This window comes from Culex quinquefasciatus, chromosome 2 (genome assembly GCF_015732765.1).
Source record: "Culex quinquefasciatus strain JHB chromosome 2, VPISU_Cqui_1.0_pri_paternal, whole genome shotgun sequence".
Taxonomy (NCBI): domain Eukaryota; kingdom Metazoa; phylum Arthropoda; class Insecta; order Diptera; family Culicidae; genus Culex; species Culex quinquefasciatus.
This window is the reverse complement of record NC_051862.1, coordinates 21,882,697-22,171,054: the sequence shown is the minus strand read 5'-3', so window position 1 is coordinate 22,171,054 and position 288,358 is coordinate 21,882,697. Positions and strand designations below refer to the sequence as shown.

Here is a 288,358-nt window from a genome sequence, read left to right as displayed (position 1 = left end):
CAATAATGATGTAACATTTAAATTTGATGTAAATTTGCAACAAATCATACGTAAAACATAATTTTATGTGTGATACAGGCGATTAGATCTTAATCTTATATCAATCAAGTTTACATGTGATTCATAATTTCGGTGTCGAGTAGATTTACACTTTTTTTCTGTGAAGTGTACACAGAAAAAAAAGTAAATTTACTCGACGCAGAAAAAATGGATCACATGTAAACTCAGTTGATGTAAACTACACAGTAAAAAATAATGTAAATTTTGAAGCTGTAATTTTGGAAGGTTGAACATTACCTCTTTTATGATGTAATTTTACCTCAATTTAGACTGAAAAAGTGACAATACTCCAGGAAAGTGGTAAAATTACACATTTCCAGAGGTAAAATTACACATTTTTTCTGACATGAAAGATGTACCCCTTCCTAGATGTAATATTACCATGATTTTTTTTTTCTTTGTAGAGATTCGACGTAAACAGTTAAATCACACGTAAATTCATGTCTTTACGTTGAATTCGTTGTAAATTTACATCAAATTGCATTTCAATTTAGATGTTTAATGATGGTAAATGATGTAACATTCGGAATTTTTTATTATATTATTCCAAGCTTCCTTTATCCTGTCCTGAACAAACTACCTTAATCACTGTTACACAAATTCATAAATTCAAGTACACACAGAAAAAAATATGTGAATTTACTCGACACGGAAAAAATGAATCACATGTAAACTCAGTTGATGTAAACTTGAGATTCGACGTAAACGGTTGAATCACACGTAAAATCAAGTTTTTACGTATGATTTGTTGCAAATTTACATCAAATTGCATTTAAATTTAAATGTTTAATGACGTGCAAAAATGTTACATCATAAATGATGTAACATTCGGAAATATTTTTTTGTGTGCAGATTTAAAAATTGCTTAGTCACAAACTGCACTTGTGTTCTTTTTCTCTTGATAAATGTACCCAAAATGCTCAAAGTCACCCTCCGTCACAACCAGAACAGCAGCGCTCCGTCCACCGAGGTGAGGAGGATTCGCGCGAGGCTCAAGGATTCAATTCAATTCGAAACGGTACACCATAAGTCTCGTTTCTTTTCGGGTGGAGAAGTCCCCCACCCCTCCCCATTTCTGGCAGAGTCTAGCACGCTGATGACTTAGGGGAGGGCTTAGAAAATGGCACCGTCATTACTCAAGTTTAAGCAACAGTAACAACAACTTTGGCAACGGCAGAAGCAACAGCGGAGTAAATGTGGCCAAAAACGGCAGAATAAGGGCAAAAACAACCTGTATTTAAGAAGGAAAAATACGGCAGGGAAGCTTTTATCCCCCACCTTCGGGGTGCTGCAGACTTAAATGTATTTCGAAGTAGACTAACGCAAAAATATTATGTTTGAAATTGGGGCAGATCTGCAGTTTTGCTGGAGGCGATTTGGTTGTTGTTGAGTAAATGTGTAAAATTGTAAAAATACCTTTTAATATCAAGTAATAGAAAATTTTCTGTAATTAAGGTAATTTGACCATTCGTGCATCGGTTAAAAAAATGACTTTTGGATTCTTTAAGAATATTATGCCATATTTTATTTCAAGTTTTTCATCCCTCTTCCAAAATTTCCCCAAAAAGTCAAGGAGCTAGTGAACTGATGGTTAACTGTTTTGAATACAATTTTAACATATATAATTTGTTTTATAGGCTTTGTACAATAAAATATGCAAAACTAAAAAAAGAAATATTTTTAATAAGTATATTGATTTTTAAATTATTTTGTAATACTTGTTTCAATATTAATAAAAATCAGGCAACAAATTTGTAATTTTTATTTTGCCCTAACAAAAAAAAAACAAAAAAATAATCGCAGTATCTAAGAGCCTTGAACCAAAACTTAATTTTTGATTTCTTAGATAGTTTGCTAAATTTTAGCGGAAGAATGACTATAATAACTTTCAATTATATTGAGAAGTTTTGTGAAATTGTTTTGAGTTATTGATTTTTAAACAAATAATTCGTTCAATAAAACGTAAATAAAATGAAGTAAATTTATGTTTTTTGGTAGAAATTTTGATATTAGCAAGGATGTTGACTCAGGTTTAAAAAGAAGATTTTTTAAAGCGCCTTTATCTTTTGCATTACACAAAAAAAACTATGTGTGAAATCTTTCCAATATAAATATTGGCATATTTTTTTCTATGTAGGCTGTAACAAATATTTTCGAAGTTTATGTCGAGTTTTTTTTGAGTTCATCGAACTAAGTTTGCATTTTCGTTTGTTGAACTTTGTAAAAACACTAAAATCACTTAAAAACTGATAATGTAACTTTAAAGCAAAATATGAAAACATCGATACAATCTCTAGAACAAATCAAGTAAATTCTTTAAAACACTTAAAAATAAAGAAAACAAACGAAGTAAAGTTTTTCCTAGAGTAAAAGTGATTCAACAAAGGAAATTGCCAAATTTATACAATTTAGAAATTTGACAAATTTCAAATTGTACATCAAGAACTCAAAAAATCAATAAATAAAAAAGTATAAACATAGCAAAACTGTGCATTAAATCAATTAAGAAGGAACAGGAAAATAAAAATTCCTAAAATAGCAAATAAGGAAATGTATTCAGTAAAATTGAATGAAATATGCTTAAGAGTAATTATTATTGAAATTTGAATTATTTTTTTTTTATTTTGCTGAAAGTTTGTGAGTTGTTTTTTTTCACCACAATGATTGAAGAAGGTATTATGATTTCGATATAATTTTGGCAGCTGTCAATAAAATACAAAAAGACCTTAGCCATTTCAAAATGTTTATTTTTTACATTGAAATTTGGCTCAGCAGTTGCTGAGATATTGCTAGTTGAATGTTGGACGTAAACATTATTTTTCATGTTTGTTGTTTTCTCATATACTAATGCTCAGCATCATTTAAACCACAATTTCTTTGTCTAAGAATCAAATTTATAGAATTTTCTGATCTTTTCGAAAACTAATTTTTAAAAAAACAATCAATTTTAAAAGCCTATAACTTTAAAACAGTACAAAGCATCAATACTTAACCCTTGACTGCCATTTTTTTTCGAAAATGTTTAATTTTCCCGTGTTTATGAAGTCATGTTGGGCAACTTTCGTTCTACGAAAAATTTAACTTCCCTTGTTTTATATTTTTCATGTTTTATTTGTAGTATTTTAATTTGCATTTAGCTTGTTTAGTTTATATTTGCTTCTGATAGTATTTGGATTAATCAACCACCTGTTATTATTACCTTTAGTCTATCTAGTTTTTTATGTTTTTACACCCCCTTTTTTAAATTTTTTTGAAATTTTTTTGAAAAATGTTAGTTAAAAGCACAGCCATAGTTGACCCCAGAAAAAAAAATACATTTTCCAAAACATTGGCAAAGTCACATAAAACAAGTAAACAAGTCGCAGTTCCAACCTAAGAATTTTCTTAAATTTTAAGACTCCTTTTTCCAATGAATTTTAAACATTAAAAATTGGTTGATTAATTGGGTTGGGTTGGGTTTTAGAGAGCTAAAAAATGTTTTTTTTAAATATAATTTTCTGAGGTGGCTATAATTTGAAAGTAATGCAAACTTTAAAAAAAATATTTAGAAAATTGCAACACTGAATTTTGACAAGCTTATGTTATATCAAAATATTCAATATTACGCCCATTTTAAATGTTATTCTTGATTCCAAAAACTTCAATTTTTGACTTCCTCACCTTACTGAGGAAAGACTATAAAGTCACTCGAAAAATGAACTTTTTTATTCGACTTCGTAGACCCACCTTCACGTATACCTATCGACGCAGAATCAAATTCTGAACATATGTCTGTGCGTGTGTATGTCTGTAAGTCCGTGCACCGAAAAATATGCACCCGATTATCTCCGGACTGGCTGAACCAATTTTGACCGTTTTGGGCTCATTCGATCCGTCTTGGGGTCCCATAAGACCCTAGTTAATTTTATGAAGTTTAGAAAAGATTTCGGATAAAGTCCGGAAGATTGTAAAAAGGTTGGTTTTTGTAAGAAAACCCGTCATGCTATACATTTTTAAAAAGGTATTTAAAGGACCTTTCCAACGAGCCCCAACGTTAAAGATCTGACAACCCTATCAACAGTTATAACCACTTAAGTGTTATTTATACACTTTTTAGAGGCCGGATCTCAGATATTTCGATGGAAACGATGTCCGGATCAATCATGCGACCTATCGTTGGATGCGTAATCAAAAGACCTATCCATCGAGCCCAACAGACATTTTTATTTTACCAAAAAATAACTATATTAATGTGAGGAAGGCATCAACCACCTTTCAGTGGATTAAGCAATGTTTTTTTTTTCGAGAAGATCATAAATTTTCACAAATGTTTCATTTTTTAAACATTGAAAATCGGCATAATCGGGAATGAATGTGATGAGACTAAAAAAACAATTGTCTTGTTTCTTTTCTTTTATTCACTGTATTTTAGCAACCACAGGTCAAATCTGCATGGTCTTTTTCTGAATTTTTCGAAAAAATATTTTAAAGGGAATGGACAATCACTTATAAAAAAAATCCGAAATTTTTCATTCATTCAAAAATTATTTAAAAATCGTCAGAAATTTGCTTACCCTCTAATTATTTTTTTTATGAATTGTCTTCATAAATACCTATTTTTTTTAAGAAAACACCTAATCGAGCAGAAAATCCTATCAAAAGTTACAGATTGTATGGAGATATTTCCTGACCTTGGGAGTTTAGAGCTGAAATACTGTTTTGAAGAACTGTTTATCAATAATTGCAAAATAAAGCAGATAATTATCTTGAATTCAAACATTTACCGTTTAAAAAAAAAGTTAGCAAGCATATTTTTTATCATCATTAAAGAAATATCAAATATTAGAACATGAACTATCCAATCAATTCAAAACAATGTCCAAAGTTCAAACCTGTGGCCACTAAGTCCCCCGTTGGGCACAATTTCCTTACATAACTCTCCTTTAATCTGCAATCAACCTGATATCTCAACTCTTGTCCGTTTGTCCACTGTCCCCGTCCAGCTTTCAGAAAAAATGTTAACCTTTCGCGATATACCTTCTTGTGTGCCATACCGTTTGCTTAATATTGCCGCTGCGACACCACATACCTACTTGTTGTTGGCAGAAAAACTGGTTGCGAAACATGCACACACACACACAAACGTACACCATCTCCACAGCTAATTATTCAAGTTAGCAAAACATGCAACATTTAGGAGGTGGTACAGTGGGGCTTCACAACTTGCTGTTGCTTTCAGTTCACGTTGGATTCCACCCGGCAGGATACTTGGCCCGGGACGCGTGGAGCTACCAATTTGATCAACGGGACGTTACAAATATTTTTTTAAGATTTTGAATATTATTAATTTTTGTTACTTGAAAAATATTTTTTCATTTTATTTTGCTTTTTTTTTTAAACTAACTAAAATATCAACAGAAATATTTCCAAAGGCCTCACCGTCAGCAGCAGCAAAATAAGCAGAAGCGAGAGCGTCATTCCGTGTGCCGTATGCCATTTTTCCTGGGTCCAACCGAAACCGGCCAGTCAGCGGGAGGTTTTCGTTCGGACGGATGGACCTGCTGCCGGCAACTCGGCTCAAATGGAGTCGGCGGAGGATCGCCCGTTGCTAGCAGCAGCAGTGTGGAATGCATTGCATATGGAGTGTTGCCCCGGCGGACGGCCAACCAACCTAAAATTATACACTGTCTTTTCACGCGCCATTATGAACTGGTTTGTTGGAGGGTGGTGGGGGGAAACCACCCGAGGAGGTTGGGATAATGGGATGCAACTTGCATGCTGCAGCGAATTTAATTTTATGAAAGAATATAAATTTTCTTGTTGAAATGATCAAGAATAATTTTCATTGTAGATTTATTTCTTAAAATAAATAGAATAATATCCAATTCACCAATGCATAATTTTTTTTACACGAAGCGACTCCGACTCCAGTTGTTCAAAAAGACACGAATCCACCGACTCCAATTTCAGCAACTTCTCTCATATAAACACAGCAAAAAATCCGAAGGTAAAATCGTATGCAAAAGCATTTACATCACCTTCGTCAAAAAAGACACTTAATATTACACGCTGCATTTACAATTTTTGTAAACTCAAAAAAAGTCGAACCGAATGTATTCAAACCCAGCATTAACAGTAAGGACCGGCGCCTTAGCCCGCTCGGCCATCAGACCGATGAAGAATATGAGCTTGACATTTCGGTCAAGTAGGTTCCCTTTACTACTGGGCTACATATTTCAGGGTGTAATATTACATAAAATTTCATAAAATGCAAAATTTATTTGACATTCAGGCCTTTTACACGCAGCTTTATCACTACTTTTTTATTGCTGTGAAGATTCTGAATATTTAGCATTCCTAGACATATATTTCAATTCCAAGAGGTTTGATAAGTCGCATGATAGAACTTCTCACATATTCCGGAAATTCCCCTAGCCCATTAGTCAGATAAAAATAGCAAAAAATTGCACTTTTTCCACGTAAATTGAGGTTAAATTACTTGAAAAAGAGCCATCAAATTGAAATTTACGGAAGATACATGTTTCAAAGATGGGGACTCGATTTGTTTCACTTGTAGAAGGTTTACTTTGAACACAGTGGCCTACCGGTTTTCCATGTCGGTTTCGGAAAGAGGACTACATTTGAGACGAAGCGAAAAAAATGATCAAAAGTAATTTTTTTTATGAAAGCTCGCTCCTAAAGCCGCGGAAGCTTTAGTTGTTGCCTAAAATATTTATTTATGCTATAAAATTTATTTCAGAAAATTCCAAGGCTCTAGCATTTTTAACAACAAACTTGTAGCGATTTTAACATTTAAAAAGTACGAAAAGGACATCAATACCGTAGAAGACTAATTCCAAAATGTCTTACAAGTTTCCATGTAATTCTTTGACTGGTAATCGAAAATCGACATTAAACTTGCATCTTGTGATGATATTTTCAGATCGATTTAGTATAATTTTTTGGTCATATTTCGTGTGTCTTTGGGTTTTTCAGATTCAGTGGGCAAAATTGCACTCTCAAAAAAAAAAAAAATACAAATTTCGTTTGGTTGTTTCCATACATTTTTCTCATGGAATTAGAAATTTCCAAACATAAATATCTCGAGTGTAAATAAAAATACCACTAAGTTTTTTAAATTGCATTAATTCTACGAAATTTTTTTAACAAAAAATTGCTGCATCTTTTAACAATAAGTGCAACATATATTCTCCATAAACGAAACTGTTGGCTTTTCAGAGCTCCACATTTGCTCAAAATATCACACGAATTGCTACGCTCAAAAAATGTTTTGAGAGTTTGCTCTGATGTTTTTGCTAATTTTTATCGTAGAATTTTAATGTCTTTGATTAAGTTGCTTGAATTGGCAGGTCCAAAAACTTTCTAAAAAAGAAAAATAAAACCAAAGTGATATTCCACCATAATTTTCAAATGTTTCAAATATTGCATTTTTTTTGGAATATACAATTTCCACCTAATGTTTTTATCACTCTTCATAAATTTTTGGCAGCTGTCTATAAAAAAAAAAATTATTCAAATATTTTTAAATCTGTTTCTCGTTGTTTATGTTGTGTCTTCAACAAAATTGGAGGCTATCATGAGAACCTATTAGGAAAAAATAGTTGCTCTCTGAAAAAAAAAAAAAAAAATACAAAAACAAAAACAAATTTACAAGTCCACATTTTAAGATTTTGAGTCCAGACTTTGAGCCTCAGAGAAAAACGGACAATTTTTTTCACAGAGATATGAATTATTGAAAATTTCAAAATTTTCAAAAATAATGAAAATGTACTTAAATTATATTTTCAAATGTAATTTTTAAAAGCAAAAATCCATGTTATTAGCATTTAAGTAAAACGATTATTTTTTGATAATTATTTTTTCCATGTTTATCCATTTTATATAATAAGCATTTTTTTATATGGCAACCATTATTTAAATCTTCCATGTTAAAAAATGGATATCCCTGAAAAATTTTTGAATTCTCTAAATATTTTTTTTTGTTTTCAAAATTAAAAAAAATCATGCCTAACCTTTAGGTGGCTAAACCCAAAATCTCGATATTTTGCTCGATTAAATCAACAATGTGTGATAGCATTGATTAAAGTTATTTAAAGTTCTGTCAGTTGGGCTTTTAGGGTTATTTCGAAGAAAGTGAATGATTTGAAAGATAATTTTGAAGTGTATTTGAGACGTATTTATGAGAAATAGAACGATTAAGGATATTGTCCATCAAAATTTAAGTCACTTTTCTTAATAAATATCCTTTAAAATTAAATTGCGTTGGATCCCCTGACTAAATTTTAAGATTCAATCCGCCGTGAATGAACCACATTTTGACGGTGATAAATTTCGGATATTACGAATTTTTATGCTTTGTTTACTCCAGAAAATACACCGTGCTGAAACGTAATAATATTTTTTTTATTATCTAAATAAAAAAGTGTCCATGATTGTCCATTTCTAAAAAGCTAAGAAAAGTTGTCGTAGAAAATATAAAAGAATTAAAATTGAAATGAACAATTCCAGCTCAAATCGGGAAATTTTCTGGTACTTTTGTACCCGACCCTCTCCGATTTCAACGAAACTTTGTAGACAAAGGCAAACTTATGAGAAATTGGACGAGCTTTCCGGTAAAAATATTTACGAGACTGAAAATTCAAGTCTGTCATATAGAAATAGCCAAAAACCAAAAAAATACTATTTTTTTAACATTTATAATTTTTTTTAGAAACGCTGTATTACAAGGATTTGACGTAGGACAGTATTCAATATGGAGACTTAAATGTAAAATTGTCTGGGGAATCGATTCCCATTATCGGGTTTTAAAAATTTTGACGTTTAGACCACTTTTCAAAAAAAAAGTTTTAGAAAATGATTTTTGTATATTTTTAGGAGAGACATACCATCCTACATTTTTCGTGAGTCTTTTTGTATCATCTTAGGCTATTTCCTCAAAAATTTTGAACGAAAAAAAATAGTGACATCACCTTAAAATTTATCATTTAAGCTTAAAAATCAAAAAATCTCATAGAAGGGGCGTGTATTTTTATTTCGCCCATCTCAAATGTTATTTACGGAAACAATTGGCACCATATACACAAAAATGGCTTATATAGGCCTAGAATAACACGTATACAAAGTTTTGTTGAAATCGGAGAGGGTCGGGTACGAAAGTACCAGAAAAATTCCCGATTGTTTTTTTTTTTTCAATTATCCGTTTCTTTATGTGACGATATCTAGGAAATTATTCGTTTCGTTTTCACTGTTGAAAATTGATCACTTGAATATTTTTTTCCAAAGTTACAAAATCTAGCCTTATTTTTCAAAAGTGCTAAAATAAAAATAAAAATGCTGACTTTACAAATTGTTTCAGCTAAAGTTAACCTTAGAAAAAAAAAAAAACAAATTAATATTAGTTTTTATCGATTTCCAATTTTCCCCAACTCAGACCGCAGTCGATTGGGCAACAGGGCTTCTCTTCGCTGCTGCAGTAGCCTACAAAGTAGCTTCCAAAACCCCCAAACGATCCTTCTTGTGGGCCATCACAACATTACTCATGCCTTTGCGAGACCACCCTATTGCCTTTCGCAGTAGTCCTCACCGTGGTCGAAAGTGAATCTGCGAGGCCCCAAAGTGAGAAAAAAATGGCAAAATTCGCAATTTATAATCTAAACGGGTTACCAGGTACTCCCTGGCATAGGGTAAAAGCCACTTTTGGATTCGATTTGTTAAAATCAAAAAATAACATTAATTTGTTTTGAAAATTACAACATAGTTCAAAATTTTGTTCGAATACCAGGTGTCCAAGAGTTCATACATTAGCATCCCGACTCCTGCCAAGAGCTAAAGGTGTAGGTGTTACGACGACCCGAAATGTCAAAGGTAGCCACCGTCGCTGAATGCAGATGGTCCCACGACCGCACGCCAGCAACTTAATTTGTCGAAAATTGGTTATGATTGTTGTGTTGATGTTCGTGGTTGCGGTTCGCCAGGACGCCGTTCTTCACGGGTCGCTTGCCGCTTTGGATGCGCGCCCCAATCGCAAATTTGGACATCGAGTCGAGGTTGGGACACGCGGATTTGGTTTGGCCTGGCTTGTTTTTGCGTGACTCGCTAAGGTTGGTTCTGCGAATTGGAATTTGAATGATTTGCCACGCCAAAGTCGGTAAACGGACTCCGGTTGTAGTTGCTGAGGTTGTTGGTCATCATGGGATCGATTGTTCCAAGGTGTGTGCCGTTTCCCACGGAGTTCATTAAGATCTGCTGCAGCAGCAGCGTGGTGGTGGTGTAACTACACGCTTTTTTAATTGCTCGGAAACTTTATGGACATCATTAGCGACTAGTTGCTTTTTTTTTGTTAGATGTGTGAAACTTCTCGACTGTCCTTGGGAGGTCATAAGGTTGATGCAAATTTGGCTGAAATTTATTGTTCAAATTTTGTGATACATTTTGAGTATGTTTCTGGGCTGTTTATACATATGTTCCATATTTGATCATTTACATCCGAAAAAAGATTATCAGAACATTCCGCGTGTTTGCACAGAAAACCTGTATTTGTAAAATTTTAATAGATAGCAAAAACAAAATCCTTATAAAATATTTGGTTTTTTTGTTACCAGGTTGAATTTTATCCTTGTACAAATTTAGATTTTTTTCGGTTTATTAGATTTTTTTACGAAGGTTGTTCTGAGTAGAGCAATTCTCTGAGCTTTCAATCATTCAGTTTTTTTTGTATTTTTTAATCCGACTGAAACTTTTTTGGTGCTTTCGGTATGCCCAAAGAAGCCATTTTGCATCATTAGTTTGTCCATATAATTTTCCATACAAATTTGGCAGCTGTCCATACAAAAATGATGTATGAAAATTCAAAAATCTGTATCTGAAGGAATTTTTTGATCGAATTGGTGTCTTCGGCAAAACTGTAGGTATGAATAAGGACTACACTGAAAAAATATGATACACGGTAAAAAAAATTTTTGGTGATTTTTAATTTCACTTTTTGACACTAAATCTTGATTTTCAGAAAAACACTATATTTATTTTTTTATTTTCTGATATGTTTTAGGGGACATCAAATGCTAACTTTTCAGAAATTTCCAGAATGGGCAAAAAATCTTTAGAATCAATACTAATTTTTTTCAAAAAATCAAAATATTGATCGCAAAAATTTTTCAACTTAATTTTTGATGTAAAATCCAATATTCAATCAAAAAGTACTTTAGTGAAATTTTGATAAAGTGCACCGTTTTCAAGTTATAGCCATTTTCAGGTAACTTTTTTGAAAATAGTAGCAGTTATTCATTTTTTTTTATTATGGGACTATGTTTGCCCACTCTTGAAATATATATTTTTGAAAAGCTGAGAAAATTCTCTATATTTTGCTTTTTTGAACTTTGTTGATACGACCCTTAGTTGCTGAGATATTGCCATGCAAAAGCTAAAAACAGGAAAATTGTTTTTTTAGTCTCACTAAAAAAACCCCACAATTTTCTAATGTCGATATCTCAGCAATTAATGGTCCGATTTTCAATGTTACATTATGAAACATTCGTGAAATTTTCCGACCTTTTCGAAAAAAATATTTTATTTTTTTCAAATCAAGACTATGATTTTAAAAGGGCCAAACATTCAATATTAAGCCTTCTTGAAATGTTAGTCTTGATTAAAAAAGAGTCAAATAACAAAACGGATTTCATTAATTTCTGAAGTTTTTACTCTATTTGAGATTAAAAATAATTTTTATATAACATTATCAAAAAGTTAAGAAAAATCATAGTGCCAAAATTTGTTAGGATTGATATTGATCCTTGCACTGTAACTTGGATTTCGCCCGCAATTTTCTTTCGCACTTTTGACAACAAGAATTCGAAAAACTATGCAACCAGTTGTTGTTTGTTTACACTGCCAGTCGCAGTTTCCACCAAACTGGACATTCGCATTTTGAAATTGCGATTGACAGCTGAAAAACAAGCGAGCACTTTGATCATTTTTTAGGAAATTTAAATTTTCCCAAGGCAGTTTGACAAGTCGCAATATTGCGATCGATAGCAATAATTTAGTGCGATGTCCAAATTAGTGGGAATCGCGCAATAAAAATATACATAAATATTGTTTCTATATGTTGACTATCGAGTCCAATTGTTTAAAATATCATCAATCAAATCAAATTGCAAATGTAACATCCTGAAGCAGAACTGTTAAATTCGAATAAACACTAATTGAATTGAATTGACAATGATTTAAATTTTATTAATCCAAATTTTTTAATTCTTAAAACAAGGTTTAACTAGGTGAATCCAAAAATTTAAATTTTCCAAAGCATTGTAAAAAATGTAAAAGCATGCATTAATTTTTTTTTAAAGATTTTTTTCAATCCTTGACATTTTTCATGTGTTTTACGTTATTCTTTTTTCAACTCTTCAAGAATTGGTCAGTGTCTACTACACAGATAAAAAAGGAGTAATCCAGCTGCGTGTAAAAGGCCTGGGTGTAAAATAAATATTGCATTATTTCATGAAATTTTATGTGATTTTACACCCTGAAATATGTAGCCCATCAAGCTCATATATGCGTTTATCCTTACAACTTTTCATCGGTCTGATGGCCGAGTGGGCTAAGGCGCCAATCCTTACTGTTGGTTTGAATCCCGTTTGAATCCGGTCGGTTGCAACTTTTTTTTTGGTGTTTGCAAAAATTGTACATGCAGTGTGTAATATTAAGTGTTTATGTTGACCAAGGTGATGTGCATGCTTTTGCATGTAATTTTACCATCGGATTTTTTGCTGTGTACACATATTTTTCGTTTACTTAATTGAATTAGATTTAACTCTATACTGCATAATTTTTTACGTTTGTTTCTCTTTTTTCGTGTTCCTTGTTTTATCCCAAAAAAATCATGGTAATATTACAACTGGGAAGGGGTATATTTTTTATGTCAGAAATATGTGTAATTTTACCTCTGAAAATGTGTAATTTTACCACTTTTCTGGTGTAATGTTAATTTTTCAGTCTAAATTGAGGTAAAATCACATCACAAAAGAGGTAATATTCAACCTTCCAAAATAAGACCTTCCAAATTTACACAATTTTTTACTGTGCATGGTCAGCAGGACATTTTTACTTTTTCCTTTTTTCTGTTTTTCTTATTTTTCCACTCACTTTTTAATTTTAAATAGTTTTTCAGATTTTCTGCATGTTGTTTGGATCATTAGATTTTTAAATGATTCAAAATGTTCCTTGACATATTTTGAGACATATTACAAATAACTGCATTCTTGTTTTGACTTGAATGATAGTAATAGTGTGGTTTGGTTGAGCGTTTTAGCAGAATGCATTACTATGAATACAAAGAGACGAGTTGTTCCTTTTAATTCCGCTATATATTTTAATATCTTGACAGATACGTATTTCGTCTACTCCTTGCAGACTTCAGCAGTGTTCTGTTCTCGACTATGATAGTAATAGATTTAGTAAGAAACACAGCCATAGTTGACACCTGAAAAATTTTGCAGGTTTCGAAATTTAAGTCACAAAAAAGGGTTAATGTTATCACAGTTTTCTTAAAATTTAAGAGTTTTTCTGCTTTTTTCAAAAATAGAGTTTTGGCGAATTTTTAGAATTCCGTCTAAAGGTGGGTTTGGGTAGTAGAGAGTGAAATTTGCGCGATATATCATTGTTCAATCAAACTCTGAAGTGTTATCTTCAAAAGGATGTACAACAAAGCTAGACTATCGTAACAACCAAATTGTTTCAAGATTGTTTCCGTAAATGCAACAATTTTTAGAGAATAAGACCACAACTTCCCCGGTTGATGTTGACCCCTTTGTCCTTCTCGCTCGAATCGCTAGAATCGAAGCCCATTCAACTTAATAACCCAGAACTGTAACTTCCAGCTTCCAAGAAACCATTTAGAACAAATTACAGATTTATTGACAGCGCGCTGTGCGTCCTTGCCATTGGGGGCCGATTCTCTTCCGCGAAGTGGGTACCTTCAAAACCCACCTATTTAGAGGCATCAAAGTGACAACCAACAACCATTATTGAGGGCTTCTTCGGCAGGCCCCATTAGGGGAGGAAGTCATCGACTGGTGGTCCTCCCCCCGTCAATTTATAACCCAAATTACACGGCTATTACCAACCAGTCAACCGCGCGCTGGGACTTTGCGGCTACCACGGAAACGACGACTTTTCCGCGTTTTTTGCTGCGGCCGAATTTTTCGCAGAACGTGGTATTTAGTACAAACAGAATTCGCCAATTCCTGCAATTTTGTCCTAGAGCATACTTAATCACACACACATTACACACGTGTGATGGACCAATTTTGAGTATCGCATTTTTTCCCTCCTGCTCTTCATGGAACAATTTTGCAGACCAAGTAAACATCAAGTTGGTGCAGGGAAAAAAAACAGTTGGCTTTCTGCGAACCATCAAAGAGTTGTTGCAGCCATAAACGGTGTTTGTTGTGACTTTGGCCGTGGAAAGTTTGGTCGTACGTGTCTCTGGGCGAAGGTGAACCGAGTTTCCGAACGTGAACGCAAACTACCCGGGAAGAACTATGATGTAAGTGCAACATGTTACAACACTGTAGGTAACAGGGAAACTTGGAAGTTGGTTAACACATTTTCAAGGGAAATGATAACGCATGAATCACTGGCTTAGTATGATGATTTTTTATCCAAGTTATCTTGTCTCACGTCCAAAAATAGAGCACGCAATGTAAACAATAACAAACACGTTTTGTTTGATTGACCATTCTGTGCTTTGTCCCGAAGTTTGGTTGAATTTGGTTGCAGGAGTCCCGAGTTATAATTAAAAATGTTTACAGTAGTCGGGCATATACGTGTGTCAAACGCGTTCTGACCTGAAATCCCTTTGGCCAGTTGTCGCACTTACATCAAATTTCAGAGTGTGTCAATATAGCACGACATGATTGAAACTTCTTTCATATGAAAAGTGACAAAAATGCACGATTTTTTTTCGGTTTTATTGAATATCTCAGAATTGAAATCGAATTTTGGGGATCTGTGAAGGTCAAATGGCGTTCTTAACTCAATTTGGCCCAAAATTCACGTGCGATAAGATAGCAGGACAGCGACGATACACACAAAGAGCAAATTCCTCCCCTAAAACCATGCAATCATTTCACCAAAGCAAAACAACTGTCAACAAATACTCGAAAACACAACAAAGGTCACGGTACGTGACCAAAGTGTGGTGCCCATCAATGACCGAGTTCGCGGCACGAAATATTATCCAAAACACACACATGCCATGTTCTGTCCCAAAAGTGCCCAGTCAATAAATTGGTCAATTCCCGGCCCAGGGAGCGTTCTGCTGACCTGCATTCGGGGATTTTCTGGGCCACTTCTCTGTCGCCGATAGCCCACTATTGGAAGCTTTCGATACAACATCCCCGCACAGTTAGTGGTGATGAAATGTCATCACATCGGCTTCTACTTCCCTGCTGCCAGGCAGAGCTGGGAAATGGTATTTCCAAACTATACAAATGTTGTAGAAGTGTCAATCCCATACCTATAACTGTGTGTTGTAACAATAACAGAGGCGACTGTCGATGGCTGATGGTTGGGGGCTTCTTCCTTATCGCCGGCGTGCGGCACTTTTCAGCCCAGGGCCGGGCCAGCGTTCTCAACGGCGTCCTATGGCTGCCAATGACGGTGGATTTTTCTGGTGCGGTGGGTTGAAATTAGTTTTTTTTTAATAAAAATTAAACCGTTTCTGTACATGCAGTTTTTGTGTTTGGTACGGTATGTCCACGCATCCTCCTTTCCTGTAGATTCTGTGAAACGTGATCCGTTCACAAATTCCTCTTTGCGGTTAATGCTACGCAGTAGGCCTGGCCGCTTTAATGAGGATCAGAATTCTTAAATAACTTTAAATGAGACATCCTCACTATAATTTTCATAATTTGATCACAATTGAAGACACCGTCAAAGAGCTATGCTATCAGTCTGTAGCACGGGCGTCGAAACTCATAAACGACCCGATTCATGCGATGCGAAATATGCTCTGTATGGTTGTGTTCATGATAAACACACACACATCCACATATTGAACCACACAACAGAAACCAAAGTAGAGTGCAGCAGCAGCAGTGGCGGCGCCGCACGACAAAATCAATATCTCTTCTGGAGGAGAGCGCGCCAGCACACGTGTACACCACGTTGCTGTCCCACATCGCACTGGAAGTTGACGTCTCGGCGATGACACCATTCTGGAGGAGGAGGGGGAAAGTGTGTGAGCCGCGGCCTTGTCCCAGCGTTCCATCATTGTACTCCCCACGTGCGATAACCGGCTGTGAAGGAGGAAGACTCTGCTGGTTCTGGAACTCTGGGACTGAACATGACAGGTCGTGGTGTGGCGGTAGATTTTGGTCTTCAAAAGTTTTGGCAGCGCCAGCAGCAGCGGCGTGGCCAATCGAAGTTGGGAAATCGAACTCCTGGCGAATAGTCATCGCCTGTGACGTGTTCGTCAAAATGTTGTTTTGAAATCAGCGAGTATTGGGAGGAGTATTGGTGACGCATTAATGAAGAATTTCCTGAAACATAAACTTGGAAATAATTCCATTTTATGGAATCTTTCTTTAAACATGAGTCAGTTTAACGGTGCACATCAACCAGAGCTTTTGCACCCAGATTTTTGTTACAGACATTTTAGTATCTTCAAAACTACGGGTACTATCGAAATATTTTTATATTCATCCCCTAAAGTACTGTCCACCAAGTAATTTACAGCAAAGTTTCAATAATTTTACAATCCCGTAGTTGCAGGATTGGGTCCGTAAGTTTGACAATTTTTGTATAAGAAGACAACAACTTCCTTCGTTGCTGTGCACCATTAATTGGTTTCTTTTTTCTAATGATCGGCATCTCTTATTAATTTAAAGGCCTAAAATCAAAACAATATTTTTTGCAATTCCGTCGTGAAACTACCTACTTTTCCTGTCGTTCTTGAACGACGAAATAGCCTACTTTTCTGTCCCAAAAATAACAGAATCGAATAGCAACACTTTTCAAAATAAATGCTAAAAAGTTCTACTTTTCAGCAGAAATGGTTGCTGTAAACTTGAACTTTTCTGCACTTGTTTCAAAAAGTAACACTTTTCAACATTTTTTTGATTCAAACGATTTATTGACAAAATACATGAAAATTTGACTTAAAATTTCACTCGATGGGTGTTTTTTGGAATTTCGAAAAATGTTGTATGAAACTCGTTGCAAAACTTGATTTTTTCAGCACTCGTCGTATTTATCCAAATCGGTGAACCTCGTTGGACAAATGTACGACTCGTGCTGAAAAAATCCTCTTTTTGCAACTTGTTGCAAAAACTACTATTATAGCGATTCTGATAACAGTTATAAATGTTGAGAATATAATAGATTTGCCAAAAAAATATGAAACAAAAAAAAAGTGACAGTTGAGAGACAATTTTTTTTGGCAAGAAAAATAAATTTTAAGTCGCTACAAAAAAAAAAACAAGAATAAGTTGATTTCACGTTTTTTTTTAATTGGAAATTTGATTTTTTTTACAATTATTTGGATTTTACCACATTATCTAACGAATGTACCCGTTGCCATTTTTTGGAAACTTTAGGTCAAATCATATTTTTCGGATTTTTTTTTTCTTGAAAGAAGTTCTTGCAAACTGTTCAATGCAATTTAAAATATTTTAATAAGTGTGCACGATTCCATACAAAAATAAAAAGTTCGTTAGTTTTTTTTGACATTGTCAAACCAAAAGTTACAAACATAAAAGTGTCAAAGTTAAACTAGTCAAACCACCGGCGGTTTGAGGTTTTTATTTGGGACTGTTAAAAAAATGTTTTAATTTTTGAAAAAAACTTATTTTGTCACTTAAAGTTGCATTCCCTAAATCTGAATTCATAGACTTTCAAAAGAATATTTTTAATATGTTTCAGGGAACCAAAGAAGGAATAGTAAAATTAGGGCAAATAATTTGCCGCCGAACGATTTTTTGTTTTTTTTTTTTGCAAAAATCGAGATTTGTATTTGCTGTAAATTCAATAAAGCCATTCTAAACATTTTACGTTGTAGGGTGATTTCTAGTAAAAGCCACTTAAAGTTCGATCTAGAAAGCGTTTCGATTTTTCAAATCGAGGCTAAGTGATTGCTGATGATTTTCTAAGGTTAAAGTTTTATCAGTATACACTAGTAAAGTTGTGTTTTAATCAAAACATAAATGTTATTTTTTGCTGAAATTCGGTAAAGTTTGACTGAATTTTCATCAACTGAAATTCCAGTAAACGATTCAACAATATATATTTTACTGAATTCTCAGCTAATGTTGACAGACGATTGATTGAAATTCAATTTGTTTTGTTGAATATTCATTGACATTTTTTATCAGTTTGACAGATCATTTGCTGAAGGTTACCATCGAGGTATTTGTTTTTCATATCTAGAGTTTTTTTAAAGGTCCAATTAACAAAATTTCTTTTGTTTTCATTTTGGGTTTTTTGGAATAGCTCAGACTCAATGCGGTTTCAAAAATAAAATAGAGTTTTGTTTTATTTTTTGTTAGGGGAAATTCTCATATGTTTGGCAGGTTAAGCACTCGCTCCCAACTCCGTCCAATTTGATGATTTAAAACTGTTGATAGAAACTTGTTTGCTCATTTCCTATTGAGCTATTTATCACTCGATTTCAGTTGAAAACTCTTTTTATGTGCTGTAATTAAAAGTAAAATGGCTGATATGGCAACATTAGAGGCATTAGCATTAGCATTAGCATTAGCATTTGGAGGACGCCCCACCACCGGAAGGCTCCACAACGCTTATCCCACTGTTTGGTCTGGTTGTGTTAGACCCTCATCCGGAACAATAATCCAACACGGGAGATACCATGTCTTCATCTTTTGATGAGTGTGTAATACAGCCCAGGGCATAAGGGGGTCCACGCCGGGTCCAAGCTATCCTCGGGGAAATGAAGGAATGTTAGTAAACACCTATCTAAAGTGCGCAGGGACCCCTACGTCACCTTAGTGGTATAGATGTTTGTAGGGAGGTTTTGGACTCAATGTTAGTAAGAGAGGTAGAACCCTAGGATATACCCCGAAAGGTATTGCGGGCGAATCAAGTAGAGTTAGTTTTTTTTTATTATTAAACGTATACTTGTGACTGTATAGTGTAAAAGATGCATGATTTATATGTTTCATATTTTAAACCACGGCAGAAACAACGCGACGAAGCCGTGCATGATTAAATCGACTGTAGTATTACTAAACCAACCTTTTTTCTGGTGAAAGCAATGCTGATTAAACACAGTTTTAACAAATCAGCTATTAAACTCATGCTACCGACTGTAAGAGTACAAAAAATATATTTTCCTTTAAATAATTATGTGTTTTAGCGAAATTCGAGGTTATAAATGATTTAACGCATAATTGAACTTGTGATTTTAAACTCTTACAGCGATGCGGAGTGAACATTAATTATTTATATATTTGTTTTATTGGAATGTAAGAGTTAGAAGTTGAATTAAAACGACCGATTGAAAAAACATACTTAGTTAATATTAAAACTTTTTTTGTAATGGGATTAATCAGCATATTTAAAATTATTAAAAAAAAAACATAATAATGGAAAGTCCTCATCAAGTTTCCAGCTTCGGCATCCGTGGGAATTGACTAGTGTAATATGCAGCAGTTGTGAAAATTTATGATTATTTAAAAATCGATTCAGTCTTAGACAGCCGGCTGTGGAAAGTCTGAATCAAAGTTGCAACTTGTTCGAAAATTAATTTTTGTTTGGTCTCATTTCAATTTCTAAATTTGCGTTATTTCGAGCTCATTTTTACGTAAACCGGAATGACTTATATCACAAGCAATAAACCTCCGTTTTATAAATGCTAGAAAAAAATAATATTATGGGATACAAAATTGCGCTGTCCCTGTACCCCGCGCACTGTCATCTGTGAGTGCCGTGAGTGCCGTTGCGCATTCTGTGGATGGTAGAATGAGTGACACACGTCGACCAAGGCGGTCGATCTGTCAATCTCTCGCGTGGTAAACTCACAGCAGCTCAACATGGAGCGAACTCACCGCGAATTTGTGCACACCAACACACCAACCAGTCACGTCATCAGCTTCTCCCTCACACGTCCATCTCGTGTGGCCGTCATCGTTGTACCAAAAAAACACGAACACACGTTAACTCACTCTCTCTCCCTTCAGTCTGGGAGAAAGAAAAAAGGCGAATGGCGATGACTTTTTGCACAGGACGGCAAAATTGAATCGCTCTAAGACACCAAAAATCACCCAACTTCACAAAAACTTCACTTTTCCCTAGTAGCCCTTACAACTATGTTCAAGTTCCACTACATATTCGGCCCAAAAACTCCCGAAAACAACCCAAAATCGTCAAACTAGTTCCCGGCGAAACAAAACGCGACCGATGCCAACATGGCTGCCGAACTCTCTCCTGCTGATATGGCAACATTAGAGGCACGTTCGAATTAGATGCTGTCCCCCTAACTTTGTTGCTTAAGATCAATATACAATATTTCAAAATCAACACAATATAAATATAAAAGTTGAATTTTACTCGGCAGTATCCAAACAGTAAGTCAGTCATAAGTGACCTTTCAGTTTGATAGCAATGAACCGCATTCTGTTAGGTTGATACAAATTCTATTTAAAGTTTTTGTTCCTGATTTTTTTGAGGCATTTTTGAAGAAGGGAGGGGAGGACAAAAACTTATTAATAATTGGAATGGCCTTACTTATTTTGCTGAAATGGCTAGCCAAAATCGCTAAAAAAAAAGTTTTCCGGAACTGTAATTGAGCAATTTCAGCCCCACTGAAAGAAAGAAACGCGCAACTTCAATGAGTTTGTTGAATTTTAAAATATAAAAATAAAATTGAAAGGTGATGTCACGATTTTTTCCGATGGTTTTTTTTGTTGTGAAAATAACCTAAGATGTTGGAAAAAGCCTCACGAAAAATGCAGGAAGGCATGTCACTTTAAAAAAATACAAAATCTGTTATTAAAACTGTTTTTTTGTAGAGTGGTCCAAACGTCAACATTTTTAAATACCTATAGCGGGAGTCGATTCTCCAGACAATTTTACATAAAAGTCTCCATATTGACCATTGTCCTAGTCCAAACCTTGTGAAGTTAAAGCGATTTTAAAAATAGAAAAGTAGAAAAAACAGAAGTTTTGGCCAATATTGATGGTTTTTTGGCAATTACTGTATGACAGTATTACCGAAAAGCTCGTCAAATTTCTCAATCGTGCTATAATTGATTATTAATGCAGGAAAATGTATGTTGAATTCTTTTTAATTAATTTGTACAACAATTTTCTTTGAAGTTTTAAGTTTAAAAAAAATAGTTTTGCTCCATGATTTTACAAGCCAATATAAATAAACATTCAAACATATCTGCAATGGCCTAAGTTTTTTTTTGCCTTTTGATTTTTGGGGAAATTTGGAATGGTGGGACATAACTTGAAGTAAAATATGTATTGGCCTAACCAATATTAAAAAAAATCAAAATACGCGAATTTTCAAAAAGACATTTTTTTTAGAATTATTTTTAAATCGAAATTCCCTGACCCCGCATAAAATTTCCCGATTTTCCTTGCCTTTTCCAAAAATCAATCCAGAAAAAAATTTCCAAAAAAAAAAAAGCAAGTAATGATGTCATTTTGCTGAGCCTGCATCAGATCATTACTCAAGTCACTAAATGTGTGTCGAGTTGAGCAACGATTGTGGAACCTTTTGTCGAGACTATTTGAAATAAAAGTTCAGTAATTCTTTCCGGCACTAAAATTTTTGCGCAGAAAAAGTGTTCCATTTCAGAACGATTCTACACTTTTATTAAATTAATCGAATATATTTTCTTAACTACTTATATTTACAGGTGAGCATGTGAACATACCGGTGTTATTGAATTGTAAGTAATGTTTTAACGAATTATTGGCAAAGAAAATCGTGTCTTGATTTAAAAAAAAAAACAAAAAAAACTTACTTGCTTTTTAGAAGTTTGATGTGGACTTGAATAAGATTGTAATAAATTAAGAACATTTTTCTAATGTTTGCCTTTAAGGTCAAGTTGAACCGTTCAACATTTCCCACCTCTCAAGCCTTCAGCAAAATTGGCATCTTGAGTCAATACTAAAAAAAGCAAGCAAACAAGAGCAAAAAACGTTCACCTCCTCAAATTCTCCCTGAGGCAACCCTAGCAAAAAAAAAAAAAAACAAAAATTCCGAAAAAAAATCTTCTTCAAAGAAGTGCGATAAATATCAATCGAATCCATTAAAACCGCTGCTGCCTGGTCTAATAGTCCCGCCATCGACGAGAGCTCCCCCCGGAGAGGGGTCGTCTTTAACCCAGTTCCCCGAGCATCGAGGCGGGGGAGGAGAACCTGACGGCGGGTGGTGTCGCTGATGGCAAATAATGGCCACATTAACCGATAGACGCGTAAACATACGCCCGGGCCCTGGAAGTGGAGAATCTCGCACCAAATATTTGTTTATTTGCTCTCGTAGCTTTTATTGCGTTTGCGGCGAGTTTTGGCTTGGCGTTGATGCCTAGAGAGTCTCTTGTCTGCCGGGCCGCGCCGGGATTGGTCGTAAATTATGATCATTTCTTGGGGTGTTTTCTTATTTTGGCTTCTCGAGAGAGGGAATTTCTGGAGAAGTTCGACATGTACCAACTGACACACTGGGCTGTTAAATTTGAAAGTTTTGTTTGGAACTTCGCTCTTGTTTATGATGGATTTCTCAACGGACCGTGTGAGGTTTGTTTACATGGTCGAGATGTTCAAGGCAATGTGTATTTTCGAATCAAATAGCTAAAATTCATTGGAAATGTGCGAGTGACGAAGAGCCGTTTCAGAGCAAAAGTAAATGGCAGCTAGGCTCATCGAGAACTTCCAGAAATTGGAATATCAACAAATGTTTTTGTTTTACATTTGTTTTTGACCGTTTGAAGGTTCTTGGAAATTGAAAGTTCTATTTAATTTTTCATGCTTTTCTGTGAGCATATTATCCAAAAAAAAAAATACAGTAATTTTTTAAATTTTATTTCATTTCATTTCATAATTTGATGGCGTTATCACTTTTTTCATCTCATTCTTTCTTCTTTCTCTCTTATCTCTCACTCCCGTCCAAGATTATATTCGTTTATGATGTGCGTTCGCTTGATTAAATATATGAAATTGCGCGCGATTAAGTAAGTATGATGGTTTGTGTGTTCCCCTCTCTCTCTCTCTCACTTCCTCACCCCTAACTGTTTCTCTCACATTCAGCTCCAAGGCGTTTTCGCTATTTATCTTGACCAAACAAATCAAAATTATCAGCGCCGAAAAGAGCTGTGGCGCTGCTCAATATGATGGTGAAAGAGTGAGTGAAAAAAAGTGTGAGCTGATATGAAAGAGAACAGCTCAGCACAGCACAACAAACGCGCGATCGATCATTTCTTTTATTGGCTTTTTCGTCAATATTATATTGCGCTGATTCTCACACTCTAATCGAGTCGTGAGGGTGGGATAAGGGGAGTTCGGGATAATTATTCAGTCATATATAATATTTATAACTTAATTCTTAAAAAAATCTAAATGTTCTGACGGAGAAAACACAAAAAAAACTAAAAACTAAAAACTAAAAACTAAAAACTAAAAACTAAAAACTAAAAACTAAAAACTAAAAACTAAAAACTAAAAACTAAAAACTAAAAACTAAAAACTAAAAACTAAAAACTAAAAACTAAAAACTAAAAACTAAAAACTAAAAACTAAAAACTAAAAACTAAAAACTAAAAACTAAAAACTAAAAACTAAAAACTAAAAACTAAAAACTAAAAACTAAAACTAAAAACTAAAAACTAAAAACTAAAAACTAAAAACTAAAAACTAAAAACTAAAAACTAAAAACTAAAAACTAAAAACTAAAAACTAAAAACTAAAAACTAAAAACTAAAAACTAAAAACTAAAAACTAAAAACTAAAAACTAAAAACTAAAAACTAAAAACTAAAAACTAAAAACTAAAACTAAAAACTAAAAACTAAAAACTAAAAACTAAAAACTAAAAACTAAAAACTAAAAACTAAAAACTAAAAACTAAAAACTAAAAACTAAAAACTAAAAACTAAAAACTAAAAACTAAAAACTAAAAACTAAAAACTAAAAACTAAAAACTAAAAACTAAAAACTAAAAACTAAAAACTAAAAACTAAAAACTCAAAACTCAAAACTAAAAACTAAAAACTAAAAACTAAAATTTTACATTTTACATTTTACATTTTACATTTTACATTTTACATTTTACATTTTACATTTTACATTTTACATTTTACATTTTACATTTTACATTTTACATTTTACATTTTACATTTTACATTTTACATTTTACATTTTACATTTTACATTTACATTTACGTTTTACATTTTACATTTACATTTACATTTACATTCACATTTTACATTTACATTTTACATTTACATTTTACATTTACATTTTACATTTACATTTACATTTACATTTACATTTTATATTTTACATTTACATTTTACATTTACATTTTACATTTTACATTTACATTTACATTTTACATTTACATTTACATTTTACATTTACATTTACATTTACATTTACATTTACATTTACATTTTACATTTACATTTACATTTTACATTTACATTTACATTTTACATTTACATTTACATTTACATTTTACATTTTACATTTACATTTACATTTTACATTTACATTTTACATTTACATTTACATTTTACATTTACATTTACATTTACATTTACATTTTACATTTTACATTTTACATTTTACATTTTACATTTTACATTTTACATTTTACATTTTACATTTTACATTTTACATTTTACATTTTACATTTTACATTTTACATTTTACATTTTACATTTTACATTTTACATTTTACATTTTACATATTTTTATTTCACATTTTTTTTACATTTTTTTATTTTACATTTTACATTTATACATAACAAATTGCAAATAAAAAAGTTGTAAAAAGTTAAACTAATGAATAAATAAATAAACGTTAAAAAATGCATGCTAAATAGTTGACAATCGATTTTACTACACAGCAAAAAATCCGATGGTAAAATCGCATGCAAAAGCATGCACATCACCTTCGTCAAAATAAACACTTAATATTACACACTGCATGTACAATTTTTGCAAACACAAAAAAAAAAGTTGCAACCGACGGGATTCAAACCCAGCACCATCAGTAAGGGCTGGCGCCTTAGCCCGCTCGGCCATCAGACCGATGAAAAATGGAAAGGATAAATGCATATGTGAGATTGACATTTCGGTCAAGTAGGTTTCCCATACTGATAGGTTACATATTTCAGGGTGTAATATTACACAGAATTTCATTAGAAAATGCAAAATTTATTTTACACCCAAGCCTTTTACACACAGCTGGATTACTACTTTATTTGCTGTGTAGTTTAAATACCAAAAATTCAAATTTGCGGCATTATTTTTTTTGTATAATTGATTTTTGGGAGAATAAAGGGCGATGAAAAACAAAAATAGATTGGCATAATGTTTATTGGCTTAAATAATTTTGAGATCTATCATTATCCTTAAGATTTATTCACAGAATTAAAAATGATGTTAAAATTACATCTGGGAATGGTGACAAATTTTGTGTCTAATACATTTGTAATTTTACATCAGAAATTGGTAAAACTTTTGTCAGGTTTTGTTGATCAAATTATTTGAGATAAAATTATAAAAAAAGAGGTAGAAATCAACTGTGTTGATTTTGAACATTTTCTTGAATTTATTTTATCCTTTGAATTCAAAAACTGTTATAAAGAAACTTTACATTTATACATTTTTTATGTTGAATCACATAATTTTATGAACAAAATATTTTTCTGAAATTCTCAAGTTTTCATTCCGACAATCCCAATCTCCCCTACTTCCCTAAAAAAAAACCCCGTCTCTGGGGCAATAATTTTCGCCTGAACCCCCGGCGTCGCCGTCGTCACCACCGCCATCGGCCGTTTTGGTGTAGATAACCTTCCCTTCCCTCGAAGCGCAGGCCACCAGCAGCAGCTGCCAAGGCCCATGGCCAGCTCACACACGCACGAGCCATGGAAAGCAATAAAGGCTTATTAAAATTCGAATTATAGGAAATTTTGTCTTATCGACGCCCGTTGCGGATGATGATGATGATGATGATGATGGACGCATTCATTGAGGAACGCACACATAAGCGTGTGCGCGAGCGGGGAAAGAAATGTGATTTCCGCTGATGATGAATTAGATTATAAGAGACAGGAAGTGGATGGAGCGGGAGGGAAACGGTTGCATCAGGGTTTTTTGGTATAATGAAATATGGCCTGCGAGCAATAAAGCACTGAAAAAAGTTGGTTTTGATGTATCATTTCCTTTTTGCTACAAAAATAATCAAATTGTAATTTTACATGGTATTAACTGTAAAATTACGTTATAAAAGATTTACATATAAACGGTTGAAACTGTTGAAAGAGAGCTGAAATCGTGAATTCCCGATGGTTTTGGAGCATGAATTTTATTTACATAAAATTTGCGTCAATAATCATGTAAAACGTAAATTTACATTTTTCACCGTGTAATCTCTCAAAAGCAGGGAGTGCGCGCGCGGGAAAGAAAGAGTGATAACACTTAATTTTGGGCAAATTTAGCAATTGGATGTGATCAATTGTGATTTATTGGTGCTTGAAATTGGCGGCGTCGCGACTGGTAAAGGTGTGGCGGTGGGAAGAAGGTGGGGATTGAATTTTGACGGATTGGAATATTTGGGTGAAATTTGATTGGTTTGAAGTGCGTGCACGTGGGCCCAATGTGTGCCAGCAGGGGAGCCAGCTATCAAAGGGATTAAATTTTCGGGAGTACATTACAGAGTTTATTGGGTTTGATCAGTAATCGTTTTTTGATAGAAATGGCTGTGATAACTTTCCTGTGAAAGAGGAAATGAAATGATATTTTTCCTACTCTCAACAAAATTGAAAATTACATAGAATTACAAAATGTGCAATCATAGAAACGGTCAGTGAATGTAACCGATGTCCATTTCCAGTTTGTGTAATTCGTTTTAACTGATAAAATCAGTTGATTGTGCCGCGCGACGGCCATCGACAATGATCGATGTGGGTGGTCTAATTGTGTTTCGGTAGTGAAATACAATAGACACAAATTTGATTGAATCGATAGCGGTGGAAATGTACCTTTTTATGAGCTTGAAGGTTAACTTGATTGCATTTCGTGAGTTTTTATGAAACTGTTAAATTTAAGTGCTAAATACCGTTGCTGAAATATCGTCAGGTGAATTCTCACTAATGAAGCTGTCCTTCGCCAAAAACCCACATCACAAAACAATTTTCCCAAACAATAACGCCACTGATTCTCATATCATATCCATTCCTCGAAGGCCGCTTGTTTACGTCTGCCTCGGAAGGCCTCATTAGACGCGGTATAGATTTTCCAAAATTTCGATTCCATGGAAACATTTCCCCCCTGCCCGGTTTCCAAAATTTCGAGGCCTTTGTCCGCGACTCTCGCCCCTCTAACCAGCACGCACAATTCTGTTGCGACGCGCATGATTCATAACCTCGTCATGTTTCAGCAGCGATATCGTATCGAATCAGTTCCGTTCTTCCTTCCTCGTCAGAGATCGAGCTTCGGTTATCGGCCGGGGCTTATCGCCGGGTCTGGTCCCCGGGCCCGAACAGAAAAAAAATGCTGAAAAGAGTATCCATCCACTTTGCCGTCGATTGATATTGATGAAGTTGTTTGGCCAACAACCTCTCGACCGCTGGCGCGTTGTTCAACCGTAAAGGCCACCTTGCTTTAAGGAATCGAGACAGATGGAATTTAAGGTTTGAAAACATGTATGGTGACGGTTACGAAATATTGAAAAAAACTTCTTATTATTAAATACCCAAAAAATTATGTTTCTGAAAATTCTCAACATTTTCATGAAACTACGCATTTTTTGAAATAAAAAATATCAAAAGATCAAAAAAATTTCTAAACTTAAATGCTTTTTTAGAATACTGCAAATTTTCACAATACTTTGTTTTTTTCGAAAATGTACTAAAATTTATAGTTTTCTACAATATGGGTGTCAAACGATCAGACATTGTTTATACCAGCGATTCTCAACCTTCTTCTAGGCTGGTACCCCCTGCCATGTAAATCAAGTAGGCCTGGTACCCCCGTTGAGAATCGCTGGTTTATACATTTCGAAAGCAATTTTTTTAAAGATTCAAAATATTCAGAAAACTACGTATCTTTGAAAAATACACATAATTTCAGTTTTTACATTATTGGTATTGAATTATTGTGAATTTTACATACATTTCAAAAACATACTCAAAATTTTAGCATAACTACATATTTTTAAAATAAACTAACATTTTTGTTTTTAACTTTATGTGCATCAAATGATCGGGATTTTTTCAAAAGTAAATGTAAGATTTTTTCGAAAGTAACAATACATTTTTTTGATAATATTTGAACATTTCACAAAACTACGCAAGTTAAAAAAAATCCCTTTTGTAAATATCGCAAAAACTTTTTTTTTCTTATTTTTTTTAATTTTTAAATAAAAAAAACTGAGCCAATAATGAAAAAAATCCGATCATTTGAAACCTATAGCATAGCATAGCACAGCATCACGGGTCTGCACCACGCTGTAGGGGGTGCCACAATGGTCAATTTAATATTCTTAGACAATTTGATTGCTGCCCGGTACAATCAAAAATATCTGAGAACGTAAATTTCCACACTGTGCTCCAAGGCTACGCCCATACAGTCCCGTGGGGATTTGGGAGGGGATGTTTTTGTTGTTCACTAGTGGTGAAAGTGCGGGAACCCATGCGACTTTTAAAAGTGAACGGAATATTTTTGGGAGGTTTGGAATGGGGGTTAGGGGAAATCCGATCATTTGAAACCTATAATGCAAAAACTAAAATCATAAGCGTTTTTTGAAAAAAAAAAAACATAGTTATATGAAAACTTGGAGCATATTAAAACAAATTATCGATTTCGTTTTTTTGGACATTTTTGTAAAAAACGTAGTTTTGGTAAAAATTAAATATTTTCAAAAACTATTATTATTACCTTCGGAAGGTTTCCATAATGCCGACTATTTGATTAACTTAAAAAATTTGCGCATATTCAAAATATTTTGAATTTTGAGTATAAAAAAACATGTTTTATTACTTTTAAAATTTATGAAATTGAAATAAGCAAATTCTCGAAAATACGTGTAAAAACTAACATTTCGAGAATTTTTTGTTTCGATTTTTTTATTCAAAACTGTTGAGTATTTAAAAAAAAGTACAAGTAGGGGAAATTCTCGTACGTTTGGCAGGTTAAGCACATGGACCTAACTCCATCCAATTTGCTGATTTTTGCTATTTATTTTGTGTATGTTGTGAAACTGTTGATAGAAACTTGCTTACTCACTTCTTATTGGCTGTTTACCACTCGATTTCAGTACGCTTTTTATGAGCAGTAATTAAACGTCAAAGTGCTGATATGGCAACATCAGAGGCACGCTGGAGTTAGAGCACTTTTCAAAAAAACAATTTCAGTAAATGATTTTTGTATATTTTTAGGTGAGTTGCTCCATCCTGCATTTTTCGTGAGTCTTTTTGTCACATTTTAGGCTATTTTCACAAAAATTTTGAACGAAAAAAATCGTGGGCTCTTCTTCAAATTTGACTTTTAAACTTAAAAATAAAAAAATCTCATAAAAGTGGAGTGTTTTTTTCTTTCAGTGTAGCCCGTAAAATTGCCTACAAGTTTGTCTTTGACCACTTTTGGGTACAATGCAACGGCTTCGAGATACAGCAATATTTAAATTACGAAATACAAAAATATTTAAAACACTTACGCCCTTCTCAAATGTCTTTATCGAGTGTAACTGGCTCCATATACACAAAAATGGCTTATATATGCCTAGAATAACATGTCTACAAAGTTTCATTGAAATCGGAGAGGGTCAAGAAAAAAGTACCTAGAAAAATCCTGTTTTGGGCTGGAATTGCTCAAATGTAAAATGTAAAATGTAAAATGTAAAATGTAAAATGTAAAATGTAAAATGTAAAATGTAAAATGTAAAATGTAAAATGTAAAATGTAAAATGTAAAATGTAAAATGTAAAATGTAAAATGTAAAATGTAAAATGTAAATGTAAAATGTAAATGTAAAATGTAAAATGTAAAATGTAAATGTAAAATGTAAATGTAAATGTAAAATGTAAATGTAAATGTAAAATGTAAAATGTAAATGTAAAATGTAAAATGTAAAATGTAAAATGTAAAATGTAAAATGTAAAATGTAAAATGTAAAATGTAAAATGTAAAATGTAAAATGTAAAATGTAAAATGTAAAATGTAAAATGTAAAATGTAAAATGTAAAATGTAAAATGTAAAAAAAAATGTTTAAGTTTTTAGTTTTTAGTTTTTCCAACCTCCTTTCACATTACCTTGCTTCAACCTTCTTCCTCCTAACACACACACACGTCAGCTCGTCACTTTGAGGAATTTAATTAGTTTATTAAATTCCTTAAGAGCGTTGCTTTCCGCCGACCGAAGACTGATTCCTTCTGGCCATTTGGATCGTTCTTTCTTTCTTTTTTTTCTTTCAAGTTGAGGTCGGTCCATTTTCAGCAGCGTTCTTATCAGCGGTATGTCATCTTTCATTACACATGTGAAACTTTTTGTCCCCCTCAAGCTCGATGGGAACAGGTTTGTGGGGAGGGCGCGGGGGACCACAGAACACTAATTAGTCACTGTCGACGCCGGACTAGGGTAGTATCGGGACAACACACTCACTCTGGGAAGTTCCAGCAACTCGAGCAATGTTGTTTGTTTGTTTGGCTTGAAACCTCTTTCTCGGGAAATGTTTGTTGTGTATTTCTGCGGTTTTCGGGTTGATGGTCCCGGACAGGTTCCTGGGTCGACACCTCTGCACTACCTTCTTGCAGAAATGGCAGAGAGCTTAATTATAGCAGCAACAGCACACTTCTGCTGGAGGAAGGAATGCAAATGGAGTTTATATATGCAAAACGTAATTGAATTGCAGCTTCTCTGTCTTGTTGCATGAACAGAGTGTGGAGGAGATTTGTGGAACGTCATTTGGACGTTTCTAAGAAAACATAATTAATTTCCGCAACTCATTTCGCACGAACAATTATAGTCACTTTAATTGAATGTCCGCTATCTTTAGCTTTGACATTTATCTAGAAATCCTGAAAATGGTATTCCACTTACTCGAGCTTCGTTTGGGCAATAACAATCCGAAGAAAGAAATTCAATCAGTGCTTTCAATGAAAATCGTTTGACCCTCTTGCATTGCTCAATAAAAACCAACTCCAGGTCACCAGGCTCTGCTTTCTCTCTGATGGGTTCACACCCCTAGCTGGTAGAAATAACAAAATAGAACGACATTTCTTAAAATAACTTTGAGTTTTTTTTTTTTTTGAAAATCCTCTAGATTTTTTTTTCAAATATCCTGTTCTTCTGTCAAAAATCCAAACTTGAACATTTACAGTTATTTCCCCTTGCTCGGGGCCAAACTTCCCGAACTCCTTCCAAGATGCCATTCCAGGCATAAATTAGCCGGCAAACTCATTTCCTCCGACCCCGGACAATTATCCCGGACTCACAAAGAGATTAATAAGCACGCTTTAATATGTCCATATCTTGGACCACGGGTCCGTGTCGTGCACGTGTACCATTCCCATGTACGAACAACTCCGGACACTAATCAGCAACATGCAAAGCATGGCCCAAACACAAACACACACACACACACGTGGGACATGTCCATGGTCCAAAAGCTTTCAACCTGTCCCATTGAAATCGCTGCGACTAAATTATGCATAACTCGACCAACTCTCTCTACCTCTCTGTCTATGCTACAAGCTAAAACACAAAACACAAAACATCTAGCTCGAAGGCATCTCGAAGAAATTCTCTTTCATGGACTTCGGGCCGGTATTTTTTAATGCCTCTCGCAAAGTCCAGGGTCTTTAATAGAAATATGCCAGTTTCTATGAAGGCAAACGGCTGTACCCAGCTGTCACCGTTCCCCACCACCCCCTTTGATATAACCAGGCCAAAGTTGGTCCTTGCTGCAACCTGCACTGAACACTTTCTTCAAAAATGCATCAATTATTCATGTGCGAAAGACAACTTTAAACATTCGTGAACGGCCCAATGCATAATAGATCTCTCTCTGTTGTTTGGCCCTGTTCTACCCCGACGGCGACGATGATGATGATGATGGTGTCCGGAAGAAGTTTCCGTATCGATTTCATATTTTCTCGGGCGGCCTATCGCCAGCTAATACCTACTGGTTGTTTGGTTCGGTTCGTTGGCTGTGGTTTGTGTCATAAATAGAAATATCATTCATGCTGGGAAAAGAGGAATTGGGCTTGTTTTGTACTAAACTTCAAGATCATTCTCAATTCATAAATTCTCTTTTAATATCTTTTATTTCAAAATTTTGAATTTTTTTTGCCGATTTGCTTTAAACACACACTTTGAGAATTCTTTGTCCAGTGCATTTTCTAGATCTTTTATTCAGTTGATTTTGTGTTTTATTTAATAACTTATAAATTTATTAACGATCGAAATCTTCATAAAAGGTGAACAAGTGATGAAAAAATGATCGAAAATGTTTGAATAAAAAAATGGAAATATTTTTTTTCCAAAAAAAGGCACGTTTATTGTAATTTATGCACACAAGCTTCGAGAAGTTTAATTGGGTTACTTGTTCATAACCATAATGGGTTTAGGTTTCTGGAAAGGTTTTTTCTGATTATTTTGCCTTTCTTACTAAAGAAAGGTATAGGTTTTACTTTAAGCCAGGACGTCATTTCCATCTTCGTAAATATGTCGATTCAGTATGAATTTTAATCGGAAAAATCGTCAAAAAATCACACTGCATCGATTTTCGACGCTCTATCGATTCACCTTGACAGAACTCGTCTATCTCCAACCCTCGAATTTTGAGAAAATAAATTCCGTGGAGGTCGAGTGATGTTCGTATGTGGTAAAATTTTGCTAAATTTTGTGTCGCGCCGTTCTCAGCTCCCATATATCCGATTTCGATTCTTCTAAATGCAGACGAAAGCTAGTGTGCTGAACCTGGGCGAGTTGCCGCGCAAATTTCGAAATATCCATCTGTTTTCGGATGCGGCCAGACTTTTCAACAAAATACACAGTTTTCAAATGAAAATATGGTCAATTTTTTTCATTTTCATATCTTTTATTTATCTCAAAAATTGCATTTTTCGAGCCATACAACCTCCCAAATTTTCATCCAGATTCATAATATGATTCTGGAGTTAGAGCCGTTTGATTGACCTACCATAAGAAAAAAAATCCCTAAAAAAAGGTAAAAGCCCACCTGGTGACCTTTGCCAACATTTTTCATTTCTGATTTTATTCAAAATTTCTTGCTACATTCATAGTACAGACCATGAGTGAGCATCTGAAACAAATTCGACATCGATCGGCAATCCCGATCAATTTTTAGAACGATTTACTTTTTGCCTTTCTTACTAAAGAAAGGTATAGGTTTTACTTTAAGCCAGGACGTCATTTCCATCTTCGTAAATATGTCGATTCAGTATGAATTTTAATCGGAAAAATCGTCAAAAAATCACACTGCATCGATTTCCGACGCTTCGTCGCTAAGTCGACAAGTTGTCAAGTTGAGCTTCGAATACTGGCGCGAGAATGCTGGCGCATATATTTGCTGGCTCGACTTATACTCGTTTGTAGTAGCTTGTCTACCGATGTTTCCTACAACATGTAAGATATCGTAGCTTCTCGGTTTCTTTTGCCCTGTTTGTTTTTGCATAACTGTCGAATGTTTATTTAAAAACTTTTGTGACATAGGACATTCATCCGGCTACAATCTATTTGTTTTCCGTGGGCTCCGAAAATCGCCTAAAAGTAGACTCAATTTTTTCGTGATTTCGTAAGTTTATTTAACAGGGTTCATTGGATTCCAATAGGAGCTTTCTAAGCTTTTCATCGTTTATATCGTTTTCAAAGTTTTCTATGCTGGCGACGCCAATGGCTTTCTACCTAAGGTTCTCGCGATTGAGTGTGTAGTGGTGCGGTTGTAAAAATAGCTATCTCTGACTCTGTCACATTCGTAGAAGCTGAATGGCTATCTTTCCTGCACCGTGCGGCACGGTTTTTCTTTGCGCCTACCGCGGTGTGCGTTGTCACTGGCGCATGTGAAGCTTGCTATGCTCGCGTTTGTCATAAACGCTTGTTTGATTAAGAATATGTACGATTAAAAATATTCTTTTGGTGAAAATGGCGTTTTTTTGTTTCTTTTGGAAATCATATCATTTATAATACTTTGCTTTCATCATAAGACTTTCTTCTTCTTCTAAACAAAGTCAATGTTATGAATTGAAAGAAGTTCTACCATCGTTATATTCTTTAGTAAGAAAGGCTCTATCTCACCCCAGGTGGGATTAAATCGGGTTTTTTTTTCACGATGGTCAATAATAAATTCTATAGTAATATTATATGTTTATTGTTTAAGTTCGGCCTGGGTTCGATCCCAGACGGTCCCGGTGGCATTTTTCGAGACGAGATTTGTCTGATCACGCCTTCCGTCGGAAGGGAAGTAAATGTTGGCCCCGGACTAACCTAAAAAAAGGTTAGGTCGTTAGCTCAGTCCAGGTGTAGGAGTCGTCTCCCTGGGTCCTGTCTCGGTGGAGTCGCTGGTAGGCAGTTGGACTAATAATCCAAAGGTCGTCAGTTCGAATCCCGGGATGGATGGAAGCTAAGGTGTAAAAAGAGGTTTGCAATTGCCTCAACAATCAAGCCTTCGAACACCTAGTTTCGAGTAGGAATCTCGCAATCGAGAACGCCAAGGCAATGCTGTAGAGCGAATAATTTGATTTTTGATTTTGATTTTTGTTTAAGTTTTAAAATTTGTGAGAGATTAATCCCAACAAAATCTTTGTAAAACTGCATAAATATTTTCAAGAACACAAAAGCTAATTGCACTCCTAATAATCTTAAAAAATCATGAAATTTTAAATTTAAACATTTTTTTTAATGTGTGAATCAATTATGGTCATCTGGCCATCCCCAATACTCTCTTAAGATATTCTTCTCCTGAGGCTCTCAGTCTCAGAACTGAGAAGCAAACTTTTTACTTATCGAACTTCAGTGAGAAGAATTTAGAAAAAGTACGTAAAGTTTTACTAGTAAAATAAAAAAGTATAAAAATTGAAATTACGAGTCATGGTTTCAGCATTTTTATAAAAAAAAGTGTTTTAAAATGCATTATACACCTGTCCAGTTGTTTTGCCATCATTAGTTTCCAAAATATCTAAGTATTGACAAAAAATTATTTTTTGCGAAAAATAAAATTTTTGTTGTGCTGACATTGCAATTTAATTCAAAAATCAAAACATTTTTAAACAAGCCCAAATATGCTAAATATGATTATCAATGCAGAAAAATGCATTTTAGATTGTTTCTAGTTGATTGAACTTCTATTTTCATGGAACTTTTGAAGTTTTTTGGAAAAATATATTTTTTGCCCCCTGATTTTTAAAAATCTTAAAAAAATTTCAATCATTTTTTCTTGGCCTGAAATTTCCAGAATGAACTATTTCGTATAAATTTTTATTGATATTGTTTCACTAAAATGAATGTAATTTTAAACAAGAATTTTAAAATTCCAAGAGATTCGTCCTTATATTTTATAAGATTTTATGATTTGAAGGTTTAAGTTTTCAATGATTTGAAGAAATGAAAAATTGCAGTTTTGAAGATCTGATGAAATAAAAATTTGAATATGTAATAATTTGAAAACTAAAAAATATAAATATTTTTAAATTTTAAGATTTGAAAATTAGATGATTTGAAAATTTTATAATTTGAATACTAAAAAATAAAAAGATTTGAAGATTTTAAGATTTGAAGATTTGAAGATTTGAGGTTTTAATGATTTGATGATTTGAAAATTTGCAGATTTGAAGATTCGAAGATTCGAAGATTCGAAGATTTGAAGATTTGAAGATTTGAAGATTTGAAGATTTGAAGATTTGAAAATTTAAAGATTTGAAGATTTGAAGATTTGAAGATTTGAATATTTAAAGATTTGAAGATTTGAAGATTTGAAGATTTGAAGATTTGAAGATTTGAAGATTTGAAGATTTGAAGATTTGAAGATTTGAAGATTTGAAGATTTGAAGATTTGAAGATTTGAAGATTTAAAGATTTGAAGATTTGAAGATTTGAAGATTTGAAGATTTGAAGATTTGAAGATTTGAAGATTTGAAGATTTGAAGATTTGAAGATTTGAAGATTTGAAGATTTGAAGATTTGAAGATTTGAAGATTTGAAGATTTGAAGATTTGAAGATTTGAAGATTTGAAGATTTGAAGATTTGAAGATTTGAAGATTTGAATATTTGAAGATTTGAAGATTTGAAGATTTGAAGATTTGAAGATTTGAAGATTTGAAGATTTAAAGATTTGAATATTTGAAGATTTGAAGATTTGAAGATTTGCATGGAGGTTTGAAGATTCAAAGATTTGAAGATTTAAAGATTTAAAGATTCAAAAAAATAAAAAATTTCAAATCTTCAAATCATTAAAACCTCAAATCATCAAATCTTATTATTTTTATTATATATTATTCATTTTAGTGAAACAATATCAATAAAAATTTCTAGGAAATGGTTTATTCAGGCCAATAGATTTCTGGTCATCGGTTTCCCTCATTTTTCAAATTATGATACTTCGGAAACTATTGGTACGTTAAAACTAAAAAAAGGTGAAAATTTCTGCTTAAAAAAACATAAGGAAATTTAAGGTCTGCAAGCGATGTTATGTCTATTGAAAATGCAGAAAATTAAAAAAAAAAGTTTCAATTTGAGTCCTTGAGAATCGAACTAATAGATTCCGAGATTTATAGCGAGTCGTAAAAAGAGGGTTAATTAAATGACACTGAAATAAACCATTTTTTACTAAATTTTAGCTAAAAGAGGCTGGATCAGAACAACCGGAAGTTCAATCAACACAATCAAAAGAGGAAAATTGTAAGAAATGTTTAGCTTAAATTGCAAAAGCTAAAAAAACAAAATTTTCACCTAAATATGCTAAAAACGGTAGACTTTATCAAAACAAATATGCAAAATCATTTCTATTGTAAATTTGATTTAAAACTAAAAATGATTTCTGAAAAAAATTACGATATTTTCGATCATTTTCAAAAATCATATTTAGCAGATTTTGCTGATTCTTAAAATCTAGCGCAAAACATGCCTTTTTTAGTCAACAAAAAAATCTGATAATTACAAAATACGTGTTTTGGGAATTACTTTTACTAACAAAAAGTCAATTAATGAATTAACTAAGTTCGAATAAAAAAAAACACAATAAAGATTCTCGAAAATAAATTGTGAGATTCTAGAGAATTACTTATTTACTTCAAGTACCTACAGCAGATATAACTTTTAAAAGACTGTAAAAGATTTTGTTTGGCAAGTACAAATGTTTAAGTCGGTTGTAACAAAAATATTTCCAGTAAAGTCATCCAGAAAATAGAAATAACCCCCTTTATCAAAAGTCTTAGAGTCAAAAGATTTCGAATTGGAACATTCGAGGATACTTAGTGTCCAAATGACTTAAAGTTCAGAAGACTCCATTTTTAAAAGATACCAAATCCCGCAAAACTGCAAGTCCAACACAAGTGTACTTTCTCTTCTTCACTTGCACAACAACACCAAAGACGAAAACACACAAAACAAAGCCCAAGGAGGGATAGGAATATCCTACTTCCCAGATATGTATAACACAAATACCACAGAAAACAGACCTCCATTCGTCTTGCTGAGGTGAGGTCAGAACAATGCCAACTCGGAGGAAAACAACCTTGTATACGTAAGTGTAGTAGGGCATATGTGTCGGAGGGGGATATCCCCATCATTCTTCAGACGGCAGGAATAGGAAGGAATCTGGGTGCCGGCGGCGGCTCCGGTGTTGTTTACCTGCAAATACAAAACCCAGACCCGGAACCCAACCAAGAGGAAGAAAACAGAAGAAATATTAAATATTTGAAATTACATCTACACCACGAGCGAGTAAAGAAGGAGGTCTCCTCCCGTTTGTCTCAGTTACGTAAGATCGATAAATGGGTACACATATTTATCAGGAAGATGGAATGAAGGTATATCAGTGATTGTTGAAGGGATGATTAAGGTGAGATGCAGGTTGTTTGTTGAAGCATGAAATACTTTCAAAATAATTACTTTTAAATTATGAATCATTAATTTTAGCACTCAACTAAATTGAAAATTACACTCTCTTTCATCAAAGAGGTTTAAATGTTGCTTTTGTATAACAAAGATAGTTGGATTTGTTGATCGAGTAATCATTGCTAGGCTTAACGATTAGTCGAACATAAAACATCACTTACGCTTATCTAAATCTTGTTACTCATTTGCGACATTTATCACAATACCTTATCATTAGAATATGTACCAAGGACAGAGCTTCATTATCTTCCCTTTGCCGATCGATGTAACTGATAAGAATGTCACTCTATGACACTAATGTGAACTATCAAGTTTCAAAACAAAAACACACCTTTTGTTCTCACCGTGCGAACCTCAGATGTCCATCAAATTTGAAAATAATCCCGGTGACAGATTACGATCTCGTCAGACCTGTGCTACCCGCAAGCATTTCCCACTGACATTGTACCCTACAAATTGTCCTCAATCGGTCTAATAGGCCCCGCCATCACACAAAGCATCATTTATTGCTGAAAGGTCTCTGTGGTATTCATAATTACAAAGTGTACGAACATGAATATCTCGGTTCACCCCCTCTCCGTACGAAAGGCCCCGGCAATCCATCTTAGCGGTGACGACGACCGGCGACGGTGGTCGCTACTGTGGCTAATGTAATGTCCACCCTTATAAAACGGATGAATAATCACCGGTCCGATGAATACTGGTTGGCTGGCCAGCTACTGGTTGAACCCTTTCGAGCGACCCCTAAAGCCTGTGGCTTCAAGCGATTTCGGGACGTTTCGACGATAGGTCATTTCACCGAAAATTTTCACCAATTTTTTTTACGACACTTCAGTGAAAACATTTCGTTGAAGGTCGTTTCATCGAAACGGTAATTTCACCGAATTTGAGATCTACATCTAAAGAAGGACAACACCACGTTTCTACGAATTTACTTTTCGGTGAAACGACCATTCGTCAAAAACTCGATTACCACGGGCATGCCAATCCCAATAATGCTCACTAAGTGAGTATACGTCCCATATAGATACACATTTATTTTGCGGACCGACCCCGACCGCCGTCTCCAAATCTATAAATCCATCTCAAACCCCACTAATGGAGACCCCCCCTTCCCTATCCCCCCCCCTCCTAAATGACCCCAAATGCGCGACCCTCAGGTAGGTCCCTGAGAATTCTATTGGCAGAAAAACTCCGACTCTTCATTATTCATTGAAATTCTTTCGTCGGGCTTGTCAGATGTTTGCAAGGCCGTTGTTGTCATAGTTCGTAATTATTCTGGCCTATAGAAGAGTGAGCACAGGCCGAGGAGATCTACACTGAGTTGACCTGCTCCGGCATGTGGGGTACCCGCCGTTGCCACTGGGCTCTATCAAATAATACACATTTCCAAAAGGGGCCCCCAAGACTCGGTGTCGTTGTCGTCATCTCGGTATCGTGTCAGTCAGTCAGGCGCGTGAGTTGCTGGCGTTGCCGTGAGTTGGAAAGGTATCGCGCTCACGGTGAGACCCATAAATTGGCACAGTAAAATTATGAGTTTTTGTAAATATATGTTATTAAAAGAATCAAAATCAAAATCAAAATCAAAATCAAAATCAAAATCAAAATCAAAATCAAAATCAAAATCAAAATCAAAATCAAAATCAAAATCAAAATCAAAATCAAAATCAAAATCAAAATCAAAATCAAAATCAAAATCAAAATCAAAATCAAAATCAAAATCAAAATCAAAATCAAAATCAAAATCAAAATCAAAATCAAAATCAAAATCAAAATCAAAATCAAAATCAAAATCAAAATCAAAATCAAAATCAAAATCAAAATCAAAATCAAAATCAAAATCAAAATCAAAATCAAAATCAAAATCAAAAAAATGTTTCGTTTTTAGTTTTTAGTTTTTAGTTTTTAGTTTTTAGTTTTTAGTTTTTAGTTTTTAGTTTTTAGTTTTTAGTTTTTAGTTTTTAGTTTTTAGTTTTTAGTTTTTAGTTTTTAGTTTTTAGTTTTTAGTTTTTAGTTTTTAGTTTTTAGTTTTTAGTTTTTAGTTTTTAGTTTTTAGTTTTTAGTTTTTAGTTTTTAGTTTTTAGTTTTTAGTTTTTAGTTTTTAGTTTTTAGTTTTTAGTTTTTAGTTTTTAGTTTTTAGTTTTTAGTTTTTAGTTTTTAGTTTTTAGTTTTTAGTTTTTAGTTTTTAGTTTTTAGTTTTTAGTTTTTAGTTTTTAGTTTTTAGTTTTTAGTTTTTAGTTTTTAGTTTTTAGTTTTTAGTTTTTAGTTTTTAGTTTTTAGTTTTTAGTTTTTAGTTTTTAGTTTTTAGTTTTTAGTTTTTAGTTTTTAGTTTTTAGTTTTTAGTTTTTAGTTTTTAGTTTTTAGTTTTTAGTTTTTAGTTTTTAGTTTTTAGTTTTTAGTTTTTAGTTTTTAGTTTTTAGTTTTTAGTTTTTAGTTTTTAGTTTTTAGTTTTTAGTTTTTAGTTTTTAGTTTTTAGTTTTTAGTTTTTAGTTTTTAGTTTTTAGTTTTTAGTTTTTAGTTTTTAGTTTTTAGTTTTTAGTTTTTAGTTTTTAGTTTTTAGTTTTTAGTTTTTAGTTTTTAGTTTTTAGTTTTTAGTTTTTAGTTTTTAGTTTTTAGTTTTTAGTTTTTAGTTTTTAGTTTTTAGTTTTTAGTTTTTAGTTTTTAGTTTTTAGTTTTTAGTTTTTAGTTTTTAGTTTTTAGTTTTTAGTTTTTAGTTTTTAGTTTTTAGTTTTTAGTTTTTAGTTTTTAGTTTTTAGTTTTTAGTTTTTAGTTTTTAGTTTTTCTTAGACTTTTGTTATGATTTGTTTCTACCGTGCCTCAATCCCCCAGATCCAGTACGGATCGGGTCTAAAGTTTGCAACTCGCAACCCTCGATGGCCAAAGGGACGAAACGATGGCGGAGGTGGAAGTCGGTGGAGATAGCCCGCTCCGGTTCGGTTCTTCGGTTGGACGGTCTTCGGTATGGCCTTTAGCAGTTATTTCTCCGTCCGTCCGACAGTCTCTTTCCTGCCCTCGCCGCCTGCCGTTACTGTCGTCGCTGGTGCTACAGTTTGCTCTTTGTCTCTGCACGAGCAGCTTCGTCCGGAGGAGCTTCGATTCTCTGTCTATATGGTCTTGGTTGGACGGTTGGTCGGGCTCTCCTCTATTATAGTATAATGATGATGATTTCTTTTCATGATTTTTGTTCAACAACCCAGCAGAGAGGGCCTTTCGGTCGCGGAGGTTTGAAGGTTCGGTTTTGCTGGATCTGTTTTTGTTTTTTTTTCTGCAAAGAGCTCAGGAAAAAAGCGTGACTTTTGTGACGATTTGCGGCTCGTCGTTCTAATTTCTATTATTGACTGGCTTCTCCTCTCCACTTTTTTTGCTGTTGTTGTTTCGTTATTGTTGTGTGCCTCTTCTTCTCCTACTCCTCCTTCTTCCGTTGAGCTTTCGACGCGAGCTTTTGGCGTGCAATCTCTGTGCAACCTTCAACAGCTGTCGATTCTTCAACTAGTTGGGTGGGTGATTGCTTTTTGGCCTGATTTCACGACGACTTGTGAACTCGTCACTCGAACTGGCAGAACCCCCGAATAGGGGAGAAAAATACCAACAGCAGCAAATTATAAATATCAATCAGCCGTGATTAATTTCCGCCGAGAAGAACTTTCCAATTGAGTTATTTGCACTGTATCAATGTCCGATGAGTTGGTGAAGAGTTGATGGTTGGGGTCATCGAAGAAAGAATTTCTCTGCTTATAACTTTGTCATCGTCGTCGCTGTTTGCGGATGGAAGCCTTAATTACAGTCGACGCAGTAATGTCTAGGTCATCTAATTTATCAAACACTGTCAGCGAGCGCGAAACGAACGAACTTTTGTTGACCTAGTTGGTGGTGGCGGCGGCAGATGATGGCATTAGTTGGTATGAACTGTCAACGGCAGAATTTATGATTGCGGGGGTTGTGCTGTAGGAAAGCCGGATGTTCGCGAAATGTCGTTTGGTGACCTTTGATTCGTTTTGTATTTTTGTATTTTTGTATTTTTGTATTTTTGTATTTTTGTATTTTTGTATTTTTGTATTTTTGTATTTTTGTATTTTTGTATTTTTGTATTTTTGTATTTTTGTATTTTTGTATTTTTGTATTTTTGTATTTTGTATTTTTGTATTTTTGTATTTTTGTATTTTTGTATTTTTGTATTTTTGTATTTTTGTATTTTTGTATTTTTGTATTTTTATTTTTGTATTTTTGTATTTTTGTATTTTTGTATTTTTGTATTTTTGTATTTTTGTATTTTTGTATTTTTGTATTTTTGTATTTTTGTATTTTTGTATTTTTGTATTTTTGTATTTTTGTATTTTTGTATTTTTGTATTTTTGTATTTTTGTATTTTTGTATTTTTATATTTTTGTATCTTTTTTTTGTATAATTGGCATTTAAGATCAACCACAAAAGAAATATCTCTTCAACAAACTGACATTTGAGTGCGCTGCTCGCGCCGTCAGAAACCAAAACCTTTAAATTCCTCAAATAATTTCCCAACATTCGCTAATTAACGCCCGCGCGCGTTCCAAAGCCCACTCACTTTATTATTGTGCCTCTTTTACCTTAAAAAGTGCTTATTTTCCACTCGAATCTCGCCGTCGAGAAATTGCAAAATATCGATGAAGGGGTGCCCACTCGAGACCAACCGTCGTCGCGTCTACGCTTCAGCTAATGCCACAGCGCGAGGATTCGATCCAATCTCGGAGTCATCCTGGTCGAGGTATCTCGAATCGCACCTTTCTGATTCCACCCAGGCAGCCCAAAGAAGGCAATTTGCAGCACCTCTATAATTATTAGCTCTCCGAAACAACACCTTCGAACAGACCTGAGCCTAGACATGGGTTTCGTTGGAACTTCTTGGAGGACCCTCATCTACGTTGACGGTGTGCGCAATTGACGCGTTTGGCTTTTTGGACAAATTAAGATTTAAACGTTGTAATTTTGCCACTTACCATACAAAATACAATCAAATGTGACGCAATGTAATACAATCAAATGTATGCAAATGCGTCAAGATAGCACAACCTCAACGCTTCTATCTGGTGTTAAAGCAATTAAAGATTGCATGTTTTTTACTCTGCGCTTCGAAATCGCCTCTTCCCTCTTTAAAAACCCCCTTCTCCCTAAGGTTGCCATCTTTATTAGTACCTTCAGAGCTCTGCTGCTCCGTTGTTCAGTGTGTCAGTGGTGCCAGCCAATCTATCACCCACCACGACATTCGACTCTGCCAGCGACATATTTACAGTCAATTAGGCAAAAGCGCCTAAGCCAAAGTGGCGGTTATAATTGCACTGCATAAATAATCTTTAATAATGTCTCGAATTCGAACTCGCAGCAAGCGAATTGTGCTCACGCTGGAACCGAGACTTCATGGGGATTCTCCGCGATGAAGAAGCAAATCTTCGCGCTGGACCGTGCAAGACCAGCAGCAGAAACGGCTGCTACAAAAACAGCAGAGGCGGTGTGACCAACAAACTCAATTTCGAAGCCAAACAAACAAAACTGTGAATGGATTATATGGGGGCTGTAAATATTAAAGAGAAAAAAAAACTTGTTTCTTGGTGGGTCTCTGCGAAAATGAGAGATTTGGAATGAAATCAAAATTATTATCTTACAGAACAACTGATGTAAAATTACATCGAAAGTGAGGTTATATTCAATCTTCAAATTTTATACCTTTTAAAATGTGTAGTAATCTTAGAAGAACATTAAACTTGAACTAGTAACTACAGAATAATGTTATTTACTTGTTATTTGTTTTACTTAAATAATTTAAAAAATGTTAAAAAAATAATATGAAAAATGACTGTTCGTTTTCTCAGAGTTTACAATTTCTCAGAAAACCGTACAAAAAAAAGACGAAAACAAGTGATAAAGAAAACAAAAGTTAATAAACAACACAAAAACAGAGAATGAGCAGCGAGCGAGAAGAAAAAAAAAAGATCAAACGGTATTCAGTTTCACACAATTAATAGCCATATTGGAAGACATTCATCTTTGGATGTTTTGGGGAGGTGGAAGGGGAGTTGTGTTGCCGTCGATGCCATTCGTGCCGCATCGTTGAGCGCATCTGGACTGCAGCAGCCAGTCCTCTAATCAACGACGACGACGACTATCGGGAAAGAAATCGAAATCGAAAGCTGTGGAGTTCTCAGCTGAGATCGTGGTGTTAAGGAGCAATTCGTGCATATCGAAGGCGTGCGCTCCAGCTGGATGGCCACGGATTTAATGGCCTCTGGCGGGTATCGAAGATCAATGGGCTGGCTGGATGGAATTGATTATGTTTTGGAGAGGGGGAAATCGAGGTAGATGACACAGTTCCCAACCTGGGACAGGACTGGGTTTTGGGTAAACTTTAGCTAATTATTGTTTATAAAAGTAATATGAAAGAAGCATGATATGATTCTTTCATATTATTTTTTGAAATAATAATTAACTAAAGTAATATAAAAGACTGTGAAAAAAAAAGTTTCGCTGATTTATTAATACATAAAATATCAATAAAGGATTTTACCAACAATTAATCTAACTGGATCTAACCTAAATTTTAGTTCTTGCTTTCCATGAGCAGGAACAAATCTAAATTTTTCCCATATAAACTTCAACGATAAAAAGCGACCCCTAACCGACCTTAACCGATTTGGCTCAAAATTGTCACAGTTATTTATTATTGCCTAAAGAATCGAGCCAGAGGGTATTTCTTGAGATTTTCCAAAATTTTCAATTTTTCTTGTCACTCTAGTGCCCAATCTTTTGGCCCTGCGGGCAGGATCTGATTTTTCTTAAGCATTGGCGAGCTGGAACTAATGTAAAAGTTAAAACAGTAAACATTTTTTTTAATGTTTGCATTAGGTTTTTTTTTAAGAAAACTTTCAAATATGTGTATATGGGTCATTCCACCTGAAGTGTGCAAGAAAAAATGCAAATTTGAAAATTACCATCTCCGATTCTGCTCAAATTTGGCAGAGCTGTTGAGACTATCAAAACATGCAAAAATCCCGAATTTCATCCAAATTGGACCACCCCCTCCATTTTTGTACCCTCCCAAAAAATCGACTTTTTGGCGATTTTTGAGCGAAACCCCTATCTTCAAACGACGATAACTCAGGAACCACAAATCTTAGAAGGTCGGTCTTAGACTCAATTTTGAAGGAAATTGGACGTAGAATCCATTTCCGTGATCAAAATTTAGATTAAAATATGTTTTCTACCTGTATTGCGCAATTGAAATTTTTAAATGGCCGTATCTCAAAACAGCCCTATTTATTTTTTAAATTTGACCTCACCATCGTATTCCCCGTCCGATTTTACATAAGAATCACTTATCGACAGAAAGGAATATGTTTCGTTCCAGAGATATCGAATTTTAAAGTTTTTAGTTTTTGAGATTACCTACATTAGCTTCATTCGCCGCATATGCTAGAAGCACTCAGAAGCGCTGTTCAATAACTGCTACCTGGTTATTTATTGAATTAAGATTTCATCCCAAATAATCATTAGCAAATTAGGCAAAAATGTAATATACACCACTGTAGGAAACTGCTGTATACGGTGAATTTGTGTGCTAGCCCACAGTAAGCAAGAACGACACGCAATACAGGGCAGAATGGAATTCCCGCAGAGCTAGCAGGAAATTGTAATTGATCTTGTAACTTAAGAAAAAGTGTACGATACATTATCGTGTTAAAAATTATGAATTAATATGAATAAAACTCTCGTGAAGCATGATTAAGGAGGAGGATTTCTGGAAAGTATAATACTGGAAAAAGGTATGAAAATCACAACGATTAATTTGATTTATTATCTAGTTGTGTTATTATTCAGTTGTGTTCATTTCGACACCGTCCGAACAATAATCTTTTTTTGTTAGTCAATCATTTCGAAATCTTGGAAGACGATAAAACTGCTATCCACATGTATCAGAAGTATATGGTATTGCTTTTGAAATTAAATGTACCAGAATTGAAAAAAAAAAATCATCAATTATTCTGATGAAACACAATATAAAAATCGGTTTAATATTAACAATCATTCAAACCCTAAGGCATAATTTTGGGTTTTTGCTGAATGCCACTATTTCGCTACCGCACATGGCAAAAGCTCTAGAACCCATGAGAATTATTTCATCTACTACAGCCAGCTCTACATTTGTTCTCGTTTCAAATAAAAGAAGAAATAAAAGAAATAATTTGAGAAAGTGGGAAGAAATGAGTAATTAGGAAAAATATGAAAATAATATAATAATGATAAATTTTCGAAAATTGTACTGTAAAAACTCTGTAGCATTTGCAAATAAATATTAAAAGTTCAAATTTTACTTAATATGGTTCAATGACACTGAGATCAGGAAAAATAGTGCATTAAAAATAATCCAATAAATATTCCTTAAACAAAAAATAGATTGTTCAAGGTATTGATTATCTCAAAATCGTATAAAATTATAAAAATAATTCATCTTACAGAACACCAGGTAGTTATTATTGATCAGCACGACTGAGTGCTTCTAGCAGATGCGGCGAGTGTAGCTAATATAGGTAATTTCAAATACTTAATACTTTAAAATTCGATATCTCTGGAACGAAACATATTCCTTTCTGTCGATAAGTGATTCTTATGTAAAATCGGACGGGGAATACGATGGTGAGGTCAAATTTAAAAAATAAATAGGGCTGTTTTGAGATACGGCCATTTAAAGTTTTCAATTGCGCAATACAGGTAGAAAACATATTTTAATCTAAATTTTGATCACGGAAATGGATTCTACGTCCAATTTCCTTCAAAATTGAGTCTAAGACCGACCCTCTAAGATTTGTGGTTCCTGAGTTATCGTCGTTTGAAGATAGGGTTTCGCTCAAAAATCGCCAAAAAGTCGATTTTTTGGGAGGGTACAAAAATGGAGGGGGTGGTCCGATTTGGATGAAATTCGGGATTTTTGCATGTTTTGATAGTCTCAACAGCTCTGCCAAATTTGAGCAGAATCGGAGATGGTAATTTTCAAATGCTGTTCCGCTTCAGGTGGAATGACCCATATTTGATTTATATTTATTTTGCTTTGCTTAAAATTGTATTGTAAACATTTTTATCGATTGCAATTGAATACCCTGATATCATTAAATTAAAAAAAAAACACACAACAAAAAAATATAAAATGAATGCGGCATGTTAAACTATATTCAAATATTTTACAAAATAATTTAAAATTATTGTAATCTTACACAAAGATGTACGAAAATAAATATTGAATAGTTTTTAATTCGCTATTCTTCAAATATCTTTAAACTTATGATGTACAGTATGTAAAAAAAGTATTTACACCCCTTGGGCAGTATGCACATATTGTGATGAAACATCTAAATAATTTATAGTTGACAGAAACCTAGTACTACGTTTTGTTCAGAAACTCATGCCAGACATTTTGCTACCAAAAGCTCATGAAAAGATGATTTCTATAAAAAGTTATATAACAAATACTATTACGAAAATAAAAAAGGTGCAAAAAAAGTATGTACACCTTTCGAAAAATTAACATAAATAATGTTATTTGTTGACAAATCACCATAAATCCAGTCTCCAAACTCCAAATAGGCATCTTTGACTGATTAAAAAAATAATTTGGATTGAATATAAAGTTTACTAACTACTTAGTATAAAAGTTTATATAACTCTGGAAATTCTATATAAAACTTATCTAAACTTAATTTTGCAAACTTTTAATTCAACTAAATGTCAATATATTACCATAGAATTGCTAAATAAACATTTTGGAGTGGGTATAACACCGTTTTGGGGGTATTTGTATCGATAGAATAGATTTTTCGTTGGAATTTCGTACCAACCCGGAATTACGTCGTCGGAAAATCCACCGGCATCTGTACCGGTCCACAATTTACAAGTCAACCTATGTGGCATCAGAAAGGGCATAAAATTTCCGATCTTTTGATACCCATACATCCAGGTTTTCTATAAAACCCACGTTTTTAAATACCTAAGCAAAAACGTTGTTATGGTGTCGTTTGAGCAACCTTCCAAAAATGTATGGAATTTCGTAATTTTTGTTCTCGTGGATCAAACTTACTTTTTGCCCAGGTATTTAAAAACGTAGGTTTTAAAGAAAACCTAGATGTTTGGGTATCAAAAGATCGGAAATTTTATGCCCTTTTCGATGCCACATAGGTTAACTTGTGAATCGTGGACCGGTTCGGATGCCGGCGTATTTTCCGACGACGTAATTCCGGGTTGGTACGAAATTCCAACGAAAAATCTATTCTATCGATACAAATACCCCCAAAACGGTGTTATACCCACTCCAGAATGTTTATTTACCAATTCTATGGTAATATATTCACATTTAGTTGAATTCAAAGTTTGCAAAATTAAGTTTAGATAAGTTTTATATAGAATTTCCAGAGTTATATAAACTTTTATACTAAGTAGTTAGTAAACTTTATATTCAATCCAAATTATTTTTTTAATCAGTCAAGGATGCCTATTTGGAGTTTGGAGACTGGATTTATGGTGATTTGTCAACAAATAACATTATTTATGTTAATTTTTCGAAAGGTGTACAAACTTTTTGCACCTTTTATTTTCGTAATAGTATTTGTTATATAACTTTTATAGAAATCATCTTTTCATGAGCTTTTTGTAGCAAAATGTTTGGCATGAGTTTCTGAACAAAACGTAGTACTAGATTCCTGTCAAACTTTAAATTTTTTACATGTTTCATCACAAAATGTGCATAGTGCCCAAGGGGTGTAAATACTTTTTTTACATACTGTATATAAAAAATATATTTTTTTGCTCCCTGATTTGTAATTGAGAAATTTGAGATTTTTTTTTTAATATTTAAAAAAATATTTGCAGGGGTCTTTATTGCCACTTTTTCAAGCTTTTTTTAACAAAATTTTATCACTGAATAGTTGTTCTGGAGTAATGAATTGCAATTTTAATGAAAATTTAGGTTTCATCAACCGAAAATCAGTTAAAATGTATTTTTCTGCGTTTATAATCATATTTAGCGTGTTTGAACTCCTTTGAAGACATTTTAAATTTTCATGAAATACCAATGTACACTCTAGAGGTGGGCAAAAAAAGAGCGAGCCGCTCAAAGAGCCGGTTCACTGAAAAGAGCGAACGAACCATGGCTCACAAAAAAGAACCGCGGTTCTTTTTTAAACTCTGGTCTTTTGAAAGGCGGCATGATTTTTGTTATGAATATAATTTATTGAATTTCCAAAAAAAAATGTTTTTTTTTTGTTTTTGAGAATTGAAAATACAATTTCAAACATTTCAAAGCTTATAAAAATTAATCCCAAAAGAATATGATTTTCTAAACATAAGGCCATTGCAAATATTTTTCAAAGTTTATGTCGCCCCCCCCCCCCCCCTTGCCCCCTTCAAAGTTGGCCTGAATAATCAAGGGGCAAAAATAATATTTTTTTGAAAAACTTTAAAATTTTTACGAAAATTAAAGTTTAATCAACTGAGAACCAGTTAAAATGCATTTTCCCGCGTTTATAATCATATTTAGCATGTTTGAACTCCTTAGAAAACATTTTAAATTTTCATGAAATACCAATGGACAGTCCCACGAAAAGTTTTTTTTTGCGAAAAAAAAATTCCGTCAATACCTCGATATTTTCAAAACTAATGATTGGAAAGCAACTGTACGCCTATAAAATGCATTTTAAAACACTTCTTTCATCCAAATGTTGAAACCTAGGCTTGTAATTTCCATTTTTAATTTTTTTTGTCCCCCCTCGACTTTGCTCCGAGCTTAGGGACATAAACTTCAAAAAATATTTGCAACGGCCTAAATGTAAAAAAAAATTGTCCGATTAAACTTCAGCGTTTATAGAAAAGAGTTCACAGAATATTTTCTCCAAATAAAATTCTTGCAGAAATAAACGAAATTTAAAAATTAATTGCAATTTTTCCAGCATCCTAGATTTAAGTTTGGATAGAGACCACCAAGACCTATGGTTTTCAAGGGCATCTTCTCGTTTTCAGTTTTAATTTTTGTTAATCAAATAATTTAGAAAAGTCCAATGTGAAATATCTTATAAAATCAAATGATTCTTAAAAAAAAAACCCTTTGCATCCAAATTTTGAAAAGAGCGAAAGAACCGTTCAAAAGGGCGGCTCTTTTTAATGAACGAACGAAAATGAGCGGCTCCTAAAAAAGAGCGGTTTTACCCACGTCTAAAACAATCCAACAAAAAGTTTTTTTTTCGTTAATGCATCGATATTTTGAAAACTAGTGATTGGAAATCAACTGGACGCGTGTAAAATTCATTTTAAAACACCGCCCCCCTCCCCCCACTTTGCAATGGCCTAAAAACTGTAAGAAGTGTAAATTTAGTGTCTTTCTGTGCATTTTTAGACACCAATCCATGTTTTTTTTGCAAATATTTCACATTTTAGTGGATAACTTAGTTTTTTTGCGCCATTCAGTTTAATAATTGATCTGAAAATATCTATTGAAATGATGAAAAATAAATTTATACATAAAGAATGTTTGATTTTGTAACTAAATAATAAAAAAATAAAAATAAGCAAAATTCAAATAATACATTTAATTAGCAAAATTTTATTGCAAAAGCAAAAAAACCAAATAAGTCTATTCTTTTGTTATAAAACTTATTTTTTTTTCAATTTAAACACTAAATTTATTTATTGAATATTTCATGAACAGCTTCAAAACTATTTTGAAAAGCTGTCGCGGGACAATTCACGACTCGTGCTAAAATAGTAGTTTATGCAACAAGTTGCAAAAAGAGGATTTTTTCAGCACGAGTCGTACATTTATCCAACGAGGTTCACCGAGTTGGATAAATACGACGAGTGCTGAAAAAATCAAGTTTTGCAACGAGTTCCATACAACATTTTTTGCATTCCGAAAAACACCCATTGAGTGAAATCAAATTTTCATGTATTTTGTCAATAAATCGTTCAAATCAAAAAAAAATTAAAAAGTGATACTTTTCGAAACAAGTGCTGAAAAGTTCAACTTTTCAGCACCCATTTCAGTGCTGAAAAGTAGAACTTTTCAGCATTTATTTTGAAAAGTGTTACTATTCGATTCTGTTATTTTTGGTACAGAAAAGTAGGCTGTTTCATCGTTCAAGAATGACAGGAAAAGGAAGTATTTTCACGACGGAATTGCAAAAAAATTTTTTTTTGCCACTTATTGCATAAACTACTATTATTGATACTGCCAAAGAACATGTGGAATTTTGAAGAAGAATAATTAATAATCGTATCCACTTAATGTGTGAAATTCTGTTCATTCTGTGTGTGATGTTATGGAATACTCTTTTTAAACTAATTAAAAAAAATGAATACTGATAAGAATAAACGAAAAAATCAGCAATTTAGTAAGTTTTTTTTTTTACTTTTTTATTTGACTCTGCAATTTACGCAAAACTTACTTATTTTAACTTGATTAATTAAACTGAATTGAATTGAAATGAAAAGTGACGAAAAGAAATAAGAAATGTTTAAGATCAACAAATTTAAATGTGTTGATAAATATCTATTTTTTACAATAAGGTGCATACAAATTGCAATTACTTTCAAAATAAGCCATTACGATTGCTTTCAAACTCATTCAGGACCCCACAGAGCGTCGTCCAACTGACCTGCCAAACATGTGCTGTGCCTTCACAGAACAAACCAAGTCCGTCACCGTCCCAAGGTGACCATCCATATGTCAGAAACACTAAAACACACAGAAATTCCCCAATCAAATTCCCACTGTGCACCACCACCACACGCATACTAAATTGTTGATCTCCTCTCGCACAGTTTGAGAAGCTAAGCTAAAGCGATTTGATATTTGATCGTACAAATTACAGATTATGAAATAATTACAATAATAGTGTTTTTTTTTTGTTTTCGTTTTCGTTTTCTTTTGCTCGCGAGCTTCTTCTGCTTTCTGCCCTCGAAGTTCATCGTGCGCGAGCGAATAGAGGGGGGGCTCTCTGCTTCGCAATATTGTTTCAGGTCTTAGATTGGATTTCTTGGACTGGGATTTGACGCGAGATTGAACAGTGAAAATTTATTGATTTTGTGTTTCAAAAATACAAAACCATTTTCTAACAAGACAGAAAAATAAGGGTTTAATTGAAAAACATAAAAATTTCAATAAATTGTTACAAGCTCAAATTTAAAAAAATATATTTTGTGTTGTGCATCATCAAGGTATTGGTGGGCCATACCAGTTTTATTATTATGATGATGATGATCGGTCGGTGGATCTCTCGCTCTCCTGGGGATAAGCCACCACACAGCGGAGCAAAAAGAGCTCAACACGACTTCAAGTGGACAGAAGTTTGGAGTCGTCCGAAGGGAAAAGACAAAGACGCGACCGAAGATCGAGTCCAAGCGATCGAAGGTCCGAGCGATCGACGGACCCTCTTTTGGTTTCTTCTTCATCCTCTGCTTCGTTTTTTGTTTGCCCGCGATCGTGTGGAGTTTTTAGTGCCGTTTCGATGGTTTTCTAACTACACATTTTTCCCTTCTCTTCGCTTCTCTCTTCGTGCTGTTCGTTTTGTGGAAGGCCGTTTTTGTTCCTATTAAGGGTCTCTCTCTCTCTTCTTTTGATTACGACGAACGAGAGTGGTTTGGCGGCTTCCTGTGTGGTGGTGTGTGGTCGGGAGCATGGAATTGCTAAAAAGGGAAATTAACCTGGCCGCGGTGATAAAAATTAGAAATTTAGGGAAATGAGAATGGGAGGTTGAGTGATTATTTTTGTTAAAGAGAAAATTTTACCCTAAAAGTTGAGTTAAATTTCGTCTTTTTATGTGTTTTTTCACTTTTTCACATAAATTGTTAAATCTGTCAAATTTGATTATATTGAACATGGTGCATTCTTCAGTTGGGCGGTCTAAAAATGTCTGGATTTAGACATTTTTTCACCATACATCTACATTTGCGAATAAAAATGTCATCCCATTTTAACGAAAAAAAAACAAGGGTCATAATCCTCACCAAAATAGCATCAGTCACAGTCACTTATTTTGATCCGCACAAACCCCCACAACGGTATCAACCATCAAATTATCCCTTGTTCTCGGTCGGTGATAAAAATATATACTTCACCTGCCCGACATACTTGCGGAGTTGCTGCTGGTCCCAGCTGGTCCAATTTCGGCCCGGCCTCAAATCCTGGGCACCAGCGAAGGTTGAGGTATGGGTATGTAAATAAACTCCCGGACCCAGACCAAACAAGACGGCTAAAAGTTGCACCGAGTTCCTTCCGAGAAGTCATTCCGACGACTTCTATGAAATGTCATACTTTATTTAGATTCATTCTTTATTTTCGTTTCGTTTCGTTTTTTTTTGCAAACCAACCATGTGCACACGTCGTTGACGGCGACGACGGCCGAGTCGTTTTGTACATACTTTTTCAATTCACAAAACAAACAAAGTGCAGACCCATAGCCGACAGGCAGCGCGCACTCCCTTAATGCTGAGTGGTCGGTAGGAGGGAGGCGATATTTTGTCAACGAAAGTATCCAATTAGTGAGAACTGTAAATTACTGAAACATCTTAATCACACTTGAAAATTAATTTGCAGTTATTTTCTAAATTTAAAATTTTATTTATCTTTTTCTGTGTATTCGCACTTTTCCTTATAAATTGAGATAAAAATACCTTTCACAAGAGGTAATACAACATCAAACTATTTTACACCTTCAAAAATCACATTTTTTCAACTGTGTATTTAGCTTTGTTTTAATGATTCTGTTTTTTTAAGGGATATTTTGAGTTTTCTTTCTAAAAGAATAAGTATAATTTATTTTTTCAAGAAAATCAAAAGGCAAAATAACAAAATATTGACAAATTTGAAATTTTCAATTTGAAAACTTCGTATGACACTTTAAAATGTTGTTTTGACCGTGTCTGTACTAAAGAGTCAAAACGTGAATATATTTTTATTAAATTTATCGGAAAATTTCACGCAAAATACTTTAAAATGGAACAAGATTCCAAGATACAGCTCTTGGAAAAAAAATACGCGCGCTTTGATGAAAAATTGTGAAAAGTTAACTTGTTTCAGTGAAATGGGCGTAACTTAGAAAGTAAAGAGATAAAATCTATACATTTTGAGCACCAAATGTTCGCAATGAAAGAATGAAACTTTTGACTTCTTACAAAATACATTTGATCAAAACTAAGACAATTTGTCCAAATTTCAAGCAAAGTTTTGAAAATATTGTTGCCAAAAGCATCTTAAATTCATTAAAACAGTAGTTCTGAAAACATTTCATTTTCATACTAATCAGAAATATTTCTCTTGAAGTTTGCAACAGCGATTTGTGGTTTTCTAATACAAAATATGTTTTGTATCGATGCAACTGGTTGAAGTTTAAAACAGACATTTGATATTTATTCACTCAAATATATAAATACCAAAAACCATACCTAAATCAGAGCACTTAAGTGATATTTGTACATTAATAATTTTATTTTGAGTTTATATTTATTGAAATTTTGTTTAAGATTGAGCATCTCCAGAATATAAAAAAAAACAAAGATAACAATTATTTTTAGTTATTTTTGTGATTCGCAACCATTTCGAGCCAAACATTTCATTAGGGCACAAAACCAAAACGTAAACATTCGGGATTATTCCACTATTCCACTCATTAGTACACTCCCTACATGCCCTCCAAGAATCAGATTGATAGCTAACAATTTACCATTGAAAAAATTAAAAACACAAAAGGGCACATAACAATTTCACATACCATACCATACCAATCAGCATAGCGCACCAGGTACGCGTGCTGTAGCAAGAAGACGCTTCCATCTTTCTCGGTCTTGGGCTGCTACTCTCCAATTTCCCAGGTTACAAATCTTCCGGATATCACCATTCACTTGATCTCCCCACCGTGCGCGCGGTTTCCCTGCTCTCCTGCCTGTACCGCCAGCTGGTTCGGCGCGGTCAAAAAGCAGTCTGACAGGCTGGCTCTCGTCCATTCGGGCGACATGGCCGGCCCACCTGAGCCTCCCGATTTTCGCCTGGGTGGCGATGGTCGGTTCTTCAAGAAACGCGTGCAGTTCGTGGTTCATGCGTCTTCGCCACACTCCGTCAGACACCTGCACTCCACCGTAGATCGTTCGTAGCACCTTCCGTTCGAAAACTCCAAGGGCACGTTCGTCCTCCTGCCGCATCGTCCAGGTCTCGTGGCCATAGAGGACTACCGGTCTAATCAGTGTTTTGTACATCGTCAGCTTCGTGCGGCGTTGCACCCGATCCGAAGTGAGGGTCTTCCGTAATCCGAAGTACGCACGATTCCCAGCAAAAATACGAGTCCGGATCTCTTTGCTGGTGTCGTTGTCGGCGGTTACCAGCGATCCCAAGTACACGAACTCGCTCACCTCCTCCAACTCATCATCATCCACAGCTAGAGGGTGAGACTTGGGGGGCCGACGTCCCTCGAGCCCCTTCCTCTCATGTACTTCGTCTTCGTCGTATTCATGCCAAGTCCTACACGCCTTGCTTGTACCTTCAGTCGGGTGTAGACGTCCTTCACCGTCTCCAGGTTTCTTGCCACAATGTCAATGTCATCGGCAAAAGCAAGCAACTGGTAGGACCTGTTCATGATCGTGCCACTCGTGTCAATGCCCGCTCTTCGAATGATGCCCTCAAGGACGATGTTGAACAGCGCACAGGATAAGCCATCACCTTGCCGCAGCCCTCGGCGTGATCCAAAGGGTTCCGCTAAATCCCCCGAAACACGCACGTGACACATCACACCATCCAAAGTAGCCTTGATCAGCCGAGTCAGTTTATCCGGAAATCCATTCTCGTGCATGATCTGCCATAGCTGCTCGCGGTCGACTGTATCATAGGCTGCCTTGAAGTCGATGAAGATGTGATGTGTGGGCACGTTGTACTCACGACATTTCTCGAGGATCTGTCGGAGACAAAATATTTGGTCCGTGGTGGCGCGCGCGCCAGTGAAGCCCGCTTGGTAGGGCCCCACGAACCTCCTTGCATGGGGTGACAGCTGACGGCAGAGGATCTGGGAGAGGATTTTGTAGGCCGCGTTGATAAGCGTGATGCCGCGGTAGTTGCCGCAGTCCAGCTTATCGCCCTTTTTGTAGATGGGGCACACGACACCATCCATCCACTCCTCCGGTAGCTTCTCCTCCTCCCAGATCTTGGAGATCACACAGTGAAGCGCCCTCGCCAGTTTCTCTCCTCCATATTTGAAGAGCTCACCGGGTAACCGATCCTTGCCGGCAGCTCTGTTGTTCTTCAGCTTCCTGATCTCCCTCTTCACCGTCTCCAGATCAGGTGCTGGAAACTGTTCATCAGCTGCGGGCGCTCCAAGGTTGACTCCAACGCCGTCTCCGTCCGCTTCATCGCCGTTGAGGTGCTCGTTGAAGTACTGCTTCCACCTGTCCAACACCTCGCTTTTGTTCACGATCAGGTTTCCCTCGTTGTCCCTGCACACATCGGCTCGCGGCACGAAGCCTTTGCGGGACCGGTTCACCTTCTCGTAGAACTTTCGCGACTCGTTAGCTCGGAATAGCTGCTCCATTTCTGCGCAATCCCGGTCTTCCTGCTGGCGCTTCTTGAGCTTGAAGACCGCGACCTGCCGATTCCGAGCCTGCCTGTATCGTTCCACGTTCCCTCTCGTCGCCTTGTGCAGCTTCCTGTCGTAAGCTGCTTTCTTCTCGGCGGTTATCTGTTGGCACTCGTCGTCGTACCAATCATTCCGACTGACTCGGATCGCACTACCCAGTGTGGCTTCCGCTGCACTGCCGATGGCTGAGCGGATACGGCTCCAACCATCTTCGAGCGAGGCTGCGCCAAGTTCCTCCTCACCTGGCAGATTCGCTTCCAGCTGCTGCGCGTAACTGTGGGCCACATCTCCGCTCTGCAGACATGCGGTGTTGAACGGAGGGGCCCGCCGGCTTCGGCGTTGGTTGAACACCGTCGACAGCTTTGAGCGCATGTCAACTCCAACTAGGTAGTGGTCCGAGTCAATATTCGCACCGCGAAAGGTGCGCACGTGCGTTACGTCCGAGAAGAATCGGCCGTCGATCAGGACGTGGTCGATTTGCGTTTTCGTCCGTTGGTCAGGTGATGTCCAGGTGGCTTTGTGGATGTCCTTTCGAGGAAAATAGGTGCTCCTGACCACCATTCCACGGGAGGCTGCAAAGTCGATGCAGCGTTGGCCGTTGTCGTTCGTGACCGCATGTAGACTTTCTGGGCCTATTGTCGGTCGAAACATTTCCTCCCTTCCGAACCGAGCGTTCATGTCCCCAATGATGATTTTAACATCCTGCCGCGGACAGCCGTCGTACACATCCTCCAGCGTCGCGTAGAATGCTTCCTTCTCATCATCGGTCTTTTCTTCGTGGGGGCAGTGCACGTTGATGATGCTGTAGTTGAAGAAACGGCCTCTTATCCTCAACTTACACATCCGCTCGCTGAACGCCGTGAAGCCGAACACGCGATCCTGCATCTTGCCCCGCACGATAAAGCCGGAACCCAGCTTCTTGTCCGTGCCGCCGCTCAGAAAAAATCTGGAATTGGTCTGCTGACCTGGCCAGTTTAGCACCTGCTCCTCCTCCAAGCACACCTCTTGCAGTGCCACAACATCAAAGTTGCGAGGTTGCAACTCATTCGCTAAGGCGAATTCGAAACCCAAGAAATTCAAAGACCTGCAGTTCCAGGAGCCGAGTCGCCAATCGGTGGTCTGCTTTTCTATGGGCTTCTGCCGTTTGTTCCGGATTTCTAGCCTTCTTGCCATTCGCGATCCTCTTTTTCGGTAGGCAGCCTTATCAGGGCTGCGCTACCTAGTCTCGGGGTGGAGAACCACCTAAGGGCTACCGAGACCTAGCCCCGGTTTTCTCACGCTACCGTAACGGGGCTTTTATCTCGAAGCCTAACGGTCTTCATATCCGGAAGAGGACGTCCTGCGTTCGTGCGTGTATGCGCTTAACTTTACAGCACAGAATTTTTCACAACAGCACAATAAAATAACTTATTTTATTTTAGCAAAAAAAAGTTAAAAACTTTTCTCGTTTTCTTTTTTTCTAAAACCGCACTCTCAGCACACCGCGCGCGGTTTCGTATAGTGTGTGTATACGCACTCGACACAACAGCACTGCCACAGGCCTTGTTGCTACACCACACTTCTTGCTTTGTTCTGCCTGTTTATCCCGCGACGACGACGATGGATGGCAAAAATAATTTCACTTTTGTTGCCCGGCCGTCGATTGCGGGTCAATTATAACGCACTATGCCGGTCCGCGACGCACTCCGGCGTTAATTGATAACACTCACGGTCGCGGCGGAACGGTAATTCGGCGGTTCTGAGGGCACTTTCACGGAGCCGTACCAAGGTGCAAACTTCAACGCGCGACGCACACGCAAAATCTTTTCAACAATTTCACTCCAAACCCAAAATAAAAGTTCAAATGTGCCCTTTTGTTTTTCGTTAGTTTTTCGTAGTTGTGGAACTATTTGTGTTATAAAGTGAACTTTTCATACATTCTTAACACTAATTCACTTCAAAGCAAAGTTTGGTTTACTTTTCACCAAGCATTTCTGCAGAAAAAAACTTCATCGAAATACACTATTTAATACGGACCCGTGGCTGCTGTTCAGTACACTTTCGAAGAATGTTTATGTTTTACATACCTTATCTACACCATTTAATTACAAAACATCACCAATAATCAAAATTTCCACTGAATTCCTCATTATTTCTAACTAAGGGACCATCCATAAACCACGTGGACACTTTTTTGTGAATCTTTTACCCCCCCCCCCCCCCCCCCCTTCGTGGTTAATTGTCCATACAAAAAAATTGTTTTTGTATGGATCGTGGACCCTAAAGTGTCCACGTGGTTTATGGATGGTCCCTAAACAAAAGGGCCCATATACATCATTCAAAACACTAATCCGGTGACAGCGCTTTAGTGCCCTTTTAGTTCTCTTCGAAATTGCATTTAGAAAGGGCCCATTATGAACAGCAGGTGGAAAGCTAAAAGGGCCTAATAACGAGACTTTTTAAAATTATAAGTTTTATTGTGAAAATCAACATAAATTAAGAAGCAGTAAAGCAGAGTTGAGGATAATGATGTGTTTTATCGAGTCATCAGTAAAAATACCATCAGTCAAGCTTTTTTTTAAATAGGAATTGAAACAAGTTGTCCATTTTTTGCAAGCGATTTTCTCGAATCGCGGTTTTTCTTTTGTGCCCTAATAAAATGTTTGGCTCGATTTGTCTGTTTTGTTATTTTGTTCATTTTTAACTGTGGTTGAAACATAAAATCTGCATTTAAAAAGTATCGTGAACTGCTATAAAAAAATCCCTATAAATAATATAGAAATTTCAAACTCAAAATTACTAAATGTGAAATCTCAGAAATTTCTCGTTAGATTATTTTGCCGTTAAGGCACTTTTGAAACTAGCTATGACTATTTTTCCTTCACCCTTTCAGGCCTGAATTAAAAAATATAGTTTTTGATGGGAAAATTATTGTTATGAAAATTATAAGCTAGCTTTGGAAATTTTTATATTTGGGTCATGTATGATCAGGCCTGAAAGGGTTGAAAGGTAATTCGAAAGAATACGCTTATTTTTATTTCAATCACAAATAACGAAACAATGGACTGAAATAAGTAATAAACATTTTTTAAAGATTTTCTTAGATTAAATTAATTGAAATAACTTGTTATTGAATTAAGTGATTTTATATATTTTGGAAAGCTTGGTTTCAAAATAGTGAAAACATTTAAATCGGAAGGAAATGACAATTCATGAAAGTTGATTTTTATGGCATATGAAAATTTGACGTTTACGTTTGACGTTTGACGAAAACACTCTGAAAACCGTACATTTACTAATGGTTTTGTTTTTTTTTTCTGAATGAATTTCAGCAGGTACTGTTTTTTTAATTCAATTATCATTCTATCAATCTCTTTAAAACAAAATTGTTGGAAACTTTCTGTTTTTGCTAACAAATTTGTATTAACTATTGCCATGGTAAAGTAACGCCTCCCTAAGGTGTCGTGATAAGGTCCAGTTTGTGACGATACACTACCTTCCCTTTACTAAGCAATCGAATCCAGAAGGGAAAAGATCACCAGTTGTGTTGGTCCGAGCCGGGATTTGAACCCCGATCTACCGCTTACGAGGCGGAAGCGTTACCACTAGGCTACGTGGCTCGGTCTATTGCCATGGCCTAACTAGAATTTAAAATAATAATTTTGTAGACCCTTTTACATTTAAAAGATATTTCTTTTATGTTTTCAAAAAAAAATTTTTTTTAATATTTTCATGGCTTCTTATAAAAATCTTCCTGATTTAAACATTTAAAGCGGAAAACGTATTTTTTTAGTAGAGAATATTTTTTAAATATTGTTTTTATTGTTCAAGGTACAAAATTGAACAAAAATTATTCTGCATAGTAAAATTGATAAATTATGAAAAAATCTTGAAATTGCAAACTCCATTTATGTAGCTTCAATTAAATTTCTGTTAGATTTTGCGTCTTCTGAAAAAATAATTTCAACCTTCAAAATCAAGCCTATTATTTCAAAAGGACTGAAACTAAATTTTGGCCCTTTTGAAATGTTTATCTTAATTTTCAAATTTTGAAATTCGAAATATTGGAAAATTCCACACAAAATTATGAAAAGAATAATTGCAGACAATTTTCCCAGCTACATGAAAAAATATTTTCAAAATAAACAATATTTCCTAAGATCAAATATATGTTTTGTTCTACCTGAACTTGAAAACGTTTAATCGAGAAAAAGGAATATTCTTTTCGACTGCTTATAAAAATGATGTTTGAATTTTTAAAAGTATAATTCTACAGCTTTTATTATCCATAATTCTCTGTGGCTCGAAAGTTGCCTTTTTCGGTCCACTAAAACAAATAAAAAAAGTAAATGAGCAGTTCCAGCTCAAATCAGGATTTTTTGTGGTACTTTTGTACCCGACCCTCTACGATTTCAATGAAACTTTTTGGACATAGTATTCCTAGGCCTCCTCAGCCATTTTTGTGTATATGGAGCCAATTGTACTCAAAAACGACATTTAAGAAGAGCGTAAGTTATTTAAATATGTTTGTATTTTCTATTTTGTAATTTAAAATTACTGTAACTCAAAGCCGTTGCATCCTATTAAAAGGTGGTCAAAAACAAACTTGTAGGAAATTTGAGGGCTTTCTGAAAAAAAAAATACATGGCACTTCTATGAGATTTTTCAATTTTTAAGCTTAAAAGTTAAATATAAAGGTGTCACGTTTTTTTTTGTTGAAAATTTTTGAGGAAATAGCCTGAGATAATAGAAAAAGACTCAAGAAAAATGCAGGATGGCATGTCTCTCATAAAAAAAAAACAAAAATCATTTACTTAAACTGTTTTTATTTTGAAAAGAGGTCTAACCGTCAAACCGATAGTGGGAATCGATTCCCCAGACAATTTTACATAAAAGTCTTCATATTGACCATTGTCCTATGTCCAATGCATTGCAATGCTTGTGAAGATACAGCGGTTTTAAAAATAAAAATGTTGAAAAAATATGTTTTCTGGTGGTTTTTAGAAATTTCTATATGAAAGACTTGATTTTCAGTCTCGAAAATATATTTACCGGAAAGCTCGTCCAATTTTCCATAAGTTTGCAGTCTTGTTAATTTGACTCGTTTAAATATTTAAGTAAGCTTATAACATGTCATTGAAATCGGAGAGGGTCGGGTATAAAAGTACCACAAAAAATCCTGATTTGAGCTGGAATTGCTCAAATACGGTATTCGACTTTTTTTTTGCAGAAAAAAATTATGAAAAAATTGTAAATTTTTTGAGAGTGGAACTATTTTTTTAGACACCCATTTTTCAAGATATCAAATATTTTACTTTGATTTTTTATGGAAGCTTCTCAAAATTGTATTACCTATGAATTATTTTAGATTTATTTTACAATTATAAAATATATAAAAAATAATAAAAATAAGATAATTCTGAAGATTTATAAACATATTTCATATGTTTGAAATGTCCCCTCCTATACATTTCCTGTCTACTGTTCCTTAAAATTACTGCACTGAGGAACAGAGCAGGGAGTCAAGCCCAAAGAATGTAAAGTCTATGCTTCGTCCTCCTACAGCGGGCCTCCTCAGTTCCTTCTCCGTTCCTCACTCTCCAAAGCTTCCTTCCTCCTTCCATGTAACCGAATAACATCTCTTAAAGCCGTTGCTGCCGCTGCTACTTCTGCTGCGACTTAAAACGCTAAACAATAATTGTGCAATTTTCCAACTTCCAGGCTAATCCACCTAATGCCTCCACCCTCTTAAGACGATCTCTGCGCCTCGCCAGCACCAGCACCACTTACTCTCCCTTGCTGCTGCTATTCCGGTTCCAAGACTGCTTGCTGCTCCCAAGTCTCTCGACTCGACACACAACACGACTTGAGCCGAGGAGAGTGGTAAGTGTACACATTTTTTACTTCTGTTATTTTGCTTTTTGTTTCATTTCAATTTGCTACCTTCCCCACCTCTCTCTCTTCTTCTCTGACTTATCTGGTTCCTTTTTTTACTCTTACTTTGCCGTGCTTCGTTCGCTTTACCTTTTAACATTTTCGCCCAGCCTGCTGTGTGTGTGTGTGTGCTTCCCGAAAAGTAGCAGTTTCAGCTCCCCGTCCAATGTGTGTCTGCCGTGTACAGAACAACGACCAGACCAGTTCGGCTACGGTTCAGCCAGAGTTCAGTTCAGTTCAGCTCGCTCCCTCTCATTCGGCACACAGTCGAGAGTTGAACTCTCCAGGCTTTATGCTTTATGCGCTGTGGGACTCTTGCATATCGTGGCCAACAACACACAAAGGTTGGCCCGAAAAAAAAACTATCGCCCCAACTCGGAGCTCCCAGTAATGTTTGTGGTACCGAATTCCGAACTCCTCCAAACTCCAGCTCTCTTTTCTCTGGAACAAACTGTTCGAAGAAGTGCGGTGTTGTGTGTTGTGGAGAGGTACTACCGAGAGCCGCTACCCTAAACCGTGTCTAATTTGGGTTTAATGCTGGGGAAGCGAACGTATTTCGGGCAGTGTTGCAAGCTTGGTTCTGGGCTAAATTTTATCTTTTTTCGCTTAATTAGTTCCTTACCATGAACGTAGCAATTCTTATGCAAACAAATTTGACACATTTAAAACAAATATCTTTTTGTTTATATTTAGCTTAAATGAACCATAAACCATCCGTTTTAATAAATTTAGATTGTTGTCAAAACAAAATTCTAGCAAGCATAAATCAGTTCAGTGAAAAATTGTAAAACTTTCATAATTTTCTAACTGCAAAAAGAGCAATTCTCACAAAAATAACAAGATTAATAAATAAATGTTATCAAAATGAAACTGAGGTCCAAAAAAATAACAAAATTATATACTCGTTAATCAAAGAATTTGGTTATCCCGACTCAGAGAAATTTTCAACGATTTTTAAATTTTTTTTAGTGGTTTTCAAGTCATTTTAGCGCAAAATTAATGAAAGCAATCGCTTTGAGACTTCATTTTAGTGCAAAATTAATGACCTTATCAAAATACGTCAAAATTATCCCATAGCTTCAGGAGGAGATTGATAAAATACTGTATTACAAAAAAAAACAAAATGTGGTGTTGACGAATTCTGCAATTTTGCAATAATTTCCATAAATTGGTATGATACCAAATTTAGCTTTTTCATAATCCTTAATACAAATTTTAAGGATATGAAATTAACAGTTATACAGCTTGAATTGCGCTGAATTATTTTTTTTATAAGTTCTTATTTTTTGAGAAGTTTTAGAAGATAAAAAAGCCAACCAAATTTCGATTCACAGTGCTGATAATTAAAAAAAAAAACATAATTTTTGAAAACTGTAAATACAAATTTTGGCTTTATTTTTAGATGTAAAAATACATTTGCAATTAAAAATGCTTTACAGAAATTTCAATATCGTGCACCACCAAAAAATCATTATTTTTTGCTATCTACACGTTTTTTTTTTACTTGAAAACTCATGACAAAGCTTGAACACCCCTAAAAAATGGGAAAAGATCAGAAAATCTCCTATAAATTAGCTGCAATGTATTGAAGATTATACTGTTTGATTGGATCTAATATCTAAATTTGATATTACATTAAAAAATAATTTTAAAAAACATCCACTTTATTTTCGCAGTTTTCGAAAATAATATTTTTGTTTAATTGAAAACATTGTCAAACGAATTATGACCAACTTATTCCATAGCTCAATAGATGGCATTTTTGTCATCAAATACATGGGTAAAAAAATCAAAAATGTATAATTTGTGAAAAGTCTAATATAGAAAGGCAACTTTGTTTATGTCATTATCTCTTTTCTGAAATGTCCTACAACTTTGCCGATGACACCAAATATCTATGTTGGACTTTTCCAAATGTTAGGCTTGATTTTCAAAATTTATAAATAAATTTAGCATTGAAAATCGAACCGATAATTTTCAGAATATTACCTCTTTTAAAAGAATTATTATTAGTTTTATTAAAGACACTTTACCATTACAATGGCATTCGTGTCGTCTTTAAAAATAAGGACTTTCTGACTGATACTAAGAAAAACTAATTTTTCACCAAAATTTTACTTTTAGAGTTATTCAACAAACAGCAGTCCGATCAAAGTTGTATGAAAAAAAAAGTTTGAAAATTTTAAACTTTTCGCATTCTTTTATCAAATATTTATAAATTGAAAATAATAATTTCCTAAAAAATTGCCTTAAAATACATATAAATTGAAAACGCCACGCTTCAAAAATCGAAAATTTTAAGTGATTTTTGATTGCAAATTTGATTTCACAACAGATTTTTTTTATTACGAAACCATCAATAAATAAACTTAAGGATGAAAATCATAAATTCTTTGATATTCTGCATAGTTTTTAATAGCAGCATAACTGTTCTCATGTGTATTTAAAGTATTTTGTGATATTTTTTTATATTCAAGATTTTAAAAATTAAGTTTGAAATTTGAATTTAAGAGCTTGAATATGCGTTATGTTATTTGATTTTTTTTTGGCTTCTTCCTAATTCAAATCTGACTGACTGAAAAATTACAAATAAAGTTGTTATCGATTTTTACAATATGAAAAAATCACAAATTTGAAGAAATATGCAAATTCAACTAACAGAATGCAACACAAACATTTGAAGGCATTTTTCAAGATAATAAAAAAAATAATTTATTGATCATAAATATTGAACAAATTAGTGATCTAAATTCTTAAGAATTCACTTTTAAAGTTATTTGTCAATTTTATTATTTCAATGGTAAAATAAATGATAATTTTGGAAAATTACTGTAATTTATCCAAACTAGTAACTTTTTGTTGCAATAGTTGATCCGGATAAACAACAATTCTAGAGTCATTTTTAAGACCGTAGGATCTTTTTAAAAAATACGCTGGAATTAACTAAAACGAAACAACAAAAAATAATATAAAATAATAAAAAGAAATGATTTCATGTATACGTGTTTATTTTTTTATTCTTAAAGTATATAGATACAAACAAATTTATTAAACCTGTTTAGGCTTAAGATATTAATTAGAATTAGAACCCCTGGATTGTGGATCACGTTTGTGATATAGGTCGTCTCCCTTTAACAAGTGCGCTTTCTTATCTTTCTATTGTACCCTGATAAAAGGCACGATCGATGGCGATCGGTCAGTTGCCACGCACACTACCTTTAGCTTGACCCGTGATATCGCGAGAATACCAGAGCAGCTTTAGAAGTGTACCGACCACGCGCGCAAGAACATCTACGCGATCCTCGATCAGTGTCGTTCGACACCAAATAAAATTAGTGGCTTGCCCCAATAAAACGTGTTTTGCGCAATAAAGTGTAGTTTATTGTAATCGCCGCGTGTGTTGGATTTTTTGGCCCGAAAAGGGTGAAACTGGGGCTGAAAACCCCCCGAAGACCGTCTTCACCGTGAGCACGTGCGTGTGCTGAGAAACGAACGTCTTCGCCGATCCGAACGACGTCGTCCGCCTGCGTCCTCCCCAGCTGGTCCGCGGTAAGAACTGTACATTTTCTGGTCCTTCGAGCCGGATGTCGAAGGGCATCCGGGGACCAAAGACCGCTGGACAGGAGTGACGCCGCGGGAAAAAGCGCGTCGCGAACAATAGGCTCGCATCGGACAAAAGTGACCCGCGAACGGGACAAAGTGCGAGTGTGAACAATAGTGGTGCGCGAGAAAAGTGCGTGTAAAAACGAAGAAGGCGCTGAAGAAGAATAAGCGGCGGCAAGGCCGCGCCGCGGAAAACCGCCATTGCTGTTGGCGGCCACGCGTTCCTGTGAAGATCATCGGTCGCCGCGTCGATCGCCGCATCGCTGACGCCGGCTCGAAGCTGGTGTGGAGCAAGAACGAGATCAGCGTGGGAGTAGCAGTTTAACAGAAACAGGACTAGATTAAGAGCATGAACTTTGGTTGGTTTTGGTGTAGGGAGGTTTTGCATGCGACCTGTGGCACGTCAAGCATGAGACGTACGCTGGAGAATTAGATGGATTGAAAGGTGGATCGTGTACAATTTTGCGAATAAATAAACGACAACTTCAATTGAAACTCCGTTTGCTTGCACATTTCTTGGAAAGCTACTAGTCCTTGAGTTGGGTTCTCCAGATTGATGGTCTTGGGTTCTGCTGGCAATTTTGGCTTGATGTTCGCTGGGTCGGTTCCCCTTCGCTGCAGTCTGATTATCTGTTGTTCTGTCACTCTGTCAATCGTGGGACGTTGAGTAGAATCGCGTTCGTGTTCCGGTCGTGCTGTTTCCGGTTGGAGCGTTCCAGTCGGAGATTTGCGGAAAGTGTAGCAGAAAAGTGGACTTTAAAATCAATCAATCAGTGCTCAAAGTGCCAATAAGAACACAACTTGTTATTTCGTAGATTACAGTGAAGTTTTCTTTTCGTTTTGTGTTAAATGTTCAGTGTCTAGTCAGAACACAATTTGTTATTTTACGTACCAGACGAAAAGTGTGCAAAAATGAGTGAGCTTAGAGATTTGAGGAAGCAAGAACAGCAGCTGCGGAATACTCTCGAGTCCGTAAGCCAGTTCAAGAACAACTACAAACCGGAAGTGCATGCTGGGGAACTTGTGACTAGGATCGAGATGTTGGATGCAGCGATGAAGAAATTTTACGTTGTTCGGAGGAAAATTGAGCTGATTCTTGAGGAGACTGATGAAGAGGAAGTGGTGGCTGTGAAGGAGACTCCGGAGGAGAAGAAGGCTCGCCTGTCTGTATGCACTGACGAACGTAATGCTGAGAATGCGCATATATCCAAGGAGGTCGAAGACATGTACTGTAACTTGAAGTCTTCCCTAAAAGCTCTGCTGCCGAAGCCAGTGGAGTCAAAAGTGGCCGAAACTCAGCAGAACGTCCCCGTACAGCAGCACACCAACGCACTGTCTCACGTGAAGCTACCGGAAATTAAGCTGCCCAGCTTCGGAGGTGAACTTTGCGAATGGGTCACATTTCGTGACATGTTCCTGAGTTTGATTCACAACAACGATCAGCTCACAGAAATGGACAAATTTAGCTATCTTCGTTCTTCGCTGTTCGACAAGGCGTTGCTGGAGATTGAGACGGTCAAGATGTCCTCCGAAAACTACTCTATTGCGTGGGATTTGCTGCAGAAAAAATACGAGCACAAAAAGCTCATCGTGAAGGCTCATCTTGACGCGTTGGTTGCTTTAGAACCGATAAAAAAGGAGAGTTACAATGCCTTGAATCACCTCATCAGCGAGTTTGACCGAAACCTTCAAATGCTGGACAAAATCGGGGAGGACACTGCACAGTGGAGTACCGTTCTAGTGCACATGGTGTGTTCCAGATTAGATCCTGCCACTATCCGTCACTGGGAAAATCATCACAAGTCCAAAGAGGTGCCCAAATACACGGATTTGGTCGAGTTCTTAAGAAGCCAGTGCTCGATTCTCCAGGCGGTCAAATCCAACAACCCTGAGGTGAAGAAGCAGAAGTTTACAACAGGTCACGCGTTTGTGCAGGCGAAGCAACAACATCAACAGCAACAGCGTAGGTGTCCGTTCTGTAAGGAGTATCCCCATTCAGCTTTTAGGTGCCAGAAGTTTCAGCAAATGACTGTCCAAGAACGTTACGAAGCAGTCAAGCGAAACGGGCTGTGCTTGAATTGTTTGTCGCCGTTGCATCTGATTCGGAACTGTACAAGTGGGAGCTGCAGGCATTGTAGGCAGAAGCATCATACTATGCTGCACATCGGATCAACGAATAGTGGAGCAGCATCAGCGGTTCAGCATAACGGTTCCTCCGTCCCACCCTCACAGAATCGAACACAGAACAACACACAGACACAGCCAACTGGCCAAACCCAACACAACCAACCCACTCAGAACAACCGACCATCACAATCACTTTCCATAGCAAGCACAAATTCGCAAACACAACCACCTAACACCACAGGTCGCCCCTCCCCCTCGAACGCAATTGCATTATCAACTACAACCGAACAACCATACCGCCAAGTTCTGCTCTCAACGGCCGTAGTGCGTCTTACTGATCGCTACGGAAACACTCAATACGCGAGAGCCCTGCTGGACTCTTGCTCGGAATACTGTTTCATCACGACGAACCTTGCCCAAAAGTTGAAGCTGGTCGAAGCTGCCAGCTGCCTGTCTGTCGCAGGCATCGGAGGTTCGGTGGTACAGTCAACGAAGGTCGTAGAAGCAACAGTATTTCCGCGATCTCTGCGTATCTCGCCGTACTCGGACAACATTCAGCTGCACGTGCTGCCGAAGCTCACGTCTAGACTTCCAACTGAGAAGATCAACGTGCAACAGCTGAACATTCCAGATGATCTCATGCTCGCGGACCCCGAGTTTTACAAGCCTGGTCCGATTGACATCATCTTAGGCGCAGAGTTCTACTACGATCTACTGGCAGATGGAAGATTGAAGCTCTCAGATGAAGGACCCACACTTCAGCATACCGTGCTAGGTTGGGTAGTTTCCGGCAGGATTCCCAGCAGCTACAGCAACATTCCGAAAACGCTTGCGTATTCCTGTCACAACGTCGACCTACGAGAGCTAGTCAGCAGATTTTGGGATTTGGAGTCTTGCAACACCCGGAGCGCACACTCCGTAGAGGAGTCGATGTGCGAGGAGATTTTTGCGAAAACAACAGTTCGAGATGCAGAAGGCAGATTTGTAGTTCAGCTGCCGAAGAAGGATTACGTAATGGAAAGATTAGGGGACTCCAAGGACATCGCTCTGAAACGGTTGGAAGGCATGGAACGTCGGTTCGTAGTGAACAGCACGCTAAAAACACTGTACACCGAGTTCATTCAGGAATATCTAGCCATGGGACACATGGTGGAAGTGCCAGAGGATGATACTGCTCAGCGCACGTACTTTCTACCTCACCACGCAGTATTAAGACCGGAGAGCACAACAACAAAACTCAGAGTCGTCTTTGACGCCTCTTGCCGCACAACTACGGGTGTTTCGCTGAACGACGGACTGATGGTTGGACCAGTCGTCCAGGACGATCTGTTGCCGATCATTCTACGGTTCCGTTGCTGGAAGTACGCGCTGGTTGCGGATGTAGCAAAAATGTATCGTATGGTGCGGATGGACGAAGCAGATCAACCTCTTCAACGGATTTGGTGGCGTGACAACCCTAGCGATCCAGCCAAGGCCTACCAGTTGACCACAGTAACCTATGGCACTGCGTCGGCGCCTTACTTGGCTACCAAATGTCTCCAGCAGCTATCCGTAATCGGACAAGAAAGCCATCCCTTGGCGGCGAAAGTCGTTGGGAGAGATTTTTATGTTGATGATCTTCTGTCGGGAGCAGCAACCATCGACAATGGGATAGCGCTCGTCGAGGAACTTGTGGATCTTCTGGACACGGTGGGTTTTACCCTACGAAAGTGGACTTCGAACAGTTCAGAGATTTTGGAAACCATTCCGCCGGAGCTTAGGGATGAACGAAATATCTTGGAGTTGGATTCATCTTCGTCGTTCGTCAAAACATTAGGATTGATTTGGGAGCCTGGCACGGACAGCTTCCGATTCAAGGCACCGAAGTGGAAATTGGAATCGCAAATCACCAAGAAGGTGGTTCTCTCGGACACCGCGAGCATTTTTGATCCAGTTGGACTCATCGGACCTGTTGTCGTGCAGGCTAAAATATTCATCCAGAAGCTTTGGCAGGAGAAGTACGGTTGGGATCAAACCCTGGCAGAGGACCATCGAAACTACTGGTTGGAATATCGTCGGAATCTGATGGCGCTGGATACACTCCGTATTCCCCGTTGGATTGGTTTTAGTGGATGCTTGGCAAGCGTACAGTTTCACGGTTTCTGTGATGCTTCACAACAAGCTTACGGAGCTTGTCTGTACCTGCGAGCAGTTCAGGTCGACGGACTGATCACGCTGCACTTGATCACGTCGAAGTCCAGAGTTGCGCCTCTTGAAGACCTAGCTCGGAAGAAGAAGAAGCGTGACATCACTCTACTCGAACTATCAGCAGCACTACTGCTCTGTCATCTCTATGACCTGGTCCGTCGTAGCATTCAGCAGGAGATTCAAGCATTTTTCTGGACGGACTCGATGATAGTGCTCTGTTGGTTAGCTTCACTTCCGTCCCGCTGGAAACCGTTTGTCGCTAACAGAGTCTCGGAGATCCAACACGTCACCGTAGACGGCGTGTGGTCTCACATCGCCGGAGTAGACAATCCCGCTGATATTATTTCACGTGGTTGTACCCCGGCCGAGTTGCTGTACAAGCCAGAATGGTACGGTCGTCTGCAATATTTACTTTTGGAACAAGAACAGTGGCCAAAGCTCGGCAACCGCGCACCAGAGTCAGAGCTCGCTTTGAAGGAGGAGAGATCTACAGTTTCGTTGCCCGCTCGAGCTCGTCCACCGAACGAACTATTTTCTCTGCGTTCCAACTACCACGAGCTCATCCGTCTGGTCGCGTGGGTTCGTCGCTTTGCGCATAACGCCAGACGTACAAATCGAGATTGCCGGAGAACTGGAGAATTGTCGCACGTGGAGCTACGAGAAGCATTGACGTTTTTGATTCGGGTGGCCCAAACAGAAAGTTTTCCCGAAGAAGTAGCGGATTTGACAAAGGAGAAGCCGATTCAACCCTCGTCGAAGCTGCTTGCGCTCAACCCTCGGCTGATAGACGGAGTAATGCGCGTCGGCGGCCGGCTGACGAATGCACCAGTTCCTGAGAGTCGCAAGCACCCGATCATCCTGCATCATCAGCACCCATTCACCAAGATCGTGATGTCGTACTACCATTGGATGCTGTATCACGCCGGTCAGCAGCTGCTGATCGCCGCAGTCCGAGGGAAGTATTGGCCAACAAACGTTCGAAGTCTGGCCCGCCAGACGATCCATCGGTGCGTAGACTGCTTCAAGACCAAGCCACGTGTGCACGAGCAGCTCATGGCTGACTTGCCGTCGGTACGCGTCTGTCCTGCAGCAGCTTTTCAGAAGGTCGGAGTAGACTTTTGCGGACCGTTCTACATCCGATACCCAATTCGGCGCAGTGTACCGGTCAAGTGCTTTGTGGCAATTTTTGTCTGTTTGGTCACGAAGGCGGTTCACATGGAAGTAGTGGCAGATTTATCAACCCAGGCGTTCCTGGCCGCGTTCAAGCGGTTCGTGGCCATCCGAGGAAAACCACAGCTTGTCATGTGTGACAACGCTACCAACTTCGTAGGAGCAAATCGAGAACTGCAGAAGCTACTTCAACAGTTGCTCGATCAGCTTGCACAGCACACGATAGTACGCACCGCAGAGGAAGATGGTATAGAATTCAAGTTCATACCGCCTCGCTCCCCAACTTTGGTGGGTTGTGGGAGGCGGCAGTAAAATCATTCAAGGCACATTTCCGCAAGACGATAGGCAGCAGAACGTTGACGTACGACGAGTTGCACACCGTAGTCCAGCAAATAGCAGCAATTCTCAACTCGCGTCCGTTAACTCCGCTGAGTAACGATCCGGACGATTTCGACGCTTTAACGCCCGGACACTTTTTGACTGGACGGCCGCTCGCTGCTGTTCCAGAGCCCGATCTTCAAGAGATCCCAGAGAATCGTCTAGCGCTGTGGCAGAGAACTCAAGCGTTCGTACAGCAGATTTGGAGAAAGTGGAAGACTGAGTACCTGTCGAACCTGCAGAACAGAACCAGATGGACGAAACAGCGAGATAACATCAAGATCGGAACCATGGTCCTACTCAAGGAGGACAATCTGCCCCCGCTCAAGTGGAAATTAGCACGCGTAGTAGCAGTCTACAAGGGCTCGGACGACAACATTCGAGTAGTAACCGTCCGCACCCAGGATGGCAAATTCGACAGAAGCATCTCCAAGATCTGTGTCCTCCCGATTCAGGACAATATCGACGAAGCAGCTGACGAGAACTAGAAGTGGTAAATCCCACGAACGTGACTGTGCGGCGCGCAAGTCATGACGGTCGGCGCTACCTTATCGGCCACGTTTCGTTGGGTACAAGCGTGTCGGAGTGGTAATTCCCACTAGTTGTGGCTGTGCGGAGCGCAAGTCATGACAGCCGGCGCTACCTTATCGGTCACTCTATGTAGGGTTCACCCACACAATTTGCAACCTTTTTGATGTCCAACCCGATCACGCCCGTGATACGGTGAACCAATTTTGAACAAACTCGCCCAACCCCAAGTCCAAGCTTTCCACATCAATCGAATTGGTTATGGTTGCCCTAGTCTCGTATCGTCAAGCATGTTTTATCTCTGGTTTCGGTGCATGGTAACAAACGCAAATGATAAGCCCTCAATCGCCTCACAATCAAGCAGCAAGACAACCCAGAACACTCAGCCCGGCAGCGGACGCGTTGCTTGGCCAGCTGATTCTGTACTCGACCGACAAACGGAAGGATTGATCACCCGGACGTCCACGGTCATCGCAGCATCAGCGCAGTAGAACCTTTGGACAGCACATCAGCGGCGTACCAGTCGTCGTTAACGGTGCTGGAGGCGGCTGCGGAGGCCTCCACGGCCTCCGCTCCAGGCAAGTTGTTTCCCTTTTTTTAATTTCGTGGTAAAAAGCGGTTTTCTCATCCGCAGCAATCGTCACCATCGACACCACCTGGCACCCAGCGTTGCTGGCGTGTGCATCGTCGTAGAACTCCAGTGCATCGGCTAGTGCACTTAAGCGTAGCAGAGCATCGTAGAAGACACCTGCAACACCTAGAACCAGTTCAGCAAGCAGAATCAACCGTAGAAGTACCGTCGCAGTACTGTAGCAGTCGCAGCACTCGTAACAACCTTGGTGGGTTGCATCGCAGCAGGCTTTGCCTCAAGATCGGTGCAAAAGAACAAAAGAAGAAAAGCCTTAGGCATTGTGTAGAGCTCGCACAGTGATAACAAACAAATTTTTATATAACACTCACACTAGATACTAGAAACCAAAACAAAATGATAACAGTGCCGTATGAAATTTGTGTATAGCTTTAGGTTTGAAAAGCATGGCCTTTCAAGGCGGCCGGCATGTTTAGGCTTAAGATATTAATTAGAATTAGAACCCCTGGATTGTGGATCACGTTTGTGATATAGGTCGTCTCCCTTTAACAAGTGCGCTTTCTTATCTTTCTATTGTACCCTGATAAAGGCACGATCGATGGCGATCGGTCAGTTGCCACGCACACTACCTTTAGCTTGACCCGTGATATCGCGAGAATACCAGAGCAGCTTTAGAAGTGTACCGACCACGCGCGCAAGAACATCTACGCGATCCTCGATCAGTGTCGTTCGACACCAAATAAAATTAGTGGCTTGCCCCAATAAAACGTGTTTTGCGCAATAAAGTGTAGTTTATTGTAATCGCCGCGTGTGTTGGATTTTTTGGCCCGAAAAGGGTGAAACTGGGGCTGAAAACCCCCCGAAGACCGTCTTCACCGTGAGCACGTGCGTGTGCTGAGAAACGAACGTCTTCGCCGATCCGAACGACGTCGTCCGCCTGCGTCCTCCCCAGCTGGTCCGCGGTAAGAACTGTACAAAACCATTTTTGTTTTTTAATATTTTTGATTCAAAAATTTGCATCAAATTTAACCTCATTTTTGGTATGTTAAGTATCCATTTCCTGCATTTTTTTTTCTGTTGAAATCTCGGAAAATAAAAAAAACTAAGAAGTTGAGGTAAAAATAAAAGATTTATGTTTTAACCCATTCTTGTCATTTGGGGGTCATATATAACTCAAAAATCAAAATTACCAAAACTAACATAAAATTTCCGTATAAGTCCTACAATACAATTTTCCCCTCAAAAATATTGGTTTGAAAATTCAGACCTGAAAAGGTAAAATAATTTTTTGATGTCAGAAATCTTGCTTGTCTAAATCGCTTGACATTTTTAATGAAATAGCATAAAAAATAAATTAGAGGGAATGTTGTTTAACATTTGAATGAAAGAAGTATTTTTTAGTTATTTTGGAATCATTAGTTAGCGTTAGTTAGTCATTCTTCATTAGATTTTTTTTGCTCTTAAATTTTAGGTGACATAAAATTTTAAAAATATTTGCAACGGCCGAACTTGGGAACTAAATTTTGCAACATCAGACGTTGTATTTATAAGACGTATTTTGCGGTTCCTTAAAACGTGATTTTTTTTTTCATCAAATGCCTGTAAAAACGTAGATATTCATGTGAATATTGTCCTGTTGGGATTTTCATATTAAAATAATGTTTTTGATCATAATATTTGTAGAAAAACAAACAGGGTTGACACTTTTGAAGATTTTGAAGATTCTTATATAAAATGTTGAGACGATCATGCCAGTTTGTCCAATATAATCGCAGAAGTTTAAATATGAAAAGTCGGGGGAACAAAAACTTAAACTACGTTAATTGTGGTTTTCGTCTTATTTAAATTTGGACAGTAAAGTTAAATAAGAAAATTGGTAAATTTTTAGATGAAGTTTTGTCGAAGACATCAATCGGAACAGAAAATTAATTCTTAAGGTACAGATATGTTAACAATTTTAAAATTATTTTGTCTTCGTAATTTCCTTTATCAATTCCAATTAGACAACCATTGCACAATCAAACAACCTTACCCAACCAGTTTCCCTAAAAAAATAAGAAAACCTTAGAAAACACCTGGCAACCCTTCACACTCTCAACCCAATCCGCATCCCGATCCATTCGTTCCAGCCGCCTCGCCGTCAAACAACATCCAAATCCCACAAAAGCCAAGACTGTGCTGCCACGGACGACGACCGACCGACCAGTCAGTCCACGGAAAGCATCGCCAAAGACCTGGAATGTTTGTGTTGTTCAATGAAAAACGCCAACAACAACAACAACTCCATCTGTACTCGGAGTTTGTAGCCAAAGAGAAGAGAGAAATTTGGAGAGAGCGCAACATGAATCAGTATTGGTGCGAGGACGGGATTGCACCAACATCACCAAGCGAAAAGAAGAGTTTTAGATTTTTTAGTACAACGCAAGTTTCGAGCATGAATGGTTTGCTGCGGTATAACAGTAGACAAGAGTTGCACAAGGGGAGGATGACCGAAACAAGATGGCTTCATGTTTGAAGGGTGACACACACGGCTCACGGCAAGAAGCAGCAAAGAGATTGAGAGTAAAGAGGGAATCGTGCGCGAGAGTGTTGAGGTTGTACTAAAATCTATGCTGGTATACGGTCTGGAACGGGGTTCAAGAGGTCAAGCTGGGAAGGTGTCCCGAAGGGACAGGTTGTGAGACACGGTTTGGGATTAATTGAAGGAAGGTTTGTTTTTTTGGATTAGGCAGATTGAGGAAGAACTTTCGACGGGATTAGCTGATTAAAGAAGATTGTTGGGGAAGAGGTTACCCGAACCGTTCGGAAGCTCTCGCAAGAGAGATTGTCTCTCTTGGCGAAGTCGCGTATAACAGTTTCGCGACGGCGGACCTCGTAGTGGCCGCGCCGCGAGAGTGGCGTTTAGTACTGCTCGGGATCGACGTCAAGATGGCCATTTTGTTTACTCCCAGCGCTGGTCGGCTCGTCTAGGTTCGGGGTATTACCATACAGAGGTGGAGTAGCTCCATAGGACACCATAGTGGTGGGTTCCGAAAATCAATAAAATCCTGAGCGTGTGAAGAGTGTGTGCGGACCTGGTCACTTCCGGCGGGGCTCTTGTGACACTCCTCTGCGGTGGAGAATCGTGCGTTCCGGGACTCTCGAGTGCGAGGTGACCTCAATTCCGCGAGATTCGGGAGAGGTCGAGTGAAGTGACGGGTTGCGAGTTCGATCCCCGGAAGATGGTGTAGGATTTTTTTGGTCGGGTATCGCTGAATCGTCGTCGTCGCGCAGACGACAATCAAGAGAAGGAAAAAAGTGGAATGAAAATTCGATAAAATTTTCCTTTTCGGAAGCGAAAAAAAGAAGTGAGTGTCTGTGTCTGTGCAATAAGGCAATCTCTGTGTGTGCTCGGGGAGAGTCTCCAAAACCGGATTGTGCAAAGTGTGTGCAAGGAAGATCAGCAAGCAAGAATTTTTCGAGGAGTTTGGCGAAGCAGATTTTGGAGTTGCGGAGAATCAACGAAGCAGCGGTAGCCGAAATACAGAAAAAAAAGTGGGTGATTAATTCAGCAATTCCAGCGGTCCCGTCCCTAATTTTCAATTCAATGGCAGTATAGTTTAATTCGAGTGGAATTCCGTGAAAAATTGTTGATTTTTTTCGCTTTCGCGTCTTGTGCCCTGGCCAAAGAAGCTAGAGAAGAGCGTTTTGTATGTAGGGGAGAAGGAGAAGTTTTTTTACCTTTCACTTGGAAGAGTCGAGGCACCGCCGCCAACTACGATGAAGACACGACGGTGAAGAGAGTGGCGGGAGGAGTGCGCGAACGCACGAGGCAAAGGAACAGCTAAACAGTGCGAGCTCTAAACCGCGCGGCAACATCAGCAAAGTTTGGTGCAACTACAACCTAAGCAGCAACAACAACAACAACAGCAACCTTTCCAACAACACAAAAACAACGACGTGAAGTTGCGAAGCAACTCCAAAAGAAAATCGAAACGAGAAGGTATCGCAGCGAAGCTGCGGTAGATGCTCTACCGAGTGGTGCTCATGACAGAAAGAGAAAGAGCGACCGAGATGAGATGAAGCAGCGCATTTCTTAGAAAGAATACACCAAAAAACGAAACGTGAAGCAAAGGGTCGCGCGCGACATAGGCGGGGTTGGAGCAAGACGGTTGGACGGTGTTGGTGAAATGTGGGCCCCGAACGAAAGGTTGTCGGAGGTTGCCGTCGTTGTTGCTGGTTGATGAAGGTGTACGTACGCCGTGAGGAACTGTAGAGTTGGCGGACTCACTTTATTTGAAGAAGCAGGCACGACTTTGCGCGGATGCTGGGCGCAAAGCGCCCCAGTGTTGCCAGATAATTGCGCTTTCGGGATTATCTCGCCGAGGAAACTATCAAAAAGCGATTAACGTGCCCGTACGGAGTACGGAATCGATACTGTTCAGGCGGGTTGATTTCCCCGGAGGGGAACATTGACCAGTGCGTTGTTGTTTTTTTTGCGGAGCATCGCGGATCGTGGAAGGTTTGTTACGGAGAGTGGGAAGGGGGCGAGATGACATGGGGAAAGCAGCTTGGGTGGTCCGAGAGTTGGACACGGAGCGCTAAGCGATTCGGCGGAGGTGGAGGTGGCGCTAAGCGTTCAGAGAGTATTCTTGGAAGGATGGCGCAGCGCGCGCAGTAGCTGTGAGGAAAGGTTTTTTTGAAAACAGGTGGATTGGAACATTAACATTTCTCGATGGAAAGGCTGAAGGGGAGTTCGAAGAATGGATCTTGAGCGCTGTTCTAAAATGACCACACAGAATAAACTAAATTCTTAAACAATATAATTTCAATTTAGTTTAAAGTCTGTCGATCAAGTTATTAATTTGCGTATTTTAAACATTTTTGTGGGGGTAATTTGTCGATATCTCGGATATTCTTGTACCCTTCAACAAAGTTGTAGAGAATTTAATTTCCTAGAAGAATCTCACATTTGAGCAATTTTGGGCGAGACCTGTGCAACATGCCGCATTTTTTTATACTTACTATACTGCCGTTCTACGCATAATTGTCCCATGTTCAATAATGTGCAACTGAGAAAAACGCGATTGAAATTTTTCGACCGATTTCTGTGTTTCTACGCATAATTGTCCCGTGGGTTCCTATTCGCCCTATGTGTCCCTAATCGCCCCAGTTAGCAGTTTATCACCCTTATTTGTGATCCTCTTGCTATACAACAGGTAAACAAGGCATAATGCTTAGTAAAACTAATGATTCCGTGTAAGAAAATACTTGGTGGGACAATTATGCGTAGAAGTTCAACGATGGGACAAACAGACTTGGTGTTGTTTTTGATGAGTTTCCGAACAAAGTACCAGATTTTATGTGTTTTTCTTAAAGTACACATCAGCCTAAACTTAAAAATGGCATAAAGTCAAAATCGTCAAAAACTGACATGGGACAATTATGCGTAGAACGGCAGTATACTTCAACGATAAAAAGTGACCCTTTTACCTTAACCGATTTGGCTCAAAATTAACACAGTTACTTATTATTGCCCAAAGAATCGAGTCAGGGGGTATTTTGTGAGATTTTCCAAAATTTTATTTTTTTCTTGTCACCCTACTATACAATCACCTAAACTTGCCAATGGACACAAATTTGTTTGTTTGTCAGTGGTGAATAAAAAATGCCCTTGGAACGTTTTTGGCTCTTTGAGTCATTTCCAAAACATTTTTTTTTCAATCTTGTTGTAGAACTACTTATTTTTACTGTCATTCTAGAGTCATGAAACAGCCTTTATTTTCATCATCAAAATAACAGTACTGAAAAGTAATACTTTTCAATACAAGAGTTGAACAGTCCTACTTTTCAGCCCTAGAATGGGTGCTATTAAGTTGGACTTTTCAGCACTTGTATTGAAAAGTATTACTTTTCAATATCATTTTGATTTGAATGGTGAATGGTGAAATGGAACTTTACGATGCCGGTACTCAATGCAAAACTTGATCTTTTCTGCACTCGACGTATTTAACCAACTCGTAAATCTCGTTGGATTAATGTAATAATGACCTGCGTTATTTTTTTTTTCTTTTACTGTTTGTATAAATTTTACAGAGCAATTGCATTTTTAGCAAGTTTAAAAAAAAATACAGCTTTTAAAAATTGAAGATATAAGAGGGAATTGATAAAATATTATTCAAATCTGATGTATTTATTGATTTTGTTTCAAAATATCCGGAAAAGAATTTTAACACTTTTTATGTTAGGCTTTCAAAAATATTATCAAACTAGATATGAAATTCATTGAATTTTTATTTAATTTTTTCAAGGTTTCTTTCATATGAATTGAAAAAAAAATATTGAATTGGTAAAATCATACAATAATACTTTCATTAATCATAAAAATAAAGAATTTGCAGGCAAGATTTTGGTTAATGATGAAATATTTAACTTCATTAGAGTTCTTTTCAAAAAACATTACAAATATGAAACTTTACGTACAATCCAACTTTTTTTTCAAGTTTGGATTTTATTCAATGGATTTTGAAAATGCGAAAGCAGTAGCTGTTGTATTTATGTTGAGAAAAAATAGTCAAATATTGAGGAAATTTTTAATTTTTTCTGCATAATATTCTAAGCACAAGTATGAAGCATTTACTAGTTTTTTTTGAGCATGAGCATGAGCATGAGAGATCACCCATGGTTGCCCCTCCGTTGCTGAACAGAACCGTAATATCCTTTCAGCACTACTGATTATATGCTTCGACGATCTAGTGGTGTTTCCCTTATCAACAGCATGTATGAATGCGCTGAAAAGATAAAACACCATGATTGCTAAAGCTAGATCAGTTGCGAATAGGTAACAGTCATTGGCCACCAACGGCGCCCGCCATGTCAGTTTGTAGACCTCGATTTTAAGGGACGGGAATGTTAGTTAGCGCAGGTTGCTACTAGGGCAGCTGATTTACTCTGTGCTTACACCCCACAAGCGCCAGGAACCTGAAAATTTGTTAGTAGGATAGGGTGTTTGGTCAGGATTCATCATAGAAGATGATGATGCGACCCAAAATCATAGTGTTTGTTGAAAGGTATTATGTTTTATTCTCAAGGCAAGCAATCGGATGCTGCGGATGAGACATTTCCTGTTTATCGGCTGTTAACTTTTAATTGAAATGGTTCAATCTTAGACAGCCGGCTGTGGAAAGATAGAACCAAAATTGTTGGTCATTACATGATGAAGGATTTAACAGTCAAGCATTTACTAGTTTTTTTTTGTTATAAACTTTACAATCTTAGTTTGATATTTTTTTCATTTTCAAGAAAATTGTATTGACAATGTTATTTGTACTTTTAGAAAAATATTGGAGAGCCTGTCACATTTCTTAGCAATTTTGATGATAATGATTTTGATTTCTTCGAGAGAAACATAACTGTTTCTCCACAAAACCTTCCTAATGATTCCTAATAAAAGGCTACATTTCGTTGCAAAGAGTACCCTTAATACGCAGTAACGAGTCCCATCATCTTCTTGCTCATCAATAGCGAGCTCATTTTCTGAATACTTTTTTTTTCCTGACACACAACTGTCAAATCATCGTCGTTCCACCTGGGCACGTTCCCGGTTCTACCTTCAAAGAATCCCAAACATTCATCTGTCACCTTTCGCTCCCTCGAAAAAAAAAAAACGAAGAAGAAACCCTCGGTCGTAATTGATTAAGACCCGCCGCCGCGACTCAACTCCGAACGAAATCATCATAATAATTAAGGTGAGGCGGTTGATCCCTCCACCGCTCGCGCGGCACCATGAGAATGCTAATTCTTAATCGATTATGGCTATGAATCCATTTCAAAGTTCCGGCCAGGTCGTAAGACCCGGCCCGGAGATAACGAACAAACTTCAACTTTGATGGAGGTGAAGAAGAAGAAGATTGGTGAAAAAAGCAGCAACCAGTAGAATGCTTCCCCTTAATGAACCTAACAATGGCCGGTGTTTTTTTTTTCGTTGTCGACCAGTTTCTGGTAAAGTAAATATTTGAAATACTTTTTTTTTGGGGTTTTTCCCTCCCGTCACATTCCTGCCCTTGCTTCCCTTGCCACAGAGCATTTGAGCACTTATTTGTTTCCTTTCAACACCACCACCAAATCCATCTTTTATTGAGGTATCCTTGTCTCACCAACACACACACACATCTGCACCAGCTCGGTGCAGTTGATCTTTGGTGAGGAGCCTCAAAATAAACAAACTAAATTTAAAAAAATAACATTGTGCACTCCGAACTAAGAGTAAACTGAAGCAAGCAGAGAGAATTGAGTAATTGAGAGAACTGAGAGTTGCTCTTTTGCTCACAGTCTTGCCCACAGATTGCACTTTCAACGAGCCTAATCGTTCATTTTTTATCAGAATTTCGCTGCAGATATTTCAACCATTGCAGAAGTCATGAAATATGTTTCGTTTCCTTCTTACAGGTCCTCAATCCTTGCAGGGGAGGACAAACCAGTTGCGTCATTTCTAATCTGAATGAAGTACACTGCGAGAAAAACGTCTGTAGATCTTCGTCAAATCCCAAAACATCTGACGAGGGACCACTCCAAATTGAAACACTTTCAAGTCGAAAAATTAGCATGACATTCAAACAATTTGCCACGCCAACAGATGTCAATTGATGAGTGTGCGCAAATTGCCGTGTAAAATTACATGCACCTCTATTACGTAACCTTCTGTATTTTTTTTTGCTGTGCCAGCTCCGGCTGTCCCCTTCGTCGTCGAAAAATCATGAAACCGTTCACCCTTATGTTATTATTATCGAATGTATAAAATGCTGCCTGTCCCTTATGGCTGCGGGAATGCATTAAATGCCGCGATGACTCCCGATAAGATGAGACGAGGGAGCGAAAAAAAGCCCCGACTCATCATCGAAGTCATTGTGAAGCGAGTGAGTTTAGTTTCGGTGGTTGGTTTCCAGGGTTCCAGAGATACACACTTTGGGCGATTAAAGGAAACGAAACGGGAATAAAGTTGAGTGTGTTTTTCTAACATTAACGACGCTTTTCGTAGGAACGATTCGCCCCGTGGTCACTTTAAGGGGGAAAACGAGGGAATAATTTATTGACGGGAACCGAGTTCGGCTATAAATTGAAGAAAGATGACTCAGAATAAAATGTGCAGCGCACTTTTCCTGGAACCTAGTTTTCCTTATCAGATAACGAGACGTTTGCCAATCAATTTCAATAACCTTACGGGGTACACAATAAGAAAAAAAAATTTACATCATTTACATGTAATTTTTTATCTTGAGCTAAGCAATCTTGAATTAAAGTAAAATTACATGAAATAACATGTAAATTTACACCATCAAACTTTACACTACATTTTACTGTGTAGAATGCAGTGTATGTCAAAGTAATGTATGTACAATACTCAGCTTTGAGCAGCGAGAGCTATCTTATCAGGGTGGCTATCAATTTGCAAGTTCGCAAACATTGGCGGCAAACTGCGATGATGTACTTCGCAAGTGAGTGGTACTGATTATTTCCTGCGAAAGTCAATCGATCATACTTGAAGGGTTATCAAGTGGGTTGCATCATCGTTTGCACTTTTTATGAGGTGGAAAAAGGAGCTCCCCTTTTGAAACGTCTTTTAAACTTTTCATTAAAAAAACAAGAAAAAAAAAGTTTTTTTACGGTAAAAAAAATCTTTTATTTTTCAGGCACTTAGGCTGGTACAAATATTTTTAAAAGTTTTTGTCACCCCCCCCTTCAAAATTGGCCCGAAAAATCAGGGGGCAAAAAAATATTTTTACAATAAACTTCAAAATTTCAATGAAAATTCAAGTGCAACCAGCTGAAATCAAATCAAAATACATTCTCCTGCGTTTAAAATCATTTTTAGCATGTTTGGGTTTATTAAAAAATCTTAAGATTTTTTGAAAATTTTCGATGCAAAATCTTTTTTTTTTTTGATATTTTTGTTTTTGTCAGATATTAGATTTTTTGAAAACTAATGATTGCAAAACAACTGAACTAGTGTAAAATGCATTTTAAAACACTTTTTTCATTTAAATGTGAAGACTATGGCTTGTTATTTAAATTTTTGTATTTTTTTTTTTTTTTTGCCCCCCCCCCCCCCCCTTGACCTCGGCCAGGGCCGAGGGACAAAAACTTTTTAAAATATTTGCATCGGCCTTATTTTGCCGAAAGATTTCGGAATTTAGACGCTTTGATCTCAGTTTAAACAATTGCATAATTTCGCAGCCGGCCGTAAAAAAAATATTCTACATTGAAATTGATGTAATTTTACAACACTCATCATGTTTAAAGCGTTGAAATTTGTTTGTGTAATAAAAAAATCGAATTTAAATGCATTTTTCTTGCCAAATTCGATTTGTTCAGCACTTGTCATATTTATCAAACTTGGTAAACCCTGAAATATAGATTCGTGCTGAAAAAGTCAACTTTTTGAAACCATCAACTTGTATTTTTTTCAAGGTTTCAAAATTTAAAAAAAATCGCAAGAGATGCAACTTCCGGTGACAATTTTTAATCAAGTCCCTTAATTATTGTCAACGGCAGTTAACTGCGCTTCCCATGCATAAAAAAAGTTGAAATGTTCTGCAATTTCCTGGAACACATAATAAAAAATAGTATAATGCTATCTAAATGAAAAAATCCGCTGTGACACATGCCCACGGACCCCAGAAACAGACAGTGGCAACTTTTAATTCGCCCAGATTGCATCCTCCCTCCCTCCCACGTAAAGTAATAAAATCCAAACTTTTTTTTCACTATAACTTTTCGAAACAACAATGAAACACCACCACCAGTAATCCGACCATTATTGCCTGCCAGCTGTTTCCAACCTTTTCCTAGAACAAACATTCCACCTCGTGGAAAAAAAACTATGCCAGCAGCAGCAAAAAAAAAGGGTGCCTGCTCGTTAAAGTTATTACCTCTTTGGCAGAAATTTTCCCCAGTTTTCCCACATTAGGCGGACGCCCCCAGCAGGGTGATCCCAAATCACCACCACCCATGAGCATCCATAATTTAAACACTTTCTTTTCTGTTTTACCTTTTTTTTTGCTGCCGCTGCTCAGCTCCAGTTTTGCTTATCAGTTGCCCATCACTAATTTAGTGAAGAACTTTTCATTCCACGGTGTTACCTTTTTGTTTGAGGGAAAAAACTGTAATTTTCAATTTTTTTAACTACACCCACAGGAAGAAAGTGCTGCAGAAATTGTCATTCTGCCTTTGCGACATTTAGTGGTAGCTTTTCTGTCAAAATGTGCATGAAAAACGCTCGGCCACCGCATAGCGTGGTGGTAACGTGTTGAGCTACTAACTAAGAGATTGCTGGTTCAATTCTCGATCTAAAATTTGTTTTTCTTAAAGAAAGCCTTTTCTTCTTAGGAAGATTAATCTGTTTTCTTTTTATATTTTATTTTCCCATCGCCACATACCATCACGTTAGGCCACACCAACCCCACGTGCCAAATCGATCCGACGGTTCTGACGTATGTGTTGTTCACGAACAAGTTTGTCGAAAGCAGCCGCCATACTTTGGCTCGGTTTTGCGTCAATTTAAATTCATAATTCATTACCTTTAGAGGGAAAAGGGCTGTCGTTGTTGTTGTTTTTTTCCTGCACGTGCGAATTACGCTCACGTGCGCGTAAAAAAAAATGAGGTTGGGAAATTTGTATTTAAAATATTTAGCTTGACGCGTTGTGTGAGCTTTTTTGCGTTTGGGATGATATCAATAAAATAATACTGAAAAAAAGTGACGATAAACAAATGGCTTGAAGGACTAACAGCGAGAAGTGACGCATGTTGACTTAGTTTAGCCATTTTTTAATCCCACTGCAAAAGTGACTAATCAAGTGTCAATTAAACAGTCTAACTTGATTTATCACTGCACAGAAAAAAAGATGTATTCATCGAGAAATGGTGACAGTTTTTGTATCAAAACAAACACATCATTGATTGGTGAATTTTCATCAGTTTTTGATGAATTTTCATCAGGCTCACATTTTTACACATTTTTTGAGTAATATTCAGCCAATCATATTTTCAATATCCAAAATTCAACTTTTTTTCTGTGAACTTTTCGTTTAAGTAAAAAAAATGGTTTGGAAATTAAATAATGCAACAAACATTGTTTCACGATTAAGTCACATTGATATTGAATAACTGGCAACACTGTGATAAGTTTTGGGCACTTAATGGAATTACAATGCTAATTGCAGGTATCTTTATTTAAGTGGCATTTGTGTAACTTTCAGGGCAATTTGGCAAAGAATTACATTCGAAACAACTTTGACAAAACTTTTCAATGAGTTGTTAAGTTTGATTTTCTGGCAACACTGTCATGAGCTATTGTGAGCTATTGGATTTCATAGATATTTTCAAGTCTTGATACAGCAGCTATGGGTTTTAAATTTATATTTGCCATATCTCTCTAATTATGTCATAAAGTCTGAAGATCTGGCCACCCTTCCTCAAGTTATGACCACTTAAGTGATATTTATGTACTTATTTGAAACCAGACCTAACTTATCCGTATGAAAACTGTGTCCGGATCCATCATCCGACCTATCGTTGGATAGGTAATCGAATGACCGTCCAAACTAGTCTGAAATCTTGAATATCTGGCACCCCCGTCTCAAGATATGACTCTTAAGTGACATTCAGGTACTTTTTTGAAGCTGGATCTCACTCATCTGTATGAAAATTATGTCTGGATCTATAATTCAATTTTTTATTGGATAGGTTTAGATTAGATTAGATTATATTAGGATAGGTTTTCAAAAGACCATCCCAATGAGCTCAAAAGTTTGTATATCTGGCAACCCTGTCTTTTGCTATGACCACTTATGTGATACGCACTTCTATGAAGCCTGATCTCACTTGTCTGTATAAAAACTATGTCCGGATCAATCATCCGACCTGTCGTTGGATTGATATTTAAAATAATTTGTCAACGATTCTAAAAACTTGAATATCTGGCAACCATGTTTCAAGTAACTCGTAGAATAAATCATCGAAAGACCTTCCAATGATTTCAAAAGTTTGAAGAACTAGCAACCCTGCCTCAAGTTATGTCTGAAATTTTCAAAAAGTGTCAATTTCTTTTGTGGATTGTCCATATAGTAAGTTTTAATACTACGCCCTAAAGGCCTCCCCTAAATCTAGATTGAGAACGGTGAGTTGTACGGGATCTTCTCAAATTTATGGCATAACGTATCCAAGACAGATTGTTTTCTTATTACTATCCAATGTTGATGTATTTTCATGTTACTCATAGAACATTAGCCTACAGTCAGATATTTATTTACTCTTAAAGCATCTCAAGCACGTTCCCAATTAGAATCAACACCCGCTCGTCCATATCGTCGCTGGTGATCATCTTCCTATTAACAGCTCCACCACACCGGCCATCCATCTCCTAAACGTCCAATAAATCACACACTTTCCAGCATTTCCAAATCGGTTGCTGCGGTGGTGCGCTAATAAATAGCTCAACTCCTTTTTCGGGTGCCGTGTGCATTCCTCTCCAAACCTTCCCCAGCTATCTTCGAGGGGTAACACCACACTCTTCCAATCTTCCTAACAAAGACACAACGCAACACACTCTCAAACTCTCGTTGAAGCTGCTCGAAGTGGTGTTGTGGAGATCAGCGCTCTTCTGCCCGACCTCGTCTCCAAACCCCCGCGCCGAGAAGAGGTGGTCTCCGCTGGATCAGGTTTTCTAAGCCACTTCACCCCAACTCCAGTTGAGTCGTGCTGGCAAGCCATTAAAAGATACAACACAGCAGTGTTGGAGAGTTGAAGAAGTGGATGCAGTGCGGAGACCAAGTCGTGTTTCGTTGCTGCGAGCAGCACAAAGCCGACTCTGGCGAGGAATTCCTCGGCGAGATCCACACACAGCGAGTTAGTCATGGAGGGTCTGGCTAGTACAAGTTTCTCAGCATCGTCGACTCGACACGAACCGACATTTAGATGCAGTGAATCATAGGATCGCGAGCGCGCTGTGGTCGGTGGTTTATTGGCGTTGCCACCTCCAAGGACACCCTGGACGATCGGCAGCTTGAGCAGCTTCGAGGGTGTATTACAACATGGACTCGGGCCGCACCTTAACAAAGAACCTAACCTCTATTCACAAGCCCATAAAACTGACCCTTTTGGCGAAGGTAGCTATAATGAGCCAGGTAGGGACACGGTTCACACGTGTCATTCCGAACGTCCTCCTCCTGGAGGAAGGCAAGGATTTTATGGGGAAGCAAGCAGCACAAGGAAACGCCGTGGCATAAATCTAAACCCGGTGATTAATTATTTACCGACTCATCATCGGGCGTGTGATGGAAGGTGGCCCCGGCTTAGATGATGATGATGGCGATGGCCATCGTTTGGACAACCCAAGGTGAATTGGCATAATTTGGGTCGGCGATGTGTCACACGGGCAGCGTCAATCAGGTGGAAGAGATTTGTGATGGTTTGGTTGGGGAGAGGATTTTTTTTGCTGGCTTTGAAGCGATTTCAGGAAATTGCTCAGGATTAATTAATTGAATGAGAAGCGGGAGGGGTCAAGACCTGGATGACATGGCAGGTTGACCTTGGGTGGATTAATTGCGGAATTAATGGGAAAATTTAGAGTTGACCTGGATTGAGATTAAATTCAAAAGGGTTGATTATCGTTTTTTTTTTTATTTTAATAATATTTGGATATGAAATTAACGCAAAAATGTGTTATTTTATAATAATTGTATTAAGGAAAATTACTGAAAATGTTAGCAGTAGTTCAAGATACAAAACATATCTACACAGCACAAAATCCGAAGGTAAAATCGCATGCAAAAGCATGCACATCACCTTCACAGCTAAAAAAGTAGTAATCCAGCTGCGTGTAAAAGGCCAGGGTGTAAAATCAATATTGCATTATTTTATGCAATTTTATGTGATTTTACACCCTGAAATATGTAGCTCATTCGTATGGGAAACATACTTGACCGAAATGTCAAGCTCATATATGCGTTCATCCTATCCATTCTTCATCGGTCTGATGGCCGAGTGGGCCAAGGCGCCAGTCCTTACCGTTGGTGCTGGGTTTGAATCCCGTTGGTTGCAAGTTTTTTTTTGTGTTTACAAAAATTGTACATGCAGTGTGTAATATTAAGTGTTTATTTTGACGAAGGTGATGTGCATGCTTTTGCATGCGATTTTACCATCGGATTTTTTGCTGTGTTCGTCAAAAAAGACACCTGGGTAATTCTCTACCAACTCACACGAAATCGGGAAAAATTGCCCGGACCCCTCTTCGATTTGCGTCAAACTTTGTTCTAAGGGGTAACTTTTGTCCTTGATCACGAATCCGAGGTCCGTTTTTTGATATCTCGTGACGGAGGGGCGGTACGACCCCTTCCATTTTTGAACATGCGAAAAAAGAGGTGTTTTTCAATAATTTGCAGCCTGAAACGGTGATGAGATAGAAATTTGGTGTCAAAGGGACTTTTATGTAAAATTAGACGCCTGATTTGATGGCGTACTCAGAATTCCGAAAAAACGTATTTTTCATCGAAAAAAACACTAAAAAAGTTTTAAAAATTCTCCCATTTTACGTTACTCGACTGTAAAAAAATTTGGAACATGTCAATTGATGGGAAATTTAATGTATTTTTCGAATCTACATTGACCCAGAAGGGTCATTTTTTCATTTAGAACAAAATTTTTCATTTTAAAATTTCGTGTTTTTTCTAACTTTGCAGGGTTATTTTTTAGAGTGTAACAATGTTCTAAACAGTTGTAGAGCAGACACTTCTAAAAATTATATATATAGACATAAGGGGTTTGCTTATAAACATCACGAGTTATCGCGATTTTACGAAAAAAAGTTTTGAAAAAGTTACTTTTTGCGTTTCTCTTTGTTTCGTCGTCCGTGTCAGTCGCGGGTGGCGGCGAACGGCATGATCGACGACGACCATCATTTTCAAAACTTTTTTTTCGTAGCTTATAGGACATTTTCAAAAAAAAAAACTCTGGAAATACTCACAATGATTGAGACTAAGCTGAAAAAAACATTTTAAAATAATCTTGTTGCACACTGCAAAAAAAGTTGAATTTTGGAAGGTTAAATATTACATCTTATAGAAATATGAATCTGATGAAAATTCACCAGTTCCTGATGTAATATTACACATTTTTTGACACAAAGTCGGTCACTTTTCCCTGATAAATATTACCATATTTTTTCTGTGTTACTATCTGAGAATTGCTCTTATTAGAAGAAAATCATTCTGTTTAACAGGATTTTTGAGAGTTTAAAATTATCAAAAATTATTCAAGAAATTATTTCTTTCACATGAATTATTAAAAATCTGGTTTTGTTCCCTGACGGTAGTCTGTCGATCCAATCAATCAATCTGTATTAAATCGAATTAACAGATTTGGTGTCCGAAAAAAATGGTAATGTTGCTTCTAAAAATCTGTTAATTTACATGATTAGTTTGTAATATAACATATTACGCATAAATTGATGTAAAATTACATCAAAAAACGTTACTTAATTCACCGCAAGGTAATTTATGCCTTCCTAACATTTAAACAGCTTTATTTTGCTAAAATACAAATTTCTAACCTGCAAATGTCTAAACATAACTTCATATTCATATAACTATCGATAGGGTTGTCAGATCTTCAATCATTTGGACTCGTTGAAAAGGTCATTTGATTACGCGTCCAACAACGGGTCGCATGATTGATCCGGACATCATTTTCATCAAAACATCTGAGATCCGGCCTCAATAAAGTGTATATCTAACACTTAAGTGGTCATTACTTTTGATAGGGCTGTCAGATATTCAATCTGGGCGCTTTGAAAAGCTTTTTTCAATACCGTAAACCGGGGTGACTTTGATAGGATTTCAATTTGATTTTGGAATATTTTCCAACAGGTAAGGTTATTCTCAAGATTATTATTTTTAAAACATGTACTGGGGTAGGCCACACAAAGTCCATGCACTATTTTGGAAAAAAAAGTTTTTTCAATAGTGTTAAGAAAAAAAGTTACGTTAAAAATTCTTAGTTTAAATTCCGGGGTGACTTTGATAGTCATAGTTTTTCTTGTTAAAATCATATTTAAGGTGTTCAAATTTTATTTGTACGTTAAATATATCATCACCAAAGTAGTTGATAAAGTTTTTAGGAAAAAAATCAATATTTATACTTAGTTAACTAAGTTTATAAGCTTTTTAGCAAAATACATATAAATTTTGGGTAAAATTGTTTAAAAGTCGGAACTTTGCCTGAAATTTGTTAGAACTAGTTTTGTTTATAAAATTATCGATTTATATTGCATCTTATACTGAATTCAAAGCACGAATCACATTTTACATGAAATTTGTTCAACTGAAATTGCCTATAAATTTGGATTTTTTTTAATTGTGTTCCAAAAACACACATTATTTATTATTTACGAACTTATTTAACCTTCTCCTAGTGGAAAATTGTCCAAAGAATCCGAAAAGGCATTCCGTTTTCCGATTCGAAATCATGTTCATTGAGAAAATCAAGACACTTTGAGAAGTTTAAAATAATGACTTTCATCAACATTTTTTGAATTATAGTTAACTAACAATTTAAACTTCTCAAAATTGCATGAAAACTTCTTCTTGAGGTACTTTAAACACTTCTCTACCACGGTCAGTATGATTCTAAACAATTCCGTACGTATTTTAATTGTACTCTTCATTTTGCGGAAAAATCTCAAACCTATCAAAGTCACCCCGGCTATCAAAGTCACCCCGTTTTACGGTACCTTGCTAAAATGTATAACAAGTCGGTTTTTCTCTCAAAAACCACCTTTTTTTTCAATCTTCCGGAAATTATTAAAAATGTTTTTTAGCTAAACTTTTGAGTACTTAACCAAACTTGCTGATTTTGAATAGAGACCTATCGGAACCCAAGACGGATTGACTATTAACAGCATTGTCGTTAAATTTAGTGGAGTTTGAGCAAGAAGTAAGATGATTTTTTTTTGTTCTGGTCGATCAACTCAATTTTGATAAAAATAATAAGAAACAAATAATTTGTGAAGAAATATTTTTAGCGTCGATTATCCGACGTTCCTTTAAAGACAGATAATCGAACTTCAGATAATTTAAACTTCGGATAGTCGAGGCTTCAGATGATCGAGTCTGTACTGTAGAAAGTGTATGCATAGACTGCTAACTCGAGAGCATTATTCTCTCGATGACACTACATATTTCTCTCTCAATCCAAATCGTGATAATTTAACTCACGACTTTGTACTTTGTACGCACGTGGTATGCTTTACAAATATCAAAGATGACTTAAAAAATGATGAATTCTTTTGCATTAAAGGACTCATCTAAGACCAAAATCCAAAGCAAATTCAAAGAACTTATCCATCATCACTCATAAAAACTACAAAATCCCACAACCCCTAATCGGCAACAAAAACGCTTGCCACGAAACCATCATTCTTTATATTCCGCAACCATCTCCGAACATCATCTCTCCATCAAGGCTCACACAAACATTGCCGTCCACGTCATCGCAGCGCCACCCAAAGTCCTACATATCAGAAATCCCAACCACATTTGCATCTTTTTCGCACAAAACTCCAGTTTTTTTTTTTGCTCTGTCCCTTTTGGCATCCGAAGAAAATCGATACCCTGGCAAATACACACATACACACTCAAGCGAAAAAAAACACGCAAAAATGTATCCAGTTGGGTGCACTGAAAAAAAAATCAACGTGCAACCGCGTTGTATGCATCGTATTAACGACACGAAAAAAACACGTTAAGAAAAAGAGGAGGAAAAAAAATCAGTGTGTCCCACAATACCTTTTCTCGTGGAAGATTTTTCGCCTCTCTCCTTCTGCCAGGTTCTTAAATTCCCGACGCAAACCCGTCCTGCAGTCGTCGTCGAGCTGCATTCACACCAACACACCGCAAAAAAAATGTATACAAGGAGAAAGAAATTCGAAACTGTGCTACGCGACGAAGAAGAAAGGCCCACACTAATACAAATGTGCGCGCGCGAGAGTTTTTACTGAAGCACACGCAGACACACACACACATAGGGGGATAGGAAGAACGGTTCTTTTCTTGTTTCGTTTGGTTCGTTCGATGTTTCATCCAGCATCCACCAAAGTGATGGTGAACGAACGACGAGGGTGTTTCTTTTGCTGGAATCAACATCGGAAAGTTGAAAACAACAACAACAACAAAAACTGCTGCTGCTTCTCATGTTGGAAAGCTACACACATACTCAAAATTAATAAAATTGATTAAAAAGTTGTCCCCGCCGCCGCAAATTGAATGCAATATTCTTGGTTTTGGCGACCTGGGCTTGTAATAATAATCAGTAAATCCAATTATTTAATTAATTTCGAAGCCAATCAGGCACTAGGCCATGAAAAATTGGATACCGAGCAGCTCACACGCCAACCACAAATTGGAGGCTGGGTTTGGTTCCCAGTCGAAACATTTTTTGTTGTGGTCGGCATAAAGTCAATTTGGCGAGACCACAAGTTCGATCGGGTGATCAATGTCTTGGAAAAATAAGCTAGAATTTGTTTCGAATTATGTCAGCTAAATCCTATGAATTCAATATGTCAATTTCATTCAGTGTTGTCAGGTTTTAATTGGAATTCCAAGAATAAATTCTGTGAACAAATTCCTGATTTCAGAACATGAAAACAGTTTGATGTTGTTATGTTTGGCCCTTTCGAAGACTAACCCTAGACCTAGAACAAAGAAATTTGAACACGGAGAAAAATGAGTTCCCAAAATCGTGAACAAGTGTTCATGAATTCGGGAACTTGGAACAAAGTGTTTAAATTTTCATGAATAAAATCTGTCAAAAATTGCATTAAAAGTGTATTTCGTACTGACAGCTCATTCCCAATCGCTGAAAACTGTGAGAAATCGGCAGATTTATCGCCACTGTTTTTCATCACCCTTTCCCAGCCCAATGTTGGCCACTTGTGCAAGAACTTTGGCGTCGTCGTCGACATCGTCAGTCACGCCAATGCAGTCAGAGGGGAAGCAAAAAGGTGAACTCTGTGGGCTTTTTGATTTGATAGATCTTGGGGAGAGTCGTTGAGAGTCGGTACCATTACCGACTAAGCCATGAAGCGCCGCTCCCCCCAGAGCAGCTTTGGGCCGCGATAGCGATCTCCGGTCTGGCATCTCGTCGAACGTCTTGAGTCGACGTTCGTCGGCAGCTCCTCCAATCATTGCTCCATCCGCGTCCGCGTCCAAAGTGATGCTGTGGCGAGGCCTCGCAGAGATAATGATGTGCTACTTACGGAGAAGGCCCCACGACGAAGACGACGACCAAGATCTACAAAACGACCTCCGTCCGCCCTAGCGCAAGCCTTTAGTTGGCCTAGGTTGGATTGGGTAGTTGGCGATTGCCCGAACCGTGTCAGTCTTCCTGCCCACGATGAGCTTTTGCTCGGGCCCAGGCCACACTAAACGGTCCGTTTTTCATTAGTGACGTGCGCGAGGAGCAGTGCGGTAATTTCTAGGTTTTGTTGAAAAGATGGCCAAATTACAAGGTGGCTGCTTAAAGGAGAAAATTTGGGAATAGTTCAGTGGTCCCAACCATTAAATTGTGTGTTTCCAACATGTTTTAGCTTAGATTAACGCATTTATTCAAAATTGATAAGATTATTTTTTTTAATGAAGAAATTTTAATTTCTGTAACTTTCAGCATGGTTCTAAACAAGAGTGGTGCACAGCAAAAAATCCGATGGTAAAATCGCATGCAAAAGCATGAACATCACCTTCGTCAAAACAAACACTTAATATTACACGCTGCATGTAGAATTTTTGTAAACACAAAAAAAAAGTTGCAACCGACGGGATTCAAACCCAGCACCTACAGTAAGAACTGGCGCCTTAGCCCGCTCGGCCATTAGACCGATGAAAAATGTAAAGGATAAACGTATATGTGAGCTCCACATTTCGGTCAAGTAGGTTTCCCATACTGATGGGCTACATATGTAAAATTACACAGAACTTCATAGAATCATGCAAAATTTATTTTACACCCAAGCCTTTTACCAGAGTTCCCAAATGAACCGGTTAGGCTAGGTTCACCTATAAACTTGGTTCGGCTTAAGCCTCCCTTTGTGGTTCAATCCTGGTTCAGTGAACCATGAACCATGGCTTAAGCCAGGCTAACCAGGCTAATGAAAACCATAGGAATAATGCACTGTAACAAATCTTATAGTGTAGCAATGTTACAATGTAACATTCATTACACCGCATCATTCGTTACACCGCATCATTCGTTACACCGTAACATTCGTTACACCGCATCATTCGTTACACCGTAACATTCGTTACACCCTAATATGGTTACACCGTAACATTGTTGCACCACAACATTCGTTACACCGTTATATTCGTGACACCGTAACATTCGTTACACCGTAACATTGTTACACCGCAACATTCATTACACCGTAACATTGTTACACCGTAATATGGTTACACCGTAACATTGTTGCACCGCAACATTCGTGACACCGTGACATTCATTACACCGTAACATTGTTACACCGCAACATTCATTACACCGTAACATTCATTACACCGTAACATTGTTACACCGCAACATTCATTACACCGTAACATTGTTACACCGCAACATTCATTCCTTACACCGTAATAATGTTACGGTGTAACAATGTTACGGTGTAACAATGTTACGGTGTAATGAATGTTACGGTGTAACAATGTTACGGTGTAACAATGTTACGGTGTAACAATGTTACGGTGTAACAATGTTACGGTGTAACAATGTTACGGTGTAACAATGTTACGGTGTAACAATGTTACGGTGTAACAATGTTACGGTGTAACAATGTTACGGTGTAACAATGTTACGGTGTAACAATGTTACGGTGTAACAATGTTACGGTGTAACAATGTTACGGTGTAACAATGTTACGGTGTAACAATGTTACGGTGTAACAATGTTACGGTGTAACAATGTTACGGTGTAACAATGTTACGGTGTAACAATGTTACGGTGTAACAATGTTACGGTGTAACAATGTTACGGTGTAACAATGTTACGGTGTAACAATGTTACGGTGTAACAATGTTACGGTGTAACGATATTACGGTTTCAGCATACTACGGTGTAACAAAGCTTGCCGTTTAGCCTAACATTCTTTGATCAGGTTCAAGCCAGGTTCAAGCCTGGTTCAAGCCAATGGTTCATTTTGGCTAGCCTCGCCTGGTTTGAACCAAATGAATCATGGCTCACGGCACTCAGTGAGCCTGAGCTGACGATGCTTGCCGACGTGTGGTGTGAACCTGAACCAGAAAAATTAACCTAGCCTAGCCGATGGCTTAGGCTCGTGGGAACACTGATTTACACGCAGCTGGATTACTACTTTATTTGCTGTGTGCTTGAAAATGGTTAAAAAGATTTGTTTAAAAAATCTAGATTTTAAGGATTTCGAAAAGATAACCAAAATCTATATGTTGTCTTTTTTCCTTTTTTTTTAATTTTTATCTAACATAGATCTAGGGTTTTTTCTCAAAATTTATTTTCCCTAAAAAAAACACCCAGTTAGCAAAAACGTAGAAATATGTATCCTCCCTGCAAAGGCTTATGAATTGATCTCAGTTGAAGGTTCTCCAAATCTCTGAATTGCAAATGTAACATCCTGGAGCAGAACTATTAAATTCTAATAAAAACACAATTGAATCAAAAATAATGTTTTTTGCAATTCCGTCGTGAAACTACTTACTTTTCCTGTCATTCTTGAACGACGAAATAGCCTACTTTTCTGTACCAAAAATAACAGAATCGAATAGCAACACTTTTCAAAATAAATGCTGAAAAGTTCTACTTTTCAGCACTGAAATGGGTGCTGAAAAGTTGAACTTGTCAGCACTTGTTTTGAAAAGTAACACTTTTCAACATTTTTTTGATTCGAACGATTTATTGACAAAATACATGAAAATTTGACATAAAATTTCACTCAATGGGTGTTTTTCGGAATTGCAAAAAATGTTGTATGGAACTCGTTGCAAAACTTGATTTTTTCAGCACTCGTGGTATTTATCCAACTCGGTGAACCTCGTTGGATAAATGTACGACTCGTGCTGAAAAAATCCACTTTTTGCAACTTGTTGCATAAACTACTATTTTAAACGTTGAGAACTTCTGTAAGGTTTGGTTATATGCTGAATTTTATTTAAAATTTCATTAAAAATGTTTGTTTTAGAAAAATGAAAATTAATAATCAATATAAATAAAATAAAATAATAGTCTAGGAGGAAATCTAACAACATAGGTTAAGTACCATTGCTGTAGCAAATCTCAGCAAATCTCCTGATTTTTTATTATATTATTGTTTTTTTTTTGAGAATGTTTTAGATGTTTCAGGTCCTTTTCTAGATAGATTTAAATATAAAAAAGAAGCGATGCATTTGTCAAAAATAAAATATTCAAAATTATTATTTCGACAAGTAATCTCTAGTTTTATGTACTTCTCAAAATAATTTTCCTAAAAAGCATTAAACATATTTTTTTAAAAACTCAGATATAAAAAAATAAATATGTACCCTCAAAGTTTCTAAATAATCAGAGACAAAAAAAAAGTTGGCTCAATCTTAACAAGGTTGCTAAAAAAAAGAAAACTAAAAAAAGAGGCCTTCTGAAAAAACAACATATTATATTAGAAACAATAATTTGCGTAAAATCTAAATATTTTCTTACCAAAAAAAAAAAAAAAATTAGCAATGCTGTAAAATTTTATGAATTTAAATGTTTATTTATTAATTTTTTGAGTTGTTTAAAAAATATGTTTTTAAATATATTTGATGAATTCGGAAGAGGAGTGTTTATTTTTAAAAATGTTTCCAAAAGACTTAATCATCCATAATGTTGCATGTTTTATATAAGAAAAAAAAACTAATGGGAAAAAAATAGAAAAGATTTCGTTAACGATTTGATGCCGTCGACAAAGCAGTAGGTTATGATTAAGGCTTTTTTAGTATAAACAGGTTTGTAGGATATAGATTTGCCTATTTTTTTTTTGGTTTTAAAGTTGAATTATCTAAATACGTATTTTTTGCCTTATTTTTTATGTTTTAGGAACTAAAAAGGCATTTTTTGCTGGTGCAAAATCATGTACCAGAACCATACATTTTTGAAAAAAATGTTGGAAAAAATCTAATATATTGTCGAAAAAAATTTAAAAATTCGGATAAATCATATTATCACTCGAAAATGTGCACTGTTTTCAAATTATCAGTATATTAAGTGAAATTTTTCGTTTTTTTTAACATTTTGCAAATATAAAATACTTTGCGACGTAAAAGCAATCCCTCCAAAATATATTTTCTATAAGTTGAGAAAATTTGCTATAATTTTCCTATTTTGAATTTGTTGATTCCTTTTTTGAGCTGATGCTTTTAAAATATAAGTTTTATGAAAACTTAGTTTTTTTCAGTGTCATCTAATTTGCTCTTGAATTCCATCTAGCGATTTCTTGGAAACTATGATAGGCAGGGCAATTTTTGTGAAATTTCCTGCTCTTTCCAATAAAAATTGTATTGAAATCTGCCCAACATTTGAAAAGGATAAAAATAAATGTTTTAGCCCTTTCAAAAAGTTATTCCTGATAATAAAATTTCGAAATTATATTTCTTGGAAGGAGCAAAAATGTTCTCAAATGTGGCTTTTTTAGTCCCCTAAAACATAAACAAATCTGGCAAATTTGAAAATACATATTTTTGGATTTCAACTTTTTATGATAAAAAGTCAAATTAAAGATCAGGATTTTTTCCGTGTACCGGTTTGTTCAGACAAGTCCCAATCATAACCTACAACTCTGCTGAAGACACATAATCGATCAAGAACACGTGGAAAACTATAATATTTACAATATTTATGTTTTCAAAGACAAGTTTAGAATGATAAACTTGAAATAATATTTCAAATATTGGGAAAAGTGGACAAAACGAATTCTTGACATCAACTTGAATTTCGTACTAAGTAAAACATACTGAAAACAGAAAATTTCTGAGCAGTCACCCTGTAGCTTCTAGAGGTCTGAAGCTGCAGAATCTCGCCGTCGTCGTCAACATCCACAGCTCCGCCGTGGAGGAAGTTTTGAAATTTTCCTCCAAAACAGAGCAGCAGCAGCACCAAACCTAGCGGACGAAACATCTTGATTGGGGGCTCTGCCGGTCGTGGGTAAATTGGTGATTGCTTCTCGCTGCTTGTTTTTCTACACAACTTCCCTCCCTCAATCTGGGGCTCGCTTTTTTTTTCGCCCTCAACAACTTCAATTTGGCTTCTTCCCCTGGCCCCGATTTCGGGCCCGCGTAGGGTACTTTCATTCTTAAATAGACTTTTTTGTTGTTTGATGTTATTTCTTAAAGTTTTTTTTTCTTCTTCTGCTTCTATTGAGTGGGTTCCTCAACTCCACTCGAGGTTTGTAATGCACGTCATCGCATGTACGCATGTACACGTGAAACTTGAGCTAGTCTTGAGGTTAAATTACGACGACGACTCACCGAAACTTTGAATAATGGGCCTCCCCCCACAAAAAAAACAACTCCGCGGTCGAAAATTAGAGTATAGACCCTGGGCCTAGCTGGGGTAATGGGCTCTCTACAAGAAGGCAGTTAAGACGCAGAGGAAACTCGAATCAACTCGAAAATCAACCAAGCGCGTAGAACATGCAAACCGTTTCTAACCAACGAAAAAACGTTTCCAAAATAGGAGGAAGGTAGACACCGACTAGTTTTGTGAATGATCGTGTTGTTGTTTTTTACGGGGAGGGGTTCAAATTACCCTAGTTTTACTAGCTTTTTTGGAGTGTGTGCACCCCGGCAGAATATGGATCTTGGGTCGCGGTAATTTCCGACTCATAAATGTATGCCAACAAGCACAAAAACAACAACAACCATGTTCGTTCGAGTGTCTGTTTTTTAGAGCTGAGAATGGGCATTGTTTTTTGGGGGTAAAACTTTGATGAAGATACACCGCGGCGAGGAAGTACTTGAAGGTCTTGTGGCGATGAAGGGGATTGTCGTCGGTGTACTACATGGGTTGTCAATAGAGGGAGGAGGAAGTTCACACACGTAATCAGAGTGTTTTCGTGAATGTTGCTTCCGATTTGTTGACGTAGGACGACTGAATTTGGAGAGGGGTATTTTTGGAGATTGTTAGCCTATAATTTTTTAACTCAAGTACAGTACTTAATTAAATAACTTGTAACTATCAGAAAATGACTGTCCAAGTTTAATAATAAAGTTTCATTATTCCTTCCCAATAAACGTCCAACTCCAAGCGAAACTTATTTGGGACAACCGTGAAGATTTTCCCTTGTCCTCTTAAAAAAGTGGAGCATCAACACTTCCCGTCTTCCTTATCCCTGGTTTTTGGTTAAGATGAGAGCGGGTGTCAATGAAATTAGCCAAAATTAGGTTGATTGGAAATCTAGATTGAAATAACATTATTCAAACCAAAAAAAATATTTAAATTTATTAAATTTTTTGATGACAATTCTGTCAGGTTAAAACAGCTTTTTGAAAACATGGCTTCTAAGTAGTTTTTTGCTGGCCTAACTGGTTTTCTGGTTAGATTTACCAGTTTTGTATTCCGGGATGTTTTATTTTTTATTCAAACATCTTTCGTAGAAAGGCGAGACAAAATTCGTCCTAAATTCCAAGCTGTGCAATTAATGAACGTGTTGCACTTTTACTCGGAAAAATCGCTGCTCCCTTCAACCAAAAGGCCGCCAAGCCCCACTTAAGAAAAAAACCCTCTCATCCCAAGTGACTTTAATTCATCGCCGTTGATCCACGGTTCTTCAAAGGTGTTTGTTTTTTTTAGTCTGACACTCACTTTCGAACCTTGGTCGTGATTTTTTCCCATGATCACGCCGCGCGGCTTTCTTGGGCAAATCTTAATCAACTCTCGAAGGCCCCTCTTTTTGCTCTCTTCGTTTAGGATTTTGCACGGTTGAGGCCGGCCTGTGGCCTCTCCAGACAAAAAGAGAAAGAGATTGGCGGTTTTTCCTCAACCTTGATTAATCCACATAGCAGTAGGTCAACCCGATTAGAAGGCGCCATTGTGGACACAGGAAAAAAATCTAAAATTTCAAACATTTAAAATTTGAATTTTTAGATTTCACTCTTTTTGTTTTGATTTTCTCAAAAAAAAAAAAAACTATAAAAAAAAATATTTTGTTTAAGGTGCAGTGAAAGTGACTATCAATTTCAGCGCCCCCCCCCCCTCCAAAAATGCCCTCAAAAGTGAGCTTTATCCATCGCTAGACCAGCGTCGTTGACGCGCGTGCCAGCCAAGTTTGAAAAAGTCTAATCGACGAGGGAGTTTGAGTGCCTGGCTGGACAAAAAAGAGCCCTAATGATAATTGCACACTCTTCAAAGAGCAGGGGGAGAGAGCGAGCCTAAATTGCATTATGACGCCCAGGCACCACTTTCTAACACTTTGGCCGGGGTCGAATTAAGTTGACACGGATTTGGGGCTCAAATGAGGAGGAGGTGGAAGTTGTTTCCCCCAGATGGGAAATCGAAAATTGGTTTGTTGCTTAGACGCAAAAGGGCGCCACCATTAAAAGGTGGCAGGAACGCTGACCTTTTTGGAAGTTTGTTCCTGGTTGGGGAAGGTTGCTAAATGTTTAGTGGTGAAATTTAATTGAAGTTGAAATGGTTTGGCTAAGTACATTAAAAATTTTCGCAGCTTTTTTTAAATTAAATACTAAATTTAAAAATGAATTCCTGAAATCAGGACAAAATAATATTTTTAGAAACGTAATATTTCAACACCTAAAATCACTTTTCATTCAGTTTACAATATCATTTCAAAGTCGACCCAATACAGTTTTGAAAAAACAAATTCGATTCTTGTTTTAGGTTAGTTTTACAATTTATAGCAAATAATTTTCAAATTGTTTTCTTGCCAAAACCATTTTTTGATAAAAACAAAAAAAACTTATTTTTAATGAAATTTAAGAAATTTTTAATTAGAATAATAGCGTATGCAAATCCTAAAAAAAACGAAGTTGACTTTATTGCTGTCGGCCACCATTGCTAGTACCAAACACTAGTGTCTTCCTTTTTATCTACAAGGACTTCGCCGCCCTGGGCTCCTAAGTGTATGAAAGTATGGCACGGAGCGACGGCGCCGAATACCCATATTTACACAAAGAATTTTAGAGCGCCCGCCGCGGGATTCGAACCGGCGACCTCTGGATTGGAGTCCAGTGCGCGGTCCGATTGATCCACACGGGCGGGACAAATCCTATGTGAAGATTATTTTCATAATTTCTCACAAGACTTATCCACAATTGACAGCCAACGAAATCTACTAAATTGATGTCATAAGTTTACGAATTTGAAAATATAATACAACAGTATTATTTTTTTAATGACCCCAAACATGTTCAATATGATTATCAAATATTGAAAACATTGAAGTTTAAAAAAAATGGCCCCTGATTTTTCTTGTGAACTCTGAAAAATATGTGCAGTGGCCACATTATTATTCAATTAATCAAAATGGTTTAAGTTGGATTTTGTTCTGATTCTGAATCAAAGGTCTGGATAAATAATTTTCAAGAGATTCGAAAAATCCTTTTACCAAAAAATAACTAAGCATTAATTTTCAATAAATATTTTTTAATCAAATAAAAAATTAAAAATAAAAAAATATAAAAAAATCAATTTACTGTTAAATTTTCAATGTAAAAAATGCTGTCCTAAGAAAAAAAAATCCAAATGCAATAAAATTAATGCATCATTCAAATGTTGCTAAACTTACCAGTTCAATTTTTATTTAAAGCATTTCTAAGGTTTTTTAAAGTCCTTTTAGGCTATTGTGTTTTACATGTTAATGGGACCTTCAAAAAAACTCTAGATTTGTCCTTCGGATCTGGTCAAGGTCGAGGAAAGGCCAAAAATAAAAAAAAAACAAAAAATCAAATTCAAAGCATAGCATTCAACATTTTTAAACCAGCAATATCATAAAATTCTTTTGACATTATTGCAGTTTTAAATTGTCAATAAATTTCCAAATTTCAATGAATTTTAAGAATAATTTTTTTCTAAAAGTTTTAATCCTTTTTTCGATATTGTGGTTCCAACATTTGTATGTAGAATGATAGAAAGAGACCTTCGTTGTAATGTAATGTATTCCTAAAAGTTTACAAAAAAGTACAAGTTTTTCAACAAAAAATTGCAGTTTTTTCCCTTCTAAATTCCAGAGAAAATTTAAAAATGGACAGAGTTGAAAACTTGAATTAAAATTTGCATTAGCTTTAATTGTAGCATAAAAAAAAACTTTAAATTATCACCGATTACACAACTTTAAATTCAAAAAAATATTATTTTAGGTTTTTTGACTTCAGTTTTTTTAGTTTAATATAAGGCTGATGCAAATATTACAAGTCAAAGTTTTAACATTTCAATGAAAAAAGTGTTCTAAAATGCATTTTACATCAGTTTAGCTGTTTTGCTAAGACCCAACCAAAAAAATTTTTGATTTTGGAACTATCCATAAACCCCGTGGTTGGTCCCTTTACTGAAAATTGAAAATTTAATAACATTATTTTTTTTTTGTAAAATCCCTAACATTATTCAAAATTATTCTAAACACGAGGGAATGTATAATTTATTGATTTCAGCTGATTGGACTCAAATTTCCATTGAAATTTTGAACAATTTTTATAAAAACGTTGTTTTTATTTCTTCACAAAAACAAAAATATTTGCAACAACCTAAAAAGAAAAATAAATAAATGAGAAATTCTAGATTTTTCGAACATGTTGATTTGATAGTTAAGCTTAATTAATATTTATACTGTTTTTCCATTTCATAATATAAGAATTGAAAAAAATTGAGTTCATTTTCATTTTATCAATAAATTGTTATTTTTATTACTTTTAATAATTAATGTTGAAGGCTTTTGTTCTAGTAATCTTTTAAAAATAAAGCAATTTGATAGCTTTCCAAATTTTCACAAATTTTAATTTGTTTTTTGTTTTATTTGCTTGAAACTTTTGCTAACGATTACTTACATCAAATTAAGTCATTTTGCATAATATGTTTCTCCATGCAAATTTGTGGACTGTTCCTCGATTTTTTATAAAGTTGTTGGATGTAGTAATGACTTGGCAATCAAAAAGAACCTTATTAAAATTTGACTGAGAGCTCAATTTTCATCCTTCATTTCTCGACAAAGGAAATTTTCAATTTTTGAATACAAAATCCATCCATCTCTTGTGAATATTGTGAAATAGCTGAGAAAATTTATTTTTTTCTTTTATAAATATTGTTGGCTCAACTTTTAGTGGCTGAGATATAGCCCTTTAAAGCTTGAAATTAAGAAAAACCATGTTTTTAAGTGCTACCCAAGCTGTCCTAATTTTTCAATCTATGATATCTTGGATATCATTCTATTTTCATTGTAAAAAAGTGTAACTTTTGCGGAATTGTCTCAACACCTTGAATTAAAAAAAAAAAAAAGATTTTTAAATGACTTTTCCTTTTTTACTAAAATAAAAAGAGGAAAAACAATAATAGAGATGTTTTTTGCTTCATTTCTTTGAAAAAATACTTTCAAGAAATTTTTTTTCCCTGGAAAATCCATTTCCCACAAGCAACATACTGGATTTGGTCCACACCCAAAAATCTCAATCTCTCCCAGCAGCAGCACCAAAAGCTGTGTAACACATGTCGCACTTAGTTGCGGTTAAGTTGCAAACCACCCAGTGGAAAAATAGGAAAAAAGAAACGAAAAATCCAAACACGCGCCACCTTCTGGCCCGGACCATGTCGCCATCTGGCGACAATCGCCCCCAAAAATTGCCATTTGAAGGTGGCTGCAGACGAGATACGATTTGGGATTTGGTCGCCTTTTTCCCAAAAATGGCTTGCGGCCGGCCTCGGCTGGATCCGATTTGGGCATTTAGGGCGATGGCCGGCCAACCCAAGTGGGACTTGTTACTGATTGAGTGGGAAAGCACTTGAAGTCGGAATGACTTGGCTATTAAGGCGCCTATCTCTCTGGTTCTCTCTTTGGGTGAACCGATTTGCGGCCACATAGTTAGGATCCGGAGCCCGGTGATTGGTGAAAGTCTCTTTTCAAGGGGGTTCGACATGCTCTCGAGAAGCGTTTTCCCCGTCGGAGTAATCAAGTTGTTAATTCTTGAAAACAATTGAAAATCGCCGTAAGTGCGTCGTGCAACGCCTTAACGTCTTAAGGGGAACCGGCCTTTCGTGGAGGAGAGTGGAGTAGAGTAAAGTGTGTGCAATTCAAGTGTCAAAATTGCTACACTTCACACCGCAGCGCACAATTTGTGGCGGCGGTACTAAAGTGGACTGCTTTGCGACTGACAGATCAAAGTGACGGAACGTCATTTTGGGGGGGGCCGAAAGAAGTGCGCGCCTTATGTCGCTAATTGCACGCGGATCTTAATCTTAGAGCGGGGCCCGCGAAAAGATTTATTACGCTGATTAACGGACAAAACTGGAGCAGATCTGTCACGCAAAGCGGGACGACGGAAATCTTTTGCCTACTTTAATGTCTAAATCAGGGGTGCTCAAAGTTTTTTGAGGACGGGCCAAATTTGAAGCTCAAATGAGCGTGCGGGCCAAATTTACAAAAAGGTTAAAAGGTTAAAAAATTAAATTACGTTATTTTAATTTTAAAGATTTAATTTCTGTTATTTAAAAAAAAACAATTCAAAATAATAGAAACCACAAAATAACGGTTTTCTATCGGTATTGTTGATTTTTTATTTCAGGTATTTGAAAAAAAAGTTTTTAGCTGAATGTACTTGTGTATTCAAAAAATAATAGTTTTGCTTTTATATTTCGAAAATGTTGACATTACATGTCGAACAATTCATCTAAATGCGTAATTTTATCTATAAGTTAAGTGTGGCTAATGAAAAATCTTAAAGAGCCAGAATTTCACCATTTCAATGAAAAAAAATGTTAGAAAATGTTTTTAAGCTTCCGTATAGTTAAAATGCAATTATTATTATTATCGACACAAAAAAAATTAGCGAAAAAACATTTATTTATTTCATCGAAAATTCACTAAAATTCAAATTATTTTCAATAAACCCAAACATGCTTAAATGATTCCAAATGCAAAGGAATGCATATTTAATTAATTTCAACTGACTGCACATAAATTTATTTTTTTTTTAATTTTGAAAATATATTTTTGCTCCTGCTTTTTCGAGCCACTTTTTTAACAATGAGGGAGATGTGGATTGTTCGACGAAAGCTTTGTAAAATATTTGTAAAAAACTTGACCCTCCGATTTCCACATTTTGTCTGCCTGGATCAGTTGGTAGTCAATCAGATTCGTTATCTAACTGTTATGAGTTCGAATCCCGAAGGAAGTTCAATGACCCTCAACAGTTAATAAAAGGGTCATTATAACTTGCAAATTAATAAAAAAAACTTACATTTTTGCAACTATTACAGAATTCTACCTAAGTCAAACATGAACGTTTTTAAATATTTCCAAAAATGTTTGATGAAATATTTACTACTTTCACTCACATTGAAACGTGTTTTGTTTTAATTGTAATTTTTTTTTTCGAGCAAATTATTATATCCTAAAGTGGGGATCAAAATATTGATATATCATGAGTTTTTTTTTATTAACAAAAAATAAAAGTTTAAAATACACCTTAATGTTGAAAAAGTATAAAATCACTTTACAAGTGGTCAACGGGCCATTTTACATGATCATTCAAAATAGGTCCGCGGGCCATAAAATATCACCTCGCGGGCCACGTTTGGCCCGCGGGCCATACTTTGGTCACCCCTGGTCTAAATTTAAAGCGCCGCCGCCGACGGAATTATGTGCGGCGACGACGACGCCGTTGCAGCGATTTTAATTGGCCGAAATTCCGGGTCCGTACCGTGTTAGATCTCTCTGAAGTTTAAATCATGAGAACGATGTGGGATTAGCTGGCAGTTAACTGTTTGATATCTACATTTTGTTTGGCGAGGAATTAACCGAAAAAATAAACAGCAAATTTCTCAAATGCTGCACCCAAAGGAAAAAAATACTCCAGACATTGTCATCCTGGTCATCAAATGAGAGCTTATCTGTCAAAATATACATCAAACGCGACTGACGCTTTTTCCGTGCATAAATTTGACAGCGATCTGCAGTCCTCACCAATACACTTATACAGTTGCTTACTCAATCCTCGTTCGATTGAGTTTTTGCAGAATCTATCATAATTTCAGTTGAGCGTTGCAAAAAAAAGCATTTGTTCGCAGAAATTTAAAATCCAATAATAAAACAAGCCTTTTCCCTTGAAAGTGCCACTTTCGACACATGTACCACGGAAAATTAATCCATTTCGATCAATTTCATCAGAATGAAAGACCCATCGTCAAACAAACAAACTTCCGACAGCAGCTTCAGCAGGTTCTCAGCTTTCATTCCGACGACGTCGGCGGGGTTCAAGCAGCTCACACATGCCAAAAATTACGTCATTCATCGACTGACATAAATTTTCGGCTAAACGAGCTTCCAACCCGGGGCATGCCAGCAGCAGCATGAAGGGGGTTCTACTGTTTGAAATTGGTCAAATTACACAAACCATCAGCGGGCGAATTAGTGCAGACACGAATGTATTTATATAATGGAGAGCTTATAAATATATATTTTATGATGGACACACGCAATCTAAACATACTCGTTATCAGGGCTCAGCGAAATTTGCATGATTAGACATGGTTCATCGGAAAATGACAGCACTTTATTTGAAAATGATGAAAAAAGCGCTATTCTGATAGAATCTCACTTGCTTCCTTAATATTAAAAAAATCTTTTTATACACCCATACCAAACTCCACTGCAAGTCAATGTTGAGAAAGCTGCTGACATTCATTTGCAGCACTAATGCAAATGGTTGATGAGATAAAAAAGAGTTTAACAGCGAGGACCACCTTTGGCGTACTTCCTCTCCTCTACCAACTAGCTCTCGTAGCTCAGAGGTAAAGAGAAAGGCTATTATCCAAAGGGCTTGCGTTCGGAACTCGGTGTAGGCCGAAAGTTTTTTTTGTGTTCAGATGCATACATTTTTATATGCTTTTTATATGAAAATTTTGTATTGGCAAGGTCACTTTGAATGTAAAAGCGTCGTTTTGTGATAGCCCTTTGCAAAGCCTCTGGCAAATTTTGAGCTTGAGAAATTTTAGCTTTGGAAATCAATATTTAATCTACCAAAGCATACCTTAAAATGTAATAATTTTTATTTGAATAATGCTATTTATAATATTAAAGACTGTCAGAACAAATGACTGACTTTTGAATAAAATTACAGTCGACTGCCTGGCTGTCGATCATCTTGATATAAATATTGCTCCATCTGTCAATTTAATTATCAGTCCTTTCAAAAGCATGTTTTGATTTCTTCGCTCTCTAATGTGATACCTCCCGCTCTCGACGGTCCCTTCAATATCGACACAGAGAGAGTCCACTGTATTTCTAAATTTTAAAATCTAGCCCAACATTTCAAAATGTTAAAAATAAATGTTTTAGTCTTTTCAAATAGTTATTCGTGATTATGAAATTTAGAAAGACTTTTTTTGAAAAGAGCAGAAAATTTAACGATTTTTTAACAATTAAAATCGGTCCCAAAAAACGAAGGCTTATGGGCAAAACTGAGAAAATATATTTTTTCCTGGTATTTTTATCTTTGCACGGTCATCTGCAATGTTTAAAAAAAAACAAATTAATAGTATTTTTTTCAAAATATGCCACTTTTATTAAAAAAAGTTGCCTTAAGATAGCTATGCATAACTTGAAAACGGTGCATTTTATCATAATTTTACTAAACTACCTTGATTGCAAATTTGGTTTTACATAAAAAAAATTAAACATAGGTTTTTTTATATTTTTATTTATTTTTTAAACATAAAAAAATTATATATTTACTTATGTATTTTTTTTTAAATCGCTATTTGAATATAGCAGCTTGATCTAAAATTTTTGCTCACTCTGGAATTTTCTTTGAAAAGATGGTCTGTCCCCTAAAACGTATTAAAAATGAAATAGTTTTTTTTTTAATAAATTTTCAGTGACAATAAGTGATATAAAAAGCTAGCAAAAAAAATCTTTGTGCCTTTTTTTTCGGTGTAGTCCTCAACCATAGCTACAACTTTGTCCACGACACCAAATCGATCAGAAAATTCCTTCAAAAGATACAGATTTTTGATTTTTTTTTTAAACTACCAAATTTGTATGGAAATCGATTGATAAATGCAAAAAAATGGATTTTCGAATTCTCTGAAGATAACTTTATTAAATTCGTTCCACACAAGTGATTTTCAAGTTTAAAAAAATTAACCTTATTGTTATCTTATTAAAACAACTTTTTAAAATAAACTACTTCAAACTAACTTCTGGTAGACTTCGAAAAATCTTATTAACTAAAAAAATATTTTTTTTTTGAAAATTTTACCAATTCAAAAGAATCAGGGTCATACAAATTTCTGCATTTTTACTCACAAAAATATCAAAAAGTTACGTATTTTTATAAAATCACTAACGAAATATTTGCGGTTTGGGTAACAAATATCGTATGATTTGTAATTTTCATAGCTAAATTTATGATTTCAATTTCAAAACTGTAACTAATGATTTTAAGAGTATTTTTTGAAAAATAAAAAATAAATGGTGCAATGTGAATTTTTTAGTATTTTACACTACAAACTCAAATTGAGTAAAAATCCATATAAAATTTTGTGACATTTTGAACCCGTAGGCATATTATGACAAATTTAGTCTTTTAAAAAAATGCGATATTTTGTGAAAATTTGACTTTTTTACACAAAAAAAAACTGTACGGCAGTTTGTATCCAGATAATATTTCACGTCATTTGATTTAAAGTGCAAATCTTTTCAAAATTTCCCAATAATTGATATCCAAATTACAAATAATGAAAATTTTAATATTTTGAAAAATACGAATTTGGTTAAATTTTGTATAAGTACGGTGACGTTGTTGCTTAAAAAAACATATTCAAGCTTTTTACAAACATCATTATTCCAGGCTGATTTTTTTAAAGGTCAATTAAACAAAATTTTGTTTTATTTTTGCTGTTTGGGTGGATTTAAAAAAAACTCTAGCTTTTTTTAGTTTTTCTTGAGTGTTAATTGTTTTACATTAGTTCAATCTTATGTTTTATTTAGTCAAGCAATTTTATTTATAATGCAAACATTCGGATTCAACGAGTTACATTTTTGCATAAATAAGTATTTACGATTTTTATGGAAAAATCGAAGGTTAATTGTGAATAATTTTAATTTATTTTCGCAATATTTCTGATCCCAGACATAAAGAAAAAAAAATATTTTAACTTCAATTTTTTTAAAAGTTTGATCGCTTTTGATTTCTCACCATCGATACAAGTATATGCCAAATTATACAAAAGATTGATAAAACAGTGTTATCACTCACTAAGCATCTTTATATCGGTATTTGAATGACTCTGAAGATTTGGCAATCCTGCCATTCAATTTAACCATCTTATAACGATTTATAGAACTTCTAAAGCAAATGCTGGTAATTACTTATTAAAATGATATTCCGAACTGTATAACTGGATTGCTTTTCAAGAGATCTAACAGATGAGTCATACACGTTAAAGTTTTGACAACCGTCGCTACTTTAGTCAAATTGATTGTAAAGCCTGATGGAAATCACATCTACGCTTTTCTTAACCTTCCTACGGTATTGGGGTCCTTTTCGGCCTTTTTGAAAATTAAATTTGCCATAACTTTTGTTATATACATGCTAGAGCCTTCAAATTTTCTGACATTAAATTTATAGTATAAATACAAATTTCACAAAACAAATAAATCTCGGACGACCCCTAGGGGAGCGTCCATAACAAAAGTTACTTTAAAGGTATTGGGGTCCTTTTCGACCCCAAACTTTAAAAAATCGTCAAAAATCCAGTTTTTGACCGATTCCGGTTCTTTTGGTCACAACTGAAAGCTTAGAACGTCCCCTTTTCGAAACCGACCCGGAATACCGGATTTGGTCACTGTGGCCACCGGGAATCGGCTACAACCGAAAAAAGGCCTTTTTGAGACCCCAACTTTGACGACCTGTATCTCCGGCAAATTTAAACCAATCAGGATGCTCCGGGTTGCATTCGACAGGTATATACCTGTACTTTGACCACAAATATTAATATCAGGGCCAGGTGACCTACCGGTTCTGGAAATCCGGAACATCCGAAAAGTTCATATTTTACTCTTTTTCACGTAAATGTGATACCAATACTCTCTTGATAGTTGAAATTGATCCATAAAACTTACTAAAAACACAATACACGATTGCCAGAACCACTCTGGAGTGTTAGTGGCCACTTCCGGGTAACCTGGAACCGGTTCCCGGGTACCCGATGAACGGCCAATTTGATTCTTTTGTTGAAAACCCATCATGTCGCATATCAAACTTCATGAATTTGAAAGATATGTCCATCTTTTGCCGTTAATCGCTGAGCCATCCTGGCCAATCTGGAACCGGTTACAGGTGGGCCCTTGGGGACACTACCGGAATATGAGAGAAACCCTATCATCCGACATATCAAACTTCATGAAATTGAAAGATATGTCAATCTACGGTCATGCCAATGTTCGCTGACTCATCCTGGCCAATTTGGAACCGGTTACCGGTGGCCCCTTGGGGACACTCCCGGAATATGAGAGAAACCCTATCATCCGACATATCAAACTTCATGAAATTGAAAGATATGTCAATCTACGGTCATGCCAATGTTCGCTGACCCATCCTGGCCAATCTGGAACCGGTTACCGGTGGCCCCTTGGGGACACTTCCGGAATATGAGAGAAATCCTATCATCCGACATATCAAACTTCATGAAATTGAAAGATATGTCAATCTACGGTCCTGCCAATGTTCGCTGACCCATTGTGGCCAATTTGGAACCGGTTACCGGTGGCCCCTTGGGGACACTCCCGGAATATGAGAGAAATCCTATCATCCGACATATCAAACTTCATGAAATTAAAAGATATGTCAATCTACGGTCATGCCAATGTTCGCTGACCCATTGTGGCCAATTTGGAACCGGTTACCGGTGGCCCCTTGGGGACACTTCCGGAATATGAGAGAAATCCTAACATCCGACATATCAAACTTCATGAAATTGAAAGATATGTCAATCTACGGTCCTGCCAATGTTCGCTGACCCATTGTGGCCAATTTGGAACCGGTTACCGGTGGCCCCTTGGGGACACTCCCGGAATATGAGAGAAATCCTATCATCCGACATATCAAACTTAATGAAATTGAAAGATATGTCAATCTACGGTCATGCCAATGTTCGCTGACCCATCCTGGCCAATTTGGAACCGGTTACTGGTGGCCCCTTGGGACCACTTCCGGAATATGAGAGAAACCCTATCATTCGACATATCAAACTTCATGAAATTGAAAGATATGTCAATTTACGGTCATGCCCATCTTCGCTGACCCTTTCTGGCCTATCTGGAACCGGTTACCGGTGGCCCCTTGGGGACACTTCCGGAATATGAGAGAAACCCTATCATCCGACATATCAAACTTAATGAAATTGAAAGATATGTCAATCTACGGTCATGCCAATGTTCGCTAACCCATCCTGGCCAATCTGGAACCGGTTACCGGTGGCCCCTTGGGGACACTCCCGTAATATGAATGTATCCCTACCACCCGACATATCAAACTGCATGAAATTGAAAACTACGTCAATCTACGGACATGATGTTGTTCGCTGACCGTTGGTTGACATATCTTTCAATTTCATGAAGTTTGATGCGTCGAATGATAGGGTTTCTCTCATATTCTTGGAATGTCCCCAAGGGGCCACCAGGAACCAGTTCCAAAATTGCCAGAATGGATCAGCGAACAACAGCATGACCATAGATTGACATATCTTTCAATTTCATGAAGTTTGATATGTCGGATGATAGGGTTTCTCTCATATTTCGGAAGTGTCCCCAAGGGGCCACCGGTAACCGGTTTCAAATTGGCCAGGATGGGTCAGCAAACATTTTCATGACTGTAGATTGACATAAATTTCAATTTCATGAAGTTTGATATGTCGGATGATAGGATTTCTCTCATATTCCGGGAGTGTCCCGAAGGGGCCACCGGTAACCGGTTCCAGATTGGCCAGGATGGGTCAGCGAACATTGGCATTACCGTAGATTGACATATCTTTCAATTTCATGAAGTTTGATATGTCGGATGATAGGATTTCTCTCATATTCCGGAAGTGTCCCCAAGGGGCCACCAGTAACCGGTTCCAGATTGGCCAGAAAGGATCAGCGAACAATGGCATGACCGTAAATTGACATATCTTTCAATTTCATGAAGTTTGATATGTCGGATGATAGGATTTCTCTCATATTACGGGAGTGTCCCCAAAGGGGCTACCGGTAGCCGGTTCCAAATTGGCCAGGATGGATCAGCGAACATTGGCATGACCGTAGATTGACATATCTTTCGATTTCATGAAGTTTGATATGTCGGATGATAGGATTTCTCTCATATTCCGGGAGTGTCCCCAAAGGGGCTACCGGTAACCGGTTCCAAATTGGCCAGGATGGGTCAGCGAACAACGGCATGACCGTAAATTGACATATCTTTCAATTTCATGAAGTTTGATAAGTCAGATGATAGGGTTTCTCTCATATTCCGGAAGTGTCCCCAAGGGGCCACCAGTAACCGGTTCCAAATTGGCCAGGATGGGTCAGCAAATAATGGCATAACCGTAGATTGAAATATCTTTCAATTTCATGAAGTTTGATATGTCGGATGATAGGGTTTCTCTCATATTCCGGAAGTGTCCCCAAGGGGCCACCGGTAACCGGTTCCAAATTGGCCACAATGGGTCAGCGAACATTGGCATGACCGTAGATTGACATATCTTTCAATTTCATGAAGTTTGATATGTCGGATGATAGGGTTTCTCTCATATTCCGGAAGTGTCCCCAAGGGGCCACCAGTAACCGGTTCCAAATTGGCCAGGATGGGTCAGCAAATAATGGCATAACCGTAGATTGAAATATCTTTCAATTTCATGAAGTTTGATATGTCGGATGATAGGGTTTCTCTCATATTCCGGAAGTGTCCCCAAGGGGCCACCGGTAACCGGTTCCAAATTGGCCACAATGGGTCAGCGAACATTGGCATGACCGTAGATTGACATATCTTTCAATTTCATGAAGTTTGATATGTCGGATGATAGGGTTTCTCTCATATTCCGGGAGTGTCCCCAAGGGCCCACCTGTAACCGGTTCCAGATTGGCCAGGATGGCTCAGCGATTAACGGCATTACCAAAGATGGACATATCTTTCAATTTCATGAAGTTTGATATGCGACATGATGGGTTTTCAACAAAAGAATCAAATTGGCCGTTCATCGGGTACCCGGGAACTGGTTCCAGGTTACCCGGAAGTGGCCACTAACACTCCAGAGTGGTTCTGGCAATCGTGTATTGTGTTTTTAGTAAGTTTTATGGATCAATTTCAACTATCAAGAGAGTATTGGTATCACATATACGTGAAAAACAGTAAAATATGAACTTTTCGGATGTTCCGGATTTCCAGAACCGGTAGGTCACCTGGCCCTGATATTAATATTTGTGGTCAAAGTACAGGTATATACCTGTCGAATGCAACCCGGAGCATCCTGATTGGTTTAAATTTGCCGGAGATACAGGTCGTCAAAGTTGGGGTCTCAAAAAGGCCTTTTTTCGGTTGTAGCCGATTCCCGGTGGCCACAGTGACCAAATCCGGTATTCCGGGTCGGTTTCGAAAAGGGGACGTTCTAAGCTTTCATTTGTGACCAAAAGAACCGGAATCGGTCAAAAACTGGATTTTTGACGATTTTTTAAAGTTTGGGGTCGAAAAGGACCCCAGTACCTTATGTGTGATTTTTTTTTAATACCAAGGGAAGGTTAAATTGTCAATCATGCTTTCTCACATGAATCCCATGTAAAATTTACATCCCCCTGCTCCCTTCTAATTCTAATCCCCCTTCCCATTTAAATCAAGATTTTATTTTCCTCACTCGCCTCGTATCGATTTAATTTAATGACCTATCACTCTCGACTCGCTATAGTTTCCGAGAAGGAAAGAAGGAAAGAAGCACTCTTCGGCCAAGCCCAAGCGGTTCGAAACATTCTGTGTGTCTGTGACGCAAAAACAAGTTTTCGGTCAGCAAAAGTGCGCTGCTCTCTCCCCCCGGTCGAAAAGAAAAAAGAAGCACACGCACACACATTTATCTCTTTTGCTCGAATTTAAATCTCTCTCGCTCAATTTTTCCTCTCTCTCAGTTTGATGGATGGTAATTTTGGTTACGGTTTGCGCGTACTACAAACACTCTCACACTCTAAACTGACGGCGCTTTTAGTCCGAGTGTGACCAAAAGGCAAGGAATTTAAATTACTCCAACTAACTAACTGCTGCTTGCGTTTTTTTCCTTCTTCTTTTTTACGGCTTCTCTCGCCTCCACCCTCACAAATACAAATTTCGTTTTGTTGTCCAAATTCTGGACATGATTGCCGTTGAATCGGAGAGAGAGAGAGAGTGAAGGAGGTAAACCCGGAGCGCGGGGGGGAAACCATTTGCTAATTTTATGTTCCTCATTAATAAAATATTAAAGCTACAGGCGAAATGGTTGGCCGAACTTTTTTTTTTTTGGGAGCCTGTCGGAGGAAGAAGATTTCCTAGACCCAAAATTTGGCCCCGGCGTTCATCATCGTCGTCGGGGCGGGTAGATTTGGGCCCAAAGTGAGAGAAAAATACATAAATTTGTCCGAAAAGCCCAAAAGTTTGGTCAATTTGAAGAAAGTTAGCTGTTAATTAGCACCTTGCAATTTTGTACCGCCCGGAATAATTTATTCCTAGCTGATGGACTGACCAGGGTCGTAAATTTTAGTTAGAGCAACCCAGCCAACAAACTAGCCACGGGGGTTGGGCTAGAGAGAGAGAGAGAGAGAGAGAGAGAGAGAGAGAGAGAGAGAGAGAGAGAGAGAGCGGTAGTAACTAATCAATGATCATCGAAATCCCATCGAACCTGTTGGATTGGTGGCCCCCTGGTGGAGTTCTTGGTGAAAATCTACGGCTTGAAATGGAATTTTCAAATCGCAGCGAAAGCTCCCGGTGAATTATTACCCGAACTAAATTAGGTCATTTGATTATTTCGGAAATTTATTTCCGTGCCCGAGCGCCCAAATTGGCAAATTGGATTTGGATCGGTTTCCGACTGCGTCGGAATGTCCGTCCGGCGATGAAGCTTGGAAATCTGCAGAAATAAAAACGAGTTGAAATAGCTTTATCCAAAAAAAAAAATACGCGGCAAAAAAAAATCTGTTGGCAATGGAAATCGATCAAGTAACCTTTGGCTTGATAATCCCACGCCTTTACAGGAACGACCACCATAACTCGATGAGTTTGACTGCGTTCAGAGTTGAATGACGAATTTCTGTGCGTAGATTCAAGAGTATTATGCTCTCGTTGTTACTAAAATTCTCTCAATTCAGATTGAGATCAATTTACTCTCGACGGTTTGGTGTATTAAAAAAAAATCGAAATAAAAAAAAAATGACAATTTCTGAATGCAGCTAAACCACTCAATCTATTGCACAACCTTCAACCGACTTATCACCCTCCCTAATCCGTCCCGATTACGAAACATTCCGCACGGCCGCTGCCGATCAAGCTGTCTACCGCGTTGACACTTTTCGATTTCGGATTAGATATCCGACGGCGCAGACAACTCAAGAAATGGTAGAAATTCACAACAACCATTCCGTTTGAACTCTCCTCGCGCCCGGGCATAACTGAACCGAGCTTGTGTTCCCAACATCTGCCGTTGTTTTACTTCTCACACGGTTCCGACGACTGTGACTTCGACCTGTCCACATCCATCAACTTGATCTATACGTGCCCGCGGACTACGAAGCCTGGGCGATATTTGATCCCTATCGAAGGCGCGTTGACACTGGTGGAAATTTATTGGAGTTAAAACCAGTATTGTTTAGAAAATTGACGTTTCGGTCGACTTGCGATCTTCTTCAGGGTTGCTTAAATCGAGATTTAGCCTAAATGGTCGAAAAATCGCAAATTTGAGGTTTTTTTTTTCACAGTGTTCTCCACAGAGATCAAAACAGCGCAAAAACACTGAAATCAGAGACCTAACACTACCGCGGGCGGGTCGAACGAACTAATTATGGCAGCCAGACCTGTGTGACGCGACGACTTTGGAGAAAGGGCCTTGCCCTCGCCGTCGTCAACTCATTACCGCTAGTAACAGCTCCCGGGGTTGCTCGTGGCAACCCTGGTCCACTCGGTGTGTCCCGGAGCAATTACCGTGAAAGTAAATTATCAAATTACCGCCCAAACATACCCGGACAAATGCGCCGAACTCTCGCACACAAAATGCGCCGAAAATAATAATAACAATAATAGTTATGATGATGGTGGCGGCCCCGTAACTAATACCTCGTACTAGGCGTGAGTTTAAGCCATATTTTTTTCCGGCGGGGCCCAAAAATTCGTCCGAAACCCATAAAGTTGCATTAAATTTAAAACCCGCCGACCATTTACAACGGACAACTGTGAAAAAATAGCCGCGGCATGCAACAGTCTGAACTCGTGCGGGAGGAATGCGGAGGAAACCTCTGCTATTAAATTGATCAATTTAATTATTACTCATCATCATCAGCACGTATCGGTCCATCTACCAAATTGCGAAGAGATCGGGGGTGATGCAGGGGCTGCTTGATGAGATAGTGAAGCTGCACAGTTGCAAAAATCGGAATTGACAACTCTCAGCAACTCAACAACAACTTACAACAAATCACAGCAACTCACAACGACTCAACAACAATCCACAACAACTCACAACAACTCATCAACAACCCACAACTATTCAGAGCCACTCACAACAACTTAGAACAACTCAACAACAAACCACAACAACTTAAAGCAACTCACAACAACTCAACAACAACCCACAAGAACTCACAACAACTCAAAAACAACCCACAACAACTCACAACAACTTAGAGCAATTCACAACAACTCAACAACAACACACAACAACTCACAGCAACTCACAACAACTCAACAACATCTCACAACAACTTAGAGCAACTCACAACAACTCAACAACAACCCACAACAAATCACAGCAACTCACAACAACTCAAAAACAACCCACAACAACTCAGAGCCACTCACAACAACTCAACAACAACCCACAACTAATCACAGCAACTAACAACAACTCATTAAAAAATCACAACAACACAACAACAATTCACATAAACTGACAGCAACTCACAACAACAAGAATCAATAACGAACAACAAATCAAAAATCAACAACTCAACTAAAAAAAATGAGTTGAGTTGAGTTGAGTTGAGTTGAGTTGAGTTGAGTTGAGTTGAGTTGAGTTGAGTTGAGTTGAGTTGAGTTGAGTTGAGTTGAGTTGAGTTGAGTTGAGTTGAGTTGAGTTGAGTTGAGTTGAGTTGAGTTGAGTTGAGTTGAGCTGGATTGAGCTGAGATTGAGCTGAGCTGATTGAGCTTGAGCTGAGCTGAGCTGAGTTGAGTTGAGTGAGCTTGAGTTGAGTTGAGTTGAGTTGAGTTGAGTTGAGTTGAGTTGAGTTGAGTTGAGTTGAGTTGAGTTGAGTTGAGTTGAGTTGAGTTGAGTTGAGTTGAGTTGAGTTGAGTTGAGTTGAGTTGAGTTGAGTTGAGTTTAGTTTTTGAGCTTTCCCACCGTAATTTTTCACAGTTCCTGCTCAATTTTTTTTTCTCCAACATTTTCCACATTCCGCCTTCGGGCGAAAGCTTCCCACAATGGCAGCCACTGAAAATGCCGCAGTGTAAATTGCTCAAAATATGTACCCAACTACCACCACCACCACAACCGCCAACATTGGCTAGTCACTCGCCCAAACCTACCCCAATTCATCAGTTCGCCGTTGCACTAATTAAATTCAATCCCTTTTTGTCGATTTTCAGCCCTGCACACACCCACACACTCGCGCGCGTTCCTAAAATAGGAATTTGCATTTTCCAGCTGGCTGCCAATCAGCGCAGGCAGTGTGTGAGTGGAAAATATCGAAATTTGATCGGCTTTGGTTCGATCCTACCCCACCCCCACTCCACAAATGAAGAGCCGCCAGAATTTCGGGAATTTTCACCCAAGTGGCATTTGAGGAGTTTAATGTGCTCATTTCTGGCGCGGAACAGTTCGTGGAATGCATAATTAGTGAGAAATTTGTAAAAAAAAAATGGCGCGGAACTGCGAGCATTTTAACTTTAAGAAGCTTAATGAGCTGGAAAATTGGGTAGTCAGACTCAAATTATGTGAGTAGAATGGTTAAAAGTCCCAAAAAATAATAAAAGAATCGACAAAAAAATTTACCCGGCGGGATTCGAACTCTCGCCATGTGAGGTAAAGATTTTTTACCTGCGCCGTTACCAACTGAGCTATTTTCACAATTCGGAAAACATTAGCTTATAAGCCACTACATTGGGTTTGGCTCCAGAAGTGCTTTATCAACTCAATAAACTCAATTTGTGCTTCACAAACAGTGGCGTAAGCTCTATAATGGTGATTTTTGTTTGTGCAATTCCGCCAAATGCAATTGCCCAAAAGCCCACAAACAAACCACCTTAATTTCAATACCTTTTACAAAAACCAACGACGAAAACAAAAAAAAAAACGCTGGTTGACCCCATCATCAAGCGCACTCTCCTGTTCCCGAAGTGACCTCAGTCAACGAACCGTCATCATCGGGACTCATATAATTGCAGCAGCGTCCGTCCGTCCGTCTGTGTGTATGTTATTAATATTTTCCAGCTGACCACAATCAAGCCGCGCGGGGGAAGCGACGCAAAACGGGTTCGCGTCACACACACACAGTTCGTTCCGATTCCCACACCGGTTGGAGGAAAAAGGACGCGGAATTAATTACTACACCATCGTCGGAGAATTCTTTTTCTGATGTAGAAACACTCAAAAATTCGATTTGAAAAGGTTTGAAAAACTCAAATTTTGAATTAAAAAAAAAAAAAACAATTTAGTAAATAAATAGCTCACAAAATAAGAAATAATTGATAAGAAATTACAAATAAAAAAAAATCTAAATTTAAATTTAAACAAATTAATTGCAATCGAAAAATTTTGATTTATCAAATTAATTTAAAAACTTTAAAAACACCATGATTTAGATTCAATGGGCTGATGGCCGAACGGGCTAAGGCGCCAGTCCGTACTCTTGGTGCTGGGTTTGAATCAAGTCGGTTGCAACTTTTTTTTATGTTTGCAAAAATTGTACATACAGTGTGCAATATAGTCTTTTTTTACAAAGGTGATTTTACCAACAGATTTTTAGTGTGTGTGTGTGTGTGTGTGTATGTGTGTGTGTGTGTGTGTGTGTGTGTGTGTGTGTGTGTGTGTATGAAAATCATAAAATAAAATAAAAAAAACAGGAAAAAACAGCAAAAAAAATCATCTTAAATGCAGATTTTTAACAAAATTATTAAGTAAATTTTCATATTTTAAATGCATGATCCTGAAAAATATCAATCATTCAAAAATCGTATAAAAAACATAAAACAAAAGAAAAATAATCAATAAAAAAAACTGTAAATTCAAACGTTGAAAAAACAAAACATAAGCTGAAACAATTGATTTCTTAAATTAAAAATTTAGGTAGGCAAAAAATCTCCATCAATGTTTGAAAAACAACAGATTTTAATCCTATCTGATAATCATAAAAAAACGAAATTTTGATGAATTGATGAATGAAACAATTAAACGAATTACATGAATAAATTAAAACAATTTTAAATTGAAAACATAAAATGAAGATTTTCTAAAAGTAAATTTAGTTGAACACTTTTTTTTAATGGAAATAAATAAATGCTGCTTAAAATTTGTACATTTATTATAAATAAATAAAGAAATTTTCAAGAAATATTATAATTTTTTTAAATGCTGCTTAAAATTTGTACATTTATTATAAATAATTAAAGAAATTTTCAAGAAATATTATAATTTTTTTAATCTAAAAAAATAACAATCATATTAAAACGTATACAAGAAACAGAAAATAAAAGAAAAACTTGATAATGAAAATTGTTCATTAATAACAATAATTAAAACATTTATAATAAGAAAAAAAAAGGAAAAAGAAACAAAAGCATTCAAGATCAATTCAAATATCAATGCAAGTGTTTATAATACTCAAATAAAAAAAAATTATCTATTTTAGAAAAAGAGGAAAACATTTAAAAATTTATTTCATTTTTTTAAAAGGTTCAACTAAAATCAACAAAATTCAATCTAAAAAAAACAATATTGAAAAACTTAGACATCTCAAAAACGTCAATTTTTTTCGAAAAACTTGAGATAAATTCAGATAAATTCAGAGATTTTAGAATTAAACAAACGAAAAAATATATTAAAATAAAATTAAAAGTAGGAAATAATAAAAAATACAAGTTTATTATAAGGAAAAAAATAAAAAAATAAGGCATAATAATTCAAACAGCTTGAAAATTTTAATGTAATGTTATGTTCAATCAACTGAAAATAATTTTAAACTCATTTTCCTTTACTGATATGCATGAATGTAACAGTTGATTTTTTTTTATTGTATTTCGATAACCAACCAGCACCGCAGAAAAAAAACTAATTATCAAACTTCATTTTAAAAATGTGGTCAAAAGAATCTCAAAAAAAAATTAAACATTATTACAGTTTTGCAACTACCAAAAATTTGCAAAATATTAATGAATTTATGAAAATATCTATAAAATTTGTTGAAATTTTCTGAAAAATTTGTCTTAAATTCAGATTTTCATATTTAAAAAATGAACTTGTCTTATAAGGCCGTTGCAAATATTTTTCAAAGTTTATGTCGCCCCACGCCCCCCCCTCCCCCCTTCAAAGTTGACCTGAATAAGGAGGGGGCAAAAAAAATATTTTTTCAAAAAACTTCAAATTTTAATGAAAATTATATTTTTTTTATTTTTGCCCCCTCGACATTGGTCAGAGCCGAGGGACATAAACTTAAAAAAATATTTGCAACGGCCTAAATGAATTAAAAATTAATGCATTTTAATAATCACTATTTTTTTTCATCAAGAGTTTTAAAATGATATGAAAATCAATGTTTTAATTATTGAAACAAAAAGAAAACCAAAAATTATAAACTCAAATTGATTAACTTAAACAAAAATATTGATATAGTTCAAATAGATATTTAACTATTAAAACCCAAATTAAAAATACGTTAAAAAGACAAAAGTTCTCAAAATAAAGAAATATAAAAACTTTAATGAGGACCCCCAACAAACCGTCCCCAATTTACAGTCCTCTCCAGGGTGTTCCCGAGTAGTGAAGTACGTAAAACCCCGGCGATAAAAATGGCAATATGCAAAATTGAAAATGGCACACAGGAATAAAATTGGAACAAAAAAAGACTGAAACCCGTGCCACTCTCACCGGACTCTGTATATTTCACCACATCACTCGAAGTCTGCAAAATAGAGTTTCGTTCCCAACTCCGCATGAGGGGGGAGGGATGGGACGGTGCAAATTAGTCATTCACTCAAATTAAAATCAATATAATAAATATTTATTGAATTTTTTGTCCACGTCACTTGTGCGTCGAACTCGCCGATATGAGCTTCCGGTTTCGCTTTCCAGTTGACTTGTTCGCGAAGCGAACTCCAACAAAGAACTTTATGGAGCCGGAACTCCGAGGACTTGTGTGGGAAATGTGTACCTCTTGGTGCTCAACTTGCCGCATTATTGACGGCCGAAAGTGGCCGCATTTACTTTTATTGCCGTTGGAAAATTTCGGCTGATTCCAGCGAAAAACCACAATACTTCATCAATTAGGAACTTTGGCGAGAATGGTGTGCTCCACAGATAATCAGACTTTTACGTTGATTATGTTTCTTTCAACGAATTGTCTCTGCGGCAAACAGCTCGTAAGGCTGGGCTGGCCACTTCTGTTTTATTGAAGATTTGTCGCAGCAGACTGTTTCAGAATTTTATTGTCAACGAATCATCTCTACGGTGAACACCACGTGAGGTAGACCTGGCCGCTTTTGTTTCATCGCAGTAGGCTGCGCTTGTACACTCTGATTTCAATTCGCTTTATTTCGAAAATCAAATTATTGCTCCAAATGCAATAACAACTCCCATTACCACAACCCATTTGTAACTCCATTTGGCTAGTTCAAAACCAGTTCCGCGACCCCCTCATTACCCGGTTTAAGCCCCCGCGGGGAAAAACGGTGCTAATTTCGATGTCATATGCCTTCCAGCGCGTGCTGTCCCTCGTTTTCCGAATATGACATTGTTTTAATGAGCCTGACAAAGGCAGGCCGGCAAACTAACGAACGGACCTGGGCTAGGACCCCTTTTGGTCGACCCCTTCGGGGGTTGGTGGCACGACGGTTCTGGTTTTGTCTCCGGTTGTAATTGTCATTGCCGAGGTAGGCCATGAGCCGGTATGGGACCGGAAAATTTTCGGTATTTTTGAGGGGTGGGCGGCGTTTGATGTTGTTGTTGCTTGTCAGTTGTTTGGCGTGTAACGTTAAGTGTAATGAGTGAGGTTTCAAAAGAGGGAGCAGGTTTTGTGTGATAATCGATTTTAATGGTTATGGTGGAGAAAGTTTTCAAGGTGATCTTAGTGGTTAAGTTGTTATAAATTATATTAGAGCCCTATTGTGTACAAAATATGATAAAAATATAAAATTGTATACAATGTGACCATTTTGCAATAAAATACCAATATTAGGGAACATTGTTTCATGACGTAACGCAGTTGGGGAGGAGGGGGACAAAGGTTGTGTTACACTCCAAAGTTTTTTTTTTTAAATTTGCATGGATATTTTGTAACGAAGGGAGGGGGGGAGGGGTCCCAAAAATCCTTTTGGCGTAACTTTATTAAAGAACGCTCCCTTCAACGGGTTTGCTCCATGATCACAAAATATAAATTAATCTTCTGATGAACGGTCGATTCTATTACGATTTCTCGAATCTTCATAACTCTGAATAACTCGAAAATAACAAAATTGTATAGCGGTCAACTGTCAATTAAGGCTCGTGCATAAACCACGTAGAATTTCCAACCGTATTTTTAAATTTATTTTTTTTAGAAAGGCATCTTCATGTGGTAGGCACTTTACGATGATTTTTTTTCGAAAAAATGTTTAGTATTTTGCAATTTTTAAAAAATTTAGAAAAAGCATCCATGCAAAAATATTTTTATAAAAAATCACTGTTAAAATATCAAACTTTTGTGTAATTTTGTGCTTTTTCTATTTATATAATTAGCTATATTAAAAATCTGGCAGCATTTGAAAATTTCGAAAATAAGTGATTCCAGCCCTTGATCCAAAAATTTTGAAATATTTTTTTATATTTAAAAAAAATCTGAAAATTTCACAAAAAATTGTAGTTTATGTAACAAGTTGCAAAGTGAAATCATTTCAACACGAGTGGTACAATTATCCAACGAGGTTTACCAAGTTGGATAAATACGATGAATGCTGAAAAAATCAAGTTTTGCAACGAGTTGCTAACAACATTTTTCGCAATTCCGAAAAACCCTTGGTATTTTTTGACAAACAAACATTTTGGTGTTTTTCATATAAAAAATCGCTAGTTTTTGATTATTGTCTTTTTTTAAAAAGCAAAATTTCAAAATCGGGCTTCGTCATGCACACGGGATAATTCTTGAGAGTCTGCACCCCGAATTTCAGCCGATTCGGTCCATCCCATCTCGAGATATCGTGGCACTCGTAAATCAACTCGGTGTTAAAAAAAAGCTCAGAAAATTTGACAGTTCGCCTTGCACACGGCAAAATGTCGAGCTTAAAATCGTCTCTAACTCAGTTTAATCATGTAATATCTTGATGAAAGTTTCAGGAGTGATTGAAAATCATTTTTTTAGTGGATTCATTTTTTTTGTAATATAAAGCTTAAAAAAATTATAGTTTGAAAACAAAATAAAACATTCACAAGCTGATTTTTATAATTTCATTGAGCTTAAAATTTAAACTTAAAAAAAATATTTAAAAGAAATATGAAAGGAATAAAAATGCAGCTTATAACGTGTGCATTATTTTTTTTTTATTAAATAAAAATAAATATTATTTTTTGAACTTTTAAAACTGAAGAAACATCATTTTACAAGCGTATACATGAAGCATCAAATACAAAAAATAATTATAAAAATAAATTAGAAAATTCTGCAAATTCAAATACAGCATAATACATATAATAATCTGATACAATTGATATCTCAAATTAAAAATTTAAATAAACGTGATATTGAAAAAATCTAGATCAAAGTTTACAAAATATCATTGTTTTACAGACAGACATTTAAAGAAAACCATTTAAAAAAATGCAATTCATCAAAAATATTGATAGATACGATTTTTTTTTATAAATTACCAAACCAAACAAAAGAAAAACAAAATAAAAAATGTCAATAATCAACAGCAAACAAAACATATAAAATAATATGAAAAGCAAAATAATAGCATTCAAAATTGATTTTAAAATAACTTCTTATTATTACACAAATAAAAACAAATGTATTTATATAAAAGAGAAAAACATTTATCAGTTTATCATTTAGAGTGGTACAATTATCCAACGAGGTTTACCAAGTTGGATAAATATGACGAGTGCATAAAAAGTCAAGTTTTGCAACGAGTTGCTATCAACATTTTTTGCAATTCCAAAAAAACGCTTTTGAACGGATTTTTTTTTGACAAACATCCATGTGTTATGTTAATTCATCGCTCAAAACAAAACAAAAATGAAAAATGTTACTTTGTGATACAAGTGCTGAAAATTGAATTTTACATCTAAAAACTGTTTTACATGCTGTTTTTTTTAAGTTTTTTTTTTCAAAAAATCATATTTTTTTCAAAAAATCTTATTTTTTGTACCAGATTTTGCGCTTTTATATCAAAAGACTAAAATTACTTCCCTAAATCATATCAGAGAATTTCAAACATTGCAAATAAATCGTTTTTTGGGAATGCAACTTTTAATAATGGAAATTCTTGTAAAATATCTGTTTTTTCATGAATCTATTTTTTTCTGAAAACTTCTAATTATAGACAACAGCAGTTTTGCCTAAGACATTAAATCGGCTTAGAATTGCCCACAGATTGTTTTGTGTTTTTTTTTTTTAATTTTTGAGTTAAAAGACATATGAAACTGTTTCGCAATGCATTGAAAAAATAGAATCCAACTCCAAACGACTTTTCCATGCTTCCGAGAAACTTTAATAATTCCGGATAAAGGCATTATTTCTATTTATTTAGCTTCCGTACAATTCAAACTTGAAACTTCCAGCTTAATCCCAACCTTCCCACAAACACAAACACACACCCAACCATCCCACACACCCATGTCTCATTCTGTCACAAGCCAAGACCCAGCGCCAGCCCCAACAACCGCACATATAATTCCATTCGACTGCTGCTGCTGCGAGCGAGACTTAACTTCTGAATGTGGCCATAACACATAAAACAAACGGAAACTTTCTAATGAATTTCATCCATTACGATATGGTGCTGCTCGTGCTTAGTGCAGCAACGTCGTCGTCGTCAACCGATATTAAGGGACGACGACGACCAAGTCAGGGAGCAGGTCCGCTTCGCCTGAAACTTTGAAAAGTTCAGGCCCCCCGTTCGAACAATTCACGCATTTTACGAGACAGAGACGGACGACGACGCACTTGCTGCGTCAGTTGTTGCCGGTAGGGTGACCCTCTAGAAGGGATTCGAACTCAATTACCAGCGCGCGACGCGCGCTTTTGCCAACTGGACTGTCACCGCGCTCTGAGAGCGTATGGCTGGAACGCTTTTTAACAGAGATTCGGAGCGATTGCTCAGATTGCAACGAAAATCGCTCGTTCAAAAGCGATTTTGTTGGCAGGTCACTCTACCCGAAACCGGACAATATACTAATTTGTTTGAATGGTCCCGTCCATTTTACGGCACTATTATTGCGCGTCGTCGTCGCTTTTGTTGCGGTCGTCGCTTGTTTACTGTGTGCGGCCCATAAGGCCTCCGATTGTTGATGCCTCAAGTATCGTAATACTCAGAACGCTGAAGAATTTCCGTCGCGAGGCGACACTCGGGTTCGTCACAGTTGGTCGCGCCGGATCGTCGACGGTCGTAATAACCCCGGGCGAATAAATCAATGAAACATTTTGTCAGAGGCGATCCCATGTGACGAATGGGATTACCAGGCTCAACTCGGGGCTGTGACAGCCAGCGCAATTTATTGGTCAAAGGGGGGAGGCTGAATGCTTGACATTGTTGAGGTTCTTTGTGGTGTCCCTAACGGAGGCTGCCCGGGGATGATTCAGAGAGCCCAAGGGTAGAGTAATTCGCCGCACAAATGCCTCAATAAGTGCATCGCGCGATGGGATTTGTTAATTGGGGGCCAAATTTGCATGCATAAGTACTGCGCGATGGAGACCCGCTTGCAAACACCTGCGGAGAAAGAGCCACGGTAGGCTGGTCCAAGTTTTGGCGGGAAAATGCTTTCAAAACAGCCCTGAAGAAGACAAAGTGAAGGGTCGAAACGTCAGTTTATCGGAGACACCTTCTTAATAGTCTTTGGTCAACTTTGTCGAAGACCGCTAGTTGATTGGGCCTAACCCAGCAAAGTTACAGCCGCTTTAAGATATGTTGGGGCAATTATTTTTGGGGTAAAATGGGCTAACCCTGATAACTCGCTTAAGGGGTTACATACATGTAAATCGGCAAAAATGTCAGAGGTTGGTTTGAGCACAAACTTAAACTTGTTTTAAAATCTGTTTGCAGGACATTAAAATGTTCTTTTTCAACTATCATCAAAATAAATTTGAAGACATTTGGTTGTATCATTGCCGAGATACAGCTGTATGAGGCATTTTCAAAAAACGGGTGCCACGAATCTCAACACTGCCTTGACCATATCAGCTCAAAATTTGGTGAAGACTCATTAAACCAGTTTCGTGTGCATGACTAAGGCCGATTTTCAAAAAGTTTATTTAAAAAAAATATTTTTATGTTTTTCATATAAGAAATGGAAAGTTTTTTATTTTTGTATTTTTTAAAAATGCAAAATTTAAAAATAGGGCTTCGTCATGCACACGGGATATGTCTTGCGAGTCTTCACCCCAAATATCAGCTGATTTGGTTTATCCCATCTCGAAATATCATGGTACCCGTAAATCAACTTGGTGTTCAGAGAAAAACGCTCACAAAGTTTGACAGTTCGCTTTGCGAATGGCAAAATTTTCATGAATCTTTCAGGAGTGATTGAAAATCATCTTTTCAGTTGATTTGATAAATTTTCTGTAATATGAAATTTTGTGATTTTCTACATGTATGTAGCCTCTTAAACTTAAAATAAAATGGTATGTTTTTAAAACAATTTGGATTTGAAGATATTTCACCACAAATTGCAACTCAAAAGCAATAAAGAACCACATTTTTTACAGTTAGTTGCCCATTTAACCCCTAAAAAAATTGTCCCACCAAACATGAAACGGCTGTAACTTTGCCGTGATACATCTTATCGAGCTGCGATCTTCGACAAAGTTGTTCGAATCGTTACTAGGAAGTTGAGTTCCTCAAACCTGGACGTTCACAACGCCATCTACCGGACAATTTCGGAAACAATCACGTTTTGCTTCGTTTCACGTGATTTTCAAGTCAAAAATTCGTTTCTCAAACTTTGAACCAACCTAGCGGGTCGAGGGCCGGCATCGGATCGCGCAACCCATCAAGGAGCGTTTTGCACTTATGATTTCAATCATCATTAGAAATCAATTTCGATTTGCGTTTTTCAGCCGCGGCGAAAGACAAACAGGCCGGCGTCGTCGCCGCCACGGCGATGATGGACCATAAATATTTAGACACCTGCACTGAAGACGATGAAGGAGGAGGATCACGGCGCCCCCCTCACTTCTTTGAGACGTTTGACCTGCGCGTTCAAGTTCTGCGTTGAGTGGCTGCGAGCTAAAATGCAATCAATGGATTTAATTGCCGAGTGTGTGTGCTGAGTCGTCGCGAAGACCTCCACAATAAAAGACATTTTTTGCGCGCGTGATCGATATATTAACGGAAATTAATTGCTTTTCGGCCGGAGGCGACACGTGGAAGGACCTCCGCGAGACGCTGATGGTGGCAAATGAGTTGACAGCGCCGGGCCGGGTGATTACATTCAATTATGTGACCCAAGACTCCAACCAACTACCCCTCTAATGGCAGTTCAGGGAAGGCAGGGGACAATTTACCGACAGCGGGGAGCACAGCGCAGTAAGTGCTGGGGCGGTCGGTTGTCAATCAATTTAGCGGGAAAACGTAATTTTCGATTAGTGGGGAAGTCCCACACTGCAGGTTGTAATCGGTGTTAGCGGAGCAATTGAGTGTTCTTAGAGGACACTCCTTGGGGCGGGTGGTTGACCCGTTTTGTGATGACTAATTTGATGGATTTGGATTAGGTTGTTGTACTGAGTAATGACAGGATGACGTTTTAGGGTTCGAAGCGCCCTTGAAGGGTTTAAGATTTTTAGTAGAGGGTACTTTTAAATACAATTAGAGTTCAAAGCGTAAAGTTTTGAACTTTTTTTTTCAATAATTTTGGGATATTTTGTCAATCTTTAACTTAACTTAAAGTTTAGATTCATCTCTTTACTTTAATTTATTCGAAAATCAAAAGACCTTTTAAGATAAAAAAAAGTCATAAAAGATATGCTAAATTGGCGTAGAAAAACGTAATTTATGTCACTTTAGCCAATTTAGAGAGGCCTGGAAATTATATTAAGCGTTCGGTAAGAAAATATATTCAATGTACGTTCACGTCTTTTCTCAATATTTTCATTGTGATTTCCTACAATTTCTTATTTTTTTGCGATTGTTTCAAATTTTTATTTTTTGATTCCGATGAAACTTTGTCGATGCATTCACTATGTCAAAAGAAGCAATTTTATGTACAGTCTAGGCTCGATTATCCGAAAACTCGATTATCCAAAGGTTTGACTTCGGATTATCAAATCATGAACAAAAACATTTTTTTTCGTATTTTTTTTTATTTTCTAACTTTTATCAAATTCAAGTTTTACGACCCCATTTAAGTCAAATTTGAATAGTTGATTGCCTATTAAATTACAAAAAGTCTGTTTCAATATTTCATCACCGCCATTTTGGCCACCATCTTGGATTTAAAAATTCTAAAAAAATGAGTTTCCATAAAAACCCTGATTCGATTATCCGAAGTGAATTTTTTTCAAGGACTTCGGATAATCGAGTCTGGACTGTGTGTATGAAATTCTGTATCTTGAAAAAGGATTTTCTGATCGATTTGATGTCTTCGGCAAAGTTGTAAGTTATGATTGAGACTTTTCCCAAAAAAATATGTACATGGAAAATAAATCCGATTTTAAATTTGACTTTTAATCACTAAAAGTTAAATTTTCAAAATACGTATTTTTAAATTTTCTATTTTTTTATAATTGTGGGCCTAAAAAGTACATCTTCTGAGCCATAGTGCGTGATGGTGCAAAATCTGGTTTAGGAGATATGATTTTTTGAAAAAAAAAATCGTTTTGCAAATATCGAAAACAGGAACAAAAAAATATTTAGAATCGTTTTTTAAGCAAAATCAAATTTTCAATCAAAAAGTAATTTAATTTTTTTTAAATGTACCTTATTCAAGTTTTAGCAACTTTTAAGTATGAATTTTCGTTTTTTATTGTATTTTAAAAGCATTCCTGAGGAAAATATTTTTTAAAAGTTTTGAAAATTTCCTACGATCTCTCTCTCTCTCTCTGAAACATTGAAAATCGTTTCTGATATTCAGCCTCACAAAGAATTCGAATATTTTATCAGTTTAAAAATGTTGATCGATGATTTATGTTTGTCCTGTTTAATCAGTTTTCGATCTGCAAAAAAAAAAAAATTGTGGGTGAAAAATCTTATTATTGGAGGTTCTGGAAAAGTCTAGAACTTTAAAATGAGATTTGAGTCGCCACCCTGAATCGGTTATCCCTTAACTCTAGAGATAAATTCAGTTGACATAATCGTGAATAATTGTTCAAATTTCATGAAACGTTTTAAAAAATATGAGGTCAAAACGTTCCGGGAACTGATTTTCCTCGGTGTGATAATTATAGAGTCATCTAAGCCCGATCTCACGCACACTTGTTTACTATTTGTGTTTGCTGACGGGTACAAAATTTAACCTCTATCTTTTTCGTGTACTTACATGCGCACGTAGATAACTCTATTTTTTCATTTGATTTTAGGTTCTCATCGTTCTTAAAAACCTCAAACAGTGTATGAAGTCGACAGTTAAAATGTTATACTTGAACATGAACAAAAACATGAACCTTTTTATGACGCAAAAAAATCAATTTTGGCTTCAAAAAATCAAAAATGCCATGTTTTTCTGTCATTGATAACATCAAATTGATTAAATGAAAATATTAATTAAATGGTTTTAGCAATACTGTTGCTGAAAAACCTCAAAAGTGTTAAGAGTTTTAGTAGGGGAACCTTTTTCGGCTTATTTCTATTATCGGTCTATCAGAACTTGAATTACAGCTTTAATAAAGTATTTTTGACTGTTCCAAAGTAATAAATAGCTCAAAGAAAAGTGAGCAAGCAACTCTCCATTGTTGATACATCTGAAAATGTTGATTTCATAGCGGAAAACGGCAAAAGTGATGAGAATCGGTCGAACTGCTTAGAGTGATTAAAATGGGTATATTTCCCCTAATTGACTTATTTGTAAACAAAGTCTGTCGTAGTGGAATACCACCTTAATTCAGCCAATTTTTTACTACATTTTAAAGCTTTTCGCTCTTTTTTCGAAATTTGTTTAACAAATTATCCTAGAACATCGTTACGGGCCCACTGGCCAACTCAATAACTCGCTCTCCACACTGCATAATCTCCGTAATCAAGCCGCCGTTCACCATGGCCATTGTGTCCATCGATTCGCCGCCATCGTCACAAATCGGAAATTGGAGATTTACCTCCGTGCGGCCGTAATCCACCGTCCAGCCGAACAATGCTTTATAATACCCAGCCCAGATCCATCACTATCCAGGTGAATCGGCCGACCAAGGGTTTCCAGGATGCGAACTTCCTCTCCGGTAGACCTGGATTCCACCAGGATAGAGACGCAGAGTGCTCGTCAATTAAGAGATTACCGCTTTCAGCATGCTCTAGCCTAGCACGTGTTGGAGCTATTTTCGATCCCCTCAAAGTACTGTGGCACATCCGTGGAACTTGAGGTTCAAAAACGAGGACATGCAGGGTGCTGCCTCTAGCGGTGGAGAGCTCCAACTTTTCGACAAGTTTTTATGGCAGTTTTGCATCGAAGGGTCGTCCATAGCGCATGTAATTAGAATATTTTAAATTTCATTAAATTATAAAAAGTGGAAAATTATTTTTAAGTTCTGAAAACAGCATTCAATTCCATCGAGAACATAATGTTGACTTAGCAGTACTTTGGCGTGCAATTAAACTTAATCAGCATTTTCAACAGAACTCTTTTACAAAACTTGCCTCATTTGGAAACAGTGTTTCCGGCCAGCCAAATAAGTTCGTAGCCGATTACGATGATTGATTTCAATGTGCACAATGCCTTGGACAATTTGTCACACACATACACATCCCTTGATGCTGTCGTTGTTCTGTAGATTCTAATAATTATTGTCAGTAGATGTAGCTAGTGAGTAATCCTTATTTTGATTTTGTTTGTTGATCAAAATTTTATTCTCATTCTATTTTCTTTTTCATCTGTGCCCAATTTTCTTAAAAACGCTTAAAGTAGCGCAAAATAGCATTTGTTCGATTGTTGTTCATAATATTCATAAATTTCGTGACGTTGCAACGCCGGAATGTGTCATATGTATTTGTATCATTCACAACCAAATTTCAAATTTCTAGCAAGTTTTCTTATATTCCAAATTTTATCTTTTTTCGATCATTTTTTTAATAATGCTTCTAATGTTTTAAGTTAAATCATAGTTGATAATTTTATTAAATCGTAAACAGGCACCGGCTACATGAAATATGCATTGACCCCTAGTCCAATCAAAACTGGTATACTGAAAAGTTGCCTCAAGTAAACAAAATCGCAGCACTCCATGCTTTGATTTTTCGTTTTGCCTCTCGTGTGACTCTCGTGTTGGCCGTTTGTTTTTGCGATTCTTTTACCTTTCCTGCTCCATAATGCCGGAAAAAACTGTGCATTGAAAACTATATTTTTAGATATCATGGTCTTCATTTTATTCAATTGCAAACAGGTATTTAGGTAGTGCATGGCTTGAATTCTTTGACATCGAACAAAAATATGGGAAGAGGAGGAGACTCGCAACTCTTAAATCTGTTCCTCTCAATTTTCAAATCAACGACGTTATCAACCCATCGTCCATCAGTGAATCGCGAGGGAGAGCTTTAATTGTTGAGGAAGAGCATCAAAATTGAATTATTAGCAAAGAAATCGCGTCACCGAAGCAACATAAAGTCCTTCATTTAATGAATGAATGCTTGAATTACGCATGATACTTTTGTGCGATTTTTACTGAAAACCCTCATAGTTTTTCAACGTTATATTTCCGTACGGTTGATCACTGTAATCTAAACTTTGTCAACATGCAAGTGGTATACATGTTTTGTTCTGTCAATTTGCAAGAGGTATAATAGATTCAAATTTTACAGTTGTTGATGCCGAGTAGGCTGTGACTAGCGTGGACAAATTTCCACTATACCAGTGACAGAACTAAACAATCGTCTCACTTTTTGAGCTAACAGGTTGTATGGAGTTCCACCTATGTGACTGTGGGTTGGCCTACATTCTCCAACTCCGTCGTAACCTTCACCGTTTTATTTTTTCGCTATCCTCCGAAATCCGGATACAAGCCCCCGCAGGAAGATTGAAACTGTCGTAAAAATAGAACTGCTTCCCTCAATCGAATTCCGTGATTTGATTTTACTTCTACGAGTACCTTCCTACTGCCACTGAATTACCAAATCGGATCTATCCACCTACAACCCTTGCGCCACACCGATAAACATGTTTATTAATATTACGTCCTTTTTTCTCTCCTTCCAGGACTCGAACGCTCTCACCGAACGCCACTTCGAAAGAGGACAACGCAAGGACTCTCTCTCTTTCTCTCGAAAACTCTCTGAGCAATCGGCCGCTCTCTCATCGGTTCCAGCGCTGCTTCGCAGCGACCCTCTCGCCAGTTACCATCGGAACGGCACCGGCGTAGGAGCGCAGACCCGGATTACAAAACCATCGTCGCGGCGTAGTTCCGGCAAGTCGGAACGGTCAACCCGAAATCGAACGCGAACGCGGGGTTCAGTGATTGATTGAGGAGGGGGAAAACGCATCGCGAGTGAAACAAGTCGAAAATATTCGAGAGCGAGAATCTCTCGATCGGGAGCGAGAGCGGATAAGGTCCAAGAGTGCTCTGTACCGTGGTTCGACTGGGAGCAGGGAGAAGAAGAAGCAAATAATTAAATATTCCCTGCCCGTGTCAGTGTGTGTGTGAGTGTTTGTGAGGCTTTTTCGTGAGCCAGTGTTGGTCGGAAGAAGTGGGTTCAGCGAAGAAGAAGAAGAAGTGCTTGTGTCTATGTTGCTTTCTTGATCCCCGACTAAAACGAGGGCATCGTCGAAGACACCCCGAAAGAAGAAGAAGCTCGGGGGAATGAGTAAGCTTCTATCTGCTGGTTTCTAGTCCCTCCGCTGCACACGACCTTCCGAGGTTCCGTACCTACCGAAGAGCAGAAGAGGTTCAGCTTGGTTGGACCTGAGTTCCAGCGCTCGGTTTCGGTGTATTGGTGTTACGCTGGGGCAACGGAGAAGAAGAAGAACCAGACATGTGATAAATATGAACACAGCGGTGTTCGACTGAAAACGTCCCGAAGGCGGCCTGCACGGCCGGGAAGACCTCGCCGAAGAGGTGCTACAAGCAGAAGAAGAAGAAGGGTGTGTGTGTTTTCAAGTGGTTCAAGAGAAGAGAAAAATGACGACGACCGAGAAAATCCTTCGGCGAAGATGTGCTTAGACAGCCGTAGTGTTTCGGGGCGTTTTTGTTCTAGTTTGGGATAATTTCTCATCAACACCATCGCCGCCACCGTGTGTTTCAACGTTTCTAAAATCGATAATCCGCTCCACTTGAGCGCAACGAGCGTGAGCGTGGGGTTAGCCCTCAAGTGTGTGAACACAGAGTTGCCACACCACCATGTTGGCCGAAGGGACATTGCACAAAAGGTACCGAATCTCCTGGAGAAGGAGCTCGGAGGAGGCGGCGGCGCAGCCTCCCCAAGAAGTAGATCAACCACAGCAAGAAGAAGATGTCTGCCTTAGTAGTAGGATCAGTGATATCGCCAGCTGTTGCCGGCTCCGGATATCGGACCGCCCCGGCTGTTCCGACTGTTGTGATCCCGAGGACGCGGACGACGACGCCGCCGCCACGGCGTCTCCGTTCCCCTTCAGCAGCTACCCTAGCAGCACCGCGAGCAGTTCTACCCGCAAGTCCGGTCGCCGGCGGCGGACACACCTCCCCCAGCTCCGGCCGGACACCGTCAAGAAGGTCCGGGTGAGAACGCCCCGCCGCTCCCGCCTAGTGTTAATTAGTACGACGATCCTGCTGCCACTGCTCCTGCTCCAACTCCCAAGCTGTTGGGCCGTCCTGCTGGACGCCAACGGGGAAAGTGCGGCGGGGCCGGCCGGCGGAGGGGCTCCGTTTGGGGACGGGGTCGGGTTGTCCCTCGGGGGCAGCTTCAATCTGGAGAAGAGTATAGCGGCCGTGTTTAGCCGGGTGGCGTACGGCTCGACGACGACGACCAAGCGCAGCATACCGGACAACGTGTACGTGCCCAGCCTGACGACCGTGTCGACGCCGCTGCTGACGACGTTTAGGTGAGTGGTTCTGGGTGGACAGTACAAAAGTTAGAGAATTTTCCTCTAATTATAGTTCAAATGATGAATGATATTGCACACTTTGCACCAAATTCTCCACCCTTGCAAATCATAACTGCACACCAAATATTTGCACACTTGAAATCCTACCCCTTCTCCCCCCCTCTCGCCTAAAGTGGTGCGTGTCTCGACTGAGCTTTGTTGCTTTCGACCACTTTATAACAGTTTCAAACTAGGGTATGTGTCTTGGAAAGTTTTTTTCTGCTGTAGTTTGAGGTGTGCACTTTGTTGGAGAGCTTTCCACAAATTGCACGATTGTCTAAAAATCTCTGAAATCCGCAATAAACTCTCAAAAAAAAATTATTGGTGCAAATAAGGGTAAATTGATATGTTTTGGTACACCCACCAGCCACGTAGAAATTGCAAACTAAACAAATTTGCGTCAGTTTCATGCCGAAACACGAAACATTGTTTCGATTTGTTAAAAATATTTATGAAGGCTAATTTCTGGTGAAACATTTAAAAAAAATTGACAGCTGAAATCATTTTGCAAATTCCGAGACAAAAAAAGTTATTTTAAAGAAACTCGCAGTTTAGCTGTTTTTGCCCTTTTCTTGTGTAACTCCAGAATTTCTTTAAAATCAAACTCAAGAAAATTGAAAATTTTATCTGTAATCAGGTTACCAAAACATCAAAATGTCAAGGTTACAAAAATCTGCATAGAATTCCCTTTTTTCGTTTTTTAACAGCAAAAAACGGCAAAAAAGAATTTATAATTTTAACCAGTATTTTCCAATTTATTAACGAAAGGTATCCAAAAATGCTTTATTCAATATGACAGGTATGCTACTGTCAAAAAATTAAAAAAATATTCATGAATTTATGTTAAAATCTATTTTTTCAAGTTGCACGTCTTCTTCTGATCTGTGGTCTAAAAATTTAAAATTTGTAAAAAGCGTAAAAGTGCCCATTTCGATTTAAATTGCAGAGTAAAAGATTATACATTGTTTTCTTAAAAGTTTACAATGTACATGTTTTTTTAAACGTAATTTTATTATTTTACAGTATTTTTTGTCCCTTGATTTTTTGGGAAAAAAATTGAAATAAGATTTGAGTTTGCTTTAATTCAAGTTTACAATAAATTATGATCTATTATTTTGTTAAAATATTTTGTTCAATATGTTGCATCATCCAGAATTTATTTTATTATTCTAATTATTAAAAATACAGTCCAGTACAACAGTATTGAGCTGATTTAGCATAACTTAATTTTCCACAAGTTTGCTTAAAATAGACGAAACTTTTCTTTTTTAAGATCATATACAAAATTGATCATAATCAAAATTTTAATTCGAAAATTGATTGCAAGTTGCTGAACAAAAAAAAATTAATTAAATTAAAAAAAAAGAATGTTTGTTTTATGATAACAATATAAATTCCGAATCTGAATCTAGGTTTGCTCTACATAGGGGAAATTTTCGTATCTTTGGCAGGTTAAGCACTCGCTCCTAACTCCATCCAATTTGCTGATTTTCACTATTTAAAAAACTAATTTTGCACAACTTTTGATAGAAACTTGTTTGCTTACTTCTTATTGAACTATTTATAACTCGATTTCAGTTGAAAACGCTTTTAATGAGCTGTAATCGAATGTCAAAGTGCTGATATGGCAACATTAGAGGCAAGCTGGAATTAAATGCTGTCCCCCTAGTTACATTTTTGTTTCTGTTCAGCTTATCTTCTTATTTTTTTTTAATTTTTGTTGTTTTGTACGATATTTTGTGAAATTTTTCACTTTAAGCATTTTTAGTAAATAAATTACAATTTACCAAAGTTTCATCTTTTTCTTTGTCGAACTGCTCAAATTAAACTACAATTCTCAAATTTTTAAAAAACATTTCCTCACCAATATCCAAAAAAAAATTTGGTAACTAAAAATCGTAAGCAAAATTCGATTGCAAAAGTTGATAATGACGTTTTCTTGTTTGACTGTGCTACAGATTCCTTGCAATTATTTGTTTAAAAAAACCAAAGTCTCAGGAAAAAAATACTTGTGTATCTAATTATAAACTAAAATTTCACTAATTTTCATAATCGCATTTTTTCAGAGTATTTTAGAAGAGAGGCTAATATAAACGAAGCATAATTTTTGCATTGGTCTTTTTTAGAAAACTAATTTTTTTCTTAAAAAAATGATTTTTTACAACCTTTTGGTTGAAACAAGAACATTGTGGAGAACCGGCGGAGCAATGTTAATAAAAAAATCATTTTAATTTTTGAAGCAATTAATGCATTATTGAAAGTAAAAATTTACCTATTTTTAAGAAAAATAGAAATGTTAGTAGATTAAATATTGTCGAAACCTTAAAAAAAATATTATAAAATCATTATTTAAAGACTAAAAGGTTTAAAAAAACCCCAAAACAACTTTCAAGTTACAAGGTCGACCTTTTAATTTAAATTAATTTTAAAAGAAAAACAAATTTATTATACTACTCACAGGATACTTTTGAAATAATAAATAATAAAAAAATAATAATAAATAATAAATAATAAAATTATTTTGAATTTTTAAAACTTGACACATCGTTTGTAAATTATTCAAAATACATGTTTAACGTTTATTTATGCATTTTAAATCAAATGAAGTTTCAAAATCTTTTTTTTTTCTTAAAATTTTAAATGTTGGAACCAATGGTTGGTTGATAAAATTAAAACAAAGCAATTTATTAACCACAAATTTAATTTTTTTTGTCAATTTGAAATTTTGATTCATTAACTCTTAATTGGGCAATAGAAATACCTAAAATTTTAGTTATTTTTATTAATTTGAGCAAACCATATTAAAAAATCAAGTAAAGATTTGAAGACATTATGATAAAAAAAAAACTTTTAAAAGTCAGTGCAAATTTTATTAAACCTTCTCCCACTCCCTTCTTCTTCAAATCAAAACTTTTTTTTTTTTTTGAAAAGATCCTATTGATTATGGGATTCCCTATTTTTATAGGATTCATAAAAAAAAAACTCTGGGAATTCTCCTCAAAAAAGTTTTAGGGGGCAAAAAAAAAATATTTATTTTTGCACATTATTGCACACGGATAGAAAAAATGTAAGCAAATCCGGTAACTTTATGTTTTTGATTTTGTAAACATTGAATTGTTCCCGAAATCTTCAAAAAAAATTGATTTTACTGTAAATATTTTCAAAATCGACAAAAAATTTTCCAATATCGAAACAAATGGTGACGATTTTGGAAACATTTCAGTGTTTACAAATTCAACAACATAGAGTTACCGGATTTGCTTACTGAATTTCTATCCGTATACAATCAATTGTTAACTGTTTCGAATTAATTGTGACCGGTTTTTTGCATTTCTCTAATATAATAGGGTGCTTCAAGTTTTTTTTTTTAATTTTGAATATTAGAACCACGAAAGCTCCGCGTAAAAATATATTTTCATAAATTTATTGACATTTTGCAATATTTCGACAACAGCATAACTTTTTTCATGAATAAAGCATTTATTGATAATGTTGGTTTGCAAATTTTGAAAATTAGGCTTGAAATTTGAAACCGTTTTCTCACAGTGCCCTCCTCCCCAGTAAGATTTACTGTCTTTATTTGCCTAGACCCAGGCGACGTCGTCGCCGCCACCGTCTAGGCATTTGTCCGATTTGTTTGGTGCCGTGCCGCAGAAGACCTTTCTATATTCTGTTTGAAGAACCTAGATCCAGGAGGAGACACTCACCACTGCAGTAGACAAGAACCAATAGCCTTTTTCGCATTTGAAATGGGTCTCCCCTCTTTTATGGTTTCTGTCTCTCTCCTCGGAGGTATGATTTATGGCCAGAAGGAACCAATCTGTTCGGCGCGCGGGGAGTAGGAGGGGGAAGTGTTTGATTACGTTACGCGCGGCGCGGTTCGAAGTTCTTCGAATGTTTTTATATTTACGATCGACAGCGCAGAGTCCCTTTTGAAACGCACGTCCAGACGGTGATTTCCTGTGGTGGTACCTCTCTGCTTCCTCCGATGGGTTTGTGGGAACATAATCACATGGTTTTGCGTTGATTTGAATTATTAGCTGTGAGCTTTTGATGTGCGTGGCTTCAGACACACAAGTGGCAATATATAGCAGCAATTGATTGTTTACCACATCGGTGGGAGTGATTGCATCCTTTAAGGGTGTGTGGGAGATTATATCGCGTCAGAAGTGATGATGGTGTGGTGGCTAATGAATGAAATGTTTTTGAGGTTTGCAGAGATAGGCATCGGGGGGCACTTGATTGCGGTTGATTGTTGGAAAGTTGTTCGATGAACACGTGTGTGATTGGAAATTTGAAAATCGATTGAAAAATTGAGGCAGCGATGAAAGCTGAAAACCATTAAAAAATAAAACTAACATTTTTGCATAGTTTTAGGACTAGTGTTAGAGGACGAAGAGGGGAGAAATTTGTAAAAACATTGTTTACAAAAACGCAAAGCAAAAACTATTCCAAAATACTTCACAGAAAAAAAAATGATGGTAATATTCATCAGGAAATGGTGACAGATTTTGTGGCAAAAAAAAATGATGAATTTTACCCCAGAAAATGATGAATTTTCATCAGTTTTTGATGAATATTCATCAGGTTGACATTTTTACACATTTTTCATGTAATATTAATCATAAAAAGAGGTAATATTCAACCTATCAAATTTTCAACATTCCAAAATTCAACTTTTTTTTTCTGTGTTTATACATTTTTATAAATATTGAACAGTCACATATTTGAAAGAAGTTTTACTACTTTTAGTTGACATGAGTTCCCAAAATTCCAATTTTGAAAAGGCCTTAAAATTACCCATTTGAATGAAAAAAAAGTTGAATTTTGGAATGTTGAAAATTTGGTAGGTTGAATATTACCTCTTTTTTTTGTGTAATATTACTTAAAAAATGTGTAAAAATTTGGACCTGATGAATATTCATCAAAAACTGATGAAAATTCATCATTTTTAGAGGTAAAATTCATCATTTATTTTGCCAGAAAATCTGTCACAATTTCCTGATGAATATTACCATCATTTTTTTTCTGTGTTGAATGAAAAAGCATAAAATAATCCATACAAATCTTTATGCAATTTTGTGACGTAAATTGTTGATAATGTTGACAAAAAATCGTGAAAATAACAACATTTCACAAAACATTATTTTTGATGACCAAAATGGCATATTTGGGTTATAACAGAAGATGGTCAAAGGTAATTTGGCAGTGTTGCCAATTTTGTCAGCAGAAAAAAGTTTAAAACAAAATCACGTTAAATCAAATTAAATCAAGAAGATATTTGACAACGGTAGAGCTATACAATTTCCGATCTTAAAAAATAAAATTTTAGTGTAATCTTCGGATCATTATAATAAACACTAATTCACAATTTCCAAACTCCTATGATTCTAAACTTTTGAAAAGTATATACAAACTAATTCGACAAGTTTTACACTCTACAAACAAATCAGGTAGCAATTTTCAAAGAGGTTTTTTTACATTGATTTTTTTTCTTGTAAAATTACATCAAAATTATCTAGCCTCACTTACACTTTGAATAGTTTTCATAATTTTTGTATAGTTTTAATATAAAAATAAGGTTTTTGTTTGCTTTCAAATTTGAATATTGGTTCAAATTGCATTGCAAAAATAGCCAAAATTATGATATACTTTTTTTTTACTATCCCTCTACTGCTAATTTTTTTCGAAGATTTTTATTTTTCCCTTGTTCAGGAGGTCATTTTGAGCAACTTTACTTTTCTCGTTTAATGTTTTTATTGTTTTATTTCTAGTTTTTTTTATTTATCTTGTTTAGTTTATGTTTGTTTTTTTTTGTAGTATTTGGCCTATGTTATCACCTTCTATTATTACCTTTCTAATTTTTTCATGTTTTTACAGTCCCTTTTTTCAATTTTTTTGCTTGTTTTTCACATTTTCTCCTCTAGAATGGCACCATTATCATTTAGATTGTAAATAAATGCGTAGAAGCATAGTCTGGGACACTACAAAAATTACTGCAGAAGTATGCAGAAGAAGTATTTTACTTAAAATATAGGAAATGTTAGTGCAAAACACAGCCAAAGTTGACCCCTAAAAAAAATGACATTTTCTAAAAAATGAACCAAGTCACATAAAACAAGTCAAACTTCCAGACCTAATTTTTTTAGAATTTTAAGAGTTTTGCTCTCCAATGCTTTTGAAAGATCAAAAAATTGGTGGAAAGATTGATTTTTGGCTATTTTTAGATCGATGCCCGTCTAGAGGTGGGGTTGGATTGTAGATGGTTAATATTCAAAATATAAAAAAAATACCAAAATCAGGACCTTTTAAATTGAGAAATTATATTTAAAAAATATGCCAGTATTGTAAATGAATTGATAATTCAAATATAATTGCCAAAATCAGCACAAATCAACCAGATATGTGTCGTGTCCAGGGTGAAAGATGAATCTTTTTTCCAAATGTTTATTATCGTTTCTCGAATTTTTTTAAATGAAATAGTCAAGCTTTGATGATTTGGTCTATAAAATTGATTTTGAGCAATCACGGTTACTGCATTTTCGATTTTTTTTTTTAAACAGTGATTTAAATAATGCTTAAAGAAGGTTTTTTTTAGGAATACATCTGAAGTGACTAAATTGTCAAAAAAGCATACTTATTACAGAGTAAATATTTTTCCCAACTGAACATGAGGATATGAGGAATGTTTAGATTGATTTAAAAGAACCCGGGCAAAGAATTTAACGATTCGGTACTAAAATTATGCAAATGAGTTTAATTTAGCCCTCACAAGTACTGTTTAGCTTAACGAAACCCACAAATTACCACATATCCCTGTGTGCTAGAAGGGCCTCCAGCAGCAAAAAAAAATCTCCTCGACCGTAAATTTAACTAGAAAATCAAAGTTTCAACGCATCGGCCAAACGACACGCTCGTAAAACCTTGTATGAGCAGCATCGTTTCACCAGCGTTTTTCCCCTCCTCCTCCTCCCCTTAACCAATTCCAAATCAAACATTGCATTTTTATGTTCCCGTGGTCCTAACCCTAACCTCCTTCTCTCCTATATCTACACATGTTCAGACTGTACTTTTTTGTTCAGCTTGAGCTGGCTGATGGCCAAACCGTTTATGTCTTTCGACTCCGAGATGTATGTGTGCCGTGGTGTCGTAGGTTTACAGCTCAGCTGCCCTAGAATTATTACGACCGTGGTATAGAAAAACATCGTGGTCATGAAATTTTATGTGTCCTCGTCCCTTCATGTGCCTCCTAAATTGAAAGTTTCATCGAACGCGATGCTCGCAGCAGTAGCCAAGACTCGAACCGATGGACAAGTGTTTACGACAGGTCGTCCTCCCTTCTTGAAATCAGGCAGGCTTCACTTTTTCCACTTAAGAAAGAAGAAAATTGCAACAGTTGTCGTCGTGCTGTGTAACGTAATGCATTCAATCTCACACACCCATTCGCACTGCATGTGAAATCGACTCTGACAGGTGCAAGCGACAAACTGTCACGGATTAGAACATGTGCTGCCCGGTGCAGATCACAACCTCAATCCAGGAAGAGAAAACGTCTTGGCATTGTTTCTGGATTAAGAAGGGGGAGGGGGGAATTGCTCCAGCAGCTGTCCAAACCAAACCGTTTCACTTGAGTTGTTCTTTCCTGATTGGAAGAGGCAGGAAGGGGTGAGGGAGGGCGACCCGTCTAGAATGTGGCAGGTCGTCACATGAATAACTTATTACATTATACAAGAGTTGAAGTTTTAATCACATTGTCGCAAACTGATTATTGGAATTGTCGCTTCTTTTTCGAGAAAAGAAGAATTTGGAAATTAATGAATTTTAAATCGTTCAAAGTTGAATGTATAACTTAAGGCCATGTTACACTCCATACAAAGTTTTTAATTTTTTAATTTTGTATGGATTTTTTTTTTATGAGCAGAAACTTTGAACGGAGACCTTAAAAGACCTTGGGGTCGTTAATGTGGATTGCTTTTCTGGAATTTTTTTACGAAGGGTAGAGAGGGGATCTAAAAATCCAAACTTTTGTGTTACGTAATAAAAGAACGCTCCCTAAGTATCACCTAATAAGCCTGTAATTTTCACCGGACGATATCTCGGAAACTATTAGTCCAATTTTCAATATTGAAAATTGTAAGTTTTTCAGTGTTAAAAAACTTTTGCGAAATTTTCAAATTTTCAACAAAAATATTTCAAAAATTCTATAATTTGGACTAAGATATGAAATATGGAAAATAATCTATTTCAAACCATTTTAAAAGTTAAGCTTGATTTTAAAATTTTGAAATTATTTTTATAAAAAAGATCAGAAAATTTCGCAACGCACTGAAAATCGTACCAAAAGTTTCCGAAATATCGTCAGTTCAAAATTTCAAATATTGTTTTAAGTAAATTAGACATCTGTATCCATTAAAATTTTGATTTTTTTTTTCGGATTTTTTTTGCCCCTTAATTTTTCTGGTCGATTTTGAAGAGGGTCGATACAAACTTTTAAAAATATCTACGACGGCCTGATAAAATTGAAATTGAAAATAATTCATCAAAATTAGGCCGTTGCAAATATTTTTGGAAGATTATGTTCCTTTGATCAAAGTCTAGGTGTGGGCAAAAAAATAAAAAAATAAAATACAGGCCACATAAACTTTAAAAAAGATTTGCAACTGCCTTATTGATTTAAAAAAAAATCTAACACTATTCAATATTCAGAATGTCATGTTATATATTTGACAAATTTCGCCCTGCTTTTTATCATGCAATTATTTGGTTAGAATCTTTTGGTTAAAGTTTTGGCGATCTCTTTAAAACATGATAAAAGTTGGTTTTTACAACATTATCCAGAAAAGCATCCCACCTTAGTTCTCTTTTTTTTTTTTTGCAAAGTTCGATCTAAATTCTTTATTCCAACCACTTTTTTAAAAAATGAGTGTCAAAAAATGTGGAAATGAGTTGTACCTCAATGCATGAGAAAACAAGTTGAAAAGCAAGAATTTTCCTCTTTGTTTACCTTAAAATTGAGAGAAATTGCTAATTTTTTACCATTTTCGCAGATTTTATCATCAGACTGAGAAAAACTGTGCTTTTATTACCTGCCTTCTTTGTCATTTCAGCGTATCGATAATGGAGACACCTTATAAATGCTAAATTGTCCCATGTAAAATTTTGTAATTTTTTATTTAAATATACCTCTTTTCTAAAAACAGACCAGAAAACCAAGCAGAATCAACCCTTTAGGCTTTGTTTAGGAGATTAAAAAATTACATTTTAAGACAATCAAGCTAAATCCTTCCACTGGAAAATAATTAAAAATTGTCCCATGTATACAATTTTGAACAGTAGACTTGTTGGACAAGTGTGCATTTATGGTAAAAATTGTAGAAAAACGCTGGGGTCTAAGATATCTAAATTAGTGTAGACATGATTTATGGATGGTCCCACAGTAAAATAGGCCTTTTAAAATTTCAATCTTTTCATATGTTGTGCTTGAAATTATACATTTTGTCGTTAATCATTAAATAACCCACAAAGATAGCCCATCAAATAATAACCATCCCCCGATTATCGGCTTCCGTAATCAACAATCAAGCACTTTTTTTTCGATCCAACAGCAATTTCGCCCCTCATAAAACTACCGATATTCCGGTTAATAAATTTTCCAAATCTGTTCCACTTCCGATAACAACCAAACAGTCGTCCCAGCACACCATGAAATATTCATCATTATTTATCGTCCCAATCACCGCTGCTGCTGTGACATTAATGGGAGGTGGGGGAGGAACTGCACTTTTTTTTTATTTCACGTCATATTTGCCCGCTTTGATGGCCTATTCAGATTGAGCATCTTCACACGACCGCGCGCACGCTTTTAATGCTTTATTGTCCGGCGGCCAGGTAAGAGCACACTAACTAGTCGTGGCGTGGGTCACCGGAAGCACTTTATTGGCCACCGGAACCGTGTCTCCTCGCATTATGTGTTTTATTGCTGGTAACTACATCGTGTAATATTTTTTTTTTTTTTTTGAGGAAATGTTTTCTATCCACTTTTTTCGGAAGCAATCAAATGGCGCCGTTAAATCAGATTGTTTTTATTTCACTTCTGAATTTCCGCCAGCATAATTTTAAGACCGTTGTTTTTGTTTAGTTAAGGGAGTGCACATTTTCAGAATTCTTAAACCTTTCGGCCAGACGGGGAGCCGACATTTGGCTGAAAAAAGAAATATTTATTTTTATATGACAGTCAGCCGGCAAGAAGCAGCAGCAGTTCAAAGATGATCCCCGATAATCCAGGTAGATGAGTTTATTGCACAGTAAAATTATCCGTCTTTTTTTAACCACTTTTCATGAGAAAAAAAACGTCCCCCTGGGAGCACTGCTCGAAATAAAGGGGAAGAAAGAGAAAGAAGAAAGTACTTCTTTTTTTTTTGCTCGTTACTGTTGCTCGTTTTTTAAATAAAAAGTTTGCGTAGGATTGCCCTTGGGGACTTTCAGGCGAGAGAAAGAGAAAAAGAGGGTTAAAAACGGACAGAACTCAATTACATTTCACTTTGGATGGTTGCCAAAAGAGAGGAGGGGGAATTGGAAAGAGTGTGAGAGAGAGGGGAGCAAAGACAAGAAAGAGGAGGGAGAAATGAGTGCCTGGTGCTTGGGAATAATAATAATTTGAAGAAACTATTTTTGGAGTCGGGTGGATGCAATCCTCTAACGATGATGATGATCTTGTGTCGTCTCGTGATGGAGATGGAAATGTTGGACATTTTTAGGTTTTTCTGTTTGGGGACGGAATTATTAGCTGGAAGTGGCCGTCTGAGAAATGGATGTTCTAATATTGAACATGATTGGTTGGGAGCGAAGATGGAATGTGGGAAATATTTTTGGAGAATTAAAATTGCTTTTAGAAGAGATTCCATTTTTAATCAAATTTTATTATTAGAAATATTGAGATAAAAAAAAATATTTTTACAATGTTACCTTTTGAAATGGCCAATGTTTTGAAAAATTACTTGCTGTGAAGGTTGAAACACTTTTGCCGTGACTAACATCGCGTTTATTTAAGCTCATTATGAGTGTGCAGTTAATGATGATGATGAATTGAAGTAATCTGTTAATTTTTTTTTCAATTTTGTATGTCATCACAAAAAGATTTTTTTTCTGAGTATATCGAAATTAAAAAAGTTAACATCAAACAAGAAAAATAGTTTTCTATATCATAAATTGAAAACATCGTAAAGACAATGTGCAATTATTATCTATATATATAAAAAATTTCGACGGTTTTGTTTGAACGCGAATCAGTTCAATACGGAGCGTCGGATCGAGGTGCTCTTTGTTGCGTTAGGTTCGTATAAGCCCAAGGAAGGTTCTTACGCCAAAAAGTGGCAACTTTGGCCACTCTGGAACTGATTCCGGAAAATCTGCAGATTGTATGGGAAAAGTTGCGTAAAATCAAATTTTGATCATAGGAGGCTGAATAAGGAAAAAAGCTAAAAACGTCAACAAACGAAAAAAGGAAATGACGAAGTTTTTCGGGTAAGGCTTGTTTTTTATAAATTGTTTAGGTTATTGTCTTTGCAAAGCCGCTGCAAATCATGTTCAAAGCCAACATCTATGAACTTTTGGCTTTGTTAAGATATTTTCAATTTTGTTGAAATTGGATTGTTTACCTTCTTAGGCTTATGAGTACTATTGCAAATATTTTTTTTTTCGATTTTTTCCCTTTATTTTATTTAGTTCAAGTTTGTTATCTTATTGGCCAAATTGGTGTTTGCTGTTCTAGTCAGTTTTTAATGTTTTGCTTGTTTCTCACATTTTTGTTATCATAAAATGGAATCATTAGCATTGAAGCTGAGACAAATTGCGTTTAATGAAACAAGTAAATGATCAAACATAACATTTTCTAAAAAATTAGGAGTTCTACGCTCCAATGCTTTTCAAAGATTCTAAATTGTTATATAAATGTATTTTGGACGAGTTAAACATAACACTTGTCCGCAAATCAGCATATTAGCAGTATTATTTGTTTAACCCTCTACTTCCTAATATTTTTTTAGTTTTTTTATTTTTCCTGTGTTTAGGGTCATTTTTTGTTTTACGAAAAAAAATACTTCTCTCGTTTTATATTTTTCTTGTTTCATATTTCAGAGCAAATTCTCAAATTGGAAAAATATAAGAATTTAGTCACTTTATAAGAAAAAAAAAGGTTCAAAAATTATACTAAAATTTAAATAAAAAAAAAAATTTGGACCACGTATCGGAAAAAGACATAAAACTGAGGGAAAAAAATCATGTTTTTTTTTAATTTTTGTTGATTTTATGAATCCTAATTATAGGATCCATAAAATCAACAAAAATTTAAAAAAACATGATTTTTTTCCCTCAGTTTTATGTCTTTTTCCGATATGTGGTCCAAAAATTTAAAATTTGCAAAATGACTAATGGTGTCATATTTAATCAACATTAAACATTATATAATAATGTATTTTGAATAGTATAGGGCATTGCAAATATTTTTTTAAAGTTTTTGCCGTCTCCCTTCAATGTTGACACAAAAAATGGAGGGGAGAAAAAAAGTTTTTTTTAAACTTCAAAATTTTGATGAAATTTACGTGCAAGCAACTGAACTTCTTAACTTTTAGCATGAACAGTTAAAATATATTTTTAAGTTTTGTAAAACTTAGACGCAAACAAAATCGGGGAAAAGTTTTTTTTGCTAGTTTCAGATTTTTTCACTTTTTTCATTGAAAATCACCAACGGTCTTACACTCAATTTTACAAGTTATTTCAATGAAATTTTTAATTTTCAGAGCAGTAGTTGTTTTTATGACCCCCCGATTTTTTGGGGCATTATTTACATGGGGGAGGGATGGGGGGTTTGACAAAAACTTGATATAAAATTTGAATTTTTAACTCTATTTTTGCCACTACTCTCAAGTTAAAGTCAAGGGACAAAAACAAATTAAATATATAAAATTAAATTATATTAGATTGATGCCAAAATATTGAAGTATTCAGGATTGAAACTTGTTAAAACTTTTTTTTTATATCACTTTCATTAGGTGTTAAATTTTGAGTTTCACTTTTGCAATGATCGTTTATTTAAATTAGGAAAGAAAATGTCTTCTGGTCAACACCTTAAATTTAATTCCTGTCCCGTTCCATAGCGATAACTCTGATTTTTTGATATTTTTTAAAGCAAGTTTATTTTTTTAAACTAGTTTGATTTGTAATAAAAATAAAAATAAACAATCGAATAACTGTTTCACAGTCATAAAAATACCTGTTCGCATAGATGCCACAAGTGCATTTACATCACTTTTTAGTTAATAATACAGTCTGGTTCTAGAGCATTCGAACTTAAGAAATAAAAAACTCAGAGTAAAAAAAATGATAATTTTACCTCTAAAAATGTTGAATTTTTGCGCTTTTCTGGTGTAATGTCACTTTTTCAGTCTTAATTGAGATAAAATTACATAATAACAATAGGTAATATTCAACCCTCCAAGTTTACACAATTTTTTACTGTTTGACAAATTTGCTTTGCGTTTTTCTAAGCATTACTACGGGTACCATTATCATTATTTATAGTTAAACTTTTAAATTTAACTTAGTCGGTAGTTTTTGATTGACATGTCCTAATATTTCCAATAGTTTTTTGAATGAATGTTTGGTTTTAAGACCTTAAACATTAGATCAGTTTTTCAGTTTTTTTTTTGCTGTTAACTTCAAGCCATTTTTTTCCAAACATCATTTATTTCACCAACATACGTTTTTTGTTGCGACTGATAAAATTATAATCAAAAATTGTTTTCTGATCATATCTTAATATGTTTTCGTCCTCCTAAATTATCAAAAAAAAAAAACCATGTTAACAAACCGGTGCAATGGCCGGTGAAGGTGCATCCCTTAATTTACAACTTCCCCCACCTTTCTTTCCTCAAACACCATATAAAAACCTACAACCTCCCCTAGCTTACTTTTTAAAATGGTTTTTCACCAATTTGCACCTTTCACTACCAATAATGCGCCCGCTCCTCTAAAAAATTGATACAAACAAAATCATCACCAGGGCGAAGCTCCCTGCAACTGCTGCGCCAGACATGTGACTTGGGTCCCCCTTAAACCGAAGGCAAACAAATGTAATTTGTCCAACAGAAGAAGAAAAAAAAACACCGACACCATGTGCATAATGCAACGCGACCCTCCTCTTTTAACAATTTCTTTCACCCAAAAGGGAAAAATGGGTTTTTAAATTTATTTTTCCTATTGATTCCAATCAAGCTGCTTGAGACACACAGAGAAACGGACGAACGAACTCCCCTTAACTTGAAAATGATATTTTTATTGATGATGCGCCTTCTTGCAGACTAGCTTGGTTGCACGGAGAAAAAAATTGTTGATTTAAAAAAAAACTTATTAACTTTTTTAAAGCAACTTAAATTTTGATATTTTTTAAATTTTCGTTTTTTTTTTTTAATTTTCTTAGACAAACTTAAATAATTTATTTTGAAATGGATTCTTTTTTTTGTAAATAACAGAAAAAAAAGCCGCTAGAAAAGTAAACTTTTTGGCAAACACACATACCAAACAGCTTAAGGCCAGGGCCACACATCAACTAATTCCGCCAGAGCCCAGAGTCCCGTCCCGGATTGTCCCCTGCTGTCTTCAAACTCTGTGTTTGATGTAGAATAAGAAGACGAGGAATGGGTCGCCTTTGTCGGAATTCATCAATGAGCATAATTCATCGAAAATGTTTTGGGATTCGAAAAAAAAGAAAGTCAAGAAGAAAACTGCTTATTGGCTTTCTCCCTTGTCTCTGATCAGTTTCTTTCTTGGCTTGCTTTTCTGTGTTCGTTTTCATTATTCTGAAAAAAAATGTTAAAATTTGTGGAAAATGGAGAAATGGAAGAAAATTCCATTGGCACCCACCTTTCTCAATAACGATCCGTAACATCTGTTTGGCAGGTAATAAAATACTAAATTTCATGTTTCTCTTTTCCCTTTTTCTCAACTCTCACACAGGTACCGAGAAAAGGACAAGGACCCTGGCATGAGCCTAGGTGGCAGCGGAAGTGGCGGGGGAGCACTCGGCGGAACTGACCTGCTTGGTCCGGGACCGGGACCAGGAGGAGCCGGAGGAGGAGCGCCCCACTACAACCAGCAACAGATTAGCCAGAACCACCGGGGTTACGAGCTGGACCTGGAGCGGGACCACGTGTTGCCGACGTCGGCGCCGAACGCGGAGATTCTGAAGAGCAACAGCAACCCGACCTATCCGAATCCAAATAGGCATCATGGTCATGATAGGCATCGCCATTCGAACTCGACGCCGTACCCGCATGGTGAGTTGATTGGTTTATTTATTGATGATTTATAGATGATAGCATCAATTTTTGGGTTAGCTCGCAATAGGATCTAATCACTTGCAGTAAACACAACCGTTTTTCGATCGGATCTCGATAAATCTAAAAATATCAAATTTAAGACATGCTTAAAAAAAGTTGTTTGCCCGTTCAGTTATCATATTGCCAAATAGAAACATGTTTTCAATCGAAAACGACTTAATAATCATTTCAATAAATTGCACCGTTTTCAAGTTATAAGCATTGTAATGCGAAAGTTTTTGAAAAATGTCCTTTTTTGCAATTTAAAACTACTTTTTGAAGAATGTTTTTGAAAAGCTGGGAAGGAAAACCCTCTACTGCCCAATTTTTTTTCGAAAATTTTTATTTTTACCTTGTCATTTTGAGCAACTTTTGCTCTACAAAAACTTTACTTCTCTTGTTTTTAGGTTTTTCTTGTTTAATTTTTAATTATTTTGATTTGCACTAAACAAAATATAGTTTATGTTTATTTTTAATAGTATTTAGCCCATCTCATCACCTCCTATTATAACATTTTGCTTATCTAATTTTTTCATGTTTTTACAGTCACTTTTTGGCTTGTTTTTCACATTTTCTGCTATAAAATGGCACCATTATCATTAAAATTGTAAAAAAATGCGTAGAGGCGTAGACACTACAAAAATTACTCAAAATATAGGAAATGATTGTAAAAAAAAAAACACAGAAAAAGTTGACCTCGAAAAACAAATTATTTTTAAAAACATTGGCAAAGTCACATAAAACAAGTCACACTTCCAACCCTAAAATTTTCTTAAATTTCAAGAGTTCTTCTTTCCAATACTTTTTAAAGATCGAAAATAGGTTGAAAAATTGATTTTTGACGATTTTTAGATCGAAGCCCGTCTAGAGGCGGGGTTGGGTTGTAGAGGGTTAAATTTTGTGAAAATGAGTTTTTCTCGGTGTCACTGAATACACCCTTATTTCCAACTCAAGATATCTCGGAAACTGTTTGTTCGATTTTTATTGTTGACAGATTACAACATTTGCAAAACTTCCTGCTCTTTTCTATAAAGATAATTCTGAAATTTTAAAATCTAGCCCAACATTTGAAAATGTTCAAAATATGTGTTTTTCCCTCTTTTTGGTTCTAAAATTTTTAAATTATTTTCATTGTTAAGAGCAGAACATTTCATCGATCGAAACAATTCCGAGGAAAGAGGGCTTATTAGATGACACTGAGAAATAAATACACTGAGAAAAAAAAATATGTTCACAGAATTTAAACTAAAAGAGACTGAATCATAGCAACCAGCGGACTGCTGATCGTTTTTTTATAAAGTATTTTTTAAATGCAAGAAATTCGGCATTTTTCGAAAAAGTGCCTTAACATACCTTTAACTTATATAACTTACATAGTTATCGAATGAAAATTTCATTTAACATCTAAACTTATCTTTTATATCTTTTATTTATTTTTCCATATTTTTTAGGATTCATATCTTTGAATCTTGAAAAAAAAATCAACTCTAGCGCAACAATTGCCGTATAAAAAATCAAAATTTTGAAATCATTTTTTGGGAAATAAAATGTTAAAATTGAATTCATTGAATTAATAACAAAATGTAAAATAACAAAAAGGATTTTTTCCGTGTGCCTACTTTTTTCAGCCCTACAACCTCCCTAAGTCTCGTTCAAAAAATAACTTCTTCAAGTACAGATTACCAAAATTCAGAATCTAAAACCAAATCAGAATTCTTGAGAATTACTCCAATGATTGATCCAAATACTGTAAACTGCTTTGAATTTTATGAAAGTGGGCCGCCCCATTTTCTGTAAAGTGTATAAAAAGAAATCTTTGAAAAATAAAAGGGAAACCTTAAACACTGTAGTTCCACATGAAAGCTAATTTTTTTTTGCCTCAAATAAGGCCGCAGCAATTTTTTTCGACATAGAGGCCCTCTTAGAAACTAGCTCGATGAATCAGGTGGCAAAAAATACGGATCCTGCGTTAAAAATCATTTTAGCATGATTGAATCAATTGAAAAATATTTTTTTGCAATTCCGCCATGAAACTACTTACTTTTCCTGTCATTCTTGAACAACGAAATAGCCTACTTTTCTGTACCAAAAATAACAGAATCGAATAGCACCACTTTTCAAAATAAATGCTGAAAAGTTCTACTTTTCAGCACTGAAATGGGTGCTGAAAAGTTGAACTTTTTAGCACTGGTTTCGAAAAGTAACACTTTTCAACTTTTTTTTTATTTAAACGATTTGTTGACAAAATACAAGACAATTTTACTTAAAATTTCACTCAATGGGTGTTTTTCGGAATTGCAAAAAATGTTGTATGGAACTCGTTGCAAAACTTGATTTTTCAGCACTCTTCGTATTTATCCAACTCGGTGAACCTCGTTGGATAAATGTACGACTCGTGCTGAAAAAATCCTCTTTTTGCAACTTGTTGCATAAACTACTATTTAAAAATGTATAAAATTTTGAAGTAGAGAAACACAAACAGGTATCTTTGGTAAGTCGAATGGCCAAAACTGTTATGATTTTTTTTAAATAATGTTTTCGCCATTTTTTCCAAACACAAAATAATAGTTTTTTTTTGTAAACCACTTACACTGAGCTACGACCACCCTGATGGCAAAATAAAAAAAAAGTCTAATTGTTTGGAGCAAGAAACTTCGTTAAAAAAAATGATGTAAATCATTTCCAAAGTTTTTTTTGGTTGGAAAAGGTCTTTTAAGGTCTTTCATATGTTTATAAGACCTATAAAAAAAACTCTAGATTATCAAATTTTGAGCTTAAATTTCATAATTTTAAATTTAACAGCTGAAATTAATTAGAGATTACCGTTACCTTTTTAAGCTTTTTATTTTTCATTTAGAGTAAGAATTTCAAAATAGAATTATGTTTTGTGGAACAAAGCACTGAATATTTTTAGGTTTTTTTTTTCTGAAATCAACTCAACTTAACTTAAATGAGATGAAAATGAATTTGGGACATTTTTGTAAACAGGAGTTTTATACCTATTACCGGATCTAAAAAACATTTTTATTTCAAAAGTGTATACATGTGATACAAAATCGAGAATAAATGTTGGAAAAAGATTGTTAAAGTAAAAAATTTATAGCCAACTTTTCAAAGATATTTGGATTTAGCCCTTTAATTTCGTTAGAAAATTTTTAAGGGGTACTAAAACATGTGTGAATTATTGCTAATGACTTATAAATAAAAAAACATAACTGTCGCACAGCCTAATAATTTCATCATCTCTCGCTGGTGATGATGTCAATTTCTCAGAGGAGCGCGCCCCATGTGCGTGCCACCGTCAATGAACGGTCCAGCTAATTGACCATGTCTACCAAGGGGGCAGCCATCGTCTCTAACTCCGTCATCGCCCCATCTGACGTCAAAACCCCGTCCGGAAATGGTTCAAAGTCCCCTCCGGGCATCAGATCCCTTTTTTCAGAGGAGGCACGCAAGAAAGCACACTCACAAAAGAAATTAGGTGGAGCAATTTATTTGCTCTCTTTTTCGGACGGGGTACCTTTTCTTATTCTTCTTCTATTTTCGGGACACGTGGGACACGGCCACAACTCTTCACGTGGCGACCGCCACCGACCAAGAAGAAGCGGAAGAAAGTAATGAACCCTTTTCACGCAATTTTCGACGTCATTTGAATTGTTCTCTCTCCTATGTGACGATGTGAGTGTGTGTGTGTGTGTGTTTGTGCGCGCCAAGGACCAACAAATGGTTTCTGGGGTCATAAATTTTGTCAGAAGCTCGGGAGCTCTACTCCCCCCACCAATAGGACAGGAAGCAGGACGGGTTGTTGGCTTGTTGGATAGATGAATGGGTCCCCGGGAAGCGACTTCCGACCGCTGCGTTGAGTTGCTGTGTTGGGTCGTGTGGAGTCGTGTGGTCGCCAAGGATTCAACCGCAAATGGCACGGCCGTGGAAGGCGAACCACTTGACGTCGGTCCCGGCTTGGAGCTTAGAGGGTGGTTCTCTGAGGTGAACTAAATGAATTATTAGAAATTTGCTCAAATCTTTTATCTATTTCTGAAATAATTTCCTTACAAATTTGTAACTTTGTAATGATCAATTCAATTAGGAACCGCTCATTTTCGTTCGCTCATTAAAAAGAGCCGCTCTTTTGAACGGCTCTTTCGCTTTTAAAAATTTGGATGAAAAAGTTTTTTTTAAAGAATTGTGTGATTTTATAAGTTATTTCACAATGGACTTTTATAAATTATTTGATAAAAAAAAATAAAACTAAAAACGAGAAGATGCCCTTGAAAACCATAGGTCTTTGTAGTCTCTATGTCAAGATTTCTACTCGAACCTAAACATATAAACATCATCTAGGATGCTGGACAAATTGATATTAATTTTAAAATTGCGTTTATTTGTGCAAGAATTGAACTAATGCTAATATTTATTTGGAGAAAATATGATGTGAACTCTTTTCTAAATTCTGATTTAATCGATAAAGTCTATAAACGCTTAAGTTTAATCGGTCAAAAGGTTCTTTTTTACAAAATCTCTAAACTATTAAGTTGATTTTTAGTAATATTTTAAAAATTGTGCAATTTGAAATGCTGAAATTTGTATTCCGGTGTATTCCTTTTGGGATTATTTTTTATAAGGATTGAAATATTTCAAACTGCATTTTCAATTCTCAAAAACAAATTCAATACTACATTTTTTTTTTTTGAAGTTCGAGAAATTATATTTATAACAAAAATCATGCCATCTTAAAACGGTTCTTTCAAAAAACCGGAGTTTAAAAAAGAACAGGGGTTCTTTTTTTGTGAGCCACGGTTCGTTCGCTCTTTTTAGTGAACCGGCTCTTAGAGCGGCTCGCTCTTTTTTTGCCCACCTCTAGTTGCAGGTATTGCTGAGAACTTTTCAGAAAAACGTTACTCTCAAAAAGCAATTTTTAACTCGACGTTTTTTAACTCGACTTTTCAGAAACAAAAAAAAATAATTTTGAAAATTAAATCTTTCGAGATATGGCACAAGTTGGTCTAAATTTGTTTGGCAGTAGAGGTGGGCAAATCCACTCTTTTTTAGGAGCCGCTCATTAAAATGAGCCGCTCGTTTGAGCGGTTCTTTCGCTCTTTTTCAAAATTTTGATAAAATGGCTAAAAAAAGAGAAGATTCGCTTGAAAATCATTGCTTGAAAGTTGCTTTTAATTTTACATGTTTAATTTTGAGAAAATATTTTCGTTCCATAAAGTCTAGAAATTCAAAAGTTCATCGAGAAAAACGATTTAATTTTTTCACCATAATTGTATCGATAGTTTTGGTTAAATTTACTTTATATGCTAAGCTTTTTGAAATGCTCCTATTTGTGTTCGGGTAACCTGCCGATTTCAAGTACTTAAATTTGTACAGTTTAACTAATTTTGCATTATTTTATAACCATTGAAATATTTGAAATTACATTTTTGTTTTCATTTCTTGGAAATTAAAAAAAAAAAACACGGAAAACAGGTAATTTTTTTAAGGTGTAACAAATTTTTCATAGAAGTCCTAAGAAATATCTACAACTTTGCTCATTGATAAGAATATCTGTTCGCAAGATACATATTTTTGAAAGTTCTAATAGTTTTTATGGATCGCTGTCTGAATTTTATGGATACTAGTATGTACGAACTAATGATGAAAAATGTCTGCTCTGTTTATATAAGGGCACACACTCAACTTAAACCAAATTTAAACAAAACTTCAAAATTTAATTTTTAAAAAAATTGATCATTTTAAAATTTCATGTTTTTTTTTGTAACTTTGCAGAGTTATTTTTTAGAGTGTAACAATATTCTTCAAAGTTGTAGCGCAGACAATTGAAAAAATGAAAAAATATGTATAATTCACATTTAACTCCATACAGTAAAGTTTCATGAAAAAAAACTTAAATTGCTCAATTTTACCTCCAAATCTTATGAAAATTAGGAGTTTTCAAGAAGGTATATTTCATTTCGTTAACTGATTTGCTGAAGAGAATGATTACTTAAAATTAGAAAAAAAATAATAATCCTGCCGGCACAACATCACTGATTGTCCCATAGCAGAACCCAAAACCCAAAAATTCGACACACTCGACGACATCCATCCGTTGATAAATGAGTCCTCATGCAACAAAAACTTCATCCGTTTCCGCCAAAGTCGTCGTCCTCCCGTTCAATAGACCGTGAGTTTGGGAAAATCTATTTTCTGACAAGTAAATGACGCCATGGGCCTGGTATTGGCGAGGAAACCGAGGCGAGGTTCAACTTGAAAAATACGGGGTCATTACTATTCGTCACACGAGCGCGGTTCAACCTGATGATGCCTAATTTGGGGGGCCCTTCTTTCTTTCTTTTTTCTGTTGTTGTTGCTGGAACAAATGGTTCCGCGTTGACTAGTTTGTAGCCGACTCTATAGTTGGATTTATGGCGGGCTCAAGCTGTTGCGTGATCCGAACCATCATCGCCCGGGACCACCTACAAATTTAACGCCCGTGAGAATCCGTCCTTTTGGTAGGTTGAAGAATGCCAGGACATTAGTTTCGGAAAGTAATTTCAGGCTCATAAATTAGCTTGCAATGACACTGTAAGAATCGTGATTTGATGATGAAATTTAATAATCTCTTTAATAAAAATATCAGTCTTGAACAAAACGCTTCATTGTCCTTCCAAATTTCCTCCCCAAGCCCAACGCACGAAATCCCGAAAATAAATTCATCAACAAACTTTTTCGTGACTTTCGCAAAAGTCGTCTTCTGCTCGCACAACAAATAGCGACGACTAAGCACACACAACACAAAACTCCACTGGAGGTGATTTATTGCGTCTGTGTAAAAATTCCGCTCGAATCTCTAATTACTTGTCGTCTACAGTGAGGGAAGAAGAAGAAAACTAAGAAGAACGAAGTCATACCTAGGAACGGAAAGCTTCCAGTTTGCTGAACGACATCACAGAACTATTTGAAAAGGCCAGAGAAGGAGGAGAAGGTTCGATATCCTTGGCTTTGGAGGAGACTCTCTCCACGGGGTTCTTGGCACAAGAAGGAAGCCTTCTTCGCAAGGACAAGCCAGGCGGAAACACATGCGGTTCTTGTTAGGGTGGTACATTAGATAAATGATGCATTACAAAATTGCATTTCTGGATTTTTATTAAAAGGTCCAATAAACCATTTTTTCCAAATTTTTTAATACCTCTGACTCAAGGCGGTTTCAAAAACATCTATTTAAAAAAAAAATCGCCAGATGGACCAACTGTTGTCTCAGCAGTCGTATGACAGAAACAAAAAAAAACTCCAGATATCGCCCCTTCAAAATTGACTAGAAAAAGCAGGAGACAAAAACATATTTTTCCAAAAATCTTTAAATTTGTCGGAATTTGAAGCTTTATCTACTGACAACAATATGAAAAGCATTTTCCTATGTTGATACTCATATTCAGCATGTTTGGGCTCGTTCAAAATATTTAGAATTTTATGTAAAATTCCAATGTATACTATCAATAAAAATGATGCAAAATGAAACATCTTGCCAAGTATAAAATGCATTTTAAAATTCAAATGCTGGATCCAGGGTTTGTAATTTCAATTTTTATTCTATCCCTGAAAAAAAAATTGAGTGTTTAGAAAAAAACATTTGATGTAAAATTTAATTAACTTTCAAAAAACATTTTTTAAGAAAGTTTAAAAGTTTTTCGTTAAACACTTTTATTTAAAAAAAAAGAAATTTCCGTAGTTTTTTTTAATAAATTTATTTCTTGCACATTGTTTACTCTCTTCGGTTGCTTTGTAAAGAATGAAAATGACTAGCAAAGAGTCTTTTCATTCGTTTAGTTTTTCATTTAGTATTTTTTTCAAATGCCTTATCCGGGAAACAATTGATTCAACTGTCAATGGGTAATTCTCTACCAACTCACACGAAATCGGGAAAAGTTGCCCCGACCCCTCTTCGATTTGCGTGAAACTTTGTCCTAAGGGGTAACTTTTGTCCCTGATCACGAATCCGAGGTCCGTTTTTCGATATCTCGTGACGGAGGGCGGTACGACCCCTTCCATTTTGAACATGCGAAAAAGAGGTGTTTTTCAATCATTTGCAGCCTGAAACGGTGATGAGATAGAAATTTGGTGTCAAAGGGACTTTTATGTAAAATTAGACGCCCGATTTGATGGCGTACTCAGAATTCCGAAAAACGTATTTTCATCGAAAAAACACTAAAAAGTTTTAAAATTCTCCCATTTTCCGTTACTCGACTGTAAAATTTTTGGAACATGTCATTTTATGGGAAATTTAATGTACTTTTCGAATCTACATTGACCCAGAAGGGTCATTTTTCATTAGAACAAAATTTTCATTTAAAATTTCGTGTTTTTCTAACTTTGCAGGGTTATTTTTTAGAGTGTAACAATGTTCTACAAAGTTGTAGAGCAGACAATTACAAAAATTTTGATATATAGACATAAGGGGTTTGCTTATAAACATCACGAGTTATTGCGATTTTACGAAAAAAAGTTTTGAAAAAGTTGGTCGTCATCGATCATGCCCGTTCATGGTCACCCACGACAGACACGGACGACGAAACAAAGAGAAATGCAAAAAGTAACTTTTTCAAAACTTTTTTTCGTAAAATCGCAATAACTCGTGATGTTTATAAGCAAACCCCTTATGTCTATATATCAAAATTTTTGTAATTGTCTGCTCTACAACTTTGTAGAACATTGTTACACTCTAAAAAATAACCCTGCAAAGTTAGAAAAAACACGAAATTTTTAAATGAATTTTTTTTTTCTAAATGAAAAAATGACCCTTCTGGGTCAATGTAGATTCGAAAAGTACATTAAATTTCCCATAAAATGACATGCTCCAAAATTTTTTACAGTCGAGTAACGGAAAATGGGAGAATTTTTAAAACTTTTTTAGTGTTTTTTTCGATGAAAAATACGTTTTTTCGGAATTCTGCGTACGCCATCAAATCGGGCGTCTAATTTAACATAAAAGTCCCTTTGACACCAAATTTCTATCTCATCACCGTTTCAGGCTGCAAATGATTGAAAAACACCTCTTTTTTCGCATGTTCAAAAATGGAAGGGGTCGTACCGCCCCTCCGTCACGAGATATCGAAAAACGGACCTCGGATTCGTGATCAGGGACAAAAGTTACCCCTTAGGACAAAGTTTCACGCAAATCGAAGAGGGGTCGGGGCAACTGCTGTGTGAGTTGGCGGAGAATTACCCCAATGTCAAATATGAAACATTCGTGATATTTTTCGGCTTTTTGATGAAATGAAAATCATTTTGAAGTTTAGACTGCAAATTACAATACCTTAAATTTGGCTCCATTTGGTGATCAATTAAAATTTACAAAAACTTATGAGGGATTAAAACAAAAAAAAAATTTAATAAGAAAAATGTGTTTATTTTTGTCACATTTTATGTTATGATTTATAAACTATTTGGTTTTGAATTACACTCTCAAGAAGTGAATATCATGTTCCAGTTAGAAAGCTGCATATCCAGAGCTTTTTTTTTTGAAAAGGTCCTATAAGCTATTGTCTTTCATATGTTTATAGGACCTAATAAAAAAAACTCTTTATATATTTTTAGAGTTTTTAACTTACCTACTTTAAAATTAATAACCTGGAAAAAAAATTAAAGCATATTTTCAAACGATTTATTTTTGCCTTTTGAATCATATCGGCTCACTTTAGCCTGGTACAAATATTTATTTTTATTTTTTTAAGTTTTTGTCTCCCCCTGACCCCTCTTCAAATATGGTTTGAAAAATCAGGGCATTTTTTTTTTTCAAAAAACTTCAAAATTTTAATGGAAATACAAGTGCAATCAGCTGAAATCAATTTAAAATGTATTCCCCTGAGTTTAAAATCATTTTTAACATTTTTTGTGTTTATTAAAAAATCTTTTGTATTTTGAAAATTGTCGATGCACAGTACCGCAAAAAGTTTGTTTTTCGTTATTTTTTTTTGTTTTCGACAAATCTTACATTTTTGGAAAGAAACAACTGAAATAGTGTGAATGCATTTTGAAACACTTTTTTTCATTCAAATCGACGGTAACATTTCAAAATGCATCATGTACATTTTGACACTTTCTGGGTTATTGCATATTCTGAAAGTACTCCTAACAAACTACCTCTCCACCAAAAATGAGCAAAAGTTACTTCAGTAAAGTCTGTTTAATCATGATTTTAAATAAAATCAGCAATCCCTGTTTATATAGCCCTGTCAACCTGTCAAATAAAAGATAACCTCGTGACGAAAAAAAAGCATCATGAAAAAAGCGCCATGTACACTCGGCGAAGAAAAACGAATCATAACAAAGCGTCCCTCTCAATGACAGCAGGGTGATATAGACGTTGGTGATTTCAAAAGCTGTTATGTTTGTTTTTCTCAAATAAAATAACGGAAATAATGTTTTATTGAATTTGGATGATCAAGTATCAATAAAAGCAACGTTTTTCTTCGTTTGTTATCATTAGAACATCTTATTTTGCTTTTATATTAAAATGGGAATTGAAAATGGATGCTCAACATTTAAATGCGTTTTTTCACAAAAAAGATGGTGTGTACATTATGCTTTTTGAAATGTTGGCATCGAACTGTTGAGACTATGGCCCCCTCCCCGCTCGACAGAGCCGAAACTTTAAGTTGTAACATTAATTTTTGAGGTTTTTTTCTCGATAATTTAAATTTAAAATTTTAATTTTTGCTTAATTTTGTTAACATTTTATTTTTTTCGAAATTTTGTTTAAATTTTAATGTGCTTTTTGATTTTACCATTTGAAAATTAAGCACAAAATCTCAATTATGGTTTTTTGAAAATATAACAAAAAAAAGAAGATTGATTTTAAATTGAAAATTTTATTTATGTTCCAAAATTTTAAAATCGTTTTTTTTGGCAATCTTTTGAAAATTAACAGGATCTTGAGAATTATTTTTAAAAGTAAATTTCAACTATACCGTAATTATGAAATTTTAGAAAAAATGCGAAATGCATTATGATAACAGCTAAGGGAGCGTTCTTTTATAAAGTAACGCAGTTAAGGGAGAGGGGGCTCGTTGGCTGTGTTACGCTCCATACAAAAATTGAAAAAAAATGTATGGAAATTTTGTTACGAGGAGCGGAGGAGGGGTCCAAAAATCTTATTTTTGCGTTACGTAATAAAATAACGCTCCTTTAAAATGCTGAAAGGAATATTTGTTTTTTGACAGTTTTTTATTATTGTTTTGCATTGCACTGATGATTTTGTTTTGAGGTGAAACTGAACGCCGACCATTAAAAAACTTCTCTGCGACTTAAATCAATCAACTCGACAATTTGTTTGCTTACGGCTTATTTACCGTCTGTCAAACAGAGAACATTCTATGATTTTCTTAAAAGTGCTTTCAAAAACGCGAGTCGGGGAATACGTATTTTCGCGATTACAAACTCATGATCAACTGAATTAGATTTCTGAACTCGACAGTTTGCTTGCTGTCGTTCTTTTCTTGTCTGCAACAAACAGACAACTTTTACGTTACGGTATTTTTGTTACTGCTTTTGAAAACTCCTGTCGTGGAATCAATATGGCGGACCTTCCCGTATCTTCTTAAGATATAAATTTCCGTTCACCGACAATTTTCAAGATTTAAGAAAAAAAAATCTTTCTACAATTTGTTAAGAATAGTACTAAGCCTGCACATTTGGCGACGATTTTTTTTATTCCTTGTCAATGTATTTATGAAAATCATCCTGATTGTCATCAGAACTTAACTAAATTCAGATTATTTTTGAGTTATGATCAATATTCCTGTAGAATGCTGGACCTCATATTAATTGAGAAGATTTTTTTTTGGAATTTATGAAATTGCACCGCTAACTAAAGATTAAACAAGCAAATTTATCTTTGCATATTGTAGCTAGTTCTCATTCAAATTACTTTATATCAATCAATTCTAACCTCAAATTTCTCTCCCCTCTCCCCCACAGGCCACCCCAAGAAGGGCTTCCCCACGAACCCCATGTTCCCGGGGGACATCCCGTCGTACTCGCCACCCTCGCGCGCCTTCTTCACCCCACCACTGCCCCGCAACTACACGAACCCGTTCGCGGACAAACCAACGCTGCGCGGAACCAACAGCGACAGCACCATCATCAACACGAACACGTACGTGAACCGTCGGCCACTGCCACCACCCTCGCTGATGCCAGGGCACGAGAGGATCCCGATTCGGCCGGATTTGAATGGGAGTGGGGCACCTGCGGCGCCCAAGGTTGAGGAACCGGTGCTGGTGACGGGGCCGGCAAGTTCGAGTCAGAGCATTGAGGCGCAGCGGAGGAAGCCGTTGAATACGCCCAGTGAGAAGAGTAACAAGCTGGAGGGGGGTAAGAGTTACGGGGTGGATAGTAAGTTTATGCTGGACGGGGGCGGGAACTCGAGTGCGATCCTGCCGAACGGGATGCACTTTCCGTCGATCTCGCGGATACTGAGTGGGAGCAATGGGCGGACGCAGACGATTCCGGATGTGCTGCTGAGGTCGGTGACGTCGGCGCCGAGGCCGAATCAGCCGACGTTTGATTTGAATGCGGGCGGGTTGCCGGCGGTGACTTCGTTGAGTAATGCTAAGAACTTGAACAAGGGTGAGGGGGATGAGGATGGGGATGGGTTCGAGGGTGGGAATGAGAACAGTGGGAGTAGGGATGAGGGGGAGGAGGAGGATGATGATGATGATGGGGGTGGGGATGATGAGGAGGATGTGGTGGGGGAGAAGATTGACGGGAGCTTTTATTCGACGGCGAGTGTGGCGACGAGTACGGTGAGTTCGGCTGGGGGTCATCCCGCGTCGTCTTCTTCGCCGATCACGCAGAAGATGCCGAATTTGAACTTGAAGTCGGTGATGATCAAGGCTAATGCGAGTGGGGAGGAGGTAGGGGGTGGTTATGGGAATGATCGTAACTTTGCGACGGATATTGAGGACATTAGTACGTGGACGATCGCGTGGAACATTCATGTGTATTTGTCGGCGATCTTGTTTACGATCCTGGCGGTTTACTCGATCTTCAAGATCATCTTCTACGACAAGTTGACGCACCTGTTCTCGCAGTCGTACTTTATCAGCATTCATCTGATCTTGATCATCATCTGCCTGTTGAGGATCTTCTACCTGTGCTACGACGCGTATAACATTCACTTCAGCTTTAACCTCTTCACCTCGGAACTACTCTTGAACCTCCCGCTAACCTTCCTCACGACGACCTTCGCGATCCTGATTCTGTTCCTGCTGCTCCGATCGATCAACCACAAAACCAACCGCTACAGTTCCATCCTCCGTCCGCTCACGATCATGATCGGATCGGGAGTTCACGTGGGACTGTGCGTAACGCTGCACCTGGTTGAGTCGTACGAGACCCAGCAGTTCTACCACAAGCAGACGCAGCTGTTGTCTCGCGGCGGCGCCGCCGGACACGGCCCCACCAACATCCAGATCCCACCCCGTGTGCTCTCCCTCATCTGCCAGATCATCTACATCTTCATCTGCTTGTCGCTTGGCATCCTGTACCTGTACATGTACCGACTGCTCAAGCGGATCCTGCACAAGTCCCAGAACTACATCCACGGGTACAACAATCTGAGCTACGCGATCCACATCACGATCGCGACGGCGCTGCTGTTCATCCTGTTGGCGGCGCTGCAGATCTACGGCGCGATCAGCATCAGCTCGCAGACCAAGGTCAAGCTGTCGCCGGCGAACATGAACGACGCGGCGGCGGCGAAGAAGACGCTGTGGGCGAGCCACATCGAGATCGATTGGTTCCAGTGGGGTTATCAGTTCAGCTTGCGGTTCATCGAGATCGTGATCATTGCGCTGTTGTCGTGGGTGACTGGGTTGAAGACCGGGACGTCGAAGGGAGTGCCGCGCGAGAAGGACATGGAGCAGCCGAACGCGAGTGGGTTCGCGCTGTTCCCGTGCACGTCGAGTTCGAGTCAGGAGAACTTTGAGACGGACTACCCGGCGGTTTGTAACGCGAACACGAATCTGCACACTTACACGCTGAGGACGGGGAAGCCGATCTACGATGATAACTTTGCGTTGAACTCGCTGAACTTGGAGCAGAACTCGGCGCAGGATCTGCAGCCGAACGACTTCCAGCGATCGATCGAGACCAACAGTATGAGGTCGAGCTCGCACAACTACAGCAACAACTACAACGGAAGTCAGCAGGCGGATCAGCACGACGACTTTATCAACGATGGCGAGCAGATGCCGGACCACTACGAGAACCCGAACTTTGAGCTGAAGCACCACCATCGGGGAGAACCCCCGGGCGGAGGTCCGCAGTACCACGACATCATGGACAACTGCTACTCGGAGCCGATCAACGCACCTCCGTACGACACCAAGAGTCTTCGCGGAAACCCCGGCCCACCTCCCCCTCAACCGATCCACTCGCAGCAAAACTCGCGCAACTACGACTTCCAGAACTTTGAGCGACCCTCGTTCGACCAGGCCGCCTCCTCGCAGTCAATTTCCCGCGGCGAGTTCCGCGCCTCCAAGAACCTCAAAACGCTCAAGTCCGGCCAGGCTGCGGCCGCCGCTGCCGCAAGCGGCGGCTACGACGGCGCCAACACGATGGGCCACCACCACTACAACCACTTCAACAACTACAACGACTCGTTCGAGCGGCGGATCGGCGTCCGCAAGTCCGGCACGCTCAACAACATCGGCCACTTTAACCAGCACGGCGGCGGCGGTGGCGGCTCCGGCCGGAACAACAACAACTCCACCTCCTCGGCCTCCTCGTCCGCCTCCTCCAACAATCGTGCAATCGCGGCGCAACAGGCCGCCGGGCGACCCCCTCGCGGTGGCGGCCATCTCAACGGTGCTCAAACGCTCGGCGCGGGTCGAGCCGACCACCACCACCATCACCATCACCACCCGCAAGCCGCCCCGCGGAATCTCCCCCCTAGCGAGTTCCCCGTCCACCCGGGCAGCTTCAACGATCGGCTCGCCAACGGCGGCTCCCAGGACGGCATCAACAACTTTGACGACAACAGCAGCAGCGCCGCCAGCGGCGCCGGCAACTACTACCACAGCAAGAAGCGCTCGCGCGAATCGTCCAGCTCGAGCTACACCGGCTTCAACGGCAATGGCGGCGCCCCCGGTCTAGAACATGGAGTGCCGAACGACGCCGGAAGTTCGTCGCCGACGGCGTCCGGCTCGAACGTGCCGATCAACGGGCTCGGAGGAAGTAGTTCCGGAAGCAGCAGCGGAGTCCTGCCCGGCAAGATGGGACCTCCCCCGCAGCAAACTAATGGTGATAACTCGTCGATGCTGGTCGCCGAGCAAGGTTTCGTGCGGTTCCGGGCGCTGGAAGAGCCCGCGCTCGGGTCCCAGCGGACCGCCCTTAGGGATAAGAACAAGCTATTTATGAATTCTTAGAGTTTAGCGCCGTCGAGTCAGTAGAGAGTCGGTCTCCCCCTTCGTTTCTTCGTTTTTTTTTCTCGCTCTATTTGAAGTTGATAATCGTCGTCGCAGCTATGAAAGCGTTTCTTGGGTTCCTCCCCCGCACCCCTCCCCCCCATTTCTCTTTTTTTATGGTTGGATTAAATCATTGTGTAAATAGTTGACGCGAACGAACGCGCGTGTGTCGGGGGTGGGAACGAAACAATTCAGTCACAAGTGATCAATTTATTATACTAATAAAACAAAAAAAGTATATAGAAGAAAAGAAAATGGCGCGAAATGCTACGATTTTAGTACGTAAGGCTGAAACAGAAAAAAAACTGATGACATTTAAATAGTTGTGTATAAAGCTCTAAAATTAAAAAAAAAAGTCTCAAGTCGTGAACAGAAAAAAAAAACATGATTAAGAGGAAGTCGTGTCGCATCTTCGCATTTGTTCGTTGTAAATTATTGTTCTTTTTCGCCCCTTTTTCCGCAAACTCGATTAATCGAAACACAGTGTACAGTTAAACACACCAACATAAACATTCACACACAAACAAGGGATATAAAAACAAAAGTTTTCGCCTTTCCTCCTCCTCCTGTTCCCCTTTTTGCCGATCATCAAACCTCTATTTCGAGTGTGTTTCCGCTTTTGAAAAACTTGTGCAAATAATAAAAAAAAACTAAATGTTTAACAATGAAGCACTTTACCTGTTGTCCCCCCCCCCCCTCCCTCCCTGTGGGGTTAAAGGTTTTACGAGACAAAATTGATTTTGACTGAAATGCTTTTTAAAATAACTCATCAGCTTTGTTGGATCGAAGCATGCGGTGACCGTAAGGTTTCAAAATATATATTTTTTATTTATTGAAGGTGTTACGAGACAAAATTGATGCTTTTTTTTAAATAACTCATCAGCTTTGCTGGATCGAAGCAAGCGGTCACCGGATAGATATGGCTTCAAAATATTTCGGAATTAGGATTTTTTTAAAGGTCCAAAAACCCAAATTTATTTACTGCTTCTTGAGTGTTTTGGAATACCCCTGACTCATAGAAGTCACCAAAATAACAAAAAAAAGCAAAAAAAAAAAATGTTTTGATACATTTAAAAAAATCTGAAATTGTTTTTTTTCCGATTCATGTAGGATTTTTACAACAAATTATAATTTTTCTCATAAATAATGGCTAATTTGAAAATAAAAATATTTTTGTTCATTTTTTACCAACATTTTGTAATTTTCAGATACTAAACCTGAAATGTAAAATTACTCTTCAAATAATTTTCGTTCTTGAGTTGAAATTTATTTTAAAAATAGACATGGAAAATTCTTGAAATAAAAAAAACAACTGAAAATCAAAATTCAGCAAACCTTGTATTTGAATGTATAGCTCAAGTCTCACAAATAAACTAATTTTATCAAGAATTTAAACAAAAATTTAAACAAAAATTCTAATTTGGTGGATTTTTGTCAAAAAACTGATCTTTTCTTAAACTTTGATTTTAATATGGGTTTAAAATGAATCTATTTTGAATGTCCTATTACAGTTGAAATAAAGATTTTTTTTTTTTGGCAAAAACTAAACATTAATTATTTTAACAAAATAAGTTTTTAAACTCCAACTGTTATTATGTAAAATTGTTTAATTTTGTGAACATTTGTGTAAACCTTGAAACTTAATATAATGATTTTTTTCCAAAATTTGATTTGAAAAGAAACTCGAATTGCAATTTTGAACATTTTTCAATAGAAAAAGGTATTTGTTATCAATTTGAGGGTTTTGTAAAACAACTTGAATGTTGTCAAAATCAATTGTAAACATGTTTGCTCATACTAAAAAATGCTGTTTTCTGCAAATTTGTATTAATTTAAGTGCTTCTTACTTCAAAGTTTGGGTATTAATAATCGTTAACGTTTTTGTCTTGAAAGGCATTCCTTTTTTTGTGATAATGTAGGAATATTAAGTTAAAAAAAACATGTTTAAAACAATGTGTAAACAGTTTGGCTGCGCTTATTTTTATAACGTTCCAAAATTTTCTCAAAATTTTAAATTGTCATGAAAAAACTTGTACAATTGATTGTAAACTTTTGAAATACATTTTATTAAGTTTATTTTTGCATTTTTAATAAAATAGGGCTTTTTACACATGAAATATTAAAAACAAACGAATTTTCATAAATTTATTGACATTTTGCTAATTTTCGGTAGTAGCGTAACTGTAAAAATATTTAAACCGTATTGTGGTACTTTAAACATGAAAATTTCAAAAGTTGGGCTTGAAATTTGCAATTAAGTTAAACAAATTGTCGGCTTTTTTATAAACTTACGAGCCTTATCAATTTTATTCAAATATATTTTTTTCCTTGATTTTTTTTCAAAGTATTGTATTAATAACTAGTATTTTTGGCGAGAAACTCTTCTTTTGTTAAATTACTAGTATTTTTAATTACCAAAAACATGCTTGAAATTCACGTAGAAATTGCACTATTTCAAAAACTACGAAATTTGTTAAAAAGTCTTTTGTTAAAAATTATTAAATCAGGAGAAAATAATTTATTGTTTAAAATAATTGAATGCGAAATTCTTTTATAAAAATGAGGCAGTTTTACATTGAAACTTATTATATAACTTAGTCAATATTATCGATATTTTTAATCATCACCGATGAAATAATCGTTTATCAAAATCAACATTTTCAATTACCAAATTAATTGTTGCAACATAATAAAAACTTGATAACAAATGCTTTAAATCTTATTCAAATTGTTTTTTTTGTTTCTAATTTTTCTGGAATTAAAAAATAACGTTGTTTTGAGTAGATTTCTGGATTTTTTTTTTAAAGGTCCAATAAACCCAATTTTCAATTTTTGCTTTTTGGTTGTTTTTTAACACCCCTGACTCAAGGCGGTTTCAAAAACAACAAAAAACGCAAAAACTGGAAATTTGGTTTATTTGACCCTTTAAAAAAATCCAGATTTTATGTTCATAGGTCAAACCAATTGACATTGATAAGACAAGGTAAAGTCCACAGAGAATAAAATTCGAAGGTTGAAAATTTGGTTGGCTGTCTCTTTTTTAGTAATTTTTCGTAGAATTGTGTTAAAAAAATAAATTTACAAAAATTAATAAATAAACACTATTTTGACACAAAATCTGCCACTATTTTCAGATGCCATATTTCATCATTTTTTCTATGTTGGAGCCAACAAAAAAAAGTTGGCATGAAATGCGGATTAAAAATAGAGCTTTTCATAATATAAAAAAATCAATTTTCTGCACAAATTTTACTGAATTTGTTTTCTGCATTTGTTAAGCATCTATTTCAAGAAAAAAATCGCCACAAAAATCGTCTTGGAAACGAAAATAATATATTATTTTTTCGTCAAATGCAAAGAAAATCGTTCGATTTGTTCGATTGAGTTTGACGTGCAAAAAAAAAACACAGAAAAAATCTAGAGAAATCCTGGAAAATACTACAATTTTCACTTTTCTGAAAATGACAATTTTTGTCAGTTGAAAAATCCGCCTTACCTTATCTTATCTGCGAAACCTTGCGAAGCTGCCATTTTCTAGTGTCAAACGTCAAACCAACTTTCACCTCGCATCTCTTTATCGATGTCGACTAGCATCTCTCTATCTGTCAGACACGAGCATCCCGAGCAGAAATGAAACTTTTTCAAAGATTAATAAAATATTTTCATGTTTTTTAAGATGATTTGAATATTTAACGATTGTTTTCTTTTCTAACGATATTTACGCAAGTTTTAAAGCCATAACTAATTTTGTCTCACAACACCCTTAATCCTTCAATTCCCTACAAAACAAGCCAAATTTCCCTCTGTTTGAACTAAATTGGTACTGAAAAGTGAAGGGGTGAATTGACCGAAACGCGTCGTCTATAAAAATAGACGAAAGAGAGAGAAAGAAAGTGTTTCACACACACTGAAACGCAATGCAATTAGCCGTTTGCCCCTCAACCTCCCACCCTTTTAACCACGGTGTTATTAAAAGATGAAGAATAAAAACAGAGTTGAAAAAAAAACAGATACAATGCAACCAATTGTGATGATTTAATCCGTCGTTTCTCTTTACCACACACACACAAACACAAACACACACTGAAAAAAGAAGCATCCGCAAAAATAGTACGTTAATAAATGAAATAAGCCCTGCGCAGTGGTCATCGTTTTGTCGTGTCGCTGTCGATGTTTAGTCGAATAAGAGAGAGAAAGTAAAATCCCCGCAAACAAACAAAAAAAAAACACTGAGAAAAAATAGCCACACTGAGAAAAAAGAGGTAAACAAATAAATGAAACAAAACAGATGATTTCGTGTTACAAGTATTGAATCAATGTGTTTTTTTTATTAGAGTGTAAACGAAATATTTTAAACATGCAAATCTTGTGTATATTTACAATTTGTTGGTTTTAAGTTTCCGAGCATTTTTTAGACTTTCCAGCAACCGCGCACGGTGGGTTCGCGCGAGCCCGTTAGCCGACGAAAGTTTTGCAAACAAAGACTGAAATTTGAGACCGAAATCCCTGCAAAAATCTTATTCGTTGGCAATTTCAAATTAGAGAAGAATCACGTATTAGTCTTGTGCCATAGAAGATGTTTTAGTTCGCACAAATCAGCTCAAACTTGTTTTTAATTTTAACTTCACAGATTAAACGCAGGCGGACCCACTGTGCGAAAGGTTGACCTCTTAACTTTGCATTTAACTTTACTTCTTAAAACTTTCACCAACTTACGAAATCGTGTGCAGCTTTGCGAAACGAATATTAAAAGAAGGCTAGTCTCTATTGTTTATTTAATGTTTTTTTTTTTTGTTAGAAATTCCATCCACGCACTCACACACTCACTCGCATACGAACCTAATTGCGTCCTTTTTGTTTCCTAAAGAAATCTATGAAAAAAAAAAAACTAAACTGAACAAATCATCTCATTGAAATCGACTCTTGCCGCAGCAGTTTACTAATTAGAAGATCGAACTAATACTACTTAAGCAAAACGTCACAAAAAAACACAAACACACACACACACACTTGTAAGAAGCATCACGTCCCATTTGCAAAACAAACAAAAAACTGTTCAAAATATTACAACAATGAAAAACTCTAGTAAATAAATTGTGAAAATTTCTCTCTTCTCTAAACAAAACAAAACAAAAAAAAACACGCGCCATCGTCGCCATTCATTCTTTCCGTTCGAAAATCTTTTACCAAAAAAATAAAAAATAAAACATGGAAAATATCGCAAAAAATCACACACTCACACACAAGCAAAGCATCCCTCTTGTACATGTTATCCTCCTGTGAAAAAAAAAAAAAACAAACAAACAAACTTGTAAAACAGAAAACTTTAAAAATATCGAAAAAAGGAAACGCTGACGAAAGCACGAGCTGATCGAAACTCGTACATTAAATTAGTAAATATTAAGTCAGAAACTGCGAAGAAAACAAAAGAAAACTGAACAAATGAAAATATAATGAAATTATAAATATTTAATAAAAAAAAAAACAAATCTGTTGTAAAAAGTCACTCAAATCCCTATCCGCATCTCTCGCCTCCCCTCTTTTTCCATTATAAAATATTTACCTAAAAACAAACAAATGATACCGGTTTATTTCCTTTTGCATCTTCTTCTCAAGGAAACAAATGAAAATGAAAAAAAAAATAATTCAAAAAAAAAAATGATAACGTAACACAGAAACATACAAGGAAGCCGACAACATGAAGAAGATGAAGATAGTGAACAAGAACCTTTTTAGCCAGTAAGTTATTGAAAAGAATGATGAAAACAAACAAAAATCACAGAAAAGAAGAAGAAGAAAAACACAATGTGAACAAGTGAGAATCGTGCGGCAGTAAAAAAAAAAAATATTATTTTATATATATTATATAAATAATATTCTCTATAAATACTGAAGAAGAAGAAAAAGAAAGCCGGAAGAAAGAAACAGAAAAAAACAAAACCCTATGTAATTGCAAATAATTGAAAAAGTATATACTCAGTAAAATAAAAAGTGAAAAATCTGAAAAGTAAACTCTTTTTAGCGCAAGAAAAAGTTGAGAAATTCCTTGGTTTACATGTTTCGTTTTCCAGTGGTTGTCCAAGTCAAAACTGGGGCAAATCAGGACTACCGTCTGAATAGGGAGAGCAGTTTTTAAGGTACTAAAAAGCTTGAAATTTGGAAATCAATGCACTATTTTTGATTATCTGTGTCAGTTCTATCGGAAACTAATCAAGAATATAAAAAAAAATGCAGTTACAAGGACAGCTGTCACAATTTGCCCCATGTGTACCGTTTCACCCCAGATGACGGTACGTATAATTAGAGATGTTTTACACGTTCATGAATTCAACAATGTACGGTACACATGGGGCAAATTGTGACAGCTGTCCTTGTAACTGCATTTTTTTTTTATATTCTTGATTAGTTTCCGATAGAACTGACACAGATAATCAAAAATAGTGCATTGATTTCCAAATTTCAAGCTTTTTAGTACCTTAAAAACTGCTCTCCCTATTCAGACGGTAGTCCTGATTTGCCCCAGTTGATGGTAGAGTAAAATTGCCATTGCCAGTCCAGACTCGATAATCCGAAGGCCTTGGGAAAAAAATCACTTCAAATAATTGAATCAGGAAAAAAAATCTTCGTCTTATAAACTTCTCTAAATTGATTTAGAATTTAAATCCAAGTTGGCGGCCATCATGGCGGTCATGAAATATTGAAAAAATGCATTTTCAAATTAAATCGGCAATTAACTACTTTTCAAATTTGACTAAAAAAGGGATCGCGGAACTCGAGTTTATTGTGTAAAGTAAGAAAATAAAATAAAACCGATTTTTTTCATGATTCAATGCAAACCTTCGGATAATCGAACTTCGGATAATCTGGACTGTATTTCCATTTTTACAAACTCTTCCATTTGAAATTACTTAAAAAAGAGATACATTTCCACCTTCATATATTTTGAAAAAATTAAACATTTTAAAAAATTAAACATTTTAATAAAAATCAAAATTTTCTCACATTTTGTTTACTGTTTTTTGATAATTTTGCTTTGTAGTGACTTCTTAGGCGGAGTACGCACCTCCCAAAAAATTGGGTCAAGAAACGGCGACGTCAGAACAAACGAGAGGGAACGATTTCGTAAGACATTTCTTCACAATCTTGGCTTTTTTCGCTACTGCTGCTACTTATTTACAACTTCTCGTGGACTTCCCCTCCTTACTAAGTGAGTACTCCACTTAAAAACAAATTTGCTGAAAAATATATACCTCAACTGAGGGTATTTTTTCAGGGAGAGTTTTTCTCAGATTTAATATCCTGTTTTATTTAGAGCATTTAACAAAAGAAGGTTAAAAAAGGAATAAAACTTTAAATAAAATTTTAACCAGCCTTATTTTATAAAAAAAACATTTTGTAATAAGTTGAAAAGCTACGATTTAAAGATTCAGAAACATCAATTTCTGCTTTGCATTTCCGTTGCTATGAAAAGTTTCAGTGAAATGTTTCACATTTTAAGCACACTCATTTTAATTAATTTTTTGAAATTGTTTTTGGCAAATAAATTAGAAATGAAAGTTTATGTACAAATTCATCAAACAACATAATTTTTACCATTTCAAACCACCATCAGGGGTGACATTAAGTCATAAAAAAATGCTGAAATTTGACCCAATCTAACCCCCAGACACAATGTCACCCCTGATAACGGTAATTGATAAAAAAAGATGAGGTGACTGGATTTCGATGCGTCCAGGAATTCGAAGCATGATGTTAGAAAGACAAAAAAAAAAGTATCAAAAATTCTTCCTTTTTTTGTTTCATTTTTATTGGGAACCTATTTAAAAGTAACTTTTTGTCTCACTAGCCTTCAACATTTTTCCAAAAAATTAGGGCAAACACGATTATTACAACCCAAAATTTATTTCTTTATTGACAATATTATACAGCAATTCCCCACGAAAACAGCATGATTCGAAAAAAAAGTTCTCCGATCGGGCTCAAAATTTTTCTGGGGGTTCCTTAGCCGATATAATTAGACCCGTATTTTTTTGTTTGGACATTAGGGTTACCTACGCCGTGTTAGGGTGGTCCGAAAAATGGCAATTTTCGTCGATTTTCGCAAAAACAACTTTTTTTCAAAAAATCATACAGTATGTAAAAAAAGTATTTACACCCCTTGGGCACTATGCATATTTTGTGATGAAACATGTAAAACATTTAAAATTTGACAGGAATTTAGTACTACGTTTTGTTCAGAAACTCATGCCAAACATTTTGCTACAAAATGCTCACGAAAAGATGATTTCTATAAAAAGTTATGTAACAAATACTATTACGAAAATAAAAAAGGTGCAAAAAAAGTTTGTACACATTTCGAAAAAAAAAAAAACATAATTAATGTTATTTGTTGACAAATCATTATAAATCCAGTCGCCCAACTCCAAATAGGCATCCTTGACTGATTTAAAAAAATAATTTGGATTGAATATAAAGTTTACTAACTATTTAGTATAAAAGTTTATATAACTCTGAAAATTCTATATAAAACTTATCTAAACATAATTTTGCAAACTTTTAATTCTACTAAATGTCAATATATTACCATAGAATTGCTAAATAAACATTTTGGAGTGGGTATAACACCGTTTTGGAGGTGTTAGTATCGATAAAATAGATTTTTCGTTGGAATTTCGTACCAACCCGGAATTACGTCGTAGGAAAATCCACCGGCATCCGAACCGGTCTACGATTCACAGGTCAACCTATGTGGAATCGGAAAGGGCATAAAATTTCCGATCTTTTGATACCCAAACATCTAGGTTTTCTTTAAAACCTACGTTTTTAAATACCTGGGCAAAAAGTAAGTTTGATCCACGAGAACAAAAATTACGAAATTCCATACATTTTTGGCAGGTTGCTCAAACAGAACCATAACAACGTTTTTGCTTAGGTATTTAAAAACGTGGGTTTTATAGAAAACCTGGATATATGGGTATCAAAAGATCGGAAATTGTATGCCCTTTCTGATGCCGCATAGGTTGTCTTGTGAATTGTGGACCGGTTCAGATGCCGGCGGATTTTCCGACGACGTAATTCCGGGTTGGTACGAAATTCCAACGAAAAATCTATTCTATCCATACAAAGACCCCTAAAACGGTGTTATACCCACTCCAAAATGTTTATTTAGCAACTCTATGGTAATATATTGACATTTAGTTGAATTAAAAGTTTGCAAAATTATGTTTAGATAAGTTTTATATAGAATTTCCAGAGTTATATAAACTTTTATACTAAATAGTTAGTAAACATTATATTCAATCAAAATTATTTTTTTAATCAGTCAAGGATGCCTATTTGGAGTTGGGAGACTGGATTTATGGTGATTTGACAACAAATAACATTAATTATGTTAATTTTTCGAAAGGTGTACAAACTTTTTTTGCACCTTTTTTATTTTCGTAATAGTATTTGTTATATAACTTTTTATAGAAACCATCTTTTCATGAGCTTTTTGTAGCAAAATGTCTGGCATGAGTTTCTGAACAAAACGTAGTACTAGGTTTCTGTCAACATTAAATTGTTTAGATGTTTCATCACAATATGTGCATAGTGCCCAAGGGGTGTAAATACTTTTTTTACATACTGTAACTTTTACGAAAAGTGAAAATGAGCAGAAATGTCCATAAAAAGTTGCTCTACTCGTTGGTGTACTTGGTTTTAGTAAATTTCAAGGAACACTCTAGATTATCCAGCAGCATTCAAACACGACCGGTTATTAGGCTTAAAATGGGTATAATTCCCCTACGACGAGTGATGAAAAAATCAAGTTTTGCAACGAGTTTCACACATTTTTAGCAATTCTGAAATTATCTTTGAACAGAATTATAGGTCAACGCATTTAATAAATGAAACGTTTAAATCGCAAAAAAAATGTTGAAAAAAACAAGTGCAGAAAAGATCAAACTTTCAGCATCCATTTCAGTGCTGAAAAGTGGAACTTTTCAGCATTTGTTTTGAAAAGAGTTACTATTCGATTCCGCTATTTGTGGTACAGAAAAGTAGGCTGTTTCGTCGTTTGAGAATGACAGGAAAAGTAAGAAGGTTCACGACGGAATTGCAAAAAAAAAACTATTTATAGAATGCTTTAGGTGAAATCGTCAAGCATCATGATCATCACTCTAAAATGTATTTAGTTCATTTTGACGATATTTTGCCTCAACATGATTCAGCATATGTCAGTTGTATGTACCCTTTTTGAAAGCCCTGAAGGAATGTTTCAACTGTCTCAAAAGTTATACAATGTTGTGTAGCAATCATTGACTTCCTGGTTGACGATAATTGATTAATGATAATTTTCATAACTTTACAAGGAAAAGGAAAATCATTACCAAAAAGTATCAACTCGTGACAGATACAAATTGTAGAAGGAATTTCGTGAAAACACTGTTAACAAAGCTAAATTAATATCGTCTAACGAATAATCATGACAATGTTGGATTCATCTCCTTAAACCTACTACCAATATGAAAACATATAAAAATACCTAAAATAAATGAAGCGAATACAAAACTAGAACAGTATAGATTTTTATAAATAAGCTAAATTGAGCACAGGAAAAATCGATCGATTGGGGGGTTTAAAACTTTTTATTATGCAGTTCGACTTTTACTGATATTTTGCCATCAACAAGTGAATAAGTTTGAAAAGTAAATAAAAACAGTTGATCTTTTTACAAAACTTCGAATCATTCCATTGAAAAAAAAAATCTCGTTCTTTCCAAAAATAAAAAGTAGCTTCGCAAAAAATGCCTCATTTTTCACTCCAACCTCCCTGCGAGCCTGACTTTTTCACGCAACTTTTTCTGGGATGAATGGTGGATGTCGACGGGGTCTTGCTTCTTGGTTCGGTGGCAACACGGTGGATAAATTGTCAAAAGCTAAAATCATCACGTTTTGTTGTCGTTCCACCAGGCCCAAACCACTCCTCCCCTCCCCCTCATCATCAATAGTCTGAATAGAGGAGGGAACTGAACAAGTAGAAGAAGAAGGAGGAAAAATTTCTGTTTAAAAGAGTCCTCCTCTCGCGAAATAAGGTCGACAGTTTTACATCGCCTGAAAAGAGCCTATTCACACGGCCTCAACTGAAAAGAAGAAGGTTGAAAAAGGAGGGTTTGAGAGGAAATTTTCCTTCTGCAAAAAAGCTCCAAGAACATGAGCCCAACCGAGCGAGGCCATACATTATTGTGCGCTGTGATGTGATGTGTGTCGCGTGGAGCCTATATTTTTCACACCATTTTCCACCGAGCTTTTTATTTCTCTTCTTTTCACGTTTTATTCTGCGTTTCTGCCAGCTGGATGACAGTTTTTTTCCCTACTTTTTGTGAGGAGATTGTGCGAGTTTTCGTACTTTTCAGTGAAGTTTGGCGCAGCAGATAAATCATATTTTTGTAAACTTTAGAAAAATCCTTTAGAAAACAGTAAATATTATTATTTGATTAATTATTATCATGATTAAAAAACGCAAAAGGCTACGTTAGAATTGTATTGTATTTTTTGTATTTTTGTATTTTTGTATTTTTGTATTTTTGTATTTTTGTATTTTTGTATTTTTGTATTTTTGTATTTTTGTATTTTTGTATTTTTGTATTTTTGTATTTTTGTATTTTTGTATTTTTGTATTTTTGTATTTTTGTATTTTTGTATTTTTGTATTTTTGTATTTTTGTATTTTTGTATTTTTGTATTTTTGTATTTTTGTATTTTTGTATTTTTGTATTTTTGTATTTTTGTATTTTTGTATTTTTGTATTTTTGTATTTTTGTATTTTTGTATTTTTGTATTTTTGTATTTTTGTATTTTTGTATTTTTGTATTTTTGTATTTTTGTATTTTTGTATTCTTGTATCTTTGTTTTTATGTAAATTTCCTTCAAGGATCTAAATCTGCTCGGGATAAACTTTCCATTCCTACATTTAAAAAGAAAAAAAAACAGAACCTCATTGAAAGCTCCTCCCCTCGCCACGTCTCGCTGCGCTGGTCGAATTTTGCATTTCACGTGGGTCGTACACGTGGCCAGGTGCTGGTGTGCTGTCCCAGGCAAACACATCCTTGACGAGGCACCACCACTTCAATTGAAAGGTGTTTTTTCCCCCAACGATGATTCTTGGCAGAGAGGCCCAGTTTTTCCACCAGCAGAGCATTTTTTTTTTTTCTTTGCTTGCTTCATTATACGAGGAAAGACCTAGAACCGACAGCTAAATAAGCTTGAAAGTGGGCGCGTTCAAGCGTTTTCCCTCATACTTTGAGAGGGGAGGTTCAGGATGATCCTGCGCCGAAGGATAAGGCAATTACCTGATGCTTATTTTCACTCTTGGTGACGATGAGGACGACTAAAAAGTGCGAAAAGAAAACGACGGAGCAATCTTTCATGTTGTTTTTCGTTTTCTCGGCTGGGGACTCTTGAGTTGTTGCTGGGGGGGGAAGCGACTGTGAATGATGTATCCTTTTTTTTGAATCCCAGTCCGGGCACTGTCTCTGATAGCATACTGGTCCCATATGAGGAAAAATAAACTTCGAAGGTTGAAGGAGTGTTTTTTTTGAGCTTTTGCTCAGCAGAAAAAAAATGGTAGTGTTGTCATTTTTTTCAATTTGAAAAAAAAAACGATGATTTTTTTCATTATGTTTAGATGCAAAATCGGGTTTGAAAACAAAAAATAGTTTACAGAACTCATAACACCATTAAGTTTGACCATCGCGATTTTTTTAACATTAAAATTTTGTATTTGGGTTCACGTTTGAGAATATTTGGATGGAAAAAGTGCCAGCTGCAGACAAAATCGTTAACAAGTTCTTCCATATATTTTTTTTCCCTTACAAACATCATGTTCGAGTGTCAATAAGTTAATTTGAAGCGCTCATATTTATCCAAGAGGACAAAATTACCTCAAAAACAAAAGAAAATATCAATTACATTGCACCCTCTTTATGTCAAAATTAAGAGCCAGATTTTCGCTAGGGGGCACGCTGCTCGCATCGATGAGCTCCGATTTTGATGAAACTTTCAGCGTTTGTTGGTCTACAAAAAATATGAACTCATGCCAAATATGAGCCCTCTACGATACGAGGAAGTGAGGTAAAATATCAATTCAAAATTTTGCAAAAATGTTCAAAAATAATAGGCCAAATTTTTATAACTCTCATAACTCAAGTTTGGCAATACGTAAACCTGCTCGCTTGGTTTCATTTGAAAGGTCTTTACATGCACTACAACTTCGACTTTGAATAACGTCTGTCGGATACTTACATCCAGAGATATTTACTAATTACTGAAAAGTCATGATTTTTTCAAAAATTGTCGTATCTTTCTTTAAAACGGAGGTATCTCCATACCGTATGTGGCAAAATTGAGCCATGGCTAGTACTACAAGTCTACAATAATAACTTTTTGGTACCTACGATTGTGGTAAAAAAATCAATAATTCTTTGAAAATCCTTTTTTTTTATTAAATTTTACAATTCCATCAAACCCAAAACAATGTTTCGATATGAAATCGTTCTTGTTGAGTCTCAATTTTGTCACCGAATATGTTTATACGCTGGAGATGTTAAATATGGCATAATTTGACATATCTTTAAGCTTTTTAAAACGAACTTATTCCAATAACTGTATTGAAAAAATAAAAAAAAATGCTTGTGAATACAAGCTGAAACTATTTTAAAAACTATTATCTTTATTGCTGTTGTAACAAGCAATGCGTTCGAAAAGAGATGCTGTAACTGGAGAAAAAGAGTTTTTCACACAAAAATAAATTACTACAGAGCAAATTAAATCACTATTTGCTAGATTTGCAATGCTCTACAAACAAAACAAACTGAAATTGTCTGATGTACACATCCAAATGATTGAAAAATCTGATGATTTATACACGGTGAATAACAAATAACATGTACAGAAATCAATTGCATTTTACTTATTTTTTTATTTATTTATTCAGGAAGTTTATAAAAAAAACAAAGCAGGACTTTGTTACTACACTATTAGAAACTGTAGATAACTAAATTTATCACATGAAATTTCTTTTTAAATATTTCTTTATATGGTGATATCAATAACATCTATTCAAGTCTATTAAATTTTATATATATCATATTTTTTCAGGAAACGGCAAAAAATCAAAGTGGGCTCTGGAATTACACTTTATCTTATTATATAATGAAACAATTTTGAATTTATCATACACTTATATCATACAAACTTTATTTATAAATTAAACTGTCACTAACGAAAAATAAATAGAAATTATATGCACTTTACCTTAGTAATGTTTATATTGATGACATCAAACCAAGTTCATATAATTAAAGATAGACGTATATACTTTCTTCTTAAAATAATAGATTTTTTGAATGAAAACTGATGTAAAAAGTCTTGTATCAAAATAAGCCATATTTAACATCTCCAACGTATAAACATATTCGGTGATAAAATTGAGACTCAACAAAAACGATTTCATATCGAAACATTGTTTTGAGTTTGATGGAATTGTAAAATTTAATAAAAAAAAGGATTTTCAAAGAATTATTGATTTTTTTACCACAATCGTAGGTACCAAAAAGTTATTATTGTAGACTTAGAGTACTAGCCATGCCTCAATTTTGCCACTTACGGTATGGTGGTATCTCCGTTTTAAAGAAAGATACGATAATTTTTTAAAAAATCACGACTTTTCAGTAATTAGTAAATATCTCTGGAGGTAAGCATCCGACAGATGTTATTCAAAGTCGAAGTTGTAGTGCATGTAAAGACCTTTCAAATGAAACCAAGCGAGCAGGTTTGCGTATTGCCAAACTTGAGTTATGAGAGTTTTAAAGATTTGGCCTATTATTTTTGAACATTTTTGCAAAATTTTGAATTGATATTTTACCTCACTTCCTCGTATCGTAGAGGGCTCATATTTGGCATGAGTTCATATTTTTTGTAGACCAACAAACGCTGAAAGTTTCATGAAAATCGGAGCTCATCGATACGACCTGTAGAACAAAGCCGTGCCCCCTAGCGAAAATATGGCTCTTAAGAAGGGTCATAATTTCATCTGGGGATGAGAAATATAGTTAAAACGGTATTTAAATCTAATAGATAAATCAACACTTCAGAGCAATTCCAGCCCAAAACAGGATTTTTTAAAGTACTTTTTTCTCGACCCTCTCCGATTTCAATGAAACATTGTAGACATGTTATCCTACCTTTATATAAGCTATTTTTGTGTATATGGAACCAGTTACACTCGATAGTGACATTTGAGAAGGGCGTAAGTGTTTTAAACATTTTTGTATTTCGTAATTTAAATATTGCTGTATCTCGAAGCCGTTGCATCGTATCAAAAAGTGGTCAAAGACAAACTTGTAGGAAATTTGACGGGCTTTCCGAAAAAATACACTGAAACAAAAAAAACACTCAACTTTTATGAGATTTTTTGATTTTTAAGTTTAAAAGTCAAATTTGAAGGTGAGCCCACGATTTTTCTTCGTTCAAATTTTTTGTAAAAATAGCCTAAGATGTTACAAAAAGACTCACGAAAAATGCAGGACGGAGCAACTCACCTAAAAAAATACAAACATCATTTACAGAAATTGTTTTTTTCAAAAGTGCTCTAAACATAAAAATTTTCAAAATCTGAGTCGATTCTCTAGACAATTTTACATAAAAGTCTCCATATTGACCATTGTCCAAAGTCCAATCCTTGTGAAGTTACATCGGTTTTAAAAACAAAAATGTTGAAAAAGAAGGTTTTTTGATGGTTTTTCGTAATTTCTATATGACAGACTTGGTTTTTCGTAATTTCTATAAGACAGACTTGATTTTTCAGTCTCGAAAATATTTTTTACCGGAAAGCTCGTCCAATTTTCCATAAGTTTGCCTTTGACCACATTTCAATTGGATGTATTGGCTTACAGATATAAACTAATTTACTATCCAGGTTACTATACTACACTGAAAAAATATTACGTTTTCAGTATGAGCAATGTAATTAGCTTATATCTGTAAGCCCATACATCAAATTGAAATGTGATCAAAGGCAAACTTATGGGAAATTGGACGAGCTTTCCGATAAAAATATTTTCGAGACTGAAAAATCAAGTCTGTCTTATAGAAATTACGAAAAACCATCAAAAAACCTATTTTTTCAACATTTTTATTTTTAAATTCACTGTAACTTCACAAGGATTGAACTTAGGACAATGGTCAATATGGAGACTTTTATGTAAAATTGTCTAGAGAATCGACTCTCGTGTTCGGATTTTGAAAATTTTGATGTTTAGAGCACTTTTGAAAAAAAAAAAACAGTTTCAGTAAATTATTGGTGTATTTTTTAAGTGAGTTGCTCCATCCTGCATTTTTCGTGAGTCTTTTCGTAACATCTTAGGCTATTTTCACAAAAATTTTGAACGAGAAAAAATCGTGGGCTCACCCTCAAATTTGACTTTTAAACTTAAAATTCTAAAAATTTCATAAAAGTGGAGTGTTTTTTTCTTTCAGTGTATTTTTTTCGGAAAGCCCGTCAAATTTCCTACAAGTTTGTCTTTGACCACTTTTTGGTACGATGCAACGGCTTCGAGATACAGCAATATTCAAATTAAGGAATACAAAAATATTTAAAACACCTACGCCCTTCTCAAATGTCATTATCGAGTGTAACTGGGCCCATACTGGGATGGGATAAACAAAGAGAAAAAAACTTATTGTCAAACTAAACCACTTTCAACATGGCCGCTTCTGTCAACCTAAACCAGTCCTGAATCAATTTCACAAATAATTCTGGAGTTTGTTTTGAAAAGAACCAATAAACCAAATTTCCAGTTTTTGCTTTTTGGGTGTTTTTCAATACCCCTGACTCAAGGCGGTTCTAAAAACACCCAAAAAGCAAAAACTGGAAATTTGGTTTATTGGACCATTTCAAAAAAAAACTCCAGAATTGTAAATTGCATTAATAGATTGATTAAAATATTTTCAATTAAAAGGCATTTATTTTTATCGAACACCGAATGACGACTTATCAACATTTTCATTTTAAAAAACAATACATTTTATGAACTGACGATTCTTTTGCCCATTTAAAACTATTGTTATTTTTTTGCGCGTTACGTAGAAATTTCATCTAGATTGAACAATATTAAACCTGTGCGTTCCGTGAAATTAAAATGTTGCGTGAAGAAACAACATCGTAGAACTGGATTTAAACAAGATTTATTAAGTTTCTGTGCATAACGGGACAACGACAGGGGCAAATTTATAGATAAGAAAAAAATTCCCCTCCCATTTAATAAGTTGCAGGCTTTTAGATTTTTTTAGATTGAAGTAAGAAAACGCATTTAAATCATATTGCATTTTTCGTGATCGTATCGTATCATTTACCTCGAGCGTGACCTCGAGTCATCTTTGATTTGCCAATCATTTCTAGTGATTTGTAACCGGCAGCTCCTTATGAACGGATCCACCGTAAAACGATGGAACATAAACTCAGGAATTTCCATCCACGTCCAACCGCAAATTTTAACAGCCAAATTTAAAAAAAAAAATCTGCGAGGAAAAACTAAACAACATTTCAACCAAAGAAAAAGTCATCCGCATGCTTGAGCACTGAGTTGAAAAACATCATCAAGAAAATTTTAATTGTCAAGCTCACAGATTGCTTGATATTTGTATTCAAACACGAATTTTCTTGCAAAAAAAAGAAGAAGAATACAAACGTAAACATTCAAAAAGAAGACCCTATCCAGCCGTCCCGTCCCAGGGTCCATATACACAAAAATGGCTTATGGGTCATTCCATCTGAAGCGGAACAGCATTTGAAAATTACCCTCTCCGATCCTGCTCAAATTTGGCAGAGCTGTTGATACTATCAAAACATGCAAGTATCCCGAATTTCATCCAAATCGGACCACCCCCTCCATTTTTGTACCTCCCCAAAAAATCGACTTTTTGGCGATTTTTGGCCAAACCTCCTAGTTTCAAACGGCGATAGCTCAGGAACCACAAATCTCAGAAGGTCGGTCTTAGACTCAATTTTGAAGGAAATTGGACGTAGAATCCATTTCCGTGATCAAAATGTTGATTAATTTATTTTTCTACCTGTATTGCGCAATTGAAAACTTTAAACGGCCGTATCTCAAAACACCCCAACTTTTTTTTTTTATTTGACCTCACCATCGTGTTCCCCGGCCAATTTTACATAAGAATCACCTATCGACAGAAATGAATATGTTTCGTTCCAGAGATATCGAATTTTAAAGTTTTGTGTTTTCGAGATTACCTGCATCAGCTTCATTCGCCGCATCTGCTAGAAGCACACAGGTGGGCTGATCAATAACTGCTACCTGGCCATTTATTGAAATAATATTTCATCATAAATAATCTTCATCAAATTGAGCAAAAATTAACTGTATAATACTGTAGGAAACTGAAGTTTAATCGCAAATGTTTATCTGCTCAAAAAATTAATGAAGTGAATTTCTGTGTTAACCCACTGGACAGAGCAATGACGACACACAGTAAAGGGCAGAATTGGATTCCGACGGAGCGAGAGGAAAATGCAATTCTCGGATTAGTTTTCAAAAAGCCGTAAGAGCCATTGTTAAACAAAGTCCTTTTTGCATCGGTATTCAACCTACTTACGAAAAACCAATATCAAAATGCTCGAGATTGTTCATCTACACGTCCTTCAAGTGCCCCAAACTTAAAATAAATGAAATTTTGTTTCATTTTCTAGAAAAACGAAAATTTGTGTCAGAGGTCACAATGGCTCTTACGGCTTTTTAAAAACTCACCCGAGAATTAATCTTGTTAGTAACACTGAAAATAAGTGCACGATACATTATTGAGTAAAAATATGAATTAAAATGAATAAAATTTGTTGATACGTTGTACTCTAGTGAAGGACGATCACAAAGAGTAGGAAAAGGATTTCTGGAATGTATAAAACTGAAAAATGTAAGAAAATCACAAAGTTTGATCTGCTGCAAAGCGGCTAATTCTCCAAATTTAGTTGCGATGATTTCGACACCGTCCGAACAACAGTGTTTTTTTTCATCTATCATTCTTGGATTCTTGGAACACAATACGGCTGCTGTCCTCACGTATAAGGATTTTTTTAATTAAATGTACCTTGACCAAAATCATATTTTAATGAAATGGAACTGGCTCACTATATAAAAATTGATTTAATATGATCAATCTAAACCATAAATCAGAATGATGGTAAAGTGTCAATAATAAACTATAATAATAATAATAATAAAGCAGGTTTTGGGGTTTTTGCTGAATGGCACTATTTTGCTCCACTTCATAATTTTTTTTGAGCAGATAAACATTTGTGATTAAACTTCAATTTCCTACAGTATTATACAGTTAATTTTTGCTCAATTTGATGAAGATTATTTATGATGAAATATTATTTCAATAAATGGCCAGTTAGCAGTTATTGATCAGCCCGCCTTTGTGCTTCTAGCAGATGCGGCGAATGAAGCTGATGCAGGTAATCTCGAAAACACAAAACTTTAAAATTCGATATCTCTGGAACGAAACATATTCATTTCTGTCGATAGGTGATTCTTATGTAAAATTGGCCGGAGAACACGATGGTGAGGTCAAATAAAAAAAATAAGTTGGGGTGTTTTGAGATACGGCCGTTTAAAGTTTTCAATTGCGCAATACAAATAGAAAAAATAAATTAATCAACATTATGATCACGGAAATGGATTCTACGTCCGATTTCCTTCAAAATTGAGTCCAAGAACGACCTTCTGAGATTTGTGGTTCCTGAGCTATCGCCGTTTGAAACTAGGAGGTTTGGCCAAAAAGTCAATTTTTTGGGGAGGTACAAAAATGGAGGGGGTGGTCCGATTTGGATGAAATTCGGGATTCTTGCATGTTTTGATAGTATCAACAGCTCTGCCAAATTTGAGCAGGATCGGAGAGGGTAATTTTTAAATTTGCACTTTTTCGTGCACAGTTGAGATGGAATGACCCTTATATAAAGGTAGGATAACATGTCTACAAAGTTTCATTGAAATCGGAGAGGGTCGGGTACAACCGATTCCCTACACAGAAAAAAATATGTATATTTACACAGCACATAATTACTGTTTCTTATGTAAACTCACTCAATGTAATGTTGAAATATGATGTAAAGAGTAAAAAGTCATGGAAATTACTCCAATGTAAATCTAAATCTAATGTAAATCATGAATCTAATGGAAACGTTGAGCATGGAAACTCAAATCTGATGAATTTCTACCCGTGTTCGGCTTCCTGTAAATTCCTATTTAATGTAAATCATATATCCAATGTATTTCTGCCAAACGTTGACTTCAAAACTACCCGAACTAAAAATAGTTATATTTGGTTCTCTTTCTATCGCTCTCATACTTCGCTAGCCCACTGCCTGAGCCTCGCCCTGAACAAGTTGATGCTTTAGCCGCTCGTTTATAAAATGCGAAGATGGCTCAGTCGGCAGCGGGTAGCAGCAGTAACACCGAACATCCTACCCGTCGTCCGTTCGATTCCAGTCCAGCGTTATTCCACTTGGCTGTCGACGAGAAAGCGTCCCCTACCTGTGAAACAACTTTTTAAAATCATAATTTCCTTTTGCTGTCCGTTTCACTCATTTTAAAATAGAACATAGGTCACACCCTTTTCCTACTGCAATCCAAGTCGAGCTTGTCATTCCCATTGGCCAATCAGAATTAGTTGATTTGAATGTAATGTAAATTTTCAAAACTAATGTAAATTTCCAATGAACCTAATGTTAATATACATCATTTATCATGATACCTTTTGGTACATGATAAATAATGTAAATTTACATAAATATTTTTTTCTGTGTATTTGACATGGAATTGCTCTTTAATCAATTTTAGTTCTTAAAACATTATAAAAATGTTTATAGTTGTCAATATTTCCAAATGTAGGCCAAACGAGCCTTCACAGCTTTTCAAAAGCACCCAGTGAAGCTAGCGCAGCAAAAACATACTGCGGGCCCAGCCCCAGCTCAACATTGAGAAACATCAACACAATAACGACATCCTCCAACTATTAACAGCATCCACCAACGCGCGCGCCCGGCATTGAAACGGTTTTTGTCTATGTGTTAAGGATACCCACCCACCTTAAAATGCTACATTGCGCAGTCAGGCAAGTTTCGTTTCGTGTTTTTTTTTTGTTCAAATTTTCCTTTTCAGCAGCCCTCGAGCAACAATTTTCTTTTGGGTGGGAAAAACGGTGAAAAGTTGGAAGGAAGGGTGGGAGGGGGTGGTCTTTTAATCCGGATGAGCACCAGCACAAAAAGAATAAGTAAGTACTTTGTATAATTTGATACGGTAACTAGTTGAAGATGTTTGCACCGGCAGATAGTAGCAGTTTAGTTTTCCGAGAACAAGTTTAGTCTCTCCCACACTACTGGAAAAGTCAGCAGCAGTCAGTTTGTCTGCGCTGGTGGCGAAAAGAGTGAGACGAGAGTGGGGTAGAGTTTCTATCCTGAAGGCAGCTCAGCTACTTGGAAGTTAAAACTGTGCGTGTTTGCGAGGGAGCGATCGTTTGACTTTGGTGGCACTCTCCTCCATGCGCTTGGTTCTGCTGCAGCGGAAAATAAATTAATTAAAAATTGTTTCATTGCAGATTAGTGCGCGCGCGAGAGAGCGATGCATTGCCGCAAGGAGTTGGGAAACTGCGATGGAATTGTTTGCTGATCTCAAGTGGAGTCAGTTCGAAGGAATTTTGTTGAATCTTGGAAGTATTGTTCAAATGTAATTCCTTTCAAACAAAAAATATAAAAGCATTGCAGCACATTTCATAAAACAAAATCAATTTAAAAGTCATTTGAAGAATGGTCAGATTGCTCAGGGAGAATAAACAATTTTCAGGTATTTTTTTAAAATCGTTTTTCAAACTATTTCTTTAGTGGTTATTTTTCTGCATCTTTCTCTTAAACATTCGTAATACAATTATATTTCTACACTTGATACCGAGAAACATAAATTGACTTGATAAAGGACAGAAATGAATATTCGATACCTGTTTGTTTACAAGTTGTTTTATTGAACTAAATAGTTTTCAAAAAGACCAGATTACAAAAAAAAAACTCATTTTTGGAAATTTTCACTCTTTGCATATGTCAGCAACCAAAGGTCGGATCAACAATTTCCAAAACGGAAAATCTCAAAAAAATTTGTCAGCTTTTTGAAGATTTTTTCCAATCATGGACAAAAATGGACCCTCTCAAAGTAGAAAAAAGATAATTTTGTTGAATTAAATAAAAACGGTTATAACTCAAAACCGTACAAAAGTACTTCTCGATCTGAATTCAATTTTACATCTTATAATGATTCATTGATTTAATTTTTCAAAATATTTCAAGGCCGTTGAAAATATTTTTTGAAGTTTATGTCGCCACCCGCCCCCCCGGCCCCCCCCTTCAAAATCGGTCCGAAAAATCAGGGGGGGGCAAAAAATATGTTTTATAAAAACTTCAAAATTTCAAAGAAAATAAAAGTCTAACCAACTGAAAACAATTAGAAATGCATTGTCCTACATTCAAAATCATATTTGGCAAGTCTGGGATCGATCAAAAATATTTTCAATTTTTGTGAAAATCCAATGTTCAATACCGCAAAAAGTTTTTTTTTCGGCGAATAAAAAATCCCTTCAATACCTGCACATTTTTAACACTAATGATTGCAAAACAACTGGGCAGGTGTTAAATGCATTTTAAAACACTTTTTGCATTCAAATGTTGAGACCATGGCTTGTAATTTAAATTTTTATATTTTTATATTTCTTGCCCTCCCAAACCCCCCCCCCCCCTTCGACACCGACCAGAGTCGAGGGACATAAACTTCAAAAAATATTTGCATCGGCAATGTCATAATTTTAAACGACCCCAAACATGCACAATATGATTATCAATGCAGCAAAATGCATTTTAAATCATTTTCAGTTGATTAGACTTCTATTTTCATTAAAAACTGTAAGTTTTTTGGCAAAAATATGTTGCCCCCTGATTTTGTAACTTGTAAAGTACTTATCAATAAAAAATCAGAATTCGACGGTAAAATTTATGTTCGTGCTTCTCAATGCTTAAAAGTTACAATTTTATGTCCCCTTAAAAAATGCAAAAACGGATTTTGAGGAACTGACTTTCTGTGAAAAAAGTCAATTTAATTGAATTATTTTTTTTGTGCATCTGTTTTCTAAATATTCCTCTTGCCAAAGACAGTAAATCGATCAGATTTTTTTTAAAGGTACACATTTGCGATTATTTACGTGACATTTTTGTATGATTGGGAGAACCAACGACACAAAATGACATTTGTGGTCATATCGAAGGCCCCCAGAAAATATAGGCCAAATAAAAAAAGGTGCAGTGGTAATCCTACAGGCATAACCATCATGACGAAGAACTTCGGACACAAAAGTAAATGAAATTTTTGTAGTTTTTTAATATTTACGTTTCTTTGCCACAAAATCAATCACGAAATAGTTATTTCGTAAGATCTATTATTTTTGCTCAAAGATGGTCTCATGGTATTTTGACGTTTGATAACGTTTAAAACCTTCAAACGCTTCTTCAGCTAATCATAATGGCAAAATTTTCGGGCCAGTTGATATAAAATCATTTCATCAATTCTCTGTTTCGGCACTTTCGGCAATGAACAATTTTCAAGTAATATTTTGCAAACAATAAAATTTATTACAAAGAATAATTCAGAACCATGTGTTAAAGACACATCACACAAACCCTAGAGTTTGATACCCATATTGCCCCCACTCTTATGGTTCCGCAAATGTCCCCTTATCGGAACATCCCCGGGGCCTCCGGCCACTCCAGGTGGTGGCCACTACTGCCAAAATGTCAAATTTCATGTCCAGTATCAAAATCCCTAAAGTTTGATACCCATATTGCCCCCACTCTTATGGTTCCGCAAATGTCCCCTTATCGGAATATCCCCGGGGCCTGCGGCCACTCCAGGTGGTGGCCACTACTGCCAAAATGTCAAATTTCATGTCCAGTATCAAAATCCCTAAAGTTTGATACCCATATTGCCCCCACTCTTATGGTTCCGCAAATGTCCCCTTATCGGAACATCCCCGGGGCCTCCGGCCACTCCAGGTGGTGGCCACTACTGCCAAAATGTCAAATTTCATGTCCAGTATCAAAATCCCTAAAGTTTGATACCCATATTGCCCCCACTCTTATGGTTCCGCAAATGTCCACTTATCGGAATATCCCCGGGGCCTGCGGCCACTCCAGGTGGTGGCCACTACTGCCAAAATGTCAAATTTCATGTCCAGTATCAAAATCCCTAAAGTTTGATACCCATATTGCCCCCACTCTTATGGTTCCGCAAATGTCCCCTTATCGGAATATCCCCGGGGCCTGCGGCCACTCCAGGTGGTGGCCACTACTGCCAAAATGTCAAATTTCATGTCCAGTATCAAAATCCCTAAAGTTTGATACCCATATTGCCCCCACTCTTATGGTTCCGCAAATGTCCCCTTATCGGAACATCCCCGGGGCCTCCGGCCACTCCAGGTGGTGGCCACTACTGCCAAAATGTCAAATTTCATGACCAGTATCAAAATCCCTAAAGTTTGATACCTATATTGCCCCCACTCTTATGGTTCCGCAAATGTCCCCTTATCGGAATATCCCCGGGGCCTGCGGCCACTACAGGTGGTGGCCACTACTGCCAAAATGTCAAATTTCATGTCCAGTATCAAAATCCCTAAAGTTTGATACCCATATTGCCCCCACTCTTATGGTTCCGCAAATGTCCCCTTATCGGAACATCCCCGGGGCCTCCGGCCACTCCAGGTGGTGGCCACTACTGCCAAAATGTCAAATTTCATGTCCAGTATCAAAATCCCTAAAGTTTGATACCCATATTGCCCCCACTCTTATGGTTCCGCAAATGTCCCCTTATCGGAACATCCCCGGGGCCTCCGGCCACTCCAAATGGTGGCCACTACTGCCGAACTGTCAAATTTGTCAAAGAGAGAGCGAAGGGGTGAGAGCAGCTTTCTGTGTAGCTGTGGATTCCGTCACCCCTCGCGTCCTTCCTCGGTTCCGTGCCTCCATGGCAACACGATGCACGAAATCCGGCCGCTTCCTCAACCTGGATGGCAAGGACAGGTTTGATAAAGGATCACGAGCAGCAGCTACCTCGAGCTGTGAAATCCGTCACCGGTTTGGGGGAGCGGGGTGAAGGCAGCTCGCCGAGTTGTGAAATCCGTCACCCCGCGCGTCCTTCCTTGGTTCCGTCCCGCAAAATCTCCATGGCAACGTCGTCCGATCGTGGATTCTTCGTGGCTGGTTTCCTCCTCGGTCCAGCATCAGCAGCAGCAGGAGCTCCTTCCAGGTCGGAGTCCAAAATTGATTTGCCTTGATTTTGGATCGGCACCTCCTTTTATATCAAATCGTTTTGGCGTTTGACGAAGCAGCAGCACAAAAGGAAAAAATCGCCAAATTGTGTCAAGGCCAAACGCAGGCAAGGCTTTGGGGGTGGAGTCAAGAGAGAGTGTGCGCGTGTGTATGTTGTGTGCGTGCTTGCTTGCTGTGTGGAAGCAGTTTTATTAATTTAAACTCAGTTTTAAGTGCTTTAACTAAATTTCATGGCCATTAATTAGGTATAGTAAGAATGCGTGAAATCTCCCTTTCGTTTGGTGGGTACCACTTTTACGTGTGTTGAACAGGAGCTGAGATATTAATGTTACAAATCTTGCAGTCGCGTTTATTTTCTTTTCGTTACATTTCGCTCCGCGAAATTTTGGATTGCTACCCTGTATAGAGCCCTAAGACGAAGTTCTTCGTCAAAAAACCATTTCCGGAATTCAAAAGAATTAGTCTTTTTGCTTTGTCTTGTAATTGATTTGATTTATATTTTCAAAATAATTATTATTGAATTGCTCTTTCTTATAAAAAATCCATTGATAAAGTGAATCCCAAGTTATATCAACGTTTAAATTATTTTGTGTCTATAAAGACCGAATCAACAACTGAATATTGGATGCTAAAGTCGTGATTCGAATTTCCGGACGCTTCAAAACAATAAAAAATGTCAAAACAATTAAAAAAATTAAATTATAAGATTACCAAAAATGCGAAACATTTCACTGAAATATTTAATAGGCGTCCGAAGCGCCGGGAAGGCAAAGCAGAAATTAATGGTTTTAATTTCCTTAAATTCTAGAAAATTTTTATATAAAATATCGATTGTTTGATGTTAACAGCTTATTTGAGACCTAAAGAATGCCATCCACTAACAATTCAGTCAAAATTTTTGCAATTCATTAGCAAAATCGAGTGTCTGGAATTCGAAACAAAAGTGTCCGGAATTCGAATCAGAGCAACTCTCTACGAAATCGGCCGATTTCATCCATTTTCATTTTTTGTATTTTTTTTTATTTGGCTCAAACTTTGTGGGGACTTTCCATATCACCAAAGAAGCTATTTTGGGTCATTGGTTCATACAAAATGGTACGTGCATATTCAAACAGCTATAACTTTTAAGTGATTTTTTTGATCAATTTGCTGTCTTCAGCAAAGTTGTAGGTATTGTTAAAGACTATTGAGAAAAAAGTAGGTACATGCAAAAAAATTGCAGATTTTTAATCAACTTTTTTTACAAAAACTCAATTTCCCAAATTACGTATTTTTTATGTTCAACATTTTTTTATGTTTTAGAGGACAAAAACCCGCAACTTTTGAACCATAGAGAAACATGGTCAAAAAATCTGTCGCCATTAAGCTATATATTTTTGAAAAAATAGTGATTTTTGGAAAAAATCTAAATTTTATGCAAAAACAAATTTGATGTAATTTTTCAATGTCAAATTGAATTTTCAATCGAAAAGTACTTAACAGATTTGTTGATAAAGGTCTCAGTTACCAAGATCCAACGAAAGTTTGATCTTAGCGAAATTTTTGCAGTTTTTCGTTTTTTAAAATAGTAACCATGAATTACCATTTCTAAAAATATTTTTTTTTGAAAAGTTCAGAAAATTTGCTATAAAGTTGTCCAAGAGACATTGAAGATTGGACTTCTGGTTCCAATTCAGCGGCTTAAAGAAATAGAAACAGGAAAATTTTAGTTTTCTAAGTCTCACCAAAGCAACCCACTATTTTCTAATGTCGAAATCTCAGCAACTAATGGTTCAATTTTCAATGTTAAAACATGAAACATTCGTGAAATTTACCGATCATTTCGAAAAAATATTTTCAAATCAGGACTAACATTTTAAAAGGGCCAAACATTGAATATTACGCCCATTTCAAATGTTAGTCTTAATTAAATTTTTTTTAACACTTTTTTTCGGAAAGATCGGAAATTTTCACGAATGTTTCATGTTTTAACATTGAAAATCGGACTATTAATTGCGGAGATATCGGCATTAGAAAATGGTGGGTTGTTTGGGTGAGACTTAGAAAACTTCAATTTTCATGTTTCTTTTTCTTGAAGCCGCTGTATCTCAGCAACCAGAGATCCAATCTTCAATGTCTCTTTAGGCTCTTGAAGGCATCATCCCGAATCGGTCATTTGGCGGCTATGTTTGTTTTAGAAAAATATTCAAATCTTGATTCAGTATGTTTAAATCAAAAGAATGTTTTCTTTGTGTAGTTTGCAAACTACATGTAGAAGCATTTTACATTTAGTGATTATTTTTTCACTTCAATTTACTATTTCTGGACCCTGAATTCAGAACCATCGTTGACAAACATTGTCCCAAAAGTGAAGGACACCATCTACCATCTATTTTGTAGAAAATTTTCTGAACTTTAAAAAAAAAATCAGGGATGGTCATTCATGATCACTATTTTTTAAAACTGGAAAACTGCAAATATTTCGCTAAAATCAAACTTTCGGTGGCTATATCTTGAAAACAGAGCCCTTTATCAAAAATTCTGCAAAGTACTTTTCGATTGGAAATTCAATTTAACATAAAAAATACGTCAAATTTGATTTTGGTTAAAATTACGATTTTGCCTTCCTCACTGAGGTAAGGCTATAATCCTGCTCTAAAAATGAACTTTTTATTAAAAGCTCGAAGACCCACCTTCATGTATACATATCGACTCAGAATCGAAAACTGAACAAATGTCTGTGTGTGTGTATGTGTGTGTGTGTGTATGTGTGTGTGTGTGTATGTATGTATGTGTTCAAAAATCTTGCCAAGTTTTCTCAGCACTGGCTGAACCGATTTTGATCGAACCAGTTGGATTCGACTTGGTTTAGGGTCCCATACATCGCTATTGAATTGTTTGAAGTTTCGATAAGTAATTCAAAAGTTATGTATAAAAATGTGTTTTCAAATATATACGGATCTCAATTATATGCAAGTAAAAGATGTCCGGATCCATCATCCGACCCATCGTTGGTTAGGTAATCGATAGACCTTTCCAACGAGTCCACAACATTGAAGATCTGGCAACCCTGTCTCGAGTTATGACCACTTAAGTGATATTTATGTACTTTTTTGAAGCCGGATCTCACTTAAATGTATGTAAACGATGTCCGGATCCATCATCCAACCCATCGTTGGTTAGGTAATCAAGAGAACTTTTCAACGAGTCCACAAAATTGATAATCTTGCAACCCTGTCTCGAGTTATGACCACTTAAGTGATATTTATGTACTTTTTTGAAGCCGGATCTCACTTAAATGTATGTAAACGATGTCCGGATCCATCATCCGATCTATCGTTGGTTAGGTAATCAATAGACCATCCCAACGAGTCCACAACATCGAAGATCTGGCAACCCTGTCTCGAGTTATGACCACTTAAGTGATATTTATGTACTTTTTTGAAGCCGGATCTCACTTAAATGTATGTAAACGATGTCCGGATCCATCATCCGACCAATCGTTGGTTAGGTAATCAATAGACCATTCCAACGAGTCCACAACATCGAAGATCTGGCAACCCTGTCTCGAGTTATGACCACTTAAGTGATATTTATGTTCTTTTTTGAAGCCGGATCTCACTTAAATGAATGTAAACGATGTCTGGAACCATCATCCGACCTATCGTTGGTTAGGTAATCAAGAGGCCTTTCCAACGAGTCCACATAATTGAAAATCTGGCAACCCTGTCTCGAATTATGACAACTTAAGTTATATCTGTGTACTTATTTTTCTGGACCTAAAAAAATAGCTGAAATATGTGTCTAAACCACTCATATTACCCATTGTTGGTAAAAAGTGAGGAAGGCATCAACCACATAGGTGGATTAAGTTAGTTTTTTTTTCAAAAATCACTATTTTTTCAAAAAATCATAACTCGGCGGCAGATTTTTTGGCCATGTTTCTCTATGGCTCAAAAGTTGCGGGGTTTTGTCTCCTAAAACATATCAAAAAATCTCGAAAATTAAAAGTTACGAATTTTTGAAAATTGTGTTTTTGTGCAAAACAAGTTGATTAAAAAATCTGCATTTTTTTGTTTCCGTGTACCTTTTTTTCTCTATAGTCCTCAACAAAACCTACAACCAGACATGCATCGGCACTAAAAGCTCTTCTTAACGGCACTCAGCTTGTTCTGATTGGCATTTACGTTTAAAGTAATGTTATGCGTGTTGCCAGTTAAAAACGTCTTGTTTTAAGCATGAATAATGTGTAGAAAACATTGGTTCATTGGAAAAACCGACTTCAGGTATATTTTCATGTGATTGTTCTCAAAAGCTCTCAAGAAGAAAGTCTTAAAAGCTCTTTGAGTGCACTTGACGGTTCTTACCCTATATCTCACTTGGTTTATAATATAGCCTCTCGGGGTCTTCGAGAGCTTCAAAGATTAGCGTAATTAGTATACTTTAAACACTGGCACAGCATGATGGGAATCATCTACGCCAAATGCCAAACAAGTTCTTCTAAAAGAGAAGTTAGAGCGGATGCACGTCTGCCTACAACCTTGCCGAAGACACCAAATGGATCAGAAAATTCACTCAAAAGTTACAGCTGTTTGAATATTTACGTACCATTTTTGTATGGACAGCTGTCAAAATTGTGTTGGAGACTTGTATGGGTGAACCAATGGCAAAAAAAAGCTTCTTTGGTCATAGGGAAGGCCCCCACAAAGTTTGAGCCAAATCAAAAAAATACAAAAAATAAAAATGGTCTAAATCGGCCGATTTCGTGGAGAGTTGCTCATGAATAACTTGAAAGTGATTCATTTCATCATAAAAATGTCAAGTATTTTTCGATTATAAATGCATTTATTGTTTAAAACTCAAGTATTTCAATTAAAATTTTATTTTTTTCCAAAACACAATCATACTTCTTCGGCAAAAAACTACTAAATATAAAACATCGATTAAAATTGAAAAAAAAATCACGCAAAAAAATAAAAAGCACAATTATGAGGTCAGGCGCTTAATGTAAAAATTATGCAATAAGTTTCATTTGCGCAACATGTACTGAAAATAATTTTTAATCCAATCTATTTTCCATCCAATTTTGTTTGAAATGTGTACGGCTTGCGGTTCCAGAAATATCACAGTTTAAAAACGGAGATTTCTAACATTTGCGAAAATGGCGAAACTTTGAGATGGTTTGATTTGGAATAAAATCGGGATTCTTGCTTAATTTGATGATATCAACAGCCCCACTAAATGATGATTTAAATTTTGAACCTTTTTGTGCGCGATTGAAGTGAAATGATTAATATATAGAGATTTTTTAAACTTTAGAGTAGCAACTGAATATTGGACGCAATGTGGTTGACATTCAAAAAGACAATATTTTTGAAGTAAAATCTACTGGTGGGTGAGGTACTTTTTGCACAATTTTGCAAATACTTGATTAGAGCGATTTGTGGCGCTATAACCACGGCAAATAGAGTCCAGGGCATTCGTGGAAATACAATGTCCCATCCCAGAGGGTCTCGGAGTATCAAACCTTCTTAGCATGGTGCTCCCAACGAATACAACCAAATCTCGGAGCGTATGGTGGTGTGTCCCCACGCTTCTTCCTCCCCTGTCGATTCAGAATTGTGTTGTTGTTCGAACACTCAGTGCTCAAACTCAATCCAATTACGGATCATCTCTGCGATACGGCTTTACGCAGTAGGCCTGGCCGCTTTAACGCTTGTGATGTTTCAATGCATTCTCAATGCAATGGCGCACCACAAATGTTAATAAATTACAAGAAGAGTGCTAGGCGTCATCTAACCAAAGGCACTCTCCAGGATCCCTTCGAAAGATTGGATGCGCTAGGGTCTGATTAGATTAGATTAGATTAGATTTTGCAAATACTTGATAATGTTGCAAATTATCAAAAAATATATGAAGCTTTAATGATTGAATTAAATAAAAGATAAATTAAATGAAAGGTTTATGGACATTAGATATTCCAACGATATTCGATGAAACAATTTGTTAGCACAACCTCAAACAATTTTTATATTTTAATCTAGTTCTAAGTAATTGAATCGCATTTGAATAATTAAAAAATACAACAAAAAGATCAAGTGATATCGCTAAAAGGAAGGAAAACGCCAGCGACGCCCACTAAATATTGAATGTGTGAACTACTGCCTGAGTCCGCCCGGCCAGCCCAGTGAGAAACAGAGAGAGTGGGTAGAAATTAAAAAGAAAGAAAAAAAGAAGGCCAAAGAAACGAAGCAAATAATTATTTATAGTTTCTCGGACACCGGATGCCGGAAGGTGCCGGAGGTGGAAAACTGATTCATTAAAAAATAAGAAGCTCACAAAAGCTCCTACTCTGGTTTTCTTTTTGCTGTTGTTATTCCGTTCTCACTTTCTCGCTATCACTATCTCGTTCTGCAAGGAATTAAATCCCTTTCCAGAGACAATGAGGTCATGATTTCAATTTTTTTAAGAGTTGAAAAAATGTCAAAATTACTTTTTTAAATTTATTACAAAACTGTATTTTTTTGAATATAAAAAATAAATAAACACTTTTTTCGCAATGAATCCTCCTCTGAAGTAAATCCCAAACACAGCAATTCAGTGCAGCAAAGAAGGTTTAAGGACGACGTTGAACGTGTCCTTTTATAATTCCATTCTCCTGCGGGGCACACAATTTCTGTCTTTCCTGGTCCTGGCCAACAGAGCAGAGAGAAAGAGCCTTGATGGTGGAGCTCGTTTTCGTATTATTGTGTCCACTTTTATTCTGCCAGGACCAGGCCGGAGCTGGTGCTGAACACTTTACGAAGAGCTTCGAGCTTCAAGGTTTGGTGTTGGACGATGATTGGGTGGAAAAGCACACCCCCGGAGCCCCGGTGGCAGAGCAGAGCTTAATGCGATCACCACCACCATCACCCCAATTCTTACCAACCTGAAGATGATGATGGTTTTGATTGCGTTTTGTGAGCTTTAAATTTTCCAATTTGAGTTGCGTTTCCGGTTTCTGAAATTTTTTGACTTTTTTGAAGTATGAAGTCTATTCAAAATTTAGGATAGGATTTGAATGCCAGTGATGTTGATAGTAAACACATTAGTGGCAAAAGTGTCTCAGAAATTGACATGACATTGGCTTTTTACATAGAGCAATTCCAGCTCAAATCAGGAATTTTTCTGGTACTTTTGTACCCGACCCTCTCCGTTTGCAATGAAAGTTTTTAGACATGTTATCCTAGGCCTATATAAGCCATTTTTGTGTATATGGAGCCAATAGTACTCGAAAATAACATTTGAGAAGGGCGTAAGGTATTTAAATATTTTTGTATTTTGCAATTTAAAATTACTGTGTCTCGAAGCCATTGCGTCGTATCAAAAGTGGTCCAAGACAAACTTGTAGGAAATTGGATGGGCTTTCTGAAAAAATACACTGAAACAAAAACACGCCACTTCTATGAGATTTTTGATTTTTAAGTCTAAAACTTAAATTTAAAGGTGTTGTCACGATTTTTTTCGTTCAAAATTTTTGAGGAAATAGCCTAAGATGTTACCAAAAGACTGACGAAAAATGCAGGATGGTATGTCTCTCCTAAAAAAATACAAAAATCATTTACTAAAACTGTTTTTTTGAAAAGTGGTCTAACCTCAAAATTTTAAAAAACCCATAGTGGGAATCGGTTCCCCAGACAATTTTACATAAAAGTCTCCATATTGACCATTGTCCTATGTCCAATCCTTGGGAAGATACAGCGGTTTTAAAAATAAAAATGATGAAAAAATGGGTTTTTTGGTGGTTTTTGGCAATTTCTATATGACAGACTTGGTTTTTCAGTCTCGTAAATATTTTTACCGGAAAGCTCGTCCAATTTCCCATAAGTTTGCCTTTGACAGCTTTTTGATTTGACTCGTTTTGATATTTACGTAAGCTAATTTATTATCCAGGTTTCTACCACACTGAAAAAATATTCTCTTTTCAGTTATTAACAATGTAATTAAGCTTATAACTGTAAGCCCTTACATCCAATTGAAATGCTGTCAAAGGCAAACTTATGGGAAATTGGACGAGCTTTCCGGTAAAAATATTTACGAGACTGAAAACCAAGTCTGTCATATAGAAATTGCCAAAAACCACCAAAAAACCCATTTTTTCATCATTTTTATTTTTAAAACCGCTGTATCTTCCCAAGGATTGGACATAGGACAATGGTCAATATGGAGACTTTTATGTAAAATTGTCTGGGGAACCGATTCCCACTATGGGTTTTTAAAATTTTGACGTTTAGACCACTTTTCAAAAAAACAGTTTTAGTAAATGATTTTTGTATTTTTTTAGGAGAGACATACCATCCTGCATTTTTCGTCAGTCTTTGGTAACATCTTAGGCTATTTCCTCAAAATTTTGAACGAAAAAATCGTGACAACACCTTTAAATTTAAGTTTTAGACTTAAAAATCAAAAAATCTCATAGAAGTGGCGTGTATTTTTGTTTCAGTGTATTTTTTTCAGAAAGCCCATCCAATTTCCTACAAGTTTGTCTTGGACCACTTTTTGATACGACGCAATGGCTTCGAGACACAGTAATTTTAAATTGCAAAATACAAAAATATTTAAATACCTTACGCCCTTCTCAAATGTTATTTTCGAGTACTATTGGCTCCATATACACAAAAATGGCTTATATAGGCCTAGGATAACATGTCTAAAAACTTTCATTGAAATCGGAGAGGGTCGGGTACAAAAGTACCAGAAAAATTCCTGATTTGAGCTGGAATTGCTGCATACTAAAATATATAGGATATCAGGAAAGTTTAAAAATTGAGTAAATAATCTAGTGTTCGTGCAAGACGGTATTTGTGTCCGTTCCATGTGTTTACTTCTGTACCTTTTCGAGAACAATAAACTTATATTCTGCCTCTTCGCGCTCTGACCACCGTCCGAGACGGTTGGCTCAGCAGCCACACAAACGAGTTGTTTTATTCTTTTATTTGAAAGATTCTACGCGCCTGGATCAATTGAAGACACAACGTAGGGAATTCGAAGTCAGCCCCTGGCTGAACATCTAGCTTAAAACAAACTTGTGCAGAATAAAAAATACAAAAAAATGATCAATGTTGTTTAATTTTCTGAGCGAAAATTCTCATAGATGATCAAACCCGGCAGTAACTTCCTTCATCCTCCCATCTCTTCTTCCTCGCTCAGTCACAATGAAGAACGATTAATTTGCATAAAACATTCACACCAATGAAAAATCAATTAATAGCAATAAAAACAATAACAAACGAGCAGTTGATGGAAAAAAAAGTTTGCCTTTTCTCATTGTCTCGCTCCCTCTCTCACCCTTGTTGGCTGTTGTGAGCTCGCCGTTGTCGTGCTATCTTGTCACACGTGCATTTCTTGGCCAAATTTTGATTTCAATTCAGAGACATACAATAAAAACCGAAAAAAACTCCATGGCTTGTTGTGGCTCTACATATGATGGAAGTTTCAATCTTGTCGTGCTATATTGACACACACTGGAAATTGCTGTAAGTGTGACAACTGGCCAAAGGGAATATAGTCAGAACGCGTTTGGCACGGTCCAGTACTTAACTGAAGCACAGAGCTTATGGGATTTTGACTATATGGGAGACATTGGCTATATTCGTATGAAAAATCATGTAAACATCAAAATATTATAGTATTTTGGAATCAGAATGATTATTTCATGAAAATTTTCACAAAAATACGTATTTTTCCTGTATTTTGAAAATACAATGTTTCTCGAAGAAATACTCAAAATTATTGTTATTGCAATGTGGGTATCAAATGATTGGAATTTTTTCATACATTCCGAATGTAATTTTTTTTTGAAAACGCTCAAAATTTTCACTAAATTACGTATTTTTGAAAAAAAAAAACTCAAAATTTCAGTTTTTAAAATATAGGTACCAAACGATTGGGATTTTTTATACATTTCGAATGTAGTAACAACATATTTTGAAAACACTAAAAATTTTCACATAACTATGTATTTTCGAAAAAAAAAATACTCAAAATTTCAGTGTTTACAATATGGGTATCAAACGATCAGGACTTTTTCATACATTTCGAATGTAAAAACAACTTTTTTTAAATACACAAAATATTCTCAAAACTACGAATTTTCGAAAAAGATCTCTAATTTTCAGTTTTTTATAATATGGCTATCAAACGATCGGGATTTTTTCATGCATTTCGAATGTGATAACAACATATTTTAAACACTCAAAATTTTCACAAAATTACGATTTTTCGAAAAAAAAATCTCAAAATTTTAGTTTTTACAATATGGGTATCAAACGATCAGGATAACAATATTTTTTTTTAAATACTCAAAATTTTCACAAAACTGCGAATTTTCGAAAAATTACTCAAAACTACCGTTTTAACAATATGGGTATCAAACGATCGAGATTTTACATACATTTCGAATAAAAAAAAACAATATTTTTTGAAAATATTTTTAATTTTTTTTTCAAAAATACGTAGTATAGTGAAAATTTGGAGTATTTTCTCAAATTTGCGTCATAACTTTTGAAATGTGAAAAAATCCCGATCATTTGAAACTTCATTGTAAAAACTGTAATTTTGAGAAGTTTTTCCAAAATACCGTAAACTGGGGTCAATCGGGACACATGGGGCGAATTGGGACAGCAGTTTTTACCATGTTGGAGCACAATATTTTGATTTTTCTGGTTGGTTTCGGTTAGAACAGATTCAGGCCAACAAAATGTATACATCCATATCCAAATTTAAAAGCTTTAAGTGCTCTAAAAACTGCTGTCCCTATTCAGACTGTATTCCCGATTCACCCCAGATTACGGTACGTAGTTTTGTGAAAATTTTGAGTATTTTCAAAAAATGTTGTTATTACATTCGAATTGTATGATCCTGATCGTTTGATACCCATATTGTAAAAACTGAAATTTTGAGTATTTTTCCAAAAAAACGTATTTTTGTGAAAATTTTTAGTGTTTTCAAAATATGTTGAATTCGAAATGTATGAAAAAATCCCGATCGTTTGATACCCATACTGTAAAAAACTAAAATTTGGAGTATTTTTTCGAAAATACGTAGTTTTGTGAAATTTTTTAGTATTAACAAAAATGTTGTTATTACATTTAAAATATATGAAAAAATCCTGTTCGTTTTATACCCATATTTCAAAAACTGAAATTTTGAGTATTTAAAAAAATGTTATTATATTCGAAATGTATAAAAAAATACCAATTGTTTTTTTGGTTTCTTTAGAGAAAAAAAATCATTTTCAAAAATACGTACCTTTGTGAAAATTTTCATGAAAATATAATTTTAATGGATAGCTCTGACATCATGCCGATTTCAAAACACAATATTTTTTTGATTTTTGCATGATTTTTCATACGATTAAAGCCAATGTCTCCCATATAGCCAAAATCCCATAAGCTCGTGCTTCAGTTATGCACGCTTCGGTTTTGCATCCCCCATATGCGGTGCTAAACCCACGACTGTACCGTACATTTGCGGGACTGCTAAATGCACGAAGGCACGACGTGTTAATTCAAGATAGACCTCAGCTTTGCGACAAGATGACAAGAGTTCAATCATTCACTCATTTCTGTGTTTCTTTTTTTCTTTACTGAAGTTCAAAATTGGGGACCGGTTTATAACTTTTTTTTTACTTTCAAAATTTTCAGATAGAAAATGTTTTGATCACAAAAAATCATGTTTCAATACCAAATTGTGTCAAAGCTTCTTTAAAATTCATCAATTTATTTTGTTGCTGCTGTTCTCTGGCGTCTCACAGTCACGATTTCGGGGAAAGGCAATTCATTAAGTCTTTCAATTTTGCATTTAAATGTGACGCCACCAGTGAAAAACAAAAAACTAGAATGGGTCATTCGCGTCCGGTTGACTATCCAATGGTCGATTGGGGTTAATCGTGCGGTATTTGATTTCAATTTATTGCATTTTTGCGGCCTATTTGATGGGCATTGTGGTTCAATGAACGCTTGAAGGGTTAATTGAATTTTAATAAAAATCAACAAAAATTAACTTGTATTTTTTAAACTGGTGAATTTAATAAATAAAGCATGCATTTTCCCTAATTTATCTAATTTTATTACATTGATTTAATTCATTTTTTTTTTCAACTAACAACATCTGTTGAGTCAGTGAAATTGCATGCATGCATAAATTACTACTTCCACTAAAATGCATCAAATTGCGCGCAAACCCAACCGGAAGTTACCGAAATCCACCCGAAATTATTCACATAAATTACAGTTCTGGTCCGATTCCGATAATGAAAGAGACCGGCTTCCCTCAAAAATTGGCGCCACCCACCGCCAGTACAAAGTTTATCCAAACATGAGCTCTCGAAATTTCATGGTCCGAAATAACGGGTGGCCGGAAATAATGCCAAACCGCGCGCTCACGTTTGGGGTCAAAACAAATTATGGAATTTAGCACTGCTGCACTGATGGTGGCAATTAGCACTGTTAATCACGGATGCTCAGTGTCTTGCGAACCTTCGTGGTGAACGGACACTAGAGCTGCGGTATTTTTTTTTTACTACCTAAGCTCAGAGTTATTTCAAAACAAAATTCACAGTCTTTTTAAAGACTACCTGAGTTATTTTTCCAAAATGCTAAACAGTCTTTTCAAGACTAACCCCACCTGAAATTTTGTTGTATTTTACAAACGAAGCCATCTTTTTAAGAGAACTTTGTTTGCAAAATGCGTCAAAACAAAGGTAAACGCAAATCTTCTGAAGATTTGGTCGTTACGTCGGTGAAGCGTTTGAACGCTAAACCGGCTAACGGAAACAGAAAAAGGAAACAGCCTCTTCTGAGGTCTGATTCTGATTCTGAATGTGAGGTCAATCCTCCAATTCCATTGACAAAATTCTGTTATAAATCATAACTGATTGAAAATTGTTTCTTAAGGAAAAGATATTGGTCAGAAAATCATAACTCAAGATAATTATTTCCCTGAACAAAATGAGTATGCAAATTCTTATCACATTTTCATTATTGGCCTTGAAATACAGCTTTCGGAAACTATTTTTGCAGTTTTGTTGTGAAACTTTTTACTTTTTCTGTCATTCATTGAGTGCTAAAAAGTTAAACTTTACTACTAATCTAATCTCGCCGTCAACATAACATTCAAGCGGAGATACAATAGTTTCACCGAAAAAATCAAAATTAAAGGGGTTTCCCGGAATTGCAAAAATCTAGCTTCAACAAGCCAACTCAATCTAAACATACACATATGCACCCTCCCTGTACAGACTTATGAATTGATCTCAGTTAAAAGGATTCTTCAAATCCAAATTAAAATATCCTGCATAAGAACTTTTGTTCTGATAAAACACAAATAAGACTGAACTCGTTGCAGTACTTGAATCTTCTTTTTGGAACTTGTTGCATAAACTACTATTTTTCGCTCCAAAAATTGTATTATTTATCTGCGAAATTATGCTGCTACGACTTATTCAACGGAAGCTTCTGTTCAAACCCCCACTTGCGTCAACCCAACCAAGTAATATTTAATTATCGTTTCTCAGTGTCTTGCGAACCTTCGTGGTGAACGGACACTAGAGCTGCGGTATTTTTTTTTTTACTACCTAAGCTCAGAGTTATTTCAAAACAAAATTCACAGTCTTTTTAAAGACTACCTGAGTTATTTTTCCAAAATTCTAAACAGTCTTTTCAAGACTAACCCCACCTGAAATTTTGTTGTATTTTACAAACGAAGCCATCTTTTTAAGAGAACTTTGCTTGCAAAATGCGTCAAAACAAAGGTAAACGCAAATCTTCTGAAGATTTGGTCGTTACGTCGGTGAAGCGTTTGAACGCTAAACCGGCTAACGGAAACAGAAAAAGAAAACAGCCTCTTCTGAGGTCTGATTCTGATTCTGAATGTGAGGTCAATCCTCCAATTCCATTGACAAACAGTTTCGGTGTTTTATCCGAAACTGATGACAAGGAACCTTCTCCTCGTACTGAGCCTTCTGCCGTCGAGAAACGAGTAAAGGCTCCGCCAATTGTAGTGACTTCCGTCTCCGATTTGGCCAGCTTTCGAACGCAACTGAAGAATTGCAAGGAAACTTGCAATTTGAAAGTTTCGTTCCAGCTTGGTCGAAGAGGAGAATGTCGCTTGTTGACGGAATCTTTACAAGATCACCAAACTTTTGTTGGTTATTTGAAAACCACAAACACAATTTCTACACGTATGAGACCAAGAATGCTCGGCCATTCAAGGCGGTCCTGAAAGGTCTCTCCAACGACTTGTCGGTGGATGAGATCAAAAACGAACTTAAGGTGTTGCTTGGCTTTGCCCCATCCCAAGTAATACCAATGAAGAAAAATCAAACGGGAATATTTCTCGCTTTGGTTTGACTTCACAATTTTATCTGATTCATTTCAACAGAAATGAAATCAACAATTTGAAACTTTTGGACAAAGTTCAGTTTTTGTTCCATGTACGGGTAAAGTGGGAGCATTTTAAGAAACATGGCGGTAATGGCCAGAATCTGACCCAGTGCCGGCGTTGCCAGGCATTCGGTCACGGTACTGATCATTGCGCCATGGTTCCAAAATGCATGGTTTGCGGGGATTCTTCTCACGACAAGGACAATTGTCCCGTGAAAGAAGTCACCCAATTTAAATGTGCAAATTGTGGTGGAAATCACAAATCAAATTTCTGGGATTGCCCCATCAGAAAAAGGTTTTGGATTCTCGTGCTAAGCATCAGCCGAAATCCAAACCGAAATTTTCTCAAAGTCAGGTTGTACCTGCATCTTTAAATCAAACGTTCGTGCTGTCTCACTCGAACAATTCTAGAAATACCCCTACCGTGGAAAAGTTAGGTAACAACAATGGCATTTCTTATGCTAACGTCGTTTCGGGTTCATCCACGAATTTTAAATCCTCTACCAATCTTTCTGAAATTGGGCAGGTACCTCAAATCTCATTTGAAAATTTTTCTGCTGGCAACGCTTTGGGATCTTCTGATCTCGGCGATGTTACGTTTGAAAAATGACTTTTTGCAAAACTCACTGTTTGGTTTGATTCAAACAATGAGTAATGCTACATCCATGATGGAAGCAATCCAGATTGGATTAAAATTTGCGAATGATGTTGTTCTTACCCTGAAGTTTAATCATGGATCTAAGTAATTCCATCAATATTATGAATTTTAATGCTCGCTCTTTAAAAGCGAAAGAAAATGAATTTTTCAACTTTTACGAGTTCATAACGTGCATGTTGCTGTTATAACCGAAACATTTTTAAAAACTGGCACTTATTTGAAAAGTGATCCAGATTATAAAGTTATAACTAATAACCGAATGAATCGAAATGGCGGTGGAGTTGCAATAGTTATCCACCGTAGTATGACTTATAGCACGTTACGTGACTTTAAGTTAAAAGTTATTGAAAGTTTGGGCATTGAACTTGAAACTTCTTTTGGGAAAATTATGATTGCAGCTGCATATTTGCCATTCCAATGCACTGGGGAAAATAAAAATTATTTCAAAGGGGATTTGAATAAACTTACTCGGCATAGATCTCGATTTTTGATCATCGGTGATTTTAATGCCAAACACCAATCTTGGAATAATTCAAAAGTAAATTCCAATGGTAAAATTCTGTTCAGAGATTGCACTTCTGGTCTTTATTCGGTTTTATACCCGAATGGGCCAACTTGCTTTTCTTCTGTTAGAAATCCATCAACAATTGATTTGGTGTTGACAAATCAAAGTCAGTATTGTGGTCCTTTAGTGACTCATGCTGATTTTGATTCTGATCATCTTCCAGTAACTTTTTCACTTTCTCATGAAGCAGTTACCAGACCCAATAGTTCTGTGTTTAATTACCACAAAGCTAATTGGGACAGGTATCAGCATCATATTGAGAATAATTTAAATCATGATTTTGTTTTAGAAACCAAAGCTGATATTGATTCAGCCTTGGAATCTTTAACTAATGCAATTTTGGATGCTAGGAATATTGCTATTCCTAAAGTCCAAGTCAAATTTGATTCTCCCATTATTGATGACGATCTTCAGCTTCTGATTCGTCTGAAAATGTTCGCCGAAGACAGTATCAACGTTCTCGTGATCCTGCACTGAAGCGAATTCAAAAGATTTGCAAAAGGTTATTGACCACAGATTCACTCTCCTGCGAAATGAAAAGTTCGCAAGAGATGTCGAACAAATTAAACCTTATTCCAAACCTTTTGGAAACTTTCAAAGGTTCTTAAGAAACCTCAAAACCCATCCCTTCTTTAAAAGATGGTGATAATATTCTATTAACTAATGGGAAAAAGCTCAAAAACTTGCTCAGCAGTTTGAGAGTGCTCATAATTTCAACTTGAATGTTTTGAGTCCTATTGAAAATCAAATTTCAATAGAATTTCAGAATATTGTTGAACAAGAATTTTCATCAGATGAAGTTTTTAATACGGATCTGAATGAAATAAAATCTATTATCAAAAAATTTAAAAATATGAAAGCCCCTGGTGAGGATGGCATTTTTACATTTTAATTAAAAATTACCAGAAGCAACTTTAAGTTGCTTGGTCAAAATTTTCAACAAATGTTTTGATTTGGCATATTTTCCCAGTAGTTGGAAAAATGCCAAAGTAATTCCGATTTTGAAACCGGATAAAAATCCTGCTGAAGCCTCAAGCTATCGGCCCATTAGTTTGCTTTCATCTATTAGTAAATTATTCGAAAGAATAATTCTTAATAGAATGATGACGCACATTAATGAAAATTCAATTTTCGCTGATGAGCAGTTTGGATTTCGCCTTGGGCATTCAACTACTCATCAGTTGTTGAGAGTTTCAAATTTAATTCGAAGCAACAAATCTGAGGGCTATTCTACTGGCGCTGCTCTTCTAGACATAGAAAAAGCATTTGACAGTGTTTGGCATAAAGGTTTGATTGCGAAATTGAAAAGGTTTAATTTTCCGATTTATATCGTGAAAATTATTCAAAATTATTTGACGGATCGTACTCTGCAGGTATGTTATCAGAATAGCAAATCTGATCAACTACCTGTACGTGCTGGCGTCCCTCAAGGAAGCATTTTGGGTCCAATTTTATACAATATTTTTACTTCTGACTTGCCTGATTTGCCCCCAGGATGTCAGAAATCACTTTTTGCTGATGACACAAGCATCTCCGCCAAAGGCAGAAGCCTTCGTGTCATCACAAGAAGATTACAAAAAAGCTTGGATATTTTCAATTCTTATTTGAAAGAATGGAAAATTACTCCAAATGCTGCAAAACTCAACTTATTATTTTCCCTCACAAACCAAGGGCTGATTTTCTTAAACCAAAAGTCATCACATTATAAAGATGAATGAGGTAAATTTAAAGTGGGAGGATCAAGTGAAATATCTTGGACTTGGTTTTGACAAAAACCTTACTTACAAGGATCACATTGAAAGTATCCAGGTTAAATGTAACAAATATATTAAATGTTTGTATCCACTTATAAACAGGAATTCTAGACTTTGTCTCAAGAATAAACTGTTAATTTATAAACAAATTTTCAGACCTGCCATGCTTTATGCTGTGCCGATCTGGACAAGCTGTTGCTTAACCAGGAAGAAAAACTTCAGAGGATTCAGAACAAAATTCTGAAAATGATTCTGAAACTTCCTCCCTGGTTCAGCACCAGTGAACTTCATCAATTAGCCGAAGTTGACACTTTGGATGTTATGTCCAATAAGATAATTGATGCATTTCGACAAAAATCATTGCAGTCTTCAGCTGCATTGATCCGCTCTTTATATAGTTTATAAGTTAGTTTTAAGGTATCCCTTTTCCCTTTTGTACATGTAGGACCTCCTACATTTGAAATCACTGAATAGCGAAAGCTACAATATTTCATGAATAAATGAAAGTTGCTAGTATTTAAAATTGAGGTGAAAAGTCATCGTTTGTGATTGGACACTCAATAATATTTTAACTGAATGAATGTACATGGAAAAGAAATTTGAATAAATATAAATTAAAAAAAAAATCACGGATGCTGGCCGATGCAGTGAAACACGCAGGATAACGAAAACACATTACTTTTATTCTTCACAAAAAATACAAACAAATATCACTGCACCAAGTCCAGTCTGTGGACGAGGGTGCGAGGAGTGGCAGAACGCGAAGTGTTCGCAACGACAGTCTAACTGTTCTGATTCTGCTGCTGTACAAGACCAGCTGATCGATGCGAATTAGCGTAGAAAGGCTCGGACAGGCAAACTATTGTCTTTGCCTAATCCGACGACGATCAGCTGGTTGAGTCCAGCAGCAGAAATCCAGACACTGCACTATGGGTGCAGGTCATGTTTTTGTTGGATAAAATGGTGGGAAGCAGTTCAATGAGTTTTGAACAAGCACATTATATGTTTGTGATTTCGTCCCGTGTGTGAGCACACGGAAAATGGGTGTGACGTGTACCTCATTGAGCGGGAACTCTGGAAGCATGGGTCGTGGGACCTTAGAATTACATTAGAAGAGGAGAAACATTGAACATGACACTACATCACTGAAAATGTTAGGTTAGATTTGCTTTCTTTTTCAAAAAATTAGATGTAAATAAAAATATAAATAAAATTGTTTAAAACTTGGAAAAAAATATTTGAGGAAATTTCAAAACCAATAACATGAATCAATAATTTGCGTCATGAGGGAAAATATAGTTGAAACCCGAATTTTAATGAAACTCAAAGAAGTGACAAATAAAAGATCCAGACCGTAGTTTCATTACAATATCTGAGACCCGACATGAAAATTCCAGCATTAAATGTTTTACTTTGACACTTTTTTTTACAAATAAAGTAAAAACAGGAGCAAAACATTTTTTTCAGAAAATTTCAGAATTGCAATGTCTAATCGACTGAAGACATATCGACTTTTTTTTTAAATTGGTCCAATAAACAAATGAAAACATTAAGTGTATCCCCTTGTCCATCGCACAGTGGTCCGAAACCGAAATCTAGCGTGACAAAATTGATAGCGGCCACACGTTAAGATTTAGAGCTTGGTGTCTTCGGGACAAATGATCAGGGTCAATTGGGGCATCTTTTGGTATGGTGGGCATTAGGGTGGTCCAAATTTTAGGGTGGTTCAGAATTTTTATTTTGGCGGGATGACGAGATAGCGCTTTGGTGTCTTCAGAAAAATTGTAGGAAACACCATTTTGAGCAACTTTGCTGAAGAGCACAAAGCACTGTCTTAAAACGGGAAGTTTCTAGAGCCATTTTTGTAATTTAGGTTGAAGTGTTTATGAAAAAATGAGTTTTTTGAATTTATCAACTCAGGCTTGTGTCATAGCGAGTTGGTGTCTTCTAGACATTTGTAGAGCTTATCAAAACACACATTTATCTCCCAAGAGAGCAAAAATCGGACCTTTAAAACGAAAGTTATAGCCAAAATACGTCGAAAAAGACGCCATTTTGAAATGTGAATAACTCGAAAAGGTGGTGGAGTTTGATCTCGCTCTTAGAAACATCTGAAAGTACACATTTTAGAGTACATTTGCTGAAAATATCTCGGAGGTCTTTTTTGTTTAACTTATTTAATCTCAATTTGAAAATGAGCATTTTTGAATCGTTTTTTGCCCATAACTTTTGATAGAATTGACCAAAATTCATTTTTCAAGAATATTTTTTTTTATTTTGACAAGCTCTACAATTGTCTAGAAGGGCCCAAAAATGTTAAAAAATGATCTAGTGGTTGTAAAAGAAGAAACAAGTTTTGGCTGAAATATTTGAGGAATAAATTTAATTATTTTGTTGATTCCTGAAATATTTCAGCCAAAACTTGTTTCTTCTTTTACAACCACTAAATCATTTTGTACATTTTTGAGCCCTTCTAGACAATTGTAGAACTTGTCAAAATAAAAAAAATTATTCTTGAAAAATGAATTTTGGTCAATTCTATCAAAAGTTATGGGCAAAAAACGATTCAAAACTTTCGTTTTAAAGGTCCGATTTTTGCTCTCTTGGAAGATAAATGTGTGTTTTGATAAGCTCTACAAATGTCTAGAAGACACCATTTCGCTATGACACAAGCCTGAGTTGATAAATTCAAAAAACTCATTTTTTCATAAACACTTCAACCTAAATTACAAAAATGGCTCTAGAAACTTCCCGTTTTAAGACAGTGCTTTGTGCTCTTCAGCAAAGTTGCTCAAAATGGTGTTTCCTACAATTTTTCTGAAGACACCAAAATAAAAATTCTGAACCACCCTAAAATTTGGACCACCCTAATGCCCACCATACCAAAAGATGCTCCAATTGACCCTGATCATTTGTCCCGAAGACACCAAAGCTCTAAATCTTAACGTGTGGCCGCTATCAATTTTGTCACGCTACACGGATAGAAATCCTGTCCGGGAAATCGACAACATTGTTGTCGATTTGCTCTAAAATTCGTTTCGTAATGTTGTCGACCAGTCGTCCGGTAACATTTGCATTGAAATCGACAACAATGTTCTCGATTCTGAAGCGTGACGATTGGGTACGCCTGGCTCAAAACAAAAAGCACGCAGCCATCCCAAACGAAGGGTGGCGGTTTAATCGGTTTTTGAATTGACCGTTGGTTTTGGTTTTTGAATTGACCGTTGGATATTTCTTTTGGTTCAGTAAAACAGTTGATTCGTTTTTTTTTATTTATTGAGGCAAAAAATACATCATTAATTAACAAACTAATCTTTGTGTGAGTGTGTGAGTGTGTGTGTGTGTGTGTTTGTTTGGAATATGGGAATACAAGAAATTAGTGTTTTTACAATCAGGAAACATGGGGATCTGGGGATTGAAGAATGTGGAGTTTTTGGGAATATGGGATTTTCTGAATCTGGGAATTCCGAATCAAAATTAGGGAATTTGTGATTTTAGGAACTTGGTATTATGTTATTTTAGAGATTTGGGAATATCGAAATAAGAAAATTTAGGAATTCAAGAACCTGATAATGTGGGATTTTGAGATTTAGGAATTAAGGAATTAAGGAATTAAGGAATTAAGGAATTAAGGAATTAAGGAATTAAGGAATTTGGGAATTTGGGAATTTGGGAATTTGGGAATTTGGGAATTTAGAAATTTATGAATTTATGAATTTAGGAATTTAGGAATTTAGGAATTTAGGAATTTAGGAATTAAGGAATTTAAGAATTTGGGAATTTGGGATTTTGGGAATTGAAGAATTTGAGAATTTAGGAATTTAGGAATTTGCGAATTTGGCGATTTGGGAATTTGGGAATTTGAGAATTTGGGAATTTGTGAATTTGGGGATTTGGGAATTCAGGAATTTGAGGATTTAGGAATTTGGAAATTTGAGAATTTGGTAATTTAGAAATTTAAGAAATTGGAATTTAGGAATTTAAGAATTAAGGAATTTGAGAATTTAGGAATTTAGGAATTTGAGAATTTAGGAATTAAGGAATTTGGGAATTTAAGAATTTGATAATTTTGGAATTTGGGAATTTAAGAATTTGGGAATTTGGGAAAATGTGAATTTGTGAATTTGGGATTTTAAGAATTTGGGAATTTAGAAATTTGAGAATTTGTGAATTTGGGATTTAAAATTGAGAATTTGGGAATTTGAGAATTTGGGAATTTAAAAATTTGGGAATTTAAGAATTTGGGAATTTGAAAATTTGGGAATTGTGGAATTTGGGAATTAGTGAATTTGTTAATTTGGGAATTTGGGAATTTAAGTATTTGGGAATTTGAGAATTTGGGAATTTGTGAATTTGGGAATCTGGGGATTTGGGAATTTGGGAATTTAGAAATTCAGAAATTCAGGAATTTGGAATTTAGGAATTAAGGAATTTAAAAATTTAGGAATTTAGGAATTCAGGAATTTAGGAATTTAGGAACATAGGAAATAGAGAATTTGGGAATGTAAGAATTTGGGAATTTTGGAATTTGAGAATTAAGGAATTTGAGAATTAAGGAATTTGGGAATTTGGGATTTTGGGAATTTGAGAATTTGAAAATTTGAGAATCTGGGAATTTGGGAATTTAGGAATTTAAGAATTTAGAAATTCAGGAAATTAGGAATCTAGGAATTCAGGAATTGAGGAATTTAGGAATTTAGGAATTTAAGAATTTAGGAATTCAGGAATTTAGGAATTTGGAAAATTTGGGAATTAAAGAATTTGGGATTTTGTGAATTTGGGAGTTTGGGAATTTAAGAATTTGGGAATTTGGGAATCTGTGAATTTGGGAATTTGGGATTCTGAAATTTGAGAATTTGGGAAATTAAGAATTTAGGAATTTGGGAATTTGGGAATTTGTGAATTCGGGAATTTAGTAATTGAAGAATTTTTGAATTTGTGAATATAAGAAATTGGGAATTTGGGAATTTGAGAATTTAAGAATTTAGAAATTAGGGAATTTGGGAATTTGGGAATTAAGGAATTTGAGAATTCAGGAATTTGGAATTCAGGAATTTGGGAATTAAGGAATTTGGGAATTTGGGGATTTGTTAATTTTGGAATTTGGGAATTTAAGAATTTGTGAATTTGGAAATTTGGGAATTTGGGAATTTGGAAATCTGGGTATTTAAGAATTTGGGAATTTGAAAATTTGGGAATTGGGGAATTTGGGAATTAGTGAATTTCTGAATTTGGGAAGTTGGGAATTTGTGAATTTGTGAATTTGGGAATTTGGGAATTCAGGAATTTAAGAATTTTTGAATTTGGTAATTTGGGAATTTAAGAAATTGGGAATTTGAGAATTTGAGAATTTAGGAATTTAGAAATTTGGGAATTTGGGAATTTAGGAATTTGAGAATTAAGGAATTCAGGAATTTGGGAATTGGGGAATTTGGGAATTGGGGAATTTAGGAATTTGGGAATCGGGGAATTTGGGGATTTGTTAATTTTGGAATTTGGGAATTTAAGAATTTGTTAATTTGGGAATTTGTGAATTTGGAAATTTGGGAATTTGGAAATCTGGGAATTTATGAATTTGGGAATTTGAAAATTTGGGAATTGGAGAATCTGGGAATTAGTGAATTTGTTAATTTGGGAAGTTGGAAATTTAAGAATTTGGGAATTTTGGGAAATTTAGAATTACGGAATTTGGGAATTTGTGAATTTGGGAATTTGGAAATTTTGGAATTTGGGAATTTAAGAATTTGAGAATTCGGGAATTGGGAAATTTGGGAATAAATGAATTTGCTTGTGAATTTGTTAATTTGGGAATTTGGGAATATGGGAATTTGGGAATATGGGAATTTGGGAATTTAAGAATTTGGGAATTTGGGAATTTAAGAATTTGGGAATTTAAGAATTTTGGAATTTAAGAATTTGGGAATTTAGGAATTTAGGAATTTAGGAATTTGGGAATTTGAGAATTTGGGTATTTTTAATTTTAGAATTTCAGAATCTTAGAATTTTAGAATTTTAGAATTTTAGAATTTTAGAATTTTAGAATTTTAGAATTTTAGTATTTTAGAATTTTAGAATTTTAGAATTTTAGTATTTTAGAATTTTAGAATTTTAGAATTTTAGAATTTTAGAATTTTAAAATTTTAGATTTTTAGAATTTTAGAATTTTAGGATTTTAGAATTTTAGAGTTTTAAAATTTTAGGTGGTAGAGTGTAATGTGGTGTGTGTTTGTGGGTGTTCAGCGCTTTCTGCAGGACCGAAGCTTGACCGCTATCGGCTCCAGGATGCTCGACGGAGTTCGAGTTGGGTTGATGCGTCTTGTCCCGGGCAGCTTTTCTTGCTGTCGTGGTGCAATCTGAGGTGGCTGGAGATCTGGTGGAAGAGGACGGCGTCGCAGCCTGTGGAGGGAGGAAGGTCGATTAGATCGATCGATTACTAGTTTTGGGGAGAATTTGTTTATCAATCTTACCAACTTTCTGAGGGTTTCAACGGCTCGTTGAAGATTTTTTCCCGCTGGAGGAGGAGGAGGAGGAGGAGGAGGAGGAGGAGGAGGAGGAGGAGGAGGAGGAGGAGGAGGAGGAGGAGGAGGAGGAGGAGGAGGAGGAGGAGGAGGAGGAGGAGGAGGAGGAGGAGGAGAAGGAGGAGAAGAAGAATTGCTACCCAAGTGTCCAACTGAAAACACCGCCAACAAAGTCGTTCCGGACCGAGTCGAAATTCACAAGTGCTTTCGGAAGTGGCAAAATCATCTGTCCGGGAGAAGTCAACGGTCGTTCCACACCAGCAGCGGCGGCTGATGATTTCTTCTCGCTAAACAACATCTTCTTCCGCATCGGCCGTGGGGCAGAAGGATGAGGAAGAGGTTCCGGCGATGCACTTATTCCGCTGTCCGCCTTCTCGAATGCGGCCATTAGCAACGGTTCCGTCTATAATTTCTCTTCTCCCGAAAACATAAAAAAAACTTTGAAAATATAAACAAACTGTCACCAGAGCAGAGTTGACGTTTTGAATTGGGCTGCGTTTTGACAGTAGTTACGCGTCGCAAAAGGATGACGGAAAAAGTTGCGTTTTCGAACACAAAAGTTTTCGAAATCGATGAAAATGTTTTCATTTTTGAAAACATTGTAAACGAAACCGAAAACAATCGATGTTATCGATTTTAAAACAATTTGTTGACGGTTTTTCCGACAGGATTTCTATCCGTGTAGATTTCGGTTTCGGACCACTGTGCATTGGAGTAAAGCCTGAGCTACAGTCAAATTTACGCAAACTCTTGCGAAAGCAATCATCAAGTTGATCCAGATGTCAGTCGAGAATCAACCATCGGTTGCTGCGATCCCTGTCAGGCATCTAAGTAACAAAGTAAACATGGGGAAAAGTGACAGACGCAACATTCTGCGCGTCTGTCGGGATACACTCAATATTTACATTAGTTTATATGACCTAATAAAAAAAGGTGCAGGTGGTTATGTTACACATGACCAGTATGACAAAGAACTTTGCAAGATGATTGTTGAAATTTTCGATTAGAATGTCCGATCCAAATTTCCCCCTTATAATTACCGTCCTATCGAACTAGGGGGACGGAAATTGCAAGTGGAGCTGAAATAGAAATCGAAGTGAAATCAATTGACTTTCCTTCACCACTCGAAAGTTACCAAGATGCAGTATCAAAACCATAAAGTTTGATACCCATATTGCCCCAACTCTTACGGTTCGGCAAATGTCCCCCCATCGGAACATCCGCGGGGCCTCCGGCCACTCCAGTCCAGGTGGCCAGTTCCAATGATCGACTCCCGCGACTGGCATGTCTTAGCTGGTCATTGCCTCCAAGCCATCTGCTCCCGGACCTCCAGGCCGTCTGCTACCGGGCCACCAGGCCATTTGCTTCTGATGTGTTCTCGTCAACGTCCAGCAATAGAATGAATTTTCGGGACCGACTGAGCCTCGTTTTGTTGCCTCGTCGACGATCCGAAAATTATAAGGTAGAGTTTAGAAACATCAATCTCACGTCTCTCAATTGACTGATTGGGAAACGTTTGTTCATCCAACCAGCGTGCACCAAAAAGAGGGGAAATTTGCCTAGAGGGGAATTCGTCACGTAACGTTTTCGCTTCGCGAAAATTTTGGATTGACAGCACGTATAGAAACCTTAGGACAAAGTTCTATGTCAAAAGAAGTCTAGATATAAACCCACAGAGTATTGAGTTATTTTATTTTTAATTAGTAATTTGTTGTATAATTGGGTACGACTATGTATCGGGTCAAGGTGGGAACTAGCCGAAAATTTACATTAAATTGTTTGGAAATCTAAGCAACCAATTGTCGTTTGTTTACTTTTCTAGCACTTTAACCCTTTTAGGCCTGTTGGGTCATATATGATGCAAAATAAAAATAATGCAAACTAGCCTATAATTTTCGTATGGTACTCCAAATCATTTTCACATCATCAGATAAAAACAACTTTTTTTGAAAATTCGGGCCTGAAAGGGTTAAACAAAACTAGATTTTGACGCGTTTAAAATTTGAATGGCAGCAGAAAAAACAAGCAAAAAATGGAGTACCCGCCGTCGAGAAGTTTTTGACAGTTCGCTACAAAAGAAATAAATTGTAGAAAAAAGCAAAAACTGCTTGACGGCGAGTGCTCTATTGGAACCGACTTCGGTGCCCCGTAGGACTTAACCATGCCAACTATTTTTGCAGAATGATGTATGAGAATGATGCTTTCAAGTTTTGCATCATTTCCGTCATTGTTTTTTGGAAAAAGATTTGTAATATTGACCAAAAACCCATATAGGAGGACCGAGGTACTTCATCGTAATCCGGAATATCTACACTGAAAAAAAAAAAAAAGTACCAAATTCCTAAATTCAAGGAATTTTAGCTCCTTTCCTTATTAAGTATTCCAAAAAACCCGATTACTAAACAAGGAAAAGAGGCAAAATTCCTAGAATAAAGGAAATTGGTACTATTTTTTTATTTCAGTGTACAGTAAAAATTGCCCATATTTGTCCCCCATCTGACAGTTAAACAAAAGACAAATCTGGATCTTCTGCAACCGAAAGCATCCAATTTGGTAAATTCTATCAAAAGTTATTAGACTTAAAAAGTTAAAATAATAGGGTTCAAATGACTACTCGAGCGTTTAAAGTGTTAAATATATCCAAATAAATAATGCTGATCTCTTGAAAAGTTTGAGTTCTAAAATTTATAAAAAGAAATGAAGCTATATTGTGGTTCTATGAATAAAATTACTAGATAAATGTGAGGACATCGCACACCTAACAGTGGATTAAGTTTTGAAGCAAATCTAAGGAAATTTTCATTTTTTTTTTTGAAAATGTTATAATTGAAGAGCAAGTCGACGAACAGGGCATACACTTTTGAATGGGACATTGTTTGTACCTTACCAATTTGCCTGAAATGTTCATGCCATTCTAGTAAAAAATAGTAAACTGTCTTGCCCAAAGCCTTCTCAGTCTCAGATGAAAGTGCAAATAACTTTTACCAACTTGGACCTTGGACCCACCATTTTGTTTTAAGGCCCTTTCATATGTCTGTTTAAGATTTTTAACGTTTTTGAACTTTGCGATATTTGAGTTCTGATTTGTCCTACTTCCCGTTGACCTAAAGTGCTCATTAGACTGGCTCGTCTTTATATGGAAAAATTGAAAAATGATCAAATCGAACCAGAACAAAGTTTTTTTAAGGCATTTTGGACCTCAAAACAACCCCCTAAAATTTGGGAGCGATTGGTTGCGTCCACACTTTGCGCATTGCTTTTCAATTTTGTATGGGAATTAGTATGGAAAAAATCTCTTTTTCTCTTTTTATTTTTATTTTCCACTAAATTTGTCAAACCAACACAATGAGTATCGTGCAAGCAGAAGTGATGGGAAGATGGATTTTTGTGGTGTTCTCTTTGTGCTGTGTTCGTGTTCATGTTCAAGCCATGCATGCGGTGGGGGATCATTGTGCTAATGAATATTATTGCGCGTTAGTATCGTGTGAGCAGCAGTACCAGGATGATGGTTTTATTGTCGTGTTCGTTTTGTAATGTATTTGTGTTAAAATCTAGCTTGGTTCTTTGTGGCGATGGAATTGTTTTTGGTGGTGGTGGTGATGGTGTTAAATAATAAGAACATTCAATTTACTAACATTGAGTCCAAAACCTCCCTACAAACCAGGCTTGCCACAAATACAGATTTTTTTGGCACATACCAAACACTCAATCGAGTATAACTTTAAAGAATAATATTCTTACCAAATACTGAACATGCCAAAAGATGCTAACAATGTTTATCTTTTTGGCCAATTTTACAAAAACTGCTCAAATTTATTTTAACTGTAAAAAAAAATCGTTTGTGTTTCGGGCCTGTGCTGAAAAATCTGTATTTGTGGCAAGCCTGATACAAACATCTATACCACTAGGTGACCTAGAGATCTCTGCGTATTCTAGATAGATGTTTACTAACATGCCTTCCAATCCCCGAGGTTAACAAGGTACCGGCCAGGAGCCCCTTATCTTACTGGATAGTATTACACGCTCATCTAAAGATGAAAACATGGTATCTCCCGTGTTGGAATATTGTAGCCGGATGAGAGTCTAGTGCTATTATACGTTTAATTACAGTTAAACAGCAAGATAAGCGTTGTGCAGCCATCCGGAACTGTGCGACCTTTATTGCTAATGCTAATGCTAATTTGTTAAACCAACACAAAAGCGTTCAATTTGCAAAAATTCTCTAGAACTTTCCCGAAAAAAGTATTGTGCTACAGTGAAACCTCTTTTTACGCGGTGCGTTACGTTTTTCTAATTTGTCGATTTCTCTAGAACGATGCAACATTTTTGCAATCTTTTAAAAGCAATTTGTAGGTTTTGTTCAGATCTACAAAACGCTTTTTGAAGCTTGCAGAAATATTGTATGATTTAAGAGAAATCGATGAAACAAAAAGCGTAACGCCACCCCGTGAAAAGAGGTTTCTCTGTATCTTGCTCCTGTCAAAAGATACAGCGTCCTCAAAACTGGTCTAAAACGTGTTTTTTTTTTGCTCGGAAATCAATTTTTAGACCAGTTTTGAGCACGCTATATCTTTTGACAGGAGCAACATAGCACAATACATTCTTCGGGAAAGTTTTAGAGAATTTTCTCAATTTTAACGCTATTTTGTTGGTTTGACAAATTAAGTGGAAAATAAAAATGCTAAAAATCAAAAAGTAAAAAAGAGAGTTACTAATTCCCATACAAAATTTAAATGCAATGCGCAAAGTGTGGACGCATCCAATCGCTCCCAAATTATGGGGAGTTGTTTTGAGACCTAAAAGCAACCGAAAAAAACATGTTCTGAAAAATCGACCATCTCGAGCCATCCTAGTGCTCATATTTGGCCTAGATACTAATTTTATATGTTCAAACAACCGCTGAAAATTTCAAAAAGTTTGGAGAAGTCCATGCGAGATGGGTATGCTCTGCTCGTGGACTCGCTCTTAAAAATTTCTATCTTGAACTACCGTCGTTTGGGGCGAATCGGGACTACAGTCTGAATAGGGACAGCAATTTTTAGAGCACTTAAAGGATTTGAATTTGGAAAGGGGTACACACATTTTGTTGGGGTGAGTCTGTTCTATTCGAAACCAATCAGAAAAATAAAAATACTGTGCTCTGACATGGTTCAAGCTGCTGTCCCAATTCGCCTCAGTTGACGGTACTAAACTTGGGTTTAGTCATTATGCGTTTTATGTTTATTCGCTTTTGAAAATTGTTGAGCAAAAGTATTTTTGTTCTATTCGAAACCAATCAGAAAAAATAAAAATACTGTGCTCTGACATGGTTCAAGCTGCTGTCCCAATTCGCCTCAGTCGACGGTACTAAACTTGGGTTTAGTCATTATGCGTTTTATGTTTATTCGCTTTTGAAAATTGTTGAGCAAAAGTATTTTGAAAGATATATTTTTAAAAACGTCAATATTTTTAAAATGGCGTTTACAAAAATATCAAAGCTATTCAAAGGATAAGGACTCTGAAAACCAGCAGCCCACGGGAGGGCCAGCTGAGGGACTTGTTTACGGTCTAGTTAATTTAATGCAACCTGCATGCGATTGCAGCCGTCGTTACCGGGAAAAAAAACAATTATTTGACGGGCAGGTAAAACAGAAAGAAAGAAAGCAACAAAAAAAAGCCGAGAGCAAATAGTGGAACAATCCGCACAAAAGGTGCGGAACAAACCCGAATCGAATTTCTCGCAGGTAGCGTTGCTGTGGCAAAAAGGTCCTAGGACTGCAACAGGATGGTGTCCTCTCAGGAATGATTCGATGTGGCAGCAAATTGTCGATAATGGATGAGGATGAGGAGGTTTTTTTTTCGCCTCCGAACCTTCGGGGGTTGATTGGAATCTAGGACGATGAGACCGAGTGGTGCTCATTTGAGCTAATTCTACGGTAGTTGGTTACAGGAGTGTGATACTTGATCTGTTTTTTTTTTTCGTCAGCTCCTTGTAACACACCGAATGACTGACAGGTTGGAACAATAAGGGTTGAGGAATGCATGCTATTGAAGGCCGATTTGATTCGTTGGTTTTCGATTGACGGATTGGAAAATTGGAGGGGGAATGGATAAAAAAATCAAAATCATTCTGATTTTAAACGTTCCACGCAAGATCGCATTGCCAATCTTTATCTCTTGACCAGAATAAATCAGCCAAAATAAGTGATGACCAAAAGCTCGCGAATGTACGTTTTTGTGTGTGCCTAAATATCTGTCCAGACGCAAAGCCAGCGCAAAGTTCGGGCAAAATAGAGTTAGCGAAAGCAATAAAAGCAAATTAATTAATTTTGATCGCAGCCATGTGTTAGGCACTGTTTTTAGTACTCTCTGTCCGATGGGAGCTTGCGGGTTTGATGAATTTTCGTCGCAGACTGCGGTGGGTTGACGAGGGTAAGGGACCAAGGTGGTTCCGGACATTCCAAGTTTGATTTTAGTGGGGTGGATGTTCGTAACGATTAGTTGAGCGCTGAAAGTAACAATTTCAAGCATTGAAATCATCTAAAAATTAAAGAAAAAATATCAGGGAATTTTATATAAAAATCAAAAAATATAAAATCAGTAAAAGAATGGTTTTCCATGCTCCTTTGATTTTTTTTTCAAATTTCAATTATTTCAACCAAACTTTTTTGAGTCGATATGTAACTGAATAGTTATACGTTTCAATTAGCATTACTCCCAATTCATCATATATAAGGAAAAGATCTCAAACGGCATACAAATATAAACCCTTTGCAAACTTAGCCAAAATTTATTAAAGACCGATTCAAATTTCGTTTATAGGTAAATCTTTTCTTTTGAAAAAAAAAAACGAGAATCGAGAAAACTTATATTTTCTCAGTGTTGCCTAATTCGTTCTCGTTTTTATCACCGATATCTCAGAAAATAATGACCCAATTTCAATGCTTAAAAAAGTTTTGTTGAATTTTCTGCTCATTGAATAATTTTTAATTTTGAAACAGTTATTTTTGAAATTTTCAAGTGTTTGGTTGATTTTCAAAATTTAAATCTCAATAGAGCATTTCCATTCGGGCAGCACTCGAATCGGGTAATCCATTGAAAAGAGCAAAACATTTTGCAAAATATTAATTTTTCTCATTGAAAGTTTCCGAGATATCGGTGATCAAAAAAAACAAAGTCTATTTTGATAACACTGCACATTTTTCCTGTTTTTTTTTATTTAGGGCTAGTGATTTTTGCGATTTCACGGAAGCCGCGTAATCCGTGCCCTTGGCCATGAAATATGGTCAATACCGTGAAATGCCGCAAAATTCAAAGCAATCAATCAAATAGATTTTTTTGAGTAATTAAGTGCTTAATATGATACATTTTTAAGAAATATTTGTTTAACATTTTACAATGTTTTTAAATATTTCTGAAATTATTAATACAAATCTCTGAGATTTCGGTCATTCGATTTTTTCTGTATTTTTTAATCCGGCTGAAATTTTTTTTGGTGCCTTTGGTATGCCCAAAAAAGCCATTTTGCATCATAAGTTTGCCCATATAATTTTCCATACAAATTTGGCAGCTGTCCATACAAAAATGATATGTGAAATTTCAAAAATCTGTATCCTTTTAAGAAATTTTTTGATCGATTTGGTGTCTTCGGCAAAGTTGTAGGTATGGATATGGACTACACTGAAAAAAATGATACACTGTAAATTTTTTTTTGTGATTTTCAATTTCACTTTTTGTCACTAAAACTTGATTTGCAAAAAACACTATTTTTATTTTTTTTATTTTTGATATGTTTTAGAGGACATCAAATGCCAACTTTTCAGAAATTTCCAGAATGGGCATAAAATCTTTGACCGAGTAATTATTTTTTGAATCAATACATTTTTTTTTCAAAAAATTTAAATATTGGTCACAATTTTTTTTCAATTTCGTTTTTCGATGTAAATTTGAATTTGCAATCAAAAATTAATGTAGAGAAATTTTGATATAGTGCACCGTTTTCAAGTTATAGCCATTTTTATGTAACTTTTTTCAAAATAGTCGCAGTTATTGATTTTTTAAAAACAGTGCCCATGTTTGCCCACTTCGGAAAAAAAATATTTTTGAAGTGCTGAGAAAATTCTCTATATTTTGCTTATTCGGACTTTGTTGATACGACCCTTAGTTGCTGAGACATTGCCATGCAAAGGGATAAAAACAAGAAAATTGATGTTTTCTAAGTCTCACCCAAACAACCCACCATTTTCTAATGTCGATATCTCAGCAACTAATGGTGCGATTTACAATGTCAAAACATGAAACATTCGTGAAATTTTCAGATCTTTTTGAAAAAAAATATTTTCATAAATTTTAAATCAAGACTAACATTTCAAAACGACCAAACATTTAATATTAAGCCCTGTTGATATGCTTGTCTTGATTTAATTTTTTTTAAACATAGAGAATTTTCTCAGCATTTGGAATTTTTTTTTTTTTTCAAAAGTGGGCAAACATTGGCACTATTTTTAAAAAATCAATAACTGCAACTATTTTGAAAAAAATTTCTGGAAATTTCTGAAAAGTTGGCATTTGATGTCCTTTAAAACATATCGAAAAAATAAAAAAAAATAAAAAAGTGTTTTTTTTTTTGCTAATAAAGTTTTAGTGACAAAAAGTGAAATTAAAAATCACCAAAATATTATTTACCGTGTATCATTTTTTACAGTGTAGTCCATATCCATACCTACAACTTTGCCGAAGACACCATATCGATCAATTAATTAATTTTCATGCATCATTTTTGTATGGTCAGCTGCCAAATTTGTATGGAAAATTATATGGACAAACTAATGATGCAAAATAGCTTTTTTGGGCATACCGAATGCACCAAAAAAATTTCAGTCGGATTAAAAAATACAAAAATTAAAATTAAAGAAAAAAGAATGATTCCGTAGAGAACTGCTCTGCTATTTTCCAAACAATTAAAAAAAAATTCTCCAATTCTCGTTATGCTGACAACCGCTTATAATATGGTTATAAAACGATGTATTATCCTAAAGTATTTTTTGATTGAAAATTTGATTTTAGATTTCAATATGAAGTCAAACAAATGTTGAAAAATAATGTCCTTTTTTATATTTTCCGAAATATCACTATTTAAAAAAATCTTACCTAATGATTTTATGCCCTTTTTGAAATTTTCTGAAAAGACGACATTTTTATGCCCCCTAAAACGAATCAAAAATATATATTTTTTGAGAATATGGCTTAACGTTATTTTAAAAAAAAAATATTTTTTCGTTTATCATTTTTTTCGGTGTAGCCCTCATCCAATAAAGTTGTTTAATTGTTGTTTATTGGACCTTTCTGGAGATGTTAAAATTGGAAAAAAACACTTTTCTGCCCATGCTTCGATTATTCGAAGTTCCTAGAAATCTTCGGACAATCGAAACTTTGGAAATTCGAAACTATAATGTTTGCATTTTTTGTTAATTTCTGTTCTAGTATGTTTGGTTTGTTATTGAAATGTATCATTGGATTTACATGTTTATAGGGCTTCCAGTAACCTCTACAGTAAAATTATTTTTTGACCAGCTTCTCCCATCCAAGTTTCATTTTCCACAATTTCTCAGAACCCCAATCCTTCAACGATTTCGCCACCACATTTCTAATTCATGGAGATGCCCTACGACGCCGACACTGACTAAAATCAGTGACTCCGCCATGTCTCGCTGAATGGATGCTGCTGCTGTGGCAACTGCCCTGTGGTGGACCTGTCCCATCAGACCTCCCCGCCGCTCTCTCTCCCTTCCAAGTGACCAAGGACGGAACCTGATGCCAGCCAGCCACCATCCTTATAGCCACACAGAGTCGTTAAAAAGCGAATGATGAAGCTTTGGTTCAACGGGAAGAGGTTAAGGGGAGGCAGCAGCAGAAAACCAGCTAATTGTGGTTGATTGATCACTAAATTTAATTTAATGGCATCGCGGACGTTCGCGCAAATAGATAAGTGCAGAAATGGAACGGCACTGGCGTGAGTGTGTGTGTGTGTGTGCTTGTGCAGGACTGAAAGCTTCCCACTAAGCGCACATTCACATGCTAGAAAACACACCACTAGTAGTGACTCACACGCGATTGGGTGGTACCCTTTTAGGTGGTGGCAATTCAACGGCAGTAAGTTAAAAGGGTTTAGGAAGTTTTTGTTAAACAAGAATAATTTTAAAGCTGTATATTTATTGCAAGATTTGACAACACCATATTTTTAAAATAAATAAAGCAAAATATGATAACATATAATTTCGGGTGGAAAATGGAAGCACAGTAAAAAAAAGTTACCGTAAACCGGGGTGACATTGATAGAATTTCAATTAATTTTTGAAATATTTTCTAACTGGTTAGGGTTTTTCTCAAGATTATTATTTTTAAAAAATGTACTGGGGTAGGCCACACAAGGTTGATGCCCTAAGTTGAATTTTTTTTTTCAATGGTGTTTAGAAAATAGCTTCGTTGAAAATTCTTGTTCGAAGCCGGGGTGACTTTCTTGTTAAAATCAGTTTTAAAGTGATTATATTTAATGTTTACGTCAAATGTACCCTCAATATGGTTGCTGATAAAGTTTTTTTTTAAGAAAAGCATCAATGTTTATAACTAGTTAGCTAAGTTTATAAGCTTTTTAACAAAATACATATAAATTTTAGGTAAAAATTTAGAATTTTACCTGAAATTCATTGATACTAATTTTGATTATACAAATATCAAATTATATTGCATTTTAAACTGAGTTCGAAGCACGAATCAAAAGTTTCACATTTTATACAAAATTTGTTCTATTGAAAATTTCTGTAATTTCATAGATTTTTTTTAATTGAATCAAAAACACATAATATTAATTATTTAAAACTATTTTTGATTTCTCCTGGTGGAAAATTGTCCGAAGAATCCGAAAGTGCATTCCGTTTTTCGATTTGAAATCATGTTCATTGAGAAAATCGTGACAATTTTAAAATATTAAAAAAAATGATATTTATCAATATTTTCTCAAGTATAGTTATCTAACTTTTTACACTTTTCAAAATTCTTCTAGAAGTACTTTGAACACTTCTCTACCACGGTCAGTATGATTCCTTACCGTTCCGTACGTACATAATTTGAAGCCTAACATTTCAAAAGGGCACATAACATTTGTAAACAATAGTGTATCCCTTTCACTCGAATGACAGTTTACATAAGGTGTGAAAGGGACACACTCTTGTCTAAAAAAGTTTTGTGCCCTAATGAAATGGCAAGCACGATTTGTTATCTTCATTTAGCGGAAAAATCTCAAACCTATCAAAGTCACCACGGCTATCAAACTCCCCCCGTTTAACGGTACTTAATCCACCTTCACGGTGGGTAAGAAGGGGATTATTATGCAACTTGCATGCACCTCGGAAATTCTTTCTGGAGGTTGTTGGGAGGACTATTCTGAGTCAGAAAAATCAACTCCCAAAATATTCTGTCGGTGAAAACTGATTTTATCTCGATTTGAAATTAAAAAACCCAATATATCACCTAAAACCTCAAAAAATACCTCTAAAATCTCGGTCTAACTCTGGACAAAGATGTACATTTTCATCAAGACATTAATTCTTAGTTTCCAAAATATATTTCCGAAATAAGTCACCTTAAATCGATCCATTACTTGAGTTCCAGCGTCATCAGGAGGTGTAAAATAATGCTATTTCTTTAAAAAATATTTTCAATTTGCTCTGGTAAATAAACTGTCCAGGCTGAATTCAAAAACTAATGTTATAGCATTGTTGCAAACGAAATGAAGAAAAATTTTGCAGAAAAAAGTATGACATTTTATCCATTTACAGTAAAGTTATGACTATTTTAGTGGGAAAATTTCTGCCAATTTTCAAAATTTTTCGATATTTAACTCATTCCTGTTATAAACAGCTACTATGATCATACTCAGGAGGATGTAACAAAAATTATAATTTGGCGGTCATTCAGGGGCTGATTATGGTGGGCATACTGAGCTACAATTCCAAAAATGAGCTTGATTGAACTTAAAAGGAGTTGGCGTTTTGCATTTGAATTTTGAATGAGATTTAACCCGTAGAAAACACTTTTTCAAAAATGTAGATTTTTTAGTCACTTTGGTCACTGAAGCGTTTATTTTAAACATCATTGGCGTGTAGGACAGATCCTTGCGGATGTTTTGAGCAAAATGAAATGGCGTCACGATTATCTTTTCTGCTGAGACGTTTTTCTAAATAAAAAAAAACAAAATTTTGAAGCCCTGTACAGAGTTCCAGAGTGCTTCAATACAATGTTCTATATACCAAAACATCTGCAAGGATCTGTCCTACACGCCAATGATGTTGAAAATAAACGCTTCAGTTACCAAAGTGACTTGAAAATCTACATTTTTGAAAAAAGTGTTTTCTACGGGTTAAATCTCATTCAAAATTCAAATGCCAAACGTCAGCTCCAGTTAAGTTCAACCAAGCTCATATTTGGAATTTTAGCTCAGTATGCTCACCGTAACCAGCCCCTGAATGACCGCCAAATTATATTTTTTGTAAAATTACGACTAAACTTAACAATTTAAGCTGGGACAGTGGTGTAGGGGTAAGCGTGGTTGCCTCTCACCCAGTCGGCTTGGGTTCGATCCCAGAAGGTCCCGGTGGCAAATTTTGAGACGAGATTTGTCTGATCACGCCTTCCGTCGGATGGGGAAGTAAATGTTGGCCCCGGTCTAACCTAGAGGTGTTAGGTCGTTAGCTCAATCCAGGTGTAGGAGTCGTCTCCCTGGGTTCTGCCTCGGTGGAGTCGCTGGTAGGCAGTTGGACTCACAATCCAAAGGTCGTTAGTTAAAATCCCGGGGTGGATGGAAGCTAAGGTATAAAAAGAGGTTTGCAATTGCCTCAACAATCAAGCCTTCGGACACCTAGTTTCGAGTAGGAATCTCGCAATCGAGAACGCCAAGGCAAAACTGTAGAGCGAATAATTTGATTTTTTTTAACAATTTTCAATACCAAGCTGTAGGACCTGAAACTGAACCGAGCAGGCCACATCCGGACGAAAACTGAAGCCGAAAAATCAAGTGCACACACGCGAGGATATTTGTTCAAATTGTGATTCTTAGTCGATAAGTATAAATGAAGGCGGGTCTAGAAAGTCAAATTAAAATGTTCATTTTCCTAGTGATTCTATAGCCTCTCCTACATGGGGAAGGCAAAAGGTTGAATTTTGGAAAATTGGAACTCTTATGGTTGATTTTGTATTTAAAATATTTAAATTCAACAGTGACAGGTGATAATTTTACCAGTTCCTAATGAAGGATTCATTTTTTTTTTTACTCGAAATCTTTTTACAGTTTCTGACGAATTTCGCTTTTTACTAATTATTTTAGGTAAAATTAAACAAAAAGAGGCATCAAATAAGGCCATCCATTGTTAGAAAGATTTGGTGTCAATAATTTCAAAAATCTTTTTTTATCCAGTTGAATAAATTCAATTACAACAACGTCACAGTTATTCAATTAAACAAGAAGCCTTGCCAAGATTTGTTTTATATTGAGGTAAGTACTATTGTATACCTTTTGAATATATATATGTGTGTGTGTGTGTAACCAATCCAATATCCGTAGGCCGGCTACGAAATTATGGGAAAGTATAATTTGTATCAGACTTGATTTATGCTGATACAGCTTATCGCAGTCCCGGACATTAGGTGGTGTTAGCCCTCGCGCTGCTTCCAATGACACGTTTCAGAATGACAGAGCTCCTTGCGGTCCAATTCCGAGGTCATTGAGCATTGTCTGGCCCCGCCTAAACATAGAAGCAAAAACCAGAAGGGTTCTCGATCTATCTTTAAACTTCCAATCCCATAAGGCAAAAAGGGATCAGCGTGTATATAATGATCAAAAAGGCATGTGTGGTAATTTGGTTGATTGGTTTGGTCTCACCGCATTTGAAGGTGTTGCTGTCGCTTGCCAGGTTCCTGATGGAGTTGTAGTAGTGGCATCCAAGGCTTGTGCCCTCGAGCGTGGTATGATTGTCGATGTTTCGAAATAATCCCATAGTTGTCCACCTCCGCAGCTCCGCACACAAGTTTCCGTTTCGTAATTCTACTTTTATATTCACAAATTTTCACTTCGCTTCTTTTTTTTATTGTATACCTTTTGAATATATGCTTTCTTAATCTGCAAAAAAAAAAGATGATTTCTAACACTTTTAATTAGATGAAAAATACATTAAAACTATTTTCATTACTCCTTTGAACAGATATTTTCAAAACTATAACGATCTAACGAAATATTTCAATGAGATTTCCAATTAATCTCTTAGCAATTATTACTCCCCACTTCACCAGAAGAAAAAAGTTCTCGTCATAATTCCCAATGTCCAAATGCTCAAATAGCCGCTCAGTCCGCTGTCCACTGTGTGTGTGCCGTTTGTTGTCTGCGCACGCTGCAAATGCGATGAAGTACCGGTTATTAATTGCCATTTCGCATGGAAAGTTGGAAATGCTATTTAGCAGTTTTAGCTCAACTCTTTTTTTTTGCTTCTTCTTCTTCCAGGAAGATTTGTTTGTTTTAGCTGATGATGGGTTCCAGTTGGCACCGACCGTGGCGTGGGGCCATTCCATAATTGATGGCTGCAATTGAAGCCATTATTGAACCCGGGAATTGTCATCGAGGAGGCTTTTTACATAACTGTCAACAACTGCTCTGTTGATGAGGTTGCGATAAATTTTGAATGGGATGTCATCTAACTGTGCGCGGGTGATTTGATTTCTAATTAAACCGTTTGGCTTTGATGCAATTGATGATGTGGTGGAGATAGCACATGGACAGAAATGTGATAGAAGAATGTTTCGAATAACAAATTTTAACAGATCAAAAATTGTGGGATTATTTTTGCATTTAATTTGAAAACAATTTGAATTATACTCATAAATTTTCCATAATTGTTCATGCTTGGATTCCAAAATTCTGGATTAAGAGAATTACAGCGCATTTTTTTACAAAACCCGTTTCTTATAACTTTTTTTCTCCCGGCAACACACCAAATTTTGGAAATTTAATCCTCTACAATCCTACCCATAGGTGGGCTTGAATCTAAAAATTCGACAGAAATCATTTTTTCAACCAACTTTTAATCTTTTTAGAGCATTGGAAAGAAGAACTCTTGCAATTTTAGACAATTTTAGGGTGGGAATTGTGATTATATGCTTTACAAATGCTAAACAAATGTATTTTTTGTGAGGAAAAATTTGGCTATGTTTATCACTAAGATTTTTTATATTATATCTATTTAAAAATAAGTATGCAGTAGGAAATAGATTTTTTTAACTTATTTTTTTTAATAAAAATATTTAAATTTTAATTTACATACTTTTTATTATTTTTTTCGAACACGAGAAGTAATGTTTTTTGAAGAATAAAAGTTTCTCAAAATGAATCCGATGAAAAAAAAAATACAGCAATTCTTCACGAAAACAGCATGATTCAAAAAAAAAGTTCTCGGATTGAGTTCAATTTTTTTCCGGGGGTTCCTTGGCCATTGAGGTAACAAACACCGTGCCCGAGCATGGGTAAATAACAAGGGAAATGCGTAAAAATACCTTTCTCTGGTATCAATACCAAATTTTGGTATTCCTGGACCCTTTAAAATTTGTCTTAAGGATTATGCAAGAGCAAAATGTGGTATCATACCAATTTAAGGTATTGTTTTGATATTGCAAAATTGCAGAATTTGTCAATGATCGAACACCACATTTTGGTATTCTTTTGGTATTACAGTATTTTATCAAATTCCTCTGCAACTATGGGAAAATTTTGACCAATTTTGACAAAATAATTAATTTTGCGCTATAATGATGTCTCAAAGCGAATGCTTTCATTCAAAACCGGAAATTTCAAACTTGATTTTAAACATTTTTGATATACCCCCTACAGAAATGACTTGAAATTGTGGAAAATTTTCTAAGTCAGGATGGCACATTTTGGTATGATTTGAATATTGAAAGGTTTCATCAATTTTCTCTGAAACTATGGGAAATTTGTTAAAAAAAATTTAGGAGTTAATTAATTTTGCGCTAAAATGACTTGAAACCCAAAAATGTTAAAGATGATTTTAAAAATTAGTGTGATATACCCACTAATATTTTTTTCAAAAAAGTTGAAATATCTCTAAGTCGGGATAACCAAATACTTTGAAAAACGAGTCAATCGACAGATTAATGAATTTTGGTGAATTTCAATTCAATTTCATTTTAATAATACTTATTTTTCAATCTTGTTATTTTTCAGAAGCTTCAAGAACATCAAGCACAGGCCGTTCATCAGTGACAAATGCATTCGGTGTGGTGAAGAATATCACTAATAACAACATGGAATCATCAGGTGAGTAGATTTGGCTGTTGCATATGAATCATTTCCGTTTTTTCACTAACTGCAACTGCTGCACTAAAAATGGTATGAAAATACCAAATTTTGGTATTACTTGTTCAAATACCAGCGACCATAATGTGCTCTTGGTTGCCCAGTAATAGATGGTAAAATACCATGAAATCATACCAAAATCATGTATGTGAAAGACCACAGAAATACCAAAATATGATTTTCCAAGGGCGCGGGAATACCTAAAAATAAAACCATGGCAATACCAAGTTTTGGTATTCAAGCAATGTTCAAAAATCCAGAAGACCTCAACTTCGTATTGAAATGGTTTTATTTTGAGGTATTATTTTACCCTTGGAATAACATGGTTTGGTATTGTTGTGCCCTTACACATACAAGATTTTGGTATGATTTCATGGTATTTTACCATCTATTACTGGGCAACCAAGGGCACATTTTGGTCGCTGTTATTTGCCCAAGTAATACCAAAATTTGGTATTCCCGTGTTATTTACCCCTGCTCGGGTGTTGGGGTTGGTCCGAAGAATGGTAATTTTTGTCGATTTTTGCAAAAATCATATTTTTCAAAAAAATCATATCTTTGCACCAATTTAATCGATTTTAGCTGTCATTGGCGCAAATGAAAGGTTATTAGATAGGCTTTTAAGGAAAAATAGTTAGAAGTTTCGAAAATTGAGAATTTGAGGTTTGTGAAGGTCAAATCAAAATCTCATATATCGGGTGAGTTTTCAAAAAGCCGTAAGAGCCATCGTGACCTCTGACACCATTGTTTTGTTTTTCTCGAATATGAAACAAAATTTCATTTATTTCAAGTTTGGGGCACTTGAAGGACGTGTAGATCAACAATCTCGAGCATTTTTGATATTAATTTTTCGTAAGTAAGTCGAATACCGATGCAAAAAGGACTTTGTTTACCAATCTCTCTTACGGCTTTTTGAAAACTAATCCGAGAATATGCTCTTTTGAAGGTCTCGGGACTGAAGAGACTATGTCTAATTTTATTTTATCAGATTCCTTGGAAAATTTTACATAATATATCAAAAAATGGTGAAGTAATGTTTTCAATACACTAAGATATATTTTTTGGATAATTTATTTAAAAAGCTAAAAAAAATTAAATGCTAGAAATAATTTAAACACTTTATAAACATAAAATACTTCAAATATTTCAAATACTAAAAAAACTTTAAAACTTTAAAAAACTTACATCATTAAAATTCCTGGAAAATTAAAAATACTTAAAAACTTAGAAAACATACAATATTAAAATACGTGGAAAAATAAATATATCTAAAATCATCCCCTAAAAGAGCACTCAGCTAAACTTAGAAATATGTACCCTTCCTGTAAAGGCTTATGCATTGATCTCAGTTGAAAAGGTTCTCCGAATCTCTGAACTGCAAATGTAACATCCTGGAGCAGAACTGTTAAATTCAAATTAAAATCATTAACATACTTAACAAACTTAAAAAAAATATTTCAAATACTTAAAATACTTACAAAATTAAAATAGCTAGAAAAAATTAGTTGTTTAAAATTATTTAAATACAAAATAAACTTCAAATACTTTAAATATGTGTGGTACTTAAAAACTTTAAATACTTACAATATTAAAATCACTAAAAATTATAAAATACCTAACATACTTAAAAAATATATTTCAAAGGCTTAAAACACATAAAATATTAACAATATTAAAATACCTAGAAAAAATTAAATGCTTAAAATTATTTAAGGCCGTTGCAAATATTTTTTGAAGTTTACGTCCCTCGGCTCTGACCAAAGTCGAGGGGGGGAGGAATAAAAAAAAATATAAAAAAATGAAATTACAAGTCTAGGTTTCAACATTTGGATGAAAAAAGTGTTTTAAAATGCATTTTACATGCGTACAGCTGCTTTCCAACCATTAGTTTTGAAAATATCGAGAAAATTAGGTTTTTTTTTTTCGCAAAAAAAAACATTTCGTTGGACTGTACATTGGTATTTCATGAAAATTTAAAATGTTTTCAGTTGATTAAACTTTAAATTTTCATTAAAATTTTGAAGTTTTTCGAAAAAAATATTTTTTTTTGCCCCCTGATTAGGCTGGTTCAAATATTTTTAAAAGTTTTTGTCACCCCCATCAAAATTGGCCTGAAAAAACAGGGGGCAAAAAAATATTTTTACAATAAACTTAAAAAATTCAATGAAAATTCAAGTGCAACCAGCTGAAATCAAATTAGAATACATTCTCCTGCGTTTAAAATCATTTTTAGCATGTTTGGGTTTATTAAAAATCTTAAGATTTTTGAAAATTTTCGATGCAAAATCTTTTTTCGATATTTTTTTGTTTTTGTCAGATCTTAGATTTTTGAAAACTAATGATTGCAAAACAACTGAACTAGTGTAAAATGCATTTTAAAACACTTTTTCATTTAAATGTGAAGACTATGGCTTGTTATATAAATTTTTAATTTTTTTATTTTTGCACCCCCTTGATCTCGGCCAGGGCCGAGGGACAAAAACTTTTTTTAAATATTTGCATCGGCCTTATTCAGGCCAACTTTGGGGGGGATATAAACTTCGAAAAATATTTGAAGCGGCCTAAATACCTAACATATTTTAAACACATTAAATATTTCAAATACTAGAAATACTAAAAAACTTGAATAACTTAAAATAATAAAATACCTGGAAAAATAAAAATACTTTACATCATTAGCATACTTAAAATATAAATATTTCAAATACTTAAAATACTAACAATGTTGAAATACTTTTAAAAATTTAAAATGTTTCAAATTATTTAATACTTAACAAAATTTAAATACTTCAAATATGTTTAATACTTTAAAAAACTACAAATACTTACAATATTAAAATACTTTAAAAAATAAAAATATTTAAAATTATTAACACATTCAACATACATGGTTTGATTTTTAATATGAAAAGTTAGATCTGAGGATTTTTTTTTTGCGAAAAAAAAGTAAATTTAAAATATGTTATACATACTGACCAAAGGCTCCCAGGAGTTCTTTCATTACGTTATTAATATATTCTCAAAAATTATCAAAGCACATTATTATAGCAGCCCTTGAAATGTTAGTTAGAATTGTACAGATAAACCAGCGATTCTCAACGGGGGTACCGGGCCTACTTGATTTACATGGCAGGGGGTACCGGCCTAGAAGAAGGTTGAGAATCGCTGAGATAAACCATTGAAAGAAAATGGTTTAAATAACATAAATTAATAACAAATCTGTTATCAAAAAATACAAATATTAAAATCTGCATAAAAAAGTTTGAAATGAAGTTTTTTTTCTAAAATATCCTAAATATTCAATCAGATTGTTTTAAGTTCCAATTTCTACAAACATATTTTGAGAACGAACACAAAATGTATTTCAAAATAGTTGACGAAATGTTCCTCTGGTAAAACCACCCAAAACCTTCACTCATTTACCACTTCCTTTGGCGTGTTACACCACGATCATTATCATCACCCAGGCCTCAAAAATCTCATTAGTAACGGTTTTCTGGGCATGGCAAGTCTAGAGCCAAAGCAAATGCCGATGAAAAATTAAACTAGAAAAAAACCCGCTCTCTCTCTCTCTCTCGTCGACACCCCCGACGAAAAGGTCCTTTTGAAGTACCACATCACCAGAACAAATCGAGGACCACCCTGGCAGCACCGACGGCAGAACCTAAACCGCCAGGAACGGAACGGAACATTTGCCTTTCCTCGGCACTAATGACAACTACTACCACTACAGAGGTATATCAACTCTCGGCAACGAAAAAAAAAGGACAAACGAGAAGTTCAAGTACTCTGACGAACCTCGGCCGGGGTCCCGTATAGATAGAAGATCTGCTGGCGGCATTTTCCGTTTCGTTCGTAGACGGCCAACGGGCGCGAAAAGGGACAAAGCCATTTGCCACTGCTGGGTGGAAAGTGAGGAAAAGCCTCACTAGTCGTCGTCGTCGTCGTCCCAGTAGAGCAACGTCGTAACAGTTGACGACTTCCGGGTTTTCCCTACGAAAACACACACACACACACACACACTCCCACGCTATTTTTCACAATGGCGAAAGAGGCACTTTGTGGGTGATGGTTTGGAAAATTTTGGAGGTTTTGCAGATGGTTTCGAAAACATCTTCGTGCCCTTAGATTCTAGGGGGTCAAAAGTTGATATAGGATGAAAAAGATAGGGATGAGAATTATCATGGAGAGCTTAAAAATTATACTTTTTTTTAAATATTGCGATTGACAAAATTTCATATTATAAACAGACATTCTTTAAACTTGATGAAATTATTTTCAAGAATATTATAGAATTCAAAGTTCCATATTGGATCATTTCCACACCCAGATTGAAATCAAAATTTTCTGATTAAGCTCAAATACTATTTAATCAAGCAAGACTGTCGAATTGCATCCAAATCGGACCACCTCTTCCTTTTTGACACCACTCAAAGTTTCGCTTTTTTCGCAAAAAAAAAAAACAAATTTTCAGTTCTGTTCAGCAAAGATTTTAATTAAAGTTTTGATCTCAACATCGTGTTTCTGATAACATTTTACATACGATTTCCAATTCCGTTCAATCTTTCATTTTTAGTTCACAAGATATTGATTTTTTGATGTTAATCGTGTTTGAAAATAATAATAAATCGAGATTCTTGCTTGATTTAAGGATTTTTTTTAAATATTCGAAACTGTTATTTTTTTCATTTTCAAAATATGTGATTAAGGATATCTTCTCCAACAATAAATATTCTGACTTGGTTTTAGAATGCATTTCAAAAATCTTGTTTCATTCAAATATCAAAAGTGTGGTTTGTAATTTCAATTTTTATATTTCTTTTTATTTCTATTTTGTTTCGACTAAGTTGTAGGTATTCATGAGGACTATTCTAAAAAATATAAGTACACGCAATATTTTTTACCTATTTTAAAATAAACTTTATTTTACAAAAAAAAATCTATTTCTTAAAATCAGTATTTTTAAATTTATTTATTTGTTTGAGTGAACAAAAATCGCTTTTTTGAGCCATAGTGAAGAATGGAAAAAAAATTTGCTGCCGGTTTATGATTTAAAAAAAATGTTTTTTTTTTTTTCTGAAAAAAAATAGAAATTTTAGTCTTTTTGACAAAAATTTCTATCAGTTGGACTTAAGCTTTTAATGGGTTACATACACGTCAATCGGCAAAAAAAGTTAAGGTTGGTATGCGCATACACTTCAACTTTTTTTAAATGTGTTTTCAGGGCATTAAAATATATTTTTTCATCAATTAACAGAACAAATTTGAAGACATTTGGATGTTTCGTTGCCGAGTTATAGCTATTTTAAGTTAGCAGTTTCCATTTCCGATTTTCAAAAGGTTTATTTGAAAAAAATATAAAAAGGTTTTTATGTTTTTCATAAAAAAAATCGACAGATTTTGATTTTTGTAATTTTTTTAAGCAAAATTTAAAAATCGGTCTTTGTAATGCACACGGGATATGTCTTGAGAGTCTTCACCCTAAATTTCAGCCAATTTGGTTCAAACCATCTCGAGATATCGTAGCACCCGTAAAACAACTCGGTGTTTAGAGAAAAACGCTCTCAAAAATTGACAACTTTCGCTTGCGCATGGAATTTTTTTTAGCTTGAATCGTCTGTCACTCAGTTTAATCATGAAATATCTTTCTGAAACCTTCAGGCGTGGTTAAAAATCATCTTTTTTAAGGATTTACAAATTTTCTGTAACGTGAAATTTTGTGATTTTGTACATGTATGTAACCCCTTAAGGTAAAATCAAATTTGCTTTCCAAAAGTATTTTGCAGATAGTTTTTTTTTATTTTAAATCATTTTTAACATTTTGAAAGAGCGTAATATTGAATATTTGGTCCAGTGGCTGAGATATTGGTGCTAGACAAAGAGACACCTGTTTGGATAAGACTTAATAAAACATTTTTTCGTTTCTTTTTCTTATCAACCAGAGGTTCAATCTCAATGTCTCGAAAAACGTTTTTTTCAGTTAAAATTTAACTTTAAATGGCCTTTATCTTGAGAACGGTGCACTTTGTGTAAAGAAGTTTTCGATTGCAAAAATTCGACCCTAAAATGTATTAACTATTTTTTTTTAAATATAAGTCCGTTGCAAATATTTTTTGAAGTTTATGTCCCTCGCCTCTGACCAAAGTCGCGATAAAAAAAGTTTTTGCGGTGCTTTGCATTGGAATTTCATAAAAATTCAAAATATTTTTAATCCAGCCCAAACATGATAAATATGATTTTAAATGCAGATAATGCATTTCAAATTGTTTTCAGTTGATTTAGCTTCTATTTCAAAAATCATGCATCAATTTTCTATATTTTCAAGGCAATCCTATCATGAGAAAATGTCCAAAATAAGCGTTTTTAGTCTGTTTTGAATTCCCAGGAATTTTTCAAAATCAATAGTTCCTGATTCCCGTATTTTTTTTATCCCTGTTTTCAGTAACGAAATAAGTATAATTAAATTGTAATACATAGTGAAACACAGAAAATTACGACCAATAAAATTTATTTAGGGGTCATCCATAAACTACGTGGACATTTTTTTATATGTCAAACTCCCAGTATTTCAACATTGTCATGAAAAAACCAATAAAAAAAAATCATTATACAGTTGATACGCAATCATTAGTTTAAAACAAAATTAAGGTTTGACGAAAAATATTTTTTTGCTAAAAAAAACTTATTTGAGGGTTTGTAAATCGAAAATTTAACGAAATTTACACACATTTCGAATAAACCCAAACATCTTAAAAATGATATTAAAGGCAGGGGAATGCATTTTGAATTGATTTCATTTTTTTTTTCAACAAGGCCTTCGGATAATCGATTTAAAAAAACTACTTTTTAAGTACAACACCAAAACATTAAAATCCTTTTAAAAATAACTTAAATATTAAATGGTCAAATTTTGGATTTTTGCAATAATCTTTTTTTTTCGAAAGCAATACCGCTTTTTATTTTGCGCGTAAGGATGTATTTTTTGTTCCACAAACATATGAAAATAACAATCCAAAAATATTTCCTTTGAAAAAATTGATAGCAGCAATTCCCCATGAAAACAGCATTTGAAAAATAAATGCTCGGATCGGGCTCAAATATTTTCTGGGGGTTCCCTGGCCGAAATAATCAGACCCGTATTTTTTGTTTGACCTTTCGGGTGACCTACAGCGTGTTAGGGTGCTCCGAAAAAATTGCCATTTTCGTCGATTTTCGTAAAAATCGACCGATTTTAGCTGTCTTATACGCAAATGAAAGCTGATTAGTTGGCCTTTCATAGAAAAAAATAGTAAGACGTTTTAAAAATCTAGACCAACACATCAAAAGGTCGTTTCTGGAGTTTTTTTTTTTGAAAAGGTCCAGAAACCAAATTTTCAGTTTTTGCTTTTTGGGTGTTTTTTAATACCCCTGACTCAAGGCGGTTTCAAAAACACCCAAAAAGCAAAAACTGGAAATTTGGTTTATTGGACCTTTTCAAAAAAACTCCAGGTTTGAACTTTGAAATGCCGTTTTGACGGTGTCTAAACTAAAGAGCCTATGTCTGGACATATTTTTATCGGATTTCTAGAACAATTTTACGTAACATACTAAAAAAATGGAAGAATTCTTTAACAGATTCCGAGATATAATTTTTGAAGAACATGTATAGGACATCGCTGAAATTTCAAAGTTATTACAGATTTAGTGAAAAAGTAGGGGTTTTTTGCCGATTTCGTCAATCCCGAGCAGGGGTAAATAACACGGGAATACCAAATTTTGGTATTACTTGGGAAAATAACAGCGACCAAAATGTGCTCTTGGTTGCCCAGTAATAGATGGTAAAATACCATGAAATCATACCAAAATCTTGTATGTGGAAGGGCACAACAATACCAAACCATGATATTCCAAAGGTAAAATAAAACCACAAAATAAAATCATTTCAATACCAACTTGAGGTCTTCTGGATTTTTTAACATTGCTTGAATACCAAAACTTGGTCGTAGTTTTAATTTTAGGTATTCCCGAGCCCTTGGAAAGTCATATTTTGGTATTCCTGTGGTCTTCCACAAACATGATTTTGGTATGATTTCATGGTATTTTACCATCTATTACTGGGCAACCAAGAGCACATTTTGGTCGCTGTTATTTGCACAAGTAATACCAAAATTTGGTATTTTCATACCATTTTTAGTGAAGCAGTTGCAGTTAGTGAAAAAACGGGAATGATCCATATGCAACAGCCAAATCTACTCACCTGATGATTCCATGTTGTTCTTAGTGATATTCTTCACCACAACGAATGCATTTGTCATTGATGAACGGCCTGTGCTTGAAGTTCTTGAAGATTCTGAAAAATAACAAGACTGAAAAATAAGTGTTATTAAAATGAAACTGGATTGAAATTCACCAAAATTCAATAATCTGTTGATTGACTCGTTTTTCAAAGTATTTGGTTATCCCGACTTAGAGAAATTTCAACGTGTTTTGAAAAAAATATTAGTGGGTATATCACAAAAAAAATTAAATCAGCTTTAACATTTTTGGGTTTCAAGTCCTTTTAGCGTAAACATAATTATCTCGTCAAAAAATTTAAAAAATTTCCATAGTTTCAGCGAAATTGATGAAACCTTTCAATACCAAAATGTGCCATCATGACTTGGAAAATTTTCCACAATTTCAAGTAATTTCTTTAGGGGGTATATCAAAAATGTTTAAAATCAAGTTTGACATTTCCGGTTTTCAATGAAAGCATTGGTAAAATTTGCCGATCTTTTCGAAAAAAATATTTTCAAAAATTTAAAATCAAGACTAACATTTCAATCGGGCCAAACATTCAATATCACGCCCATTTGAAATGTTAGTCTTGATTTAAATCTTTTGAAAGTATTTTTTTCGAAAAGACCGGAAAATTTCACGAATGTTTCATAATTTAACATTGTAAATCGGACCTATAGTTGCTGAGATATCGACATTAGAAAATGGTGCAGTGTTGGAATTCGAGCGAGAAGAAGGAAAGCATTTCTTGCTCGCGAGCGAGGGAGAGAACTTGTAGTACTTTTCTCTTCTCGCTCGCGCACGCATTATCGTTAGCGTTCTCGCTCTCGACGCGAGCGCTCGCGAGCGCCTCTGACTATCCGTTCGTCCCAAGCTAGCAATTTGTTTATCAGGCTTATGAATACGGACCAGGCGATGGTATAAAGGTGTAACTTCAATCGCTGTGTTGTTTTTTGTTCGTTTCTAACACGTTCAACTTCTCGCGAACGGGCAATTCTGGCTCGCGAGCTATCCCGTTCGCGAGCGGAGGAGAGCACGGGCAATCGGTGAGTTTCTCTCGGCAGCTCGAGACTCGCGGCGAGAACTCGAGAGAGAGATTTTTTTTCTAGCGAGAGCGCGATAATACCAACACTGAAATGGTGGGTTGTTTGGGTGAGACTTAGAAAACATCAATTTTCCTGTTTTTTAACCTTTGCATGGCTATATCTTAGCAACTAAGGGTCGTAGCAACAAAGTCCGATAAAGCAAAATATAGAGAATTTTCTCAGCTTTTTAAAAATATTTTTTTCAATGGTGGGCACTATTTTAAAAAAATGAAAAATTGCGACTATTTTCAAAAAAAGTTACCTAAAAATGGTTATAACTTGGAAACGGTGCACTTTATCAAAAATTTACTAATGTACTTTTTGATTGTAAATTCGATTTTGCATCGAAAAATGAAGTTGAAAAATTTTTGCGGCCAATATTTCGATTTTTTGAAAAAATCTGTATTGCTTCAAAAAGCCATTACTCAGTCAAAGATTTTTTGCCCATTCTGGAAATTTCTGAAAAGTTGGCATTTTATGTCCTCTAAAACATATCAAAAAATAAAAAAAAATAAAAATAGTGTTTGTTTGCAAATCAAGTTTTAGTGACAAAAAGTTAAATTAAAAATCACCAAATTTTTTTTTACCCTGTATCATTTTTTTTCAGTGTAGTCCATATCCATACCTACAACTTTGCCGAAGACACCAAATCGATCCAAAAATTCCTTCAAAAGATACAGATTTTTGAATTTTCACATATCATTTTTGTATGGACAGCTGCTAAATTTGTATGGAAAATTATATGGACAAACTAATGATGCAAAAAGGCTTCTTTGGGCATACCGAAGGCACCAAAAATGTTTCAGCCGGATTAAAAAATACAAAAATTAAAATTAAGGAAAAAAGACCGATTCCGTAGAGAACTGCTCATAGTTAAGAAAATGTTGATGAGGAGAAGGTTAAATAAGTTTGTAAATAACAAATAATATGCGTTTTTGAAAAATAATTTAAAAAAATCTCCAGCTTTATAGGCTAGAGATCTGGAAATAGTTTTTGTTCTCATAAACGAAATCCGGTTTTAAACAATTTCTAAATTATAATTCAGGTCACAGTTGAATGACCTCAGGGTTGCCAGATCTACAAACTTTTAGACTAGCTCAGAAAATCTCTCGATTAGTTGAAATAAATTAATACACTGCATTTTCGATGTTCGATGATTTTCAAAAAGTGTTGTTATAACGACTTTTCTAGAACAAATTGAACAAAAAATGTGGTTTTCTATAGGTTTGCATGCCTGTGAACCAGACTACATCATAAACTTAAAAGTGATGAAAAAGCAGTTGGGACAAACTACAGATCTCAAAGAAAATGAAACGAAAATTTCACAAAACGCGTGCTTATTGCTTATGAGCTTTTAGCAACTTGTCATGGTGCCATAAAATCCTCCGAGCTATTTTATTTTATGATGCTTCGGACACCTTCTTGAAGGTGCAATTTATTGTTAGAGAGTGACAAATTATTCAAAAAAAAAACTATAGATAATGCAAAAACAAGTCCCAAAACGTCCGGTCGACCTTTTCCGCAGGTCACAACGAGTTGTACACCCATTAGGAGGCACATTAGAGAGACCTCAAGTTTGGTTTCCGCGCTCGCCGCGGCCGGAACCTTGCCGTCGTCCCCACACAACATTAGACAGAAGACAAGTAGAACCGTATAGGTCGGTCGGTTGGTCGGAGGCCGCAAATATACACTCATTAATCAAAACGGGTTGCCCGGCCGCCCCAAACCTGTGCGACTTGGCAAAAGAAGCGGGGAGGTCGCACATTTTCGAGGTTATGTCCAAAACATACTCGCAAGTCGCGCGCCCCAAATGTCCCTTCTTTTCCATAGAAAAGTTGTCGGGCGAACACTCGTTTGTGTCGTTTTGCCCTGCGGAGTCAACTTGGAGGAACTTTGGACCTGGCCTGGTCTCATGCGCTCTGTGTATAGACAAAGTCAGAGGAACTCGCTCTCCAGGAAGCGAAAGGCTAATAAGTGGTAATTTTTTAATGGACTGGAAAGCAATATAAGCTCTCAACCCGGTCGGTGTGTTTCTGGCAGCTTGGTCTGTTGCTGAGCTTGAACTTCGAAGCTGTCCCTCGAGAGAGATACCACTCTACAGAGTTGCATGGCGAATTCAAGGCCTCCAAGTCCAGGGGCATGGCCGCAGTTTTGGGCCATTGTTTCTAGTTTCGACCTTGCCACCTCGCCCGCTTCGAAGATCCTCATCCTCTCGAGCAGATTGGGCTTATGTCTATTTTTACGACAGTCCAAAGTGGGTGTGCAGAGAAGAAGGTTTCGAACATTTTCAAAACTCAGGACCTCTGCTCTCCGCTGGGGGTGTTATCTCTAGGCGGTGTGGCCATGAACGAAACGGCCGTGCCGGGCCCGGCGTTAATGGGGGAGAGGCACTGGTCCGTTTCTAATAATTTTAATGTCTCTGTTTCATGACGGCGGGGATCGTTTTTTCGTTGGTTTTTTTTTTTTGTCTTCTTGGATATCTGGTGGAATTTCGATGTCTTCCTGCAATTTTAAGCAGCGGCAGCAGCTGATGACGATAAGCATGAGAAAAGCTAGATATAAATTGGTAATTATTTTAAGCTATTCTCACAACTAAGAAGGTGAACCTATTAAATCATCAATTGTGAAAATAAAGTTTCCTATTCTTCCTACACGGATAGAAATCCGGTCCGCAATACCGAAACCAAATTGTGTTGAAATCGATAACATCGTTTGTTTTCGATTTCGTTTCAAATGTTTTCAAAAACGACAACATTTTCATCACTTTCGAAACATTTTGTTTTCGAAAGCGCCCCTCGCTTTCCTCAAAGTTTTTTCGATCGTAACAACTGTCAAACGTAACCAAAACCGCAACCAAATTCCCAACCTGCGACAGTTTGTTTATGTTTTGTTTTTTTCGTGTGTTGGCCAAAACGAGGTGCACTTTATAACCGGTGGTGAAGGTACCTGCACTGCCCTCCAAAGATAGTTCCTGAAGCCACTTTTGTGCCGGCGATTCCGGAGGGACCCGCGGCGATCGCGATGACCGCAAGAGAGGCTCCTGCAAAGACCGATAGGCGTACCGCCAAACGCAGCTGGCCAGACCGTACAAGACGGGCAATGTCGGTGCCGAAGCTAGCGGCGTTGAGTTCCGCGGAGCCCGGCCCCTAGTAAACTCACTCTTAAGGCAAAGTGGACATGGACTGCGGAATCAAAAGAGGACGGATTCGGACCTCGCGCCACGACGAGCGTCCAATACCGTTAAATCGTGTTTCCAAAAAGTGTGGTAAGTTTGAAAGATTCTAGCTTCCTAAAATCTCACAATTTAATCATCCTTTTCCCTCAATAGACAGCGACGCTGCCTTTTTCCAGTTGCCTTTGACCACTAATCTGACCGTTGCCCAGGGGCATCCTTGAGAAGGCGTACCACGGAATGATTTTTCGTAGTGACAAAGAACAGACTGCCACCGTCGAAAGCAACGAGATTTGAACAGGCGACGGGGACGAAACAAACCAAGCTGCGAGCGCCTCCTCCTCCTCCTCCTCCTCCTCCTCCTCCTCCTCCTCCTCCTCCTCCTCCTCCTCTCCTCCTCCTCCTCCTCCTCCTCCTCCTCCTCCTCCTCCTCCTCCTCCTCCTCCTCCTCCTCCTCCTCCTCCTCCTCCTCCTCCTCCTCCTCCTCCTCCTCCTCCTCCTCCTCCTCCTCCTCCTCCTCCTCCTCCTCCTCCTCCTCCTCCTCCTCCTCCTCCTCCTCCTCCTCCTCCTCCTCCTCCTCCTCCTCCTCCTCTCCTCCTCCTCCTCCTCCTCCTCCTCCTCCTCCTCCTCCTCCTCCTCCTCCTCCTCCTCCTCCTCCTCCTCCTCCTCCTCCTCCTCCTCCTCCTCCTCCTCCTCCTCCTCCTCCTCCTCCTCCTCCTCCTCCTCCTCCTCCTCCTCCTCCTCCTCCTCCTCCTCCTCCTCCTCCTCCTCCTCCTCCTCCTCCTCTCCATCCTCCTTAAATTACAAAATTCTGAAATTCCATGCTTCCAAGATTCCTAAAATCTTAATTTCTAACATTTCAAAATTATAAATATCTAGGGGAACTATACCCTTTCTCAGCCTATTTCTATTATCGGCCTATCAGCACTTTGAACATGAATTAAAGCTTTCATAAAGAGTTTTTGACTGTTCCAAAGTAATAAATAGCTCAAATGAAAGTGAGCAAGCAACTTTCCATTGTTGATACATCTGAAAATGTTGATTTAATAGCGGAAAACGGCAAAAGTGATGAGAATTGGTCGAACGGCTTAGTGTGATTAAAATGGGTATATTTCCCCTACTATTTCAAAATTGTTAAAATCTGTAATTTTAAAATTCTAAAATTCTAAAATTCTAAAATTCTAAAATTCTACAATTCTAAAATTCTAAAATTCTAAAATTCTAAAATTCTAAAATTATAAAATTCTAAAATTCTAAAATTCTAAAATTCTATAATTCTAAAATTCTAAAATTCTAAAATTCTAAAATTCTTAAATTCTTAAATTCTTAAATTCTTAAATTCTAAAATTCTAAAATTCTAAAATTCTAAAATTCTAAAATTCTAAAATTCTAAAATTCTAAAATTCTAAAATTCTAAAATTCTAAAATTCTAAAATTCTAAAATTCTAAAATTCTAAAATTCTAAAATTCTAAAATTCTAAAATTCTAAAATTCTAAAATTCTAAAATTCTAAAATTCTAAAATTCTAAAATTCTAAGATTCTAAGATTCTAAAATTCTAAAATTCTAAAATTCTAAAATTCTAAAATTCTAAAATTCTAAAATTCTAAAATTCTAAAATTCTAAAATTCTAAAATTCTAAAATTCTAAAATTCTAAAATTCTAAAATTCTAAAATTCTAAAATTCTAAAATTCTAAAATTCTAAAATTCTAAAATTCTAAAATTCTAATTCTAAGATTCTAAGATTCTAAAATTCTAAAATTCTAAAATTCTAAAATTCTAAAATTCTAAAATTCTAAAATTCTAAAATTCTAAAATTCTAAAATTCTAAAATTTAAAATTCTAAAATTCTAAAATTCTAAAATTCTAAAATTCTAAAATTCTAAAATTCTAAAATTCTAAAATTTAAAATTCTAAAATTCTAAAATTTAAAATTCTAAAATTCTAAATTTAAAATTCTAAAATTCTAAAATTCTAAAATTTAAAATTCAAAATTCTAAAATTTAAAATTCTAAAATTCTAAAATTCTAAAATTCTAAAATTTAAAATTCTAAAATTCTAAAATTCTAAAATTCTAAAATTCTAAAATTCTAAAATTCTAAAATTCTAAAATTCTAAAATTCTAAAATTCTAAAATTCTTAAATTCTAAAATTCTAAAATTCTAAAATTCTAAAATTCTAAAATTCTAAAATTTTAAAATTTTAAAATTTTAAAATTTTAAAATTCTTAAATTCTTAAATTCTTAAATTCTTAAATTCTAAAATTCTAAAATTCTAAAATTCTTGAATTCTTAAATTCTTAAATTCTAAAATTCTAAAATTCTAAAATTCTAAAATTCTAAAATTCTAAAATTCTAAAATTCTAAAATTCTAAAATTCTAAAATTCTAAAATTCTAAAATTCTAAAATTCTAAAATTCTAAAATTCTAAAATTCTAAAATTCTAAAATTCTAAAATTCTAAAATTCTAAAATTCTAAAATTCTAAAATTCTAAATTCTAAAATTCTAAAATTCTAAAATTCTAAAATTCTAAAATTCTAAAATTCTAAAATTCTAAAATTCTAAAATTCTAAAATTCTAAAATTCTAAAATTCTAAAATTCTAAAATTCTAAAAGATCGGAAATTCTAAAATTCTAAAATTCTAAAATTCTAAAATTCTAAAATTCTAAAATTCTAAAATTCTAAAATTCAAAATTCCAAAATTCCAAAATTTAAAATTCTAAAATTCTAAATTCAAAATTCAAAATTAAAATTCCAAAATTCTAAAATTCTAAAATTCTAAAATTCTAAAATTCTAAAAATCTGAAATTCTAAAATTCTAAAATTCTAAAATTCTAAAATTCTAAAATTCTAAAATTCTAAAATTCTAAAATTCTAAAATTCTAAAATTCTAAAATTCTAAAATTCTAAAATTCTAAAATTCTAAAATTCTAAAATTCTAAAATTCTAAAATTCTAAAATTCTAAAATTCTAAAATTCTAAAATTCTAAAATTCTAATATTCTAAAATTCTAAAATTCTAAAATTCTAAAATTCTAATATTCTAAAATTCCTTCATTCCTAAATTCCTGAATTCTTTATTTCCAAATTTCCAAATTCCCAAATTCCTAAATTCCGATATTCCTAAATTCCTAAATTACTTAATTCCTATATTCCAGAATTCCTAAATTACATAATTCCTATATTCCTAAATTTCCGAATTCTCAAATTCCCAAATTCCTTAATTCCTAAATTCCAAAATTCAATATTCCTAAATTCCTAAATTCCTAAATTCCTTAATTCCTAAATTCCTAAATTCCTAAATTCTTTAATTCCTGAATTTCTAAATTCCTAAATTCCTAAATTCCTAAATATCTTAATTCCTAAATTCCCAAATTTCCAAAGTTCCAAATTCCCAAATTCCTTAATTCATAAATTCCGATATTCCCAAATTTCCACATTCTTAAATTCCCAAATTACCAAATTCCCAAATTCCTAAATTCCAAAATTGCTTTATTCCAAATTCCTAAATTCCCAAATTTCCAAATTCCCAAATTCCCAAATTCATAAATTCCCAAAATCCTGAAATCCTAAAATCTTAAATTCCTAAATTCCTAAATTCCTAAATTCCTAAATTCCTAAATTCCTAAATTCCTTAATTCCTAAATTCCTATATTCCTGAATTCCCAAATTTCCAAATTTCCAAATTCCTAAATTCATAAATTTCGATATTCTCAAATTTCCAAATTCTTAAATTCCCAAATTCCCAAATTCCTAAATTCCTTTATTCCTAAATTCCTTAATTACTATATTCCCAAATTCCCAAATTCCTTAATTCCTAAATTCATAAATTCCTAAATTCCTAAATTCCTATATTCCTTGATTCCTAAATTCATCAATTCCTAAATTCCCAAATTCCCAAATTTCCAAATTTCCAAATTCCTTAATTCCTAAATTCTTAAATTCCTAAATTCCTAAATTCCTAAATTCCTAAATTCCTAAATTCCTAAATTCCTAAATTCCTAAATTCCTAAATTCCCAAATTCCTAGATTCCTAAATTCTTAAATTCCTAAATTCCCAAATTCCCAAATTTCCAAATTTTCAAATTCTCAAATTCCCAATTTCCCAAATTCCTAAATTCCTAAATTCCTTGATTCCTAAATTCCTGAATTCCAAAATTCCTAAATTCCCAAATTTCCAAATTCCCAAATTTCCAAAGTTCCAAATTTCCAAATTCCTAAATTCATAAATTTCGATATTCTCAAATTTTTAAATTCTTAAATTCCCAAATTCCCAAATTCCTAAATTCCTTAATTTCTAAATAACTCAATTCCTAAATTCCTAAATTCGCAAATTCCCAAATTCCCAAATTCCTAAATTCCTATATTCCTAAATTCCTTAATTCCTATATTCTCAAATTCCCAAATTCCCAAATTCCTTAATTCCTAAATTCCTATATTCCTTGATTCCTAAATTCATCAATTCCTTGATTCCTAAATTCCCAAATTCCCACATTTCTAAATTTCCAAATTCCCAAATTCCTTAATTCCTAAATTCTTAAATTCCTTAATTCCTAAATTCCAAATTTCCTAAATCCCTTAATTCCTAAATTCCTTAATTCCTAAATTCCTAAATTCCTAAATCCCAAATTTAAAAATTCCCAAATTTCCAAATTCACAAATTCCTTAATTCCTAAATTCCAAAATTCTTATTTTCCTATATTCCAAAATTCCTAAATTCCCAAAGTTCAAAATTTCCAAAATCCTAAATTCATAAATTTCGATATTCCCAAATTTCCAAATTCTGAAATTCCCAAATTCCCAAATTCCTAAATTTCTAAATACCTCAATTCCTGAATTCCTAAATTCCCAAATTCCTGAATTCCTATATTCCTATATTCCTAAATTGCTTAATTCCTATATTCCCAAATTGCCAAATTAATAAATTCCCAAATTCCCAAATTCCTAAATTCCTATATTCCTTGATTCCTAAATTCATAAATTCCTAAATTCTCAAATTCCCACATTTCCAAATTTCCAAATTCCCAAATTCCTAAATTCTTAAATTCCTTAATTCCTAGATTCCTAAATTCCTAAATTCCTAAATTCCTAAATTCCCAAATTCCTAGATTCCTAAATTCTTAAATTCTTAAATTCCTAAATTCCCAAATTCCCAAATTTCCAAATTTTCAAATTCTCAAATTCCCAATTTCCCAGATTCCTAAATTCCTAAATTCCTTGATTCCTAAATTCCTAAATTCCTTAATTCCTAAATTCCAAAATTCCTAAATTCCCAAATTTCCAAATTCCCAAATACCCGAATTCCCAAATCCTTAAATTCCCAAATTCCCAAATTCCCAAATTCCTAAATTCATAAATTCCTTAATTCCTAAATTCCTCAATTCTTAAATTCCTAAATTACTAAATTCCTGAATTCCTAAATTTCCAAATTCCCAAATTCCAAAATTCCTAAATTTATAAATTCCTTTATTCCTATATTCCTAAATTCCAAAATTCCTTAATTGCTAAATTCCTTAATTGCTATATTCCCAAATTTTCAAATTCTTAAATTCCCAAATTCCCAACTTCCTAAATCCCTAAATTCCTAAATTCCTATATTCCTGAATTCCTCAATTCCTAAATTCTTTAATTTCTAAATTTGAAAATTCCAAAATTCCTTAATTCTTTAATTCCCAAATTCCTTAATTCCACACACACACACTCACACAAAGATTAGTCTTTTAATTAATGATGTATTATTTTGCCTGAATAAATAAAAAACGAATCAACTGTTTTACTGAACCAAAAGAAATATCCAACGGTCAATTCAAAATCCAAAACCAACGGTCAATTCAAAAACCGATTAAACCGTTCGGGATGGCTGCGTGCTTTTTGTTTTGCCAGGCGTCACACGACCGTGACGACTCAAAATCGACAACATTGTTCTCGATTTTGTTTCAAATGTTACCGGACGACTGGTCGACAACATTCTGAAACGAATTTCAGAACGAATCGAGAACAATGTTGTCGATTTCCCGGACAGGATTTCTATCCGTGTAGAAAGCGTGCTGAAAATGTTGGACTTTTGCAACCTGTCCGAGTGTCGTAAAGCCATTAAAGTAATTTGGTTTTCGAGACACCTCCAGGAAAAGGTAGTTTATGGTTTTTCGAACCTGCGTAATTATGGCCACGAGATGGTCAAACACAGTTGGTCCATTTTAACAAAACATCATTGTTGGTTTAAATAGCTGCTTTTTTTAATATTTGACTGATCACTTATTTTTGGTAAGTTGATAAAAATATATTTAGAAACTGATTAATTTTGTTCAAAATTAGGGAGCCCACAAACATACGCACAAACACTTTTCCTAAATTGACATCGTTAGGATTTCAAAAAAATATTAAAACGGTAAGACATACTCGCAGTCTCTAGCTTTATATTTTAAAATACGCACTGAAGTAGGCCATACAGTTTAATGTACCGTAAACCAGGGACATTGGTCAAATTCATTTTTGGAATGCTGTTTAAAAAAATAGTTGCGTTGAAAATTCTTAATTTGAATTCCGGGGTGACTTTGATAGTCATAGTTTTTACTTGCATAAATCACATTTAAAGTGTTCAATAGTAATGTTAACGTCAACGGGGTTTTTTTTTAGCGGGGTAGTATTTTTTGAGAAATCGCAAGAAAACTGTTTTACACATATGATATTGTTCATTTGCGGGGCGAATGAAAATCTTTGGTCGGGAAAAATTAAAGTTATCCTTATTTGAAATTTTTGAACTTTTTTCCTATGGGGCGAAATTTCGTCTATTTCAATTTAGTATTGTTATAAGGCTACATGGACATGATTTATGGTTCAGATCATATCATTTCTTATGGGAAATGATGCAAGTCACATTTTCCTGGAGCATGCAAAGTCATTGAAAATAAAGGCAAAAAAGGTAGGTTTTATTTGAAATTTAGGAGATTTTCTGATAAAATTGCACACCTCTTTCCCAAAAACCGCAATGTTTTTGATATTCAGATCATTATTTTGATGAATTATTTTTTGAGAATTGTATCTGGGCCCATTGAGTATATAAATCACTACAGAAAAGCGTAATTGGGTGGAGTTATGCTCAACTGTAAGCTGTAAGTCACTTTTATGAATTTTGGATTTCAGCCGAATCAACATATTTTTGTGTGTTTTGGTTACAAAATGTACCGTTTACATTATATTTTCACTTTCTGATCTGATCTGAACCATAAATCACTTATAACAATACTAAATTGAAATAGACAAAATTTCACCCCATAGGAAAAAAGTTCAAAAATTTCAAATGAGGATAACTTTGATTTTTCTCGACCAAAGATTTTCGTTCGCCCCGCAAATGAACAATATCATATGTGTAAAACAGTTTTCTTTCTATTTCTCAAAAAATACTACCCCGCTAAAAAAGACCTCGTGTACCATCTTAGTGGCTGCTAGTATAGTTTTTAAGAAAAAAAAAAAACAATCTGTATATTTAGTCTACTAAGTTTAGGCCGATGCAAATATTTTTCAAAGTTTTTGTCCGTCGGCTATGGGGCTCTGGGGCAAAAACTAAAAATATTGAAATAACAAGCCATAGTTTCATCATTTGCATGAAAAAACTGCATTTAAAATCCATTTTATACTAGTACAATTATTTGCAATCATTAGTTTTCAAAAAATGCAAGATTTGACGAAATCAAAAATTTAAGCAAAAAAAAAAAACTTTTTGCGATGATAAACAAAATTCCAAAAAGTTTTAAACCAACCCAAACATGCTATAAATGATTAAAAACGCAAAGGAATGCATTTTAAATTGATTTCAGCTGATTGCACTTAAATTCCCATTGAAATTTTGAAGTTTTTTGAAAACATATTTTTCTGCCCCATGATTTTTCGGGTCATCATCAAAGAAAGGGGAGACAAAAACTTTAAATAAAATTTGCACAAGCTTTTAAAAAAATGCATGAAAATTTAAGGAAACATTGTTAAAAGTCACAATTATGCCTGAAATCCGTTGAAACCAGTTTTATTTTTAAAGTTATCGATTCATATTGCATTTTAAATTGAATTTGAAGCACGAATCAAAAGTTTTTACATTTTATATCGAATTTGTTCTGCTGAAAATACCTATACATTTATAGATTTTTTTTGAATTAGGTTAAAAAAACACATAATATTTATTATGTACAATTAATTATTAGCTTCTTCTGAAGAAAAATTTTCCAAAGAATCCAAAAATGTATTCCGAAACTTTATCTTCTGAAAATGCCAAAAAAACTTAAAAATTATTTTGAATTCTGTTTCAATTGCACTTAAACTTTGACTTGTAACTTCGACTCTAATTTTAACTGCTTTCAGTGGTAAATTATTCAAAGAATTCGATCATACAGTTCATTTTCTGATTACAACTCATTTATCATTGCGAAAAACATGACTTTTTGAAAATATTTGAATAACCCAATTAACAATGCCAATTATAGTTAAAAAACATTTAAAACTTTTTAAATTTTATTGAAAGCAATTTGAACACTTTCTAGCAAGCTCAGTTTTGTTACTTAGCATTCCATTCGTCTTTAATTATATTTTTCGCTTTGCAAAAAAAATTTGTTGTTGCAAATATTTTACAAAGTTTTTGTCGTCTCTATTATATCAAAAAACTTCAAAATTTCAATTTAATATAAAGTGTCAGCAGCTGAAAACAATTTTCTAGCGTTTATGTGCATGTTTCAGTTAATTTAAAAATGATTTGATTGTAGGTGAATTTTCGATGTACAATACCGCAAAAAGCTTTTTTCCCCAAAAAAAATATTTTCGTTAGAACTTAGATTTTTTCTCTGGATTGTAATTTTTTTTCACTTTCATTGTTTCAGAGAAATTTTCGTTTATAAGGTTTTATTAATTTTTGTTTTATGATAGTTTTGTAATATGTACTGATTTTTTTTTTCAAAATTGTTTTGCACAAGTCTGAACGTAAAATTGCAGGAAATTTGCTGAAATTTATTGCATTTCTCCCAAATTTCTAAATTTATTGTAGATGAAATGTTTAGCTAGTGATGTTAAGAAAGTGAGGCATAAGTGAGTTTGGAAACCACTATTATAAATTATCACAATTTAGATGTAATGTTGATATTGGCTATATTGAGAAAATTCTTCGGAAGACTTGAAATCAACTTTGTATAAAATAATGATAAACTTTTTTAAACAAAGCTTAAATTAGACGATCCCTCAGCAATTATCCTGTTCGTCCAGATCGTGAGCAGAACTAATTCCCCCAAAGCAGAAGCTAAGTGATTCTGAAAGACTTTTTGCTGGCTGACCTTCACTGTGTGTGAAGAATGCGCAATTAAAACGAGATAAACCATGCAAATCGTCCCTGCTGGCCATCAACCGGCCACCCTCAAGGATCAACAAGGAGTGCCGACGAGAGAGGAAGACATAGATAACGGCAAAAAGCAGATGCCTCCTGCCAAGCGAAGCATAACCGCCGCCGTCGTTAGCTCTATGTTTATAATGATTTTCTTCAATTTTGAGCTGAAAAACACGCTGCGAGTTGAAACAGAGTTGAGCGACCGGCAAATGCAATTTCGTTCATCCCGCCCAATGTTCTATCGATAAACAACTTTTTAGGGCCAATTTTCGTGCACGACGACGACGCGGGCAGTCAACTGAAGCGCTGTGAAGGTTTGGTGGAATTTTCTAAGAATAAAGAAGTTGGTCTGCTCGTCCAGTTGGAAGAAGGGTACATGGCTGTCATAAATATTTAAAAAAATATTTTGTTGAAAATGTTGCAGATATGTAGAGACTAGAATTTCTAAAAACAATAGTTTCAATACCCACCAAGTTTCATGTTTTTTAAGGAAATGGTTTTGATTTTTTTAATAAGACTGCAAAGAGCAATTTTTTCAAATTTAGAAGTTTTAGACTGATTTGTAGCCATTTTCAATAGAACAAATTTGAATGTAAAGATAGAAATTGTTTTAAAATAATTTTAACGAGAACAGGAGGGAATTGGTGGTAGGGCGGCCAAGTGAGGTAAGATGACCACACAAGTGTTTAACTCAGTAAACTATTATTAAAATGTAAAAAATGTATTATTTTTTAAAGTATTTTTCATTGTTTCATTGAAGTTATTCCAAGATTATATCCTTCGAAAAAGTTTTGAAAATGTCATGGGCTTTTTTTTAAAACATCAGCAAATGTTTACAGTAGCCGGGCTTGTACATGTGTCAAACGCGTTCTGACCTTAAATCTCTTTTGCCAGTTGTCGCACGTGCAGCAATTTTCAGGGTGTGTCAAAAAAAAGTAAATCTTTCCCAGTTCCTGAGGGGAACACCCTTGAAGAGTATCGGGCCGGCATTTACAAAGCGGATTCAGTGGCAGTTTCATTCTCAACTTAATGTTAACATGTTAAGGTTAATGTTAACATTCCATAGGTCGCCTCCCTAAGGTGTGGTGATAAGGTCCAGTTTGTGACGATACACTACCTTCCCTTTACTAAGCAATCGATTCCAGAAGGGAAAAGATCACCAGTTGTGTTGGTCCGAGCCGGGATTTGAACCCCGATCTACCGCTTACGAGGCGAAAGCGTTACCACTGGGCTACGTGGCTCGGTCAGGGTGTGTCAAGATAGAAACTTATTTCATGTGAAAAGTGAAATCAAGTTTTGGGAATCTGTGAAGGTCAAAGGGTGAGGCATTGGGAGATGTTGAATAAGGCGTTCTCAACTCAATTTGGCCCAAAATGCACGTGCGACATAATAGCACGACAGCGACGATATTCTGATTAATTTTCATGCAGAAATTTGTCAAATTGAATGAGATAAAGAGCATTTTAAAGTGATGACCAATTTTCCTTGAAAATGATGGACGGCTTCACCTTAAAACACAATAAAAATGTTTTATAATTTTCTAGAATTTCTAGAATGTTGTAGAAATATTGTTAGGCTGGCACAAATTATATTTTAAAGTTTTTGCCTTGTCCCTCTAAAAACGGTCCAAAAAATCAAAGAGCGAAAAAAATTTTAAGAAAAACTTCCAAATTTCAAAGTAATTTTAAAAGCAATCATCTGAAAACAATTAAACTTGCTTTCTCCTGCGTTTATAATCAATTTCTACATGTTTGAGTTAATACAATAATATTGTTGATTCTTTGTTAATTTTCGTTGTACAGTATAAAAAAAAGATTTCGTTTCTCAAAAAAAAAATCTTTAGAACTTAGAATATTTGAAATATTTTGCAAGCTTAAGGCATCAACATATTATTCAAGATCGAATTAGACAAAGAGTTACAGAAGGGAATGAAAATATGATTGAATATTTGGAAAATGTAAGAAAAACTGAAATTATTCTATGTTGTTAAAAATGTATGTTGAAAACAATGCTGAATTTCGTGAGATTCCACAAAAATTTTCAAATTTCACGAATTTTCCGCTGTACGCGAAAACGAGAAAATTCACTATCCCTATAATTATTACATTAAAAAAATCAATACACATTTTTGATGACAAAAAATCACGACGAAGGAAATTAGAACGTTATGCCACCAAAAAACAAGTTTAACATGTGCGTAAAGTAATAACATGTTATTCCATAGAGCACTTAATGTTGGCATCTCAGTGACAGCTTTTCAAGGCCAATTTAAACTGGAATCGTGTAAAAAACAACTCAGAAAAAGTGATGAAGGATGTTTTCATCGAAGGTTTTGCAAACATTTTTTTTTAAACAGTACACTGAGATAAAAAAAGTACCAAATTACTTTATTCTAGGAGTTTTGCCTCTTTTCCTTATTTAGTAATCGGGTTTTTTGGATTACTTAATTAGGAAAGGAGCCAAAATTTCTAGAATTTAGGAATTTGGAACTTTTATTTTTTTCACTGTAGGAAACAGGAAATTCGATGTAAAAGGTGCCAAATTCTTAACGAGCAAAATATGAGAATTTCTCCCTCTGCTTTATATAAAATATGTTTTGATTTTATAGAAAAAAGGTAAAAATTGTTTAAGATACTATATGACCTTATTATTTTCGCGAAACATTCAAATCCAACAATGGTAACGGATACCCTATTTCACAGATAAACAACTAACTTTTAGAGCGTTGCCCCCAACCCAAGCGCCATCTCGCGAAATTCAACAACAACAGCAACTAAGACGCAGCACGGGTCACCAACTTTCTTGGTGTTCTTCTTGTTGGTGTTTTTATTTTCTATCTCTCTTCCCATTGTGTAAGAGCCCTTGTGCGGATGGCCAAATTTCGGCGTGCATAGCCATTGTCTTCATTGCAAAAGAGAGACAGAGACAGAGGTCAAGGTTAACATCCGTACAAAAATGTTGCTTTCCATCATCTGCGGAGCTATCATCACTTTTTGACTTGAAAGAGACAGAGAAAAAAAAAACAAAAAAGATAACCTTAAAAGTTGGAACATGGAATTTTTGGTGACGAGAAGGGGGAGAGAGAGAGTGGGAGGGAGGAAAGTAAAATCTTTTGTGACCAGCGGGCAAAACAAGATGTTGAGGCAAGGCCAAAACAATCGAAAAAAAATGCAAGAACTGTCCCCGGAATCTAGGCATTCATGCTTAAGGCCCAATGTTGTGAAGAGATAATCATGAAACCGTTCCGCTTGACATGAGTGCCAATGTCACAGAGTTGAGAGAGTATTTCGTAATGACGTAAAATTGTTGTTTGCTGTAAAAAGGTCGGGACGGAAGGGAAGCATTTTTAACTGTCAACTAGAGTAAACTGGCATGCAATGCATTAATACTCCACATGGACAATCGGCCAAAATAAACTTGTTTACTATCTCAATCCCTCTCAAAAATGTATTTTTTGATAATAAGAAAATTTTGCTTAAATTTACAATTGAATAATGATATTTTAATAATTCCGCAAACCGAGGACTTTGATAGGATTTCAGTTTATTTTTAAAATATTTTTGAACCGGTATTTCACTGTAATTTGGATTTTGCCCGCACCAGCAACCAGCTTTTGTTTATTTACATTTCCAGTCGCCGTTTCCACCAAACTGAACGTTTCGCGCTTTTAGATTGAGATTGACAGCTGAAAAACGATCGGCAACCGCGGCTCGCTTTGATCTTTTTTGCGAAAATTTAAAATTTTCCGAGCCAGTTTGACAAGTTGCAATAGTGCGATCGATAGCAATAATATAGTGAGAAGCCCAAGTTAGTGGGAATTGCGCAATAAGACTTTTCTCATCATTTTTCAGTTGACTGACGTAGGCTACACAATATGTAAGGTTTATCAAAAAGTGTTTTTCAATGGTATTTTCAAAATTATCTTCGATGAAAATTGTTACTTTAAGAACCGAAGTGACTTTGATAGTCTATGTGTTTCTTATAAAATTCAGCCTGAAATGTGCAAATTGAAATATATTTTTTATTTGCAAAAATCATAATTAAATATTTGTTTAACTAAGTTTATCAACTTTTAATAAAATGTATATAAAATTGAGGTAAAATAAGTTAAAAGTTCCAAATTTGATCAAAATTCATTTGAATGTTGTTTCATGAAAGTATCATGATTTGTTGCCACCAAAACTAATTTTGTGGCATGAATAAAAAAAATCAAGTTTACTTAAAATTTTTCTTTCGGAAATACCAATAAATCATATATTTTTGAATTTTGTTACAGAAACTCTTAAAACATGAAATTTCCAAATGATCGATTTTTTATTTTTTTATTACCATTTTTGAAGCTGTTCAGCCAGGGTTACGAATGAGCGAGCGAGCCTGAAACTGTGCTCGCTCAGCATGAGGACTTGACAGGTAGCTCGTGCTCGCTCCTGCTCATCGCAAGCGCTCGCGCTCAATGAGCGCTCGTCTGCAAAGTAGGTAGTTTTTTTTATGGTTGATGAGCCTCGCACAAGCCAATTGAGTTGCCAAATTTGAAGCTCGTTTCAAGTATCTGAAATAATTATATCATGAAAAAGGGACTTGCATTAAAAATCAAAAAGACGGCAAGTAGTTTTGAATTCAAACTAAACTTTCAGTGAATGGCATTTATAGGTTATTCAATTATTGGAAATTACTTCAGCCCAGAAAATTCATCAAAAAATCAGATCAGCCATTTATTAGCCTAGTTTATTTACAAATAATTGTTTATACAGGAATTTCAAAACATGACCTTACCATTATTACCCAGAAAACATTTTTGTGTTGCTTGGAAGCCTAAACACCAACTTCAACTCAAACTTCAATACAAAATTTATTAAAATATCTTCAAAATTATTAAAATATTTTCATCCATTAGTATTACGATCAGTCTATTCCAGTCTCCATTTTTCACAAAATACAAACTCAAAAAAACCTCGAAAAACAAGTTATCACCGTATACCCGTATCAGGAAAAAAAAAGCTCATTTTGCTCAATTAGCAAAACGTGAGCTCGAGCGATGAGTATTTTCACTCATAAAATATATGAGCAAACATGAGCACAAGTAAACGTGAGCCAGCGCGCGAAGCGCTCCTCCTCACGAATGAGCGAAAAATGCTCGCTCATGAGCAAATGAGCGCTCAAAATCGCAACACTGATGTTCACAAACGTGTTTTTTTACACATTCAATAGCTGTCCACGTTTTCCAAAATAATCGCTGTATTCACACACAAAAAAATATGATGGTAATATTCATCAGAAAGTGTTGACAGATTTTGTGGCAAAAAAATGTATAGTATTAGATTTTTTCAGTTTTTGATGAATAATCATCAGGTTCACATTTTAAGAGCGGCCGTGGCTGACTGGTTACGGTGTTCGCTTTGTAAGCGAATGGTTCTGGGTTCGATACCCATCTGCTCCCAACGAGAAAGTAAAGAACACATAAATTTGAAATGTTGAATATGAACGAAAAATCAAAGTCGCTCGAGGCGGGGTTCGATCCTCCGTCCTTTGGATTGGTAAGCAAAAATGCTAACCACTAGGCCATGACGACTTGGTGAGCTTGGACTGGAATTAGGAAAACTGTTACAGAGAGCGAGTTGTGGGCGCTATAACCACGGCAAATAGTGTCCAGGGCATTCGTGGAAATACAATGTCCCATCCCAGAGGGTCCCGGAGTACCAAACCTTCTTAGCATGGTGCTCCCAACGAATACAACCAAAATCTCGGAGCGTATGGTGGTGTGTCCCCACGCTTCTTCCTCCCCTGTCGATTCAGAATTGTGTTGTTGTTCGAACACTCTGTGCTCAAACTCAACCCAATTACGAATCATCTCTGCGATACGGCTTTACGCAGTAGGCCTGGCCGCTTTAACGCTTGTGATGTTTCAATGCATTCTAATGCAATGGCGCACTGCAAATGTTAATAAATGACAAGAAGAGTGCTAGGCGTCATCTAACCTAAGGCACTCTCCAGGATCCCTTCGAAAGATTGGCTGCGCTAGGGTCTGATTAGATTAGATTAGATTAGAATAATCATCAGGTTCACATTTTTTATGTTACTTAAAAAATAATTAATATTCAACCAACCAAATTTTCAACATTCCAAAATTTAACTTTTTTTTGCTGTGCATATGTATTTCAGCAGCTATACAGAACATACACAGAATGTGTTTGAATCGCTTCGAGAATTGGTCATGCTTTGGCTTAGTAATTTTTTCACGCTAAAAAAATGTAATTTTTACAAGGAACACTATTTGGAAACACAACATTTTACGGAAATTTCACGCATCGTTAAAATTTTTAAAATAACCTATTAAATCTTATGTTTAACAAACGGAAAGATTTTTGTACATTTTTTTATTATGATTATTGCACGAACTGTAAATGGCTTTTTCACTTGGATTCAATATAATTTATAATGAGCCCAATCGTGCTAAAAGTGATGATAAATTTCACTAAACATTTCAAAGTTTTTTGAAAAAACATTGTTTTTGCTCCTTAAAAACAAAAAAAAAGTTAGTCTTGGCAAATGGTAGTCTTGATTTAAAATTATTGAAGATATTTTTTTCGAAAGGATCGGAAAATTTCACGAATGTTTCGTATTTTAACATTGAAAATCGGACCATTAGTTGCGGCTATAACTTGAAAACGATGTACTTTATCAAAATTTCACCAAAGTTTTTTTTTATTGCAAATTAAATTTTACATCGAAAAATGAAGTTGAAAAATTTATGCGACCAATATTTCGATTTTTTTTAAATAAGTATTGATTCAAAAAATTATAACTCGGTCATGATGTTTTTCCCGTTTTGGAAATTTCTGAAAAGTTGGAATTTGATGTCCCCTAAAAATCAGAAAAAAATAAAACTAGTGTTTTTTTTGCAAATCAAGTTTAAGTGACAAAAAGTGAAATTAAAAACCACAAATTTTTTAAACCGTGTATCATTTTTTTTCAGTGTAGTCCTTATCCATACGTACAACTTCAAATCGATTAAAGCGATTAAAAAATTGCTTCAAAAGATACAGATTTTTGAAGTTTCATAGATCATTTTTGTATGGACAGCTACCAAATTTGTATGGAAAATTATATGGACAAAATAATGATGCAAAATGGCTTCTTTGGGCATACCGAAGGCATCAAAAAAGTTTCAGACGGATTCAAAAATATAAAAAATTAAAATTAAAGAAAAAACACTGATTTCTTAGGGAACTGCTCCCCTTTCAAATGCTGCTTAATTTATAACATTGATGGCCTAAAGTGACAATATCATAAAATATGTATGCAAATGATTTTCAAGAAAAATATGATTTTTTATTCTTTTTAAATTTTATTTAGGACATAACACTTACAAACCAAATCACAACAAAAAATGTGTTCAAAAAAGAGCTTTCGCAAAATGCAGCATAATCTTTCCCAGCACCACAAGGATAAAGCATTGAAAGCGTTCCTTTTCGAACAGGCAAGCGCGATGATGCGAAAGCGCAGGACAAAGGATGTGCGAAAAAGCTTATGCTGCAAGCATAAAAGCTCTATGGGGTAAGTCGGTGCCGCGCCATCTATGTGTCGTTTAGCTTTTAGAACAAGACGGAATTGTTCTAAATATGGTAAGAGTAGGTTAAGTTTTGGTAAGAGTAATATTACGTTAGGAAGAATTTTCAACCTTTTTTTTTCTTTTTTATTACATTGGGGGGAAGATAATTTAGAGCTTTGGTGTCATAGAAACATTTTTTCTGAATAAAATTTAGAGCATTAAAAACACGTCTTTTGACGAAAGGAACAAAAATGGTCGTTAGCTCTTATTGTTCAAAAGTTAGAGCGATTATATTTTTATGTAAGGTCTTTTCAAATATGTGCATATTTTTTTGTGGAAAAAATTTGAAATCCATTTGAAAACTTAAGACTTCTTTTTATGTACGAATATGCAAAAATCATAGCAGGGTTTTTTTGGTAACTCAAACAAAATTGTTGATATATTGCCAATTTCAGATATTTTTACCAAGTGAAAAGGCAATTGTGTATAAAATTGAAACGAAATAAATTCTAGGTGCCTAAATTTTGCTTGATTATGGTTTAGAAAACTCTTGGACATTAAACATTTGAATTATATAGCTGAAATTAAAAAAAAAAGTGACGAATGTTTCTTCATAGCATTTTAATTTCAATTGCAATTTGTTACCATCAATAAAAAGCCATATAAATTCACTTAAACTTTTATTGAAAAAAATGCATCAAAAAGGTACGGAAATTATTTTTACAACCAATTTAATATTTTTTTTACAATTTCAACCAACAATAACCAGTAATAAAAGTATGATCCAAAGGCAAACTATTACATTTTTCACAAGAACTCCGCAATGAATGCCAAATTATTATCATTCCGTAAACGCAAAACGCTCGAATCGCATGAAAGCTTCCATAAATTTCAATCCAAATATGCACACGATACTGGATGCATAAAGTGAAGCCATGCAACCCACTCCGGGTCCAATCTGACACGGTCGGGTTGGTTTTGGCTCGTGTTTTTTAGGAGTGTCATCGTGATATTACATTATTATTACCATCTCTCACTGCCGTCCCGTTCCGGGGATGGTGATTCCGGTGATGTTCACCAATCCCCGGGCCGCACACTTCACTGCACGGGACTGATGATGATTTTCCCATTTTTCACGAATGACTGCCCCCTTTGATGCAATGACAACGACGGTGGATTGCTTTCTGGTGATGGTGCTTCAGCTTTTTGCCCTCAATGCCTGGGCGCGTTTGTGTAATACACCTTTCCAGGTGAGTTTACTTCCAAGCAGGGATTTTCTGAAAAAATATGTGTTATGTTGAAAAGATGGTAATATTCTTGTAAAAGTCCAAATCAAAGTAAAATGAGAATCATTTTTCCTTATCTATGCTCATGATTATTCATCATTTGAGACTTTTAGCATCATACTCCCATCACTGTAATGAACTCCTACCACCGAAGTCCCTTCAAAAGAGGAAATTAATTTGTTTCAAATCACTGTCACTAATTCGGCTGTAAAATTAAAAACGCTTAACGCATCGACACGTGACGGCCGTCGAAAAAAGGGACCACCAGCGCCAATCCAGCTCGTACCTCTTAATTAGGATTGGCAGCTTGACTAGTCCCTCCTACCCTAGAGGGTTTCACGCACAAACCAGGGGTTGCTGCTCACTTCCAGCGAGAGGGATGTCTGCCCGTCCACAAATTGATAAACTTTACCAATCTGCTGTGGCCACTTGAGAAACTTCCCGACGGTAAATCACCAGATTTTCACTTTAAAAACCTCTTCAAACATTCCCATGGTCGTATTACATTTCCAACTATTTACACATCAATTAATTCGTATAATAACTTCCTCCTGCTGCGCGCCGATCCTCTCGAAGGGTTTCTTCCAGGAGCAGAGGAACAGCTGAATCAACAACCTTTCCTCCTTCCTTCAGGTCGAGGTAAATATTGGCCAATGAAGAGCCGGCACACAATGGAGAGTTATGAGCCTTTTAAATTTTCTTTCTTTTTTGGCTAACCTCAAGGCACTTTCTTTTCATACTTTTAACATTTTTTTCTCTCGCTTGCAACTTATCTGCCATTCATGATGATCTTTTCTACGGCTCTGCTCGAGGGTAATCCTTGATTTTGGGAAAGATTTTTTTTGCTTTTCCAGATGTGCAATCCTTCTGGCGATTGAAGATTGGCAAGACGTGAAATTAAGGTCATTAGGATGAAGAGATCAATTTGGAATTGGATCCCTAACTTTCGATCATGGTAAACCTTAACAATTGTTTTGGATTATCATTTGTGGTTAAGAACCGCAATATTGATTAACATATTTATCATCCAGCCAGCATTACCAAATTATTTATTGAATAAGGAACCGTCGAAATCTCAATTAAAAGTTTTTTTAATAACTGACAGCAAGTGCGTATTCTGGACTTCGCCAAAATTTGATGTTTTTCGCCAACATTTAGTCAAATTTCAATTTATTTTCAATGACAACATTAAGCATAAGCATAAGCATAGGTGCCCACCCGCAGTTGCTACTCCGTTATTGGCCAGGACCTCCAGAAGTTACATCCACGAGCCGTGGGAGCTATCTTTCCTCGCTTCGCAACTTCTCAAAGGCCCCTATCATGCTGATCAATACCGGCGCCGGCCACGACCAGTGGTAGGGTCATGGGGAAGTGGATGGGAATGTTAGTCCGATACTTGAGTGATAGAGACCGTCCAATCGACTGCTTCTCCGACAAAGTATCACATGAGTTTTGAGGGGGTTAGTAGATGGGTATGAGGTCAGGATTCACGAGTGGCAGTGATGTGACCATGAGTATTTTGTTTATCGTTTGAAATTTTTAAATCTAAGGCAGCCGGCTGCGGAAAGATAAATTATTGATTATTTAGAAAGTTTTTTTTAATCAAACGCGTGCCAGCCGACCAGTAGTGCTATGGGCTGGACTTATCAGTATATTTTTACTGTTTTTACAATTTAGATAACGCGAGCAAATTTCAAAAATAGTAAATAAATGACGCTTTACTCCTCATAAAATCGATAGTTTGATGAATTACTAAAACTGCCCGTTGGAATAAATTTTTACGATCATTTACGACGAAAATTATCGCGAAAAAACAGAACTGCGCCTCCCCAGAAGCACTGCACTTATCAGTTTCAATGACCTTGACAAAATTAGGCAGAAATTTCTTATAGTTTCAGAAGAAATTGATAAAATACTGAAATACCAAAATGTGGTATCCTGACTTTTACACAAATTCAAGTAATTTCTTTAGGGGGTGAATAAAAAAAATTAAATCAAGTTTGAAATTTTCTGTTTTCAATGAAAACATTTGCTTTGGTACATCATTTTAGCGCAAAATTAATTACCTTATCGGGGGGGGGATGTCGAATAATGTTCGAGTGACTGAGAGCACCCAAGAAAATTACACAAAAATTTATTTGTTGTTGCCAGATCATGAAAAAAATCAAAATTATGTATTAGCGTAGATCACGGATAAATAAAAAAAAAACAAAAAGTTTCAATTTCGTTTACATCAACCGGAATTTTAAAATTACTGTGACCCCAGAAGCAATCCTAAAAAAATCAAGATCTTTTGATTAGGGTTTGGTTGCTCCACTTTTGATTTGAAGATAGTATGGAACTTTCCCAAAACCCTGTCAAATTTTCGTTTTCTTAAAAATTTTTAAATAGTTTTTGATCCGAGTGACAACTTTATAGAACAACACAATGCGCTAGGATTTGATCTCGAAAAGATACAGGATTTTTTTAGTTAACCTTCATCGGCAAAATTTCAAAACATGTCAAGAAAACATAACCTGTTGTTCTATAAAGTTATTCCTCGGATCATAACCTATAAAAAATCCTTAAGACGAGAAAATGCCATCCGTTTTAGAAAAACTTTCTAGAAGAAGAATAAAAAGATAAAAAAAAATCAATTGAATTGATTAAAATCCAATTCTTATATCAAAACAGGAGCAACTGAACCTTAACAGATAAGCTTAGATTTTCAGGCTTGCCTCTGGGACTATAGTGCTTCCAAATTCCGGTTAATGTAATCGAAATTGAACACTTTTGTCTTTTTCATATATCCGTAAACCACGCTATTATGTATGTAAAAAATCAGTAGGATCTTGCAAATTTATTTCATGTTTTTGTCCTCCACTATCAAAATTTCATTAAAAAAAAATTATAATACAAAATTACGAAAATTATTAAACTTCAATAAAAAATATAACAAACGATTTTAAACTAATCAGAAAGTTTTGTTTTCTTTATTTTTTAGCTGTCATTGTGCATTTTCTTAACCACAAGAATTAAGTGGTTGAAACCTCTCAACAGAGGAATTCTATTTCTGCTTATTAAAATGCAAAAAAACAGTGAGGATATTTATCACTGTTTATTTCTGATCAAATAAATTAAAACCAAGAAAATTTAAATTCAAATTAATACTAAAACTTTAAACTAATTATTGCATGATAACTTATACAAAAAACTTGTAACTATTTTATTCTATTCTATTCAATTCAAAACTCTTGTTAAGAGCTGAAAATGAAAACATTACAAAATAACCTTCATAAAATGCACAAATCGATGCCTCTGCGCTCTCTTATGCTAACTAGATAGGAAAACCAGCAAGCTTAGTAAAAGAGAGCACAGAGGCTGAAAAATCATTGAAAGATCAATAAAAACAAAAGAGAACACATCAAATCAAAAATAAATTCTAGAGTTTTTTGTAAAAGGTCCTATAAAATATGAAAGACATTCGCTTATACTGCTCCTGATCGCATAAATGTCCCATATGCATTTTCATCGTTTTCGAGTTATTGATGCAGTTTGGTTCAAAATCATGTGCTCTTTCAAAGGAGCCTACATGTACTTTGTTCTAGAAATCAGGAGGAAATCCTGTTTTTTTTCGCGAAGAACTTCAAATGCGTTTTTCTCAGCTTGCTGTTTTTGCATATGGGACATTTATGCGAACATGGGCAGTAAAGGACCCTTAAAAAAACTCTAAAATTATTCCTGAGCGTTTAACCAAAGGTCTCAAAAAATACTTCCAAGACAAGTTCAAATTTATTAAATATGTGTCATTCTCAAATTAATTGCAAATCATTATTATGAAGAGCTAATGTACTTATTTAAAAAAGTTTATTTTCTACAGAAAACATAATCCTTCAATACATTATTAATGAGTGATGGAAATTTTAGAGTTTTTCTTAAACTTGAAAATTTTATTGGAACATAATAATGTGATTTTTTATTTTTATTTTTTTAAAGATATTTTATTCAAGCTCAGGCTGACAGACATGAAACTTGAGAGTAATTAAGAGTATGAAAATTTTGCACTGAGGCATTACCATAATCATGCACCGCAGATTGTTCTTACATATTTTGCTTAATATATCGTTAACCTGGGATTTCCTGTTTAAATTTGTTTTCCGTCGGAAATTCCTAAAAAAATACGAATATTAAAATAATTTTGGCAAGATATTACAAAATATCAATAACAGAATATCAATAGTTATTTGAAATTTTGGGATTCAAGTTTAATGTTTCAATAAACCCAAAAATGCACCCATGTGATATTTAATCAAATGAATGTATTTCTAAAATGTCCTTCATACGATCCAAATTGTGCTGCAAAATAGGGTGAAAAATGGAGCTTTTTACGCCGTCGGGTTCTGCCTTTCGAAAATATTACTTTTAATGTAAAAAAGGTAAATTTTGGCTGATTTTAGCGTGACGTACTTTATGGATGAAGCCCAAGATACTTTAGAAGAGCAGTAAACTTCTCGTTTCTGCCCACTTTGCAATCCTTCTAAAACTGGACTGGCGCAAAAATGATTTAAAATCTTAACATTGCAAACATTGAAAATTATAAATTGATTAACGTACATTCTGCAAACATTACCGATTTCCTAGAATATCAGTTAAAAACACAACATCAATATTTACGCAAGAAATGGCCGAGCCAACAACTGATTTCCATATCACCCCTTCCGTTTTTTTTTTTCTTCTGCATCGATTATTTTTTCCAGATCAGATTTCACTCAGCAGTGACTCCAGTCTGCGATGAAAAAAAAATCATTTTCCTATAAAAATATTATCCTTTTGCATTTTTCTTACATTTTTGTTTCGCCTCCCTTCTCCACTCCCATCCATTTCCCTACAGCGACTTTTTTTCTCTCAAAGCCTTTTGCCAATACCAAAGTAGGCTCGTCTTTACTTTTCATGGGAAACGACCACACCAACTCACCACCCACCCCCGGAAGGGTAAGCGGGGTGGGGTGGTGCTTCCGTAAAAGCATAGGCCTACTTTCGCCCTAGGGGTGAAGTCAACGCGTTGGGTCACCACCCAACGGGCCACGGGGACTTTTAAGATGCACAGCAAAAATACTATTTTTATTGAGAATTTTTCATAAGCTCTAGAAATTGTATGCGAATTTGAAGCAAATCTTTTGAATTGTTTTAAATTTATTTGATTATTCTGAAAGAGTTTTTGCTAATTTATTTCTTTTAATACCAAAAATTAAACATCGTCCTAAAATTTAATCATATTGAAATCAATGTATTTAAATATTTTGCAAAATAAAACCATTCTATCAGTGCTTTCTGAGTCAACCCAAAGGAGAATCGGAAGAGGCTTACCACCGTCACGACTCTTGGGGATATTTTTTTTCCTTCATTTCTTCTAAGCTTTGGGATTTTTTTTTCTCTCCCCGTTTAGCATATTGTGATTTTTGTATATATGCATACTGGCCGCTCAGCTCGGTGGATGGAAGCGGATGATTCGGTTATTAAAATGTTTGGATAAGCTCTAATGGGACGGCGATGCCCTACAGAAAAGGAAAAAGGAAGGTTCTTGGTTGTGGTGAAAAGAAGTAAAAAAGATTTAGAAAACTGAAATCATCACGAAGAAAAGCATATCTTTCTTACAATATTTCAGTACAATTAGATTAAAATTCATATAATTTCCTAATTATCTCAGAATATGACCGTCATTGCTTTAACCAAGTTTGATACAAATTTATTTTCCCATAATTTCGCAGCCGGCCTACGGGTTGTTGATCTCTTTTTCAATTCAGATATTTTTTGAATTCCCTCCCAAATTCCACATAATCTTCTACTGCAAGCTTTATGATTAAGTAATTCCTCCCCAAACACAATCATGCAAATTGCGTCATCTTGGGCTCAATAATACCGTCAAAACGGAAAAATATCCCCAGGCAAATTTAGCGCAAAGCCATCCACCAACAACCGTGCCGAGTGTCAATAAATCCCCTCCACCCCGAAAATCCCACTCACAATTTCAGTTTTCAGTTGACAAATATCATCATCCGGCTTGGCTTACGATTCCGTCAACTTTTGCGTCCCGATCGTGATGACGCCAACACCTTCATATTTTTCCTCCAACCCACAATATATCGCACCAACAGTGACAATATTCTGCTCGGTTCGGTTTGACAGCTCAGGATGTGTGTGTGCTCGCCCCCTGCGGCCAACATTAGGCAAATTAGAAGTTGTTTACGCCTTTTCCGCGTCTCCTGATGGTGGGTGAAAACACCACCCCGACCCTAATGGTAGCATTTTCGCTGTTTTGCTGTTTTGCCACCCTGCGAAGATTACCCGGGACTTTTCCGAGCGAGGAGGAAAAACGGTATTCTTCTCGGAAATGCTTCTCAGTTGGATTGAGAAATTATTTTTCTTTGCGGAAAAAATCTGCTCGGCGTAAATCCTTTCTGATCTTTTGATATATATTTTTACGTTTCTATGGTGACTTGACTTGCGAAGGTATTTTTAACTTATGTTTGATTAGGTTCATTCTTCTAATGATTTAAGGATTTTTTAAATGTCTGGCGACATAAAGAAACCCAAACCCAATTAAAAAAATAGTTTTAAAGATTAATATAACATTATCCAACAAAGTTAGCTTCGTTAAAATGCTGAAAAATCAAATTGCAACAAATTTTAACATAATATTTATTTGATTTCAGAAAAAAAAAACATTTGTTTCAAAGAATTCTAATCAAAACACAAACACTGCCTTGATTAACAACAAATTGTTGGCGTAATATTGAATATTTGTCTTTTTTATAATGCCTCCCTTTCTGCCAGAAATTTCTTCGTTGTTTGGTCGGAGGTCATCCACAGATATCGCAATCTGAAAAAATCCCATACGAGTGCTGCCCCTTCTGTCAGATTCTGGGTACGCTACTCTGCCGCTCTAATCAAATCCGTCCCATATGTAAAAATAGCAAGCCGAGAAAAACGCAAGTCAAATTTGTCCCGCCTAACACGTTACGTGTTAGAATTTCACGAAAAAATGAATTTTGTACGGTTTTCTAGAACAATGTACTACATATTATTGGTTTGACAAAATAGACGAAATTACATGTGGGACGGACTTGCTTTGAGCGGCAGTACGGTCTGCACCCCAAGTAATCAGAAAATTTCACAAATATTAGAGTTTTAAACATTAAAATTGGAGTTTAAAAATTGTTACTGAGATATTGCTAATATAAAATAGGTGCTGTTTGGGTGCGAATATTTTCGCGTTTGTGTTTCTTTAATCCACTGTCTCTCAGCAACCAGATATTAAATTTTCAATGGTTTTGGGACGAAATTTCATGAAGTTTTCTGAACATTCTGATAAAAAATATTTTCAGAAATGGACATGGACACAATTTAAAAAAAACGAATAACTGCAAATTGTAAGTGGTCATTGCCATAAAATATTTTTTATTGCAGATTCGTAAAGTTTTTTCCTGTACTTCTCTATGGCTCCAAAGTTGCGGGTTTGTGTCGCCTAAAAAATAATTAAAAATTTAAAAATAAAAATTCCGATTTTGGGAAATTCTTTTTTTTTTGGCGAAACAAACCTAAACTCAAAAATCGAAAAAAAACAACTATCCACGTACCTATGTTTTGCTGATAGTCAACTACACCTTTGCCGAAGACACCAAATCGATCAGAAAATTCCATCAAAAGATACAGACATTTCGAATATTGCATGGGGACTTGTATTTGTGAACCAATGACACAAACTGGCTTCTTTGGTCGTAGGGATGGCCCCCACAGAGTTTGAGCCAAATAAAACAAAATAAATAAATTTTTTTTATCTTGGATCAAATTTTGTGCATCGATTCCTTAGGTCAAAATTTGCCGTTTTGCATCATTGGTTTCTCCATTCATGTCTTGAGTTGTTAATAGAAAAAAGGTATTTTGCATTCGATCATTAAAAATAGTTTTTTTTCGCAAGAATGAAAAATGTTTAGCTTTTGAGGATCTGGAGTTGAAGTCAAGAAATCTTAAGAAAGTTGACGGCGAAATGATCATTTTTTAGAATTAAGAATGGAAGTTGTTTATGGAGTCGATGTGGCTGTATCCATCCAGAAGCTGTCTTTATTGTTTGATTCCGTTTTAAAACCTACTGGTTTAGTAAAAATCTTCTCTGTTTGTTGGATCAGCTACGCTCTAATTAGCGATGTTTTTTCGTTGGACCAGGAAGAGCTGCAGGATTCCAAAATCAGACATGGAATTTATCTGAGCAATTCTCGCTGAAACCGTCCCACTAGATGCACATGTTCTCAAATCGTTACGGCAATGTTCTCATTCGATTCAGCGCACCAAAAAACCATTAAAACAACCTTCGAACCAATGAAAATGTCAGCCGTTAGCCACCTGTAAAAAAAAAAACTTGTTTTGAACAATGGATTTTTTCGAAAAAATGCCCTTATTTGGAGAAATGATATCTCCCAAAATACATTACCAAACATCAAAAACTTATATATCGTTGGAAAGGTAATCGCGAGGGCTTTCTTTCCCATTTTTATAAACATTTAAAAAAAATATTTTCAAGGGTAATTTTCAGGATTTTTGGGAAACTTACTCTTAATTTTGAATTTTGACCGTGTTCGCAACCACTTATCGTTACGCATCCATTTTCATTCGAAAGATTGGAAGATTTTGCATAAAATCAACTTGAGAAAAGTAGTGTAATGAAATAGTTTTCGTATAGTTATGAACGGATGAAAGAAATTGGTAAAATTTCAGTTAAAAATAACCAAAGCTCAGACTTCAGAAATGAACCTTATTTACAGTCAAAACAAAGCAGGATTGTATTTGAGCCGAATGTACAGTCATCTGAGGCAAATCTGGACATATAGGATGAATAGGGATAGCTATATCAACTATACTTTCACTCATCAGATCATATTTTTAAATTGTTTATGTAATGTATGTTTTTACATAAACAATTTAAAAATATGATCAAACAAACAAGTTTCTAAATTTTATGCAATTAAGTACTTTGAAAACTAATGTCCTTACTTAGACTGTAGTCTCGATTCGCTACATTTCACAGAAGTAATATTTTATGTACAGAATTTGTTTTGGGAAGATCTGCTTTATTTGCTTAACCTCAATCGTGCACAAAAAAAATGCAAAGTTGAAATCAATATTTTTTTATCAAGTTAAAATTGTATGGAGCTGTTGATACCATAAAAACAAGCAAAAAACTCGATTTTCGTCCAAATCGGACTAGGTCCTTTTATTTGATACCACCCCAAAGTTTCACTTTTCTGCAATTAATTTTAAAAACCTTCATTGATAAACTGCGATATCTCTGAAACCGCAAGCCGTACAATGTCGAGTCAGAACTCACTAGAAAGATAATTAGACGTGGAATTAATAAGTGTAGTCTGTTTTTCAATTAAAACTTTTTTCAATGTATTTATGTTGCACAAATGAAAATTTTAAATTTGGTTTTTATATTGTAATTAAAAATTAAAGTTAAATAAATCCCAATTTTTTTTACATAGAATAGAGAAGAAAGGGGCAAAGGTACGCACCTAGTGACAATCATTTTGTCACCGATGACCATAAAATATTTTTGATTTGTTGTATATACCAAATGGTACCCTTATCACTTGCTTTCAAAACGTATTACTAGAATTCACCTCAAATTGCTTTTATGTCGAGAAACAGGCAATTACCCTAAAAAATAAGTGCGTAGCTTTGCTCCGTGTGTGGGGTAAAGGAATTTTTAAACTTTTTTTTGTTTTAATTTTAGTTATTTTTTCATTCAGTTTTCAATTGGGGGCAGTTTCAATCTCAAATTAAGGTAAATTTATCGTAAATTGACTTGTGTCTAATGAAAGGGCGTAGTCCAATTTGGACGAAAATCGAGTTTTTTGCTTTTTTATGGTATTTTTGCTTTTTTATGGTATTTTTATGGTATTTATGGTACAATTTTAACCTGATAAAAAAAATATTGATGTGAACTTTGCACTTTTTGTGCACGATTGAGGTTATACTTATAAAGCTTGTCCCAAAACAAATTCTGTACATAAAATATTACTTCTGTGAAATGTGGCGAATCGAGACTACAGTCTAAGTAAGGACATTAGTTTTCAAAGTACTTAATTGCATAAAATTTAGAAATTTGTTTATTTATGTATGTTTTTACATAAACAATTTAAAAATATGATCTGATGAGTGAAAGTATAGTTGATATAGCTATCCCTATTCATCCTATATGTCCAGATTTGCCTCAGATGACTGTACATTCGGCTCAAATACAATCCTGCTTTGTTTTGACTGTAAATTAGGTTCATTTCTGAAGTCTGAGCTTTGGTTATTTTCAACTGAAATTTTACCAATTTCTTTCATCCGTTAATAACTATACGAAAACTATTTCATTACACTACTTTTCTCAAGTTGATTTTATGCAAAATCTTTCAATCCTTCGAATGAAAATGGTTGCGTAATGATAAGTGGTTGCGAACACGGTCAAAATTCAAAATTAAGAGTAAGTTTCTCAAAAACCCTCAAAATTACACTTGAAAAAACAATTTTTGAAATGTTTTTCAAAGTGCGATAGAAAGCCCTCGCGATTACCTTTCCAACGATATATAAGTTTTTGATGTTTGGTAATGTATTTTGGGAGATATCATTTCTCCAAATTAGGGCATTTTTTCGAAAAAATCCATAGTTCAATACAAGTTTTTTTTTACAGGTGGCTAACGGCTGACATTTTCATTGGTTCGAAGGTTGTTTAAATGGTTTTTTGGTGCGCTGAATCGAATGAGAACATTGCCGTAACGATTTGAGAACATGTGCATCTAGTGGGACGGTTTCAGCGAGAATTGCTCATCTGCAACATCGCAGAATGACAATCCAGCCGCAGTTCTTCGTCACCCGTAAAAAAGAAAAACATTTTCTAACCGATCGGAACTTGAAAACACACACAATTTACCTACAAAAAAATGACAAAAACTAGACAAAATAAAACACACACTACTTATTATAAAAGAACTCATTTATAAGTAAGAAAAATGTCATGCTTGTGCTTGAACATCCTCCTACTTTGAAGATGTAAACAAAGTGGGATCATTCGAAAATCACGTTACGCATTCTCTCTATTCATCACCCAGCTTTTTACTACAAAAAAAAAACGATTTTAACAGACTTCGATTCAGTTCTCTTTTTGTATAAAAAGTGCCTATTTTTGAGTTTTGTTTTTGGAATGATATGATAAATTTTGAAAAAATATCGGTTTTTGAAAAAAATTAAAATTTTCCTTTCGAAATCCAAAAATATTTGTTGGATGTGAAAACCCTCTAACGCCCACATTTTTTTTGGGGGATGTTTATTCTTCCCGTGTCCAGGAGGTCGTTGAACAACTTTCATTCTACGAAAAACTATTTTTTTCTATTTTATGTTTATTTTTTTGTTTCATTTTTAATACATATTTTTAATTGCAATGATCTTCTTCTGTTTTTGTTATTTTCTTGTAGTATTTAGCTTATTCTACCACCTTTTGCTTTTTTTAGTTTTTTCATGTTTTTAATTTTTTGCTTGTTATACACATGTTCAGCGGGTCTCGTGGCGCAGGGGTAGCGGCTTCGGCTGCCGATCCCGATGATGCTATGAGACGCGGGTTCGATTCCCGCCTTATCCACTGAGCTTCTATCGGATGGTGAAGTAAAACGTCGGTCCCGGTTTCTCCTGTCTCGTCAGAGGCGCTGGAGCAGAAATCCCACGTTAGAGGAAGGCCATGCTCCGGGGGGCGTAGTGCCAATAGTTTCGTTTTTTTTACACATGTTCAGCTGCAGCATGATATCATTATCAATTAAAAATTATAAAAAAGCGTAGTTGCTGGGACAATACAAAAATTACCGCATACTTATTTTTAAATTAAAAATTGAAAATGTTACTGAAAAACACAGCCAAATTTGACCCCAGAAAAAATATATTTTTAAATACATTGACAAAGTCACATGAAAAACAACTCAAACTTCCAATCCCTAAGTTTTAATAAATTTTAAGAGTTCTTCTTTCCAATGCGTTTTAAAAGAACAAAAAATGGTTGAAAAATAGTTTTTTGGCGATCAAAATACATTTTATTGTTCTTGATTTTTGAATTTAATGTTTTTTTTGCTTTTTTTATTTTTCGAGTTACATAAACTTTGAAAAAGATTTGCGACGGCCTTAATTGTCCCGGCTCGCATAAATGTCATATATTGATGCAGTTTGTTTCAAAATCATGTGCTCTTTCAAAATAAAACAGAAATATCCAGTACTTTGCTCTATAAATGTAAACATTAAAGTTTAAATAAATAAAACAAATTTGAAAAAAAAAACAAAATCCACACTTTGTAATTCTGTACGGTAATTGAATGAAGAAAAAAACGGTTCGATTTATTATTTTATACAGAGAATACGTTTTTAAATACATTTTCTTTATAAAATGCTCTTTTAGGCATTTTAGAAATTCTTAATATTGGAACTATCGGTCGGTTAAAAATTAAAAACCCTTAGGACTTTTATGAACTCATTGAAACATTGCAAAATTTTTACAGTAACCCCGAACAGACGGTAATAACTAAATTCATGCCATTTCAATAACAAATACTGTTAAAATAACAGAAAGTGTTATGGAATATTCTTGCAAAATCCTATTTTGCATAACAGTTTATGTTATCATAACAAAATTTGTTATTGGTCTGATATTGTTTGAAAGCCAAAACAACTTTGAAATAACATTTTTTTGTTATGGAAGAATAACTCCAATTGTTATTGGGATGATCGGATTAGTTGTTAAAATAACAAAAAATAATAACAAAGATTTGTTCGAAAAATAACTAAAAATGTTATTAGTCTGTTATTACAATAACAATTCAATAACAAAAAAATCATAACGGCGAATAACAAATCTTGTTATAAATATCATAAAATGTTATTGGTCTAGTATTTTCCAATAACAAAAAATGTTATTCCCGCGTTATTTCCGTCTGCTTGGGACATAACTGTCATAAGCATAATGTAATATTTTTAATATATATTTTAAAATTTTCCTCGGTATTTGAACAATTATTTACTTTCTCAACAATGCAAATCAGACAGCACAAGGCGGAAAAGTCGTTCCTGTACAACCAGCTGAACCAGAGACCAGAGCTCGCAGTCGCTTGTCGAGATTGATGGCCGCGGGCGGAAAACGCATCGAAGCAGGGAAAATACTTCTAGCAGATTAAAACATAAAAAGGAAAAATAAAACGAATCCCAGGGACGACGACGACGGTCCTTCCGTTCGGTTGCCATTCTTCGACGGAGGGGAAATTTCGGCAGGGCGTGGCTTAGAATATTGCGCTCTCTCACATCTATGTAGTCTCTCTTGGTCTGATGCGGGAAAATTTCAGCGTTTATTCTTGGTTTGGTCGTTGAGCAGAACAGATGCTAAGACATTTGGCTGGGAAACAGTTTTCAAATATGCACAAATCTAATTTTACTAATTATATCGTTACGTAGAATGCATACATTTTTAATCCTCTAATACTTTTCCTCCTTGTTCAGGAAGTAATTTTTAAGATAAACTTGTCTTCAGTTGTTTTATGTTTTCTCGTTTTATTTGTATTATTTTTATTTGCATTTAAAACATTTAGATTATGTTTGTATTTGGCATATTCTACCACCTATTATCATTATCTTTTGTCAGTTTACATTTGAATTATTTAAAATTGAATACAAGCATAATCAAAAGTGCTTTACAAAAATTACCGCATACTATTTTTCAATTAAAATATAGGAAATATAGATAAAAAATACAGCCATAGTTGACCCCTGAAACATTAACACTTTTAAACACATTGGCAAAGTCAAATAAAAAAAAATCAAAATTTCAAGCCGTAAACATTCTGAAATGTTTAGAGTTCTTACAATATTTTTCAAAGATCATAAATTGGTTCAAAACCGGATTTTTGATTTGCAGCTCACAAGAGTTTGTAAAGGGTTAATTTTGTTTAATTGACAAAACAAATTCAGGAATAGTTCAAAAGTTGAATTTATTGGCATAAAAAATAATTATGCAAAAAAAGAAAAAAAAACAGTTCAATAAATTCAATTCAATTAAGTTACTAACGGCTGCTGGAAATATAATATACACGTTTAAAAAAATCTACTGAAATGCTAGCATTTTTTTATTTTTGCAGAAGTTTGGATCTTTTCAATAATTATTTTCAACATATTATAAACTTGTCACTTTTACTAAGTGAGAGCAGGCTTAATTCATACTTGGTAATATTGTTCAACATTACCTTAGTCCAGCACTGATTTTGGACTTTCTAAAATGTTGGGCCTGACTTCTTAGTTAGAAAACATGTTTTCACGAGATATTTCTTGTTTTACTTTCAAAATTCGGCCAATACTGGAAGCTATTTGACAAGCTTTTGAAATTCATTCCCTTTTAACATTTTAGACTTGATTTTTTCATACTTTTGCATGGTTTTTTTCTGGACCTCTTAAACGTATAAAAAAAAAAAAAAACAAGTAATACCTAAAAATTTTCAAAGTCGCCAAAACGATCAGAAAATCCGTTATCAGAATACATTTTTGTTACATATTTGAAATCAATTTTGCTTCGAAGAAGTGACTACACCTTACCTTTTTGTAGTTTCTGTACTTTTGAAAAACGAAATCATATTTGAATTGCCTTTTTTATTTTAATTATTGATTTTATTTTCTTCGATCAAGTCCTCCACGTCGTCAGCCCAAAATATGCTGTAAATGTTGAAAATATTAAACCCTATATACCGCACGCCGATAAAAATAAATAAATAATCAGCACATACGGTAATTCCCTTAACTCGGCGGAATTAAACTCGCTGCAATCTGCCTGCAAGGGTCTATTTTCGTTTGCCCAGCCTACCCACGTTCATCGATTACTCTCATGACTCATTAGTGTAATTGATAGGGTTTCGAGGGATTTTTTTCCCTTCAATTTTTCAATCTGCTCATCCATCCGTACCACGGAAACCCCCCAAAGGTATGCAACGCGGTGCAACCACGCCAACAACATGCCAATTTTGCATTTTCAAAAAAACGTGTCCCCGTCCACGGCCCTTAATTGACCAACGAAATTGATTCGGCAGCGGTCACCCGAAAAGTCCAAACCTATTTCGCGCAATTTGCATGTTTTAAAAAATTCACTTCCAAAAACAAACATTGACGTAAATTAATTGAAAATATGAAGCGCACACATGCGTCCGGAAGGTTTCGGCTGGTCCGGAGGTCAGGGGTTTTTTTTGCGTCGAAAATAAACCGCGAAAATTGGGCTACCATTTCCAGGCAGCAAATTGGCTGTCGTTTCTCGTCGAGCCGGGAATCCGGCCGGGTGTGTTTTACCCTACTGCCTCCAGGGACAATCTGGAATAGGGACCCGGTCGACGGTTTTGCAGTTCGCGCCAATGCCACACTACCCGTCGTTGTTTGCGGAATAAGTCGAAAAACAATAGACATGACGAAACCTTTGGTGTGGGGTGAAATGGATTGGTTACGTGCAGTTAAAAAAGTTTGAGTTTGAGAACGCTTTGGGTAAGGCAGTTTAACATATTAAATAGACACTTTTACTTTTAGTGAATGTTTTAGTTGTAAATTTTAGCTAGGGGACCCCTTAGATCCCATTTTCTGGTGAAAATTTTATCATATTCGTGTTCCTGAGACAATTTCACAGGAGAAACATGCATAAAAATGTTTATTTTCACAAATTTTAACCCTTTAAAAAAATTAAGAAGCTGGTTTTTTTTCTGGTGTCATCTAGTATCCTTGGAAACGAACTTGATTTTCAATAAATGTGAATCGAAGATTTTTTTTAACTTTCATTTTTTAAAGGGTTAAAATGGATGAAAATAAACATTTTTATGCGTGTTTCTATTGTGAAATTGTCTCAGGGGCACGAATATGATAAAATTTTCACCAGTAAATGGGATCTAAGGAATCCCCCGAGCAAAAATGTACAACCAAAAAATTCACTAAAAGTAAAAGTGTCTATTTAATATGTTAAACTGCCTTACCCAAAGCGTTCTCAGTCTCAGATGGTAGTCCCAGATGTCCTCTACAAGCTGCATGTCGAACCGAGTTGATACTTAGATGGAACACTTTTTCATTTGAGTTTGAAAATTATGCTATTTTTTCACTAAAATGCCAATAACTCCCTTTAAAATTAACCAATTGGGATGCTTCTCCCTGCATTTTGTTGCATTTTTCAAGCTCTTTTAGATGCATTTTGAATTTTGAAATTAAATTAAGTTTTGCCAAAGTTACAGCCTTTTTAAGATTTTTGACGTTTTTGTGTCCCGATTTGCCCCACTTCCCGTTGACCTAGAGTGCTCATATTTTGGCCAGATGCTAGTTTTATATGTACAAACAACCCCTGAAAATTTTAGGCAGAATGGTGAGGTCGATGCGAGATAGGTATGCTTTGCTCATAGACTCGCTCTTATGGTATATTCAGTTCTTTAGAGAAAACTTTGAGAGTTAATTTCAAGGGCAGTGTAAAAAACTAAGTAAACATTTGGATGTTATCCAAAAAATGTCAGAGCTGGTCCGAATAGTCTTTCAATTCATATTTATGAGATATATTCAATTATTCAGTTAGATTTTTATTTAGAAATATCCTAAAAATTAGTGAAAAATCCTTAAAAAAGACACACAAGAGCAACTCTCTACGAAATCGGCCGATTTCGACCATTTTTATTTTTTGTATTTTTTGATTTGACTCAAACTTTGTGGGGGCCTTCCCTATGACCAAATAAGCTATTTTGCGTCATTGATTCACCCATACAAGTCTCCATACAATTTTGGCTGCTGTCCATACAAAAATGGTATGTAAATATTCAAACAGCTGTAACTTTTGAGTGAGTTTTCTGATCAATTTGGTGTCTTCGGCAAAGTTGTAGGTATTGTTGAGGACTTTTGAGAAAAAAATAGGTAAACGGAAAAAAAATTTGTAGATTTTTTTATCAACTTTTTTTTCACTAAAACTCAATTTCCCAAAATACGTATTTTTTGATTTTCGAGATTTTTTGATATGTTTTAGGGGACAAAAATCCGCAACTTTTGAGCCATAGAAAAACATGGTCAAAATCTGCCGCCGAGTTATGATTTTTGAAAAATAGTGATTTTTGTAAAAATCGAAGTTTCATGCAAAAACAAGTTTGACATAATTTTTAATGCAAAATTGAATTTGCAATCGAAAAGTACTCTACAGATTTTTTGATTAAGGGCTCCGTTTTCAAGATATAGCCACCGAAAGTTTGATTTTAGCGAAATATTTGCAGTTTTTCAATTTTTAAAAATAGTGACCATGAGTGACCATTTCTATAAATATTTTTTTTTTGAAAAGTTCAGAAAGTTTGCTATAAAATTGTCTAAGAGACATTGAAGATTGGACCTCTGGTTGCTGAGATACAGCGGCTTAAAGAAAAAGAAACACGAAAATTGAAGTTTTCTAAGTCTCACCCAAACAGCCCACCATTTTCTAATGACGATATCTCAACAACTAATGGTCCGATTTTCAATGTTAATACATGAAACATTCGTGAAATTTTCCGATCTTTTCGAAAAAAAATATTTTAAAAACTTTTAAATCTAGACTAGCATTTTAAATAGGCGTAATATTCAATATTTTGCCCTTTTAAAATGTTAGTCTTGATTTGAAAAATTTCAAAATATTTTTTTCGAAAAGATCGGAAAATATTACGAATGTTTCATGTATTAACATTGAAAATCGGACGATTAATTGCTGAGATATCGTCATTAGAAAATGGTGGGCTGTTTGGGTGAGACTTAGAAAACTTCAATTTTCGTGTTTCTTTTTCTTTAAGCCGCTGTATCTCAGCAACCAGAGGTCCAATCTTCAATGTCTCTTAGACAATTTTATAGCAAATTTTCTGAACTTTTTAAAAAAAATATTTATAGAAATGGTCACTCATGGTCACTATTTTTAAAAATTGAAAAACTGCAAATATTTCGCTAAAATCAAACTTTCGGTAGCTATATCTTGAAAACGGAGCCCTTAATCAAAAAATCTGTAGAGTACTTTTCCATTGCAAATTCAATTTTGCATTAAAAAATTATGTCAAACTTGTTTTTGCATGAAACTTCGATTTTTTACAAAAATCACTATTTTTTCAAAAAATCATAACTCGGCGGCAGATTTTTTGACCATGTTTCTCTATGGCTCAAAAGTTGCGGATTTTTGTCCCCTAAAACATATCAAAAAATCTCGAAAATCAAAAAATACGTATTTTGGGAAATTGAGTTTTAGTGAAAAAGTTGATAAAAAAATCTGCAAATTTTTTTCCATGTACCTATTTTTTTCTCAAAAGTCCTCAACAATACCTACAACTTTGCCGAAGACACCAAATTGATCAGAAAATTCACTCAAAAGTTACAGCTGTTTGAATATTTACATACCATTTTTGTATGGACAGCAGCCAAAATTGTATGGAGACTTGTATGGGTGAACCAATGACGCAAAATAGCTTATTTGGTCATAGGGAAGGCCCCCACAAAGTTTGAGTCAAATAAAAAAATACAAATAAAATCCATTTCCGGTTTTGGTAGAGAATTGCTCACAAGTCACTTCGAAATATTTTAATTCACTCCGCAAAATGGCGAAAAGAGTCCTTGAACAATTCTCCATCAAAACCTGTAATGAATTTTATTTGTATTTTTTATTTGGCTCAACTATAATCAAAGAAGCCATTTTGTATCGCTAGAGATTACCAATAAGAGGCTTCATTTAATTTTGGAAACTGTACCAACAAAAATGGTACGTTAATATTCGAAAATCTATATCTTTTAGAGAAATTTTATGGCAAAGTTTAAGGTGTTAAAGAGATCTACAAAAAATAATCACAGGGTAAAAAAATTAACTTTCAAATAAACTTTAATTTTTACAAAAAAAAAAACATTCTTCAAAATTAGAAATAATACTAATTATTTGACTTCAGTTTTTAATTTAAAATTAAATTTTCCATCAAAAAGTACTTTACAGAAATTTGCATAAAGTGCACCGTTTTGAAGATGAAGCCAATTAAAGTTTAAATTTAACTAAAAAAAACAGTTTTTAGATTTGTAAAAAAAAGTGTAAAATGGACACTCCATTTTTATTATGTTGTTTGTAGACATTTCTGAAAATATTCTTTAAATGTGTTTAAGAAACATTAAAGATTATATTGGACCTCTGGTTGCTGAGATAAAGTGAATAAAAGAAAAAAAACAGTAAAATGGAAGTTTTTAAAATCTCACCCTAACATTCCCCCATTTTCTCAATATACAGCAATCCTATTTAAAAAGTAGGGCGTCCAATTTTCCCGGGTTTTGAATTTCCCGGGAAACGGGAAAAATATTTTTGAAATTCCCGGGATCCCGGGATTTTTTTAAACATTCATAAAATCTATATTTTCATTATTTCTGTTATGTTTTCAAGCTTAAAATCATAGATATAATATCAATAATATTAATTGGTGATAATCCACACTTCAATCTAAACATATACGACAGCTTTTAAAAAGCTTAAGAGGTTACATCAATGTAAATCGGCATAAATGGCAGAGGTTGGTATGAGGACACATTTAAACTTTTTCAAATCTATTTTCAAGACATTAAAATATATATTTTCATCTATCAACAACATAAATTTGAAAACTTTTCGTTGTACCATTGCCGAGATATAACAATTTGAAGTTGGCAGTTTAAAAAAATGGGTGCCACGATATCTCAACAATGCTTTGACCAAATCGGCTCATAATTTTGGTAAACACTCGTTAAACTGGTTCCATGTGCCTGACGAAGGCCGATATTCAAAAAAGTTTATTTTTTAAAAAGATAAAAATATTTTATGAGCTTTCGATTCTTGCATTTTTCAAATACGCAAAATTCAAAATTCAGGCATCGTCATGCACACGGGAGGTCATGTCCCCAATTTCAGCCAATTTGGTCCATCCTAGCTTGAGAAAAAAAATGTTCACAATGTTTGAAGTTTGCTTTGAGCATGGCAAAATTTTGTGCTTAAATCGTCTCTTACTCAGTTTAATAATGAAATATCTACAAGAAACTTTTAGGTGAATTAATAAAATTTCTGTAATAAGTTTTTTTTTGCATTTTCTACATGCATGTAACCCCTTTAAACAAATTAAACATATTTTTACTATTTTTTTACTAATGAGCCAAATTATTGCTGATATATGCCGTATAAACATTTTAATGCTTTTAAATTCTTATCGATTATTATGTATTCAACTATTAATTTCTTTCTTTAAAAAAATATATTTCCGGGCCAAAATTTGTTTTTTTTTTCAATTTCGAGAATTCCCAGGACAAATTATAAAAAATCCCGGGATTTTTGCCCCGGGAATTCCCGGGATGGACGAACTATTAAAAAGAACCTAAACCGAACAAAAAGTTCTCTGATCGGGCTCAACATTTTTCTTGAGGATCCTTGGCCAAAATAATAAGAGCCTTTTTTTTGTTTGGCCATTAGGGTGACCTACACCGTACTAGGGTGTTCCCAACAAAGGCCATTTTTGTTATTTTAGTAAAACACACATTTTTCAAAAAATCATTTCTCCACTTCATTTCAACCGATTTCAGTTCTTTTGGATGCAAATGAAAGTCGATAAGTTAGTATTTTTAGGAAAAAAAGTCTTAAGACCGAAAAATCCAGCCTAACATTTGAAAACGTCGAATGAAACTTTAAAAATTTCGTTTTGATGGTATCTGGGCCAAAGAACCTATGCCTGAAAATATTTTTATCGGATTCCTCGGAAAATTTCACATAACATATCAAAATATTGGCGATGTCGAACCGTACGTTTCCGAGATATGATTTTTTGAAAATAAAAACTGAGTTTTTCGACGCGCCACGCGCAAAAACAGGAAAATGACGAAATCGGCAAAAAATCGACTTTTTCCACTAAAACTGCGATAACTTTAAAATTTCATATCATCATATCTCGGAATCGTACGGTTCGAAATCGCCAATTTTTTTATATGTTATGTGAAATTTTCCGAGGAATCCGATAAAAATATTTTCTGACATAGGCTGTTTGATCCAGACACGGTCAAACGCCATTTTAAGTTTTCATAAGACTTTTTAAAATGTTAAGCTAGATTTTTAAAACTTCTTTTTACTTTTCTCAAATAGCCAAACTAATCACCTTTCTTTTGCGTCTAAGACAGCTAAAATCGGTTGAAATGACGCGGTTTTTGCGAAAAATGACGAAAATTATCATTTTCGAATCACCCTAGCACGATGTAGGTCACCCTAATGGCCAAACAAAAAATACGGGTCTAATTATTTTGACCAAGGAAAATTTTATGTTTTGCGAAAAAAAAAGTTTTTGCGGAGCTGTGCATTGAAATTTCATAAAAATTCAAAATATTTTTAATCCAGCCCAAACATGCTAAATATGATTATCAATGCAGTAAGATGCATTTTAGATTGTTTTAACTTCTATTTTTTCAAAACCGTACCATGGGATTTGAACACGTAGTTCGTAGTTCCCATTTTCATGAACGCATGTTCACGATTTTGGAAACACTTTTTTCTCCGTGTAGGAACTCACTTTTGACAAATATTTCAAGCAATGTACAAAACCTGGAAAATTCGAAAAAGTTGCCTTTCTCCATACATTTTGCATTTTAATTCCTTTCCGATTTGGCTAGTAGGGGATGTCACCTAGGATTTTCCAAAATTTCTACTTTTTTTTGTCATCCTAATGGACAGTTACCAAAAATAGCATGGACCTTTGTATAGAAGAGCACTTCAATGTCTTTTTGATCATAAGAAAGGCCAAAGTTTTGCATAATCAAAAACACAAATAAGTTTCGTTTCCAAAGCATTTAGCTGATTTTTATCAACTTCTGTTAATTTTGAAAACCATTTCACCCCCCGACAGACATGCCCTTCAAATTGCGATTCCGAGCAAACTGTTTTTATCAAAACAACCACAAACCAACCTCGTTAGTTTGCCCGTTGCACGTCGGATACGCGATGACGCGGAGGGGAACAGTGCAAAATTGAGGTTATGTTCACCCTGCCCAAAACCTGCCTGAATGAAATAATAACTTTGGAAAAATCTTCCTCCCTCCCTGCCTTCTCCTGTGGGCAGATGTGTTGCGTCGTGTCGAGGCTGCTGCTGGCTGGTGCAACCATCTGAACCGTAGAGTGAAACAATAATACCCGCGAGGCAGTTTAAATTTAATTATAAAATCGGGAGGTGATGTTTTGACGGCCAGATTTGGGATACGTATTCGTTTGGCTGGAATTTGATTTGATTGTTAGTTTCCAGAAGATCAGGTTTGATTGAAAACTGGTTGGAGTAGAAAAAAATATATTTATAATTTTTTTTTGCAACATTTTAAAGTTCTAAAATTTTGAACAAACTACCCTTTTTGATGAACGGTCGGCAAAATTGTATGCTTGAAGTTGCGCCATAACTAGGCTTAAATGTTCTGACCTCAACTTTCAAATTTATTTTAACAAGATCGTCCAAATCTCTCAATCTCACATCTTCACTAAAACCTTCTACTTCATCAACCTCACACCCACCCCCAGAATTAAAAGAGTCCCGCTCAATATCCAGCACGTGTCACCACTCTCGTCGGTGGATAATATCCACTGGATATCCATCAACTGCAAGTCAAGTACCTGGCGGGCTCACTTTTCCAGCTCTTTATAGGGTGCGGTGTCATTCCGATTTTGAACCCGCGCCTACCCCTACAGAAATAGCTTTTTAATTAATCTCCCTGGTGATTAAGCCACGCTCTGCAACTGCAACTGACGAGGACCGTACGCCAAGGTGTTATCAAGACCAGGGGATTTGGAAAAGGCCCACACACCACAAGCAAGAGAGTTGCTCTTATCGCCCGGGACCGATCTGGACCAAGCTCGCAGGAATCACACGACGAGGATTTGGCATTCCCAGGACCTACTCAATTGCGTTGGCCGACGATGGCCAAGGACTGTGGCTGAAATGAAAGAAGGCTTCTTATTGAACAGCCAAATTTGGCTACCATGAAACGATTTTTGATTTTGTCACCTCATGTGAAGACTGGAAACTTTCAGCAAATTACCCTTGATTACTTAAATGGTCAGGGTGAAAAGTGGCCTCCACAAGCTTGATGATTTTGTGAAGAGCTTACCATCGGAGGCCCTTTTGTCGAGTTTCATTTCTCTGGCAATGTGTGCAATAAGAGATATTTTCTTGAAATGGCTGATTTAACACTCTTTTGCCTTCCTCACTGAGGTAAGGCTATGATCCTGCTCGAAAAATGAACTTTTGAAAAACAGCTCGTAGACCTATATTCATGTATACCTATCGACTCAGAATCGAAAACTGAACAAATGTCTGTGTGTGTGTGTGTATGTGTGTGCGTATTTTCCTGGGTGCTCAAAATTCTTGCCGAGTTTTCTCGGCACTGGCTGATCCGATTTGAGTCAAATTAGTTGCATTCGATCCGGTTTGGTGCTCCATACTGCACTATTGAATTGTTTGAAGATCCGATTAATAGTTCAAAAGTTACGTACATAAAAGTGTCAGAGTTGCGAATCGGATCTCACATAAATGCATGTAAAATATGTCCAGACCCATCACCCGACCCATCGTTGGTTAGGTTATCAAAAGACCTTTCCAACGAGTCCAAAATATTGAAGTTCTGGCAACCCTGTTTCAAGCTATGACCGATTAAGTGATATTTATGTACTTTTTTGATGCCGGATCTCACATAAATGTATGTAAACTATGTCCGGATCCATTATACAACCCATCGTTGGGTAGGTCATCAAAACACCTTTGCAATGAGTCCAATACATTGAAGATCTGGCAACCCTGTCTCAAGTTATGACCACTTAAGTGATATTTATGTACTTTTTTTATGCCGGATCTCACTTAAACGTATGTAAACTATGTCCGGATCCATCATCCAATCCATCGTTGGATAGGTAATCAAAAGACCTTTCCAATGAGTCCAATACATTGAAGATCTGGCAACCCTGTCTCAAGTTATGACCACTTAAGTGATATTTATGTACTTTTTTGATGCCGGATCTCACATAAATGTATGTAAACTATGTCCGGATCCATTATCCAACCCATCGTTGGGTAGGTCATCAAAACACATTTGCAATGAGTCCAATACATTGAAGATCTGGCAACCCTGTCTCAAGTTATGACCACTTAAGTGATATTTATGTACTTTTTTTATGCCGGATCTCACTTAAACGTATGTAAACTATGTCCGGATCCATCATCCAACCCATCGTTGGATAGGTAATCAAAAGACCTTTCCAATGAGTCCAATACATTGAAGATCTGGCAACCCTGTCTCAAGTTATGACCACTTAAGTGATATTTATGTACTTTTTTGATGCCGGATCTCACATAAATGTATGTAAACTATGTCCGGATCCATTATCCAACCCATCGTTGGGTAGGTCATCAAAACACCTTTGTAATGGGTCCAATACATTGAAGATCTGGCAACCCTGTCTCAAGTTATGACCACTTAAGTGATATTTATGTACTTTTTTTATGCCGGATCTCACTTAAACGTATGTAAACTATGTCCGGATCCATCATCCAACCCATCGTTGGATAGGTAATCAAAAGACCTTTCCAATGAGTCCAATACATTGAAGATCTGGCATCCCTGTCTCAAGTTATGAGCACTTAAGTGATATTTGTGTACTTTTTTGATGCCGGATCTCACATAAATGCATGTAAACTATGTCCGGATCCTTCTTTCAACCGATTGTTGGTTAGGTAATCAAAAGACTTTCCTAATGAGTCCAAAACATTGAAGATCTGACAACGCTCAATCTCAAGTTATGACCGCTTAAGTGACATTTGTGTATTTCTTTATTGAGAAACAAGCCTTACCTGACAAACTTCGTTCTGCCTTTTTTCGTTTGTTGACGTTTTTGACTTTTTTGCTTATTCAGCCTCCTGTGATCAAAACTTGATTTTAACCTTTCCCATACAATCTGAAAATTTTCCGGAATCGGTTCCAGAGTGGCCAAAGTTGTAACTTTTTGGCGTAAGAACCTTCCTTGGACTCACGAACTTACCATACGAACCCAACGCAACAAAGAGCACCTCGATCGGACGTTCCGTGTTGAATTGATTCGCGTTCGAACAAAGCCGTCGTAATTTTGCATATATATAGAAGATAGATAGAATTTGTGTCCAAACCCATCATATCACCAAATGTTAAGAAAAAGTGAGGAAGGCAACAACCACATAGGTGGATTAAGTTAGTTTTTCAATTATGTCATGTTTGGTAAAATTAACCGAGTTGTTTGATTCAAAAACTAGTCTGATTCTTAGAATGTAACCTTTTTGTTATTTTTTCCTTATTTTTCCCCTTGTTTATTAGAGATATTGTTTTGAAAATCTTGTTTTAAAAAATTAAAAAAGTTTAAAAAATTAATTTACGAGCCAGGACCGTGGCTGACTGGTTACGGTGTTCGCATTGTAAACGAGTAAGCGAATGG

At 35.4% G+C, this 288,358-nt stretch overlaps 2 protein-coding genes across 2 annotated transcripts; both read left to right on the top strand.

The window, feature by feature from the left end:
• The first annotated feature begins 67,434 nt into the window (after positions 1-67,434).
• LOC119765926 lies at positions 67,435-72,872 on the top strand. The gene is made up of 3 exons (XM_038250196.1): positions 67,435-68,638; positions 68,891-72,294; positions 72,345-72,872. Exons 1-3 carry the CDS (start codon positions 67,435-67,437, stop codon positions 72,870-72,872), a joined length of 5,136 nt encoding a protein of 1,711 aa, XP_038106124.1.
• A 3,517-nt stretch (positions 72,873-76,389) lies between these two features.
• LOC6051880 lies at positions 76,390-172,191 on the top strand. Its single transcript, XM_038257238.1, has 4 exons — positions 76,390-77,035; positions 133,722-135,539; positions 150,594-150,913; positions 162,917-172,191. Exons 2-4 carry the CDS (start codon positions 134,860-134,862, stop codon positions 166,366-166,368), a joined length of 4,452 nt encoding a protein of 1,483 aa, XP_038113166.1. The 5' UTR covers positions 76,390-77,035; positions 133,722-134,859; the 3' UTR covers positions 166,369-172,191.
• Positions 172,192-288,358: the final 116,167 nt, after the last annotated feature.

What these genes read in the sequence shown, in the direction of transcription:
- LOC119765926 (XM_038250196.1), top strand. Translation starts at nt 67,435, where the DNA reads ATGAGTGAGCTTAGAGATTTGAGGAAGCAAGAACAGCAGCTGCGGAAT. An exon ending in TCTGATTCGGAACTGTACAA is followed by an intron (nt 68,639 to 68,890) that starts GTGGGAGCTGCA and finishes CTAACACCACAG; the next exon opens with GTCGCCCCTCCCCCTCGAAC. An exon ending in CGCCTCGCTCCCCAACTTTG is followed by an intron (nt 72,295 to 72,344) that starts GTGGGTTGTGGG and finishes CATTTCCGCAAG; the next exon opens with ACGATAGGCAGCAGAACGTT.
- LOC6051880 (XM_038257238.1), top strand. Translation starts at nt 134,860, where the DNA reads ATGTTGGCCGAAGGGACATTGCACAAAAGGTACCGAATCTCCTGGAGA. An exon ending in CCGCTGCTGACGACGTTTAG is followed by an intron (nt 135,540 to 150,593) that starts GTGAGTGGTTCT and finishes ACTCTCACACAG; the next exon opens with GTACCGAGAAAAGGACAAGG. An exon ending in CTCGACGCCGTACCCGCATG is followed by an intron (nt 150,914 to 162,916) that starts GTGAGTTGATTG and finishes TCTCCCCCACAG; the next exon opens with GCCACCCCAAGAAGGGCTTC.